General features: G+C 31.5%; 25 protein-coding genes and 3 long non-coding RNA genes across 71 annotated transcripts in view; 12 read left to right on the top strand and 16 right to left on the bottom strand.

Moving 5' to 3' along the window:
* LOC107068719 (uncharacterized) overlaps positions 1-338 on the top strand; it is a 4,532-nt gene extending 4,194 nt beyond the window's left edge. The window contains exon 3 of the mRNA XM_015325461.2: positions 1-338. This exon is cut by the window's left edge and continues 740 nt beyond it. The gene's annotated coding sequence lies outside the window, so the exon portion shown is untranslated.
* Positions 339-8,612: 8,274 nt separating this feature from the next.
* On the bottom strand, positions 8,613-19,341 carry simj (transcriptional repressor p66-beta simjang). 12 transcript variants are annotated; one of them, XM_015321368.2, is made up of 9 exons: positions 18,393-19,341; positions 15,488-15,556; positions 15,019-15,314; positions 14,700-14,925; positions 14,338-14,617; positions 14,030-14,095; positions 13,294-13,727; positions 11,903-12,207; positions 8,613-11,808 (listed from the first exon to the last, which is right to left on the bottom strand). In XM_015321368.2, the coding sequence occupies exons 2-9, from the start codon at positions 15,535-15,537 to the stop codon at positions 11,552-11,554; spliced, it is 1,914 nt and encodes a 637-aa protein (XP_015176854.1). In that variant the 5' UTR covers positions 15,538-15,556; positions 18,393-19,341; the 3' UTR covers positions 8,613-11,551. The 12 variants fall into 12 exon arrangements, with proteins under 12 accessions (XP_015176854.1, XP_015176519.1, XP_015176433.1 ...); XM_015321033.2 differs by having other exon boundaries at positions 15,019-15,317; XM_015320947.2 differs by lacking the exon at positions 18,393-19,341 and adding an exon at positions 16,526-18,129.
* Positions 19,342-20,721: 1,380 nt separating this feature from the next.
* On the bottom strand, positions 20,722-36,463 carry LOC107066886 (F-box only protein 33). Its single transcript, XM_015321955.2, has 7 exons — positions 35,903-36,463; positions 35,496-35,590; positions 35,230-35,421; positions 34,752-35,153; positions 34,413-34,661; positions 34,139-34,334; positions 20,722-34,055 (listed from the first exon to the last, which is right to left on the bottom strand). The coding sequence occupies exons 1-7, from the start codon at positions 36,185-36,187 to the stop codon at positions 33,924-33,926; spliced, it is 1,551 nt and encodes a 516-aa protein (XP_015177441.1). The 5' UTR covers positions 36,188-36,463; the 3' UTR covers positions 20,722-33,923.
* Positions 36,464-36,673: 210 nt separating this feature from the next.
* On the top strand, positions 36,674-41,494 carry Mau2 (Mau2 sister chromatid cohesion factor). 4 transcript variants are annotated; one of them, XR_016177143.1, is made up of 9 exons: positions 36,674-37,101; positions 37,320-37,499; positions 37,572-37,850; positions 37,946-38,192; positions 38,294-38,541; positions 38,753-38,958; positions 39,034-39,236; positions 39,317-39,664; positions 40,152-41,494. XR_016177143.1 is itself a non-coding variant. In XM_089174225.1 (8 exons), exons 1-8 carry the CDS (start codon positions 36,877-36,879, stop codon positions 39,514-39,516), a joined length of 1,788 nt encoding a protein of 595 aa, XP_089030351.1. In that variant the 5' UTR covers positions 36,674-36,876; the 3' UTR covers positions 39,517-41,494. The 4 variants fall into 4 exon arrangements, 1 of the variants encoding a protein (XP_089030351.1); XR_016177144.1 differs by having other exon boundaries at positions 40,613-41,494; XR_016177145.1 differs by having other exon boundaries at positions 40,772-41,494.
* Positions 41,495-41,643: 149 nt separating this feature from the next.
* On the bottom strand, positions 41,644-43,227 carry LOC107066119 (uncharacterized). Its single transcript, XM_015320480.2, has 3 exons — positions 43,059-43,227; positions 42,019-42,564; positions 41,644-41,924 (listed from the first exon to the last, which is right to left on the bottom strand). The coding sequence occupies exons 1-3, from the start codon at positions 43,129-43,131 to the stop codon at positions 41,827-41,829; spliced, it is 717 nt and encodes a 238-aa protein (XP_015175966.1). The 5' UTR covers positions 43,132-43,227; the 3' UTR covers positions 41,644-41,826.
* An 867-nt stretch (positions 43,228-44,094) lies between these two features.
* wwk (anoctamin 8 white walker) lies at positions 44,095-61,811 on the bottom strand. 5 transcript variants are annotated; one of them, XM_015320178.2, is made up of 17 exons: positions 61,429-61,811; positions 60,100-60,185; positions 58,957-59,117; positions 58,280-58,556; positions 58,012-58,200; positions 57,352-57,537; positions 57,104-57,256; positions 55,865-56,000; positions 55,205-55,260; positions 54,322-54,396; positions 52,749-53,018; positions 50,827-51,024; positions 50,467-50,758; positions 47,950-48,267; positions 47,594-47,861; positions 45,996-47,333; positions 44,095-45,872 (listed from the first exon to the last, which is right to left on the bottom strand). In XM_015320178.2, the coding sequence occupies exons 1-16, from the start codon at positions 61,664-61,666 to the stop codon at positions 46,835-46,837; spliced, it is 3,402 nt and encodes a 1,133-aa protein (XP_015175664.1). In that variant the 5' UTR covers positions 61,667-61,811; the 3' UTR covers positions 44,095-45,872; positions 45,996-46,834. The 5 variants fall into 5 exon arrangements, with proteins under 5 accessions (XP_015175664.1, XP_015175579.1, XP_015175493.1 ...); XM_015320093.2 differs by having other exon boundaries at positions 47,950-48,243; positions 52,704-53,018; XM_015320007.2 differs by having other exon boundaries at positions 47,950-48,246; positions 52,704-53,018.
* A 728-nt stretch (positions 61,812-62,539) lies between these two features.
* LOC107065771 (uncharacterized) lies at positions 62,540-78,131 on the bottom strand. The gene is made up of 8 exons (XM_089174219.1): positions 77,293-78,131; positions 75,139-77,210; positions 74,786-75,059; positions 73,385-74,158; positions 70,340-70,858; positions 65,782-66,276; positions 64,804-65,427; positions 62,540-64,723 (listed from the first exon to the last, which is right to left on the bottom strand). The coding sequence occupies exons 1-8, from the start codon at positions 77,716-77,718 to the stop codon at positions 63,221-63,223; spliced, it is 6,687 nt and encodes a 2,228-aa protein (XP_089030345.1). The 5' UTR covers positions 77,719-78,131; the 3' UTR covers positions 62,540-63,220.
* Positions 78,132-97,112: 18,981 nt separating this feature from the next.
* On the bottom strand, positions 97,113-105,730 carry LOC107065426 (cilia- and flagella-associated protein 157). Its single transcript, XM_015319116.2, is given in 7 exon segments — positions 97,113-103,570; positions 103,716-103,853; positions 103,933-104,482; positions 104,557-104,710; positions 104,933-105,204; positions 105,284-105,356; positions 105,359-105,730. Coding segments are annotated over 7 exon segments (1,455 nt in total). The 5' UTR covers positions 105,402-105,730; the 3' UTR covers positions 97,113-103,345.
* A 144-nt stretch (positions 105,731-105,874) lies between these two features.
* Hrd3 (HMG-coA reductase degradation 3) lies at positions 105,875-111,030 on the bottom strand. Its single transcript, XM_015318093.2, has 6 exons — positions 109,974-111,030; positions 109,584-109,828; positions 109,030-109,509; positions 108,731-108,959; positions 108,205-108,611; positions 105,875-107,061 (listed from the first exon to the last, which is right to left on the bottom strand). Exons 1-6 carry the CDS (start codon positions 110,470-110,472, stop codon positions 106,621-106,623), a joined length of 2,301 nt encoding a protein of 766 aa, XP_015173579.1. The 5' UTR covers positions 110,473-111,030; the 3' UTR covers positions 105,875-106,620.
* Positions 111,031-111,360: 330 nt separating this feature from the next.
* On the top strand, positions 111,361-114,162 carry Max (MYC associated factor X). 3 transcript variants are annotated; one of them, XM_089174264.1, is made up of 4 exons: positions 111,361-111,753; positions 111,814-111,873; positions 112,564-112,798; positions 113,302-114,162. In XM_089174264.1, exons 1-4 carry the CDS (start codon positions 111,715-111,717, stop codon positions 113,436-113,438), a joined length of 471 nt encoding a protein of 156 aa, XP_089030390.1. In that variant the 5' UTR covers positions 111,361-111,714; the 3' UTR covers positions 113,439-114,162. The 3 variants fall into 3 exon arrangements, with proteins under 3 accessions (XP_089030390.1, XP_015174541.1, XP_015174534.1); XM_015319048.2 differs by having other exon boundaries at positions 111,432-111,753; positions 113,257-114,162; XM_015319055.2 differs by lacking the exon at positions 111,814-111,873 and having other exon boundaries at positions 111,400-111,753; positions 113,257-114,162.
* Positions 114,041-115,489, bottom strand: LOC107074578 (uncharacterized). Its single transcript, XM_015336168.2, has 2 exons — positions 114,836-115,489; positions 114,041-114,313 (listed from the first exon to the last, which is right to left on the bottom strand). Exons 1-2 carry the CDS (start codon positions 115,454-115,456, stop codon positions 114,242-114,244), a joined length of 693 nt encoding a protein of 230 aa, XP_015191654.1. The 5' UTR covers positions 115,457-115,489; the 3' UTR covers positions 114,041-114,241.
* Adss (adenylosuccinate synthetase) lies at positions 115,190-122,453 on the top strand. Of its 2 annotated transcripts, none has more exons than XM_015336236.2 (7): positions 115,190-115,205; positions 118,013-118,406; positions 119,888-119,990; positions 120,505-120,868; positions 120,950-121,342; positions 121,425-121,681; positions 121,757-122,453. In XM_015336236.2, exons 2-7 carry the CDS (start codon positions 118,197-118,199, stop codon positions 121,804-121,806), a joined length of 1,377 nt encoding a protein of 458 aa, XP_015191722.1. In that variant the 5' UTR covers positions 115,190-115,205; positions 118,013-118,196; the 3' UTR covers positions 121,807-122,453. The 2 variants fall into 2 exon arrangements, with proteins under 2 accessions (XP_015191722.1, XP_015191711.1); XM_015336225.2 differs by lacking the exon at positions 115,190-115,205 and adding an exon at positions 115,573-115,587.
* Positions 122,454-123,892: 1,439 nt separating this feature from the next.
* On the bottom strand, positions 123,893-126,336 carry LOC107074579 (aldo-keto reductase family 1 member A1). 2 transcript variants are annotated; one of them, XM_015336137.2, is made up of 5 exons: positions 126,043-126,336; positions 125,836-125,950; positions 125,432-125,599; positions 124,554-124,907; positions 123,893-124,471 (listed from the first exon to the last, which is right to left on the bottom strand). In XM_015336137.2, exons 2-5 carry the CDS (start codon positions 125,905-125,907, stop codon positions 124,097-124,099), a joined length of 969 nt encoding a protein of 322 aa, XP_015191623.1. In that variant the 5' UTR covers positions 125,908-125,950; positions 126,043-126,336; the 3' UTR covers positions 123,893-124,096. The 2 variants fall into 2 exon arrangements, with proteins under 2 accessions (XP_015191623.1, XP_015191616.1); XM_015336130.2 differs by having other exon boundaries at positions 125,836-126,336.
* Arv1 (ACAT-related protein required for viability 1) lies at positions 124,379-128,473 on the top strand. 2 transcript variants are annotated; one of them, XM_015336158.2, is made up of 4 exons: positions 124,379-124,425; positions 127,371-127,464; positions 127,539-128,052; positions 128,245-128,473. In XM_015336158.2, the coding sequence occupies exons 2-4, from the start codon at positions 127,381-127,383 to the stop codon at positions 128,358-128,360; spliced, it is 714 nt and encodes a 237-aa protein (XP_015191644.1). In that variant the 5' UTR covers positions 124,379-124,425; positions 127,371-127,380; the 3' UTR covers positions 128,361-128,473. The 2 variants fall into 2 exon arrangements, with proteins under 2 accessions (XP_015191644.1, XP_015191635.1); XM_015336149.2 differs by lacking the exon at positions 124,379-124,425 and having other exon boundaries at positions 126,583-127,464.
* Positions 128,060-130,745, bottom strand: Wdr37 (WD repeat domain 37). 2 transcript variants are annotated; one of them, XM_089174226.1, is made up of 6 exons: positions 130,469-130,598; positions 130,301-130,385; positions 129,901-130,026; positions 129,035-129,797; positions 128,717-128,963; positions 128,060-128,522 (listed from the first exon to the last, which is right to left on the bottom strand). In XM_089174226.1, the coding sequence occupies exons 2-6, from the start codon at positions 130,356-130,358 to the stop codon at positions 128,397-128,399; spliced, it is 1,320 nt and encodes a 439-aa protein (XP_089030352.1). In that variant the 5' UTR covers positions 130,359-130,385; positions 130,469-130,598; the 3' UTR covers positions 128,060-128,396. The 2 variants fall into 2 exon arrangements, with proteins under 2 accessions (XP_089030352.1, XP_015191582.1); XM_015336096.2 differs by lacking the exon at positions 130,301-130,385 and having other exon boundaries at positions 130,469-130,745.
* Positions 130,539-135,766, top strand: Smn (survival motor neuron). 10 transcript variants are annotated; one of them, XR_001476908.2, is made up of 7 exons: positions 132,474-132,693; positions 132,884-133,060; positions 133,132-133,246; positions 133,355-133,655; positions 133,816-133,886; positions 133,964-134,059; positions 135,524-135,766. XR_001476908.2 is itself a non-coding variant. In XM_015336172.2 (7 exons), the coding sequence occupies exons 1-6, from the start codon at positions 132,655-132,657 to the stop codon at positions 134,033-134,035; spliced, it is 759 nt and encodes a 252-aa protein (XP_015191658.1). In that variant the 5' UTR covers positions 132,474-132,654; the 3' UTR covers positions 134,036-134,059; positions 135,524-135,766. The 10 variants fall into 10 exon arrangements, 9 of the variants coding, with proteins under 9 accessions (XP_089030388.1, XP_015191691.1, XP_015191680.1 ...); XM_015336172.2 differs by having other exon boundaries at positions 133,980-134,059; XM_089174260.1 differs by lacking the exon at positions 135,524-135,766 and having other exon boundaries at positions 133,355-133,477; positions 133,586-133,655; positions 133,980-134,161.
* On the bottom strand, positions 133,910-139,785 carry LOC107074568 (katanin p60 ATPase-containing subunit A-like 2). Of its 2 annotated transcripts, none has more exons than XM_089174227.1 (9): positions 138,430-139,785; positions 137,310-137,380; positions 136,998-137,186; positions 136,607-136,904; positions 135,995-136,133; positions 135,762-135,874; positions 135,475-135,683; positions 134,229-134,636; positions 133,910-134,017 (listed from the first exon to the last, which is right to left on the bottom strand). In XM_089174227.1, the coding sequence occupies exons 1-8, from the start codon at positions 138,496-138,498 to the stop codon at positions 134,243-134,245; spliced, it is 1,482 nt and encodes a 493-aa protein (XP_089030353.1). In that variant the 5' UTR covers positions 138,499-139,785; the 3' UTR covers positions 133,910-134,017; positions 134,229-134,242. The 2 variants fall into 2 exon arrangements, with proteins under 2 accessions (XP_089030353.1, XP_015191592.1); XM_015336106.2 differs by having other exon boundaries at positions 135,965-136,133; positions 138,430-139,782.
* Positions 139,786-145,116: 5,331 nt separating this feature from the next.
* Positions 145,117-150,181, bottom strand: LOC149031963 (uncharacterized). The gene is made up of 2 exons (XM_089174265.1): positions 146,240-150,181; positions 145,117-146,168 (listed from the first exon to the last, which is right to left on the bottom strand). The coding sequence occupies exon 1, from the start codon at positions 147,247-147,249 to the stop codon at positions 146,809-146,811; it is 441 nt and encodes a 146-aa protein (XP_089030391.1). The 5' UTR covers positions 147,250-150,181; the 3' UTR covers positions 145,117-146,168; positions 146,240-146,808.
* Positions 150,182-151,089: 908 nt separating this feature from the next.
* LOC107074703 (uncharacterized) lies at positions 151,090-173,292 on the top strand. Of its 3 annotated transcripts, XM_089174266.1 has the most exons (5): positions 151,090-151,507; positions 153,196-153,698; positions 156,595-156,862; positions 160,277-160,425; positions 168,077-173,292. In XM_089174266.1, exons 3-5 carry the CDS (start codon positions 156,775-156,777, stop codon positions 168,254-168,256), a joined length of 417 nt encoding a protein of 138 aa, XP_089030392.1. In that variant the 5' UTR covers positions 151,090-151,507; positions 153,196-153,698; positions 156,595-156,774; the 3' UTR covers positions 168,257-173,292. The 3 variants fall into 3 exon arrangements, with proteins under 3 accessions (XP_089030392.1, XP_015191858.1, XP_015171009.1); XM_015336372.2 differs by lacking the exon at positions 153,196-153,698; XM_015315523.2 differs by lacking the exons at positions 151,090-151,507; positions 153,196-153,698 and having other exon boundaries at positions 156,281-156,862.
* Positions 173,293-178,901: 5,609 nt separating this feature from the next.
* On the top strand, positions 178,902-181,982 carry LOC107074376 (uncharacterized). The gene has a single exon (XM_015335792.2). It carries the CDS (start codon positions 178,902-178,904, stop codon positions 181,980-181,982), a length of 3,081 nt encoding a protein of 1,026 aa, XP_015191278.2.
* A 97-nt stretch (positions 181,983-182,079) lies between these two features.
* On the top strand, positions 182,080-183,381 carry LOC107074303 (uncharacterized). The gene has a single exon (XM_015335665.2). The coding sequence runs from the start codon at positions 182,080-182,082 to the stop codon at positions 183,379-183,381; it is 1,302 nt and encodes a 433-aa protein (XP_015191151.2).
* Positions 183,382-185,096: 1,715 nt separating this feature from the next.
* On the bottom strand, positions 185,097-187,644 carry LOC107064773 (omega-amidase NIT2). Of its 3 annotated transcripts, XM_089174256.1 has the most exons (6): positions 187,507-187,644; positions 187,238-187,372; positions 186,494-186,679; positions 186,092-186,260; positions 185,511-185,744; positions 185,097-185,340 (listed from the first exon to the last, which is right to left on the bottom strand). In XM_089174256.1, the coding sequence occupies exons 2-6, from the start codon at positions 187,244-187,246 to the stop codon at positions 185,252-185,254; spliced, it is 687 nt and encodes a 228-aa protein (XP_089030382.1). In that variant the 5' UTR covers positions 187,247-187,372; positions 187,507-187,644; the 3' UTR covers positions 185,097-185,251. The 3 variants fall into 3 exon arrangements, with proteins under 3 accessions (XP_089030382.1, XP_015173290.2, XP_089030381.1); XM_015317804.2 differs by lacking the exon at positions 187,507-187,644 and having other exon boundaries at positions 187,238-187,378; XM_089174255.1 differs by lacking the exons at positions 186,494-186,679; positions 187,238-187,372; positions 187,507-187,644.
* LOC107064779 (uncharacterized) lies at positions 186,695-192,418 on the top strand. Of its 5 annotated transcripts, none has more exons than XR_001475522.2 (6): positions 186,695-187,112; positions 187,766-188,036; positions 190,683-191,010; positions 191,215-191,339; positions 191,417-191,697; positions 192,246-192,418. It is a non-coding gene; the product is annotated as an uncharacterized LOC107064779 (long non-coding RNA). The 5 variants fall into 5 exon arrangements; XR_016177148.1 differs by having other exon boundaries at positions 187,810-188,036; XR_001475524.2 differs by lacking the exon at positions 186,695-187,112 and having other exon boundaries at positions 187,902-188,036; positions 191,117-191,339.
* On the bottom strand, positions 188,101-190,237 carry LOC107064759 (uncharacterized). The gene is made up of 4 exons (XM_089174230.1): positions 189,848-190,237; positions 189,670-189,773; positions 189,269-189,579; positions 188,101-189,032 (listed from the first exon to the last, which is right to left on the bottom strand). Exons 1-4 carry the CDS (start codon positions 190,184-190,186, stop codon positions 188,530-188,532), a joined length of 1,257 nt encoding a protein of 418 aa, XP_089030356.1. The 5' UTR covers positions 190,187-190,237; the 3' UTR covers positions 188,101-188,529.
* Positions 192,419-193,293: 875 nt separating the features above from the next.
* Rbbp5 (retinoblastoma binding protein 5) lies at positions 193,294-195,700 on the top strand. 2 transcript variants are annotated; one of them, XM_089174209.1, is made up of 7 exons: positions 193,294-193,770; positions 193,848-193,873; positions 193,953-194,125; positions 194,208-194,436; positions 194,513-194,968; positions 195,059-195,452; positions 195,559-195,700. In XM_089174209.1, the coding sequence occupies exons 1-7, from the start codon at positions 193,752-193,754 to the stop codon at positions 195,642-195,644; spliced, it is 1,383 nt and encodes a 460-aa protein (XP_089030335.1). In that variant the 5' UTR covers positions 193,294-193,751; the 3' UTR covers positions 195,645-195,700. The 2 variants fall into 2 exon arrangements, with proteins under 2 accessions (XP_089030335.1, XP_015189811.1); XM_015334325.2 differs by having other exon boundaries at positions 193,307-193,770; positions 195,059-195,467.
* A 144-nt stretch (positions 195,701-195,844) lies between these two features.
* Seipin (lipid droplet biogenesis associated protein seipin) lies at positions 195,845-198,611 on the top strand. The gene is made up of 5 exons (XM_015334324.2): positions 195,845-196,613; positions 196,771-196,916; positions 196,990-197,192; positions 197,278-197,566; positions 197,656-198,611. The coding sequence occupies exons 1-5, from the start codon at positions 196,390-196,392 to the stop codon at positions 197,826-197,828; spliced, it is 1,035 nt and encodes a 344-aa protein (XP_015189810.1). The 5' UTR covers positions 195,845-196,389; the 3' UTR covers positions 197,829-198,611.
* A 21,837-nt stretch (positions 198,612-220,448) lies between these two features.
* Positions 220,449-271,310, bottom strand: LOC149031964 (uncharacterized). Its single transcript, XR_016177128.1, has 3 exons — positions 270,345-271,310; positions 248,045-248,180; positions 220,449-220,581 (listed from the first exon to the last, which is right to left on the bottom strand). It is a non-coding gene; the product is annotated as an uncharacterized LOC149031964 (long non-coding RNA).
* Positions 271,311-280,212: 8,902 nt separating this feature from the next.
* Positions 280,213-281,548, bottom strand: LOC149031965 (uncharacterized). The gene is made up of 3 exons (XR_016177134.1): positions 281,252-281,548; positions 280,471-280,520; positions 280,213-280,398 (listed from the first exon to the last, which is right to left on the bottom strand). It is a non-coding gene; the product is annotated as an uncharacterized LOC149031965 (long non-coding RNA).
* Positions 281,549-288,358: the final 6,810 nt, after the last annotated feature.

Consider the following 288,358-nt stretch of genomic DNA (forward strand, 5'->3'; position numbering starts at 1 on the left):
TCAGAACGTACCGATACTATTATTATTGTTACACGTAAATACGGACTGGTTAACCTGGCTCGTGAATGTAAAAATAAATTAAATTAAATAAAAAGCTTAGAAGAAGTTGTGTTAATGGTGGTTGATACAAAAACAGAGAAGATTGACACAATGTTTGAAATATTAGATGATGTTTCTAAAAGGAATATCTCGATTTTTGTTGGCTGTGATGAGCATAAGAAAGAATTAACAAAAAAAATTATTAACAATTTTTTAATAATGCGGGGGCATTTTCTTGTCAAATGTTTTAATAAAAGTGCTACGGAAAGAAAAATTAAATCTAAAAAATCTCGAAAAAATGCGAAATTATTTTAATTCATATTTACCATCAATAAAAAAAATTAATCACTCTAATTTAAAAAATAATTTAAAATTCTCCATTACGAAAGCAATATTCCGGATACTCTTAAAACTATAATAATTTGATTTTTAAATATTAAATATGTTTTATTTGTACTATTAATAAATAATATGTTTGACAATAACTTATTTATTATTTTTTTTTCATCAAGTATATTTATCGTGATACTAGGCATTTGACAATTTTAAAAAATATTTTTACTAGTAAATTTTCATAGAGACAATTTTTAATAGTTTTACATGGAAAGATTAAAAATGAACTATAAACTCAATTTTAAAAAATTTTTTTTTGTATAAATCTATTTTTTTTTAAACAAAATGGTTTGGTGCCTACTTATTTTTGTATTATGATTTATTAATATCAGATGTTTTTAACTTTGCAGATTATCTCTTAAACTTCTTGATATTGCTGAGTTAAAAACGTTTGAGGTTTCTAAAAATTTCCTTAAACTTTTATTTAACTTCACGTTTCTCAAAATATTTTTTTTCATTGCTGTCAATAGCAACAAGACTTCTCGCGTAAGTATTTAAACGAGTACTCTGTAAAGAGTAGCGCGCCCTACCGGCAAAATATCTTGTCTCCTAAATTGATACCGTTCTTTCAACATTACGTTCGAACTCCTGGTATCTATCCTCCGTGAAAGGAAGTATAATACTTTCGTTAATATGGATAAACAGGTTCTGCCTAATTTTTTTCTCAAGAAAATTTACATTAGGAAAGAAATCGATTTATGTTAATAGAAGGTGTAGGAGCCAACGGAAAGTCCCTAGCGCTTAGTTACGAGTAGGGATCCTGTAGGAGGGATGCGCCATTCATATTCAGCCCATGTGCCATTAGCTGAAAATTTTGGGGGACCGCTTGAATTTATAATAATTTTTTCGTGTAACCTATTCTATTTTAATATAAATTTTTAATTATCATTAAATATAGTTCATTTTTTTTCTGTATTTGATACAATTCATTATTTCATAATTATTTCAATGTTTGAATCATTCGCGCGCAAAATCGAGTTCCGGTCCCCCAGCAATGTACATGGCGCATCCCTCCTATAGGATCCCTAGTTACGAGGAACGTACTGCGCCGCAGCGACAACTCGCAGCAGAGTCTCAAAGTAGTATCGATACGTCACAAGGATCGATGTTCTTGAGGGGAATAACCCGAGGCATATTATATTATGGGACAAGTTAGCTAAATGATATAGTCGTCCTACAATATCGAGTGTGTAAATGTCGTCATCCTGACTTTCTCCACGACGCAACTTAGGAAAACATGTTTGAACTGTACATCAACGTTACCTTTATTAACAGAACTTACTAGATCTTAGTACTGAAATTATGTTCTTAATACTAAATTATTTCACAAAGGCGTTCAAATAAAGCTGTTTTTAAAATGACTAAATATAGAGATATATGTATATTTCGAAAATAACATTTATCAACTAATTTTATCATTCTTGTTCATTAAGAATTAAATTTCTTTAAAGAGTAAATGAAATAAATAATATGATAATAATTGAAAAAAAATCCTATGAATTTCTTTAACATGTCAGTATACATCATAAATTCTTATCGATAAAAGTTTTCAACAAGTAAAGTTTGAATATTTACAGTATTGATATATATATAATCGGTCGACTTTTGAGACACATAGGGGTGCGCACTTTCAAAATGGAACGTCACAGTTAACTGGTTAATAATAGAATAGCAAAAGATTGATTTCAAGAGGTTACGCCACCCTAACATTTTCAAAAAATTGATTTTTTTTCATTTAATAAATTGTTTAAACTTTCAAGAAGTTTTAAGCCTTCAATCATAAAAACATTTAAAGTATTACCGAAGTTATAGCAATTTTAAGTTTACCTTGCCAAGAGTAAGAGTTTCGGGCGGGAGTGCTTAGCAAGAAAAGACGGTCGGGAAACTAATATGGTTTTCCAATTACAGAGCATAATACGTGTAGTGCGAGCAGTGGCGCACAATGCCGAATTGTGCTAATGCTTAGTTGAAACGTGAATTAGTTTTCAAGCGCACCAGCAGAGTGCGCTAAGTTCAGTGTTGAAAAAAAAATATTCATAGACTTATTTTTTTTTTTTTTTAGTCATCAAATTTTGCAAACGGGTACGATTTTCCTATAGTGAATCGAAATTTCGAGAACCACCGCCACGATCTGTGTACGATATGTGTACGATTTATGTACGATCTCTATACGAACAAGTCTTTTTCCCTGCCGTACGCCGTTTTCACCGTTTTTACGATAGGGTTTTGAACTTGAAGACAACAGAAAAAAAAGGTCATCAACTTTGAAAAAGTTGGAACTTGCACTTTTTTTCCACATTTTGAAAATCTCATTCGAGAAATTATTAGAATTCAAAATTTTCCCGGGGCGTACGATAATTTTCCGGTGTGTACGATAATTTTGCGCCCCTGTGTCGATCAGACGAACTAAAGTCTCTGGGATTACTGCGCGAAAGCAGTACTTTTGAGAGTGCTCGATTGTGCGAAGCGTTGCTCTAATTGAAACATTCAACGTTGAGCATTATGCCGCATAAAACGCTTTAATACTGTAATTGGTAAGAATCCTATAGGAGGGATGCGCCATGTACATTGCTGGGGGACCGGAACTCGATTTTGCGCGCAAATGATTCAAACATTGAAATAATTATGAAATAATGAATTGTATCAAATACAGAAAAAAAATGAACTATATTTAATGATAATTAAAAATTTATATTAAAATAGAATAGGTTACACGAAAAAATTATTATAAATTCAAGCGGTCCCCCAAAATTTTCAGCCAATGGCACATGAGCTGAATATGAATGGTGCATCCCTCCTACAGGATCCCTAGTAATTGGAAAACCACATAAATGTACCACCTTTGTCGCTTTTGATGATCTTATATTAGTATGAGTGTGTGTTTGAAAATTTCTTGTGCAAAACGTGCAGAAAGGACGCAATTACGTAAAATAAAAAAAGATAATGCTGGTATAGGTGGTAGAGGAAAGTTCACAACCGATATTATTGATGAATTAACAATTTACTATGGTCTTGCAATTAGAAGAAGTATAAATACATCAGTTGAAATCATGAAAGATACGATATAAGCAACTTATTACCATAAAATATCTACTGATCCACAACATGACAAGTGCCCATCCGGCGATGATACCTGGTTTTCGTATCAAAAAGCAAAAGCCTCTGGAACTTTGGATTCGTATAAACATACAAATTCTATTTCTGTAATTGTCCAAGAAGTAATTAAACCGGTGTACGATATATTAACTGATAACGATTTATTGGAATGTTGTTTGAAAGGATATACCCAAAATAACAATGAAAATCTGAACGTTATAATTTGGTCTATGGCTCCAAAAATACATTACAGTAGGGCAAAAATTATTGAAATTCTATCTTATATTGTAGCTAATATATTTAATGATGGATATATATATATAATATCCATAACCAATGTATGTACTCAGATTTCTCAAGCATGGAGTTCTCAGATGATTATATTAAGTTTATTAGCTCGTCAAGGAAAAAGCCTTGCGGCATAAAAAACCCTATTTGTTGTTTATAATAGTCAAAGCGACCAATCAAAGATTACTTCGGTTGTGTATCAATACATGCGGTATTCTCCTCTTTGGGAGTCGTCATGTATTATATTTCGCCTCACGTACATCGTGGTCTCGCAAGAAAGACCGCTGAGGAAGTATATAGATTACTGGTACACTTCCCTTCTTCATCCTCTTTATCTGTTCTTCGTTGGTCTCTCGTCGATAAAGATGTATCATCGTAGGCGTCCAGCAGAAAAATAGGACGGTTCTTTCTAAAGGGGCTAGCAAGGCGTCGTACCCTGATATGTAGTGGAAGATGCGAGTGGTGGGAGTATAACGTCAATGCTTCGATACTTCCGATAAGATTCAATAAAATTAAGGTGCTAGCTTCGAATAGTTTCGTAGTCTTACGATCGCTTCTGATTGTACAGCAAACGTAAGAACGCAACGGGAGATTAAAGAGGCTAGAAAATTAAAAAGAGCAGCACAAAAGGAATCAAAGGACATCACAGCAATTTCCTCATATACCTCATGAAGACCTCATGTACACTTCAGGAATCGTAAATTAAAAGTAATTTAACACGTTAAGCGCCACGCCGAATTTTAATGCCTTTCCGTTCAAGCCACAGTCAGCCGTCAGGTGAGCCCTGCAGGGCCGCTGCCGTTAGGCGAGTCAGAGTATAGATAGATATCAGGTAACGTAACTCGGATTCAGGACCTTGACTTGTCCTCGTATGTTTAAATCTCCACTTGCAGATAATAATCAGAATGTACAAATATTAGGATGAAAGACAGCTAGAAATGTAACGTAAAAAGTAACAACCTTTTGTAACCAATGTACACAGAAACCTCACCTTTGCTTCTCTTGTTTTAATAAATAACATTAATGTTTTTAAGTATTATATTCTTTTCCTTGAAGCATTGACCAAAAATAACCGATATCACATAATTTAAATGTTCAGTCTCACAAGTACGCAAGGACCGACACACGCACTGCGATAGAAGAACGATAAGCAGTGATCCCAGAGACTTTTGTTCGTCTGATCGACACAGGGGCGTAAAATTATCGTACACACCGGAAAATTGCCAAGTTGATGACCTTTTTTTCTAGTCTTCAAGTTCAAAAAACCTATAGTAAATATCGTAAATACGGCGTACAGCAGGGAGAAAGAGACAAAAAAAAAGGTCATCAAGTTTTCGAAATTCAAAATTGGACAGTGATAATTACCATAAAATCGAAAATTATCGTACAGGCAGAATTTTGGATCGTACAAGGCTTCAAATTATCGTACGAATGGGATCACTGACGATAAGTCTGCCGTCAGTCCTCTAGGGACCAACGTGGCCTAAATGGAAAGTCTACCGTCGATCTGTAAGGACTGATGTGGCACTTAAAGTGTTAAACAAAAATTTGATTTAAAAAAGCTTACGTCGTACTTTTTTTTCTTTTGCGTTTTTCTCTAAACTACTTTTTTCAAAACAGTGAACACGATATCTCAATATTTCAACCGATTTGTTTGAAAATTATAGTAATTACACTTCATAAGATTGTCTAAGACCTTATCGAACTGTTTTTTTTTGTTGGGTGTCATGTTCAAAAGTAATTCATTTTTTAAACTCAAAATTTCAAAAAATATTTGAAGTATTTTTTCAAACAGCTGCTATTTCTACAAAAAATTTTAAAAATTTTTTCCCTCAATGAGGTCTTAGCCATTACTTTCCTTATTATTAAAAAATTATTATTTTTTTTTTTTCAGAACATCTGTTACACCATCAGTAAAGGTTTTCAAATCAAGGCTCTACATATCAGCTTATATCTCAGCCATTTTTTTTGTAATTTTTAATATTGTAAATTGTTTATAAAAGTACTATATAAATATATAAAAAATAGTTTAAATTTATGGCTATTTTTCCGAGAGCCAGGGTAGCGTAACCCCTTAAACAAAGCATACAACAAAGAAATTTACAAACCATATTTCGGATCTACAACTAAATTGAAAGCTAGGAGCACCCTATAAGTGGAGGAAGTTGAAAGTATCATCTCAAGCATTAAACAAATTATGGAATTATTATCGATTACCACACTAGAAAATAAAGCAATAGAGGTTTTGTCTATATCTTTTGTAAATCTTGCCAAATGTAATAGACTACAAGTAACATTATTCTTTAAATCCTTTATATTTTATTGTGTTTCTAATTCTAATTATTTTGTAAATACTTTTAACTACTTTTTAAAGATATTTGGAGATGACAAAAACCTTTACATCATGCTCGATAGCCTAAAACAATACAGACATCTAAGAACTTTGTACAGCTTATACACTTACGGAGAAAAAGGCAATCGTATAACTCAATATTTTCTTATATGTCATAACATCTTTTACAGATGACCTTCAGAACATTTTCACTTTAGTTTATATGATTACACCTGATGGTGATTTATTATTCGTAATAAGAGCTGTTTAGATGTAATTGCAAATAAACAATCTTCAGAAACATCTGTCTATCACCATAACCAAAGAAAATATGCATACTGTAATCAAAATTGAATATTCTCATCTGAAAGGAATCTTTCCAGTCATTACCTTTTTAGAAAAGGAAGCCATTGCACTAATAAGAGCACAACTTGTACCTAACATCACCACAGAAAAACGGTTGTTACTTATACCTGACTTAAACTCACCAAAACCACAAGACATAGCCAATATCTCTATTCCTTATAACCATTATAAATAGACTCTTCAAGATGATCCAAAGCTTCAACTGTATTATACATTATAAATAAGGCAAAGAACATCCTGCATTACATTTATTTAATTACAGTCGATTACTCGGATAGACTTTGTTATACAGTAGTCTGTCATCGCCTCCCTATAACTGGGAGTCATTCTCACTGGTTGGACAATGAGACTCTTCTTATCTGGATAATTTAATACTGACAACAGGCATGTGTAAGCTTTTATAGATGAAAGAAGATTATTACTGCCAGTCAATTAAATTCACTATAAACTCGAACAAATCATTTATAGTTCAACCTAATCATGATACAAAAATAAGATATGAGTGACCATTGCACTGACAAAGACTTTGAAGAGTTACCAAAACAGATATCTATCCCAACATATAGTAGAGTTTTATTACAGTCCTATTAAAAATGCTATACTAGAATGCTGGATTATCCAGTATCCTAAAAAATACATAACAGTTACATACAAAAACACAATCGGTGAGACACCGAATTACACATTATATTTACTAAGTGACTATTTGCTACAAACATTACAAACAGAAACATGCTTGGGGCCATACACAGGAATTATTAAGTATCTGGAGGGATCCTTGCCAAGGACATTGAATGACTTGATAATAACATTTAAACAGAGAATAAGAAATTGGACCTTAGGTGTTCCACATGAATCTGCAGCTTTAGCCAAGATTACATATGAACAGATTAGGGACCATACCAATGTACAGATATGGAGAACAAAAATTCTTTGTTAATGCTTTAAGGGCCGCTCACAAGTTTTCTCGTGTTTCGCCTCCGATCTTTTACAGATGGATCACGAAATAGCTTTTTTTTTTTTTTAAATGAAACCCCATATATATCTTAACTTCATAATCTTTTCGAGACAACTAATACCATATTTATGACGGTTGCTAGTATAATTAACATAAAATAACAAAACAAATGTTGTGCAAACTGTTTTCAGTTGAAGCAAGCGAAATATTGTTTTTGATTGATATTTTTTTTTCTTTTTATTGATGTTTACCGAATAAAAAATTATGTCTTCATAGAGAAAAATATTTCACGGAATATCATACTTTAAAAACTACTAGAAACTATAGTGAAATTTATTTTTAAATAAAATTTTTTAATAATACCTAAACTGTATCCTATTTTACAATTTCTAAAAATTGTATAAAAATTAATTTTTTAAGTAAAAAAGTTATTATAATTATTAAAAAACAAATTTTTTTCAATAATATCTAAAATAAATATTATTATACAATGTCTGAAAGTTTCATAAAAATTACTTCATAAATAACAAATTTATAATTTTAGAACGCAAAAATTTTCCCAAAAACGTACGGTCCCAGGCGTAAGTCTGACAGATTTCTTTTCGGTCCTTAAAGTGTTAAGATAGCTAAAGACCAAGTTATTTTATCAATTATCAAACAGAAATCGTGACAAACTACATTTGTGAAAGGGACAGAAAATTATCATTTTCATGGGCGAGGAAAAAGAATTTACTGAAAATACTGTCGCGAAGTTATCGAGTATCAGATATTCATCATTGAAAATCAATAAAGTGTTCTGGAAATGGTTAAGATATGTATAGGCTCTTTATCAGAGAGACGAGAAATCATAGTTTTGTTTATAAGACTCCTAAAATAGTTTTTGTTTAGTTTGATTTAACAAGAATTTGTTCGATTGAATTTGGTTTGGTGTTTTATGTCTTCACTCAATTTTTCTCTTTCTTTTTTTTTTTTTTTGATAATCACAAACACAAAAATATTAACATTGTAAGTACATTAAAATTCACTTTTATCCGAAATTTTTGTATAGATACTAATCAACGAGTATATGTATTTATTTGTGCGTGTGTTATGTAAATATATGCATACATACAGTATAAATGAATATTAATTACTCTTAGGTACAATCATTGACAAGCTTTATTCGTGTTATTTTCAGACTATTCAGTAATCCGTAATAACTAATTATATAAGTTTATGGGGGCAGAGTCCTTCATCTGCATTTTATACGCCTACATTTCCATTAAGGCCGAAATACAAATTTGGACTGGACAATTGTTTTAATTTTCCTACGACGTGTCGATTTTTTTCAAAAGATTTCGTACGTTCATCATATCGTAACGCAATCTCGATATTGGGCCGAGTAATAGTAATAGTAATTGTAGTAGTAATAGAATAGTAATAGTAGTAATAGTAGTAGTAGTAGTAGTAGTAGTAGTAGTAGTAGTAGTAGTAGTAGTAGTAGTAGTAGTAGTAGTAGTAGTAGTAGTAATAGTAGTAGTAGTTTAGCTTCCGAGAGCTTTTACACAACCTGATTTCTTTTAAATTTTTTGTTCAATTTTATTTATAAGTCTGCATCCCCCTCCTCTTACTCTTCCCCTTTCTCCCATGAAGCTTTCGATTGTATAGCGCTTTTTTGAAGAATACCTTAACATTCTAATCCTGCGATACCGTTCGTTTGTTTTGGCCGCCATCGAATGCTGCACAACCCAATGCAATTGGCATGTGTTAACGTTGCACACTATCTCGTTATCGTATTTTTAGTTTTTTGTTCTTATATTTTGTATTTGTTGTTATGATTATCATATTTATCAAAAGCAAATATCTCTCTTGGCTTTCTAGTGTATTACTTCCTAATAACACTACATAGAACCGAAAATTCAGACTAGACAAAAAAGGAAAAAGAAACAGTCAAAAAAAAGTATAGTGAAATGATCAATATCGAATAAGACCCTCAATTATGATTGAACAATTGTAGAACGTTACGTACTTAATATCATTAAATTCTTTTCAATCACATTAAAATTACTCTATTTTTTAAGGATCACACATTTCAATAAAAACATATTTATCATTAAATAACAACGCTCTCACAAGGAAGAGGAGAACGCGAAAACGAAACGGTTAGTTAATTGACCATTGTTGAATAAGACTTTAGAACCTCTTTTAATAAACTAATGAAAAAAATAACGAAATAATTAATTTACAAAATAATTAATAGTAATCTACAATAAATGCATTAAATTACAAGTACATTTTTGACTGCATGTATATGTAAATTAAAAATCGTGTTCTCCTATTCTCCTCTCTTTGCATGACACTGATTTGAAATAATCATGTTTGATGATAGAAAGGTGGCAGCAGTAGTATCACTGGCGACAGTGCAGGTGACGACATATTCTTTCAATTCTCTTACACAAAAAACACAGATGTTGATCTATTATGCGATCGTAGACTTATTATGGTGTACATGTATATCAGTACGAGCTCAAAACCTATCACGTAATACAAAGAGAGATGATTATGCTATTTTAGTTTATTAACTTGTATGTATCATAATACCGAGAAATATCAAGACTACAGTATAGTACTATTTATTTATTGATTCAGAAATGTATGACCAAGATTTGTTAGCCAGAGTCATAGAAATTAGGCTATTAGCGAAGGTGATAATAATTAATAGTATTGCTCGGGATGAGTGCCAGAGGGTTTAACTGTTATATGTGCAAACTTGTTTTTTTTTCTTTTTTTCCTTTTTTTTTATAGAGGACTAAAAATCCAGACCCTTTTTTTCTTTTATCTCGCACCTTAACACTTCGAAAAATTGCGATTATGCACACGTCTTGTTGATGACTTTAATATTTTTATATGAATTGTGGCACATCAAAACAATCATAATGTGAAAATTTGACTCTTTGTCGGTATGCTCCTTTCTTCCAAATTCATTAATCATAGTTTATGAATAAAAAAATTTTACCGAGTCACAATGTATCGTCTTGATGTACCTTCTTGATGAAGAAAAACTTTTTAGCCGATTTGCCATACATGGAAATTCTTATTAGATTTGTGCGTGAATGACATTTCTGTCATTCTATTAAAAACATATCGATGCACATACTCTGCCACATATTGGCAAAAAAAAATTTTTCTTATCGCTCACATATTCGCTTATTATTCTTTCACACACATTTCCTTGAAAAGATTATTATTTATAACTATAATTCATACACTCTCTCTTTCTTTCTATATCTGTTTCTCACACATGCAATGTATTCGCCTTAAAAATACTCACGATTAAAGAAAATAAAGAGATATACACATAGTACAGGTACCCCCTGCCACTGGTTAATAATTTATTCAATCCAGTGGCAAAGATAGGCTTAATTATAAGAGCCTAAAATGATTCTTAGCTTCAATTTCAATTTACTGCAACGCAATCATTTTTCACTTTTGTAACTCAGATTATTCATTTTCAATAATCGATGCATCGATATTATTATATACCACTTATTACCGTCTCTTAGTGCCTTAACAAGTGTTCATTTGTTTTCTTATTTTCACTTTATTCAGATATTACATACGTGTGATTAACATTACGTATTAATTACGTCTTTATCCGTTTTTTTGGTAAAATATCCAATATCGATGCAGAGTAATATCAAAAGGAGACACTTCTTGTAATATTAAAATTAAAACATAATGCTGCTTTTCAATTAATCTTTAAGATATCATTGTCGATACTTATTAATTTTGAAACAAATCGAACAATATTAGAATTGTTCGTTAATAAAAAACAAAACGTTAATTCGTTACTTGAAGAATCACGTAATCATTTACATATTTCTTGGATTATATCTTATACTTCCTTATCATTTAATGAGCGATATACCAAAAACATATTGATATATCACAATATTCCCAATCACAACAACGTGATATTAGTGACATATCGTATCTCTCTCAATAACCATGAACCTTTTCCTCGTTCTTTAATTACTTCGTTACTCCGTTTATTATAATTATTTACTTGGATTTATTGTTCTTTCCTTAAATGCGTTCGGTTACGTTTTCCAATTATGTGGATGAGCTCTTGGTGGAGCTTGGTTGCCCTGTGCTTGTGATGCTTGCGATGGAATCATATCAAGCAGGTACTGACGTTGAAGATCTGCTGCTTGCCGTTGCAACTCTGCAAGACCTTTACCTCCAGTTGCCTGTGCCATTGCTAACTGATATGGATATAAAATAGAAGTAAACGGGGGCATCATGTGGGCAGGAAGAGGCTGATGTGGTATGCTTGTCACTGGAGTCTTTGCAAGTTCTAAGAAATAGAGCAATTTGTAAGAAAAATTAATTATAAAGAGATAAATATTTAAATGATATTTTTATAGATGTTTGCAGTTAAATTTATTTACCTCTTAATAATTGTTGTTGTAAAGCAGCTGCAGTAGCCGCATGATGAGGACTAAATTTTCCACTTTCAGCCAGTTTAACTAACGGATGTTCTTGCAGCTTAGGTGCAGGTGGTGTTGGTGTAAGCGTAGGTGCTGGTGGCACCTGAGGAGGAGGAGCAGGAGGTGTCGCTATTCTCCTGGTAGGAGTTGCCGCTTTTGGAACTGATTTAGGAGCTGGTGGATCTGGACTTGGACATGCTGCTTGAGCAAGCCTTTGTTCAATTTCTTGCTCTTGTTGTAGAGCTTTCACAAAAGCGGTCTTTAATCTGTAAAGAACATTATAGAACATATAGATTGACCATATATAAGTCCATGTAGTTTTTTTTTAATACATAAATGGCAAATGTATGGATCATTAGCCACGACTACGCATACTGCAGCGAGCTGTAATGGTATGTAAACAGCAATTTGTTTATTAATTTCATTTATTTTTTATACAAAATATTAAATTAAAAGTATATAACAATTATTTTTTGAAGATTATTTAAAAAATATAGATAAAATAGTTTGAAAATTATGAATATTAAAAATGACTTAAGATAAATAAACCAAACGTAAAATAGAGCAATAATAATGAATTTTAATATTTTTTTACCGTGTGGTATCGTTTAAAGCATGCCAATTTATGTAATTCTACATTATACAATATTCGCAAATATAAAAAAAAAGCGTTGCTAAGGTTAACATGAGAGATATCCCTGGTCGGTCGGCTAAATATTTTATATACATGGATTTTTAACCAATTAACTGTGGCGCTCCGTTTTGAAAGTGTGCACCGCTGTGTGTTGTGAACACCGACCGATGACAAGTCGAGATTAAAATTGCTCATTTTGAAGATAAAATGAACTAAAAATAAAAAAAAAATACTAATTTATAAATCTTAAATTTTTTCTGACTCATCTTGAAATTTGAAAATATGTTTAGTTTTTCACAAAAATTACAATTTAAATAGCAAATGATCACTACTTTTTACGCATGACTAGTATACTCGTCATGAGATGAATTTATAGCAGTACCTCATATATATATATAGTACTATTATATATCTCAAAAGTCTTTGTTTTCTCATGATATATATATATATATATATATATATATATATATATGTTTATTTATATATATGTACAAAATATATTTATAGTAATTATTCAGATTTTATAAGTTTCATAGTAATAAATGTAATGCTGTTAACATTCATGTGTTTAAGACATATCTAAATGTTTCACTAAACTGCTTACATGAATCGAGGTGCGAGCTACTGTTTTCACCGACTTCATGTGTTAAATCGTAGTAAAAGGAGTTAATTTTAAAAAAATGTTACAAGTATTGATAAGCATAAGAAATATACTCACCGATTTGTATGTTCTGCTTTGAGAGCTTTCTTAACATTGGATGTCACGCAATGTTCACAGATAACTCTAGGATCTCGACCTGCTGGAGGTCGTTGGAACGTGGCATGTTGTCCACGTGGACCTTCTTTCTTCCCACTACCTACTGGTTTTTCCCACTTCCAAACAGGCGTAAAATCTGTTTTACACTGTGTACATTCAAATGGCTCAGGAGGGGGTGGTATAGCAGGTTCTTTCGTAATAAAATCGACCACATGCTCCAAGCCAACAAGATAAATAAACTCTGTATTCGATGGATTTGGTACAAAATGCATTTCCGGTGGTGGAGGTTTTGGCGGTGGTATTTGCAAAAGAGTTTTCTCTAGTTGTTTTCTTAAAGCCAACTTAGCAGCAGCCTGCCGCTGCGCCGGTGTTTGATTATCTTCTCTCGATCTATCCTATATATTCATAACACATTATTAGTTCTAAACATAATGAAAAAAATCCAATAGCAATCATATTTTATTGTAATAATATATTAATGATGCAATATCATAGAATTATACGTAGCTATAGATTTCAGGCTGATATATAAAAGCTTTTGTTAAAAACATTATAGAATGAAAATGAAGATCAATAAAGCAGAGAAAGAGAACACACATACAGAATAAGAGCAGAAAGGAGGACAGGTAGAAATTGTATAAGAATTGCAAAAAGTCAATCTGATCATACAGCGAGTATAGTCAGACAATGGATATACCTGTTCCGAAATTACGGGCGTATTTAAAGATGCTGTGGTTTTATTTTCTTGAGATCCAACAAGTAGCTTTGAATTTACAATAATTTTATTGTTATTTATAAGATATGAAAGTATCATTTATATTTATCTAATTAAAGATGCATATTACAAACTATTGGCAACTTTCTAATTGTTCAATTTTTTTATGTTTTAAAAAACTTGGTAAAATATTCACATTATATAAAATATAAGAATTGCCATTAGTTTTAAATTACAATGTCAATAGAAAAAATCTTCTTGTAATTAATTATCATAATCATTGTACTTACTTGATGTGCTGGAGTAGGGGTAGGATCTTTTGTAGAACGTTCAGTCCTATCAGCTGGAGCATGATAAGTTGGGACACTTGGCGTTGCACTAGGTGGTCTACCTCGAGGATGTGGTGGTTGAGGTATTACCATGTTAGGAGGCATTCCAGTACTTGAAGTAGAACTTCGTCCAGTTGTAGGTGGTAACAGCATTCCAGGTGGTGGTGCATGGAGACTACTACTTCTACTTGGTGCTGGTTGTCCTCTAAGCAACGGTGGTGGTGCTTTCCCTGTTCTATGTCTGTAATCCATTGTTATCCCAATTTAACATGGCAATATATAAAACTATATTCTTGGAAGAAAACATTGCAGTAGAGTTTTACCCATGAGGCGTTGGTTGTACTGTCACTGGTGGTGGCAACTTGCTGGGAACTTTGGGAACTGCTGCTATATTTTCTTTTAATTGTTGAGACTGTCTCAACTTTTTTAGCAGAACCAATTTCATCTCTTCTGATCGTAATTCTTCCTTCAACTTTCTTAATGTCCTTTCACGTTCAGCCAATTCGTCTGAAGACAGTTCTTTGATTGGAAGTAATGGTGGCATTTCAACTGTGTTTAAAGAAATATTATTTGTAATTTTATTTATTAAAAGAATATTCAATAACATTGTAAACCTATTTGATATATAAAATAACATATAACCTTCATCGCTATCTGATGAACCATTTCCATTTAAAAATCCATTTATTCTAGGTTCATCAGGACTCTCCGCATAACTTCTTTCAATTCTTGGTCTAAGATTACGTCGAGTCCTCCTATCATCTCCTGTTTTTGGACCCAATATACCTCTTGCTGCATTTTGAATATTACGTGCTTCTAGCACATTGCTTTCCAAAGGATTAGAATTAGGATTTGCAGCAAAATGAATTCCAAGGTCCAAAGGTACACCTACATCACCTGAATTTGCATTTACTGATGGGGAATTTCTCCTGCCACTGCTACTAAAATAAAAATAATAGTTTATCAAAAATCTAACATGTTTATCTATACAGCTGTATTCTATTCTAATTATGCTTCTACAACAAAAATATCAACAAAGGAATCTTATCATCAATGACTAATATTCCTTAGTTAACAATAAATATATAAGTTTTAATGGAAGTTTGTTTACCTTACACTAAGATCTACTACAGCATCACCATCTAACTCCATGGTTTCCATTCCTTTAAGCACAGTGAATCTACAAAAAGCATATTTATTAATAATAGTGGCGCATGCGCAAATTAACAATATTATAGCTTAAACTAACATTTTCATAGAATGATAAGAAACAATTGGTGAGTAATTACGTAAATTAAGTGATATACGTAATGTTCCAATATACTATTGATGTTCATGGTTATCCGAACAATTATAAGAAAAATGAGTATAATTACCCAGCAACACTGCAATAATCTCATATGTGTACGGTAAGAGAACGAATTTTTAATAGTTTTTCGTTATTTAGAAACAGCAATCTCTAAATATACAAACATCGTACGTGAAGAGATAACACAGAAGGTTCATATGATTTTATAGTAGACAAAAATATTTTGATAAAAACGAAGAAGAAGAGTAATATGACTAAATTGAAATGTAGAAAGCAAAGTAAACCGCTAAGCTAGCACATAAGAGAAGGAAAGAGAGATGTGTATTCACAAATGTAGAATTCTAACCTAACTTTCGTAGTTTTCTCGTTATCGAAGAACTAAGCGACAATTTACATGATGTCACACGACGCGATTCCTTCAAAGAAGATATCGATACACGACGACGTGTCGTCCAGGGTTTTGTTCGACAAAGTAGACAAACGCGCGCGCGCACATCATGCAGCTTTCTCTCTTTTTCTTGTACAGTTTAGATTTGTTCTTTCCTCGCGTGTATATACCTTACGAATGGCGATCGAGAAGAATCGAATTCGATGCTTCGAAAGCGTCGTCTCTGCACAATGGCAGCTCTAAGCGTAGCTGTATAAGATCATGGAAGGGGAGGGGGTTGCCTCCACCACCACCACCACCACCTCCACCTCCACCTCCACCTCTTCCTTCTCCTTCTCATCATAGTACCCAGAAGGGAGAGAGGTACGCTCGCACATTAATTATTTCTCCTCCCACCCCGTCTAAACACACACTGTCTACCCCGTCGCCACAAACGAGACTCGGCTACTCACCTACACACGCGCGTGCCCGCCGCCGACATCCTACAGTGGTGGTGGCACCGGAATCGCACTGGAAAGCAATATATTTGTCTCTGTCTGTTTGTCTCTCTTCGCCAACCCCTCTGTTTTCAATCCCTTCCACTCTCTACCCCTCGCCACAACACCTTCCACTCTCAACCCTTCTCCTCTGCCACCTCATATTCATCGTAATGCACTACTACTTCTCCAACTCTGACTCCCACTCTCTTCTCTGCAGATTTTCCCGAATTTCGTCTCAGTACCTTTCCCTTGCCTGCTCGCCCTTGCCTACCCCTTCCCTACCAATTCTCGGATGCCCTTCTGCCCTACGGGAAATCGATTTTTCGCCTGGGCCTTCCCACTGCTAGCTTGCAAGAGCAGCAACGAGATGTGGACGAGCGCGTAGAGAAGAGAAGTGCAACGGTTTTCCAACGAATTTGCTATCCGTTCACGCATCTCTCTCTCTTCCCCCCTACCACCATCATCTCTCTCCCTCCCCTCTACCTTACTACTCTCACGATTTACCTCGCTTTTCGTCACGACCTCTGTTCGCGACATCTATTTCTCCGCTTCCTCCTTTCTTTGGAGCACGAGGTGCGCACATAGAAACGAATGTCATACTTGCGAGTTGAGGAATGGCCCAACGATTAAACTATTGTCATTAGCATTCGGCGTTCTTGTCATCTTTACTATTGTCACTGTCATCATAATTTGCATTGTTTACACAGCTTTTATGTCAACGACACGAAAAAAGCTAGTTTCTCTTCTATTCTAGATTTCCCGCTTCTTAGGCTTAGGCATCACGTGACTTTTGTCCAAAACTGTAATATGCTTCTCAATTCGCTGAGAAAGACTCATATCTCTATCTATCTATCTATTTCTATCTCTCTCTCTCTTCTCCTTTCCGTCTTTTAACCATACTTAATGGAATAGACACTATTAAAACTTAATAACAACTTAAGAAAATGACAACTATTTTTTCCTCAATTTCTGAAACTAAGCTCACCACTTTGAATGATAATTTAATGTTTTCGAAGAAATTTAATTTGGAATGAGTCAAAATTTTAAGTAACGAGTAAATGTCTCCTTAACTGGTCTTCAATAATTTCTCACCTTATTTAGAGAAAAAAAATTGATATTTCAATTGGTATTGATTTTGAAAGCGAAAGTTTGGAAATTATGAAAATTTGGGTAAAGAAGGAGATATATTGAAGATCATAAGAAAATATGCACAGAAGAAAATTGGAGAGCTTGTTCAGTGATATCGATGCGGAGTATCGGACATTTTACGATCGTACGTCGACCGCTGTTGCGTGAGAGAATAGCGAGGGAAGGGGAAAGAAACTCCAAAGAGTCCGACCATTCAAGGACGATCCTAAACAGCATTAAAGAAGTTTGATCGCATTTTTCGATCTTCCTCTACGAGAAAGAAAAGAAAAATCTTATATACATAAGAGAGGGGAGAAAGAGGAATAAGAGGGAGAAAGAAAGAGAGAAAGAGAGGAGCATTGTAACGCGTGGCTCTTGACCACGAGATCGGCCTTGCGCGTTTGGTAACTTAAAACAATCGTTGAATCTACTCCATTTTCAAGAGTAACGCTGCTCGCCATCTCGATTGTTTCGTATGTCATGCATATATATATATATAACGAGAGTTTGGCAGGACCACTTTATTTTAATGTTGGTAATAGTAGTAGTGTTAAACAATAATAATATAGTAAGAATAATACCAAAAATATATATATATATATATATATAAAATTTGTTCGATCGATCCCATTGACTCCGAAATGTAATGCCAAATGGTATTTAATTCTAATAGAGAAGAATAATAATTAATAATAATAGCAATATGACGTACCTGAAAATCCGTTAGGCTAAGTGCTCAGTAATCCTTAGAATACGTATACATACACAGAGAAATAAACCAAGCGAGTATGTATGTAAATCGATTACAGAAGATGCAAGGGAACAGGTAAACGTATGTAAAAAAAAAGAGCCGGCTAATCGGTTGAATGTTTTTAGTCTAACTTCTTCTAATTCTTTTCCATCTTCTTCTTGCATTAAACGATGCTACACCATCAATATCACATTATGATCGGGGTACACGCTCGTTTTTATGACACAATGTCGATAGAATAATTCACAATCATGTTCATATACAATAGCTTACACGTTGCACGGGCATACATAACATGCTCGTCGTATACGTTCTCTCTCTCTCTCTCTCTTTCCCTCTCCTGTACAAGTCGGTCCACAAAGTAGAAGAAACACAGATGCACAAGCGTCCATGAATAGATCAGTCAACTTCGTTTTTTAGTTACACAAGAAAAAAAAATGTAATACACAAGACACAGTTCATTATCCAGTAATTGTCGTCGGGATCGTAGAATTTCCGCGCGTGAATTTCTTATGTGCATGCTCGCGCATCGCCAGGTCGTTCATCGCGTCGCGCCGCGCGACGCGCCTAACTGCTAAAACCGAGAGAGAGGATCGACATACCGACAGGCTGATGGACGAATTGTTCGACGAATGAACAGATGGACAAACAGACGGAAGAATGGACTACGATGCCAGAGCAGCGCCACGCTGCCGTGGCCGGTTTATGTGTTCTCTTACGCGCGCTTCTTCCGACGAATGAAAAAGGATAGATAAATAGGTGGAAAGAGGACAAGAGAAAGGGAATAGTAAAAGAGCAAGCGAGGAAACACGAAAATATGAATGTCTTTTTTCTATCACAACACGAAATTGTAAGCACGAAGGGAATCCACACCAAACGATTTTTTGTCCTTTGTCGAAATTACGCAAAACTATTTCCTTTGTCCACTTTTCTCTTTTTCTCTTACTTTCATATTTTCTTTTTTTTTCCTCGCTCGTTTGCTCACTCGCTTATGCTTCCCCTGCGGAAAAATTAACCAGAGTGATTCAATATGGCGTCCTTGTCCGCCGTGATGTCTTCCCCCTCCAATTTCTTCTCCGCCCTTGTTTCGATGCTGCCCGGCATCGTCGCTGTCGTTGTTTCCTCCGGTCCGTGATATCCCCTCTCCTTTTTTTCCCCTTTCTTTCTCTCTCTCTCTCTCTCTATTTCTCTTGACATAAAGAGAAACACAGATCGAGGTGTAACGACGCGCGTAAAGGGTGGGGATGGACCGTGGACCTTATCGCCTCTGAAGCCGCCACTGTGTTCGCCCCTACCATGCGACCGATAGCGTCGCGAAGGAGCCGAGAAAGTGCCGCTGGCTACGGGGCTTACCGGAAGCACCCCACGGACTTTGTAAAATACACGAACCTATATAGACAAGGAGAGCTGCGCTTTAAGCGCCGTTCACAATCTCTAAACATCCCTCCCTTCATCTTGTTTTATTTTTTCACTTTTTTTATCATTATTATTACTTTCATCATCGAAATTATCAATATTTTCTAAATCTGACTCGATCGAATTAGTTTTTTTTTATTTCAAAGCTAATTATAAGGTAGCATATAAATTCTTTTTTTTTTTATTAATAGTAAACAATTAAGCCTTTTATTTTGAAAGTGGCCTAAATCCATTTTCAAGAAAATCTAGTTAGCTGCCAAAATAGTTACATTTTTACATGATCTTTCCATTCTGTAAGAAGATACTTGTTACTAATATATTTAAATTCATAAAGATTTGGTAACACGAAAATTTGCTGATTAATGAAGTGATGAAAAAGTTTATTTTGAAAGTAGCCTAAGTCCAATCATAGCTATCAAAAACATGTTATTTCCTAAATAATGTTAATAATATCAAGTTTGCATTACTATACAAAAAAACTAGACCATTTACAAACCTAAAATACAAGAACTTAATGGATTTATTACATTATGCATATCATAGTTATTTTAAATTCCTCCTGCAAAATTTTATTTTCCTTCTGAACTTTTTATTCTTTCTGAAAGAAAGAAATTTAAAAGGAAGCATTTAGCACACAAAAAACACGTTCAAGCACATATTTGTATATATTGTAGCACATACGTTTATATAACATCCGTTTATTTTCTTTTAATATTTTTATAGAAGATGTTATTTATTGATATTTTCTGTAGTAAAAATAACAATCAAGATAACATAAAATAAATCGCAACCCCATTTTTTCAAAAATTGGCTAGCTTTGCTAGTAATTAAGAAAACAATATTAATTTTTATGTAAAAACTATTTAACAAAGAATAAAAGTTAAATATATTTTATTTTGTAACATAAAAGTGTATACATTTATTTTTATTTCAAGGAAAACTTATTTTTCCTATGGACTTATGCTTAAGAATTGAACACGTCATTTCATTGATTTTGAAAGTGGCCTAAGTCCAATCATAGCCATCAAAAACATTATTTCTTAAATAATGTTAATTATGCTAATTGGGTGATAAATTTGACAAATTTAGAAACCGAAAAACATTCTACTATGTCATTTGTTATTTATATTTTTAAATTTAATCCAACGCAAACCCTTCAATATCTCGATTCTAACATAAGTGGACTTATGCAAATTTCAAAATAAACGGTTCAACTATTTAACCCTTAATATAATGTCACTTTAAAAATGTACGATTTAATTTATTAATAAAAATATTATCAAAAATATTTCTAAGGATTGTTTAAAAGGATCAATATCATAATTTTAATAATTGTAAGGATGATAAAAAGTTCATAACCGCATATTTTAAAAGTGTAAGGATAAAGATGGGATTGTTGATAATATAAGTGGTACGTATTTTTTGCCATGCACGATTTATTTATCGATTAATACACTTTTAAAAATCGATTCATACATTTGAGAAAACATTTGATTTTTCTATTATTCGAAGAGATTGCGTTAGATATTTAAATTATAAACCGACCATCGTACATAGTAAATATTGTTCGTAATGGAAACTAATACCAATTACACGCATTAAGCGAGATAATAATTCTCTTAAAAAAAAAATAAAAAAAATAATAGTAATGATAATAAATAAATAAAAAATAAAATAAAAAGAAAGATATGTCTCAGTTATCGACGATTGTATTAAAAAGAGACAAACATAATTATGGTAGCTTAGTAAATTTTTAATAATTGCTCAAACCGATAAACGATTATACCTTCGTGCGATAATAAGTTGGACTTTATCGCAATAAAGAAAATATTGTTCAAAATTTGCTCGGCTCATAGGAAAAGAAAGAGAAATTCGAAAAACTATAAATAAAATAATCCGTACAGTAATCGATAATTAATTAATCACACAGAGATTGTTGAGCGGTAAGAGAGAACTGCGATTGTGCGATAAAAATGTAATTCATTACATTAATAGACGATCAAAAACACATTTGGTTTCTTTTTTTTTATCACCGAACAAGGAAACAAAGAGCTACGAATTGATAGTCGAAGTATTGTATATACGATGTACATATATACATATTATATTTACGAATTCATGGAATAGTTATTCTAATTAACTTACTTTTTTCCCTCGGTTCTTCGATATCGATTCAAATATCGATTGACTTAGCAAGAGTTCAAAAATATTAGAAAGTGATAAAATTTTCCCGACGAAGATAAATATTGATTTTATACTTTCTCCTTAATAATTTAATCATATAAATAACAATTGTGTGTTTTTCGAAGCAAATTCATTGTACGTAGTATTCTCCGTGATTGAGAATTACTAAGAATGTAGTAATAAAATATTTAATGAAATTTATCGTTTTAAAATAACATTCACAAACGTTACGGGCTTTTTATACCCAAAAAATGTTGCTTCTTTTTTCTCGCCTTCTATATCTTGCTCTTTTTCTTTTTTATTACACGCTTACCAAAACATTACATGAGCTTAGAACGATATAATCTCACGTGTCTTGCAGCATCTATCGATTGTTCCTGCGAATATTACAGAAACTACGTTTTATTGTAAAAGCATATTTTGCTTTTATGTTTCGATGAGATATTTATACGCTTTTTACAAATTGTTTTTGTCAGGTCGTCCTGAGCATGGTCCAGATATATTTATATCCAGTAGCTAAAGAGAGATATCGCGAAACTCGCTTTCGAAGGTACGTCGAAGTTTTAAGTATTTAGAGATCTTGCGCGTTTCTTTTTTTATACAAATATGCTAAAGATTTAGTAACAATTTACGCTGTCAGAACTCTTTGCTGAGAATTATGTCGCATAAGTAGTAATCTACCATTCGTACGGAAAAATCATGATTTACGATGAATCTGATGTAATAAAGTCGAATAATAATTTTTGTACAGATATAAGAATCGTGTATTTGATGCGGTCTGATATAATATAACTGACGTGTTAAATGCAAGAAAATAAAATGTTAAAGAGGAAAAAAAAGAGAAATAGAAGAATAGAAAAGAAAGAGAGAGAGAGAGAGAGAAAGAGAGAGAAAGAGAGAGAAAGAAAGAGAGAGAGAAAAAGAGAGAAAGAGAGAAAAAGAGAGAGAAAGAGAGAGAAAGAGAGAGAAAGAGAAAGAAAGAGAAAGAAAAGAAGAGGAAAAGATTATTGACGTAGAAATCGAAGGCAGTGGTGTGAATCACGAGTTGTTTCGTTACTTTTGTGTAATAATATCCCGAGTGTGTAGGGCGGCACCAAATTCATCATTATCATCGATATTGTCGCTGTATATAATGTATTTACATATATATACGCGATATACCACACACACACACACACACACACACACACACACACACACACACACACACACACACACACACACACACACACACACACACACACACACACACACACACACACACACACACACACACACACACACACACACACACACACACACACACACACACACACAAAATCATCGGGAAAGCACTCAACTTTGGTGATCATATAGGTCTCACCCGTGCGATATCTTTCTCTAACATCTAGATCCAAATATAAAGGCTATTATTATCGATTTATCTCAATAAATCGCTCTCTTCGATTACCTACCATCTTTCATATAATATACATATATATATATATATTATACGTACGCTTGCATTTTGATCTTCTATCATTTTAATTTTATTCTTATTATTTCTCTCCTTTAAATATACATCGTAATATATATATATATATATATATCCATTTATTTGAGCCATTTACGATAAAACAATTTAGTGTAGTTCAACCGAGTCCCTTAAGCCTATCTTAAATCGATGTAAAATTAGCACGTCTCATATGTGTTTAATATTTTTGTATATATATGTATGGTGTATGTATTTTATATATGTATGTATGTATATAGATACATTAAGATTTACAAAGAGAAAAGAAACGAGTTTACTATCTTCGTTCCTTTCCGAATTAAAAACGATTCTCTTGAAGTTATGTCGAGTGGTCGCGCGCGCGCTGTGATATTATATATTACCCGTACAACAGGAGACTCGGCAAAAATTCTCATCGCTTAAAATATCCTTACAGGTTAGTTTTACGATACAGCAAGTTTTTATTCTAAGAAAAACAATTAAAAAAAAAAAAGAGAGAAAAGAAGGAATCGACGTTTCGAGTCGATCTCGAAAAGACGCCTTTCGTTTTATCTAATTCTTTTTTTCCTTTTTTATCCTCTATTATTCTCTCTCTCTATCTCTCTTTGCAACGATCGAATGTTAAAGGTATCTTTTTAAGTGCGTTTAAACAAACATATACGTTTTTTTGTATAATATTATATATATATATATATATTACGTTAAATTTATCGAATTGTCATCGACGACGAAAAAAATTCAAGAACGATGCGAGATATTATTACATATTGGTAAATAAAGAAAAGCAAAAAAAAAACATTGTCTTCGTTAAATACAACGATTCTTCTTCATTCCTTTTTCGTGTATCGACAGTGCAAAATTAACGAGCTTGTGAGAAGATAAGTTTGAACTTGCTAACGATGAAAAAATGAATATAGTATAATATTAATAATAAAAATAATTAACAGTAACAATAACAATAATAATAATAAAAATAATAATAATAAGAAGAAGAATAAGCCGATTTTCAAAATATATATATACGTGTAAAATACTTTGATAGAAGATAATCAATTTAATAGAATAATTTACAAAAGCAAACATTATAATTAATATACCATACTAAGTTCTTTTCGTGCTTTTTTTCTCATTTTGTTATCTTATTTTCGTTACAAGCATGTCGAATAATTGAACTATGTCGATGGATATATGTATATATAGTGATCACGCAATTAAAATATAAAAAAGAAAGAAGAAACGACTTATGTCGTATAATCGATTCGTGAGTTAACCAAGCTCTGCCAATCACGAATCATCATTGTCGTCGTCGTCGTCATCGTCATCATAATCGACAAGTATATGGAACACAATGCAACAAGGATTGTAAACAAATTTGTGATCCATTTGCACACACGCACGCAAACTCTGAAGAAGAACGATGATTTGCTCGTACACAGAAGAATGTAAAATTCATTCCTAATCATAAGTTACTTTTCTTTTATTTGATTTTTCTGATCATTCTTCTTCATCTACTTTTGTTTTATTTTATTTTTTATAAGCATATTTTGCGATCGCATATAATTTCATTTTGGTGCATATTTATAATTTCACCGTTCGTTAACATCAAAACAAATAATTATCAATGGCAATTCTTGTAATATTTACGATCATAATATATGTATTATACGTATATAAACAAATAAATTGAATGGTTAAAATTCAAGATCAGTCGAAGATCGAATTTTCTGAGAACGAGTAAGAGAACTTTAATATTTTCGTTGGATCGTCTTATTAAGTTATTATTCTCTTGCGATAGAAAGAATGCGTGACGACGAACGACATATTTCTTTGCATATTATTTTCATCATTCATTTTTTTCGCGATAGTACAGTATGCGCGAAAGTTCGGACGACAGTAAATCTTTTCTTTCGTCTTCTCTCTATCTCTCTGTTTTTGCTTTAATTTTTTATTTAGATCTTTGCACTTTTCTATTATAATTTAATCTCGTTTCTCTCAAAATTCGAAAAAGATCAGTATGTATCGTTGTAATATGTACTTTTTTTATTTTTGGTTCCTTTTTCTGTTTGCGCAATGACGAAAACATGTAGTTATGTGTGTATTACATGTGTATTACATTCTCTCTTACTGTAAGCTTCTATTCTTGTATTTCTTACGTATGGTACACTTATTAGCTTCCTTTCTACGTGTATTATTACCGATCAAAAAGAGCGTTAGATTTTCGATAATATCGTGTATAGTTTATTTGTGCATATGTATATTGTGTTTCTTTTTCTTTTACTTTCTGTTGCATGTAATTAACAAGGGATATGCATACAATGTTGAACAAAATTATTGGCACGGACTAAATTTTCCTATATGATTCTATATAAATCTCTAAAAAATACGATTATTTATTTACTTTATTTCAGAAATATACCTCTCGATTTTAAAGTTTTATTTTAAGCCATAAGGATTAAATAGGCATACAAAAAAAAATTAAAATGGGCAAAAAAATCTATTTTACTGAAAAAAAAATTTATTCTCCACGATTTATATTTATTAACATAATAACAAAAAAATTTATCTTCAAGGGTTACAATATACTTAAACTTTAATTCGAGAGATATATTTTATAAACAAAATTGAATATGTAATCGTATTTTTTACAAATGTACAAGAGAATTTTTTTAAAACAATTTTTTCTGTGCTGATACTTTGTTTCGACATGTTATATATATAACATATTCGTATATAATAATTCACGCAATGAAGAGATATCCTATTTCTCTTTATCTTTCTTTCTCTTTTTCTTTCTAACGAGAACTCTTTCATTTTCGCACACTCGATCTACGCGATCTTCCGAACGCAATTATCGTCGGTTGCCCTTTATTTTTTTATTTTTTATATTGGAATGGATCATACTTGGTGCATGTAAATTCTGATAACGCTATTGGTAATGTATATACGTGTTATGCATGTATGTTGTGTCATGTTTCGTATATATACACGTTAAGTGCTTTGGATACGAAAGTAAATAGTCGGTCGATGAAAAAAAAATTATATCTTGTCGAACATAAAGTTCTTTTATTTCGCGCAATTTCGACAAAGCTACGATATATTTTAAATATCTACGTATAGTAAGTTGTTCTAAAACAAAGTGCGAAGTTCTTTCTTTTTTTTTTCTTCTTCTTTTGTTAGGAACTTATAATACTGCTCGTGGTATTTACCCTGGACCAGTTTTATGGTATGTATTTCGTGATCTTATTTTTAATCTCTTTTCTTTTGAATTTTCAAACAAATAATTCTTGTCTATATTTTGAATTTTCCTTTCTCTATCGTTTTCTTTTTTTACTCGTCGTCTTAATAAATTCAAATTAAATTCAAAAGTCGAGAAAAAAGAAGATTTATGTATGTATAGACATACAATAATGTTTTTACAAATACGAAAATCAATTGAATTGTTAGGTCCAGCGTATTCTAGTCATTCATCTTACATTTTTCATGTTAAAAGTTTACTAGAGTTCACAACTGTAATACTTAAATACTCGAATTCAAATTCGAATTCTAGTTGAATCGGTGCTTCATATAATTATATACTTACTTATACGTGTTCATTGATAGAGAAGAAAAAAGAAGAAAAGAAAAAGAAACATTCGATTTCAAGCAAAGATGTTCGCCCTTTTATACATTTTCTTTTTTTTCCGAATGGAATGTCAGAGTGCACTTTCCACAAAATTGAATTTATTAACGTGTGTTTTGTGTTTTTACTTGTTGAATATATGTGTGTGTTATGGCCTTTAGTCGCACGATCTTGCGATTGTTTTCATCTACATAACTTATGCATCTCTCTCTCTTTCTTTTTCGCTCTTTTTTCTACGCGCATACTCTCGTCTAAACGCGTTTAGGAGATAAAATTATATAATACGCGAATAGACGACTGGACGTTCGTTGAATTTTCGCGAGGATTATGTTAGATCGGCATTTTTCTTTTGAGGAGTATGGGTCGACATGTTCAATATCTTTTCATTTCAATATTTTATCATAATTCTTGTATTTCCTCTTCGTATCGTTTTAAATATCTCCCATTTTCTATCTTACAAAGTAAATCGATCATACGCATAGATAGATAGTAATCTTGTTCTCTCATTCTCTTATTCGTTCGTTCGTTCGTTCTTACTTTTTCCCTCTCTCTCATCGGAATCATACTCGATCGAAAACACCTCTTCTTGTAGGAATCATATACTTCGTGCATTCGTCAGTTTCATTTTCTTTAAACCTATTTTAAAGATTCTTCATATCTTTTAGTTCTTTCTTTCCTTTCTTTTCTTTCTTTCTTTCTTCTTTTACTCTTCCTTATCAGCGAGCACCTATTTAGGATTTTAATATTGGTTTCTTTTATTTTTAGTTTTATCACAGATGTTTTGTTCTTCATCACATATCGCTCCATTTTATTCGATTCTCCGATTTTTCATCATCTTTTTTACTTTTTTCTTCTTTTAGCCCACTCACATCAGTATGACATACATTATATATGTATGCATGTATAATAATATCTAGCAACGGGATCCAAAATTGACATTGCCCATCCCTCTTGCTTGCTTGCATGGTTTAAACGTGGATTTATTACGTTTTCTCTTTTTTATTTTTAAGCCGACATGATTTAATCACAGCTCTCCTCCATTTTGGCGTTCTTGTGCGCGCGCTCAAGAGGAATTTGTTATTATTATTATTATTATTTAGTATTTATTATTAGTATTTATTAATATTATTATTTTTTTCCATTTTTTCGTAAGTTTTTTGTTTTACTTCTTCTTCTTCTTCTTCTTCTTCTTCTTCTTCTTCTTCTTCTTCTTCTTCTTCTTCTTCTTCTTCTTCTTCTTCTTCTTCGTCTTCGTCTTCTTCTTCTTCTTCTTCTTCTTCTTCTTCTTTAATCTTGTTTTTCTCGTAACGATCACGCACACTAAGGCCTGCCTTAGTACAAAAATATACATTCGCGTCTTAAAAAATAGATCTTATAGCATTCTGTACTGGCTAGCGTTCGTTTGATATTTTACATATTTTATGTATTTTGATTCTTGGCAGGCTGCTTAAGTTTAATTATCGGCTATGAGAGAACCATTATTAATTGAACCCTCAAAACGAGGAATACAATGTGTTTGTGTGTACGTGTACATGTTTTTTTTAACATGCATATTACGTGTGTATGCGGATTTCTTGGTTTTTTTTTTCGTTTTTACTTGTTCCGTATCATTAAAAATTAGTTATACTTTGCGTAATATGCACTACACACAAATTTCCTTTATTTCATTGCTTTTTAATATCCCCTCTTGCTTAATCTTTCACATTGATCCATTTGACGTTGATAAACACATGCCTTAAATAGCTATATATATATATATAGCATTACTTTGTAAAATCTGTTAATTCGTGAAATGACTAGCTAAACTCTTAAATAATTATAGTGACCTGTTTATAAATATGAAAGACGGCAGAATTATATATATTATAGAATTATATTTTTTTTCAACTAATTTTAAGTAATATATAAATTTACAAGAGGCGAATAATTAAATAATTAGATTAAAATTTAGTTCCAAATATAGAAAAAACATTCTTCGTTTCAATACTTGTCTATATGGTATATATTGCACTGTTATAGATCCAGAGATAGGAAATGCGTGTTTCTTCATTTTAAGGTCTTCTAAACGAAGGTTATCTAATCTCGAAATAGAATTTCTCTATTAATTTAAGAGATTTAATTAGGTTTCTTTTAAAAACTATGAAAATAAAAATAAAATAAACGCGAACAATGAGTGCTTGTAGATCCGTTCTTATCTCTAAGAAGAAACACATTTTTTATCTCCAGATTTACAACATGTAGTATATCTAGGTATTGAAACGAAATCGAAGAACATTTTTCTTATACTTTGAATCAAATTTCAATGTCATATTTTAACTACTTGCCTCAAGTGAATTCATATATAATTTCCTTATTTCCTAAAATTACTAGTTTTAGTATATAATAAAATTTCTTTTATATGTTTTCCCAAAAATGCCTAGTTATTTTGGGTAAGACATTTCAATGATTTAATCGAGATATACAATTTAATGCTGATATATACATATAGATTAAATAAGAGAGGATATTAAGATGCAATTAAAAAGGGGAAATCTATGTGTAATGCATGTCAAGAAAAAGACAGTTAACGTTTAGCAATACGGAAAAAAGTAAAAACAAAAATAATACAAAAAATTACCATGCACACATATATTACATATACTATATTAAGTTTTTCCACCATCAAGCGAACCGGAAATGAAAAAAAGAAAAGGAAAAGAATAATAATAAGAACGCTGACAATGTTCTTAGGAGAATAAATAACCAGGGATTAATGAGAAAAATCTTGCTCTCATCTATCTCTCTTTTTCCATTGCTCTCTCTCTCTCTTTCTCTTTTTTCATTTTTTCCGCCTATTTGCATTATAGATACGTATAGGTCGTACGTGTTCTTTTATAAATATGATATCTCGATTGTTACACAACGTGCAGCTCGCTTAAAATTTCATGTATAATATGCGCATGTGTATGCATATTTTTGTTTAAATACACCTTTTTCAGGTAAGATCAGTCTTATGTTTGTTGTAAAATCGTCGCGCTCTATAATCAATAATACATACGCACGCTGTGTATCTTTTCGCGTTGTGCCCGTATTAAGCGGCTGCACGCGTGCGTTATTTAAATAATCTGTTTTTTCTTTTTCTTCTTTGTTTGTTTGTTTTTTTAACGCGCAGAGATGGTACTATACATTATTATCTAGTTTTATTCTTTTTTTCCTGCTATAGTTTCATCTTTACTTTTCTAGTTAATGTTTCTCTCTCTCTCTCTCTCTCTCTCTCTCTCGTCCTCACACACGCACACAATAGATAAATTTTTCGCAATGCAAACACAACACGCATGATCTTTTAAACATACATACGCAATTTCGACCTTTCTCTCTCTCTCTCTCTCTCTCTCTCTCTCTCTCTCTCTTTTACTCTCATTCATGGTCTCGCATGCATCGCACGCACGCGAGCATGACTTAGTTTTTTAAATAATATTTATAAACATGCGATTTCGAAGTTTTAAAAGAAAAATTAAACAAAAATTATCAAAAGATTAATCGTTAAATAAAGAAAGAAAGAAAGAAAGAAAGAAAGAAAAAGTATACACAAAAGAAGTTATAAGAAAAGAGAGAGGGGAAAAGAAAGAATGGCAGACTTTCGCGCGTTAAAATGGCGACTACGGGCGCGCGTTATTCGATTATTACTATACGAGTCTTATACATTTCTCACTACTTGTTAGCTTCTTTCTTTTTCCCTTTCACTCTCTCTCCCTTTCTCTATCTCTTTTTCGCGTTCAACGTTTTTACACATCGTACAATAGAAGGAAAATACAATTAATTAATTGTTCGTGCATGTAGTACGAAATGAAAGGGCTGTCACAAACGCATTTCTTCATTTATTTTAACCTCTAGTCATTTTTTTAATAAACAATTGGCTTCATTATTACCAAATGGTTCGCAAAAATTGTCTACTAAAGATTCTTTTATTAGATTTTTAGCGTGTACGTGTATGTTTCTTCTCTTTCTTTCTTTTTTTTTATCGCGAACGTCGCGCGTCAAACGTTTCGTCAAAATTATTCTTACACCGCGACTCAGGTACATATTAAGGCCCGTTCATCTTGTATTATAGCGGCATCTTACATTTGTCTCTTACTTTCGTTTCTATATGTTCGCTTTAGAGGAATATCGTTCCTTCGCATACAATTTTATGCCTTACAATTGATCGAATTTTTCGCATGCGTGATGTATATAAACATATATACATACATACATATGTAAATACATATGCATGTATATAGATATTACACGTATTACAATTGCTATTCGCATTTCTTATTCTTGATTTTACTTACATACACATAGTGTTTTAAGGGGGCACATTATCGCGGCTTTTCTTTTGCATATAAGTGTGGAAATACTTCTGCTTTGATTTGATTTTCTGTTTTCTTTTCTTTTGGTTTCTTTTTTTACTTTTTTTCTTCTTTTCGTTTAAAGATTTCGACGCATGAGGTGTATGTACAGGATCACATGTAAAAAAGAATGAAATATAATACGTGACTACAATGTACATACGACAACGTTAATAAATATACAAGGATTTGAAAAAAAGTAAATCGCATCTCAGAATAGTATAACTATATATACGTTGGTTTCTTTTCTTTTTTTTTTCATTACTTGTTTTCTTCTTTTTTTACTTATCATTTTGTGTTATTCCACCCTTTTTCACGTGTTATATTATATATGGCTTCTTTGTAAATAACATTCAAAATCATCACCATTATATTTTAATCGCACGATAGAAATGCGAGTGCTTTTTATCGCACCCAAATATTAAACGTTAAACTTCGATAGATTAGTAGTACAGATATACTTACATATATACATACATACATATATATATATATATATATATATATATATATATATATATATATGTATATATATACGATTAGTAGAGCTATTATCTTCGATCATCGTTAGATAACTATATACTTCTGTATTGGCGTTCGCTAAGAGCATGATGGAGAAAAATGGTACATACGTACAGAACAAACGATTGTTGATCATAGTTTATATGATATACACACATATTACCGTACGATATTCTGTATGATTTATCTTCCTTGGCTATATCTCTTGTATGCATGTGTATATATATAGATATATATTACTTCACCGACTTCAGCGTGCGCGCATTCATGTTAAAGCATTTTCTCTAACTTTTTTGTCTTCTTCATATCTTTTCTTTTTTTCTCTTTTTTACAATTGCGTCCGATTGGTTTTGGTATTAAAAAATAACCTCGGAACGCTGTTCGACTTCTCTTTATTGAGTTTGACTCTGTACCTCCTGTGCCTTTAATACAAACTACGCAATACTCTTTTAAAAGTATGTATATTCTATCGAGTTGTTTTTAAATATTTCTCTTAGTATAGAGTCGCACAGTATGCTCTTAACGAACGCTTGGCACCTCCCTGTTTTTCTTTTTTTATTCTTATCTACATTCATTTTCTTTCAATGGATTGGAAAAATATCCGTTAAGAACGACACTTCTCTCTTCTACTTATACACATAAACGTTTCTGGAATTTTTGTATTAATTAGTTTTCCTGTGGAAGATCACGAGATCGTACCTCTCTACCTTTTTCTCTAAATAGTTTTATAAGGAATTTCTCTCACGTCTATCTCATAGATGATCGTCTTTCTTCTTCAAATTATTTACTTTGGCTAATAAATATTATCTGTAATGATACGCTACAACATTAGGTATACGTCAAAAATGCTATTCTTGTAGCCTGACCTTGACGTTTTCTTCTTCAATTTTTGGTTAGATTTAACCTAATTCTCATATACACCACCAAGGTACTGAGTTATATCTACACGAAATTTACTTATTATTTTTCTTCACAGGGGTATCGATGATATTTACTTGGGTGAGAGGAACGATCAGTATAAAATAAAGATCGCGGTGAGGATATATACCTGATAGTTTAAGATTATCATTGTCAATATAATGACGCGATTCCCTGCATAGTTTCCCCAACGAAGAAAAATCACAGCATAAATTAAGTCATTCCTACCATCCGTCGTAAGGATTATAGAAAATCGTTTTCTTTCTCTTTCTCTCTCTCTCTCTCTCTTTCTAATTTTATCTCTATCTCTCTTTCTCTCTCATAATCATTGTAATTAATATTACATTGTAATTTGCGTTCAATTTGGACGTTTCGTCGTTAGAAAGACACGAGAGGTAGGTTTATTGATAGAGAATTGGGGATTGATCGTGTACTATACATCGGTAATCGAGCTTAAGAACATCGATGATCCACGACGATCCATAACACCATTAACTATGTATTTCTTCCTTGGTTGTGCCACAAATTTAGTTTTGTGCATATAAGGAATAAGTCTTCCTTTAAGGAATGGTTTCAGATAAAACATGATCGTTAAAAGAGGAACATTGATGCACGTTAAACTCGCAAACGTATAGCGAAATTGTAAATGCGAGCTCCGTATACATATCACATCCATAGAAGAATTGGTAATATCACGGCGCGATAGTATGGTACGACTATTTTCATCCTCTTCGCTACTTAATAAGTTACATTTAACAACTAGCTGACGGATGGCAGTATGCGTTAATTAGATTTTGGACTATTAACTCATTATACGTATTCACCGCGTTGTGTACAAAAAAAAATCTTATAGAAAAATAAAGAATATAACTTTACAGTTGGTACTTCTGAAAATGTTCTCCTTCCATAAGTGGTCGTGGTAGTTAGTGGTTAGTCCTTGGATGACATTTTCTTGGCATTTTTTTTGGAAGTTACTTCTCATCGCAGAGGATAAACGGCATAATAACCTCCCTGCTGTCACCAGCAAACGGATTTAACACTACTGTTGGTAATTCTTTCCTACTTAAAGGTGACCAGTGTCTACCCATTATCTCTTGTATTTCCTATAATACAAAGATAAATTATTATTATTAATTACGCCATTAAATGAAAAATAACTCATTAATAATTAATAACAATTACTCACATGATTAATGGCATCAGTTTTGTGCCACGATTCGCTGTCAGACGCAATATCACTTTCTGCAAATATAAGATGTTCGAGTTTACTTCCTCTGAGACGTGCGATGGCTAATAGATTCTCTTGGTAATATTTGTGTCCTATCAACACTATTTCCACGAGATTAGTACACTTCCAAGCCACGAATACTAGAGGATCTGGGCTGTAATAGATTTAAAATTAATTTTACCTTTTATTTTCATTGTTTATTTGCATTGAAAATACAATGCAAATTAATTACCTATCTGGCTCGTTAGGGTCGTATGTAGCAGGAGTATTTACCGTTGTATCTATAGAATCTATCCATATGAGAGATTTGAATGTATCAAAATACCAACTTGATAATCGATGTAGTACCTCTATATTAAATTTTTCACAGAATAATATTTTTAATTGTGTAAGAGGCATAGCAGGTTGAAGAATTTCCGAATGTAATACTTGTACACCAAGGTAAGAATGTATGAGATTTAGTCGTAACTCACATTTGGGACTAAAAATAATTTTGATTAATATTAATCGAGTTAATGAGAAACTAGTTTTTGGTAAAATAGTAATATTTTATAGAATTGCATAATCTTACTTCTTTTGAACAAACAGTTCCCAGCCTGCATTTGATGTTCCTAAGTAATCAGTATGCCAACCATGTACATGTATTACTAGCTTTCTCATGGTGCCACTGTCTAAAGCTCTGAGTAAGGCATCATTAACAACGTCATAATCTACTGTTAAAACTGTCAATCTAATAAATGATTTAAAATTATATTCTTCCAATTCTATAAAGTCATAATGCTCTGGATCATCTTTGACAGATGCTAAACTAAGATGCGTTAAATGTTTAGCATGATGTAAAATTAATGGTTCTAAAATTAAATCAGCATTTGTTGCTAACTCTTCTATGTATCCTAGACTCAGAGCTTCCAAATGGTTAGATCTTTCAATAATTTTCGCAATGGATTTCATTAAAGACACACTGTTTGTTGGACTAGAAAATTTTTTAAAAAGGTCAGATTTACATGTATCTTTTAAATATTTGTAAAACAATATTTTCATGATTCTACCTGTCAGTCTCGCTTTCCATGTACCAATTAGTACGTTCACATATGTTACTACTATATTCCAAGAATAATTTTCGCAATTGCCTATTACAGCTTAATTTTTTCAGGATATAAGAAGTTTCTACAATATGACTTGGTATGTCACATTTTATGGTTGCTTCGTGGACACTAAGTCCAAAACTATCTGCCAGACTCCTATAAAATTGTACAATTCAAATGTATATAAGATTGACATTATAAATTTATCATTAACAACTTGTATTACCGACCTAGACCATAAAATACTATCACTGTCTTTCAAAACAAAAGTGATTTTTCTCCAGAAACTCGGATGGAATAATGTAGTTCTCCAATTTCTACACACCTAAATAAATTATTACAAGTGCATTAGATTTGCATAAGTTATACAAAATTTTACAATGGACATATAGATATATATTAATATTTTAATAAGTATGTCGTGCGTGTGTGTAACGACATTATATTCATATTGACTCTTAAAATATTAGTAATTAGAAAGAAATTTTGCGTGACAAGCATTTAACCGTTGTAGTTTATATACAATGAATAGAAAGGTCGAGTTTCGTAAACATCAAACGGCTATGTGAAATATAATCGTTTGATTACCTACTGTGTCAGTTGATAGGAGAAAAAAAAACAAAAAGTAAAAGTATACCTGAGAGGCTATTATTCTGTTCTCATGAGACAAATATGAAAATATTTCTTGCAAAATGACACAAGGCAGATTGCTCCAACAGGAATTGTTATCCTCTTGTTCCATTTCCATAGTACGATTAGGAGCTATGCAAGGCGAACAGCTGTTTGCCTTCATCGAGGATAGCTGGCTCTCGCACTTTTTTGCCTCTTCTACTGTGTCACTTTCTTCGTGGTGTTTTAACTTTTCCAGCCAAATTCCAGCTTCATTTCCGGCGTGTAGCATTTTAAGCCACTCGCTGGTCATTGTTATCTTTATTTATCTGGCTAAATCCTATTCTATAGTTCCTATCCGTTGTATTAGAAACTAATATCCAAACCAAAATACGAACAAGATATTGCGTTCAACTTGTAACTCCCAGCCGCACCACCGTTCCTATAATTGTGTTGGATTGTGTGTATTCTTTCCAACGATTCTCTACAAAACTCTCGTATTTGATTGGTCGACGTTCTACGCACACGTTAACTGAAATATGTCATTTTAAGCAAATCGTTTAGATTTTTGTTTTATTGTTTTTTCTTATTTCGTAATATCAATGAAATGACACATTTTTTAACATTATAAAATTATTTCCACGTATTATTGTGGAAATTTCTTAAGGCAAATTGTACGCATTTATATATATTTTGTATGGTATAAATCCAAAGAGTAGATTACTTTATGCGCAATATTTCGCGCGTAGCACTCACACGCGTTCTGTCATGTCATTTGTATTAAAAGCTATCTTTGAACTTGACCAACATTCATACGACGTAGAACTTTTAAAACGATGATCGAGCTAGATCCCAATCTTTAAAAAGTTATAATCAATATAGTTCTGTTGCAGATGTGCAAATTTCCTGATTGGTGTATTTAAATGATCCAATTGTTGGATATATTGTGGCCTTTTAACAGGCTGAAAGGGTCGAAAAAATACTCGTACGAGAAATGTCAAAATGGCGTCTTCTCAGGACGCTTGGTATCTATCGTTGCTAGGTTTAGCTGAAAATTTTCGAACGTCGAACCCACCGAATATTAAATCATGTATTCAGTGTCTTCAAGCTGTATTTAATTTCAAACCACCACCTCGGGTCGAAGCTCGTACTCATTTACAACTTGGGAATATTCTGCTTACCCATACAAAAAATATCGATTTAGCGCGATCGCATCTAGAACAAGCGGTAAGTTTTTGGTCAAAACTTAATTTACTTTTATATTCACTACTTATTCTATTAAAGAATTTTTAAATAGTCCTCCTTCTTACATAACCTATTATTTATTTTGAGAACTACATAACAATGATTCCTTTTCTAACCTCTTTGTATGTTTTGATAACAATATTATATATGTTATTATCAACAAGCGTTTACAAATATTTTCAAATGAATATTATTTTCAGTGGCGTTTAAGTCAAAATATAAATACCTTTGACGATGTTAAATTTGAAGCAGTAAGTGTAGTAGCTGAATTGTACGAGCAACAGCAACAGCCAGCTTTAAGTAAACCGATATTAAGAAAGGCCATAGAACTATCTCAGCATAATGTTTATTGGCACTGTAGACTTATATTTCAATTGGCGGTAAGTTTAATAATAAATTGTGTATTGTTCATAATATATCATATTAATTTTTTATGTTATTTGTACTTTTAGCAAATACACACATCTGAGAAAGATTTTGTAGCAGCTAATGGTTTACTGAGCGTTGGCGTTGATTATTCACATCTTAGTAATGCAAGCTATACGCGTGTATTATTTTTATTAAGTCGATGTATGGTCTTATTAATAGACAAACAGTTTACCGAAGTTAATGCACTTTTAAATTCGGCTGGTCATCATGTTGAAAATTGGCAAGGAAGTTCGTACCAAAAAGAATACTTGAAAGTATATTATTTGGTACTTCAAGTTTGTCATTTTCTTATGGCTGGACAGGTAATGACTCTAAGTTATTATTATTATTATTATTTTTATTATTTATTCATTATATTTATTAACTTACCTTATATTAAATTTTTATTATAAAACAGGTAAATAGTGTGAAGCCTTGTTTAAAACAACTACAACAAAGTATACAAACAATCATGTCTCCTAACTGGCCAACGGATGATGTAGTTACAGGTTCTAATATAGGAGATATGTTCATATGGATGCCAAAGGATCATTTATATGTTTTGGTTTATCTTGTAACTGTTATGCATTCGATGCAAGCTGGTTATATGGATGAAGCACAAAAATACACAAATAAGGCTCTTACTCAAATTGAAAAATTAAAAAGTATTCATATAAATACATTACAAATTTTTGTGAAATTCATTTGTACGATGTTTGCAATTTTATATAATTAATTTACTTAATTATCATGTTTTGATTCACAGTCGTTGACAATAAGCCGATACTCTCTGTCTTTCAACTCATGTTATTAGAACATATAGTTATGTGTCGTCTTGTTATGGGAAATAAAAGTGTAGCACTTGCGGAAATAGCTCAGGCATGTCAACTTTGTAGGCGACAACCAAGATTATTAGAAGCCCATCGACCGCAACTGCATGCTCTTTTAGGATTATATGCGATGTCTATGAACTGTATGGAAGCTGCTGAGGGTCAATTTATGGCTGCTCTTAGGGTCAGAAAATAAAATAATCAAACAAGTTATAAAGTTATAAAAATATCAAAATTATAGAATGTCCATTCAATAGATTATAATAAATAATTTGAATATATAAAGCTATGATTATGATTATGAATTATGAAGAGCTAGTGTTGATATATATATATATTATGTACCTTAAAATTTGCATGTGTGTGTTAGAATAATATGGAATTATATGTTATAGACATCTTCAGAACGAGATCTGTGGACATTTGCAAATTTAAATTTGGCTATAGTATATCTCAGAACAAAAAGAGACACAGAATTGGGTTCTTTAATGGAAAGAATAAATCCAGAAGCCTTGCAATCACAGTCACATTCCTTAAGAGCAGCAGCATACTATGTTCAAGGTCTTCAAGCTTTTTTTGGAGCTAGACATAATGAAGCCAAGTACGTAATTTGTAATCAAATGTAATTAAAGTATCTAAAAATGTACATTCTATATCGATTAAAAATTTTGTTTAGGAGATACCTAAGAGAAACATTAATAATGGCAAGCGCAGAGGATTTAAATAGACTAACTTCTTGTAGTCTTGTTTTGTTAGGACATATATTTCTTTCATTAGGAAATAGCAGAGAATCTATGAATATGGTAACACCGGCTATGCAACTTGCTTCCAAAATACCGGATGTGCATGTACAATTGTGGGCTAGTGCTATTTTGAAAGGTATAATTGAATATAATTATTTTACAATACATATAAATAAATATGATTTTATATATTTTAATTTATCTTAAACATTTTAGATTTGTATAGAATTTGTGGGGATACTAATCGTGAACATGATGCATATCAAATGCATTGTTCATTTTCTCAAACTCTTTTGAAAGATCACTTTCAAAGTACACAAATGAGTGAACATGCTCTTATTCAATGGACAGAGGGTCCCATACCTGTTTTGCCAAATGACCCACCACCTTCCACATCTCAAACAATTCTTCAATAAAATTAAAAAATACCAATTTTGCTTATTTACTTAAAGTATATGGTTGTTAAAATGTGAAAGTATGTCAGATTTGCGTGATAGTGTTGCTGAATGGTCATTATGCAAAAAAGGGAAAAAAACTAATAGTGCAAAACTTAATACATAAAAAGTAAGTTTGTTATATATTTAGAATTCATTTCATAGAGTGATATGTGTTGATTCTATATTTAATATGGAAAAGTTATTTAGACTATCAGAAGGGCGTTTGAATTATTATTATTTTTAGAAAAATGTAATATCCTTTAGTATAGTTTTCTTCTATAACATCTATTTCAAATTTAGACTATATAAACAGAGAAAAACTCACATCCTGATAAAACAGATGTAAAAAAATTAAAAAAAATTGGTTAATTTTAAATTATAGATATTATTTCAAGTGAATTTAATGGAATATTACATATAAGATATTTTATATATGTTAGATATATTAAACTTAGAGTAGTTTTACTTTTTATTAATACAGTAAAAAACAATAATATTTTTATCATTAATTTTATATGTAGCTTGCTATTATGCTAAAAGAATTAATGTTATTATATTTTAATTTTTATTAGAAAGAGATTTAGTTTTAGATCAAATATGATTAATTATTGCAGGGTTAACATGATAACATCATACCAAAGTAAAGTAAGTCAAAATAACATTGATAATGACAATGATAGAAATGATAATGATCAAGATAATCAATAATTGGTAAACATTGCGATTACCAGAATGACTGATGAATGTTCTCTGTATTAGTTTTATTCAAAATGAAATATAATTTATTTTATATAATGGTAAAAATGTACAGTGAATTTTAACAATTTAAGATAAATATTTTAATAAATTTCTTATAGAACTTTGTAAATTCTATCTTTTCTCTGATAGGAAAAAGAGTTTTATAAAATAAGAAAATAATATATTAATTAAACTCATTTTGAGCATTAATTTCATTTCTTAATACGAATTTAATCGAAGAACATCTTATTTATTTTTTCAAACGCTTTTCTGAAATTATCTGTATTGCAGCTTTTTCCACTATTAAATATGTGATTTTATTTTTATTTTTTTGCAGTCTTTATCTTTTTTCTTTTTTTTTACTACACCATGTATCTGATACATATCAAGATTCAAAAATTGTATGTGGTGTAGTTAGTAGTTGGCAGAATGACAATAATGTATTTTGTTTTAATCTCTTCTGGTATGTTTATTAAAATAGCCATTAAAACTATAGGCTGTGGTGAAAATGGATGGTTAAGATATAGTCACGGATGCATTTTTGTAAATTGGAACATAGTTATACCTTGTATAACAGTACCTGCAAAATATTTTGTAAAAAAGTGTTATAGTACTTATAGCATATATTAAATGCGTACAAGAGCGCATGTATCTTGTGTGGTAATTCTTGTTTAATACGAGTTCATATATGTATGTAGGGTAACTATTACTGCACATAATATAATATAATATAAAATATATATATATATATATATATCGATGTGCAAATATTAATTCTTAGATTATATATATAGTCACTCTTTACTAAAAAATTAAATTAAAATGTTCAATCGATAGGAATTGCTTTATATTCCACTAAAATATGCTACAGTATAGAAGTATGCAAATAAATATTATAATAGCAAAAAAGATTAAGGGATAGGTTATTAGAAGCAAGATTATAAATTACAAAAGAACTTGATCAGTGCTAATACAAGCAATACATAAACATAGTGTACGGGGCCTTAGTAGACTATAAGAAGTGATAAATATTGCCTAAAACTACTTACTCCAATAAATTAAATGTTCGTCATGTATATATTCTCAAAATTATAAAATTGTATTGAGTATGCTATATATAAATGAAAATATAATTGAAACCATAAACTAGAAACATTATGTAAAAATATTTCTTGGTTTAATGTAATTAAAATGTAACCAAATAAGTTGTTTATTAGAATCGACGTTTACTTTCTAGTTCCTACATTATTAAGTTTTAGTTTTTAATGTGGTTACAAAAAAATACATATAGAAAAAGCAATGTATCTAAAGGATAAATTTATTACAAAATCATTTATCATAAATGAAATTAAGATATAATGCATAAAATCTTTGTATTTTCTTTTTTATTAGATATATAAAGATATTTTTGTTACATTTAAGATAAAGAAGCTAAAATACAGTTACAGTAAAATTTAGAAATATACTGCAAGTTTTAACTTATTAATTGTATAGCCTATAATTTTTAATAACTTATATATTTATTACTACAGTTGCATTATTTTGTATACATTACTTTCTATACCAATTTTGTGTAATCTTCATTCTCTTAATCTTCTTCTGTAGTTGCAAGATTCCATATAACAATGCTTCAGCAGTGGGAGGACAACCTAAGAGAAATTTATAAATTAATAAATATATATATATATTTATATAGAATAGTATATTCATGACTTTATCCATGGCTACTTAAAGAATTTTTACCAGGTACATATATGTCAACAGGAATAATTCTATCACATCCTCTAACAACAGAATAACTGTAATGATAATATCCACCTCCATTCGCACAACTACCCATTGAAATAACCCATCTTGGTTCTGGCATTTGATCATATATTTTTCTTAGTGCAGGAGCCATTTTATTGGTCAACGTACCAGCAACTATTACAACATCTGATTGCCTAGGTGATGCTCTGAAAACAACACCATACCTATCCATATCATAACGAGGTGCAGCAATGTGCATCATTTCTACGGCACAACATGCTAAACCAAATGTCATTGGCCAGATTGAATTTTTGCGACCCCAATTTAAGAGATCATCTACTCGGGCTAAAGCATATTCAATTCCATTATTGGTGTTTTGGAAAGGACTGTATGGTTCTTTCTTTGGTTTTTGTGGTAATGATGGATCAGATTTTTGAACTGCAGTACTCAATTGTTTAGCCAAATTTCCTGTAACAACAGGAAATGGCAGCATAGCTCCATTATTACGAGCAAGGGACAGCAGTCCTTGCTGTAAATTTTCTAAAAAAAAGAAATGATGTCAATAAATATATATGATAAAAGAGTGTATTTATCAATAAATGAATTTTTTATATAAATATAAATAGATTTAAAAAAAAAACATGAAAAAATCATGTGTAAGTAATATTAGTTATTTTTTCATGTTAATATAAATTTGTAACATCTGGTGCAAAAATCGATAAGTTTATTTGTAAAATGGGTGAATAATGTTGCAAAAGGTTTCTCAACTTGTGTATGAGATTTGTATAGATATGTGACAATACTTTCTACTTTTCTATATGCACATATCATGTAACACAGTTACAATGTTAACACACTTGCATTTAAAAAGTTGGACTAAAATAAAATATAATGAATTAAAGTTTACATTGTGAATAATATTAGATATGTCTTTAAATATGTGTTAAATAAAAATATATCGTGTAAGAATAACACCAAATATAGGTTATGTACGATGTTAAAAAGTTTTTTATGTGTAATTGTGCAAAACTCACGATTGAAAGCTATAGAACGGATCATCGTCATAACCTTCATTGCTTCACAAAGCTGTCTGCTACATTTGATCATTGATGGTTCACTCAATATATAGAATCGTTGTGCCAACTACCGGTAGTCTTTAGTACTGTGATCGCTGCATCGCTTGTAAGCAAGTTCAAGCCATACAAGATAGTTAATTTGTAGGTTGTTTCAGTTCTTTCTGAAAAATTTTACCGTTATGTTCTATAAGTAAAAGTAAAAACAATGTGTTTTATAACCATGGGCTTTTAAATGATTTATTAACAATTTATAACAAAAATAAGAAATAAAAGAGGGCTGCTTTCTTGTTTGATACTATATATGAATAAATTGTCAGTTTAAATTATAATTCCATTTAAAAATTTTACCCGTTATTATGAATGCAGGACTGGTATCTACAAAGAATATATAATAATTTATTTCATTATTAATTTTTTTTCATTTTATTTAATTGGAACCAATACGTCATGATTCCTTAACGTTAAACATGCGCAATAATTCTCTCAATCAAAAATAGTAGGGATGTTAATTTACATGTTAAGATACGTTATTGAGGATGAAGCATTGAAAAATTAATTAATTTTTTTTATTCTTATCAATTTAAGACAAGTTTTATATCCTATTATTAAAATATACTAGAGGCTTTTTTATGAAAATGAGTAATTTATGTTATATATTATATTCTAATATTACGCGTGACTATTTATATATTTGTTTTATAATTTAATTTTATACATGTAATCGCCTACACATAATACCTTGCGTACAACTCTTTGCGCACAACACTTTGCGCGGAATGTTTTTCTGTCTCACTTCATTGACTAACTTAATAGAGCCTGGCGATATAGTACTACTATATACATATATGGGTTATGTTGAAAAGAGAGTTTTAATTATTTCTAATCGTATTAATGCTGAATGTAAGTATTTTTTTATTTCAACAGAGATACTATAATTAAACAATGAACATGTGAGTGCATCATACAGGATATGAAAAAAAAACAAGATTTCGAGTAAGTTCTTTATAGAATATTTTTTATTTGCTCGGTTCCTGTTTTATACAAAACATCTAACAAGCACAGATGCTTGTCACTGAAGTGCTTTTAAAGTCTGTCTTTTACGGAAGCAACTAATCTATCGACTGCATTTATCGAACGAATCATTTGTCACTTTTCTCGTTGGATATGCTAAAAAGATAACTCGCGCTTGTGATCATATTTGTGTGTATAAATATGTGTTTTAGCATATGAACGCGAGTGTGTTGTATGCATGTATGTTTGTAAAGGAGTGTGAATATGTTTGTATGTTAGTATGTGTGTTGTCTGTGATGTAAGTGTGAATGTGCTTGTATATATGTATTTAAATGACGCATTTCATCATTCGTAATCGTCGATCTTAAAAGTTCGTAATAAAACGTGGAATTAGATACTTTAACACTATGCAAAATAAAAAATATTTTTAATCAGAGGACAAGAGGGCTGCCAGGGGAGGAATGGCGAGAGGGGAGAAGGTGCGTGCTAGGCCATATATAATTAATTTCATAAGTTCGTGGTTTCATATTTTTTCGTCGCGCAATTCGATTATATACAAATAGAATCGACCCTGAAATTCGTCGCGTTAAAACTCGATGTATTCAAAATAATATTATAAACTTTATTAAAGAAGAAATTGTTAACATCAACGTTAATGAAAATAGAAGCATTTCTCGATTTTTCCGCGCGATTCGTGCGGAACATTATGCGAACCATAGAGAAACGCGCGAAATTGTTTTTTGGAAAATTCGAGGAAAACCGAAATAGACGCTCGCGTACTAAGTACGGTGCGACCTGTAGCACGTTTACCTTCTTTTTGTTTTCCCTTAACCTCTCATGCGTGTGTGTATTATACGATATAGCTTTCTGTTAAAAATTTACTTAGCGAACGCTCGTTGAACGGTTTTCCGGTCAACGTCTAGTTAACAGTAAGTAACAACTTATATTTCGGCAACAATAACAATTTCACCTTCGGTGATCTTCCAATTGGAATTTCGCTACCAACGTGTCAGCTATCTGGCATGTACTTTACAAATATCTAAATGTATTGTATATATATATACATATATATATATATATATATATATATATATATATATATATATATATATATATGTATTTATATTTTAGCTTATCTTAAACATTCCACAATTTTGTGGGGGTAACGGCTTCTTTGTAACGCATTACGCTTGATTGGCGTTACTTTAACTCTTTTAGGCATTATATATTTGTTTTTCTTATTTTTCTTTCTTAGCAGGTCAATTTTAAATAAAAGGAAAAATTTTGTATCTTGGAAAGAAATAGAGGATAAACGCGTTAACGTAGATAAATCGACGTTACAAAGAAGTCAATAGTTTATTAATCGCTCGTGAACTTACAGCAAAATGACGGCACTAGCAGGACGTTTACAGCTCAACAAGATATTTCTCTATATTAACTTTGCAAAGATACTATGATCTATGTTAAAACGTGACTCTCTAGGAATGGTATGTGGTGTAGGATTTGTTTTCTATGGACGTCTCTATACTGAAACGATGTTCCTTATTCTCACGCAGACTCGTTATTTTGTGCGACGTTCCTTTGTTCCATTCTCGTATTCTCTTTCTCTTTCTCTCTTTTTTTCTCTTTCATTCAACCTCTCATTTTATTACCAATTACTATCATCACCGTTGAAACAATTTTTTCTTGAGAATCCATCGGTATTTTTAATACGAGATCCGGCTGCAAGATTAGTGTACCGATCGAATTTTTGCTAAAAACCTAATTTTTACGTATATTTATGATTAAGAGAATATTTATCTATCAGATTTTCTATCAAAATGTGGCCGCTAGTATTTTTAATTAAATTATTGTTAATTAATTTTTGAGAAAAAATTCACTCACTTGGTTTTTGAATAAAATATAATCCACTTTACGGCAATATATTTAAAGACTTTGAAAAATCACGATTGCCGCTGCGCACTTGACCGCACCTCTTGCAGTCAGGTGTAAACAGGTATGATTTTGATATATTTATACATTCATAATGAACATTTATTATTTATATATCAAATTAAAGCTAATTTTTTTCTGTTTATTACGATATACAATTGCTTAATTAAATTTGGCCGCAAATAAGGCTTGCCGGGTGTTAAAGATGGTAAAAATTAAAGGTAGAGTGAGAGAGAGTTATCGCGCAACATCACTTGTCAGACAAGGATAGCGATTGCCAGCCGCAGGACACTTTAAAGCCACTGCGCATGCGTCGAGCGCTAGTGTTCTCAACTGAATAGCTGCGACATTACTATTCTAACCACGCTGTCTTGAAGCTACTGTTTGCACCGGTGATTGAGAACAGTGGATGATATTTTATTTAAAAACCAAGTGAGTGAATTTTTTCTCAAAAATTAATTAACAATAATTTAATTAAAAATACTAGCGGCCACATTTTGATAGAAAATCTGGTAGATATATATTCTCTTAATCATAAATATACGTAAAAATTAGGTTTTTAGCAAAAATTCGATCGGTACACTAATCTTGCAGCCGGATCTCGGACTATTTGTACAACAACACAGAAACGTGCTTAATCTCTCTCTCTCTGTCTCTCCCTCCCTCTGCCTCTCTCTCTTTCTTTGTTATTTTTCCTTTTTTATTTTTTCTCTTATGTATCGCGATCGCGTACACGAATAATTCTACTTATTAGCGGTAAAACAAAATTCGAAGTTTTCGAAGCGTGTTCTTTAATGATTCATTCTGCGTATCTCCATGGCCGCGATGTCGTCCACAGATATAAGCTTCTCTATAGGAATGCAAGACAGTTCACCACCGACGCATGACTGAGGTTGTTGCCATCTAGCTTCCCTTTCTGCTTCTTTAGCTTTAAGTTCAGCCTCTCTTGCTCTTCGTTCCTTTAATTTCAAAGAGAAAATTGCGACCGAGCGTGCCCTCTTCATGAGACTCTGTTTTACTCTCGTTTTCTTTGCTTCTCGATCCTCCCTATTTGGTTTTTCTTCCTCTTGGCTGGAAATGGTCTTGCTCGAATCTGACAAACCGCCAACACCCAAATCCTTTTCTTTTTCGGGAACGTACGCTTGTCGATCACGATGTTCGTGCGCTGCTTCTCTTTGCTGATGATGCTGATAATATTGCTGTTTCTCAATCTTTTCTCGTTCTTTCTCTTTCTCTGGCGAGAAACGGAACTTTGGATTTCTGTGAGTTATCACCCACGGTGGTGCAGACCTTAACGATCATAAAAAAATAAAAATTTATCAGTTATAAATGCAAATTAAATTTTCCCTAAAGTCTCTTGTTTTTTCTTGTGTTAGTAAATTTTATATGTACGATATTTTTTTTTGTCCTATTACGTTTTTTTATAGAACAGAATGGATCGTATATAACTAATTGTTAGTAAAATAACATGAAATAAAAGATATAGTGCATATAAATCTTATTAATAAGAAAAAAAAAGAATCTCGATATATCTAATCTCTAATTCGTACTTTAATAGATCACTATCTGAGGAAGAAGCTAAATCCTTTGAAACGATACAATCGGTTGATCTATGGAGTGTCAATTCGTCAGCAGTTCCGGCCACAGAGCCAACCCCACTTATTTCAGAATCGCTCGATTTTCGTCCACCTGGTTCCAAGCCTAGTTTGCGTACCCAATCGACACCTCCGTGAGGACCGATTGTTAAATGATGACTGTAGTGATCTCCTGTGTTCGATGATTCTGGTTCGTTGTTTAACCACTCCCTTGATCTTCGACCTGTAATAACGAGTAACATGAAATAATATGATTCTTTGATTTATTTAAAGGATTTTAAAAACACTGATATTATAGGAAATACTCAAACCTCTCTCTCCTCCAGGTATTGAGCATCTAGGTGTATTGTGAATATCTCGAGTACTGCCAATATTATTTTCCGAAAGGAAAGAATTGCTGATCTCGCTGCTACTTCCAATACTACCGGGTGTTTCGGCTGTAAGCGATGGTGTCTCTGCAATCCTCGGTATGGATGCGGCACTTGGAGTAGATGGTCTGCTTGGTGTTTGGGTCGTTGATGCTAAAGTAGGTGTATCTGGTTGGCTGGGCACAGAGGTCTCTCCGGTAGGTTCGTCCAACAGGTTTTGCTCTTCGCTTTCTCCGTCTGCTGGACTCACCACGAATCTCCCTGAGTTTGAGCAAGATTAATAGCTAATAGGAGAAGGTCCAGGACTAATAAGACGAAATTGGGTAAATCCCACCGTCGCATAGTATGACTAAATCCCGAAAATGTGGAAAAACTATAGGAATATGCTTAGTGGATAGTTTATTTCAATTATTTTTGTTATAGATAAATACTTATGTACACCTGTAGTAAGTTATCAGTTGAAACGTAAGCTTCGAACGTATCGCATTTGTGACTCGCTATGCCCTGAAAATTACGGACTCTTTTAAAGCAAATATAATGCACTTAATATTTGTCAATATATAAATTTGAAACCTTCACCTGGCAATAAGTATAAATGTATTATGTTTCTCAAAATTTACATAAATAACAAGTGTGTAGTTGCTAATCAAGAGTATATGATTTCGTGTTATTCGTCGATTGGAATGAGAAAAATTTTATCAAACGAATTTAAAGTTACATATTGGATTGCATTGAGCGATTTGGTTAGGTTTAAATTATTTATTAAACCTTTACCTGATAAATAAAAAAAGAAAAACCTACCTTTATTTGCCTTAATAGCTTTCATCCACGATTTTGTAGACTAATGCACAACTGTACTTGTCAAAATCTTACAGTTTATCTACTATTTTATGTAATTACAAAAAAATATAATTACGAATGAATATAATACAAATTAATAAATAAATAATTCTAAAAAAGAACAATTCTTAACATTAAAAATTGTAATAAAAAATTTTGTTGTCTTTTTTAGTTACAATTACCTTGTATTTTGAGTACGCTATTATGTTTTTTAAAACAATAATATCAGATTTATAATCAGTGACTCCAACAATTACTATTAGGTGTTGAAATTAATTCGTAGCGTTTTTTTAATGGAAAAAAATATTTATTATCAATGGAAAATAAAAAAATACACTAATGAAAGTATTGCCCTTCGTAAGAAGTGAACCTCTGCTCAGACAGATTATGAGTCATCGAACGAAACAAATGGTAATCTGAAGGAGTGATATCTGGAGAATACGGCGGGTGCGGTAGGACTTCCCATTTAAGTGTTTTTAGGTACGTTTGTACCGGTTTTGCGACGTGCGGTCGAGCATAGTCGTGCAGCAAAATAACTTTATCGTGCCTTTCGCTCTCGTCCGGCCGATTTTCTTTTAATGCACGACTCAGGCGCATCAGTTGTCATTGGTAACGATCCCTAGTGATAGTTTTATTTGGTTTTGATAGTTTATAATAAACCAAACCCAGTTAATCCCACCAAATACAAAGGAGGAGCTTGGCCCTCAAATATTACGTTTTACCACTTTTAAAATGTGCAAACCACTTCCGACAAGTTTGTTTAGTTAAAGCATAGTCACCATAAAAATCCGATGAATTTCTGCAGCCTTTTTATCCATATTAAAATAATGGAATAAAAATCCCCGCAAAAAAATTTTATTTGACACAAAATTCGATATATTGAAATAATTACAACTTGTTGTCATTAACAGTTAAAAATGAGATGTTTCGTAAAAAACACATCTAATAAGTGCTGAATTACGATAAAATTTATTTTTGAAGGTAAAAACAGAATAGTGTAATATTTACGTAATTTGTTGTAAAACGCTACGAATTAATTCCGACACCTAATAAATGTAGACTTTTGAAAGGATTTAATCACTTTTATATAATCCGGTACCCCCAAAACTTTTAATTGTACATTTAAAAAAAATTAATCTACAACTTCATATTTTTTTCACTCTTTCGAGATTTCGGAACACTGTGCGTCGTTTAGCTTAGACCTTCTCATGTATAAATATATATGTTACGGACAATGTATTACTGTTGGCATTGTATAGAATGTCCGGCCATTCTATAGAAAACTCAGAGAGGGTTTAATTTTAAATTTTTAAAATTTTTTTAAATTTAAAGCACACTTGGTTGAAGCGATTTCAAGTTATTGTAAGTGAAACAAACCATAGAAATTAAAAAATTGCCCTCTCACCGTTGTCTAAACATATCCCATTAAGGCACATTTTATAGATTGATTGAAACTTTCTGAGCATTCTATAGAATGACCGGGCAATCTGTCAAATACATGCTCATTATACACATTACCTGATTTATGTGGGTATTGTATACAATGTCCGTAATATATACATTACTCGTAATACGTATATAAGAGAGACATATATCTCTTCAACGTAAACATATATTTACCTATAATAGTAGATGGTTGTTGTTCAGGTGATGGTGTGGATGACAATCTTCTCACTGCCTCTCTTCTTAAGAATTCAACTTTAGCCATTTCCGTAGCAACCCAATGTGGTATATCCGGTATCGCACAGGTGATGATAAATCTGATTGCCAACATAATGTGTTCCAAAGCAACTATTAGCAAAATTGTTTGGGTCGCTGACATCTCTGGAAACATACGTTGTACTTGTCCACTTCTACCGATTAACGCGCAATTAACTAAAATTGCGACAAATCCCATAGCTTCCATAGCGTTCTGTAGAAAAGTATACATATATATAACGTGTTATGAAATCAATTAGAAAAAAAGGAGGATCGATTTACCTGCCAAGTGCCGATATTAGATACCCTACGCCCGAAAGGTCGTTGAAGCACGTAACACAACTTAAATGCGTCTCCACGTAATTCGATCAGGTTACCAAGTAATGCGGCTACGGCAGCTAAAGGAAACGCTGACGAGAAGAGACATACGTATCCTAATTGTGAGAGCATTTCCAAATGTTCAGAGAATGCTCGATCGTACTGTAAATAAAATGTCATTTTTTTACACAGGCATGTTTATCAGTAATAAAGCAACGTTTTGTATTTTCGCTATTGTAATATATTTTATATTGTGCGATTTTCTATTTATCTATCACATGCTCTTTTTGCGTGTAATTGGCGTTCTATTAACGAGCATGCATGGTACAATTTAATTCGCAGTAATGATATATTTAAGATAACCAATTATTTGTAACTACCTATGAAATATGTTTTTTCATACGTGATCATGTACTTAAGTCTTTCTATTATATTAGATTGAATAAAAAGTCCGTTAGCATTGACGGCGACTTGTTAATGTATAATATTTAGTTTGATACTTTTGCTTATTTTGACTACAACAGATATACGTATTTTATTAAGGACAGTTTAAAGATGTTTTGCGTTTAGTGTTAGTTATTTTCTTTGGTAGAAAGATATATATTGAAAATATATAAATACTCATGTATTAACCCATATAAATATTATATTATTTTTACTTACAAAATAATTTTGTTAGGAATTAGTTAGAGATAAATCGTGAATATATTACAATGGTGAAGATGTTAACTAATGTATAATTCAGAAGTGAATTAAAAGCTTCAATAGTGGAAATTTCAATGTGGAAGACAAAAAACTAAGTGAGGGAGATTAATGATGATGGAATTGTAAATTGTATCGAATAAAAACCAAGGAACACTAAAGAGATTTCAAACATTTAAGAAATTACACGACAATAAGTTTTGTTCCATTTGAAAGAGCTCGGAATGACGAATAAGTATGATATTTGGGTTTTGCATGAGTTAACGAGAAGAAATTACTTGAACGTATTTTAATTTGCAATTCATTATTAAACACAAAGTACAATTCTAAGTAAATACAAAAAAACATATTGTTGACATGAAGATCTCTCTTTTTCTTTTAAATTTGTTATTAGAGATGAAAAATGGATTGCTATTTATAATGTAAAACAAATGAAACATTAAATTACATCAAGAAAATAACCATTGACATCTAATTTTTATTTATTTTAAACATAGTAAAGATAGAAACTAAAAAATAATCAATAATTTTTTAAAAAGATAGAAAAAGCAAAAACATATGTATCTAAATTTTTTTACTGAATAAACATAACAACTTTATGAAAAAATTGGTGTTACTAAACAAATGGGCTAAGGCCATAAAACAAAATGATATACATATGTATTATTATATATGTGATATTAAAATAATAATAATACTTTATATTCTAGTGAAGAAACGTGAACGGATTTTTTATTTAACCTGATATTATAGTTCATGAAATGATTTCTTTTAAGCATTTTATGATGTATGCGATTTCCTAAAAAAATATCGTCAAGTTTCTGCTATTTATTAACAAATAAAAAGGAGAGAGAGGAAGTGATTGGTAGGAGAGTAACCGTTTTGACGGGTTTTCAAATTACAAGGAACTAACGTCCTAACGACCTTCGATACATTGTTACGATATATCAAAGATTTCAATATTTTCAAAGATCATGCATGTTTTGCGTTTGAATAGAATCGAATGACTATAGTTACTGCAGTATTCCTTTTCTTGCACGAGTTATCCGTTAGTGCGTTCTTAGGGGAACTCTGATTAGGTACATCGAAAATATAAAAAGGAATGAAGAAAGAAAAAAATGGCTAAATCTAAATCAAACCTTCAAAGTAACGTCACTAAGAAGAGAATTAGTGGTGTGTCCTACTCTGTAGAGAGAACTCTCCAACTCAGCTTGGCTAACGTTCCTCGGTTGTTTCGTCTTTCCACTTTCTGCTCGTTCATCTTTCTCATCGGAATTCTTTATTTTTTCGTCCTCCTCGTCCTTACCAGGTGGTAATCTTGCTTCGCTTGGACTCAGAGCCCCGAATAGCTCGAAACTCAATTGCGCTAGCCGTAGTTGCTCTATCAGATATGGTATTGCGGATTCTTTAAGATTTCCAATCACTTGCCGAGCTATTAGTAAAGCGGCCAGTTGCTAAAAAATAAAATATCAAACTTTTTCGCTAGTTATTTAGCTTTTTTTTCGTTTATTTTTCTTAATATCTTATGAATGTGATTAATCATTAACTCCTTATCCTACGATTTTAGTTTCCAATACTGCCATTTCATGATTCGGCTAAGTAAGCGTTCAAAGTTATGATAATCGCACACGTTTTATAAAATTGGAAGTCATAGTAACGAATCGCGTATAAACAACTGGAATGTGCTATGTGACTCGATTGTTATATCACGGCTTTTAACTGTGATTCTCATATCTGGTCAAGCTTTTTTACCACGAGTCTCACCCGTGATATTTATCTTTGGCTCATTTTTAGTTATCGCGAATCTCGCACGATGTTGTAGAGCAAGGGGTTAAATAAAAGATAATTTAACCATATGAGTAAAGAGGAGTGCGATTGCTTGTGAATTTCATTTCTGCGTATTGTAAAAAAAGATTTCGTGAAGTAGGTTTGATAATACCACTCTTGTAATGAAAAATATACATATTTTACTTTTTTTTATTATTCTTCCTATTACTAAAAATACCAATTTTTACTTTTCATTTTTATATACTTTTGGCAATAAATTCGAGGAACGCATCAACACGTGAACGATTAAAGTTGTATTACACTTGTTTATATGATGCTCAAAGTAATTGTGAGTTTAAGAAACTGCTATATAGTAAGTGATTATGTCATCTTGCATAGTTCACTATGGTTATTATTAATTAAATAAATAAGTATAAGGGTAAGTCAATAATTATCTGTAATGAAATGTTATTGTTGTTATGTCAATGTACTATCAAATGTCTTCGTATTAGAAATTGTGATTTTCCTCATATTATAATTGTAACTTACATTAGTAAAATTAATTAATTAGAGCTAGATCGGTCAAATTTTGTTTATCGTCACATAAACAATGGCTGTTTCGTTTTACAAAAGAAAAAACAGCAATCAGTAAGCAGTTTCTTATGGTCTGAAAATGTATCGGGGTCAAAAGTCATCGAAGATTTTCAGAACAGTATTAGGGTAATGATTAAAGGTTAATGATGAATTTTTTTTTATTGTTAATGTTACGAGAAATCTATAGTAATGTGATTAACCATTTGACCTATTATGACGTAGATCCTACGATAACGGTAATATAGGATAACGGTATAAATATAGGTTTGTGCACGAGTATTGTGTTATGTTATCTTATATAATAGTAAATGTTTATTTACAAGGATTAAGAGAGAGTGAGTTCGAAGTTATCTACTAGTAATGAGAATAAAGTGAGAAAGAGAGAGGGTTTCTTACCTCCTTGAGTCTTTCTTGGTCTTGAAGATAGAAGGCGATGTAAAATAACGATAGGAAGGAGTTTACGAACTGAAACTGAAATGAATAGTTTTGTCTGTACACTCGCCATACTTAAGAATACATTATTATTTTTTTATATTTGGTTCTTTTCTGGTCAACCCTCTTATTTTTTTTTTTTTAAATTTCACATACATATGTACACGCACGGACATACATATATTTATTGTTTGCATATGCATACGTATATACGTACGGAAATCACATATATATAACACGCAAAAATAGATATTTCTATGCATATTATTTTATAAGATTATAAAGTGAAACATTTAGTACTGATAAATGCTATTAGAAAAAAAGCGCAAGCAGAGAGCGAATTTTGAAGTAGGATTTTCATGCAGCGATAGTGGCAGCCACGACATAAGACATTTATTTAATTATCATAAGGAAAATAAAATGAAGGATCTAATCTTACTTTTTAAAAGGTCCACCTCTAAAATCACTACATAATTGTTTTTATTTATATTTTTGTTTTTCTTTTTTTCTGTAATCATCAAATCATATTCATCTGATTACACGTGCATTTTGATTATCATTAATACAATTATTATACTGTTGAAGACAATAATTATACATATCATATGATTTACTTATTGTTATTACTGGAGTATTATAGTTAATTTGCAATGATTTTAAAATTATTTTTCTTTTTCTTTTATTACCATGAAATCGTAAAAGGCTTAAGACATTCGAAGTTTAGAAACGATAAGACGTGTTTGAGAGAATCTCGTGAAATAATCTCCGATTTAGAGGAGGACAAAATTGACGATACTAATACAACATTCATAATTTGCGTTTGACTTGTCAAAAAATATCTCATTACCAGTGCCACCTTGTAGATCAGATGATTCTCGTACTCGGTGTCTAGTCGATAGTTTTCTGCGTCCAACACACAAAAATCAAAGATACTATCTACCATAGACTATTTAAGGCGTTCTCCAAAAGATATATATATATAAAAATAAAGTAATAAGATAATATAATAAACCCAACCCCTGAATAATTTTTAGAATTATTCTTAAAGATAATAGAGAAGAAGAATAGATACATATGTCGGAAGTGTATACACAATCGGAAAAAGAGACTAGCTTTTTAGTATCGTCTAGGGATATATCGTACTTTCTTGATCGTTCTTTCTAGATAGAAGCTAAGCTGTGAGAAGAGATTTAGAAGTAAATATGCTAGGCCTCTTAGCTAGACGTGCAGAAGTGTGTATATATATAATATATAATATATAATATATATAAAATATAAAATATATAATATATAATATATAATATATATAAAAAAATTTATATATATATGGTATATATAAGTACCCGTGGATATAATAAGAAAGATTATTGTGAGACAATCGATAAGACCTTGATCGATCGTTTAATATTCTTATAGATCGGCCGCATTCGTAACGGGACGATTACGATTAAAAGATACGTAGTTTAATACGTTTTTCTCTTTTTTAATTTTATCTTCATATACATACCCAAATCATTCAACCAGACTGCAACTTTGAAGTATGCTTCATCCATTAAGGCTATTACAACGGCCAGTAATACTTTTGGCACGTAACTCAGCCAAAATCCGTAACCTCCGGCTTCAAGACGTGCATCCCACCAATCCTATAATTGTAGAAAAACCATGACGATTTTGATTAATTGGTGAAACAACGATGGTAATTAGATTACTTCCGTTGTTTACGAATTTATACAGAATCTTTCGAATAAATGTACACATTCTTCATTAATCGCTATAGCATAATAAAGTAACATCCTAAATAGTGGCAAAATGATGATGAGAAAGTATTGATTGAGGAATGTAAGATCATTTTAATATTTCAAATATGAGAACATTCATAACTGTTTGAGTGACAGTATATCAGATTGGAAAGTAAAATTGCAGTATCGGTGCATTAGCAAAATCAGCAAAATCGGTGTATGTTCTTATAGTATAACAGAGCGCTATCGTGCTGCTCAGCATTTTCCAATACGAAATGAGAAAGCGCTATCACACCGTATGGTATTTTTTGATCAGATTTTCACAAAGACTGTGACACTCAAATGGTTAACATTCAACGACAATGTAAGTGTCACGGTCGCGTCAGGGTTTCCAGCACTACCTCCTTTATTTATTTAACATGTGCAGACTTTTATTTATGGAGGATCCTAAAGGATTTTGTATATTATAGAAAACTGACTATTTTGGGGGTCTTAAGCCTTTTGCACGAGGAATATTAACACTGGTAACGCGAAAATTTATTCTAGCAATTTGAAATTTCGGAACAGCTGGTATGAATATTTTTTAACATTTTTTCAACGAATTAATATATAAATGATAAATTTTAATGTTTTATATTTTCAATTGTAAAGTTATTTTAAAATTTTCACAGTAAATTATATTTTTAATTATCGTGTTTGATGTAGAAAATATGAAAATAATTCTCAAATGCAAAGATTTAGAGAAAAAATTAAAAATATATAAATGTAACAATCTCACTGGATACTTTAGTTAACGTTACCCAAGCAGTAGTTTGACGTATACATGAAAATCTGGAAGCTAATGGCCACTACTTTGTGAACATTTCGTAATTGTAGAGGTCAAAAGTTATTTTTAATAAATTTAATATTAAGATATTCATATCATCTCTTTTTTCCTACAGTGTGCATAAACTTTTTTGGTGGATTTTTTATAGGAATTTACTGACAATAATAATATTGTATTTTACCTGTATTTGGAAGCTCAGGATCATAACGACGAAGACGAAAAATAGACAAACGGCGATGATAGGTACGCTGACAAAATATCGGAAAACATTTCTTCGCCATCTGGGATAAGTTGGTTCCAGTCTTCCCGTGACAGGTGATATTTCTAAAGTCCCCTATCAAATGATATGTCATTCGATAAACGACATATTTATTATTTGCTTTCATTGATATGTATAGCCAACTCATTATTATTGATCAAAATTTTTACCGTAAAGAGAGGTCTAGGTTCGACTAATAAGTCATCTCTTTGATCTAATGTACCCCATCTGTAGGCCAATTCAGCTCCTCTTCGTTTCCAAGTTTCCAGGTAAACTGTCGCCCAAATTACATTGAAGACTGAGAAAAGCACGTATGCCACGTCCTCCACCGCTTGGTTCCTACCGATGATGCCGACCTTAATAAAGGTTAAATAATTAATGAAATCAATACTTGTGTTTTTTCTTCGTCAATATAACGGCACTTGTTACCTTTTATTTTACTTATAATTAATAATTTTTGTGATAATGATCTAATGATCATCTACATTCGGTATAAAGTTGAAAAATATATATAATATAGTGGGATATGAAGTTAGTGTGTATGATGAGCTGAGATAAGTTAACAATAAGTATATTCGAAAACAATAAACGAAAGAAAAGAGCGTTGTATGTGTATGTATTCTTAAATGAGTGGTTGTACGCAGTTCATCGATAAGATTATTATATGCATGTGCTAGCCTGAGTGTACGTGTCAAAAAAAAAGGAAGGAAAGAATGTATTAGTGAGTGAATTGGGATGATCGAAAAGTAGTGTGAGACAAATGAGCGACGAGAGAGTATATTTAGAGATTTTATTTTATATTTCAATAAATCAAATACTACAATATTTACCCAGTATATGACACCCACAGCAGCGGGAACGATCAAAGCGGTGGTATAGTGTCCGAGCCATGCGAAGTACATGCTGATTTTCACTCCAAAATATTTACAGATTTCGTCCAATGGTTGGGGACTAAAAAATGCACGAACCCACGTCTTTCGTAATTGTTCTAGTGCCGGTAGTTCATGTAATGGGAAGACCTGTGCATTGGAGTTTTTAATCAAATATAACGCATCAATATAAATGAAAATAAAAATGGGAATACGTTTTTATATTGACCTGTGAGATAATGCTTGCCGAGATACATTTTGGAATTATGGCTTGTCCTTCCACTAATTTTAATCCTGATAAACTGTGAAGATCCTGAGGACCTGCTCTTAACGTATGAAGTAAGTGTAATACCAGAGACTGTCTTTCTTGAGTAGTAAAAAAATGAGCTTCGTCGTCGCTTCCTTCGAAGCAGCTCGCTTCCGAACCTACGAATTCCTTCAATCCTCCGCCATATTCTTGGCGTAGAGCCTTTGGCAAGTGTACTTCCTCTGCTGCTTTCAACAAACTACAAGATTTGTTTTCTTAATACCGATGCATTTTTCGTGCAAGGGAAGAATACTCGATCAGATAAGAGATATTCAAAAGGAATAGTTTTGAGAAATCATATATGTTCAGTAATTATGACTATGGAATAATATAAGTTAAAAAATAGAAAAAATGAATTATTTATACTATAAAGTAAATTATAGTTATAATTTATTTACTTTTATACTTTTATTTTTTCGATTCAGTCTGCTGTCATATATCAGAATGTATAAAGTGTTACTCAAGTGACACAGAAGATAGGAAACAAATTTTACTGCATAAAATCCAAGGTTAAAGTGTCAGGACAAGTATAACGTTTCCTGAAGATTCTAACGAGTCCGATGTTGAACGGACAATAAGACAGCTTACTACGTACTTACACGCTAAAAGGTGCCGTTAAGTAAAATCCGTAACTATCTGAGGAGGCATGATGCCTGACGTGAACCACTAGGCCAGGGGTTCCAGCCCGAAGTCGACCTAAAAGCCACATTAAAGTTTCGTCGCTTGCACCGTTTGGAAACATCATCACGACGTCACATTTCTAAAACATAGAGGAACATCAAAAAGGTATTAGTTCTTGATCACTTTCTTAGTCCAATTTTGTAATTCATTCCGTCATTTATTATTACGATACTTTTGAATGATAACACACACGTTTTCTTTATAGTGTAGCCACGATAACTGTGAATGATTCTAACTTTGATATGGTACATCGCTTTGAACCGCGGATGTTGTCAAAGGGTTACGACTTTTTCGTGGTCTGGCTGTCATCCAAATTCATAGAACAGTAGCAGGTTGCTTGATATTGGCATATATCTATTAACTAATACATACAATAATACTTTTTACATAACGTTGATGAATACCGTACCGATTGCATGTATAAGCATGCTCAAATACTCATCTATTCGTTGAAACTTTTTACCTTTTCTTTTCTTTTTTTTTCTTCCTTTCCTCTTATCATCCGTTATTTTATCAATGTCTGCACGTAAAAGTCACTCACATGAGTAAATAGAAAGTCTTGTTGAAGTTACTCAAAATCAATACGAAAGCGTTTTCTTAATAATGAAAACAACTGGACTAGGCATTTTGCGCGAAGCAACAACAACGATGAATAAGGTTGGTTGGCTTAGTGTGATAAAGCAGCCCTTCGTATTCATTAGGAAGTTAACAAACACGTAACACGTTTGCGATTATCAGTTAACTAGGCAACCATTAATGCCTCGAACAATAACTTTTCATAATTTATAGGGTATGAATAACGAACGGGCACAATTCATGATCCCTTCCTTACAATATGCTATTATATTATATTATATTATATCTTTTTTTTCTTTTGTAGCTATTCAGTATTAAGCATATTTAGCGTATTTTGTCATATCACGAGTTTGCACGACTTATCATTAATATGTATGACTATCAAATAATATGTTCTTCGAATTTTTAAGAAATATTTAAGAATACGATGATGATAACAAGTAGAATATTTTCTTATTTTGTTTACGTATATTTTTTATACGAACCTGAGTTGGTACTTTTTGTATCCAAAGGCGGCGGGGGGTCATCAAGTGGCCAGTACATGGTATCTTACGTCTCAATAAACGTGATGCTAAGAAAAGAGACAAACATGAATCAATATTGCAGTAATGGAAGGACTCTAGTGTGAATTTATTTTTAAATACCAAATGGAAGATACTAAAATAAAATTAGATTTATTACGCTGTTACTGAACACTTATAAATATAAGTACCACACACGTATACACATACATATTTACCCGTGCATGTTGGAAACCTTAAAAGACGGTCTTATATTTCTATTAAAGTCAATGTACTTGTTACATTCCTTGTTGCTCGGCAAACGACCTCAAAAGATATTCTATACAAAGCGTTATTCGTTGATTTCGCGTGAATAAAACGTGTCTTGCTTGGGAACCACGCAAGCTTCTTAGCTGTTATCAATTAACAAGTAGCGTGATAAAAGAAGAGAAAGGGATAAAAGAAAGTAACTTCTTTATTTTCAAAAGCCCTATTCTTGTTGCATAAATGCTCTAGGTCTAAAGATCAAAATTGCTTGAAAAGAATATAAAGGCGAGAGAATTTTAGTGTTTGGTGTAAAACGGAATGTCAATGTGCATTCACCCTTTTGCTTAAGTTGATAGTTATATATTACCTTATAATTATGCAATGTGAAATATTATGCACGTTTTTTTTTCGGTTACAGCACAATAATACATTTCACCAAATGTTATTCACGATATCTACTTACCAATGCACCATAAAACACGTTCACAATAGTCAAAAATCTACTTCAAATTCGTAGATATAAATGCGTGTAATGTAAAACGCGTAATACAAATATGCAAAAAGGAATAAAATAAAAGAAAAAAGAAAGATATGAAAAGAATAAAAAAGAGATGGAGAAAAACTAGATAAAAAGAGGAAGAGGAAGAGGAAAGAGAGAGAGAGAGAGAGAGAGAAGCAAGGCAAGTTGTTTAGGTGGGGGGAGCGACGATCGAAACACGATGGGGGGTTGGTGGGTGGTAAGAAGGGATAGAGGGGGTGTATGCAGGGTGTGCGTGTTTCACGTAGAGAATCAAAGTAACGATTCTCAACCAAGCGGAAATGATTGTAGAGAGAGTCGGAGATTCACCTTTTCTAGGACATATAGAAAATCCTAGATGCAGAGAAATTAGGGTAACGTTCTGGAAGATAGAAAATAATGAAAGTACGAATGTGGTGGTACTTCATTACAATTAGATTTTATCAATGAACATAACGCACAATTAAATTTAGAAAGACAAGATGAAAAAAGGGTTAAGAGAGAAAATAAAAATGTTTCAATAAACTCACCCTTGTCTAATGTTTCTTTAGCCGCGTGTATGACCTTCCTCCGTCTAAGTCCCTCACCGGCCGGGACAGTCGTCATCGTTGATGAACTCGCGTCCTTTTCGGTAATAGTCGCGTTTCCACTAGTGATTTCAGCCTCGTCATCGCTCTTCGGACACTGAGCCGACGTTGTACCGCTAGGGGTTGTCGACGTTCCGTGGTGGTCGAGGAGTTTTATCGGGGACCCCTCGCCGCCTGGCATAATGTCCCGATTGGGCAGGACTGTCGTCCTTAACCGAGAACTCCTGCGCCTGAACTGGACTGATACCCCACCGACTTTACCTTTACCCTACCCAACATAGTTTCTCTCTCTTTCTCACTCTCACTCTCTCTCTTTCTCTTTCCCTTCCTTGTTTTCCAGTCGCTACCGTCGATGTCGACGTCGACAACGACTACGTCCTCTTTTGCGTAGTCGCGCCATCTGCACGGATGTCGTCGCACTCTCTCCCTCCTCACCTCTCCCACCTCCACCATCCCTCTCACCTGCACTCTCCTATCTCACTCTCTTTTTCCCTCTTATCTTCTCTCTTTCTATTTATCCTCTTCCCGATCGATGAATCTCATCTTTTCCCGAAAGGGGTGGTCTCTATAGGACAAGGACGTATACCACCTCTTGCAAGTTGTTCGTCCCATTCACGGCCAATCCTCGGTACGATGGACTCATATCAGATTTTCACCCTTTCTCTCCATGGACAGATCTACGTATTCTTGTGCTCTCTTGGTACTTTATCTTTTTTCCTTTTTTGGAATATAATTGAAAGTGACGAGTACACGAATATAAGGTGGCGAGTCGACGCGTTCAAACGATCGATTTCTTTTCTCACTTTCTTTTATCTCTCCTCTCTTTCTATCTCTTTTTCTCTTTTCTTTTCCGTCTCTTCAAATGAATATTACGTCATCGGTTTGTATATTTATATACTTACGGTGTTAGATTATAAGAAAGGTGAAATATATGTACATTAATTGTGGTAGTCTATTGCGCGTCGTTATTTTAGTTTTATTTTTGTTTCTAAATAGGAAATGGTGGGAAGATGGATGTGGAAGATAGGTGAAAAGTGTAATTATCACATCTACGCGTGTTTTTTCGTATTTTATTAAAATATTTATGACGCTTAATTTACACGCGTAACTATAGGAGACAGTAAATAATTAAATTAAATACATTTTCCAACACACAACGGTGCGTAGGAATGATCGTGTTCAAGGTTGCTACAACTTCTTTTCTTTTTTTATTTTTTTTTTCGTATACTCTTATCCCGTTTAACAATACTTACATGTATAATGGAAACACTTAATATAGGGAATTTCGCAGGATTCCGACGAATGCAATTAACTAAATCCTTTATACATTTTTACATCATATTTTTTATATCGTTTTGGTGTTATTGCTCACAATTAACTATTTTACGAGCAGACCATTCGTCGTATGATGCAATGAAATTCTTCATCTATATTAGTAGTAAGATATTTGATCGCATTTATAAGATTTTTATACATTCTATGGATTTATGTGTAGTTATTTATGTTTTCATCATATTCCTTTTCTATGATTATCACTTCGGCAACCGAGAAAAGTGGTGTCGACGAAAGCAAGCTTCTTTCCTAGGTTTTCAAATAAATATGAAACATTAATTGTGCGATGTTCATCGAATGCATCCCTCAATTGTAAAAGAAGACGTTTCTGCATTTGTTGAACTTCGCAGTAAGAAACCTACATTGAAGTTAATTAAATTTCTCAATGATCCTTTGACTTATTTCATCTCAAACGTATTTCTCGGTCTGGTTTGGTCATTACACATCTTCCTCTGTAGCAAATCTCGGTCATGTGCGAGACCTTTGTTGTCGTCGACGTTCTCAGCACTTTACCAAGTATCGTTTCTGTTGTGTTGTGTTGACTGATCTCCGATGTCGTTGGTATTGTCGGTTTTGTTGTCGTCGTTGTCGTTGTAGTTGTCGTGATCAGACTCGTTGGTGTCACGGTCACCATAGATTCATCTTTGGATAGGATATCATGCATTGTGGTATCAAATATAACTGTTGGATTAGAATGATAACCTGACGTAACTGAATTATCATCAATATTTTGAACAACGATCGTAGTTGGAGTTTCTTCTTTCTCCAATTTCGTCGTGGAACGATCTTCGACTTGACTTATCTCTTTTTTAACACTAATAGTACTATCTTCCAGTGGGGAATTCGTTTTAACGTTATTGTCTTCGCTTGAATTCTCCGAGGTACCGACCTTATTATTTTTCTCCTTGTTCAATGATTTCTCATCGAACCTCTCCTTATTATTTTCTTTGGTTCCCTTCAGATCGTCGAATACAGTTGGTACGTAATCCGAGAGAATTTTAATTTCGGTATCTTTTTCTTCTTTATTCGCTGTATCCTTTGTTGATATTTTACTCCAATCAGCTGTTTTCTTATTTTTATCGTAATTCCAAGTTGAAAAGAGCGAATGGTTTAAGGCTATTGAAGGATCTGATGGATATCTCACCTCGCTCCATTTAGCACGGTGATTCTTTAGATAAGAGATATCGTCGTTGTCCCTTGACTCCTCGGTCTTTGTATTATCAACAATAGAAGAATCCTCTATTGTAGTATCGATTGGTTTTATTGTTGTTGTTTCTAACTTGTCCGTGATCGGTGTAGTTTCTAAAGCGGTATGGATAGAGTTTAAATCATTTAAAGTTGTTTGGGAATTATTGAAATCATTGGAAGTTGTTTCTGTTTCTTGACTTGTTGGTAATTGAATATTTTCTGTGGAATCCTTCGTGATCGAATCTTTGGGATAGATGCGTGTACCGTAATACTGAGTAGTAGCTCTTAAACTTTCTTCAGGGTCACGTGTTCCTTCCAATTCTTCCGATGTAGTAGGTATATTGGTAGTAATACGTGAAAATTTGTAGTTTGTTGTTTTTTCTTCTTCTTCTTCTTCGATCGAAGATGTTATTGGTGTTGATGTTTGCCAAACATTTAAAGGTAATACCGTACTAGTTGATGTTGCCAATACTGGAACTTCATCAGTTTTCAACATTTCTTCAAGAAAATCTTGTAACACGGATCGTCTCGAACCGTCATTGGTTGATCTCGTAATACTAAATTCACCTAGATTAGGCCTTGTCTGCCGAATCGGATTGTATTTGTATTGATCGTGCGTTAGACTGTTAACAGCAGCGTTGATATGTTGAGATTCAGCCGTTACGAAATCATCGACGATTGGCCTAACTCGTACTCGTACTCTTTTCCTTCTATTAGTCTGCACAAAAAGTTATGATAAGATAATGAATAATAATTTAATAGCATTAATTAAACATTTGAATAAAGAATATTGTTTACCTTTCTGACTGCAACAGGATTCGTAGTTTTCTTTGGTATTTTCTCACCGTCTTCGTTATCCGTAGGTTCCCTTGACAAATTATCTTCCTTCGATCTCCACTTATCATCATCATCATCAACATTTTCGTTCAAACTTACTTTTTGCTGACGTTTCATTGGATTTTCTGTATGATCGCGTGCTATCATTTTTTGTCCAAATACCGTCGTGGCCTTTATCATGGACTCTTCTTCGCTCATTATCGATTTTGTTTCATCGCTATTCTCTAATTCCGAGGAAACCACGTACGTTACTGAATTTTCAGGACGAACCGTAATAATATCAGTTACTTCTTTAACATTTCCATCTTTCGTATGAGCCTCCTTGAATCCATCGGTAGCATAATTAGCTGCAAAGCTTGGTTGAAAAGAGGTTCGAGATAATTTGGTAGACCATTGACTTTCGGCTCCGTAAATGTCAGCAGGCATTACTTGTGAATCGCTCAATATCGTTGATTTTGAATGTGTTGAATGATCATACTTTTGAGGAGTGTTACTTGCCAGTTGAGTTTGATCGTATTCCTCTTGTTGTAATTGTGTTTGGGGAGATACCACTCCAAAGTTCAATACAAAGTCCTGTGGTGGATACTGAAATATGAATTTTATCTTTATTTTATTTATTTAATACTGGATTACATTTAATTCTATACAGTATATATGAGTCCCTACAGAGCGAGTTCCTATAACGAGCTAAAAATATTGCGACTATTTCTTTCATAATTTATTTTAAATAATATTTATTTATATTATAAAATAAATTATAGAATCAATTTATTCGCTTTTTTAACTTACAATTAATTCATTATCATAATTACATTGTTACATTACATTGTTGTTTTCATGAAATAATCATAAATTATCTTCAGAAACATTCCAATTTTCTATGATGTGAGTTTATATGTCATACAAATCGTATAATACGGGAACGTTTACTTTACTTACATTTTCCGTGGCTGGTTTATAATTTTGATCCGGTTGATAAGTTTCGCCAAATTGAGATAGACTTCCAAAATTTTCATCGTAAAGAGTTTGCTGTTCTCTGATTGCTGCTGGATGTGATGGAAGTACACGTGGATAATTTCCCTCCAATGGTACTTCGTTATTTGCATCAAAACCGGATTCCGTTGTGCTAGTTGTTGTTACGCGTTTCCTTCCTCCAGGTCGACGAGTTCTGCTGCGACTTCTATTCTGTTTGATATCTTCTGGTTTATATTTTGGTCTTACCGTGTATACCGAATTATCGGGATTTAATGTTGCCGGTGGTATATTTTCCGTTGTGGTCGTTGTAATTGGCGTTGTAATAGGCAGTATTGTTGATTTAATTAATGGTCGTCGATTTGTCGTGTGATATTTCGGACGATTTTTTAAAGAATGACTTGGAGGTGGATCGTATTCTATTTCAATCTCTTGAGCACTGCCAGAAGGCTGCTGCTGTATCTGTAATATGAAGTTTTTATTAATTGTTATTAGAATATTGCAAAATGCAACCGATCGTCTATGATCATATCTCATTAATAATTTTCTTTACAGATAGTTTTCTTAATACTGACATTGAGTCTAATATTTAATAGTAAATATAAATTATTATATGTTGATTATCGTTATATTTTTATTATTTATTAATAGTCTATTTTACTGCAAATACATTAGATAATAAGTTTAAATTGAATACTTTTTAATGTTTTTATTATTATTATTATTTTTTTTTTTATTTTATTAATTCTCTTCGATAGGAAGGGCACTTGCCAGGTCTGACAGCTTTAATTTCCTGAATTTAGGAAGGCTCTGGTTATGTTACATGTTTTTAATATAACCGCCTTTTGTATTTCTTGGTGTATATTTGGGTCTAGTTGTAGTTGTGTGAGATGTGGTTTAAAATTATTCGGTGTAATGCCTGTTGCTCATATGATGAAAGGGATGATGTATCCTTTTTTTTTGTTTCCATATTCTGTGTATTTCTTGTGCAAGTGGTGTGTATTTTTCTATTTTTTCTCTGTATTTCTGTGTGATGTTGATGTCGTTTGGTACTGAGATATCTATTAGGTATGTTGTCTTGTCTTCTTTGTTTGTAAATGTGATGTCAGGTCTGTTGTATTTTACTGTTTTGTCTGTGTGTAATGTTGTGTCCCAGTATAGTTTGTACTTTTCGTTATCTATTATTGTTGTTGGTGTGTATTTGTAGTATGGTGTTGTAGTGTTCTCCAGTTTGTATTTGTTCACTATTGCTTTATGTATGATTTTTGCTGCCGTGTTGTGTCTTTCCGTGTATTCGGTGTTTGCTAGTATTTTATAACCCCCTGTAATGTGTTCTATTGTTTCGGCTACTAATTTACATTTCCGGCATTTATCATCTTGTATGTTTGTATCTTTTATTATGTATTTGAGGTAGTTTTTTGTTGAGATTACCTGATCTTGGATTGCGATTAGGAATCCTTCGGTTTCTGGGAAGAGGTTTCCTTTTTTAGCCATTCGTATGTGTCGTTTTTGTTTAATTTTCGTCTGTAGTGGTGTAATAGTGTTTTCCGTGTAATTGTTTTGTGGCCCATGCGTTTATTTTGCTTTGTGTATGGTCTATGTTGTTATAGTTATCTATAGCTGTGTTGCTTGTCGATAGGTTTAGTGGTGTGTAATTTTTGTCGGCTTTCGTTACTGCTTCATTCATGTAGTTGTGTTTCTTTTGTGTGGAAGTATTTGCGGAGTTTTTTTATTTGTCTATTGTGTAACGCTTTTATGTCCGTTATTCCCCTTCCACCTTATTCTCTACTTATTGTTAATCTCTCTACACATGATTTCGGGTGTAGTTTCGTGACTTTGTCATGTGTGTTCTTGTTATTCTATTAGTGTCATCTAAGTCTGTGTTTGACCAATTGATGATTCCGAAGGAATATGTAAGGACTGATATTGCGTATGTGTTTATTGCTTTGACGAGATTTTTTGAATTTAGTTTGGTTTTAAGTATTTTTATGAATCTTTGTTTGTATTGTTTTTCTAAGTATTTTTTAATTTCTGTATGGTTTATCTTAGTATTTTGTTCGAAGCCGAGGTATTTGTATGTTTCGTGTTTTTCTAAGTTTTGTAGTGTTTCGTTCTATAATGTTCTTTGTGTATCGTCTGTGATCCATTGTCCTCTTTCGAAATGTGTTGTCTTATATTTGTCTATTCCGAATTGCATTTTTATGTCAGATGTGAAATTTTCTGTGATTCTTAAAAGCGTATTTAATTGTGTTCCTGTTGCTGCATATAGTATGTCATCTACATACATTAAGTGGTTTATTGTGTACTGCGTTTGTCTATTATTTCTGATTTGATATCCATATTTAGTTTTGTTCAATATTGTAGATAATGAGTTTAGGGACTTGTTGAACCATAAGGAACTTAATGTATCTCCTTGAAAGATGCCCTTTTTGATTTTTATTTCTTCCGTTTTTATGGTATCCGTTGGTGTTTTTAATATAATTCTGGTTCTCCATGTTGACATGGTGTGTTTCAGGAATTGTCGTGTGCGTTTATTTACTTTGTATATTTTCAAAATTTCTAATAGCCATGTATGTGGTACTGAATCAAAGGCTTTCTTGCAATCAATATAACATGTGTGTAGGTTTCGTTGCTGCTTTCTTGCTTGGTTCATTATTATACTATCTATGATGAGTTGTTCTTTACATCTTTGGCTATTTCTTCTGCATCCTTTTTGTTCTTCTGAAATTATATTGTTTTTTGTGAGGTGTGTATCGATTTGCCGACATATTGTACTTGTTATTATTTTGTATAATGTTGGTAGACACGTAATTGGTCTATTTTTCGGTGTTTTGATTTCTGGGTTTTGTGAAAGTGATTCCTTCGGTTAGGAAACTCGGGAGTTCTCGGGGATCTTCTATTATTTTATTTATCTGCTGTGTTAGGTATGGGTGTGTAGTTGTAAATTTCTTGTACCAGTAGTTTTGTATGTGATCTGGTCCTGGGTGTTTCCAGTTATGTTTGCTGCGTATTGTTTTTCTTAACTCGTCTTCTGTTATTTTGTATTCGGCTTGTTCTGGCATGTCTTCATATTTCTGTTTCTCGTCTGTTATCCATGTTGCATGTGTGTTGTGTTCTGTTGTATTTGACCATATTTGTGTGAAAGAAAGTGGTTATTTCTTTTTCAGTTGGTTATATGGGTCCTATTTCTTGTTCTATGTTTAGTTATCTGTAGAATGTTCTTTCACTGTTTAGGAATGTTCTGTTTTCGATTTTCCTCTTATATGATTCGTTATATCTTTTGAGTCTTGCTGCATATATGGCAAGTTTTTGTTTGAGTGTGTCCAGCAGCTGGTTAACTGTGTAATTGTTGTTATTTATGTCCATGAGTGTGTTGATGTATTTTGTTATGTTTTTTGACGTATTACCTTTCATTGCCTGTGTTAGTCTACCTATGTCTTTCCTTATGGTGTGTATTTTTTGTTCTAGTCGGATTTACCATTTTGGTTTTTTATGTTTATTTATGGTTTTTTGTTGGTTGTTTGGTGTCTCTTCTGGTATTTTTTGTTTATTCTGTTGTGGTATTATTATTATTATTATTATTAATATTATTAATTGGCATTAGGAACTCGAAAGTTCATTGCCGCAAATACCAAATCCCGCCATTGTTCCCGTCCCTAAACGCGATCCTTCCATTCGCGGTCTTCGTATCTTATTTCTTTCAGGTCCCTTCTAACATTATCCTTTCATCTACGTCTCGGTCTATCTAGTGGTCTTTTCCCATTTGGTATACCGACCAATATTTTGTGCGCTGTTCGACCAGCGATCGTGCGCCTCCCCCATGCGCGCCACGTGACCAGCCCATCTTAATCAGCGTGATTTTACGACGTGATAATGTCTGGTTTGTTGTACAATCGATGTACTTCAACCTTATGAAGTTTTCTCCATTCGCCCATTTCCTCATCGCGTTTTGCACCGAAGATTTTATGAAGAACTTTGTTTTCGGTTTTTCTTTTTCTTACTAATAAAAAGTATAATATAATAAAACATAAATCTTTTTCATAATCTCATTTTTTGTTATTATAACTATTTACAAATAGCACTTATAATAAAGGTACGATTTACACTATATATGTTATAAAATAATTTAGAAGAAATGAATTTGTTCATGTGAAAATATTTTTAAACATGCAATAATAAATATCTCTGTTAAGTTATATAATATTAATTTACGTGAACATATATATCAAATGAATAGTTTAATTAGTACGATTTTGGCAACTTTCCCAAAGAATATCAACAGAATATTACTTGAAATTTCATACAATCGACATTACTTGAAGAAAAACGCGTTAAATTTCGTAATAATGCAATATCTTTTAGAAAATGATACTCTGAAAAAGTAGGCACAAGGATTGTGTGTTTATATCTATATTTGAAGTGAGGAAAATTTCTAATAATAGTATACCTTTTTTTTTTTAAACGGATAACGCATTGGATAAGTATTATAACTGATAAGAGAAGATATTGTAAAAAAGAAACTTACGGGTAAATTGTTTACTTGTGGAAGTATTGGCTTGAAAGTAACAGGTGGTGCGTGGAATCGATTGTCTACCGGATTCACTGGTCGGAAGCTAGGAGGTCTTATAAAGCCATAATCAATATCTTCTTCTAATGGTTGTTCGGTAGTCGTGGTTGTCGTAGTCCTCGGCGTGGTCGTCGTAGTTGTCGTTGTCATTATCGCGATTGTTGTTGATGGCGTAGTTTGCTGTACAAAAGGCCGTTGTCTTTGCGTACCAGCCTGAATCTTCACATACTCGTAACCGCTTGTTTTGACTTGACTTTGTGGTCGAGATCTCGATTTTGTTCTGTGGCGATGTACATTAGACGACCTTGGAGAATCTTGATGATTGACAGCACTGAAACGCACGTACTCATCTTGCGACTCTTTTGGACGAGTTTGGATGACTGAATCAGAATGCGTACGGGTACCAACACGACCGCGAACACGTTGTCGTATTACAACTGGAGTTGATTCCGTTGTTGTACTGGTTTGCGTTACCATCTTTACAGATATAAAATATCTTTGTTATTAATGTTTTTCATAGAGAAAGGAAATAAATCATGTAATTTATTGGGAATCAAGGTAATTGGATTAAAGAGAAGGGAGACATTTTCTCGGCATTTGCGTCACTACCTCTATTTATACTTACTTCATCTTTTTTCACGATATTAAAAATTTATATTAGATATGTAGAGTGTATCAGAAAAGGTAATACAACTCGGCTAGGGATGATTTTACATTTAAGGGATAACACCACTATAGAGCCTGAAAAAGCCCACTAGAAGCCTTTTTTTTGTGAAAACTAAATGAGGAATAGAATTTCTTTTCTGAGGGTTGGTTAATCATATATTGAACTATGCAAACAAATATTTTGATTGATTTTAGATAAAAAATGGCGTCGGTATTCGTGGCTGAACTAAACCCTGTTTTTTTTTTTGGTAAAACGGGCGGACTCATACTTGAACAACTATAAGCCCTAGAATAAAAAATAAAAGAAATTCTTAATCTATGTACTATTATCTTGAAAAGTACATACGGATTTTTCTCTAAGTCAAATTTTGTGAAAATGGCGCAACTTTGAATAAAAAAATCGACTTTTCGACAAAAAAAATGTAGAAATTGTTTATAAAAAAAAAGTTTTTATTTAGTTAAAAATCGGATATGTACTTCTGTAGAAAATATAACTATCAAACTATCTTCAAAATTTCAAGTCAATCGGTTTAATGATGGTCGAGTTCTATGTCCGCCCAGTTTTAAAAATGTAGTTTCGAGAAAAACGTGTTTAAAGTTTTGTTATCACGATTCGAAGCACTTTAAGGCACTTCGTAAAAATAAAATTTTGCCATGTTAAACATTTTTTTTTGCTTCGGGACCAAGTGCATAATGTTTTTAGATGTCTAAAATGCACTTTAAGCTAAAAAACAAAAAATCGATTTTTTGAAAATTCTATAGTGGTGTTACCTCTTAAAGATAAATCGTAAAGAGAGAGTAACATTTTTTCATTTGAAGTTTCGCTTCTTAGATAATCGAGTTTGAAAATTCTGTAAAACACGCGTATATTGAACTATTTTCAGGTTTGGGTGTAGGGTAATAAATAAAAAATGTATATACATATATATAAATATATATATAAAATATATATATATATATATATATATTAGGGTGGGTCAAAAAAATGAATTATTTTTTTGTTTACAAGTGCCACGGAAAAATGGGTTGCTAGAAACCTTAAAAAAATTTTTACCAAATATGAGCTCTTAATTTCAATAGGAAAATCCTCCGCATCGCAGTTTTTTATTTTTTTTCAGTCTAATAGATTAAAATTCATACCTCATTATTTATTGATTGTACAGAAAAATGTTCTAGACGAATTTTGTAGGAAATTTAATGCTCTACAAAAAAGGTATCTTATATTTTTTCCGTAAACCTCACCATTTGAATGATATTGAAGACTTAAGTTTGATTATTTTAGGACAAATTTCATTTTTGTTTATGAATTTTATAACTCGACAATAAATGACTATATATCATTCAAATGGTGAGGTTTACGGTAAAAATATAAGATACCTTTTTTGTAGAGCATTAAATTTCCTACAAAATTCGTCTAGAACATTTTTCCGTGCAATCAATTAATGATGAGCTATGAATTTTATTCTATTGGACTGAAAAAAAAAATAAAAAACTGCGATGCGGAGGATTTTCCTATTGAAATTAAGAGCTCATATTTGGTAAAAATTTTTTTAAGGTTTCTAGCAACCCATTTTTCCGTGGCACTTGTAAACAAAAAAATAATTCATTTTTTTGACCCACTCTAATATATATATATCTTATCTCTATAAAATTCCCCTGTCACAGTGTTTGTTATTCTTATTCTCCGAAACGACTTGACCGATTTATATGAAATTTTTTGTGTATATTCGGTAGGTATGAGAATAGTTTTTCTTATATTTCTTATACCCCTAAGTGATAAGGGTGACTCACCATAATTATTTTTCCTTTAAAAGGTTATTAAGAAAAAAAGAGAAAAAAAGACAAATGTTATGTGCCTATATTCAGACAATGTAAAATTATATGATGTGAAGTAAGTGGTGATCTTATGTTACCGCTCATGCGCAGTTGGTTCGATGTTAAGAAAAAAGAGAAAAAGAAGACAAATGTTATGTGCGTAGATTCAGATCTATCTATATATATATTAGCCACAGCAACGCGTGGCCGGGGCACCCCTAATATATATATATATACGTATTTAAAAAGTATTTTCTGATAGTAGCGTATTTGAGTGAAGTTATGAAGTAGGTATTGTTTATACGTATATGTGGGATCGAATATATCTTCAGGTTAAATGTAATAGGTATTCGTGGGGAATTTGACAGAGGACTCTAGATAGTTTAATGGATAGAGAAGAGGCCCGGAAAGCGAAAGATCCTGGGTTCGAAACCCCCGTTCCAGGGATTTAATTTTTCCCCGAATCCTATATATACATATATACTACCAACACATATACTCTATGTACTATATAATACTTACAGCATTTAATGGTTCTTCCGTTGATGGTGTTAACAAATCATAAACTTGCTGTTTCTCTGGTGGAAGAGGGATGAATATCGGTTCTTCATTTGGATCCGCTACAACGCTACTTTCATCTACCTTTCTATCTTCGACTTGTCCAAAGTTACCATTATCACCGGTCAGAGGATAATTTGAATGGGATTGAACTGGTGCTACATCGTAAATTGGAGAATATTGTTGAGTTGTTTTATCAATTTTATTTCCCGGATTTTCCGAAGTACCGCTTATACCAAAGTCTGTATTGTCGAGTTTTTCGGCGTAATAAGCGGTGTAGTCTTTAGATTTCTGAACAGTAGGTTGATTACGAGTCTCGCTGTTTTGTGCTTGGTAATTAAATCCATTGACCGGAGCTTTCTCAAGAACACTTTGATCCAAGTCATTTAGTTGACTTCCATAAGCGATAGGATAGTTTGCTTCTTGCGGATAATTTTGTGGATAATTTTGACTCTTTGAATAATCTTCCGATGCAACCGGCGTATTATAATTCGTTGTAGTTTCACGAGGTGGTGGATAATTCTCGGTAGAACTGATACTTGTTGATGAATAATTCTCTTGAGAGAAAGCATTTAGGTTTGACAAAGGTATACTTGACTCTTGTTGATTAGAATTATGCGAGGTTGAGCCCGGTTGCGAATATGGATCGGTCGATGAGGAAGTGATTGATTCGTCGGGAGCAGTATGCTCGTAAGTCGCAGCTTGGTGAGCTTGAACGTTGTAATTTTGATCATAGGCCTGTATCAAAAAAAGATAAATTTATGCACATATAAATTTTTGAAAAAATAAAATACAGATAACCTTTGAAAAACGTGGTATTTGAAGAACACTAGTTTTGAAAAACACGGATATCTTCCCCCGAATTACACGGTTTCAAACTACACGATTTTCGAGCAATTCTTTTGAAAAAGAATAAAATACATGTATTATATTTGATATAAAATTATTTTCAAATATGCCATTTCTTTGAAAAAATAGATAGTTATGATCAAAGGAAAACTATTCAGATTAAATAATAAATATTTTATTTAGTATCTCAGATAGATACGACATTTTTATTTTGATAATAAAAAGTAAGATAAAACGTTTTTTCAAAACTAATTAAAAAATTAATTTGAATTATGTAATACAAGATTTCTTAGAAGTGTTTACCAATATGAATTCAAACAATAAAAATTTTTAGTTTTATATTTAACAACAACAAAATTTTAAACGTAACGTTTTTTTTACTTTTACATTTGAAACGGAATCCTGTTTTTTGTAGTCTCGAACAACACGGTTTCAAAGAACACGGAACCAATTAATCGTGTTTTCGGAGGGATTACCTGTATGAGATAATTTTTCATTAAATTAAATAATCCGTACCTCTGATTGATAAGCCGTCTTATCGTTATGCCTGTGTTTTTGTCCTCTTTGTCTTTTATGGTGATCTGCGTAGTTATATTTCTCCGTAGTTCCAGAATTCTTAGATTTGGTAGGTTCGTAAGCAGTCGAATCGTTATATGATTCAGTAGTCGTTGTGTATCTCGACCCACTTCTCGTTCTGCTGTAAGGTCTTCTAGATCTGTCTGCAGTCGTTCTAGTAATAGATGTTGTAGGTGTTGTGGTGGTAGTTGGTCGTGTGGGTACTATCCTACTCCTGTTTAAAATATATCGTCGTGTTTATTTTCATATTATATTTGTGTATATTTTTACATCTTTGTAATAATTACACTTACCTATGACGTGAACGTGGTCTATAAGTAGTTGATGGTGGTCTGGCTGTAGTAGTTGTGGTCGTAGCCTTTGTATACGCTGGTGTTGTTACAACATGTGTCGTTGTAGTGGTTGGAATCGTTGTCTGCTTCTCTAGCAAAGAATTTACCAAGCCAGGTAGATGGGGTGAGATTGGTAATTCAGCAGGTAAATTATATTGCGTTGGGCCTACAGATTCTCTTACTTCGTTAACATCATTCGGAGAAAGTAGAGGTTGAAAAGAATTGATCAGATGAGGTTCTGATTGCGTATATGTGTTTTGGTGTTCTACAAAGGAATTTTTGTTGTTGTTGTTGGCATCTCTTTGTTTAGCAAGTTCGTGGTTAATCAAAGCTAATTGTCCAGCTAAATCTTGTTCTTTCGTCAAAGGATCATCTAGTGTTCTCAATGAGTGTTCTGGATAATTCGGTGTACTCGAATAAATTGCTTCCTCTTGATAAGCAGTCGCAGTGGTACCTCCTAATCTAGTTTCGTGTGCTAAATTAGGAGCTACAGGTCTGGAATCTTCATTGTAATATGCCTTTTGTTTGGACTTTCCAGTTGGAATTGATGATTCATCTCGGTAAATAGTGTCGATTACAGAAGGAGGATTATTATCTCCGTACGATTGCCTAAATCGGAATCTAGAACCACCAGGATTTGATATCGTAGAATACGAAGTATCATACTTTGGTGTACTCGACAATTCTTGAGTGTAACCAGCTGTAGTTGAATGTTCGTAGCTTAGTGTGGTAGGATCTATCCGACCTAAATTACTTCCAGTACCATCGATATAAGAATTGGGCTCTATAAGAGGCGTCGGGCTAGGATTATGAATAATTTCTGGTGTATCAGGTTCGGGAGATGAAGCATCGATCGTATTCACGACAACGGATCCAATATGAGGAGCTGGGAATGGGATCTTAGAATATCCCGGTGGTGGATCGAAGCTTAACGGCGCTACGAAAAATGGTAATTTATCTACCTTCCTTTCAACTCGATTATGATCGATTGACGATAAGTACGGGAGATCAAACTTCGTATAACCAGCCGGTGGATCTAAATTCGTTGGTCCTACAAAAACTTTAGGTATGTTAGGTACAACCGTATCTAAAACTGCTATAGTTTTAGCATCCTTAAGAATCCTTAAAACATCCGCAATTTTTACTCTGTCCGGTGCCATGCTATCACCACCCATGTAAACGGAAAGAGGAGGTTGATTGGGGGACGGTGGTGGAGTCGTAGTAGGTGGCTGCTGATTGATTCTTGGACGTTGTTGTCTAACACGATTTCTGTGTTTTATTCTATGGGTCGTTTCCTCGAGATGCTGTCGATGTAATTGTTTGTTACGTGCCAAAGAAAGCGTTTGAGTGTCCGGCTGATTTTGATCGACGTTTGGAGCAATGCTAGCTTCCTCTTGCCTCTGTTGTTCTAATTTTCTTTCTTCCTCCAAAGCACGTTGAATCTCCAATTGTTTTTGTCTCTCCAATGCAGCAAGTCTTTCTTTTTCTGTTTGTCTTGCCTCTTCCTCTTGTCGACGTTTTTCTTCTTCTTGCCGACGCTTTTCTTCCTCTTGCCGTCGTCTTTCCTCTTTCTCACGAGCTTCTGCAATTCTTCGTCTCTCAAGTTCTTCCAATCTCTGCTTTTCCCTTACCTCTCGAAGTCTTTCAAGTTCTCGTTGCTTCGTTATTTCTTCGATTTTCTCAAGTTCTTTTCTCCTTCTTTCCTCTTCTTTCTGTTTTGCTAATTCTTGTTCTTTTTGTAAAATTTCTTGCTCAAGTTGAGCCTTCCTTTCCAATGCTTTTTCCACATCTTCTATTCGAGCGACTTCCTTCGATCGTTCTTCCTTTGCGAACTTCAATTGGTCCAAAAAATCTCGACCGAAAGTATCTGGCTCTCTTGTCGTTTGCTCATTTTCATCGTTTATTCGATATTGCTGCTGCTTCTGCTGTTGCTGCTGTTGCTGACGGAAAGGATATTGCTTTTGTCCTCGAAATCTTTTTGGTTGAACTCTTTGTTGAGCTAACGTTTCTACAGGAACGTAGACTAGTTGAACCTGAAAAGAATGAGATGAAGTTATTACAACACGTAAAAAAATAAAATAAATCTGAAGGAAAGAATCGTTGAACTGTATTCACCTCCTCGTTTTCGTTCTCTGCATTTTCAGATATACCTGAAATACCTTGTACTGTTTGACCTTTCACTTGTTTTCCACTTGGCCGATATTTTTCTTGCTTCCCGGCGAAATCTTTAACGTTATCACGAATATCCTCTACTTGAGTCAATTGATCAAGACTTTGTCCTTCTCTCAAACCATCTTCATGACCTTCGCTGTAGTCAACTTGACCTTTGCTATTATGGGAGTTTCCAAATTCTTCAGATTTAACGTTTAAATTTTGATTACCCCTTATTCGTTGATGAAACCGCTGTGGTCCTTGGGATAGGAAGTTTTGAGCTGAATAAATGGGTGGAAGAGCATCAGATGAAGGTAGTGGTGGTACCAGCACGTCCGAACTTAAACCCGATACACCCGATAAATTTGGTATCGTATTTTGTTGAAGCATGCGCTTGTCATTTTCCGGGCTACTGAAGCCACTCGGTAGAAATGTTTGAGACTAAAATTAATTTATTAAAATGAAGAATAATTAATAATGATTTCTTATATATATATAATGACTTCTTTATATTAATAATTAACATCTTTAATCATCTATAATTCGTAAACTACTATAAGCTATATTAGACATATGTTTTATGATATTTGTAATTTTTTAGTGCATAAATATACATCTTGAAAGTATTGACATACATTTCTGAAACATTGTGTATATTTAATACCTGCAATAATTGTTGTTGTGTTCTAAGTTGTTCCTGCAAAATCAGCAACTTTTGAATATTTTCTTGAGTCTTTTGCAATTGCAAAAGTTGTTGCTGATATTGTTCTTGAAGTGCCGGTGGTAAAGAGAGTGATGAAAGATGCGGTAAAGAAGGACTTCCCGAAGAAATAGGTCCATTTCCACTATTACTCGGCCTGATTTGACTCGATGAACTTCTTGGATTGGCCAAAGGAATCCAATCGCTGTTTGATACTTGTCTGGACCATCGTTCTCCGTTGATACCACCAATTCTTATGTATAGAATCAAACCGGTAGATAGTAGTATCAACGACCAGCACCTCCGCACGATCTGAATAGACGAAATCGAGGATTTCAAACTATTTTCTTATTACTTTCACAAACTTATTTCGATAAAAGTGATTCGGGATTATGTCATTAGTTTTCTTTTCTCCGTCTAATAACAACTTCGACTAGGGAATAAATCAAAGGAATTCGTAGAAAGTCAAAGATGATAATATCATACGGCATATCGTTGCCGTAATGATAATGTCAAAAACGAAATAAAACCGCAAACTCGTGGTAGTCGATCACGAAATATATAAGAAATTCTTTAGATTTATTGCGAATACCGATAAATTAACTTCTTTCAATGATATTTTCTGATGAATCCTTGCGGTTTATTAGCGGTAACGAGAACGAAGTTAAACGTAGTACCTCTTAAAAACTTCTCAATCTTTTCAAATTATCTTCCTTCGTGATATCTCGTACGTATTTCTCGATTTGGCAATAGATACTATTATTTTGTTAATTACGGTTAGAAATGAGAATAAATCATTCTTTCTATGAGGAAACAATAAAGAATAAGTGCCATCGATTTTTCATTTTCAAAGACTTTCAATTTAAATGTATGTATGTATATACTTATATATGTGAGTGTGTATCTGTCTGTCTCTCTCTCTCTCTCTTTCTCTCTCTATGTATAAGTGCGAAAATACATTATCGATTCTCGATACAATTTTCCGTTTCATTTCCGCTTCCTGAAATTCCTAATCGCCTTTCAAGGAAGATTTTCTTATGTTTCTAGCGACACGATGAATCGTAAAATTCGTAATTACATCGAATGAAATCATTTCGAGAGGAAAAGAGGTAAAGAAAAGTTCTCTTTCGTTTATTCGAAATTATCGTACTATATTAATACCTTCTTTGAACGTTCTAGATTCATTTTCGCGTGTTAACCACATTTTATGTCCGTTCCAATGCGCTATAGTGAATGTAGTTGACCTTCTCCTTTATGATACTGTGTTCAACAGAAATTCTATTAATGTAATAGATATATGGGTATACACCCCACTAGTATTCTAAATATTTCACACTAACGCGAAAGTATCTATTTATTTATTTTTGTAGTTTCATTTTAAATTTTATGAAACATTTATATTTATATTTTTCTTATTAAGTAGACAATAAATCTTTTTAAAATTATATGTATTTAACTTTTGAATTTAATTTTTTGTATTTATAAACATATATCTTTTTATCACAATACTATACAATATTTTGTTGAAAAGAATTAAATTTGTAGTTTAAGTTTATTTTATTTTATTTTTATTATAATGTTATGAACTAAAGATTTTTTCCATTAAATAATGGCTCCATTTAATATTTAAAATTCGGTTATAAAAGATATACAATTATAGAAATTATTTTTAAATGTTCTTAAAATTATATATCTATAGTAGACTCTTGTAAAATACGAGTTCCTATAATGCAAATTTCAATACCGTGCCAAAGATATTGCGACTACTATGTCATGTGAGACAATTTTTCGTATAAAACGCACTATATAATAAAATACAGAAATTTGTTGTGTTTAAAAATTAAATTTACAGTAATTGAGGATTACATTGTTGTCCTTGTCTTTATTAATTTTTTCTCTTTTTTAATTACATTTTTTTTTAATTTTTGACCACTTTTATTATTTTTGACCACTAATATCAAGTTTGTGAAAAAGAATTTACATCCAATATATATTTTTTCATGAATTAATTGTAAATTATTTCAAAGATAAATAAATTATTTCATAGGAGAAAAATTTACTGTATTTGAAAATCAGTCATTTCGACAATATTCATTCGATTGAATATAAATACCAAATGAGGGACGGAATATCATCGCTTGTCATTTGCCAATTTCCTTTGGAATGTCAAATAAAATGACTAAAATAACGGTTTAAATTAAAATGATTATCAGATAACGTATTTACCAACAAATAGATGCCAACATGGAAAATAAAGCACTTCTACGTTCTCGAAACCGTAAATAAACATTATTATTATTATAATTATAATTGTTAATCGTAGCTGTCATTATCACCTTTAATATCACCATTAAGTTAGAGTTAAGATCGAGTTGTACGCGAGATCTGGAGTGCAACCAAACTAACGAACTGTGAAACATCTAAAAGCATAACAGCATACCAGTGATTTCTAATAAATACATGAGCCGAGTTAACTTTTGCCAGATCTTTTTTACCGTGAACGTTTCGCATTTATATTAATTAATCGTAAATTAATGTAAATTGAAAGTCGTGTGAAGGAGAAGGCGATTTTTAAATACGAAAAAAAAAATGAAAAGAAACAAGAAAAAAAAGTTTAACAAGTTAGAGCTTTTTCTCGCGAATAAAGAAGAGAAAGTTTTTTTCGAGCTTGAAACAATCATGTATGTAAAATAAATATGTACTACTGACATCATTTAGATTATGTGCCACGATACACGGTTACGAACAATTTTCATTGCGGAAGATCGCGTGTCCGACACGCCGTACGATTTTTCTGCTTTCTTCGCCAAATGCATTCTACGAGTAAGGTATATAGCTAACCTATGTGCATATATCTATATAATACGTGGGTGGTACTTTTAGAAAAAATAAGTTTCTCGAGTGTGAAATAATCGAGCAATATCTTACGAACTATTTAAAGCATAAAAAGGCATTCCTATAACAAGTTATGTTGCATAATATTTTTTATATTCTACTTGAACGGGAAAAATCATGTTGCTTTTTCGAAATCGAACGATGTTGTCAAGAAGAAACAAAGAATAAAATAAAGTCGATTTTTTCGATAAATTAAAACTTCCGATTTGTACGTTTTAAATATACATATATGAAATTTAATTTTCTTTCTTTTGTTTGATCATTTTTAGTTTAGTAGAAAAAAAGTATAAAAAAACAGTTCGTTTGATCGAGATTTTCGATCCAATTTGTAAAGATTCATAATTCCGTAGAAATTACTTTCTCTCATTCGAAAGAAACTTATGAATGTTTAGAGTGATTTTTCTCATTGCCTGTAAACATTTGCAACACGACACGTAACGTAACGCTACGAAGAACAATTTCAACGTTAAACTTGTACAATTATCGATCCCTTCTCTGTGTACAGAACGCGTGTAGTTAAGAAGGCGTTGAAAAGGAGGTCGGCACCTTTCTCTCCTTGCCCGGAATTGACACGGCATCATCTCATACTTTTTTTTTTCTTGAAACATAGGTGAGACATCGCCGTGCCAAATTATGATATGACATTTGAATTTCTATTCGAATGTTATATTTATTTTATAATTTAAATATATTATATATATATATATATATTTAACTATTTCTCAAAGTGGATATATGTATAATAATCAATTTTTTATTATAATTTTGAGATTTGTTTTTGTTGCTGCAAACAAACAATACATACACACACACACACACATAATTTAAATTTTAAGTAAAATAATATTTAACTCATATTAAAATAAAAATAACAATATTTTTTTTCTTTAATTTAAAAACGTTAAAATTAAATAAAAAACAAAATTTTGTATTTTTTAAAAGTTAAATTTGTCATTCGAATCAGAGATTATATATTATATTTTAATATAATTTAATAAAATTCAACTACAATTCAATTATATTATATACATTTTATAATATAGTTTAATATCATTTGTATATATGTTATTGATATGAAAACTTGTATTTTATAAAAAAAATTGTTTTCTATACAAATTTCTTTATGGCAATTTAATCATCAAAAATTGTAGTCCATTAACAAACAATGTTGGAACTTCATCAATATATTTGTTAATTTCTACAAGATAGAATATTGTAGAGAAGACCAACTACAATAACTTAAAGTCTAATCGTAATACTACATAACCGATAATTTCATAAAGAATCATTAACCTATAACATTTAAAACGATGTTTAAACTAATATCCATCGTGTTCTGTACTGGTTATCTTAGTGTTAGGTGTTTGAAGTACTATAAATAACTTTAACGTGTTCTATTCGTTAATCGAGGGAAAATTTAAACAGCATAGAATAGCTTAAACGAAATTTTATCTATTACATACGTAACATGATCAAGGAAACACCAAAGAAAATGTCATATTTGCAACCTTCGGAATTTCACGCTCCACTTATTCGTATGCACTGCCTTCAGTTTCTTGAACTTTCGTTTCTCCTTCATGTATCGATAAAACTGACCATTCGATTGAAGCTTATAGAATCCAACGATTAAAATATTCTCTTTTTAATAATAATTGTAACTACGTACATATTTTAATATCAACATAACTTGAACGTCTATTCTATGTTATCGCAAGAATTCGAACTTTTGACAGATCGATAAGAATGATGAGAATTATGTATATAGGTATATACATAGTTATGTTGAGACATCTTCCGTATACATATATACAAATATAGGACGTTATTACTGCTTGGATACCACATGTCGGCTGTATGAAATTGCATACTTGGAATAATTACGGATTGGGAACTTACTATTGCAACGAAGTAGATTTTAAAGGAGGATAGAGGCTTTTGAGATCCGTATGAGAAAAGAAGAGAGAAAAAAAATGAAGAAAGAATATTCAATGTGAAAATGAAAAAAATCGAGATGAATAATAATTAAAAAAAGAGAAGAAAGAAAAAAATGTAAAAGTATCTTTTTTTTTTTAATCAAATCTTTTTTCTCACCTACTTTTTTTTAATTAAGTAAATAAAATATTATTTTGCATATACTTCGTTGGCATTGAAAATAAAGGAATTATAGATACAAGACCGCGTCTAGTATACTGAAAAATGTAAGTATGTACGTGACGGTAGAACGAACAAGAGAATTGCTCCTTTTCTTCTCTCTAAAATCTGCATTTAATAACGTTGCATCTCATTATCTCTTTCTTTCTCTTTTGATAAGGAAAAATTCGAAAATTCTTCAAGTTGAATCGTAAAAGAAGATAGATTTTTCCTCCTTTTTTTCCACTCTAGTTAATCCGAGCATGGAATTGCTTCCATCGAAGGACCGGTTTATTTTTCTTAACATAGCTGTTGTTTGCTGTTGCTAATGCTGGTGCTGGTGCTGATACTGGTACTGATACTGGTGCTGGTGCTACTGGTATCACAGAGAGTAGACAGCAGTACCTGGATACGAATGGACACAGGTTTCATCGGTGTGCCACTTTACGTATATATCTCTCGTCAATAGAACTTTCTTCGTTGGCCCCACCTTTTTACTTTCGCCTTCGAACTTTTTGAGAGTTGTACCTTCCCACCATCATCACAGTGTCTGTTCTTTACACTTGTCTCTTTTCTTTTCTCGTATCCGTTCGAATCATACGAGTGAGTATCTTTTTTTTCTTTTTCTCTTGAGAGGACGAGAGAGAGAGAGAAAAAAAAAGAGAGAGCGAGCGAGTGATGAAAGATGAGAAAGAGAGAAAGAGGTACACGCCCGTACACAGGAGTTTCGAGTTTTCAAAGTGAAACTAATAACCGGCTATCCACTCGGAAAGTAATGTAGAAACATGAGAAAAATTTCTTGATAGAAAGGAGTGAGAAGTTCCTTCTTTACAAACTGAAAATGCTTATCATCAGAGGAATGTAATTTTATGATATTTGTTAGTGAATTCTTTTATGGGTTTGTCCATGCACGTTTATTTTATAAGATTAATAGATATATAATAATCTTTATTTCTTTTTTTTTTGACCGAAACACGCGTTTATAAGATTAGAAAAAAATAAGAACGATTGTGCAGATTATTATGACAATGAACCAAGGAAAAAAAATTGATTCCATGATTAAGAAATAAATCATAAATATAAAAATATAATAAAATAAATAGTTTAATTAATTTCTTATATTTTTTTTCGATTTTTTGACTTATAGATCAATCGTCGTCATTAGCGGGACGATTCGAAAGGAACGAGAAATTTTAATAATTTTTTTTATTCGTACACAAATTTTTGTCGAGTAACGAAAGATATAATATGAATAAGTAACAAAAATGAAGGAGAAAAAAACTGCAGCTATAGATCCGGGAATGATTTGCGGCAGGTCGAGCATGAAAATGAAAACCTTTCAATTGCGTAATCTTGTTCAGCAATGATATTGAGATTCGATCGAGAAAGGAATTACCCACACAGAGAATCACGTACCAATAAGAACAGATATATCTATGCTTCGTGCTACATTTATCTCTTCCTCTCTCTCTTTTTTCTCTCCTATTTTCTATGAAACGGAAAAAAAGAGAGAGAGACAGACAGAAGAAGAAACGAAAATGTGGAAAACTGTACAGATATTGTCGACATGACATACGACATCTAGGAAGATAGATGTTCACCGAACTCTTGAATTGCGACTTAAGGAACGAAGCTGTTCGTTCACACACTGACCCCCATTTCGATCCCTGAGGCGTATTCGACGCTCCGCTGTGACTACTTTGTTCATTATATTTCATTTTTCCTCAACAGGAAGAAGAATGCGAAAGTGCCAATGAGATCGACGATAAAAATCATTAAATCGATTTATACAGTCGCATTCCTGCAACTCATTGAACATGCACCAAGTTCTTTTCATTATTTGAACAATAATAAATTTATTACTTTCATTATTTTAACACTACAATCTTTATGACCAAAAATATACGCCTTATCGTTAAAATCAAAAGATGCAATTATCACAATAATTATAATAGTGGTATAAGTAAAAAAAGTAGAAAAAATTCAATTTATGATCTATATTGTAATGTTAATTAATTGTAATAGAAAATAAATCCTAAAATCAGTTTTTTTTACAATTTTGCGTTTCAGTTCTTTTTTTAATTATTAGTCCGATTAAATAATTACCTATCAAATTGATGATTATTTAATAATAACTACATTTACTTTTATTCATATATTTTTTGTTTAATTCAAATTTACAACAAGATAGAGTAGGTATTCTATATTTAGGTATGCAAACGTAATTACATATACAAAACTGGAAACTTTATGAGATATAGGAAAGTTAGATAAATATTAAGGAAATATAAGTTTTTCGTGATTTTCTTTGAAACCAAAAACCAATAAAAAGAAAAGACAAAACAAAACAAAACTCGCTTTGAACGAGTTTCTTTTCTTTTCTTTTCATTCTTTCTTTTTTTTTCTCTCAAACAAAAGTTTGGAAGTTTGTTCAAAGCTTAGGTACGATATTCTCTTAAAGAAATGACGAACGAACGATTTGTAAGAGATCACTCCGGTGAACTCACCATTGTGCAGGGTGACTGTAGAAATTGTCGCGACACCGTTTTCACCCCTCCTTCCTCCTATCTCTTATTCTTCTATCTTTCGTGACAATAGAAGAAAGGATATCTAGAGTTTCTAATAAATAATAGATATTTATTACTAAGAACAATGTAGATGACACTATATAACACTGCACCACGAATATTCTTTCATATCCCCTATACTCATTTGTTTATTTATATATCTTTATTTTATTGTCTTTTCTCTTAGAACTAAGAATGAAGAAAATTGTAAAAAACGCAGGTGGGGTAACACACAACAAGATATCCAACAACTTTAATATACGCGTACGGTCTTAGAAGTGCGAACAGTTTGAAGGGGCTCCATCGTAATGGAGAGTCTATATAGACTCCCCTCCAAAGAGAGACAAGCTTTGCTATAAAGCGTGTGTACTCGATGCGATCTAAACGAAACGTGATCCAGGAGAAAGCCTCTCCTTCGATTGGTCACACAGAACGGGATCCTGGAAATACACTTCGATGCACACTTTTCGAAGATCGGAAGGGATCAGAGATCTGTCGTACTTATGTATCTTGAATCGATCACTATGACCTTATTATCTTCGATCTTACAATCCAACTCATATATCTGGATCATCTTACTTGATACTCGATACTACGACGAAATCTATGAAGATGGATGCTCTTCTTTACCTTTCTAATCGTAAACGCCTCGAAGAAATTTTTATATTCTAATCTTTTTTTTTGTTTATTAATGAACCATAATGTGGATCCTCGTGAAAACGTAAATTGTTTATTGATAGACTCCTTTCTATTCGAGTAATGGCATAACTAATTAATGATGGCATAGTTAACGTACCGCGAGCACTCTGCCGAGATTAAATTTTTTCTCCCTTTTTTTTTAAATCTTTTTTCTTTTTCATTTAAAAACTACACGCAAATATGGAAAGTTAAAGTGAAGTTGTTAAAAAGTTACAAAATATTTTTCTCCCTTTTTGTTATTTTTTTTCTCTAACCATTCAATGTCATTTTGTAAAATTTCTAGAAAAGATACTTAACCGATAGAAGTACACTAAAAAGGTCATCGATCTTTCCTCGTTTCAGGACGAACAACCTTAATCTGCATCCTTAACCGTGTACATTAAAGGGAATAGCTTTTTAGCGTTTATAAGCAATGACTTGTGGTCTTGCATGCTAAGTTGACTTTTCGAGAAAAATGGTCACTAAATCAGTAGTCATTAAATGGTCCCATCAAAAATAATGTGAAAATCGAACGGTAAAGATAGACGAAAAACTGAATGTATAAATAAAGGGTATAAAGGAGAGTTCTTAAGTATCTGGGTCTTGAAGACTGGAAATATACTTCCCTTTCACTGGCTCAAGTCAGAAAAATCGGTACGAATTTCTATGTATGTGTGTACGATCCATCAGGCCGGAACGTACACATAACGAAGGAAAGCACGTATGGATACACTTACACACGTTTCAGTAGAATCATTTCAATCAATCATATATATATATGGACTAGGAGTTATCATGCATGCATGAATAAGAGAGAAAAAGCAGTAAAAAGAAGTCGATTTTAACCCATAACTTCTCGTATGTAATATCTCGTTCGATGAAAGAATTTATCTTGAATCGAAGTAAAAGATTTTCTTCCATCGCTTAGAACATTCGAGCGTAGAATAGAAAGGAATGGATTTCAAGGTCAACGTACGATGAAAAGGACTCGTCGAATTCTCTGCTATCACCCATGATACGTATGGTATCATGATCACTGATTATATAATAGTTAAATCAGCTACTTTTAAATTCATGCACTATATATATATATATATATATATATATATATATATATATATATATATATATCATTACCGTGTAAATGATATAATAATAATTATTATAGACTGTATGAAATCTTAGTTTTTGTATACTATTTAAGTCTTTGTTTATGCATAATGCATCAATTTAAGATTACTGGACAAAATTAATTATAGGTTTTTTAAGATTAGTTTTAATGCATTCGTAAAAAAGTCGAAAATACGATAAAATATAATTATTATGAACATAGTATCACTTATTATCATACATACGGAAGAAATGAATAAGTAATAAATCTGAAAGTATTTTTAAATGATCTATATAACGGTAAATATCCGTCTACAGATAATTAAAATGAAATATTATACACTTCCATTCAAAATTATTTAGACATCTATTTATAACAATAATTTTGGAAAAATTTCTGTCATTATTATTATTACGTATTTTTTATTTGTACATATTACCTTGTTATCTTTATCTATAATTAAATTTTTATTAAATTCTTATATAGTTGACAATGTTTTTGTCAAACATTCAATAAATAGTAAACCACAACTTAGCTTTAGTTGTATATTGAAGAAATAATTTTAAAAATTTCCAAAATTAAGCAAAATTGCCATAACTAATAATAAATGTAAATATATAAATAAATAGAAAATTTAAAATTATTATACAGGTTAATATCTTATCTTTTTACTCTCCCTTTAACGGATTTGCGAATTACTTTTTTACTAATACCTTCTCACATTTATTTAATACTACGAAAGAGATAGCGTCTTTTTATCGTCTCTTTGAAGTCACAGCACACAATTTTTGTCTTTTATTTCTTCTGACGAATCACCCATCCATTTTATTAGTCATGCGCATATTTTACTTAACTTTAGTGATCTGACAGAAACTATTGATGTAACATATATAGAATAGAATCTGGTTTATTTTAGACGCATACAAAAATATCAAAATTGTGTAATTAAAATAAATAAAATAATTTCTCGTTGATAAAAAATAATGTTATTCCTAATCATCAAATATGACATATTTAGAGTGACCTAATACTAGAACATTAGTATATATATATAATATATACATACGTAGGTACTTAAATAAATAATGTAATTTTCTCATTCGCAAAGATTCGCATGGTAATTATCTAAAGTATGAGGGACAATTTACCCATTGTGAGATACAATGGAGATAACGTCAAAAGATTACTTCTTTCTCAAGTGGTACTGGGTGGATCCACTTCTTTTCACGGATGGCTTGAGACTCATTCTTGTTTTAGCAGAGGGTAATTAACAACGAAAGGGAAAGAAAAAAGTATAGAGAGTAGGAAAGTTTTGGTTTTATTTTCCGAACGGCTACGATTTCTCTGTTTTTTAATTTATTACTTTTTTGATACATGCTCGCGCGCGCGCTCTCATGTACACACATATATATATATATATATATATATATATATATATATAAAGAGGATAGTTTTATTTACAGAGGCTTCTAGTTATATCAAAGACACGAAATGAATACGCAAGATGCGATCATCAGTGCGCCGTATATCCGGTCATTGAATTTGAACTCTTCTTCTTCTTTTTCGTCGTCTTACCATTGTATATACAGGATCCCTGTGTTCCCTCCCTTTTCTGCATTTTTCATAAGATATACATCACGTTCTGGGTAGAGCTAATAGCGAGAAGGAAATCTCTCTATTATCACGCATATACATATACACGCAAAAATGCGTGTGTGCTCATACAATTACCTTATCGTCTCAGAGATTTAACAGAATATTTTTCAAATGCAATTTCCTGAGAGAGATAACTCTCGTTTAAATTGAGAAAGTGAAAGACAAATGTTACATGTGCCGTTTTTTTTTTAATAAAATTTTTTAGGCGACGGTAACAATATAATTTTATAAAAAGATACGAAAAAAGAGAGAGAAGGTGAAACCAACAATCTATTGACAGTTAAACGAAATTACGGAAAATCTTAGTGTTAAAGTGATGTGGATATATATGCGTATGTATGTATAAGATACATCGATCGATAGTTAATACGAGATGTGTTTGTTTATGGAAGGATGAGTAGGGGTGTGACATACCTTGAGAGTATTCGACATACCTTAAATGATTGTTAATTAATCGCAAAATATGTATATTGTAATTTAGAAGCATGGAGTATAAGTTCAATGTACCGTCTTCTTTGAAATTCAACAGTAAACAGATTCATTGTTCTCTATAAAAATCAGTTAAAATACTTTTATTGATTCTTGTTTGTAAGACTTTCTAAAGATTAAATATTTTTTCGTTATACATATGTAGCCTTCCGAAAGTCATATAAACAAGAATAAATAAAAGAATTTTTACTGATTTTCATTGAGGACAATGAACCAGTCTAACTGTAAATTTCGAAAAGGATAGTATGTCTAATTTATGTTACACACCATGCTTCTAGACTAAAATATACATTTCTTTCGATTAATTATCAATCATTTAAGGTATATCACACACTCGAATGCATTTTACTTAATACCTTGGATTTTTTAAATTAATAATACATTTCTTTTAACGTTCCTGACCAATTATGTCTTGGAGTTGAAAATTTTCATTTAATAAAATAACAGATTAAAATTGTTTAATATTCCAAATATATTAATAGATATGTATTTTTAAAACAAATGTACTTTGTATTATTCTTACTTTAATGGATACTAAACTGATTCTGATATTAACAATATAAGGAACATTTAAATAAAAGTAAAAACAAAAGATGACCAATTGTTAAACATGAAAAAACCAGGTATCTCCCTTATTTTAATAGTTATACCAACATGCATGATTTTAAACAAGCGTTTTTTGTGCAATTTTTGTTTATTCACTTATTACTAATAGAACTTTTAAGTTAAACTCATTAAACATTTATCGCGCATGAAGGCCACACATATTCTTTTTTCAAAGTGGTATAAATCCAATTTTGAAAAAAGAAAATGAGTTAAAACTAATTTCGATTTGGCATTGACGACTTCTTTTCATATTGTTTAATGACGAAAACCAATACAATATTCTGATTATTTCATCGATAACAAGTTTCGCTATTAAATATTAATGTATATATGTTTCTTTCCAAAGTAATATAATTTCATTTGTAGTTCAAAAAAACTTTAACTTATTAATATCCTAAAAAATATTATTCGAATTTATTACAAATCTTGTCCTTGAAAAGGATTCGTCCAGTTAGTTCTTAGGTATTCCTTAAAGAAGAGAGTTGAGAATTTTCGTAAGAGTTAGTGACTAAGTGACCCATACTACGATTCCTATCAGAAGTTGCATAAGAGTAGCACACGTTCCGGCTGCCTCTCACTTTTCTTGATCGTGTCGTTCGCTAATATGAAGATATATAGAACCACATTGGCGTGCTCGAACAAACTCGATCGAAGTACATTCCCCATTCAAATCATACGACTTGGTGATGCCGAGACAAGAATGATGATTTTCAAAATTTTTGAACTAATCGAAATAGCATTATTATTTATTGTTTATTATTTGAAAAGAATTAAATAATTAATTGAGTTATTAGTGCCCATAATTATGAAGTGGTCTAAATCATATTTTTCTTATTTCGAGATATTTAAAGAATTACATTTGAACACTAAATGAATTCTTTATAATATTGAAATAACAATCACTATCTGACGATTCATTTTTAAGAATATCTTGAAAATTACATTGAATTTATTTAGTTTAAAATATTTGTAGAAGTTTTTACAGTTTTACTGTTAAAACATTTCAATGATAAATGTTTAGTTTTTTGTATAATATATTAAAAATAAGCTTCATTAACTATTTGTGGAGAGAATAAAAGAATGGTCTGCTTGTGCTACTATTAATATAATTTTAAATTGTTAAATATTATGTATAAATGTTATGTTCATAAAGTGTACTTGTATATAAATTATTAGTTCCTTAGCATACGATGACTTACAATGGAACTACTTTTTTTTCATTTAATACTGATAAATATTGTTCATTAATAATATATATTGTATAAATCTCATTAAATGATATTGAACAATATGAATATTTCATTCAACCTTTTATGATTATTTAGTAAAGCAAACTAAATAATATTTTTTAAGCGACTTCCCTTCTATTTATATGTCCAACAAACCAACTATCTTTCTTCCCAACTTATATTTGTATCAAACCAACAATGAATAAATTTAATGAATTCGTATTAAATAAGATTTTTTTCGAAATATTTATCTTTTACACAAAAGTATGGGAAAAATTCATATAAAATATGTAAATAAATCTTATCCTGAAGTGTAGAAATAATAATTGATAGGTTTTTCAAATAAATTTTATGCTTTTAGTAAATAATATAATATAAATTGAGATTTATTAAGTTTAAAGTTTGCGATAAATACAAATAGTGCATAATTGTTATTAATAACTTGGATTTAATAATGAAAATATGTATTCTATATTTAATGTTATCAGTCGGTTATTCTAATCAAAAATTGGTAAAATGTTCATTTATATATATATATATATTAAATTTTTCTTTATATATATTTTTTCTTAACACTTACCTCGGAAAGATCTAGTCAAGTATAGCGTCCAATTAATTCCAAAAGCATTGAAAATTTGCCGTCCTGCTGGACGGCCCATTCGAGAGACTTTCACCCTTTCTTCGACGGTTCAATGTACATTATATACATACGTAGTATATTCAGTAAACCGTCATAGTATCGTAGAAAAGGAAGTTTGACTACTTGAATGTTGCTAGTCGCGTGTGTCCTTGCGAAATAGAATCGCACAGGAATATCTTTCTCTTCCTCTTGCGTATATATGTACAATATATACATCGATCGAGCTACTTTTCACCGATTGCACTCTTTGCTTTTTCCAACAGTCTTGTAACTTCTTTCTCTTTCTCATTCTCCACTGTATTTTTTCTCTTTCTTATTCTTTTTCTCTTTCCTTACATTTTTCTCTGTTTGTATTTCTTTTTCGTTTCTCTTACATTTGTTTGCGTTGAAACATACCTCTCGGGCTCGTTACCTTTCTCTTTTGAGCGTTTCCTTTATATTCTGTTCTCGACATGGCCTTTCTCTTTCAAGCGATTCCTTCATTTTCGTTCTTTGAATGAGAGAAGCCGCAGCGTAGCCCTAGAAAAAGATAGACGAAATTATTATTCGTCTTGCCAGTGTTTAGGGCTAATTGATCGGTAGCTAGACAATAGATTTTTATTCGAAAACCAATAATGTTGAGATTACTGCAGGAGAAAGCTATACCGCCTGTAAAATACAATGCATTATATCTTCTTTTCCTGCTTTTTCTTTTTTTTTCCTTTTTATATTTTATTTTTCTTCTTATTCTTCTCCTTATTTTTTTTTCCTTTTTGTAATTACATTAATAATAATCAACCACTGGTAGATATATATTTTTATCTCCCTCTATTTCTCTCTTTTTTTTTATCTCTTTTAAATTTCATCATAAAAGTATCCTTTCCCTTTTCCAATTGCACTCTCGTAATTCCCAGAACTATAGGATCGATCGGTGTCTTTCCTATTTCTCTTTGGGGTTGATTAATCGTTTTGTTCATTAATTCCATTAATTACTTAGCGAAAACACGGCGAATAAAGTTCACGATAATATAATATCTGTATACCTTCTTGATGAACTTTTAATGGAAATCTTAATTGAAATTTAAATTTTCCTGTAAAACACGGAAATGAATAACCAACTTTGACTCTGTAAAAGTTCCAAGAAAATTAGCTTAAATCACATTTATGTCGATTCCGATTTTGAAAATAATAAATTTTAATTACTAATAGTTAGATCATAACAATATACGGAAAAAATAAATACACGATTAGAAGATAACTCATTGAGCTACATATCATTAAAATATTTTAATGTGAAATTTATTTTTGTATTTCTTTTTAGTAGATTATGAAATCTTTGTTTACAATACTTATATTCCTTATCTCATGAATTATAAATGTATGAGGAACATTGTTTAAAAAGAAAAGCTATTAATCAATTACGCGACAATCATTGATTTGAAAGATATTTTATTATACTAAAATGTTCCTTTAATATTTTAGGATAACGCCTGTTCGCTTGTTATAATCCTATAGTATGAAGCAAGTAATTCCTGTACTTTTATATATTTGTCAATTTTATTTTAAGAACAGGCGTATTCTTACGTAATGAAATCAATTTATTTATTAGACTGAGAGAAAGAGATTTAGCTTGGTATTGATTTTTTTAAATTTCGTTTAATGAAATTTATGGTATTTAATATATTATATTAATTACAATAATAAATTTATTATATTGATACCAAATCTAATTATTTAACCTTTTAAAGAATTATTCTTATATATTAGGTGTAGCAATTAATTCGCTAATCGTTTCCACCAATTTTTACACTAACCAAACGCATTTTTATATTATTAAAGGTTTCAATAAATTTTATTCGTTTAAAAATATGCCGTTTTAATCTACGAGCTCTTGTCATTTTTTAGTAAACTCTCTATTACTTTACTATAGGATTCCTGGAATATTTTCTGGAAAAACTGCAATATATGATTTTCACAGGCCTTTTTTGAAATCAACTTTACATTATTAAAAGAGTTCTATAGAGACCGAAACAAATAATAATCTGATTGTGCAAATTCGAGACTATATGACGGATGCATTAAAACTTATAAACCAAACTCTTTCAATTTTTACCAGATTATTAAAGATACATGTAGTCTGATGTTGTTATGATGAAAAACAACGCTATTTCTGTGAATCAATTCTGAGCATTTTTTTTTTAATTGAGGTGCATCTTTGACATTGAAATTTCCAGATCGATAACGTGCAAACCATTCACGAGCCAGTCTTTCTGATACTACACCTTTATCGTACACATTATAAATTTTTTTTGACCACCTGCGCTTGCGTTATTTTATGAAACTGTGGTCTTAATTTTAAGTCACTAATATTTTCTTTTGTATTATCTGACAATTAATTAATAACAGTTAATAATCATAAGAAAAAAACAAGTGTATTCCTAAAGTATTTTCTTTACAAAAACAAATTTCTTAATCAGTTAAGCCATAAATGTTAATTTTGGGTTACTACTTTGGTTTATTTTTCAAAAATTTAGAAAATATCACGTTATCAAGTCAAGGTGTACAGGGTGTTTTACAAATGCATGTTAATACTTATAGGAATTATATTTATATTCTAAAATTAGTATATATAAAAAATATTTTATTATATCCTGTATAAGTTAGTTTTCAAGTAATAGATGATTAAACATTGTAAAGTGGCCGTCTCTTGCTTTAACGCAAATTGCTGCACGTTTTATTTAGTTCTTCTTGACCTTATTTAATGTTTGTAACTACAATACAGCGTCGATTATACGAACATCAATTATTCGAAACATCGATTATCTAAATATCAGTAATCCGAATGGCCGTTTATTCGAATATGAAATAAGTCACGTACAAGTACATTCTTCACCTATGTGTTTAACAATATTTATATTATGGGATACTTATCATAGTTGCTTCAAATAATTGAGTTTAGTAAGTTCCATAGAACCGGACACCTGGAACTATGTCAGTTAACCGGACAATATAGGGTGTCCATGAATCACGTGTTAGTCTGAAATCTGAAATACTAAATACTACGATGATAAAATTATTGATGTAGTCATACCTTTTAAAAACCGGAAGAAAGCCATAGAAAAAATTAGAAAAAAATATACATATAGAGAATAATACTCTAGTTGAAAATATCCGACGATACGGCTACGAAGTATGGGTGATTCCTTTTACAATAGACGTGACCAGGTCATGGGAAACGAATTTGTCTCCTTATTTATTAGAATAACCAACGCTTTACTATAACGTCTATCGTTATAAAGTATATAAAATTTAGTGCAGTCAATGTCTTATTCTGACGAATATTATTAACTGCAGTCAATAGTGTTCTAAAATCGACGAAATGATTCTGTATACTTAAGCTGAAATGAACTATAGTGTACATGCATTTCATGTATAACGTGCTTCTGAAATGGACTAGAAAAATGTAGATTATATTATCTAAGAAAACTTTCCGCGAAATATATGATTTCAGATAATAGAATATTTCCTTTCATTCATAGGAATAGTTACAGCAAAAAGTGGACATACCGAACATTTTCTTTAATCATCCGTCATTCGAAATAATAATATATTAGATATATGTTTATATAATATTTTCTACTTATTTTAATGTGGAGATATGCCTCTTGAAGTATTAATATTCATTTATGAAACATCTTGTATAGTTATGAGAAGGAAAGAAAGAATAAGGAAAATATACATACTAACAATAAGAAGATGAACGATCTCTACGAACGTAAAAGTATGCGTCATGTTATGTGAGGAAGGCACGTCGAGGTCATCATGGCGGATGAGCAATGAACTTGACTGGATGTAGGTCAAGGTAGATCTTCCTCCACAGTGAAAAGTATTATATCTTCCTCTCCTCTTAAGCTTAAGTTTTCTCCTGCATTTTCAACACCGAGTGACAAATAAACGTTCATAGTGAATGTATAGATATTGTTATAACAAAGAAGGATCCTTTGTAATTTCAAAAAAAATGTAGAAAAATATCAACACAAAAGACATTAATATAACTCACAGATAATAATATTAGGTTGGTGCATATGAAATGTCGGATTTACACCTTGCCAATTTCAGAAAAATGTCGCAATATCGTTGTATGGTTAACTTCCATCCTAGTAGCAAGTTCCCTCGTGGATATAGTTGGATTCGCTTCCACCAATGCCTTCAGATTATCATTTTTCACGGTCGTTTTGGGTCTTCCTCGCGGTTCGTTTTGTAGGGAAAAATCACCAGACCGAAATTTTTCAAACCAACGCTGCACTTTTCGATCGTTATTAGTATTCTCTCACAACGCCTGGTTTATGTTGCGTGCAGTTTTTGCAGCATTATTACTAAGTTTATACTCATACAAGAAAATGACACGAATTTCGGTGGAATTCATATCGGTACAAAATTCAAAACAAATAACAAAAGGGATCACTTTTTAGAAAATCTCCTTTGTTAAAATGTGACTCTGGAGATGGACAGTACGACTATAAACGAGGTTATGCCAAAAACCAAAGCATAACGAAAACAGGAAGGGAAACGTTTGCACGTAAAAAGAATCCGACATTTCATATGCACCAACCTAATACTTATCATACAATAAATATGTACTTATGTATTGTTCATCGTGTTCTATTTCTACGAATGAATAATCGAATTATTAAGGATAATTCTATATAAAATTTCACCTATAACGATAATTATCATTCCAAGCTTAAAACGAAATCGAGTGAGACTCTAGTTTAATTTCCTTCTTTCTCTCACTATATGTATATACATATACAATAAATACATGTATCAAAGAAGTTTAGACTCGTAACATAAATTATATAATCTACTTAAATAATAAGAGGTAAATACCATTACGAGATCGTATATATATATATATATATATATATATATATATATATATATATATATATATATGTGTGCGTGTGAGTTTATATATGCTTATGCATTGATGTTTGTATGCAACACTGTTATTATAAATATTGTAAAATACGATTTGCGAACGTAAACGTAAATTCGACGTTGCCCATTAAATTCGCACGAACTATGATGTGTTATTGGTATATACGTATATCGTATACGTGAGAAAATAGATAAGGAAGATAATATATAATAGACGAAAAGGTTAATCGGAACAATGGCTTGACTCACCCAGTTTAACTATGTAAAACATAGTAAGAACGATCACTTCTGCAAATGTTATCGAAAGTATTAATGATCTATTGGAAATAGTCAATCACGTTCGGTCAAGATCTTTCCCACGGATAGTTGGGTGTTGTTAAAGATATAGTATTAATGGTTTACATATACATGCATATTTTTGATGACAGTCAATTGTAATAATACATTTGAATGAGAAATTCAGTATGCGAATAAAAACTAAATATTATAAAAAAGAATTTTTTATTACAATAATTACAGCGATTTGAATAATATTATAAATAATGTCAAAAAGATTAGAAATTACAAGTATATCTTTTCTACGTTTATAAAAGGAACAAACAATTTATATCTAAGATAGTTCACACTTTAGACCGGCGATACATGTAAACGCCTAAATTTTGACCGTTTTTCAGAGGCTTATTTAAAATGGAAGGAATAAATGAATCGTTTTGAAACTCAGCATGTTTATTCATTACATATTAAAATATAAGAATCTGATTTTTTTTTCAAAATGGCCGCCGTAGTAACTAATCTCCTGAGGCCCTCGCGGCGAAACGCATCAATCATGGAGATTTTTAGCTTTAGTTACAGCAATCTAAAATTTTAAAAAAGGATCAGAGCGTGTTCATAAAACATGTATCTTCTAGTTGAACAAAAGAAAAACTAAAAAGTCAAAAAATCGTAAATTGGCACGACTCAGACAAAAAAGTCTGATTTTTGACCCTTTTTTTAACGGTTTTTGGGTCAAAAATGGCAATTTTTGAAAATGTTTGTGGCATTTTTGAAGTTCAACTAGAAGCTAATATTATAAAGAAAATGTGTGCTAAATCTCATAAGAATCGGTTGAAACCTTTTTCAGTTATCTTTAACCACAGTTTTAAAAAAGTCGTTTCGAGAAAAACGCGTTCAAAGTTTAGCGCCGAATTGAAGCGGAGCACTTAAATGAATTTTTAATCGATAAATAATGCGAATTTCATTCTAAAAATTTACAGGCATATTTTTAATATGGTAAACTATTTATGAAAAAAAAAATCCGATTTTTTTTTTATTTTACATGTATCGCCGGCCTTATGAAAAGATAATGAGATATTCGCAATTCGTATGTATAAATAAAACGAAAATAAAATCAAAAGTATTGTATTAATCTTTTTCAGGTAATTCTAAACTAGAAATAACAGACCATTTCACTTTCATTGTTATTGTTATTTTATTACTGAAACTTGATTAACTAAAGACGAAAACTAAAATATAATTTTTGAAAAATTTATTTTAAAATACTATACATAATAATATTTATAGATTAATAATTATATAAATAAATAAAATTGTAACGAAACATTTATTATTATCAGGAATAATAAATTTTAATTTATAAGAATAATAACCCTAAATTTTAAAATTTCTTTAATACTTTTATCTTCTATTTTCAGTAATCTATTAATAAGATTTAGTAATTCTGTTGATTGAATATGTAATTATGCAAATTGCATTACTGATCGTGTTGATTTCAATAAGTGTAGATGATCAGTTCTGATTATGAGAGTAATTAACTCTTAAATAACTATTAGACTGTAACCTTTTGTTATTTGTTGATATTTTACTGACAACTTTCGTTTGTTTTATTTTTTTTTTTTTTGTTATATTGGATTAATGTCCGTTTTTTCTAAAAATAAAAAAAAATTAATTAATTAATAAAATACTCAAAAATTTCCTTAGTAAAGAAATAATTATTTTCTATTCGATTATACAAATAAAATAGACTGATTGAAAATTATGTGAATCGTACAACGTAAATAGTTTTTCTCTTGTTTATCCTAATCGAGCAAAGTAGATTAAAAGCGTCATAATTAAACCGGTTAGAAGCACACGAGATCATTTGGAGAAAGTGGTGGCTCTCTCTATAGAGAGTTATCAATAAACTTCCTGGAATTCTTAAAATATGTGATACAAGACGATGACAGAAAATGATGAATTGACTGATGATATTTAAGCAGGGATAATCGGATATTAAAATATACGTATAATGTATTGAACCTAGCAAAGAAATATATACACACTTTAGGAAAAATTTTTTTTTTATTTTTGAATATTTTTTAATATTTATAAATTTTTTGTTTTTATTCTGTTAATATTAAATTGATTCAGACATTATCAGATTAATAAACCTTCTTTAATTATAAGAGATACTAAAAATGATGACCTTTATCTTCCAAACATTTATGTGTACGGCGAACAACTACTTGGGCATTTTTGGTCAAAATATTTCGTGGAATCTCTGCACATGCATTTTTAATTTTTTCTCTAAAGATCGCCAATGTAGTCGTTTTTCTACAATTCACATCTTTTAGGATCCTTAAAGATAAAAGTCTACAGGTGTTAAATGAAGATAACGTGCGAGAAATTCAACTGCACTACTTCGATCAATGTTTCCCAAGCAGTAGTTCGTCGTACATATAAACGTTTGGAGGATAATGGCCACCATTTTGAGCATCTTTTGTAATTGTAAAAGTCAAAGGTAACTTTTATTAACCTTTTGAATACATGGTTTCATTTTTTTTCACTATGTTTTCGTTGTATGAATAGTTAAACCACAAATATACGTTATCACTTTACAAAATAATTATGATCTGAAAGTCACTTTATCGGTGAAAGAAAATTATAATTCAATTTTATCGTGTTATGTAAAATATTAATTGAAAGTAATTATAATTGTAATTATATTAATTACGAGTATAGTCGTAATAAGTACACAGCGAGGGTGTACCGTTGGATGACTATAATGCTTTTAGTACTGAAAGTTAATATTGATTAATCGAGTTAATTTTGATCAAATGTTTAAAGAAGGAAATGAAAATACATGTACAGCAATCCCACTACATACTTTGGCCAAAGTTGCCCAAGTAGTAATACATAAATTAATACATAATAGTACATAAATTTCTGGAAATTAATGACTACCATTTTGAGCATCTTTTGTAATTGTAGAGACCAAAGATAATTTTTATTAATTTCGTGATGTTTTCTTGAGGTATATAAATTTTGTTTGCAGAGTCTATATATGTATATATTTTTCTTAAGGGTATAATTCATTTAATTTCTAAAAAAAACCTAAATCTAAATAAAAACTAAACGTTTTAAGGAAACCATGTAAAAAAATCTTATTATAGACTTTAATTAGTTGTTTTCTGAAAAAACTAGGTAATGTATGAATTAATGAGAGGGAGCGAGTAGTTAAATCATGAAATTGAAAATTGATCTGTCTTGCTTTTCTTTCTATAACAATGCTCATAGTTATCCGATCTTATCTTTTCCTGTATTTTAAAAACCAAGACTTACTGTTAGTCATGCTATCGGATTATAATCTACATATCAAATTTCAATTTTATACTTTAACTACTTATCTCTCGTGAATTCATATATTACCTTGTTACATTTATTGTTAGTAATTCTGATAAATTTTATTTTTTAACTAGTCAGTATAATTATTTCATCGTTTAGCTAGATATACTAGACGGGGAGGTGAGTGGCAAAAAATGCAACAGTTTTCGAAAACCTGATATTTCGATATTATATATATACCATGAATCAACGGATTTCACGTTTTAACGGTAACATATATAATACAAACTTTCATCAAGGCGTGTACGAGATGGTAAAAGAATGCGATCGATCTTACTAAGTAGTTCTTTTAAAGAAAGGAGGCTCTTTCTATAGAAGTTTCTATACTTATTCTACTTTTGAGGCTAACGTAGTTCACAGAAACGACCAGAGTCTAGTAGTTCACTACTTTAATATCAACTCGATCCGGATGTATCATATAGAGACAAGAAAACTGGACTTGCCGGCTAAAACTGCCATACCTTCCTAATTGAAAATTTCCATGCTGAAATATATGCGAAAATTTCTGTTATAACCTTTTAAAATTTTAAATACGTACTCGTGATATATATATATTTACAAGTAGATAATATTGTCGATATTATTTTTTCATCCAATTCGTAAAAAGATTTATTTTTATACAATATACATGAGACACTCTATCGATTTCAGTTACTAATATTTGATGAAAGGATATAAATTTTTCAATTAGTAGTGAAAATATCACAGATAAATAAAAGAAAATAAAAGAAACAAAACGGAACGAAACGAAAGATCATAGGATGATCATAAAAATTTATGTATTTTTGAGAAAGTACGAAGATGAGAGACTAATCTCGACCTCGCGACTTTCACCTTCTTGCAAGGTCTAGGCCGTATACAAGTCTGATCCTCCTCAAGGCACAAAAACACGAGTTCTATAATGTACATACCTATTTACTAATATATACTTATGTATGGGGCATTCCATGCCAAATCGGACGGTTTTAAAAATTTTTATTTTTGATTTTCGCCATTTTTTGATATCTTTTAATACCCATCGAAAAACCGTTCCTCTTAAATTTTGGCATTTTTTTGATCATTCGTTCCAAAGATATCGAATTTAAAAAAAAAACAGCTCTTTCTGTGGTTTTTAGCCCGTAACTTTTTTAAAACTCATCCAAATGAAAATTACCATTCTACATAAAAGTTTTTTTTTCAATGTCAATTCGGAACAAAACAATAAATTGTTAAACAAATATTTAAATAACATAAATTGAAATTTACAAAAAAAAAATAGTGATTGGCTTTATTTTAATAATCAATCATTTTAACTAATTTTCATAGTTTTAGTGTTAAAAGTATAAAATACCGTTGCTAAATTATGTCTAATTTATATGATAATATTATCATATTTTTCCTTTAAATGGAGAACAGTAGTTATGCAAATATTCTAACAGATTCCTGATTTTATAGAAATTAATGGAGAAACACGTTTACTATTGATATTTATATTTATTTTATATTATATTTGATTCGTTTATTTCTAATTTTATTATTTTCTCTTCTCTCTTTCTCTTGTATTATAAATATTATAATAATGATCTTACAACACATTTTCATAAATGCATTATAATAACGAGAAGATGAAGGAGAAATATCGATTATGGGAGTTTGTAAAAAGATCGAATGACATTCTTGAAAAAACTGAAAATATTTCGGAAAAAACACCGTTCTTTTTGCATTATTTTGTTGCTTAATCGAAAAATTCTCTCGAGAACTGGAAAACTATATTTTATTCTGTTACTTATTATTTATGTATTAATTTTGTTTTTAATTATTCGGTTTCTTGATCTGATCGAATCACAACCGTAAACTCATTTTTTTTTCATGGATATTTCTCAATTTCATAACTAATTTTGTGTATGTTTCTGACAATCTAATCATTTTTTTCTGTTTATTTCACTTATAAGCGACTTTTCTCTCATTGCTCTACTACATAAACCTACATTTCTCACGGTTTGGGGACAAACAATTTTATATGAAATTGTAATAACATAAATGGCTACAGTCTGATTGTTTTTTAATGTTTTTTCATACACTTCCTTTATAATTTGTCGTCTATCTCTACGAAATAGTATTTTCGAACGATCTGATCTTCGTTTGTTCAATACCAATTTCTTTATATTTTTTAATAACTTACTGCACAATTGGAAATCTTAGATTTTATTTTTCACTAATTTAAAGATATATTTGACTTTCACTACGAAATAAAACAAATTTTTCTTGCATGAATATAAATATTTCTGATTTCTCCAAAGACATGATTACTTTATGAATTGTAATCTTATACTGATCCAAAAATGTATAGTAAAACTCTTCTGAACATGGTTTATTTATGTTCATGTTTTTTACATTCAGCGGAGAACTAACCAACGTTGATTTTTATACACTATTCACGGAAACATTAATATACCAATACTTATTTGATTACGAAATTTCTACGTTTTATAATTTTACTTTCTTGTTTCTAATATTATAAAATTTTTATTAATATAGTTTATAACAGGCTACTAAAAAATATATCTTTTGTTAATTCTCTCCTTCTCTGAAAAAAATTATTTTAGAAAAACGGGGTGTACACAAATACTATATGTATACCCACTGTATCTCATATACAAGATAATAATCTTATCAAAATTTGTATCAGTATCGTAACATTTATATAGCATTTTGCCATTTTCCGATCACGTGAAATATACCGTCGCTTTTATTTATTCATTTTTTTGAATCAATTAATTGATTAATTATATCAGAACTATCGTCTTGTAATAAACAAGATGATATTTTCTCCTCTGTAGATAAAGATATCTTTCCTTTATCTTTTTTGATTTTTACAGATTTGTCCTCTCCGGGTTTATCCTTTTCTACTTTAACTTTATCTATAGCATTTTTCAATAAACCCAAACTACCTTTTTCGTAGTAACATGCTATATCTTCTTCCTAAATATATTTTTGTGCAATTAGTAATTATAGTTAATATCATATAAAATATGATAATTAAAATACATGAAGCACATTAGGAATGTATTTTAAAATAAAATTATATTATCACTTCATTTATACAGGATGTCTAAAGTTTTCATACCTGATGACTTATATGGTGTGATGATATACTAGGAATGGATTGCTTTTGTAATATATTAAGAAGAGAAGAAAGTACTTTTTCTTTAAGATCAATATGACAAGAACTGCACACATCCTCTCTAGACAATTTTCCTTGCAACTGTGTTATAGAATATTTAAAATTTATGTAGAATTAGTTGAAAACACCTTCATTATTTTTCATTTATTTATTTATTTACCTGTAATGCCTCCATTATACATTTTTTAGCCTCTTGTAATATTTGATTTAAATTGTCAAACTCTAATTGTTTGGAACAAACTTCTGCTAATATTTGAGTTTTATTTTCCATAATTTGTTGTAAATGTTGTTCAAGAATATGAACTTTATTCTCAGCTATAATAGATCTCTTTTTATATTCTTCTAATACTGCTATATGATTAATAAGATTATCATTAAACTGTTTTAATCTCAAATATTTATTATTCATGTCATTAGAATCTTCTGCAAGATTAGTAATTAAATTCTGTTGTTTAATTGTTTTATTTAAAGTGATATTTTTTTCTTCTTCAAACAAATCGGCTTGTAATTTTAACATTTTAACTGCTTCTTTATAATCCATAGTATTGGAATATAATTCACGACTAATTTCCAACATCATATCCAATTCTTGATTTAATGCGATGTTTTCTCTTACTGCTCTATGAGTAGTATCTGCTATACGAATGTTAGTCGCTTCTCTAAATTTTTCAGCTAATTCATTTAATCGTTCTTCCATTTCTCTTTGCATTCTTTTAGAATGGAAAAAAATAAGTTACTTAAATTTTATTTGATCTATAGATATGGATATATATAAATTACATACTTAGCTTTTCCAACGATTAATGCTTTTTCAGCAGCATGGAGCGCATTTTTATGTCTTTCTTCTTGTTCTTTTAATTGTTGCTCCTGCACTTCAAATTTATGCATTAAATCAAGTCGTGCTATTCTCCAATCCTCTAATGCATTTAATTTTCCAGCTAATAACAGACAGTTGAAGTATCAAAACATAGTCTATAGTTTCCTCCAATTATTGGTACATCTATGTACAATAATTCAGAATATAATTTTGACCAAAATAAAATAATTCTATGTATGTAAATATTTTGTTCAAAATATTTTAAATTAAAATAAAATAAAACATAATAAATCAAATAACAAAGTAATCAAAATTTTACTTTACTATTTATTAATGTATGTACCTGTTAATTTGACCTCCGCACTCAAGTTACTTTCCATAGTGCGATATTCAAGTTCCATCTCTGCTTCCTTTTTTTTAAATGAAGCTAACTCATTTTTTCTTAATTCTTCTAAAGCAGATATTCGTTCATTTAATTCACGTGCTTCTTCGATGTTCTCTTCTAAATTACGCTTCAAATATGCTACAATATCTGAACGATCTTCTTCAAGTTTTGCGAATTGTTGCTTTATAGTTTTAACTTCATGTTCAAGTTCTTCATTAGTACTACGCAGTCTGTAATATTCACGTATATATTAAAGTAAGTAATTATATATATGCATTTTAATAAAGTTAAATTAATATTCTATCATACCGTGCTAATTGTCTATTATTATCCAAAATTTGTTGTTCATAAGATAACGTTTCTCTTTCGTTTAACCAAGGATTTTTTTACCCTTTTTTTCTCTAACACCACGTTTCTTTTTTGGCATTTTGATTTACTTTATTTATAAGGTCAATTTATCAATCATTAATAAATGTCAATGAAAGTTAACAAGTATTGCACATTTTCAATACTTTTATTATAACATCTGTATAAATTTGAAGTAAAAATAATCATCATAACTTAACAAATTTTTACAAAATGTCATACTTTAAATCAAATTTTAAATGTTTATATATATATATAAAATGAAATAGGTAATTCTACCACACAATAATAGACTGAATTGTAATACATTGATCAATCGTTACCATAGTGAAAAAGATTTGGAAGTATTATTGATTATAATAGATACTAATACGAGAATAAATATTTGATGATAAATAATAAAGGTGAAACATTTTTTATTGTATAAATAACTAACAATATTCTCATATTTAATTATATTACAGACACACAATGGCTTTTCTTGAAATACTATATATATGCGATTTTAAATTTTAAATAATAACAAACATGATATCATTTGAAATATTACTCTTTAATTTATTTATTTGTACAAAATCACTGTATAATTATCCACTTGGAAAGGCATCCCGATTCTTTAAGATATAACCATTGAAATAATATATATGTGCATTGTCAAATTTAATTTTGAAAATGGTAAATAATATTTCAGGTATTTTACTTGATTAGCAAAGGAAAGGAACGAAAATATTGGTATATATTAACATCCGGATGATTTTTCTTTTTGCAATAAAACTAAACGTTCTAGAAGCTAAGCTCAGAAACTGCAAATAATACTAATGAGTTTAATTACATCTGTAAAGATATAATACAATTTTTATTTATTACTAATTCATCTTTAAAAAAATGTTTATGCATTCACAAATTTACCATTGGCAATTCATTAAATGATATAAGGTTTTTATATATACTTATATATACTTTATATATATATTTGTTGTTTTACTTGCACATGAAATATTTTGTAAAAAATTTTATATACGCTTCACAAGTGGTTAAACTGTACAAGAAAGAAAATTATTTAAAAAATCACTATATGTATATGATTTATATAGCTTATGATCTAGAAAGAGAGAAAAAAAAGAGAAAAAAACACAAACTTTTAATTTCATTATCAACAGTGTCGCAGTCAATTTAACGAAGTTTTTCTTTTTCCTTTCTTTTTCTTTTTATATAAAGTAGATTCCGAGCTTAGCTTAAAATAGCACATGTACACAAAATGCAAGAGATAATATAAAAATTTAGTTTACAGGAGGTACAGGTCTTGGTGGTGGAGGAGGTGGCTGTGGCCTGCGGAAGTATATGATAAGACTGAGCATTCCTGTTAGAAATCCGATTAAATACAGATCCCAATTCTGACCAAGCAATTGGTCCCATTTATCTAATTGATCGATCAGATTAAATTCTTGTAAATAGTCCAGTCCAAATAAGAAAGAAAGTTTGATCAAGGCTAAAGCAACAGGTACTCGCGCATCAGGACTTGCTTCCGCTGCTAAATCGTAACATCGTTTAGCTAAATGACGATCTTTAGCTAATCCTAGGCCACGTTCGTGCATATAACCCAAATTAAACATAGCTTGAGCATTGTGCTGTTGTTCAGAAGCTGAACGATAATGACTTGCTGCTGCCTCATAATCTACTTTCGTTCCTCTTCCATAATAATGAGCATCGCCAAGTTTAACCTATTAAAAAATTATATTCTTTTTAATATACACATATTTGGAATGTATATGGAGCATTCCACGTCAAATCGGCCACTTTTGACCCCGACCCCTTTCGATTTGGCTGAAAGTTTTTTATCCTATTTTACCCTATGAAAAACAATTTTCAGAATTTTTTCAAATTTTTTTACCAAACCCGAAAAAAAATTATTAATTTTTGAAAAAAAATGGCTCTTTTTTTTTAAATGGCTATAACTTCTTCAAAATTCAACCTATTGGGACGTTTTTGTTTTAATTTTTGTTTTTAAATGTACTTTTCAGAAAAAATACAAAAAAATTAAAAAATTATAAAGTCCATGAAATTTTCGCATTTTTTGAGAAAAACCGTTATTTTCTAGAAGTTCGCTATTTTTTATTTTTTTTTATTCTCTAAAAAAATACTTTGACAATTCTGCGATTATCCCCGCTAGTCCCTGAGTGGGCCGAGTTAGTTTTTTATTTTTTTTATTTGATCGAAAAAAAAATTTTTCAATTTTCAAAATTTAAAATGATTTTTTTTTTTAAACTTTGTATTTTAAGACTATTAATTAAGTATATAATATTGTAAAATTGTTTAATTGCATTAATTTAATTAAAAAAAAAAAATAAATTAAAAATTTTGAAAATTTAAAAATTTTTTTTCAATTAAATAAAAAAAATAGGAAACTAACTCAGCCCACTCTGGGACTGGCGGGAATAATCGCAGATTTAGTCAAAGTTTTTTTTTAGAAAATAAAAAAACATGAAAAATGGCGAACTTCGAGAAAATAACGGCTTTTCTCAAAAAATGCGAAAATTTCATGGACTTTATAATTTTTTAATTTTTTTGTATTTTTTCTGAAAAATACATTTAAAAACAAAAATTAAAAAAAAAACGTCCCAATAAGTTGAATTTTGAAGAAGTTATAGCCATTTTTAAAAAAAGAGCTATTTTTTTCAAAAATTAATAATTTTTTTTCGGGTTTGGTAAAAAAATTTGAAAAAATTCTGAAAATTGTTTTTCATAGGGTAAAATAGGATAAAAAACTTTCAGCCAAATCGAAAGGGGTCGTGGTCAAAAGTGGCCGATTTGACGTGGAATGCCCCATATATTATTTCTATTTTAACCATAGACAAAATCTAAACCTGCGCCGCAGAATATCCTTGAGCAGCAGCTCTTGCCCAAAGTTGTAAAGCTCGAACTAATCCTTGCTCTTCCGTAAAAATGGTACTTTCACCTTTGTCCAAAATAAATGCTGCATTACTTTGAGCAACTTCATAACCCATTTCAGCAAGAAGATAATAGTTGATAAATGCTTCATATATTTTCCCTTCTCTGTAGTTGTTATGTGCTATTATTAATTGCTCACTCCATTTTCCTCTCTCAGCAACAGTTTTTAATAATTCTACAGCTGTTGGACAACTTCGCATCATGCCAGTTCCGGTCGCATGCATTTGAGCAAGATTATAAAATGCTAAAACGTGGCCTGATTGACTGGCCAAATTAAAATACTTGTTTGCTAATTTATAATCTTTTCTTACTCCGATTCCACCTTTAGAAAAATATTTGTATAAACATATATACATATATAAAGAGAAAATAAGTATTTAATAAGCATTATACTAGCTCTTTAAAATTGAACTTAATGTAGTAATCACTACATATACATACTAAAATACATATTGCCCAGTTGAAGTTGACCATCTACCCATCCTTGCTCTGCAGCTTGACTGAAGTATTGCAAAGCTTTGGCTGTATCTCTTTCAACACCTTTTCCATACAAATACATCATTCCTAAGCCACTTTGACCAACAGGATTTCCCAGATCAGCAGCTTTTTTGAAATACATGTATGCCGTTTCATTATCTTGTTTTACTATATCGCTTCCCTCAAGATAAATCTGCATACAAGGATATGCGATAAGAAAAATTAATTATATAGATAAAAATGGCTATTTGTATTCCTCGTACCTTTCCTAAAAATGCCATGGCAATAGGATTGCCTGCATCAGCGGCATGTAGGAAATATTGTAATGCTCTTTGATGATCTAAAGGTACTCCTCTACCTCCTTGATAATGAAGTTGACCGAGACCTACTTGAGCCTGTACGTCTCCTTGTTCTGCTAATAGTTGATAATATTCTATTAAATCCCTATCAAAAATTCCAGAACTGTATCCAGGATTTTCATATTCATCTAAAAGTCTGACACGTTGCACAACTGGTCCGCCACTAAGAGATACCTCCTCTGCAACTTTATTAGCTACTTTTCTATAATAATCTAATGCTCGTTCGCATGAGACAGGAGTTGTTACTCCTGCCCAATTTCTGTATCCTAAAACCATTTGTGCACGAGGATCACCTCCCAAAGCTGCCATCGTATAATGTAACAAAGCTTTTGCTTGGGAAGCATTGACTCCACTTAATCCAGTTGCATATAAAAATCCCATACCCTGTAAAAATAATATTTATTACTCTTTCAACATTATAATATTAATTTAATATTTCTATTAAATCATATGCAAACCATATGCGCAGATGGTAAGCCTGTTTTAGACAATTCATTAAATATTTGGTATGCAGCAGAAATGTATTGAGAACGAGTTTGAGGAGCGACACTCATGGGATCTCCAAGTAATTGGGCCCATGCCAACATAGACCTAGCTTCCTTATGTCCCAGCATTGCTGCTGCATTGATAAACTTGAATGCTTCCACTTTGTTTGCTCGTGTCGCATTTAATAAATTTTGAGCATTTTTGAACAACAGTTCGGCTAAAATGTGTATAATCATAATAAGATATTTATATAATAAAAGTAATAGTATTTAATAAAACAGTTATATACCAATATTCTAATTGATTTTATTGAAATAAGAAAACAATAGAATATACATTAGATATACATCTTTTTAATTTACCTTTCTGTTGTTCCGGTGTTAAAGATTCTTTAACTTCTTCTTCAGTACTTTCAAAAGGTTCTTCATCTGCCCAAGAAACTAAAATCTCTTCTTCGGATGATTGTAATTTAGTATCCACGGTATCAGTATCTGTATCTTTATTTTGATCCAATATGTTTTTCATCCATAATACTTGATTCCTTAACGCAATAGTTTCTACGGATTCTTTATTATTAGTTGTATCAGATTCACTATCAGATTCCTCTTTTAATGGTTTAGGAAGATTTTCATTAAGTATATCCGGTACAATTTTTAACATAGTGTCATGTAAAGCATAAAATTCTTGTAGCTGTTCGAACGCCTCTTTGGAATCCTCGACAGGTTTATTATCTTTATTATCATCTTTAGAATTAGATTTATCCGTTATATCAGCAGATTTTTTTCCATCATTTTCGTTATCCGCTATGGAAAACATAACCAAAGCGAGCAAGAAAAGTAATACACTTTGATTAGGCTTCATATTTTTTTTCCACTATTTATATAATTATAGTCTCATGAGAGATGATCAGGTAATTTTAATATCTTCATTGCAAATAGAATCTTCACAAATAATCTATTTAATTTTCTCTCAATGCGTATGTACGTGTAAAACACAACACATTATCTTCTACAGGGGGATGGATATATGTATACGTACGTATATATTTTCTTTTTGAGATAAAAATTACGTCATTAGGACACGTCAACGTACATATTTCATATTAAATAATATATGACATTGAAGATCGATTATACCACTGATTTTCATAACACTTAACAGATTTAGATTTCATGAATTTAATAGAACTATGTTGATCACAGAGTTTCACCGATAGATTCTACACGTCACTTACATTCCTATTACATTTAACGGCAACCACGCGTCAAAAGTACATTTGTCGAATCAGCTGTTCGAATGGTCTTTTTCAAAATATATATCATATATGCGTCTTATGCTTAGCAGCGTGTCTCTCCTTCCCTTTTTTTTATTTATCTCACTCCCTCTCTTTCTCTTCCTAGTTATATTTAAATTTAAAAATCCTTAATTTAAACATCATGTGTATATCTACATATTATATATATATTACATATTATATATTATGTAGATATTTATATATATTTAGATATTATATATAGATATTTATATATATTTAGATATTATATATATTTAGATATTATATATAGATATTTATATATATTTAGATATTATATATATATATATATATATATATATATTTATAATAAAATGGAAAACTTTGACGATTCTAATTTGTAGATATTAGAAAGAATATGCTTCACCGAAACGTACTTTCGTAATCAGAATGACATAAAGGAGCATTTTCATCGTACGATAATTCCCCACATCAAGCGACATTCATTCATTTTCAAATTGAAATGAAAACCAATCAGAATTTATGTGATAATCAGTAACATAATTGATAAATGTACATTAGATGAAAATCTTTCATTAAACCTCCTATTAATCAGAATTCCAACAAACTAAAAATAAGTAGATATGTTTAATATAACCGATTGACTGTATCCATGTCTGTTTCATAATAACATTTTCATAAGTTGGTAACAAGTATTTTGTAATCTTGCCAAGCACATAGTGTACGGCGTTGATTTAATCGTTTAGGTGAATAAGTTGGTGTCAGAAGTAACTTATAGATAGTTTTTCTGTTTACGTTATCGAATAACAACTGGGAGTTAAGGAATAAACATGAGTGATGATGATCGAGATATTGATATAGAAAGTGATGTAAGTATTAAATGCGTGTATTGGTAGTTGATATAAATAATATATCCATTTTATAAACAGGAAGGAGATGACTCTGACTCTAGGCAGAGACATTCCAATAATACACAGTATTATTCCCAAGTAAGTTAATTTACATGGATTTCTAATAACGTATAGAATTTATTTTTAACGTTATAAGATATATCCGTACGTATGTACGTGTGTATAATAAGTATATATACAGGGAGAGAGTCACGAGAAGCAGAACACGTGAATATCTTCTTTGTTTACAATTGTGTGAAATAAACCTTAATAACCTTAAATCAAAAGTTGCATTATCGCACGGGGAAATATAATGATTGAAAGATTTTTTCTTAAGATCATTTTTTTTATCCAATTTCAAGGTTATCGATGGTTTTTCAAATGAAACTATACATTTTGTTTACAATATTTTTGCAGAGCATAAGAAAACGAATTTAATAACCTTAATGACTATGTTATTTCGATTTTTTTATTCTCAATTTATTCAGATTATCTTGAGCACTTGTAATCTATTTAATTAGTTAAAATTTCTTAATAATAGTAGTGTTTACATTTGAGTGTGTAACCTAATATATTTTATTTTTTTTTAAATGTATATAATATCTTGAGAATAAATTATCCCTGTGTATTAATGTATATTATTATTGTTTATTATTATTATTATTATTATTATTATTATTATTATTATTATTATTATTATTATTGTTAGTGGATATTAAAATATTATGGTTTGTTATTATACTTTTATTAATTATATATTAAGGTTATGTATTATACTTTCATGCATAGGCTGAAAAACGTGCACACCATAATGCATTAGAGCGTAAGAGAAGAGATCATATCAAGGATAGTTTTTCAAGCCTTAGGGATTCTGTTCCTGCTTTACAAGGTGAAAAAGTTGCAAGCAGAGCGCAAATACTTAAAAAAGCAGCCGAATACATACAATTCATGCGACGTAAAAATTCTTCGCATCAACAGGACATCGATGATTTGAAAAGGCAAAACAGTCTATTGGAAACTCAAAGTAAGATTTCTGTCATGTCAAATAATGAATGTCCGAGAGAGAGTATATTATTATATATTATATATAGTATTATAGTATTCAGGTAACTTTTCTACAACACAGTATCCTATGACATGGTTTTGCTATAATATGATTCATAAATTACGAAAACCTTTGTACAATACTTTGTACTTTTATAGTATTAGATAACTTGATTTTGTTTAATATATTTAAAAATAAAATTACTTTAAAATAATGATGTGAAGTAATAATGAACTCTGAGTATTATATGACACGGTTTCACACAGCGTGCCATTTTCTAGGAACTTATCTATCGTGTTATAAGAGGGTTACCTGTATTAACATTTGATTTAAAAAAAAAGAAAAGAAAGTATAAGTTAATCTAATAATTAGGAATTGCTCTAAAGCAAATCATTTACAATGTAATTATGTTTATTTTCTTTTTTATGTATAATCAGTAAGAACGCTAGAGAAAGCCAAAATAACTGGAAACTTTGCTGCAGAAACATGTGAGGTATCTAAATCTGATTCGATAGGAATGAATAATTACAATGATTCTGAATCTGAATCTTCGGACAGTGAAACAGGACGAGCCATCCGTCAACCGAAGAAATTAAAAGTTTCCGGTATTCATCATTGACGAAAGCGGAAGAAAGTGTATAAGAATTGATTATTCTAGAACTTCTTTTTTGATATAATGCAATCATCTTATTACAAGAAAAAATATTTTATGTAAAATTATAAACTTCAAATACCTATTAACACTTTACCGACCAATAGTCTATTAATCAGCTTTTTGTCACCAACACTTATCGACCTATAATTGTGTGGAATAATCTGCATGGCATGCAGAATCTGTGGCTGGTTGGTTAGCGCTGTTGAACCACTAGCGGTCGGTAAAGTGTTAAAAAAAGTGAACAGATTTAATTTATACAATAGTATTTTATTTCCATGTAACATAGTCAATAAATATTTATCCTTAATAAATTGTAATAAAATGTAATAAAATATATTAAGGAGAAAGGATGTTATAAAGATAGCGTGTTACTTTGCACGGACCAATATATTTAAAAAAATATATGTATGTATCTATAGAAATAATACACAAATTAGATAGAAATATAATAAGGAAAAAAATTTTAAATATATGTATCTCATTATATTTCTTGTTTTATATTAAAGTGATGTTATAATAAATAATTTTTTAAAATATTTCATCTGGTATTAAAGTATACAAAAATATAAGATTACAAGTTAATTTAATAAAATTAATCAACACACATTTTAAATAATATTTCTACTTTCTAAGGCGTTATGAACTTTATGTACAACAGACAAATATATGGAATTTATGTAAACAATTATATTATTAGTTTACTTATTTTCCCCCATTATTCTTCGTCGCATCATTGTTATTGCATATCATCACTCTAAAATCTTTTATTACGTAATTGCCATAACATTATTTGATTCTCGCCTATCCCGTGCACGGCGATTTTGAAACCAGATCTTTACCTGTAAATTTATAATAAAATGAAATCATTTGAAAAAACAATTAACTTTTTATTTTATACGTAGATTAACTGAAACCTTAAAAAAATGTATAAATCATATAAATCTATATTTACAAAGCAAACGAAAATAGTAAACTAATATGGAAATTTATTGTTTGTTCTAAAGAAACATACGTACACTACAACGAGAAAAGATTTTTGGCGTAATACCAAAACATTTGGTAATTCACGAGAACGTGTATAAGTACATATTTTTAACTTGCAATAATCCAATTGTAATGATTCGTTTCTTTTATATCTCGAGATTCTGTTGCACGTAACAAAAATAAGATAAATAGTATTAAATTAAAGAAAATATAAAAAACCAAAATCTGATGACTTTCCGGTCTTCTTTTTTAATTCGTAATCACAAATAACGATTCGTTTTTTTAATATCATTAAATTTTGTTGCGTGAAAGATATCCATGAATTAAATATGAAACTAATAAATGAATAAAAAAAATAAGCAGATTGAATAACTTACTCTACTTTCAGGAAGTCTCAATTCAGTTGATATATCATACGCGTCTTCCCTTGACAAATAAGCATTTTCTTTATACTTTTCTTCAAGAACTCGAAGCTGAAACGAAGAGAACGGTATGCGTGGATGAATTCCGGGTCGTCTTTTAGTATTTTTACCAATGAAGCTTCTTCTAGGTAATTTAGGTGGTTTATATCTCGTGTATTGTAGCCAAGTTAATTCGTTTCTTTGATTTTTCTCATAAGATGCTGTGACTTCGTTTCTTCTAACGTCATCTTCGTATTTTGTGTTGATCGAACGCGACTGCGCAATAGATCCCTGTATTACGTTAGATCCATCATTATCGTCATCTTCTTCTTCGTTAATCTTCCTGGTGAGTTGATCGATCGATCTTAAATCAAAATCACGACTATTAACAAGATTGGTCACTTTTTTAATATCATCGTCATTTTCTCGTCGAAATTTCATGCTTTGATCATGTAATTGATTAACAACAGTATCAACACAATTATTTAAATCTTTAGATGTTACTATATCCTTAGATACGCCATGGTCGTTAGCCAAAATTCGTGCTATACTAAAGTCACTCCTTTCGGAACGTGATTTTGGCAACGATGAGTTCATCGCGAATGATGAGAGAGAAATAGAGTATTGGATGGTGCAAAGGAAATAAATCGTAGGGCTTGGCCCTTCGTTCCTTTATATATACTACATCTGAGTAGTATTTAGATACCCCACCTTTTATTTTCGCTAAGGTATATCCATTTTGTAGTAAATCCAAATTAGACAAGCATAGTTGCACAACAACCATTGATGGCTATCGCTTTCCTCGTATAGGAAACTCTTGTGCATGGGTTTTGTCGATGATGACGATGATGATGATGATGATGATGATGATGATAGTAGTAATAGTGGTAGTGGTGGTTGTAGTTGCATGGTAGTGGTTTAACGCAGTACCTGCCCTTCTTTTGTGTGCATGCTCTTATAACAGTGCATTATCTTGCGACCACATCTTTCGAACAGCCAACGGTAATAACAATGTAATTGATACTCCCGGTATACATCACTCAATAACAAAAAAAATTGTGGATGGGATAGAAGGGGGGTAGAAGAAATCTTTCGGCAAGCGTGTAATGCTTGCTTTTCTATAGGGTAGCAGATGTTTCGATCTATTCGAGCTTAAATAATTAAAAAGCCACGGGGGTCAACTAATCCGGTAATAGATCCATCTCTTCGATGTAAATATTGAACCTCTTCTTTGAACTTCTCTGCTTCTCAATCTTCGTCAACTAAACTATATACATAAATGTCATGCATTAAATCAAATGAAATCGATTTGTTTCCATTTTCTATATTCTTCTGAACACCTTATTTTTCCTTCTTCTTTACATACGTAGCGTCGATGATATATGAAACAGGAAAAAAAGAAATTCGATTTCATGTATTTAAATTTTTCCCAATAAGATTATAACAAGTGTAAAGATAAAAAACTTACGCATTGCAAATATAATAATTAATAAGTTTAAACGTTTTTTTTTATATAAACGTTTCATTGAAAATGAAAATAAAAAATAAGAAAAGCATGGATAATAAGAAGATGTTTCGTTTAAAACCTGCACAATAGAATTAACTTTGAGTTAGTCGAGTTAATCGATTTTGATTATGCGGATCAAATAATCAATCAAATCGATAGATTATATTTTAAATAGTTGAACTTTGAAATACATTCAAATTTCCTTTTTTTCGTACACTGTTGCAATGTCGTAAAAATGTAGTCAAAGAATAATACCGCTTAATACTACGAACCCTTTTCGCTTATATTATCGTAAGCTAATCATCTTTAGCTTACGCAATATGAGAACGCATGCATGAATACATTTACATTTTTAATATCCACACATAAGTATACATTGTATATAATTTACGTCGGATCATTAAGATGTTTCGAAGTCAGAAAGAAAAGGAGAGAATAAGAGAGATATATGAAAAATCCTTGAGTCATAATTTTATGCGACTCATGCAAAGATAGTGTTTAAGAATACGCGCGTTGATTTGAAATTTAAAGAGGTGATAAGAGAGGCCGAAAGGGTAGACGATTGAAATAGATATTTGTCTATAAATCTAATTGATATATGAGGTCAATGATAAGTAATCTTAAATAAAAGAAAAGAAAAGAGAAAAATATAACATATACGAAAGAAAAGTATTATCTAATATACATAAGTGGGTTAAAAAGTTATGAGTCTAACATAAAAATAATTTTTGTCGGATCAAAATTACTTATATTTTTAAGCATAATTTTGAAATTTTCCAACCAACTCTCGTATAACGAATTTTAAATAAATCGATTTCTTACTTACTTACTCTCTTATAATCTCTCTTATAATCGATTATCTTGATCGATAATAAATAAATTAAAGTAGACCACTACTTAACCAAAAGAAGTCAATTACGTCGAAGATTATGTTAACGCAATTTAATTGTTAGATTACTTCGTTAAAAGATTATCATATGTAATTTGGAATTTTAGTGCGTACTATATATGTATATATGTACTAGGTTGTTTCTTGTTTTTTTTTTTTTACTAACAAAGTTTTATACACACAATTTATTTGTTTATTTTATATTATTTTACTAAATATATACCATCTATTCTGTTCTATCATCTTTCTCTATAAAAGCTATAAAATTGATAGTTTTTAAATGTAATTACATACTATATTACATTATTAAAAAAATTTACTTTTACAACAGAGTAAAAAGATATTCTTATTTACTAATATACATGATTATTTTTAAAAGATAGTACCATACAAACAAAACTTCTAATCTGTAAATATGACTTTTGGGATTTCCCTTACAAAAAGAAAGATATGTAATATACTATCTATATTTACATACATACTTATATAAAATGATATCACATGAAATTAATTTATTCGACAATTAAAAGAATTCATTAATCATTTGTATAAATATGTACACATCATGCATTTATCCATCCATAGATAAGGTATGAAAGAATAAAAATAAAAGTGATTAAAATATCGTAATTTACAGTCACGGGGTGACTTATCTCATTGTTACATTATTGTTTGTCGTCATCGAATTACGCATGCGCACGCGCCCGCGGTGGCGGGACAGGAAAATTATTATTTCATCCATATCGTGTGTCGTCAGCTGGTTTAGTTCGTAACGGATCGGACTTCCGGGCGAGAAAGCGAACGATTAAACGAGTGAGAGAAAGAAGAAGGGAGAAAGAGAGAGAGGGAGAAGTTAGCGTCGTGTGTCTGCTTCGATCCCACAAAATCATTTCGTTTGAGTTCTTCGACAAATCTTCGAGGAATCTTTAGACTGGACGAATATGTCTTCTTGTACGAGGATGCAACAACATTCCGTCCAACAGACTAACGGTGATGGTAATCTGGGCTCACCAAGAAAGAAACAGAGAACATCCACGAGTGGGCTCGTTTCCAAGGTCACGGTAGTCCTTGGCGCGCAATGGGGCGATGAAGGCAAGGGAAAAGTTGTGGACATGTTAGCCACTGATGCTGATATCGTCTGTAGATGTCAAGTAAGTATTTTACTATATTATACTTCTTTTTTTTTGTTATTCATTCTTATTATTTTCTTGTTTACCTCTCTCTTTTCTTGTCTCTCTTTCCCCTTCTCTCCTTTTTTATATTTTTCTATATTTTTCTTTCTTTATTTCTCTCTATTTCAATTCCTCTTCTTGTTATTATTTCCTTTTCGATTAATCGATATAAACATCGTAAATAAGTTTGGCGCCTTTTTTTCTTAATTCAAACTAAATAAATACGTTAATCGTGATAAGTTTCCAACAAAAACATTTATAAAAGATTTATTTTCTCGAAAGTTCTTAAGAAAGATTTTATTTAAACTATCATTATGTCCTTGCCAATTATTTCGTTTCGTTTTGTTTCGTTTCTTTCTATTGTTGGAAACATATTTCGTATATACATTGAAATAGTTCAATACAGATATTTTTTTTATTTATTTTTTACTTCTCTTTTGTATTGGTTATGTGGTGTTTAATTTATTACATATGAAATACATGCACATATTTACTTTAATCTTTTAATGTTATATTTTTAGACAAAACGTCATTTGTTCGATGGATCTTACATTAGAAGTTTCAACCTCGAATATATGTATAACCTCTTTTATATTCGACACCTGGCATTACATAATTCTTGATTATTAGATAAATTGAACTTTGGAAGATCGTTGACGACATTCACGTGTTGTCCTTTTAATTTGTTTCCTGTTTATTTTTTTTTTTTTTATTAATCTTATGTGATTTTTCTTTTAAAGTGTTACTTTTTAGATATACTATATTATTATTATTATTATTATTATTATTATTAAATTTATAAATAATATTCTATAAGTAGCCATAAAAAGGAGTAAGCATTTTTTATTTCTAAATTATTTTTATTTTTTTAATGTTTTTATAAAATATAATATTGAAGATGAAACATACAATACTATGAGAAACTTTTAAACGTTTATCTTAAGATACTGCATTTAAATATCTCGCTATTTAACACATAAATTGTTTATTTATGAATCACAGTATAAAAAAGTATCTGAAATTGTATAATATTAGCTTTATGAACTATTTAAAAAAAAACTAGATGTTTTGTAATCTATTAGTATAGAAAAGGATCTAATATATATATATATTATTTTTTTAAGATAAAAGAGTCAAACATTTCGTTATCAAAGTGTTATATAGTAAATTAGTTAAATATGTGAGGTAATTGATGCTTATCGTTAGAAAAAATAAAAAAATTCATTTAAAAAATTTTTTAGGTAGAACGTAATCGATATAAAGTAAGAAAATTGAAACAATGAAACTAGGTCTCTCGTCTAGCTTTTATTCGTATATTTTTTCTATATCATATATTAAAAACAGGCATATTTGGAAACCAAAAAAAGTTTTTATATATCAATATATATGAGATAAATTATATTGATTCTTTTATGGCTGGTGAAAGCCCTGGCTCTTCAAATATTACTGTGATTTCACAGGGAGGAAATAATGCAGGGCATACTGTAGTTGCAGAAGGTGCCGAATTCGACTTTCACCTTCTGCCTAGTGGAATAATCAATCCCAGATGCAAATCCGTTATAGGTAATATTTTCAAATCAACAAATAAAGTTTAATAGTCTGGTTCTTCTTCGTGTTTCGAAATCAAAAAAGAAAAATAAATTTAAAAAATACAAAATAAAACCAATCATCTAATACACTGACATTCTATGCTAAATCGACTGTAAATCAAAAACCTGCAAGACGCAGAAATGCTTAATATATAATGTTATAGGTATATTCATATACAATTAACAAAAATTAAACCATTCTAAATAATAATTAATGGTAATTCGATAAAAAAAAAAGATCTTTTTACGAAAGCAGGAAACTAGAGCACTGTTCTATTTTTTTATTATATGTATATACATGTCTGTAAAAATTCTTTTTTTTTTCCTTTTTTCCTTTGTCTTATTATAAATCTCACTGATTGATAAAATCAATATAATGTATTACTTATGTTCTAGCCACTTATATGCACATGTAAATATACTTACATATATATTTTTTAAATAGAAAATTATATTTCATTAAAAAAAAAATTGCATTTTGTTTGCAGGAAATGGGGTAGTTATTCATCTCCCAGGTCTTTTCGAAGAATTAGCAAAAAATGAAGCCAAAGGACTTAAAGATTGGAAAGATCGACTCATCATATCGGATCGAGCACATCTGGTATTTGATTTGCATCAACAGGTGGATGGATTACAAGAATTAGAGAAGGGAAATCAGTCTTTGGGAACTACAAAAAAAGGTATTGGACCGACCTATTCCAGCAAAGCTACAAGAAATGGACTCAGAATCGGAGATCTTTTGGGGGATTTTGAAGTATTTACCAAAAAATTCAATGCATTGGTGCTCTCGTATCAAAAAATGTTTCCCGCATTACAAGTGGATATTAACGCAGAACTGGAACGTTATAAAGAGTAAATATAATGTTATAAATATATTTGTAAAAATAAAAATGAATGCTCATTCATATTATTTTGAAACATTTTTTTCTACAGATACGCAGAACGTGTAAGGCCGCTTGTAAAAGGAACCGTTCAATACTTACATCATGCTTTAAAAGAAAATAAGAAGGTGTTAGTTGAAGGTGCTAATGCTGCTATGTTGGATATTGATTTTGGAACATATCCATACGTGACAAGTTCAAATTGCAGCATAGGTGGGGTTTGTACAGGTCTTGGTTTACCACCTAATACGATTGGAGAAATTATTGGCGTTGTAAAAGCATACACTACAAGAGTTGGAGATGGTCCCTTCCCGACAGAGCTTCTTGATGCAACAGGAGAATTACTTCAAACTAGAGGTCACGAGTATGGGGTAACTACTAAAAGGAAGAGAAGATGTGGATGGCTCGATTTAACATTACTTAAATATACATCAATGGTTAATGGGTAAGCTGTTATATTTTTAATCTAAGTATAGTAATAATATTTTTTAATTTTGACTCTAGTAATTAATTAATTTTTACCACAGATATACCTCTATTTGTTTAACAAAATTGGATATCCTTGATACATTACCAGAATTGAAAGTGTGCATTGGGTATCGTATAAATGGAAAAGAAATAGATTATTTCCCAAGTACAACAACAGAATTGGGAAAAGTTGAAGCTATATACGAGCGTTTAGAGGGATGGTTATCCATAACTGAAGGTGTGCGTTCCATAGATAAGCTACCACACAATGCACGAACGTATATTCAGTTCATAGAACAATATTTGGATATACCTGGTAAATATAAAATTTATAATTTGCATTAGGATAGCAAATTAATGTAAATTTTATCATAACAAATTATTTTTTTAGTTAAATGGATTGGCGTTGGTGCTGGTCGAGAAAGCGTAATTGCTCTTTGACAATGTAGGATTCGTATTGTGTTACTTAAACGCACCATATCTAGTGTATTATTAATTTTAATTATATGTGTAATATTTCCGGTTCAGAGCTGATGCACGCACACTACAATAAGTTGAAACACCAAAAAAAAGAAAAGAATAGTTTCGATAAAGTAGTTTTATTCTTGAATTTAAGTAATTAGATACTTATATTGTGATTATAATGCAATGATAACATTTAGTCATTTGTATAGTCAGTGTCTATTATCTGAGTCCTCGATAATCATTGTCAGTAAACTTTTTGTTGTTTTCATCTACTATTCAAAGAAAATAACTTATTATACAAAATATTTAATAATATCTACTGTCTATACAATCAGAAAAAAGCCTGTGTGTCATTGAACCTATTTTTTAAACAAATAGTAAAAAAAATTCGAATTAGGTAATTTAATGTATAATAATGCACTCGATTAGTATAAATTGCTATCATTAATAACTTAAATACTTGCTTGCAATAAATGAAAATTACAGTTGGATAAATTCAAATTAATCGGTGCCATATGTTTATATTATCCAATGAAATAAAACACATGTGGTATTGTTTAACATTTATTTTTGTTGTTGTATCTCTTAATATTTAAGTCATAAAATGGACCTAGTAAATGAAATGGGAGATTTATTTTTTAATCCAAGCTTGAATGTGTCATTATATGTACTGTATTATATATCCTAAACAATGCGCTGTGATAAATTAGTTTAAAATCGAAAAATAATTTTTGTGTAAATTACTATTTTTGTACGATATCTGGTGAAAGTCTCATGAAATTGCAGAAAACCAGTACATTTATTAAGAAATTAGATTAGAAAGGAATAGGGAAAAATAATCTTTTTTAAAAGTGGGTCTAGGCCAAGAGTGTCAAATTGGGTGGTCCGTCGTCCGTGGTCCGTATGTAAATACTGATATGGTTTTCTGTGGTCCGTGATCACGATACTATGCAGTAAAATGAAAAACAGAACAATGTATTACAAATAAAATAGCAAGTAACATGGTGTCTTTGCTATGACATCATATGATACATGTTATAATGCATTGGTTAACTGCGGGAGATTAGTCCGTGGTTATACACCTCACTAGTAACTTCAAGTCAATTTCACGAAAATTCCAGAATGATTCGGCTTAAAAAAAAACAAATATCGAAAAATAGGAACTCCCAAAATATATTCCTATTTACGTAAAAAATATCTAGAAATTACAAAATTTACTGCACAAATCTTATGCTTTTTTGAAAATTTATAATTATGTGAGCATTTTTTTTCATGCACAAAATTAAGTAAAACTACTTATTAGCTGATAAACATCTATCTGTTATAATAAAGATTGTTCTCAGTCTTTGAATTCAGATATTGGAAAACTAGTAGGAGGAAGGAAGTGCTGACAAGTTTCCGGTAAAAACAAATTTTAGTTTTATTAATATATACATTAAATAAAATAAATGTTTAAATAAAAGCAAAATACTATATTAAATATATATTGAATTAAATTAATTGAATTGTATAATATGTTTTAATTGTTCTATTTATTCCTGCATTTTCACTTTAAAATATAATTTTAAAAAATGTATAAATGTAATATGGACCGTGTGAATCTTACTAGTTGCATTAAATGAATTTGTATAAATGAGTTTGACACACATGGGATAAACTATTAAAGCAGTGTACATTTTGTGATAAAGTGTTTAATCATTAAAAAGCAAACTTATTCGAAAATTCTAGAAACGTTTTAAATATTTTTAATAGAACATAACCACAAATAAACGTTTTAAATGTTGTTTATAGAACATAACCACAAATAAACGTTTTCATTTAGTATTCTTTTGAATGCCCATTAGTGACATTAGTAACATCTTTTTAAATCGAATAATAATATTGTAATGATAGTACATACGTTTTTAATGAATTATGAGTAATATCTATAGATTATTTATTTTAATAATTGATTAGATTTTTCTGTCATTTCACTAATTTAAATCTGCTTTCCTATAAATTATGAAATTAGACAAATGGAAAATATAGTATTGAAGGGAAATGATATAAAAAACAAAAATAATAGATATTTTAATAATTTGTATTTTTACTTTTTTTATAAATTCATTTTTAACCTATCACGGTTAACCTATTTAAATATCATTAATTCAGTTTACCCATAAAATGAAATATTAATATTTAATTAATATTAAATATTAAATATATAAAATATTATGTTTCAATATAATTATATTCAAATAATAATTTGGTTATTACTTAAAAAATTTTAAAACGGATATTCAGGATGATTCTTAATACCTTTCATGAAAGAAAAATCACATATGCGTGCAGATTTTCCTTTGTTTAGAGCTTCTAGCTCCAATATATCTTCGTCTTCCAATTCCCAATCGAATAACTGTATGTTTTCTTTAATTCGTTGTGGGTTAGTACTTTTTGGAATAGTTGAGATACCCTTACAAAGAATATGTTTTAGCAAAATTTGAGCAGCAGTTTTATTGTATTTTTGGGCGATCTTCAAAACAACAGCATTGGTTAGTAAATCTGGGAGGACATCAGTCTTTCCTAGCAATTTTACCAGTCCACGGTTACCCAAAGGTGAATATGCAGTCATACTAATATTATTACTTTTACAAAATTCAACCTGTAGTGCATGGTTTATTTTTGTCATTATTTTTTTTTTCATTCTATAATAAATAATATCATTTTTATATTATGATACTTACCAGTTCAACTTGCTGGAAATATACATGTAATTCTACTTGTAAATTAGAAATTGGTATAGATGCAATAGATAAGATTTTATTTATTTGAGTTTCGTTAAAATTCGAAAGGCCTATACTTTTAGTTCGTCCTAGTTCAACTTGCTTTTCCATCTCCTTCCAAATTTTTACATGATCCGTAGAAGTATCGATCATAATTTCTCCTTTTTCATTCTTAGGATGTAAATTCTCTCCAATTTCTTGGAACGTAAATGGCACGTGTACCAAGTAAAGATCTAAATAATCTAATTGTAAATTTGCTATAGATTTTTTAATCCATTTTTCAACACCTTCTGGACGAACACCGACTGGTGGCAACTAAAATTTATCATAATATTTTGTTCCTTATTATTATCGCATATAATATTTTTATTCGCATCTTGAATTATTCATAAAATATTAAATAATTATTAAATATTAAAATAAAAATATTAAATATTAAATATAATATAAATATAAAAATTAAAATATTAAATTAAATATTATATACTAAATAACTAAAAAAAATTAAAGCATTTTATTATCGATTATTACAAATGATCAAATATATATGTATCTTTGTTAATCTTATATTTTTTCTTATTTCTCCAAACATTAAGAAAATTATTTGACTTATTCTCCAATTTAACAGATACTTAACTATTGGTTAAAATGTTTTACACATTACCATAAACATTATTTTTAATTTTACATTCAAATATAAATAAAATATTATCATATATATAATATATATTGATAAAATATATATTGATATTTTATAATCATAATAAAATATAATGTTAATTAATTACAAAATCAATATAAAATAATAAAATTTCAAAATATACAATTGTTAAACTAACCTTCGTTACAATAAAAAGTTCAGACCGTTTAATTTTGCCAGAGTCTAACCATTTTTTTATAACTTTACCAATGGCATTTTCATTTTCATATACTGTAGCAGTATCAATGTGTCTGTATCCCGCTTCAAAAGCTAGATCTAATGCTGTTTCTATTTCTTCTTCACTTGCCTTTTATTTGACATTATATTAATTAATAAAATACAATTATTAAAAATAATTATTTATGTATATATAAATTTGTGATTATAAAACTGGTCTTATATGTCTCTGTAGTTTCGTTCGGTTTTAAAATATTTTAACATTTGGGTAAACAGAAAAAGTAAGTACATTAATTTTTTTATTATTTAACTTATAAATGTAAAGAGACCACTTTCATAATCATTTATATGTGTATATAATATTACCTGCCAAGTACCAAATCCCAATATTGGCATCTGTTGTCCATTTGGTAAAGATATGCATTTTTTTGTTTTCATGTTTAGATTCCTTAGTTATAATTATATTATAAAACACAATATCCTTATTGAATAAAAGAAATAAATAGTATCTTATGGCTGTTCTCAAAGGAAGAAGAAGTTATACTGTTAAGAAGTATTTAGTACTTTTGATACCTTACTATGTCCCCCACCATAAGTAAATGAGTTGTTCTGCCTTTTACTTCTACCAGAGAATACTGTCCTTGTATTTCAAGTAAAAAATAAATATTACATTAACTTCTAATCTAGAATAGTTGTATAAATTATTCACTAATAATATAATATATATTTATCTTTATACTGTGGACTCTTATGTTGTTGAAAAATATTCAGATATGTGACAAATATGAAAGAAATATACAAACAATATGCTAACATTAAATTTAGAATTTTCAAGTAAAGTATTTATGAATGATTTATCAGTTGTTTTATTTTTCATAATTCGCGTTACAATGTAGAAAAATTGTTTCATCGAGATTTTTAATTGTAAAATGATGTTTATTTGAAAAAATTAATTTATAAGCAAAAAATAATTTGTCCACATCTTGTGTGATTTACTCCAATATAGTACTAGAATATTTTCTGGTTTAAATAATCTAATTTATATATTATTTGAAATTTTTATTTTTATTTACGATTATTATTACATTAACAAAACAACTTTATACACCTCTATATTTCAATTATTTATTTTTTAAATTTATTGCGTTAAACGTTTTTTCTTTTAATCATTTATTGCGTTCTTATCGTAGAAAAACTTACTGAGAGATATGTTAACGTTATTATCTTTTAAAAAATTCTAAGATAATGGAGATATGAATCAGAGAATATAGAATAACTGCGACATTGCAAATTATTTCATTGCTACATTTACAACTAAAAAAAAACCAAGCATGTATTCTATGCAATAATTTTATGTATATAAACATGGAGGAACTTTCTCTGACCCTGATGGAAGTATGTGTGTCAGAAAAGAATATTTTCTGTATCATTGGTTTTACAAGAAACTTACTTATTTATATAATTATGCATAGACTAAAGACATTATTATTCGATGATGAAAATATGTATTTTAATTAGATTTATATAAATAACTAAACCTGCATATATATATACAATCTTGCTTTATTTTGCCAGGGCATTAAACTCAAATTAGGTCATACACCTGGTGTTTCACGTTTTATTCTGAAATATGCATTATCCTATTTATATTCAATTTTCGTTGTATAAATATAAATGTAAAGATTTTTTACATACGCATTTATTATTATTTTTTCTTTAATAATAGAATAGCGTGAGAAATATAGTATATTAAATATAACAAAAAAGTAGAACAATCACGTAAAGTTGACGAGCTAATTATCTCATTTTTGATTTATATAAAATGAAATGAATGTAATTAACATGAATGTAATAAATATTTATTTATGTATAATTATTGAAATAATTAAATTTATTTCCAGATTTGATCTCATGTATATCTGTATAAATTGTGGAACTGAAACAGAAGAACTTTATAGACGATACTGTCCAAGCGTTCTTAAAGTTTTGAAATGCGTCAGTTTGTATATTCTTATTTGTATGTTTACACAATATATTTTTTTATCTTTTAATTCTATATTTTATTGCAGGTAAAGTGTGGATTATTAGCTGACAAATATATCGAATATGATCCTGTTATTGTATTCGTTGACCTTATTTTATTGGAGAAACAAGCCTATCAACACCTTTTATATAACAGTAATTTTAAATCATATTGGAAGCTGATGGTAATGTTATGGTTGGCTGAAGCTTTCAGAGTATGGTCTTTTTGTGAATCTATTAATAGTCAAAAAAGCAATCAAGTTCTAGAAAACAGAGATATGTTTCAAGGAGACTGTAATTTTTATATCCTTTTATTGCGAACTGCCGTTACATTGACAGCATTTATTGCCACTGTAATTATAGTTACTGAAATACGTTGGCTAATTAATGGGAAAAGGCCACACAAGTATAATGCCAAAGATTTAACTAGAGCACTTATTGTGGGAGGATGTTCTAAATTGTTAGGATTATTAGCTATTATATGGAAACCAATAGAATTAGATCTACATTACATATTTGTTCAGGGCTATACAGTTTTATGCCTTATGACAGCGTATTCAGGTAAATGTGTATATGTTTATCAAAAATGATAGATAATATGTTAAATTGCACTGTAATGACCAGAAAGTTCTCATATTTAATTTATATATATATTATCAATAAATTCATGATTTATTGATTAATTTTAAATTATATTTGATATTATACATTATGTACCAGTATTTTTCAGCCTAATTGAATTATTCGTTACAGTTGTCTGTAAGACTGGAAAAAGTGGATCTTTGATTGGATTGATTGCTGGATTTTTGGTTTGCGATTACATTTCTAATTTTGTTTCTACATTGCCTCTCTGTCCAATGTTATTCTAATGTAAGGATCGATCTAATACTAACAGATTTTGATGCTCAGGCATCTTTGACAGGAAGAATACTCCATCCTACCACTAATCTATCAAATCCGCAAGAAAAAAAGTTACAAATACTACTGCTATCTTCTGCCCATGCTACTGAACAGACCATTCTGCGATGACCCTAGAATAATAATTTTAATAATATATTATTATTATTATTATTATTACTACTATATTTTACGAGAGTTACGTTTTATACAAACTTTATAATTTTGTATTAGTTTGCGATATAAATAAGTATAAATGATATATGTAACTATTGAATAGTATTATTGTAGTTAGATCACATTTTTTCTAAATAATTTTAATATTTACCTGTCTACTAGTCCTTGGTAATCTTGCTAAACGTTGTCCAGTTAAATCAAATAAACGTATTTGTCTATTGTCATGTGGTATAGCTACAACTCCTATACTTGAAACAGCCAATCTATTAGCAGCACTATCACCGCGAATTGTCGCTAAAGGACTTCTTATATTACGTAGTTCCCATACTTTAACACTTCTATCGTCAGACCCTGATACAATTTTATCCTCTCGTGTAAAAACTGCCGAAGTTACTGTTCTATATCAAGAATATACATTGGTAGATACTAAATATGAATGAATAACATTATGAAAAATTATTGCACTTACTCTGTGTGACCTTGAAAAACAGATACAGAATGTATAGGTTCTCTAAAATCCCACAAACGAAATGTACTATCCCGACTTGATGTGACACATAATCTTTGCATATAATGAGTAGACACATGTGACAGTTCTTGATCATGTCCACAAAGAGTATGAATTATTTCTCCAGTTTCTGTATCATATAAATTAGCAGTTCTATCCCAGGATGCTGTAACTATTTGTTCAGCACCAGGTAGCCAATCGGCTGCCATGACTACACCCATATGACCTACAAGTTCTCTTATTGGAGTTCGTAAAGTAGGGGGTTCCTCTAGTTCCTCATTGTTGCTAATAATGCTGCTCGCAGCTGTTCTTTCTGCACCCATCGTTGAAAGTTCTTCCATGGATGGTACTCTTTTAGGTAAATCCCAATCAACCGCTGCTTGCCATACATGAGCAGAGCCATCTCCACTTGCCGTTAAAGCAAGATCTCTAGTTGGATGAAATCTCACAGAATTTACAGAACCATTGTGACCTATATATTGTAGCAAACATCGTCCAGAATCTGATGCCCAAACTCGTGCCGTATGATCTGCAGATGCAGTTGCTATAATTGGTTGACCCAATCTACCTACTGAAACTTCCCATACGCCATCTCTATGACCAACATATTCTTTTTGCAGAGTACAGGACATCGTTGGATTTTTAAAGCTTGATACAATTTTACTGGTTTGAGCTTTAAGTTTGTGTGAAGTCTTTATTTTCTGGGCAGACGAGCTAACCATAGCTGTAATGATTTAATTTAATATTAATTAAGAATATTATACTATTAAATAGTAGTTATACTGCTATAGTTTGATATTGATAAATACGATAAATGAATTGATTACATTTTTGTTTGGAAAGTGTTTTTGTATCTGGGTAGTCTGCAATATCTCCTGGAGGTAGGCTGCGTTCTCCAGAGCCATAGCATTCTCTTTCCAATCGATCATTCAATATATCTATTTTTTCCTGTACTGTTTTAAAAATGTTTAATATATAAATATTTTTTATAAATTAGATAATACTTTCTATTGGATTGCACTGAGTATATATATATATATATACTTAGTTCATTAAAACTTAACAATTATATGTTTACTTCTACTGAACAATACTATTTACAATACAAATTGTGCAAAGATAACTACGACCTACTCTCTAACTGGTTTATAATAACTTTTCTTTCTAATATTTCTCTAATACAAATTGATATATATATATATATATATATATGTTTTACATCCATGCCTTCAATAGTAAGATTCCCCATAATGCGAACACCAAAAGTGTGCAGTGCGATACACATTACAATATTGATATACTCCTGATATTTCTGCGAAATATATTAATGATAATTTAATAATTCCAGCGCAACCCAACAGATAAGATTAAATCTAAGATGCCGTAGAACCTTACATCCAAGATTTTCTGTGCAGAGCATCTCAAATTCTTTCTCAATTTGTTGAAATAGATCAAATAATCGACAACGCAGTGCGGGTGGTATAGGACTTTCCTCGATATCTGATCGAAAGCTTACATAGTGCAGTGCTAGAGGCTGTAATGGTGTAGAGCCACTTTGACTTTGTTGTGACTGCAATTCTGTATCTGTGCTGCTTTGAACACGAGGTATTGAGATTCTTTTGGTTTTCCCGCTTGCTTTGTTAGCGCTTGTTACAGATGGTTCTCCGGGCATGGTTCACAGATTAATGTTAATGCAAAATAGATTGTGCAAATAGTTTTATTCTAAAAAGATAAGTTATCCTGTTCTTTCTCTTTTTCTAGAAAGCTTTTTTTATAAATTCTGTACATGTATAGTCCGTAAAATAAGTCACACTAGTTATTTGTCAGTTATTATTAAATGTGCATATAATAAATAACAGAAAAAAGATAAAAGAAATGATTTGGAAGAAAAAGAAGATTGGACATGTACAACGTTTAATAAATTAAAGAAAATCTTTTGACATAGATAGCAACCTCAAATAAAAATTTCAATTGGAAATGAGCTCAATTTTCATACACATTAACAACATATCTCAAGTTTAAGAGATTATCATACAGCTACACACAATACATGTAATTGAATTCATGCTATGAGAATGAGGTGTGTGTACGTTTGCGTGTTATGATGTGTTGTGTATGTTTTTGACAGCGGCATTTTAATTTTGATTCTCACTTACGCCACGGTATAATACAATCAAATATATGTATATATTTAATCAAAGCTCAAACTTATTGAGTGAGCTTCTCTTTGAATGAAACAATCTTTTACAAGTATATCCTTGAAAAATCATTGATTCAACCTAGAAGTAGATAGAATGCACGAAATAAATTGCAATAAGTTTAGCATTTTAAAAACACGATTTAACCGGTTGCCATATTTTTTTCTTTAGATATATTACTAATTTAGAAACACTTATATTCATATAAATTTATATACAATATGATCGAGAGTTATAAGACAGCAATACTTCTGCGAAAGGGAATTCCATTTTTAATGACTAGAAATTAAAAATGGCAGCATTGCTTTTACCAGTGCATGTATCGGTAGTTCTAAACTCCATACAGATGAGCACGAATTGGGAATGGATTGACTGATACGAGCTTTAATATTATTACGCATACGCAAGCTAACAAATTTGGTTAGAAACGTTTTTTTATTCGATGACTTAAAATTGTTGTTTCATTTAAAGAAAATAACGTTTTGATTGAAAATATAATAAACAGGAGGACGAACGCAATGCTTTAGAAATGTACAAAAATGACGGGACAGATTTTTGCCACTAGAGCGCGTTAGTGTGACTAGGATCAGATTTTTAAAACCTAGTTCATTGTCGCGGGAATGAAATTATTCACGCGTTAAAGCAATAAGAAAATTTTTTTTATTATTTTACAATTATTTCCAAGATATTATCGTCAACTTGTTATGTAAATCTATTCAATTTCATCTTACCTAGTCGCAGTTGAGTAAAGGATGGAAAACTAAATTAAATAAGTCCAATTAAAAGTAAATTGTAATTTATTATCGTAAATTGCACTTTTTACAAGACTAGAAATTTCTCTAGCATAAGTAGAGTTAAAAAACAATAAATAATAGATTTAATAAGAATAATAAGTTCATTAATAATTTATGACAGTTTAGAGTATTTACGAAGTTTTTTGTTTTCAACTTCCGATTGTTTAAAGTACGATCCTTGACTCTTCCACTTATACACTCATGAACTATACATTTCTTTACCATTTTGAAATAAATATTACTTTTTATAAATTAAAAAAACATTAATACAATTGCTAATGATGCAGTATTGTCAACAATTGTCAATGAAAAATAAGACGTCATAAACCTGACTTCAGCGAACATAACGAAACCTAGCGGCGTATTTCCGAAAATAATCTTTTTTTTCTTTACATTCATATTTGCTAGTTATTTTCCTATGTCGTTCGCCCTCCTGTTATCTGACTCCGTGATATAGTACATGAAGTAAATATTCTTACATTGTTTATATGACATTCATTCTATAAACATATAAAAAAAAACAAAAAAGGAAGGTCTTTTAAGTGTCTTCAAGAAGAATTTATTTTTGAATAAACCTATTTGTTATAAAATGGTTGATGACAATAATGTATTATTTGTTAGAGGAAATGTAAATATATATATATTTTATATCATTTTCTTAAACTTAATCATAATTAGATATTTATAATTAGAATTGTGGTAAATGTAACTTTGTTTGTAGATAATTTTTGTTTTTTATTCATATTTAATAAAATTAATTCTTTGCAATAACTTCAACACAATGGTATCATTAATATTGAAATTTTTGAATTTTCTAGGAAAATGACAATGAATTTATTTGGGATGATGCAGCATTAATAAAAGCATACGACAGAGCTATAAATCTAGCTAAGGAAGAAGTTGCTATGCGAATTGGTATCGATTATCCATGTACAACTTCCAAATCAAAAGTTCCACAACAGAAACAATCTCGTACTACATATAAACAGAAAAAGGTTGTAGATTAAAATGATAATTATTATATCATGACTTAGTATAAAATACTAAATGATTATTTTTTTAATAGAAATGGTGTGTTGGGTCTCCGTGTCGTGCTGTCTATTCAGAAGATGGTGAAATTTACGAAGCTATTATAACTAAAATTTATGACAATTACGGAACATGTATTGTCAAATTTATAGGTAATTAATATAGGTTTTATAATATTAGAATTTTATTTTCATTGAAATATTTTCTATGATAGACAATAGATTCTACTTTATGTTATTATTAAATTCATTTGGTTTCAGGTTATGGTAATAGCGAAAAGGTAGAATTAAGTAGTCTTTTAGAATCAGAAGGATTACAAAGTCAAATTGCTCAGCAGAAGAATGCATTAGCAGAAAAATGTAATGAAGAAAGTATGGATCAGAGTGAGTCAGGTTGTTCTGATTGTAAGGCTAAAAGTGTTAATAGCACCGTTGATGAAAAGATGGAATTTGATTCTGAACAGAGAGAACCTAAAATTTATATCGATTCAGGTCCATCGGTTAATCCTTTCTTAAATATGATGCCTCCTGCACCTCCTTTACCACCTCAATTAATGGCTAAGTAAATAGCTTTTAATGATCTATGCTTATAAAGCATTTTTTCTTATTTTCGTGCATGGAATACGCTGATATTGTTTGACTGAGAAAATCTCAGACATCCTGTATATACATAAGATTAAAAATTGATATGTATGTATTTAATGATTTATTATCGTTTCTAGGCTACCAGAAAATGATGCAGATGCTCTTTCCAGTATGTTGATGTCATGGTATATCAGTGGATTTCATACAGGTATTAAATATTACATTTAAATATACATTTATGTGATTTATTTGTAAATTAAAAAAATCTTATAAAATTAAGTATAGAAAATTTCTTTGATAGGATACTACCACGGTTTGAAACACGCTAAGGACAATAATCTGAAAAGAAAGAATTGACTTTATAAGAGAAAGAACACACAAGTAATATTATCACTTATAAAATATAATAATTTTATCACTTTTAATATTCAATATGCATTGTATTACTATCAATGATAACAAAAAAAAATTAGTTTCTCATAACTGAAACATAATTATTTAATATTCGATGATAGTTGTTGTAAATATGTATATATGTATATTGATTTACCTAAATTGTAAATGTCAAATTTCGCAAGTAGAAAAGCCGAAATTTGTATTCCATTGTATATATCGCGGTTTCATGTTTTTTACAATGGGTTTTACGAATACCATTGCATCTACGAGATGCGTTACGTTGATTATTAGACCGTTGCTTTGTACATCTTCCGGTATAATTTTCTTCTCTTCAAGAGATTGAAGAATGGGTCGCAATTGATTCATCCATGCTTCTTTGCAAAGTAATTTTAGGTCGGCGCATGAATAACCCTCTGTATATTTTAAAAGTGATATGAACTCCTCCGTTACATGTAGTTTGCTTTCTACGTACGATTGTAAAATTTCTAAGCGACTCTCGTAGTCCGGCAGATCGACAAAAATACGTTTCTCTAATCGTCTTAACAAAGCAGCATCTAAATTCCTACATTTACATTATTATAAATATGAGAATGATATAGTATAATTATATATAAGCTAGTGATTAGGTAAGTGGTCTGACAATAAGTCATTTGAGATATTAAAAGGCAGTTTATCTTACACGTTATTTTTCAAATTTTGTATTATAAACAAAGAAATTAATTTTTACAAGAACAAATATAATTATTTTTTTTCTATTTATTTACTATGGAAAATTAATTTTTATATAATACAAATTTTGACACAACCCTTAAAATGACAAAAAGTTAGTTAAACATAGTATGAATTCCATAATTTTGTAATACCTATTTTATAAAAAAATTATTAACTCATAGAATATAGTTAACTGTCTAGCCACGTTAAATTACTAGTTCCCGTTAGATCACTACAGTTAAGCAACGTGGGCACGGTTAGTAACATGAATGAATGACCCATTCGGAGAAATAAAAACCGTGTGCTGTTTACTTTAAAAAGGCGGAAAAAAGATGTGTCCTCTTTGGTAATATTGGATAAGTATGAGAAGGTGTTCGTAAAGAAATGACTCGAACTCTTAAAAGAAAGATTGAGAAGAGACCAACTCATAGAATAACTCTTATATTATATCATTATAATAATTATTTGGTCATAGTTTTATTTTTATATTTATTATGCCACTTATTATTAACTAACACAAGCCGTTAAAAAATAGTATAAAAGCTACTCCAAAAAAATCAAAATTTTAGAATTAAATTTGTTTAATTTCATATTATCGAGGATTGATAATTTTTTGTATAACTTGGTGCAATTAGACCACTTTCATAATCACTACTTCATTTATATATTATTCTTCTTCAATACATTACCACGGTACATTCGTAGCAGCTAAAAGAGTAACATTCACATTCTCCGTAGATAATAATCCATCTAATCTTGCAAGAAGTTCTGCCCTAAATCGTCTAGCAGGTTCAGAGTTCATCGAAGAATAATCACCGGTATTGTTCGTGGTCGTCCAATCAATTTCATCGATAAATATTATTGTTGGAGCATAAAATCTTGCGAGATCGGTAAGGACCTATAAATTCATATATATACACACATACATATGCATATAAAAAATATAATATGTTTCTAATAATTAACGTATACATACTCTAACGTATTTTTCTGAATCACCTCTCCATTTACTAATTAAAGAGCTCGACGTAATATTAAAGAAGGTAGCACGACATTCAGTTGCCACTGCTTTAGCAAGCATAGTTTTACCTGTTAATGATCGATTTTTTTTATTATTTATTTATATTTATCGTCCGATTTTTTTTCTTTTTCCCATTTTTTATTATCGTTATCATATACCTGTGCCTGGTGGACCATACAATAACACACCTTTCCAGGAACCAAGTTTTTCACCAAATAAAGCAGGATATTTGATTGGGTAGACAGTTGCTTCTTTTAATAACATTTTGCATTTATTTAAACCTTTGATATCCTCCCAATGAACGTTTAAATTTCTCAATACTATTTCCTATTTATTTTAAATTGATTTTTATTTTTTTATTAAGATATAAATCAAAATACTAAGAGTTTATAAATGATGGATAAAATTAAGATTGTCAATGAATGAATGGGTGTCTAGAAGAACGATATATGTTATATTTAATACAAATTTTAGGTAAATATAAAAACAACTCATTGAACGCTACAGTAATGAAAGAAGTAATATTTCATTCTAAACAAATATAAAATATAATTCAATTATTATTAAAGGTAATATACGCACTTCTTTCAATCACCGATTCAATCATCTATTCAAATAATAATTTGATATATATATATATATATATATATATATATATATATATATATATATATATATATATATATATATATATAAACATTCTTAATATTACCCATCATTTATAAATATTCTATAAATACAAATATATGCATAATAAAATAGAATTAAGTATAATTAGAAGAATGTTCATGTTTACTTACTTTAGAAATAACTTCAGCGATTTCTCTCCATTCCGAACCAGACGGATATAGATCTCCGATAGGCTTTAATGTTCTTTCATTATCGGAAATAAAGTCAGGGGCAATCGATTTTGAATGGACGTTTTCCGAACGTGGAAAAATAGGCATTACAGTGATGCCGAAATTTGATTCCTCAATGGTTAATCCATTTGTTGTTGTTGACTTCGACGATGGAACTTTATTCTTCCATGCTCCACTTTCATCTTCGGATTTGGAATAAACCTTTCCACTACCATCTCCTCTGTCTCTTTTATTAACCCTGAAAGAAAAAAACAAACAAAAAAAGTTAGATTAATTTTTTAACGTTTCTTAAAATGTTTTTTCTATGTACAAATCATAAATGTTGTTTTACGTGTTGTGAAGATAATTGGTGTTACCAGTTGACTCAATTTTTTTACATAATTTTGGATACTTATTGAATCTCGCATAATGGTAATTTGAATATTCCATTAAAATGATTTCCAGATCGACATTATCGCAAATTTGAATATCACGGGACAATTGGGCTTCTTTCGAAAGAACATCAACGGAATTGGTGTATCTGAAAGATATTAAATGTTGTTTTATTTATTTATTTCTGAAATTTTTACGTAAATAAAATAAAAAATATGTTTTATTTATTATATGTTTATGCAGTGCATTAAATTTAAATAAATACGTTTACCCTTGTTCTCCTAAAAATGCGGCTACGAGGTATAGAAGATTTCTACGTCGCTCTTGGGCACGTTTCTCCTCCTGATTATAAATTAATAAATTCATTAAATTAAAAATCTTAAGCCTCCCCATTTTTTTTCGTTCACGCATTCAAACACAGGTGTGGTAAACATTACAGTTTTTATACCGATTGCATAACAATGCACGTAGGTAGTAACATTTTTTTATTGAAATAATCAAGATATAATATATTACTACATATTTATAAATTAATTTGACCATAAATCAAATTAAATTATGTTATTATTTTTTTTTAATAAATATTCTTAGCTTTTATTTTTTATTGCATTAAATTAAAAAATAAAAGACACTTATTAAGATTGAAATTGAAAAGATAAATGTGGGATTCGTTGACAGAAAATAAATTCAGTTAAATATTTCCAACCATTTTAGTTATCCCTAAATTATCGAGTGAGATATATATTTTCTATTTTAAGAATATAAATGGAATCTTGAATGAGTAAACGTCAGGTCTCTCATCGATCTAATTCGAATCGAGTTAAATGGAAACACGTGGCATGTTCATTCATTGGTCGAGGTTCATTGTACAGTTTTTAACCGATTTAAAAGCGATTGTGCGCCTAATACACGTCGTAATTCAGAAAATCTATAAGAATAGTATAGTATAAAACTGGGTTTTTCTAACTGTTCCCTTTAACGACTTTATTTGCTTCAGCAAATATTTTCGTGACCCTGGGCATAAACTCAATACTATTTTTTCTTTCACTATCATAAACATCAAAAATACTGTATGTGTAGTGTTGACAAGTTAGTTTTGAATTAATTTTCTGTCTGCGCGTTTAGGAATTTCGTAGTTTTGCTCAAGTTTCTCTAATCTTTAAATTTATTTAAGTGACCCCCCCATGGGGGGTCATCTCATATGGGGTCGCGAACCACACTTTGAAAAGTACTGATATAGAATATGTTATAGAATATTAGATAAATAACCAAATGCTACATAAATAAATTAATTCATAATTAATTCCAACAAATATGAATCCATATAAATGCTAATCAAAAACAAAAGAAAATAATAATTTTCAAATGTAGCCTAAGATCAGAAATGTTACCTTTTCCCTTGTCAGCTGTGTCATGCGATTAGCGGTTGCGTTCAATGACAACAATTCACTGCTCATCATCGGACACTTTGTTTACTTAATAGAAAAGTACCGAATAAATATACTAATTAAAGCACGAAAAAGAAAGAAAGAAAAAATGAATAAGAGAGACAAAGAGAAAAATTAAAAGATTTTGTTGAAGTTTCGTGCTTGGTTGGTTGTTTGGAAAAGGACAGGTTCGATTCGTTGCTATGACAATTTTGATGCGGTGTCAAAAGAACAATAAGAGGTCTATAGAATGAGGTAAAGTGTTATATACATATAAAGTGTGCATACATACACATAAGTAGATAAAAAGGGAGGTGGAAACATAAAGATATTACAGATAGAGGAACAAACTATAGGCGGTTGTGTAAGTGGAAATGTCTCTGCATGAATATAGCAGCAAAAAACGAAAGGTTGATGTTGTCTCTCTCTACTCATGCGGTACAATATATATATATATATATATATATATATATATATATATATATATCACATATAATATAACGCAAGAAAGAACAACAGCTCTCAAGTTAGAAAGAGACGACATCAACCTCCTATCTTCTATCTCTTTTTATTTCGCCGACAGGTTTTATGCTGGCTTGTTTGCTCTATGTGTAGTATATCTATGGATGGAAAGGAATCGAAGGAGAAATAGACGGTGCATATCATATTTATTATGATATGGAACTGGATCAGTTACACATAGATATGCATATGTGTGTATGTGTGTGTGTATGCCTGTATGCATTCGTCGCACTGTTTATTAAGCAAGCACATAAAAAAAGGGAATGTGCTATTTGAGAATTAAATTTATTCATACAATTTGAAACAATAATTTTACATATATCTCATAGGAAACAGGAAATTGCTGTAGTTATTTTTAGTTCAGAATGGTGAATTTAATTTTAATTACTTTTAACGAGATTAGATTATATACGTTTCTCACGATATTTATCGGTTATGAAACTTGTATTAGTATGTTTTATGATATATATGCAGGTATAATAAAACAAAGTGTACTTCGTAGGTTACTTCTCGAACGTTTCTATACAATAATTTATTTTAATATTTCTATATAATATCTTATTATATTAATATTTGAATATTTGTTTTATATAAATAAAACCTATAAATTAACATAATTATCTATATAAGTAAACAATTTAACATAAGGTCCAATACTCCTACAATTTCATTCACGCCCTTCATGTATATGGGGCATTCCACGCCAAATCGGACGGTTTTTAACATTTTTATTTTTGATTTCCGCGATTTTTTTGATATCTTTTAGTACCCATCGAAAAACCCTTCTTCCTAAATTTTGGCATTTTTTTGATCATCCGTTCCAAAGATATCGAATTTTCAAAAAAAAAACAGCTCTTTCTGTGGTTTTTAGCCCGTAACTTTTTTAAAACTCATCCAAATGAAAATTACCATTCTACATAAAAGTTTTGTTTTTCAATGTACTTTTCGAAAAAAAAATTCAAAAAAATTATGTAAAGTGTCTTAATACGTAATTTTCGATTTTTAAACTTTAAACAAAAATAAGAAAAGTCTTGATTTATTTTCGTTATTTTTTGAGAAATTTTGGCAGTCTATTATCCAATACAATTTTCTGTAATGAAATAGCTTTTTTATGTGGATAAAAGCATTAAAAAAATTCATTTCAAATTTAAAAAATCATTTCATGATTTTTTCACGTAGTGGCGCTACTGACTATTTCCTTTTACTGTTACCCTTTTTTCTCATTAATAGTCATATTGATTTTATATCTGTATCAAAACCTCTTTTGTTATTGTTTACTACTAAATGTCCACCAGTATATTTTGTGTATTTTAATTTGTTGCTTATTTTTGTTAATTATTAATCTAAATCAGTAGTTATGACTTTACTATTGTTATTATAATTAAAAAATATGTAAAGTGTCTCAAAATACATTAAAAGAGAGAAATAAATGACAAAATTTAATAAAATAAAAAAAAATTTTTTTTTAATTTTCAAAAATCGAAAAAAAATAGTAGTTATCGAAGGTCCACGACCAGACCGGCCTAAAAAGTTGTGGAGTTAGTAGTATTTAGCTGTAACAAATTTTGAAGAAAATCAAAATATGCACTCAATTTAAAAAATGCAATTTAAAGTTTAAAAATCGAAAATTACGTATTAAGACACTTTACATAATTTTTTTGAATTTTTTTTCGAAAAGTACATTGAAAAACAAAACTTTTATGTAGAATGGTAATTTTCATTTGGATGAGTTTTAAAAAAGTTACGGGCTAAAAACCACAGAAAGAGCTGTTTTTTTTTTGAAAATTCGATATCTTTGGAACGAATGATAAAAAAAAAATGCCAAAATTTAGGAGGAACGATTTTTCGATGGGTACTAAAAGATATCAAAAAAATGGCGGAAATCAAAAATAAAAATTTTTAAAACCGTCCGATTTTGCGTGGAATGCCCCATATACTTCTTTATTAACATCTTCCATAATTTTCTCAAAATACCATGCACACACACACAACACACACAAATAAATTGATAAAGTCAGTAGAACCTTTAACATTATTCCTTCAATCGTGATGGACTTATTTCATACCTATATACACAACTAATTATTATCCGACTCTTTTATACTACTTATTTAACTGTCGATCGAGTAAACTTACATATTTACGCACACATGTTCATTTTGACCAATGCTAGGATCTTCCATTTCACACTAATACACGAATTAACACACCATAAATGCATACTGTCCTGTAATCTTCTATAACAAAGAGAATAACGAATGGTCGATCATCGAGGTATACATACAGCATAATAAAAGCGAAATAACACTTATTTTTTATGACACGAATATATTTGGACACAATTTATTTTTTGTAGCTTTTTCGTTCTAATAAGAAATTAATTAAACCACCTAGAAGTTTCTTTTTGTTTACAATTATAACTGTGTTGATGAAACACTCAATGAAGGATCGTGAATTAGATTAGATTGAAAATTAATAGATATCATAGGTATTATTAGGGATAATGGGACGTATATGGCAAAAATACTTATTTTGATGTATGCTAACTGGTCTTTTCTATAAAAAAAGGGTAAATCATACCGGAAAATTGCTAAATTATTAAATAATAACAAGAATACAGTAGCAAAATAGAATAAAAAGTATTACATAGAAAGTATTTGAAAACTCCTTACTGTCCAAGATAAACATAAGATTGTCAGGAAAACAAACCAAGATCTTGGATTGAGTACATTGAAATGGATCATGCAGTTTTAGAACAAAAAAGCTACAAAAGATAAGTGTGTTCGTATATTGCTATATAGATAATTGTGTTAATTAAATAAATAAGATCTATGTTTCTGAAAACTGTAATGAGTGTACTAATTGATAAAAAAAAATCCAAAAAGTCTTCGACTCAACTGTAAGTATACAAGACAATCATTTTTAAACAGCCATAATGTTCAAATATTTAAGCGATTTATTGTATGCATTATACATAAGAATATTGACAATGAAAAATAAATAGAGGGTTTATTCAACATCAATCATTTTGCTACTGAAAGTGCGCTGAAGAATATTGAAAAATGAAGTTTTCTTGTAAAGTAAAATGAAGAGGATAATGTAGGAAAGATAAAGGTTTATATACATAGATGTATATCTTTATAATACATTTATGTATAAAGAACAGAGGAGAAAAATTTTCTGAAAAATTTCTTGTAATTAAATTTTAATATTTTTCAAAGTATTTTTGATTTATTTTAATTAGTTATTTTTAAAGGTAGTAGCTGTTGAATTTTAATCAAATTACGAATCGAATAAAAAGAAAGAATAAATATTTTATTTAGAAAATTTCGCAATATACCAAATGTATCATATAATAATATTAACACTAGAAATATTTATTATTATTAATTTTGATTTTAATTTGTACAAAAGTTAGATGATATACCCTGTCTTTGATCTATAATATTTTTTTTATCATAATTTTTTTTGTCTTTTCTTTTCTTCTTCTTCTTTTTTTCCTCTTTTATTTTAACGAAGACAGGTATATACGTAATAACGATAATCAATTATAGTTCCTTAATCCATTAAAAAATTAGTTCGAGGAGATATTGAATATTTAAATAAGTTGTGTTGCATCACTTCGATGGACTCTAACTTGGTTTTCTACGTCAATTATTTGAGAAGTACTTTCCATCGATACGTAATATAATCATGGAAGATCACCGTTGCATAATGGAACACGATTTATGTATATATGTATGTGCAACGTATATATGCATATAGTATATATAGATGTATTCATTCAACTTGCTATACACGATTTATGGGCGCCATATGATGCTGATTTAACTTTTACGTCTAATTGTAAAACACAATATGTGCGTTAGAAATTGCTGGACATTCGAAATCCAATATTGCTCGACAACACTTCAAATAAAATGTGAACGTTTAAAAAAAAAAAAAAATAATAATAATAAATTTTTTTTTTTATTGGATGTCAGAGGTTGGGCCAACCCCAGAGTGACCCATCTGAGCCTGCAGAGGCAACCACCCGGGCACTTTTCACTTAAGTATGCTTCCAGGTGGTCCCTTTATTTCTTCGCCCTTTTTCAGGCGCCGACCTTGCATTTAGCGTCTCCCTACATCTCCCCGTTGGGAAGTTCAGGAAGTTCGTTACTCGCGCTTTGTTTAGGGTTAGCGTAAGGTAGCGTAGGTTAGCGTCTATCTTGACATTCTCTATATGCCTATGTAGGCATCGCACCCTACGTCCCCCACTTCGGAGGTTCAGGTGTGAAAGGCCCACGCATTTTTTCTTGGCCGAGGTTGGGTCGCCCTTCCTTTTCTCTCTTCTTCTTTTTTTTAAGCACTGCCTCCACAAAGGTGGCAACATTCGTCCACTTTTCCTCGCTCTCCAACATGTGCATCACAGTGTTGTCAGGCGTAATGGATCCTATCTGCTCTTCCAGCCTTCTTCTTTCTTCTGTCCATATCGTGCATTCGAAAAATGAGTGCAGGGCATCGTCGTTTTCCGCACCACAAAGGCATTTTGGCTCCGTGCGTTTCCTCATCTTGTGGAGGTAAGCGCCGAACAGACCGTGGCCCGTCAGAAACTGGGTCAGGTAGTAGTTGACGTCACCGAGTTTTCTATTTACCCAGGAAGAGATCCGAGGTATCAGTCTCTTCGTCCATTTTACAGTATCTCCGCTCGACCATCTGGCCTGCCAGGCTGCCAGTGTGTTTTCCCTTGCTTGTGCTCGGGCCTCCGCCTCACCGAATGCTGTTCTGTTGAGGTATATAGATCTTCTCTCCTTGACCTGTAGATGAAAGGGTATGGTCCCTGCCACCACGAGGACTACGGTCTTTGGTACCGTTCGGTATGCACTCGCTACCTTGAGCGCGCCTCTTCTTTGTACGGCGTTAATGCGTTTCCGGTAGCACTCAAATCGCATTGCATCCGCCCAAATCTCCGCTCCATAGAGGATGATACTTTCCGCCGTTCGCATCAGTAGCCACCTTACTGATGGACGAGGTCCTCTTACATTTGCCATGATTCAGCTGAGATGCGTCGTAACTGTTGCCGCCTTTTCTGCTTTTATCCTGAGGTACTCTCCGTAGTTCAGCTTGGTGTCCAGGTGAATATCAAGGTACTTCACTACTGGTTTGGTCGTTAGCTGCGTGCCCCCGTCAGTCAACGGCACTTCTTTGGGGAGATGTTTCTTTGTTAATATTCCCACTTCTGTCTTCGTTGCTGCTATTTCAAGGCCGCGTTGGTTCATCCACCTTTCTACTCGCGTTAGCACTCGATTCAGCTTAGCTTCCGCGAGTTGCATCGTTCTTGCGGTGACGATGGCGTTTATGTCATCCGCGTATCCATTCAAAAAGGTACCTTCTGGCATTACCACTTGATGGAAAATCCTGTTGTACGAGAGATTCCAGAGTTCCGGGCCAAGCACTGAGCCCTGGGCAACGCCTGCTGTGAGTTCTCGTCGAACTTGTCCCTCTTCATTCTTGTATAGCAGGTAGCGGTCGTGGAGATAGTTCCCCAGGATTGCCAAAAGGTACTTCGGAGCTCGGAAGTCATGCTCTAGTGCATGCATGATGTTCTGCCATTTCACCGAATTAAACGCATGGTTCTAAATTCTTAAGGGCGCGTTGGAAAAGTTTCTTTTCGATCTTGTTGACATTCCACTTAGGTCTCTTCTTGGCTTTTGATTCGGTGTTGTTCGTTACTGGCCTGGCACCCAGGTCAAACCTAATGTACTGGTGATCGCTGCCGTTTTCGTTCTCCAGGACTTGCCAGTTTTCCATCTTCGAGAGCAGGCTTTCCGAGGAAAACGATACGTCGACGATGGTCTGTCTGTATCCTGTTCTCCTGTACGTTGTTGCTGTTCCTGTGTTCAGTACGGCGAGATTCTGCTTAGCTACCATATCCATAATGATGTCTCCTCTTCAGTCTGGTTCCGTTTCCCCCCACTCCACGGCTTGGGCATTAAAATCACCTGCCCCTATCATGCCTCCCCTTGTGTTGGCAATCACCTCCTCTAATTCATCGAGGGTGGTGCGGTGATCGTCTGCCGGGATGTTTGATGAAAGTCACTTCTGCAGAGGCTGCTGATGCAGCAGAGGGTACCTCTTATTGCCCTAGAATCGATGATTCAATGTAAATATGAATGCAAGAGTTATCTTAACTTTATCTGTTTATTTCTCCTATTCGCGTTTTTAAATAGGTTTCCCTCGCTGCGTCCAGACGATTCATCCGATCTTTACCAAAATTTGTACAGTAATACTAGATACACGTATCTAGGGAATGAACGAAAGGATTTTTTGATAAAATGCAAATTTTTTTTTTTTAATCGGCGATTTTGTTGCAAAAAATTCAAATTTTCGTAAAAAGTCCACTATTTTGAAAAAAATCAAAAAATGAAAATTTCCTTCCGTTCATTCTCTGCGCAAACATCTCAATTAAAAGAAAACACTCGGTTTTTTTGTTTGAGATGAACCAATTTTTGCCAGTGAGGGCAACCGCAAATCACCTTTTTTTTTGGACTCTTGGAAGAGTGGCCACAGACAACACAATTTACCATATTTTTACATACAAAAATTTATAAATATAGTTCAGATATATAACTTTCATATATCAAAACTTTGTATTGATATTATTAAAACCGGCTGTATAAAAAATTCACAAAAAAACACTTTTTTTTACTCTCTAAGGTGACGTGTCCCTTGAAGTACGTGGTGCCTCCACTGCTAACCCACACGTATCCCTTACCCTTTCCATGCGCAGATACCTGGAACCTGTTAGGGTCGGGGATCCAGATTGCCGCAGTATCTGCTTCGTCCTCGAAGTATTTGCCGGTTAGTTCTCTTCCGAGCCTATATTGCTCGCTGATGAGCATAATGTCAGGATCGTGGTCATTTTTTATCACTGCTAGCAATGAGTGAGCTACCCGGCTTCTGTGCATGTTTCCTTGCAGTATGCGTATCACCTTTTCTTCTTTTGAGCTCGCAGCTGCTCCATAAACACTCCGCAGGTCCCCGACTCTGCGATGTGCTTAAGATCCTTCGGTTTCTTCTTGGCTTTCTCACACAGGAAACACTTCGGCTCGTCAGTGCAATCCTTAGCCTTGCGGTTTAAGGATCCACACTTAAAGCAGGATTTGCTCCTGTCAATTCCCCTGCATATGTAGCTGTCGTGTCTGAAACTGAGGCACTTGAAGCATCTTCTTACAGCTGTGTAGAGTCTGATTCGGCAGTAAACCCATCCTACCTTAATTTTGCCGACCTTCAACAGCTCCTGCGCCTCCTGTTCCTCGATGTTCGTTACTGTGAGCACCTGGCCTTTTTTATTGGGTTGCGTAACCCTTGCCTCCAGAAAGCCGCGGTATGTGGGACGTCATGCTTAATCGCCTCTATTTAGACATTTAACGGTTCCTGTGTCGCCCAAGGCCGTTTTAAAGGCTTCCTCCAGCTCTGCTTTCCTTTCTGCATCTAGTCCTGCTATTTCGACTAGGGCGTCGCTACCTCTCGTTTTCCTGATGCTTTTGATTGTGGCGCCATATTCTTCCGGCTTAACGTTTTCTCTTGCCGCCTGTAGCACCTCGACAAAGGATTTTCCCTCTGTAGGCTTAAGGGTAATGGCCTCGTTTCTGGCCTTCTGTATGCCCTTGCTCTTTTTTCCCTTCTTTTTCTTCTTCTTTGGTGGCACCGTATGCCACTGCCCGGCTTCCGTAGCTGTTCTGAGAGGGCCGGGAGCCCCCTAGGCATCGATGGAGGCCCCACTAACTTCCGTCGCCTGCCTCCCTTGTGCCTCCGTCGTCTTTCGTTTCGGCTTCCTCTCTACCACAAGGTAAAATCGGTTCCCTCCGGCGGTCTCTTGGCCGGCGTGAGTTCCGAGCTTATACTCGTAGTTTCCCGTTTACGTTTCGTCTGTGTAGGGGTCTCACATTCCACGCCTTTGTTTCCGCCTGCCATCCCGAGCACATGCATTCTGTCGCATTCATGCCATGCCTCATCCGTGGCTTCTCTGATTTTGGCAATGTTGGTAGTGATCACGTTGCTGATGTTCTTCTGCACGCGCATTTTTTCCTCCATTTTCGCCAGGCATTCTCGTATCAGTTGTAACTGCTCCCTAATCCTAGTTTCGGCCGTCTCCGCTCCGGCCTGGGTCAATACAGACTTCTGTCTTGCACGTATATCCATGGTTTCTTTTCGTGCTATGGTTGGGGTCCCCGTGTTTTGTGATGCGTTTATACTGTTTCCTGTGTTTTGTATTTTCATTTTGTAATACGTTATCTCTCCTACCTCTTTTGTGTGTGTGTGTGTGTGTGTGTGTATGGTATTGGGATGGGGTACTAGAACCTCCCCGTTGCCTTGCCTCCGCCACAAACCGTTGCGCCGCGGATACCAGTGGCCTCACCAAGGCACCCCCGCTACTGCTGCATGGCCCCATCAGGGCGCCACCCTGCACTACAACAGTATGGGGATTTTTCGCTGGCTGATAGGGCAGCTAGGTCCACCTGACTCGGGGACCCGGGCCCCTGTACTATCCAGCGGCCCAGGAGCATCCAGCCTGGTTTTCTCGGGGTACCCTCTAGTGACCCGCCACGCAGCCGTCCGCCACGGAGGACGACGGGAGTATTCTAGTGTTATCACCCGGTGTTAACCCTTTCGCTACGGACGAATTCTACGGCGCGCTACTCCCGCGGGACGGGCCGCTGCGCCACAAGTGTGCACTTGCGGAAGAAGTGAAGTCGCCTGCCGAAACGATTCTTTTATACTGATGTTCATATTGCCAGTTAAAAATCTTAGAGTGTAAAACAAATGCTTAAAAATTGCGATAGGTTACCATGGAAATACATATAAGAATTATTCGTGCAAACGCACGAGTAACTATACTGACCGCCTGTATGTAGTGAGCATCAGACTTTGGGTGACTATAGTCACCGCCCGTACGTAGCGAACGTCAGGCGTTTGGTGATTATAGTCACCGCCCGTAGCGAAAGGGTTAAGTGATGTTTGTGTAATTGTTTGTGTATAGTGTATGTGTGTGCTTGTGTAGTCTGGTTTTGGTCCACCCCGAACGTATCGGTACCATCCATATCTGGAAGGCGTCCCCCTATCCGCCACCTGGGGAGGCGCCCGATACGGGTCCAGTAACCCAATACGGGAATAATAATAATAATAATAATAATAATAATAATAATAATAATAAAATAATGGATTTGTTGTCATTAAGGATATGATTATCGTTATAAAAATATTTTTATTAAATTTATTTCAAGTATTTGAATCATCGAAATTCTGATCAATTGAACATTAGATTCTATAGAAGAGATAATGTAATTTCAAATGCAGACATTTTTGCATTCAGATAAAAATAAATAAAAGAAGCAAGAAATATAGAAAGAAAAAAAGGATTCTACATCAGTCAGTTAAATCTGGTAAGCTAAGAAAGAGGACAAGAAAGATCTCGTATGAGTGTTCATAGAGACATACTACATTGATCCTATAAAAAGTGTCATTCTATATCGATGCCATAAAAGATGCATGAATGTTTATCTTTCTTCGATATGTCTCTCACTCGGGATAAGGATTCCGTTGGTATTGTCTTGACTATCTTTTCGCGAAATATTTTCATTACTTTTCTTTTATTTTTTTAAAATTCATTTTCGAATAACGTTTTTTTGCGAAGTTAGAAGATCCTTTAGAAGTTTAATAAAGAAACAAGAAAAAAATGAAAGAGGATAAGCTTGTAAAGCAAGTAAATACTTATCACGTTATTCATTTAATAGTTGTTTTAATTCTCCGTCTTTTTTATTTTTCATAAAGTACCCTCTCAACAACTCGCGTTTTCAAGTTCTTTATTTCAGGACACTTTTCTTTCCTTCATTGTATGTAGCGAACTTTCGATTCTTTTTCTACTTTTCTCTCACCGCACTCACTAACATCCTTTCCTTTTTTTTTCTTCTTTTACTTCTGCTTCCAAAACGTAACAATAATTTTTGGTATTGTTACTTTTTCTTCGTATGTGGTAGTAATGTAACTATAGCCTTGAGACATTTTTCTCAACTTTTTTCTTTTATATTTTTCTTTCTTTCTTTTCCATGACAATGTCATCAGACTTTAATCTACCCTTGAAGTGTCCAGTTTTGTTCTTAAGACAATTTTGTCGTACGTAAGAACAGATGATACGCGTACAATACGAAAGAAGATGGTATTTTTTAACGTTCAATTAGTTTCTTTTGTTCTATTTTTTATTTTGTCAATTAGTTTCGTTTAATTTGTTTTATTATTTAATAGGTAAGATTATGTGGAAAGTTCTAAAGAAATAATTTTCTGTTAGAACATATTTTTTTATTCTAAAATTATTATCATAGTGGAAAATTATTTGAGATTATTATTATTATTATGAGTTGCGAAGATTTATTGAACAATTTTTAACCCTTTAAGTGATACGGACGCATATATGCGTTTGGTACAAATTCCCAGCGTTAATTATTGATGCATCTACATGTTTGTCAATATAAATGCAAATAATGTAATGTTGTTTGCGTATTGATTATTATTTTAAATCTTGTTACATCAAAATTATGTATATAAGAAAAAAACTTTAATTTATTATTAGATGTAGTTAAAATCAATCAACAAAGCAAACAAACTAGCAATAAAGTATTCCGTTCCTATTAAACACTTCACTTAAAAGTATTCAGCACTCAAAGGGTTAATAAAGAGTTTGTAAGTCAGTACGATATTTATTGTAGTAAGTTAAAAACGATAAAAATAATTTTATAGCAAATCAATACGATTCGTATGACCGGTTACGTATACATTTCAAACGATGATGTCATTTTTGTCACGAAGATGGCTGAAATTCTCAAAAAGACATTTTTTCTAACCAGAAGCCAACCGCAGGAATTTTGAATACGTGAGAATATTCCTTTAGTACAAATTGGCATGGTTCCATATAGTTTCGAATGAAATCCCCAAAACTTCACTAAACATTTCAGTAGAGACATTAAAAATTGTCGAAAGATAGGTTGGACGTTTGGAGCTTTGAAAATCATCAAACAGTTTAGCGAATTTAAATTCACTTAAAATAGGAAAACAATTTCTATGCTTAAAGTTTAATGTAAATGGATTACAAAAACGATTTAACAATTAATATATGGAAATTGAATGTTTTCTAGATGTCTGTAAGAAATTGTCAGTTAAAAAGAAAACAAAAAATACAATACAAAGTAGTATAGTTTAATATAAATAATATAAATATAAATATAAATATAATTTTAATATAATTACAAAAATATAATTTAAAAATATAATTAATTTAATATAAATAAAATTATTTTCTAATAAAAATATTGCTTCAACGTTTATTTCTTAAATACGACCTGATTTAATTTCATTTTAATATTTCAATTTAATAATTTCGAATTTGATTGCTATTCACTGCAACCCTTAATATGCTTAAATAGAAAAAATAAAAATAGCAAATTCTCAGTACTTTTTTAACTTTGCCCTAAAGTCTCTTTCTTTCCTTTCATTTGTTACCTACTTTTTGATTTTAGCAGAAAGTAACATATACACCTATCTACTTAGTTTAGAAAAAAAGAAAAAAAAGAGTGTTCTCATCTTTCGTAAATGTTTGACGAAAACAAAAATAAAGAAAAAGAGTAAGTAAAAAGTACAAGAAAAAGTAAAAAGAAAAAACATCGATCAAAATGTTGGTGACCTTGAAAAATAATAATAATAATAAAAAAACAAAGAGAAACATAAAATAGTAAAAAGAAAAACAAGAAGAAAAAACAAAATGAAAGACGATGATGATAATAGTAAGTAGTTTTCTGGTTTGCAGGATATGTGGACCTTTTCTTTCTCTCTCTAGCTTTCTCTTCCTCTCTCATTTTCATTTTATCCGTCCGTGTCCCTCCTTGCCAATGGTAGTAATACCGGTGGTGGTAGTGGTGGGTGCGTTGCGCTTCAGCCAGGGGGTGGCTTTGACGTTGGCTCCGAGGAGGGGTGCAGAAGGTGTTCGATCGACCCACGTACCCGCGGTGGTCCCCGCGCTCTCACTGCGACAGAGTTCAGTCAGTCGGTCGGACTCTTCCACCGTGGATACGCGCGCGCATCCATGCACAATTTATCAACCCTTGGCAAAAAAAAACATATACGTATATATACTTATACATATATCTATATGCATATATAACACACGCCAATAGGAACTATTACTCTTAATATATAGAATTATTATACGAGAGGAAACAATTTTGTATTCTTTGTCGTTTTTTTTTCGTGTAAAAGAAAAGAGGTAGTAAAAAAAAATGTTTGTTTAGATTTACAAATTTTGATTAAAACAAAAAGAAAAGAAAAAAAAAGGAAAGTTTAAGACTTTTTGTCATATTATCGTATATCTTTGAGTTAGCTGTTTTTACATATAAAAAGAAAAGGATTTTTGAGAATCAAGAGAATCGGGCACATGGGTACTGACTGACGCACGAGGGATGCGGAAGGCATGGGTGACGTTTCAAACTGGGTCAGTCTTTGTTGACATTATTCAAATTATAAAATATATGCGCATTGAACTCTTTTTCTTCTTCTTCTTCTTCTTCTTCTACTCTTCTTATTTTCTTTCGTTTTATATCGTTTCATATAATGTTAATATTTATCAACACCTATGAAACCTCCTATAGAATTTGACACGCTGAAGACTTAATCCACTGCCTTCAAACACAATCAACTAATCTCTCATAATCTCCTTTTAGTATATAACTACACATACATTAAATCCACTTATAGGATTGTATCATTTATCTAGAATTTCCTAATCTTTTTTAATGTATTTTATGGTCTAAAGTTTAATGAAAAATTTTAAAGTATAAAAATATGTATATAGAATTTTATTTCATTAATTATTTTCATTTATAACAAGTTTTTATTATTACTTGAAACTTAAATAAGTGTGTCTTCTAAGTTCATTTTATATAATAAAAATATATTGTACATTATATAAACACTGTATGTGCATGTAAAATTTGATTTTACATATAAGATTAATTTTAAGATACTGTATAAATTTGAAAAATATTCTAGTAACTGATATTTTTTCGTTGTATTTGTATCAATTAAAATTCTATTAATTGTTAACGAATTAACTGTTAAAATTGATTTGTAAGTATCGCGAATCCTCAGATCGTTTCTATGCTGATTTAGTCGTAAATCATGCATTTTTTATAAGCTTTTTTAAACTTGTTATCTATCAAAATAATCTACATTCTACATTGTGTTATTAAAGTTTGCGTGTAGTAGTCTGTGTTTCTCGCCTATCACCCTTATTTTTCTTATCGGTACACGCTATACTTTCATTCTCATTTTTTTTTCTAACACAGTAAATAATCGTCTTTCTTTATAAGTGCTGACCACTTTGAAAGAAATCTTTGTTACCAATTTAAGTCGTTCTGTGTTTCTAATCGTTTTGATTCATTTACTAAGTAGAAATTGAATGATTATCGCACGATTTTCAATAAATATTTGTATACATCGCATTAGAATCTATGATTTTTTCTGATATCATGAAAATAATGAATAGTATTGTCATAATATTTTGTTTTACAAATGAAAAATATTATAGGATCTATATAAAATAGTTTTTACATTTATTCAGGTCTATCTTAAAATTGTAAAAACTAATATAATTATTATAATATTAGTATTAAAAAAAACATGAAGAAAGATCTTAAATTTTATTATAATATTAATATATTATTTTTGTTGAGTCAGCAAAGTACATTGAAATTGTAAAAATTAGAACATTTATGTAATTATAAAAAAGAAAAATTACTTGTATATATACATTAAGCAAAGAATTATACATAACTATAGAGATAAATATTTAAAAAAAAAGGTCACATAACAATATGTTCGTATCAAAAGAGTAAAGAAAAAATATTATTCAGCTAGAAAAACGTGTATAAATATTAATAGAGATCGGTTCATGTTCGTTTTTCAAAAATCATCAAAAATAATTACATTAAAGTATTCAAATTGATTGACTACTCTATATGGTATATAACGAGAAGACGCGTTGGAATAACTTTGTCGCATTGAAGTTAGCAGGAAACGAGAATTTCGTTAGCTCAAACATATTGATCTTGATTTCGAGCGTCGTCATTTGTTGTTGTCACTATACGATCTCTCGTTGATTGCGTATTCTCTTTTCCATAGGATACGGATAAATTGAAAAAGTGTATGAGACAGAAAGAGAGAAAGAGAAGAAAAGAGAGAGAAAGAGAAGAAAAGAGAGAGAAAAAAAATACAAAAAAAAAATTTTAAAAAGCAGTAAATAAATTGAGATCACGAAGCAGGTAGATGAAGGGTTCTTTGATTGCTTAAAAGGTGGTAGAGTGAAAAGAAGAGGTAAAGAAAAGAAAAGTGGTCATAACACGTTTCACATACACACATGTACACTTAAATACACACTCATATACATATACTGATAGACAAACAGGCAAACGGAAAATTACACGCTTATGAACTCATACACCCACGTATAGTTGGGGTTGATCTTACGAAGACTTCGAAACAACAGCTCAGGAAAATCAGGAAAGAAAACAATATACACGCCGGCTGAAGAGCAAACACATTTTCTATACCGTTTTATCGCGTTCAAATAATCGTGACGTGCATAGACGCGATCATGCATCTATTCAATGTACACAAACATAAGCGTAAGTACACGTTTCCTATTCTGTAGCCTGAATTTCACGAGAAATCGAGTTTAATCGTTCCCGTAAACTTCGTCCTTTTTCGTTTTCTTATTCTTCGGGTTTTTTTTTTTTAAAGCGATCAATATTCAAATTTACTTTCGTTAGAAATTTATAATTTGTTTTAGAAAGAAATCAGTGAATAAATTAATGAAGTTAATGATAATTATACGTTTTTTTTTTTTTTAATACAATTTCCTGAAAAGATATCTTTTTTCTTCATTAATTCAATTTTATGTAATGAATATTAAAAACACTTGTTCCGATGAATTTTAATTACTGTTAATGAAAATAAATAAATGATTAAGTAAGTTCTAGTAAATGTTCGTATCGTTTTATGCAACAAAATATCGTACATTTAGTGGAATAAATTGAACGTATATGTGTTTTTAAATTTATTTGATAAAAAGAAAAAAAAAGTTTCTTTAATTTTCTTGATGAGAAAAGTGAGATGGAACATTTTTGCGTTTAAATAAATGAATATAAAAATTATTGTTCGAATTTAATACACGTCTTTCTAGAGCTTTGAAACACTTGGAATTCTTCGTGTAAAGGGTATGTAACACACACACATACATACACATACACATATGTATATCTATAGATGCTTGTCTACAATGTGTTATCTACAAACGATGGATCGCATCTTTGGAGTAGGCATATCGAGATTCCTTTAGAAAATTGATCGTTTAGAATGGCATTCACTGTACATTCCTTATATGTATGTATGGAAGTACGTTCATACTCGCTAACTTCATAAAAATTGACAGTCTTGCGTTGGTGATCAATAGAAGAAAAACTAGAGACTTCGTGACCTTTGTAATCAGTGATTCCAGAAACTTTTGCTTGTCTGATCGACACAGTGCCGTAAAATTATCGGGTTCTCATAAAAATTATCGTACACACAGAAAAATCAGATCCGATTTTCTGAAAATTCCAGATTTTCCAGATTTTAGGATTTTAGGATTTAGTGCGCTCCAGTGCGCTGCAACCGAATCGCGTAACAAAAACAAAATCAAGACATATCGAAAATTATATTTAAATATCGAATAATCGTAAATTATCGTACAAGTTGGATTTTGGATCGTACAAGGCTTCAAATTATGTGACGTATACGATAATTATCGCACGAATGGGATCACTGTTTGTAATCGTTATTTTGACGATATATATATATATATATATATATATATATATATATATATATATATATATATATACTTTTTTTACTATAATCTTTCTTGTAATATTCCGTTTCGTTTCGTTTCGTTTCGAGAAATAAAATATTACTGCAGTGGGTAGGGAAACAAAAAAAAGTCACGAGAGACATTTCTTTGAAATCAGATATTTATTATTGTGTACAACTTTTAATATATATTTTTTTGTTTTATTTTTATAATCAGTTTGGAACAAAAAAATGTTTTTTTTTCAAATATGTATATATTTATATCTCGTTAAAAAGTAAGATCCTTTTTAATTTCATTTTTTTTCTTTCCTTGAATTTTCTTTTTTTCTATATTGAAAACTGGATTATTTTCAAGATTTGTATTGCATGTATATAATACAACCGTTTACGTTTATCCATTTTATATTCCACGCTAAGGAAACATCATTATAGTCGTGTTTTTTTTATTACGCTAGGCTAACCTTTTCCAAACTTTTATCTAGAGTTCGATCTTTTTATTTAGCGAAATGTTTAAAAGTTTTTTCCGATTATAGGTAAAACGAGAAATAAATAAGAAAAAGAATAAAAATAAATACAAAAGCAAATAAGTAAGTAAATAAATAAGATCAACGTTTTTTTTCTTGAAACAATTTTTCTAGTGCGTGACGTAAGTTACAGAGACTAAAAAAAGAAATACAAATAAAAAGATAAAAAATAAAGAAAAGAACATAACGAGAAAGGAATAAAAAGAAAGAATTCTTCGTAATATTATTTTTACGCTTGGAAGCTTGTTATTTCATTCGTGAGATAGTGCAAGCTAAAAGGAGTCGGTCATTTAAGAAAGTAGAATAATTTATTTCCTTTCATTGCTTTTATAATGTACTTTTCTGATAAAATTCAAATTCCATTTATAATTAATAAACTAACTCGGAAGTAATAAGAGTGAAAAAGAGTGCTTTTTACACTTAGTTTTTTAATAATATCTACTAATTGTAAGTAAAGATTGGCTCCGTGTTGAACAGTCAGCGAACTGTAAAATGAACTAATGAAGAAAAGAGCATACGAACACTCAACACGCGATTAAATTTATCTATCCATTGTATAAATGTTAATTCGAATTCGTTGCCTCGGAAGATAAACAGTCAAATTTGATTAATTTAAACGTTCGACTGAATTCCGAATATTATTGATTTTATTGTTTTATTAAATCAGTTATAAGAAAATCAATGTTTTGTTTTAATTATTATTCAAAATAAAATAAATGTATTTTAGTATTACAGGAATAAACTTAGTTAGGTTGCTTTGGTATTCGATCATTTTTATATGAAAATAAATGAGTTTTTTAATACACTCAGGTTTACTCGTTTAATTGGAACACCTAAAGGAAATGAAAGAGTATTTTTCGAAGAATGGACGTTGAATTATTCCGTGACCTTTATTCGTTTGAAACGTATAAAGGTCTATGGTCATTATCTTATCTCGCGAATTTCTACTCGTTTGTTACGTGTTGCCTCATGAAGGAATTCCGAGCAATCAGCAAGCGTTAAAGCTCGAATGACGTTGAATACTCAGAACGACTCGATTGCAAGAAACGAATCTCTGGATATCCGTGTATTCATGTCTATTAAATTAAAAACCCACGCTAAAATCTATCGAGTACTAACGATGACGAATGTATCCTGATTCTTTGTCTAGGCAATATGTTTCTTCCTCCAGTAGTGCTCACAGAGCTTGCTGAAATAGAAGAGATCCACGGTTTTACTAATTATTAAATTACAATATACTTTGGTTATCTAAAATTTGGATATCTTCACGAGTCAAGAAAAAGAAAAAGAAGAAGAAGACGAAGACGAAGAAAAGAATTTAACTGTGAAGATGAGGATAGCTACGAAGTTACGAGTCAACATTCTTCTTGGCTGGATCTTTTATTTTTTTACGTTTCTTCTACTTCCTGCACGAATAAGTAAGTATTTTTGATAATATTAACAAATATTATAGGAAATATGCTTCAATACGAGAGTCAGTTGAAAAATTTAGAGCCTAAACCAAACAAAAAATTGTATTATTTTTTAAATAGAACTCGTTTCTGTTCTTTTGGCTTAAAAATTTTTCAATTTACCCACGTATAATCATTAGGACATACAGGGTAGGGCAATATCTCTGTTTCGTTAGAATATTGTCGTTGTTTATAACAATATGAAAAATTTTATATACGCAACTTACACGGCATGATGAAGGGCATTTTTTGGCTTGAACGTTTTTTGCATGGGTGGAGGCATAAAGTAGATTTCAAGGTTACCTGCATTTTTTAAATGAATATTATATTTTTTTTTAATGGGATGTAATGGCAAATGTTGAGACGAATTGAACGAGCTATTATTCAACGTCATGCGAGGTCAAATGTGGTAGAAAATAAAGTTTCTTACATTACAGAAGATGTTCGAAGTCGTGTCTATTAACGCCAATGCAAATTTGTAATCTTCGTATTGCTGCATCGCTTACATGTCTTTTCATTTCTAATCTTATGCTATTACATGTTGCAACTATTCTTTCTTTCATGTTTTCTGGTGAAGTTGGTGCTTCTTGGTAAACCGCATTTTTCAATGCTCCCCATAGAAAAAAATCTAATGGGGTTAAATCGGGAGAGCGAACCGGCCAAGAAACTACTCCTCCACGTCCTATCCATTTATTTGGGTAAAGTCCATTCAATGCATCTCTTACACTCCGCGCATAATGTGCTGGACATCCATCCTGCTGTAACCACATCATTTAACGAACGTTTAGTGGTACATTTTCAAATAAAGTCCCCAATTGATAGTTGCAACATGTAATAGCATAAGATTAGAAATGATAAGACATGTAAGCGATGCAGCAATACGAAGATTACAAATTTGCATTGGCGTTAACAGACACGACTTCGAACATCTTCTGTAATGTAAGAAACTTTATTTTCTACCACATTTGACCTCGCATGACCTTGAATAATAGCTCGTTCAATTCGTCTCAACATTTGCCATCACATCCCATAAAAAAAATATAATATTCATTTAAAAAAATGCAGGTAACCTTGAAATTTACTTTATGCCTCCACCCATGCAAAAAACGTTCAAGCCAAAAAATGCCCTTCATCATGCCGTGTAAGTTGCGTATATAAAATTTTTCATATTGTTATAAACAACGACAATATTCTAACTGAACAGAGATATTGTCCCACCCTGTATATATTTGTTGATATTAATGAAATATTTTTTGGTTCGATGTTTTTTAAAATAAATGAATATTTTGTTTGGTATAAATAATTATTTGTTATTAGGATCTTGAATAAGTTCTCACTGTTTCATCAAAGATGGCAATAGCAGTACTCCGTGTTTGAAATTTCGAATGGTAACGCACTTGCAAGGAAGTACTGTATCTAACCTGACATTTCAGTGTATGATAGTTCACTTTAGTGTAAACAAAGTAATTTTTTATTAGTTTTGAAAATGTCTACTTTTAATTTTTTATTAGTTTTCAAAATGTCTACTTTTGTGCCAACTAAAGTGTATTTGCGGGGAATTTTATTGCACTATTTTATTCAAAAGAAATCGGCAGCTGAAGCACATAGAATTCTTGTTGAGACTAATGGTGACAATGCTCTGTCGAATACGATATACAGAGACTGGTTTCGACGCTTCAAAAATAATGATTTTGAACTTGAGGATAAAGAACGTTCTGGCGCATCAAAAAAATTTCAACACAGAGAATTGGAGGAATTACTCGATGAAGACCGATCTCAGACGCTAGCAGAACTTGGAAAAACATTACAAGTTGATGAATCAACTGTTTCAAAACATTTAAAAATGTTAGGATTGATCCAGAAGCAAGGACATTGGGTGCCATATGAATTGAAGTCAAGAGACATCGTACGGCGTTTTGTCACGTGTGAACTACTGCTTCAACGGCAGAAAAGAAAAGGTTTTTTGCACCGTATCGTGACTGGCGATAAAAAATGGATACACTATGATAATCCAAAGCGTAGAAAATCATGGGGTAAGCCTGGCCATGCATCAACATCGTCCGCAAAACCAAATATCCATGGTTCGAAGCTTCTTCTCTGTATTTGGTGGGATTAGCAGGGTGTAATTTATTATGAGCTGCTCAAACCGAATGAGACTATCACGGGGGATCGCTATCGACTTCAATTGATGTGTTTGAGTCGAGCCCTAAAAGAAAAACGGCCGCTATACGAGAAGAAACACGACAAAGTGATTTTGTTACATGACAACGCCCGGTCTCATGTTGCAAAACCAGTGAAAACCTACCTGGAAACGTTTCGATGGGAAGTTCTACTTCACCCGCCGTATTCATCTGACATAGCCCCTTCCGATTTTCATCTATTCCGTTCGATGGCTTAGCTGACCAGAGTTTTCATTCTTACGAAGAAGCTAAAAAGTGGGTCGATTCTTGGATAGCCTCAAAAGACATGCCGTTTTTCCAACGCGGAATTCATATACTGCCAGAAAGATGGGAGAAAGTGGTCTCTAGTGATGGGCAATACTTTCAATAAAACGTTTTTGTTCCTTATATTTTAAATAAAGTTTTTATTTTATAAAAAAAACAGCGAGAACTTATTCAAGGTCCAAATAATATTTATAATGAATGTACAGTCACATTATGTAGCTGTAATACATATAATTCATCTATTAAAAATACGAAGCGAAAATGTTTCCAAATATTGACTAAATAAATACCAGTCGTATATCGTATTTCATTCGTGCAAAAATAATTGCAGCTTTGAAGTATCGAATTTAAAAAATTTATATATGATTGAAATATCGAATAACTGTCGAACGATCAACATCGAGTTATTTTGTAATTTCTTTACTTGTTTAATTAGATTCGTTTTGATGTAATGGACATTAAATAATTATTCTGAATCGTTTAGAACGTTCACGTATTTTTCTCATTTTTAACATTTTGTTTCCATTGCGTTTTTTGTTTGTTTAAAATCATAGTCCAATTGTACATTCGGTAATTGTTCAAAGGCTAAAAATATGGTTTATATATTTCAGACAGTTTATATATTTCTACTGTTTTAGGTATCAATTTAAATAAAATATAAAACAATAAAAACACACATACGAATTTTCTTTTCTTCATTTCTTGAAAAAAAAAACGAAAAAATGAAAAAAAAATATTAAAAATCAATAGTTTCAATTTCACCGCAATCACCAACATAATTGCAATAAATTTGCAATAACAAAAATGTCAATTACTTTTGCATCAAGCTAATAATTAATTATACATTCATTACTTTATAATATTATTTTAACGTGAAGTTAAATTAGAATGAAGTTGATCCTTCTTTGTTATCAAGATGAGAAATATTGAATTACAGGTGCTCTCGAGGAGAACTGTACCGATTTTCAAGGTGGAACAGTCAGGCACGGACTTCTCTATGTGCCAGGTCCTGCGGTTTGTAGCTTGTGCGTTTGTTATCACTCGGAACCGATGTGGTGCCAAGCTATATACTGTACACCCCCATATGTGAGTAATTGAAGTTTTAATGAAGTTTTCTCTTTATCTTGATGTCAATTAATTATGACACTTTATCCCTATACGTATATTATTGTTAACTATTCGTTGAATTTTGTTGTTATAGTAGGTGTTACTTTATACACAAACTCGAATAATTTATCAGTACAATTTATCTGTCTTTGCGTATCGCGATTTATCATTCGTAGGATTTTGTTGTCGAAGTGTACAGTTCTATAAATATCTTTAAAAGTGTAGATCCAAAAATAATAGACAAATATTTATTCCTTTAAAACATGCAAATATATTGAACTAGTTGAACGTTTGAAAGAAACGATCGATGATGAGTGATGATGGTAATAAAGTTTAATAAACTTTGAGATTTTCCAATGAAAATAAAAGAGAGAGAGCGAGAGAGAGAGACAGAGAAAGAGAGGAATAAAAATAAAGAATAAAAAACGCGACGAAATGATAGAAATAGAATCTAAATGATTTTCGAAAACGGGTAAAACGCACGAACGAGAAAATGATTTCGGTGAACCTTATGGTTCTAACGTAAAGCTTTTAAATAAATCATTTTATGTCTATGCGAGACCGATGTAGTAAAAAGTTACTTGTTTGCATAATAGATCAATTATCGTATTCGTTCAACTATGTATTTATACAGGCACACACACAGCATTCATACATACATATATAGTGAATTTTTATAATATATAATATATTAGTAAATACACTAAAAAAAATATATAAGTTGCTCACAAAAGGCTTTTGAAAATAAAATATTTTATTTGTTCGAAAAATCGTTTCAAATAGTATTTCAAAGTGTCTTTTTTTTTTAAATATAATTGTTATAATATCCAATTCTTAATACAACAAATCTTTTTGCTCATTATGATAAATTTAAGGCATAATTATATTTTCTAAAACTATCTAAAAATTAAGAAAACATTAATTACACGTTTTAAATCATTCTAGTGTAAAATGTAATATGAACATAATTTCTAATGTAATAAAATGCGAATATTAAATGAAATTAAAATTCCAATCTACATCTCTCAACAGTAAATCTCTCTTGGAATTTATAATAACTTTAACAGATTTTAAACGTTCTATCATTTTTTGTATCTCTTTCCGAAAAAAATTACGAAATGACATTGAATTGGAACAATATGGTGTAGTATATTCATGCATCTATGGATGTGAGCGTGTATATATGCTTGTACGTACAAGCTTATGAATATTAATAATAAAATAGTAGATTAAAACCGTCTGGCAAACTCGATGTGACGTCTATTCGACCACGCTCGATAGATTTCATTTAGAACAATAGTATGGTCAAGTAATAACAAAAAGTTTCATTTTTATCATAAACGCGCTTAGGGTCTTTGCTCACTTTTTCCTCTTCGATCGCTAGCTAACTGGAATTCTTTCCTACGATAAAAAAAAATACTTTGACCGAGATCAGTATCGAGTTGGTGCTATATAAAATCGTTAAACGTGCTACACTTAGTAAGCACATACTTAATATTATATAGTAAGTTTGCTCAAGTCTCATACCCCCTTAGAATAAAAGCATATAAAATGTGTGATGTTATAAATAAACAACAAATTTGTATATTTTTCGTAACTTTATATAATACTGATTTCATTTATACATATGTCAATAAAGTTCGAAATATCTACACGCTTTTACATAAAATAAACAAAACGTAAAAAATAAATAATGCACAACTAAGAAATCAAAATCCTAAATCATACTTACTTAGATATTCATTTAGATATTTATCGAGTACGATCAATTTTAATAATCGTCAAAAATATTTCTTTTTTTTTCGAAAATTTTACGCTTGAACCGTGCACCTATATTTTACATTGTAAGCATTGACGCAATGTAATTATATGAAAGTAATTACAATTTATACTTTGAATATATTACAAACTTCGAGTATGAGATAACAATCTCACGAAAATTATCGTGCGAATGCTTTTATTGCTACATTTACATAAATATATCCAGTACTATTATTATATGCGTATGATGATCTGAGTATACCTCGTGTTCAAACAGCTTAAGGGTGTAAGTTTATAAATTAAAAGTGTAAAACTTATTAACGCGTCACCTTCGAGCGGAAAATTTCTACATACCGCGAAATGCCACATCGTTTGTTTGAAATTAAATTCAAGGACGGACATTCTCTATATATTTTTTTACTCTCTTTTCTCTCTTTTTTTTCTCTCTCTCTACTTTAGTCGTACTCGTTAACTCCTTTTTTGCGTTTTTAATCGCTCGCAAGCATGTATATAAATATATACATATCTAGAATGTCGCAATTTCAAGTCGAGAAAATCTAAAACTACGACTATAAAATTCTATTACAACGTTCTTTTCAATGTTTACACATATTTATGCTTCTATTTATTGTATTCAGTATTTATATAAGAAAATGTTAGAATGAAATTTGAGAGATCGATATTGTAAAAGTTAATATTAAAAGTGTCAATATTTTTCATTGCTAATTTAAATTTATTATAAAATATTAGTTATGATGGTTAGATTTGTTTATATACAACTTGTTTGCTTAGTAAATAGACTTTGTTTTACTAAATAAAATAAAGTTAACATTTATATTAACTATTAAACTCTTATATAGTGCTTCCATATTTGGTCTTAAATTTGAATAAATTACTATAATTATATATTCCTCTTTCTTTCTCTCTCTCTTTCTCATGTATAATGACAAAACTATTATTTATTAGATCGTTCGGAAAGTAATTCCACCTTTTCAATAATAAATAAAAGATGTTTTTTTTTAAGCTAGAATCCAAGGTGTTTTAAGTGATCGTGAATAGTCAAATTTGATAAAATCGAATTATCAACTATTTCTTGCGTCGCTACGGGACGATTAGTATCCACTAGTGTTTATATAATAATTTACTTTCATCTCATTTATCTGAATGATCTAAACGTAATGCATGAACAAACAGATCGACATTTCGAAAACTAATTTTGACATTGGTATTTATTTAACATATCCTCTTCGTAAACAGTACATTAGTTTTTTCTTCCTTGCACCACATTATTACTCTTATGATAATAAAAAGGAAAAAGGAAAATATGACGAAAATATTGATTGATTTTCAATTTCTGATATGATGCCAACAAAAAAACTACTTAACTGATCGAAACGCAAGAAGGTTCTAAATCACGTTTGAAATGTCTATTATTATTAGAGTGTAAAATTATTTATAAATTTAAGATTGAGTGTCGGTAAATACTAACTAAATCTCTGTACAAAAAAAAACGAAATTATTTACAATATATTGAACATTTATTTAAGAAAATATTGATGAAATAAATATAAGTGTATATATACATTAAATATACAATATGCAATATAGAAAACTTGTTAAATATAATTAATCAAAATTCCCTAGTAGCACAAAATATACACATGTATTTAATATTTTTCAATATTTTGTGCTACTAGGGTTATGACAAATTTTAAATTTCAATCTGTACAATAGATATAATAACGAATATGTTTTACGCATAGAAATATTGATTTTACAAACATATATCGAAATAAAAAATATATCCAATGATTTAAAGGAAAAAGATGAAAATAAAATAATATTGTTTTATTTACGTTTTACGCGCGTCTTCTTTCCTGTAATATCAGCCTCAGAATGTCAGAGCTCATACATAAATTGCTTGTTACCTCGTTAACGAATAAAATTTTATTAGAGTTGCATCCTCACGAAGGCTTTTCATTATCTTCCCTACATGCAAGGATAAATTCAGTACGACACTGAATTTCCTAGAACTCATTTCTTTTTCTCTCTTTAGTTTTAGATAGTCGATGAGACAATGATTTTAATAATTATATGATGCCGTTAGCTAATATTTAATTTATTGTTTATATTGCACGCGTTACGTCTCATTTTATTAAAATAAAAAAAATTTAATAAAATAATCATGCATACATTCTTGTTGATATAAATTTAAATTAATTGCTATTTCAGGATGAAATATTTTTTAGGTATTATACGTATAGGGTGGGTTAAAAAGTTTTTAAAATTTATTTTAAAAAATAAAAGTTTTGGTCATATTCAAAATTGTTTAACCCACGCGAGTACTATTTGTAAAATAAAAATAAGGATTTGAAGATAAAGGTTCAATTTTTAAACGTTTTTCCTAACTATTATATTATAAGAAAAAAATATATTTCTTTTAAAAATGGATCGCGTAGCGTATGTTTATCTTGTTTGTAAGAAATAAACCACATGTTACGATATGGCTACGTAATCTGAAAAATAATATTCTTACATTAGGATTATTTGACACGGACAGAAAGTGTACATATAATATGATCAATCTAATCAGATTAGTGAAGCTTGTTTAAATTTTATCAAGAACTACTACTCGAAACTTTTTTTTTCGTCTATGTAATTAAAATGTAACTTCGATGTAACATATTATTTCTTTGTAACTTTTTTTATCAATTTTAATATGTACCCCCGTTTAAATTGTGTAGGATTTATCATTTTTAGTAATCGTTTTAGTTAGTTCATTTGATGTGATAATTGTTGTAATAGCAGTTCTTTCGTTTCTTTAAATAGAAAATAAGATTATTAACGATTTGTGCTAATGTTGTTGTCAAGGATAAGGTTAAGCAGATTGGTAATCGCTTTATTGAATTTTCTCTTAATGTGCCATCTTCCAGTCGTCTCTAATAAGATGTTTTCATACAATGTAAAAATGGAAATCCGTTTACTCGTCAATAAGAAAGAGGAAGAAGAAAAAGAAGAAGAAAAAAAACAAGAATATTTCTTTTCCACGATTTCAAAGACGTCCTAATCTTGTTTATCACTTCCCGCCTTTTTTACGTATTGTTGTTTATTTGGGGATGTCTTTTTTCTAACACGGAACGGAATTTTATAAATGTGATATTATATCGTAAATAACGATGATTTAAAAAGTTTTTGTTTGAAATTGGTATTAAAAAGAAATTCTGAGAAAGAAAGGGAAAGAAAACGTTTTTCTTTTAATTATTTCATTTTGTTCAATTTTTAGATAGCAAACTTTTTTTCATTGATAGTTTTTTGTGTAATCTTCTATGAATCTTTATAAAATTCTCATTTCAGTATTTGTTTTATTATAAAATTATGTTACATTTAAATAATTTTATATTTTTAAATAAAGTACTATAAAAGAAAAGTTTGATTGTGTGTATGTGTGATTTATTTGAGAATTAAAGTAACTCCTTAAAATTTGTTAACTTATACTAAAACAATAATAATAATAATAATAATAATAATAATAATTTTTTTCGCAAAATTGTGAAAGCTTACTAATTATTTTATTTCGCTAAATTACTAACGTACACATTTCGGTCGCTTTTGTTTCTCATATCTGAATGGCACCGAGAAACACTCAACAGATGAAAGAAATTATTCGACATAATGGAGGGGACTTCTTGTTAAAATAAAAATCTAACGAAAGTAGTATACACTTTTATATCATTTCCAATTAGCTCGTGTAATTTTCTAATGTGTCGTTAAAAAGAAAAAAGAAAAAAGAAAAAAAAGATAAAGATAAAGAAAAATACTGACAATGTTCAAGAAAAATGAAACGAACGAGGATAAATTTCACTAGTCGAAACAAAACGACGAAGTTAATTACTTACTATTATCCGAGAACCCACTACAGAAAACTATAAGAGTTCATTTTGTCGATAAAAAAAGATTAGGATGAGTAAACGAAGATTGTATTACATTTCGTCTTTGGAAATCAAGCGAAACTAAAACCGAGGTCACTGCGGATGAGTCGCAGAACCGCAGCTTTAGAAAAGACCTGATTGTTGGCAACCATTACTTTTTTCAGGATACAACCCTTAGACAATGTTATACAAGGTATCAATTTCACTGGTTTTTACCTACTAGTTGAACTGTATAGAAAATGGAATTATTTAAGAATTTTTTAATGGGGAATTATATATAGGGATGTTGTTGAATTAACAAAAATTAAATTGCTACCCAAAATCTGTATAGTTTATTTACATTATCTTTTTGTGTAAAATATCAAAAATTTATGCAGTTCATATAAAGCAATTTAACAGGATGACATTCATCAGTTGAGAAAGAGAATTGTATATAAGATGATATTATTTAGGAATTGTTTGATTAAAAATTTATGACGTCGATGACCCTAAACAATATTTTGTATTATCTTATATTACTTTTTTAGTAGGAAAAAATGGAATTATTTAAAAGTTATATGATTAAAACCGATTGATGATGATGGTGGTTGCAATATTTTTCTTATCTTATTGTCAGATATTTTTTTATATTTTCACAAAGGCAATCAACCAAATTTTTTCTATTAATTACTTAACAATGTGAACATGAGCAGTCTAGTTATTTGATTCATCCTTTGTGGAAATACATCTGTAGCTTGCTTGGAAAAAGTTAATGTTAAGATAAGGGTCTGACAATCTGACGTTAAAACGTCAGTACATACATGGTACTAAAAATGAAGTATAGGCTCACGGCCAAGTATTATGTGGATATTCGTTATGTATGTGTTATACAGAGTGTCTCATTTAAATCGATCCATTGAAATATCTTTGAAATTATTGATGATAGAAAAAAATGTGTTATAGACAAAAGTTAAATGGTTTAAGGTTGGTACATTATCTGATATTATTAGTTTTTTGTAGGTGGACGCATAAAGGTCATATAAAGGTCAACTTTGATTTTTTAAATGAAATTATAAATTTTTTTAATGCACCAGTTAATGCAAATTTGTTATCCTTACATAAAAATAATAAACTACTTATAGCGAAAAATCATTAGTTTATAAGATATTTTAATTTGAACGTTAGAAAATATTATACCATTTTGGTGGAGTTAATATGTTGCAAATTTTGTATGTCATGGTCGTATGAATGCTCGCAGACAAACATTAATACGTAGGATATTTTCAACTGTGTCTTGTTTCTTATCTCATGACCCAGTATGAACGTGATCATTGATAAATTAACTTCTAAGATAATTAAAATAACAGATTACACATCAAACGAAATTATTGACATAATATTGATACTAGGTCACTCATGTGACCTTTACGCATCCACCTGCAAAAAAAAACTAATAATATCATATAATGTGCTCTCTTAAATCATTCAACTTTTGTTTAATACATTTCTTTCTATTATCAACAGTTTTGAAGATATTTAAATGAATCGATTTAAATGGGACACCCAGTATACATATATTTCTTATATGTATATATCTACAGATATTTTCTCATATCATGTTATTACATAACATAGATATGAGAAAAAACGCAACGCATTTTGTAGACGCAAGAATTTTCGGGGTATATTAAAATATTTCTAATGAGATATATATATATATCTATACAACCATTTCATAGTTATGTAATTACAAATATAGATCTGGATCTGGATTTGTTAATTTTTTTATAATCACCTGTTAAGAAATAAGAAGAAAAAATAATTTTGATATACAAACTACTAACACAATATTAATATAACATTATATCAAAAATATAATATTCATAATATTCTTATAATTAAAATAATAATTATTTGTAGAATATTAACTATGGTTCCCAAAATTATTTTTCATTTCTCAGAGATGCAAGAAATTCCGTGTTGGTGAACGTTGTTGCGAGTTCGAGTGTTTGGACGGCATGGATGGTGCACTGGACTGGACCGGACCGGATTTAATAATTGTCGATGGATCATCGAGAATACAGGATCAAGGAGTTTTCTGGTTGACGGCATCTCTTGTTGCTCTTCTCTCCCTGTCCTAGTTCCGGAGACTAATAATTTGCTGCTGTTGCTATTGTTGCTGAGTACCAAATGCAATGATGAAATATCATTCATTTCTATAATTTCCATCGAAAAGAATAGTGATTAAATGAAACGTTTGGCCAATAAGATAAAATCGTCCAAGTTACGAGGAACCGTCACCATTTTTCACGAATTCAATCCAATTTAATCTTCTTCTTCTTCTTCTTCTTCTTCTTCGAAAAAAAAATAATTATCGACCATCCGTACGACGATTTTTCGATCAACGAATTAAAAAGAACGAATAATAAAAAAAAAAAGGAAAAGGAAGTTCGATTGTAGAAATATGACGATTTGAAGATTTAAAAAATATATCAAAAAATTAGTTTTTTAAATATTTGTTTTACCTTTGACAAGAAGAAAGATTATACGGGATATGAAATAAACGAACGATCGTGTGATAAATTCATTAATGACTGTAATTAGCCGGGTATTTAGGTGAGATTTGTGTGTGTTGTTAGTCAAAAGGACATTGTAGGTTATAAATAAAAAAAATATGAGACAGGTGAATGAAAGGAAGAAAAGGAAAAGTAAAAAGAAGAAAAGAATGATTATATCTAAAGCCGTCTGATCGTTTGTATACGATGAGTTAATTAGAATCGATCTGTGATTAGATGCAAAGCGATGCCCCCGGATATATACATGCATATATTTAAATACACTAACACATATAATATATTAATATACATAAATACATACAAGTATAACTTAAAATTTTCTTATACGTAGATACCTCTTTATACCTTTCGCCTCTTTTTTCGATATATTATATAATAATCATAATAATAATAATTATTATTATATTAATAATTCTAAATAGATAATTAGAATAAATTAAATTCACAGTCGTTACATATCGTCACGATTATCAAAACGGGGATTTAGAAATAAAAAAAAAATAAATGAAGAAAAATATGTAGAGAAAGAGAAAGGAGCATAGTTCACGAATCGCCTGTTATAAATCGATTTAGAAGAATGTAATTGTTTTTCTTGCATTTTTTAGAACATTTGTCTCTATTGGGTTTCTTAAAAAGCTTGTAGTTATTTTTGTTAAGAGAATAAAAAATAAATTACACAAAAAATAAAAAATAAACCTGGATCTTTGAGAAAGAGAGAAACACATTAAAATATTTCTAACAAAATTGCTACGAGCTTTCGTTCGACAAACCCTAAAGATATTGTTGTATGTCCTTTTAAATACATAACATGATGAACACTCACACATTTGCATACTTCACATAAAAAAAAACATATCATCAGGAAAAAAAAAGAAACAAGAATTTAAATAAATAAAAATGTTAAAAGTAATTTAGAAAAAAAAAGAAAGAACATGAGAGAGACGTATTTAGTTTCTTATGATACTTCTGCCGCCATTTTAATGACCATATTGACTTCGAAACTTGAAGTTTAATAGATAGAAAGAAATATATAGTTATGTAGTAACTGTAGATACAGATATATTTTCAGCAAGCCATGAGAAGAAATATGAAGTCACGAAGAGGGTTCTCATAGAAAGTTAAAAAACTTTCATAGTGACCTGAATACAGATAAAGAAAAAGATATAGTATTTTCTTATCCTAAAGTGGAAAAGAAGTTTCAAAGAAAATACGTATTTACATCAGTTCATATCAAAAGTTTGATATATACGTAGAAATGGCAGGTGAACGTCGTATATATATGGTTTCTTAGGTATTTTAAACAATCTAACTTTAACTGATATGTTTTATGAGTATGAATAACGCAATGTTGTATAAATGTACATCAGCAAACGTTTTATGAAATATGTTAAATTATAAAAGTAATATCGAACATAAGGATAACAACGAGTATTTCCTAAAATTTTTAACATATCTTGATACAAAATGTTTGAAATGTCCATCAGCTTTCTTATTATTTTCCTATATAACTCTTTTTATGACGCTTGTTGGACGTACATTTATACATTTGTTTTTCTTATTTCTACTTGTAAAATATACACAAAAAAATTGTATCGCGTTTAAAATTTAAGTCGCAATTGTAAAAAAGTAATAATATTTAGCTTTCAGTTATAATCGTATTTTTTGAAATCTTTTTTTCTCGTTTTCTTTTTTTTCGGGGAAGAAACATTTATTTGTACAAATTATACGTATATTAACGTTGTCCTTGGGAATTAAATCAAAATAAAAGAGAGGAAAAGTAACAAATGTATGATTAGCGTAAAAAGAAGAAGAAGAAGATAAATTGATAAGAAAGTTAACACAAGTGTACATGATGAATCGTTCAAAGTGTCAAGAAAAATCTCTTCTATCGTTTAATTACATTCGAGATTCAAGCTCTTAAAAGGATTTTTCTCTTCATTTCGATCATACGATAGAAGATCCTTTGACATTCAATTAAATTCATCTTGTACAATTGTCCAGAGACTTTATAAAGTAATAAATTGAGAGGACTCGTTATTGCGCAGAACAGATTTGAGCAAATCAAAGAAAAGAAGAGTAAATTCGAATATAATTTAACGTTGAAAAGATTTAACGGGATATCGATAAGGATTTATATGCGAACTAGAGCTTTAATTAAATGAAAAAGGAATTATATAAGGGATATACATTATATTTTAATACTAATCTACGGGTTATGGTGTAAGAAAGAATTTCGTAACTTAATATTCTTTCTTTTATTTTATTACTTTTTATCCAACTTGGCCAAACACACATTTTTCTTTTATTTTTTCTATAATAAAAATAATAAAATATTTGAAACATGGAATATGTAAAACTATGTGTAATATTCATTCTACGATTTAGCTTGTCAGTTTGAAGTTAAATCATATTTAAAAGAGTATTTACTTGTGTGAGTGTGTTTTTGTGCGTGTTGTATGAAGTATACGAAAGACGCTGATTTTTTCACGAATTTACAATAGTTGTTTCTCGACAAAAAGAAAAGGAATAAAATTTTAAGAATGGAAATGTTTTAACCCGAGCAAATCCACATAAGCTCGTAATGTGAATTAACAATGAGGTCGTGTTCAAACATATTACTCCGTATAAGTTGAATAGCGGTCAGGACCAAGTAAATTTGTAAGATATTACAAAAGCTCATTTATCCTCTCAACTATTTATCTCTATTACTTGATATTAGTAATAGTTATTTTCTTTTTTTCACACCATTTGAACGTCGATTAATTAATTAAATTAATTAATATATTATATTATATCGTCTTAATATATACCGAAATAAGCCACACACACACACACACACATATATATATATACATACATAAATGTATATTTATAAATCTTGACTTTCGACCTATGCTCTTGTTAGAATTAATATAAGTACATGAAAGTTTTTTAACAAAAAAATTCTTTTTATATGTCCAACTTAAACATCGACAAAAATTTAATCTTTTGAATATTGCTTGCTTGTACTTTTGCAGATTTGAGAATCATCGAGAGTGAACGTGTGATGTAATTATGTGCAAGCTATATAAAAATATGTAATATTTTCTAATCAAATATAATAATTATTATCACGTGGTCTCTAATTAAAATTAAACTTATCACTAAAGAGACAATAAACAAAAAATTAAATATTCAATCATTTTCTAAATAATTGTGAATCTGATCGTAATATTCTTGCTGACAAATTTTTACAAGTAAACTGATGCTAATGCCATTTTTGTATACCTTGTACGTACGTTTCATCACACGCTACTGAACACGTTCAAAAACACTTCAACGATTCAACTTACGCTTTTAAAAAATTTCGACCAGTTTTACTCGTATATGAATGGTTGTCTAAAAGTGGTATTTCATTTTAATCGATTTTCGTGCGATCAAAATTTCTTTGAGTATACATTCAAATTTGTGTAAAATTAAAAATATACAAACTATGTTGTAAGTTGTTGAACAAATCAAAGCAAAGGATGTGTATGAAATGAAAGGGGAAGAGAAACTTTATTTAAGTTAAAAAAAGTTTCCACTGAATTCTTCGAAATGAAAAATTGTAGAATTCGTCTATTTACTTGTTACTCAAACAGCAATCCGAGCGCGTATGAAGGAATTTCGATGATTAATTCCAACAAAGAGAGAGGAATTGAGCAAGTTTGTGTGAAAAAGAGAGAGAGAGAGAGAGAGAGAGTTAAAGAAATATACGAACGATAAAATGTCATTGAAATTCGACGACGAGAAGAGCGATCAAATTTGAAGCTGTTCGAAAAGATATAGTTGAGATTTAAACGTCGACACGCGATTCTATTTGATTCTATTCGATTTGAAATATTTCAGAGATTTCGGAGATTCGTTATTATTCAGATAATTTATCAAGAAAAATCACAATTTTTAATATTATCTGACTTTGCAGCAATAATTTCCATTAATTTAAATCAAAGTAAAGAAAAGAATATAATTAAAAATGCAATTAATTGACTCGTAAAATTACTTTTAAATTTAATTATCATTTTTATTCAATATTATTATTTAGAAAAAAATAATTACAAAAATTTTATCTATAAATTCTTAATCCAATTTAAATCTAATTGAATAATAAAATTTCGATAAACGAAAGAAAATATTTTTGTGATAATTGAAGTGTTAATACTGCGAAGTATTAAAAAAGAGAATTAATCAAAAACAAAAAATATTACACAAGATGTATAATAATACGTATGATTATTATTTTAACGACTATATTTAATGGCCTAATTATCTTTCTGAAGTGTTGGCAGCAACATTTCCTTGTGGTCTTCGAAATGACGTAATATGGAGTGGCGAATATATAAATTGCAGTATATCGATGGAATTGCTTTTTTTTCTCATTGTGGTGCTCCGTTTATCGCTACAGGGTATTTATATAATATCGCTCGTTATATCGACACAATCGAAATTATTCTCTTCGAGCTTAAGATTTTTCAAAAATCACATGCGCGTGTATGGACAATATCAATTTAAAATTATCTTTATATATATACATACATATATACATATATATATATGAAATAATAATATTGATTTTTTCTCTCCTTGTTCTAATTCTTCTTCTTTAACTTTTTTACCTAACTTATCCACTTTAATTCTTCTCACGCAATCAATTGTAAAGTCGTTACGACACTTTTTTCCGCGTAATTCGGACATAAATATCAAATACGTCGTCTCACGTGACCAATGTTTTTTAGACAAAAAAAAATTAAAATAAGTTATAAAATATGAAAAAAAGAATGAAGAACAAGATATTTGGTGTTATCAATGAAAATATTTATTCGATACGATGCGACCTCGTTATCTTCGAATTATACATACATACTCATATGTATTTATGTATTTACGTACTGTGTTGCGACAATAGCGAAAAAAAATTCGTCCGATTTGTAAAAGAAAAATATTATTCGTTATCATCCTGTTCCAAACTTTTTTTTCATATTTCTGCTTTAATCCTTCGAGTGTTGAATATTCTTGGCCAAAGCATTTCGTAGGTACGGAATGTTTTATTGCTAGTATGAGTCCATTAAATAATTATTCTAGGCGCAATTAAGAATAAATTATAATTATTATTACCCGAAATTATTGTAAATAACAGAAGAAAGTTTTTTCCGAGCATAATTTTAGTGCGGCAAGACTAAAAAAAATCAATACATTACATTTTTTGTATCCGTATCGACGAACACAATATTGATCGAATACGCATATTTATATTTATACATTAATTTAATAATCTTAAAATAAATTGTTGTGTGTTACAGTAAAGCGTGATTAATTAAAAATTAATGTTAATTATAAGTAAATATATCCGTGCATCAACAGGTTACATTGAGGGTAATGAAATCTCTCGTAAATGAACTGTTTAAATATTTGCAATATTCATTATTTAAATTAATTTATTATTAAAAAAAAAAATCATCAAAATCGGTTAACCCAGTCGAAAGTTCTGAAGTAACAAACATAGAAAAAAAATCAGTCAAATTAAGAACCTCCTCCTTTTTTGAAGTCGGTTAAAAAATGAACATAATCACGCGATAAATAAATATATATATACATATACATACACACATACTATATGCTATTTCGACATTACTCTACGTTTTATAAAATAATAATAGGTTAATTATTGAAAAAGATTCATTACGCGATTATTGTTATATTATTTTGTAGAATATTCTTAAGAGATATAGGAGAATGAATGTATGAATTTATTAGTGGAGAAGAATTCAATTTATAATGAATGCCGAACATATTTGTATTTCATGAGAAGGCGTGCTTTTTGCGAAGAAAAAGAAAAGTTCTTGTATTTTCTCTCTTCGAAAAGAAAAAAAAATAACGAAAAGCCATTGTATTCAATATTAATCGACCAATTTCTCTAAGCTTACAATTTTAAAGTCTAACGTTTACGGTTATGGAAAAAAAGAACAGAAAAAGTAATAATTAACTATTTTAATGTAAATACATATCTAGGAAATTTCTTTAAACAAATAATAATAATAATTATTATTTTATAATAATAATAATAAATATTTATAATAATAATAATAAATATTTATAATAATAATAATAATAATAATAATAATTTTTTTTTTATTGGATGTCAGAGGTTGGGCCAACCCCAGAGTGACCCATCTGAGCCTGCAGAGGCAACCACCCGGGCACTTTTCACTTAAGTATGCTTCCAGGTAGTCCCTTTATTTCTTCGCCCTTTTTCGGGCGCCGACCTTGCATTTAGCGTCTCCCTACATCTCCCCGTTGGGAAGTTCAGGAAGTTCGTTACTCGCGCTTTGTTTAGGGTTAGCGTAAGGTAGCGTAGGTTAGCGTCTATCTTGACATTCTCTATATGCCTATGTGGACATCGCACCCTACGTCCCCCACTTCGGAGGTTCAGGTGTGAAAGGCCCACGCATTTTTTCTTGGCCGAGGTTCGGTCGCCCTTCCTTTTCTCTCTTCTTCTTTTTTTTAAGCACTGCCTCCACAAAGGTGGCAACATTCGTCCACTTTTCCTCGCTCTCCAACATGTGCATCACAGTGTTGTCAGGCGTAATGGATCCTATCTGCTCTTCCAGCCTTCTTCTTTCTTCTGTCCATATCGTGCATTCGAAAAATGAGTGCAGGGCATCGTCGTTTTCCGCACCACAAAGGCATTTTGGCTCCGTGCGTTTCCTCATCTTGTGGAGGTAAGCGCCGAACAGACCGTGGCCCGTCAGAAACTGGGTCAGGTAGTAGTTGACGTCACCGAGTTTTCTATTTACCCAGGAAGAGATCCGAGGTATCAGTCTCTTCGTCCATTTTACAGTATCTCCGCTCGACCATCTGGCCTGCCAGGCTGCCAGTGTGTTTTCCCTTGCTTGTGCTCGGGCCTCCGCCTCACCGAATGCTGTTCTGTTGAGGTATATAGATCTTCTCTCCTTGACCTGTAGATGAAAGGGTATGGTCCCTGCCACCACGAGGACTACGGTCTTTGGTACCGTTCGGTATGCACTCGCTACCTTGAGCGCGCCTCTTCTTTGTACGGCGTTAATGCGTTTCCGGTAGCACTCAAATCGCATTGCATCCGCCCAAATCTCCGCTCCATAGAGGATGATACTTTCCGCCATTCGCATCAGTAGCCACCTTACTGATGGACGAGGTCCTCTTACATTTGCCATGATTCAGCTGAGATGCGTCGTAACTGTTGCCGCCTTTTCTGCTTTTATCCTGAGGTACTCTCCGTAGTTCAGCTTGGTGTCCAGGTGAATATCAAGGTACTTCACTACTGGTTTGGTCGTTAGCTGCGTGCCCCCGTCAGTCAACGGCACTTCTTTGGGGAGATGTTTCTTTGTTAATATTCCCACTTCTGTCTTCGTTGCTGCTATTTCAAGGCCGCGTTGGTTCATCCACCTTTCTACTCGCGTTAGCACTCGATTCAGCTTAGCTTCCGCGAGTTGCATCGTTCTTGCGGTGACGATGGCGTCTATGTCATCCGCGTATCCATTCAAAAAGGTACCTTCTGGCATTACCACTTGATGGAAAATCCCGTTGTACGAGAGATTCCAGAGTTCCGGGCCAAGCACTGAGCCCTGGGCAACGCCTGCTGTGAGTTCTCGTCGAACTTGTCCCTCTTCATTCTTGTATAGCAGGTAGCGGTTGTGGAGATAGTTCCCCAGGATTGCCAAAAGGTACTTCGGAGCTCGGAAGTCATGCTCTAGTGCATGCATGATGTTCTGCCATTTCACCGAATTAAACGCGTTCTTAACGTCAATAGTGGCCATCAGGCATATAGGGCGTGAGAAGTGGTTTCCCTATTCATTGCTCTTCGCCACATCGATGACCTCTCAGACCGCGTCGATGGTTGATCGTCCTCTCCTAAAGCCATACTGTCTTCGTGCTAAGCCACCAGCCGCTTCTACAGCAGCCTACAGTCGGGATCTCAGCAGTGTCTCCAAAAGCTTTCCAGCAGTATCGAGCATACAGAGAGGTCTGTATGCCGACGGCGAATCCAGCTGGCTCTTCCCTTTGCTGATCAGCACAAGCCTTGCCTCCTTCCAACGGGGGTCGAAGTAGCTAGCTTTGAGGCATGCGTTATACATGTCCAGCAGTACTCGTCCATGTTTCTCCCCAACTATCTGCAGCACCTCCGAAGGAACTCCGTCCGGTCCCGGGGTCTTTTGCTTCTTTAGGCATGGGAGTGCCGTATCTAGCTCTACGGGAATCTAGGTCTACGGGAATGACGCCAGCTATCACGAACACCGCTGCCGCGGAGACAGTGCGGTAAGCGCACGCAATGCGAAGTGCCCCCCGCCGCTGTACCGCCACCATCGCCTGTCGGTATTTCTTGACCCAAACCGAGTCACATCGGTTATGTTATTTATAAGTTAACTTTGGTATGTAATAGTGACGTCATCTCTAGCATGTAAAGCTAACGTAACAATGTTATATAAATATAACATCACTCTAAGGTTACTAATGTGATGTCACTCGCTAAGTAACATGTATGTCATTTTAATATCATATTTACGTTACAAATTTGATATCCCATTTACATAACAATTTGTATCGCAAGAATGTAAACTTTACATTACATTTGTTATGTTACATGTTCTCTAGGTGTGATATTGTTTAAAGTTTGTTCTAGAATTAAAATATAAAAAAAAGATTTAAAGAGACGCGGATTGAGTAGTCGGAGAACAGTCAGCTGTTAATCAATGAGATTTAAATCAATAAGTTTTCGGTTGCTAAGATGTTAGTTGCTAATCAATAAAACGTTAGTTGTTTATGAATGAATTGAGATATTAAGGAGAAAAAGATCGAAATCAGTTGTTTAGTTGTATCAGATGAAAAACCATTGTTTTCGATATCGGTTGTGAAAAAGTTTTACTCTCCATTAAATAAGAAAAATTGTGTTACTTTTTTTTGTGTTTTACTTGTTACCTTTTAAATTACATTTCGTTGATATTTATTCGCTTTATTTTAAAGAACGTTATCGTACAAATTTAAGAAGTTTCTAAGACGAAGATTTTAAAAGTCCGCCAGCTTCATGCAGCGCTGTCAATTTGTCATCTTCCAAGACGCGTCCTGTGAGATCTGCTTCTTCGGACATCATCTTAGCTGTGATTCTTGCATCTGAGGACATCATCTTAGCTGTGATTCTTGCATCTGAGGACATCATCTTAGCTGTGATTCTTGCATCTGAGGACATCATCTTAGCTGTGATTCTTGCATCTGAGGACATCATCTTAGCTGTGATTCTTGCATCTGAGGACATCATTTTAGCTGTGATTCTTGCACCTGAGGAAGTCATCTTGACTGCGATTCTTGCTTCTGAGGAAATCATCTTGAATATAATATCTGAGTCTGAGAAAATCATCTTTGTTGTGTCATGTGAGTCTGATCCATAGAATTTAAACTACTGGTGACTTCTAGACCAGAAAATCATCGTATTCAGGGGTAGTAAACCCGCCAGCTTGTAGGTTGCCTTACGAGTAACCTTGTGGTACACTCCTTAGAAAATCATCGTACCCAAGGTTTGGTAACTCCCGCACCTTGTAAGGTCACACCTGCAAGTTCCCTTGAATACATTCTAGAAGTCTTCTTTTCTGAGTATGTTACACAAAATCATCGTGTTCAAGGTTCGGTCTGAGTTCGCACCTTGCTAGGCTGACTACAAGTTCCCTTGCGGTACACTCCTTAGAAAATCATCATACCCAAGGGTAGTAAACCCGCCAGCTTGTAGATCATGCCTGCAAGTTCCCTTGAATACATTCTACAAGTTTTCTTTGTTACATCACCTATAAGTGGCTTCTAGACTAGAAAATCATTGTATTCAAGGGTAGTCAACCCGCCAGCTTGTAGGATATGCCTGCAAGCTCCCTTGAATACATTCTAGAAGTCTTTTTCCTCCTAAGTTTCAACAAATAACTACATTTCTGTTTTTAGCCTAACGTTTATCCACTGAGTGAGCAGAAATTTTACCTGATCCCAAACGTACTACATTGGAAATATCTTGTCGATAAGATTAAAATGCTCATAATTAAAATTCTTAAGACTGTATTAATAAGCGCAGTAGCGTCATTCAATTTACTCATTAAAATCTTTATTGGAAATTCATTCTTCATACTTGACTAATTAACATTTTTTGGTAGCAGAGCGTGGTTATTGAAACAATATCAAGATGAGAGTCAGTCATGTGAAGAACCATGTTGAAGAGCAGATGGAGCTCATCAAAATTATCAACGATGCCATCACCAACTTAACTCGTGTCGGAGAAGAAAATATTTCTCTTCAACGAGTGGAAGCTCGAAAAACGGCATTGCAAGACACTTGGAGCAAATTTTCTGTTACTCATGATGCTATAAAAATTGCAATAAGGCGATTAAGTGAAGATAAAAAGGAAGAAGTATTAAAACTTTCATATTTCAAGGAAGACCTTTACCGTGCCACCTACGATACTTATTTAGAAGCGTTGGAAAGGATGAATATTTTGTATGATCAACGAAAGCAAGCCGAGAGTAGTTCATCAGTAACCAGTCATCTAGAATTTCCTGTTCATCATTATGGGCCTCGTCTTCCAAGTCTGGATTTACCGAAATTTAATGGCGTTCCATCGGAATGGCTGCAATTCAAAGACATGTTTAATTCTATGGTCATCAATAATAGTTCCCTGTCTGTTATATGGAAACTTCATTATCTCAAGCAAAGCCTTACTAGTCCAGCAGCTAATTTCTTAAAAAATACGGTGTTAACAACTGACAATTTTCAAAAGTCATGGGATGCGCTAGTTTCATTCTACGAGAATAAGCGGTTATTAGTAAACTCCGCATTGCAATCATTATTTACGATAAAAAAAATGACAAAAGAATCTGCTGCGGAGATGGAAAGTTTGTATTCAACAATTACACAGATCTATCGAACTTTGAAGACACTCGGACGACCAGTGGAAACTTGGGATGATTTCTTGGTCTTCATTGCAGTTCAACGTTTGGATCAAGAATCGGTGAAAGCTTGGGAACTGCATTTGGGCTCAACTAAAGACCCTCCGTCATGGAAACACTTTATGGAATTTCTTATGAGTCGTTTGTTAACTCTCCAAGCAGTTGAAAAATCGAGAAATCCTGGTTCTCAACATAATCCACGAGTAACTATGGTTCATTATGCATCTGGAGATCAGAATAATTTCAAGAAATGTTCAAATTGCACCGGAGATCACCATATACTTAATTGCCCAGCGTTTGTCAATCAACCAATTGAGAAAAAATTGGCAATCATCAAACGAAAGAAATTATGCTACAATTGCTTAGGAAACCATATGGTTAATAAATGTGTGTCAACGAAAAAGTGCTTGAAGTGCGGGAGAAAGCATCATACAGCAATCCACAGACCTGGTCCGACGGAAGCATCTTCAACACTAAGTGCTCAAACCAATCTTGCATCACATTCGACTTTAACAGCTAATCAGACCCTGTTAGCCACCGCTCAAGTCAAAGTTATTTCCGAGCAAGGTTTTCAAGTCCAAGCAAGAGCATTAATAGATCCAGGATCACAAGTATCCTTTATATCTAAGAAACTAGTTCAGCAGCTTCATCTGAAAAAGAATCCAACAACATTTGAATTACATGGGATCGGCGCAGTGAAGGCTAGAAGAACTCAGGGTCTCGTCACAGTTATTCTACGACCACACTTTGATTTTTCTCAACAGGTCATTTTACAAGCTCACATTTTTCCCAAACTAACAGCGTGGATTCAACCCATTTCAAAATCTAACTGGAGTCATATTCAAAGGCTACAACTAGCAGATCCTAACTATAATCAACCGGGAAAAATTGACATCATCGGAGCAGATTATTATGGTCAAATATGCCTAGAAGGGCTACGAAAAGGCCCAAGTATAACTCCTACAGCTCAATCAACTATTTTCGGATGGATTCTTTTCGGGCCCACTGGTAATCTTCCAACCTCTTCAAAACAGTGTTTTCACACGTCTGTTAATGAAGAACTCTACCAGCTCATAAAGAGATTCTGGCAACTGGATGAAATTCCAGTTAATAATACCTCTTCTTTGACACCAAATGACCAAGAGTGTGAAGATCATTTTAAAGCAACACATTCTCGAGATAATACTGGCCGTTACATCGTTAGATTGCCATTAAGAAAACCAGTTCAATCCCTTGGAGAATCAAAAAGCGCAGCTTATCGAATGTTATTGACCATATCTAAGCGACTTTCAAAAGATTCGTCATTGCGAGCTGCTTACTATGAATTTATGGAAGAATATCAAAATTTACAACATATGAGTATAGTAACTGATTCCTCTACTGAACCTAAGCACTGCTATTACTTACCTCACCATGGGGTAATACGAGATCAAAGTTTAACTACCAAACTACGAGTTGTTTTCAATGCATCCTGCAAAACTTCAAGCGGATTATCATTGAACGACATTCTTCACACTGGACCTAAATTGCAGACTGAAATAATAGATGTACTCTTACGGTTCCGTTATTTTGAATATGTTTTCATATCGGATATTGAGAAAATGTACCGTCAGATCAAGGTACATCCTGATGACTGGGATTTCCAAAGAATTCTTTGGAAGAATGAGAACGGTGAATTTATCACATATCAACTAACAACTGTTACCTATGGAATGGCTTGCGCTCCTTTTCTGGCACTACGAGCAGTGCAACAACTAATTGAAGACGAAGGATCAAAGTATCCTCTAGCTATATCTGCTCTAACTGAAGGACGATACGTTGATGATATTTTTGGTGGTGCAGACTCCATCCAAGAAGCACAGGAAACAGTAAAACAAGTTAATCAACTCTGCATGGCGGGCGGTTTTCCTCTTAAAAAATGGATAAGCAATCATCCCTCAATTCTTCAATCAATATCTTCTTCTGATCAACTTCTTGCTTCGTCAGTAACCATCGACAAAAATACTGTTGTACATGCACTGGGCATGAATTGGAGTCCAATCACTGATGAATTCCAGTTTACATGGAATGTTCCCATCTATTCGAAAATTACTAAACGTACTATTCTTTCAACTATTGCTAAATTCTTTGACCCACTTGGACTACTATCACCAGTGATAATCAATGCAAAAATCTTCATTCAACAACTTTGGACTAATCAGCTTGACTGGGATGACCCATTGCCTACAGAACTTTCAATTCAGTGGAAAAATTTGATTCAAAGTTTTCAAGAGATGAGCTTGATGTCAATTCCTCGCTGGCTAAAAAACGTCCCACAGTAATCCCTGTGAAATTCATGGGTTCTGTGATGCGTCTCAGCAAGCTCTTGCCACTGTAATCTATGTAACCTCAAAAGACTCAAATGACAGAATTCATACTATGTTATTGTGCTCAAAGACTAAAGTTGCTCCCATCAAACGATTAACGATTCCTCGATTAGAATTATCAGCCGCTGTAATGCTTACAAAATTAGTTCATCATGTCCTTCAAAAGTTCGAAGTAAATAAACTTTCAGTTCATCTTTGGACAGACTCAGCAATCACACATATTTGGATAAATGCTCATCCATCTCGGTGGAAAGAATTTATTCATAATAGAGTTTGTTTAATTCAAGAAACGCTCCCTACAGCTAAATGGCATTATGTACCAGGAAAAGATAATCCTGCAGATTGTGGTACACGAGGACTTACCCCAACCCAACTAGCTAAACATCATATCTGGTGGGTTGGTCCAGAATGGCTCCAACAACCTTCTTCTACATGGCCCACTACTTCAACAAACCTAGAAGTGAACGACGAACTAGAAGAACATCCAATTAAAGTGAACACTACAACTATAAACATGTCTGAATCATTCGGAAATTTGATTCTAAAGTATCACGATTTTATGCGACTTCTTCGCATTACTTCACTTTGCAAAAGATTTCTCCTAAGACTGCAAAACAAAAAGGGAAATATTACAAATGAACCAATTACTGTCCAAGAGTTGAACGATGCTAAATTTCACTGGGTCCATCTAACTCAACAAGCAGCCTTCAGTCAAGAAATTAGACAATTATCAAGAGGGGAACATCTATCAAATTCCAATCCTTTAGTTCGTTTAACACCATTTCTTGACTCTCAAGGTCTCCTCCGTGTAGGAGGTAGACTTGAATCATCTAGTTTGTCTTTTAATTCCAAGCACCCGGTCATTCTTCCTAGAGATTCACCATTGACTAAGATGGTTATAAGATATGCTCATCAAAAAACTCTTCATGGAGGAATTCAAAAAACTTTATCTTACATCATGAATGAATTTTGGATCATCGGAGGCAGAGCTTCAATCAAATCTTTAATTTGGAAATGTGTAAAATGTGCAAGATTTCGACAAATCAAGAGCCAACAGCTTATGGGTCAATTACCGGTTCATCGAGTCACGCCGTCTCGACCTTTTTTGCATTCTGGAGTAGATTATGCAGGACCAATTCACCTCAAAACATGGCGAGGACGCACAGCTCGTGAATATAAAGCATATATTGTTCTCTTCGTTTGTGAATCGACTTCAGCCATTCATTTAGAAGTTGTAACTGATTATACAACTGACGCCTTCATAGCAGCATATAAGCGATTCACATCCAGACGCGGAATTTGTGCAACCCTTAGAAGTGACTGTGGAACCAATTTCAAAGGAGCTGACGCATAACTTCAAGCCCTTTTTTCTACGACCTCAAAACAACTTGGTAAATTAGCTACACTTTTAGCTAACGATGGTACTCAATGGATATTTAACCCCCCGTCTGCTCCTCATTTTGGGGGAAAATGGGAATCTGGAGTAAAATCTGTTAAACACCATCTTCGACGAGTAATCGGTGATCATCGTCTCACGTATGAAGAAATGAGTACCTTTCTCACCCAAGTTGAAGCTACGTTAAACTCGAGGCCACTATGCCCCCTAACTAAATAAATATTGTACCTGAACCTTCCTTGGAAGATATTAAAACACCTCGGCTTTCTCGATGGCAATTTCTACAAAAAATGACCTCCGAATTCTGGTCAAAATGGACAAAAAAGTACCTACAATATTATCAACGTACTTATAAATGGAACCAGACGCTTCCTGAACTCCAACAAGGAGCCTTAGTTCTAATTATTGATGAAAGGTATCCTCCTACTAAATGGCCGTTAGGACGTGTTCTTAAGTTCATCCAGGGAAAGATGGCCATGTTCGTGTCGCCACTGTTAAAACCTCTACAAGTACTTTTGACCGGCCGATTCCCGCAAGGGAACTTGTAGTCAGCCTAGCAAGGTGCGAACTCAGACCGAACCTTGAACACGATGATTTTGTGTAACATACTCAGAAAAGAAGACTTCTAGAATGTATTCAAGGGAACTTGCAGGTGTGACCTTACAAGGTGCGGGAGTTACCAAACCTTGGGTACGATGATTTTCTAAGGAGTGTACCACAAGGTTACTCGTAAGGCAACCTACAAGCTGGCGTGTTTACTACCCCTGAATACGATGATTTTCTGGTCTAGAAGTCACCAGTAGTTTAAATTCTATGGATCAGACTCACATGACACAACAAAGATGATTTTCTCAGACTCAGATATTATATTCAAGATGATTTCCTCAGAAGCAAGAATCGCAGTCAAGATGACTTCCTCAGGTGCAAGAATCACAGCTAAAATGATGTCCTCAGATGCAAGAATCACAGCTAAGATGATGTCCTCAGATGCAAGAATCACAGCTAAGATGATGTCCTCAGATGCAAGAATCACAGCTAAGATGATGTCCTCAGATGCAAGAATCACAGCTAAGATGATGTCCGAAGAAGCAGATCTCACAGGACGCGTCTTGGAAGATGACAAATTGACAGCGCTGCATGAAGCTGGCGGACTTTTAAAATCTTCGTCTTAGAAACTTCTTAAATTTGTACGATAACGTTCTTTAAAATAAAGCGAATAAATATCAACGAAATGTAATTTAAAAGGTAACAAGTAAAACACAAAAAAAAGTAACACAATTTTTCTTATTTAATGGAGAGTAAAACTTTTTCACAACCGATATCGAAAACAATGGTTTTTCATCTGATACAACTAAACAACTGATTTCGATCTTTTTCTCCTTAATATCTCAATTCATTCATAAACAACTAACGTTTTATTGATTAGCAACTAACATCTTAGCAACCGAAAACTTATTGATTTAAATCTCATTGATTAACAGCTGACTGTTCTCCGACTACTCAATCCGCGTCTCTTTAAATCTTTTTTTTATATTTTAATTCTAGAACAAACTTTAAACAGATATCACTGTTACGTTGGTGTGTTCACTGGGGTATATACGAAAGATCAACGTAATCCCAATTTTATTTACTAGTTTAATATAATATAAGAGAAATTAAAATTAATACGAGTATTTTAATTTCATGAAAAAATTGCTGTTTATATTTGCCCAAAACCTCCATACAAAATATATATTATTTATGGATGTCAACCATATCTTATTTACAACAGTTTATATTGATAACTTGAATATTAAAAAAGACGATTTTATTTATTGAAAAAATATAATTACTTGTTCCAAATTGTGTTATACAAATCCGTACGTCGTTGGGAGAAAATTGGAATTTGAGCTCTTACCTCATCAACCACTTTGAGATCTGTAAAATAATAAATTTCTTATTATTGCAATATTGTTATTAGTTTAGTGAGTTTAATACAATTAGGAATAATTAAGATTCTATTTAACTACATATGTAAATGAGAGGTGAGGAATTCGTAATGGCATTCAAGTGGAAGTTACTTTAATGATAAGTAGCTTCTCTATTACCTATATCAGAGACGATCATGTCTTCCGTAGAATCTAATTCATGAAGTATTTCACCCCAAGGATTAGTTAGCTGTGTGTGTCCCCATGCTATATAACCAGGAAGAGAACCACGAGCTGGTGATACGCAGGCGACGTATAATTGATTGTCATTTGCTCTAGAACGCTGCAGAAGCGACCAATGCAGTGGACCAGTTGTTAAATTGAATGCACCTGGATATATTAACATTTGGCAACCTATTGATGAAGAACAACAAACAAAAAATTACTAATAAAAATACAAAAAGAATAATATAAAAAAAAGATAGCAAAAATGTTGATTCTATAAAAAAGATATTTCCCGGCCTATACCCATGGTATATTTTAATGAAATTTTGCTTAATATATTTACATTTTACAACCTATTGATGAGAAGAAATTACCATAATGATTAAAAACAAAGTTTTTTTAATTTAAAATAAAAAAGAAAAATGAATTATAAAATTATGATCCTGTAAAAACAAGATTAATTGATTACCTAACAAAGTGGATTTACAATCGGTAAATTTATGAATTGAAAGAAATTAGATTTGATTTAAATATACCTTGATTTCTATAAAGTCTAGCCAATTCTTCAAAACGAATATCGTAGCAAATGCCAATCCCAATTTTACACCCCATTATTTCGAAAGTGGTCAGAGAATTTCCAGAAGTTAATGAGTCGCTTTCGCGAAACGTAATTTTCCCTTTGATATCGATATCGAAGAGATGCATCTGTCGATAAAGAAATTTATGTTGAGAAGTTGGGAGAGGACAATTTTTAAAAGTAAAATTTCAACGACTCGTATTTTTTAAAATGAAAACTTTTATCTCTGTCATGAATATTTTTGTGGATGTATTTTTATAAATATTAGAAAATAAAAAATATCTTTTATATAAGGTTTAAAGTATATTTTTTGTTTTGTTTTATATAAACCATCGATTTAGAAATAATAAATGATTACCACCTTTCTGTATTTAGTTATCATTTTTCCATCAGGTCCCCAAATCGTACAAGTATTATACAATTTATCGCCATCTCTTTCTGGAATTGTACCGCCAATTACGTAAATATTATTTTTTTTTCGCCGCATCAGACAACACAATGCTCGTCTGGCCTTTTGGAATTTCTTCTGCGTATTTTGGGAAATGAGCTAAATTTGCATGTAAACAAATTTATATTAGGAAATATATTTACATATTTATATTTAAAATATATGACATTTACGGGTTACAAGTATGTCAAATAAAAATGATCTTTTTAAATAAATCAAATATGCACGCAAATTAAATCATTTTTAAAAAACGGCAATTAATTGTAGGATTTGAATTTTGGAAGCTAATGAACTTTCACTTATATGGAATACGGTTCTAGTCTTTTGTTTTCAAATTAATATTTACTGTATATTTAGTTAATGTTTAAAGTGAAGATTACTGCTACACATTACACACTGTTTACTATATATTGTAAGTAGAATATAATAGTATATTAGTCACCTAGGGAGGTAAAGTAAGAAATGTCTCAGAGTACATGTAATCAATCATCAACAAACATGTGCTCTGAGGCTTTCTTATTTACTGCCCATGGTGAGTATACATTTTTTCTGCTCGACGTAGGCGGAAAGCGGTAACTTCGTTTTGAACAGCGAGAGAAAAGTTGACGCTTTTCGCCCGGAGGGAAGAAAAAAATATAATTAATATTATTTACACACATGTTCCATAAGGAGAATTAAAACACTCTGGTAATACGACGATGTTCGCACGATCTTTTTTAGCTTGTTCAATATAATCAACAGCTCGTGTTAAATTTTTCGTTTTGTCATCGCCCACAGCAAGTTGCACTAATGCTAAACGGAGTGCTATGATTATAAAATCAAATATTAAATTTTTATTTATTAATTAGTTAAATATATTAAGGGCAGTAAAGTATTATCTCTTATAATATTGATTATATTTTATTATATTTGGTTGTTTTACGTACTTGACATGGTCCTAATACTTTGCTTGAGTATCTTCGTATGTAGCATGATAATTAGGTTATGGCATAAATGTACCATCTACATATTCAAGTGCAGATACACTTAAAGAAAAAATAAGTACAGAATAACGTAAAATTAATCTAATCAAAAAATGTAAACCATGTATATGTTCAAGATATCATCATACAAGTTTTATATATAATGAATAAGATAATTAATATTTATATAGATTTTTTCCTTATTACTCTGTGCATTTTACAGGTAAGAGGTTCCTTAACCTTTAATACTTCGACATTTAATTGTAGTTATCTACTGGCAACTCCAACGTATTCTTATAATCATCACCGGTGATGCCTGGGAGGCACACTTGGAGTAGAACGCTGATCATTGATGGTTCCTGGGAGGCACACTTGGAGCGTTATGGGTTAAAAACAGTGCGTTATACAGTTAGTACTCGAATAGGTAATTGCCCTAAGTGTGCCCATAGTTGTTTAACTTTTGTGATTATATGGAAATGAGTTTTTTCAACTAGGTAAGGCCATTGAAAAAATGATTTTTATAAATTTTAGATATTATAATTTAAAAATGGATTTAAAAATGTATGCAAAAATAAATTTTATTAAGAGACAAAATGATACTGTGGAACCTCGGTTTGCCAGCATAATCATTCTAGAAATTTCATAATCAAAAGCATTCGTATATCAAAGCAAATACTATCATAATAAATACATAATGGGAAATTAGATAATTAGCTCCATAGTTTTTTATTCATATAAAAATTATATAAAATACAAAATACTAAGAAAATATTAAACAAGTTAATCCACACTTTATTTACCACGAATATGCTTTATTCGTATTGCTTGTATTTTGAGACATTGTTCGTTAATGAAATGAAAAATTTGTAATTGGCTTTTGTTTTACTTGTAAGCCAAGTTACTTGCAATCCCAAATTCCACTGTACATAAACAAAATAGTACAAAATTTGGCAGTTAAATAAAAGTGAATTTAACAAATGTATATCATCATCTTCTAGTTGATCTTGATCTGGATTTTCTCTTAGGTGATCTAGATCGTGTCCTCTTTTGTTTATGTTTCTTTTTATCTAAAGTTTCGCTATTGTTTCTATCTTTGTCTTTAGTTGTTTCACGTTCCTTATCCTTCTTCTTTCGCTTTTTATTCGATTGTTCCGGTGAATTATCATGCTTTTTAGTTTTTTTAGTTATCTTATATTTTTTTGTTCTATGCCTGCTACTACCACTGCTACTGCTAGAACTTCTTCTCTTTCGGCTTTTTCTTTCGACACTACTATCACTGACCGACGAGTGTCTTTTGTGTTTTTTTGATTTTGCTTTATAATCATAATTTTTCTTTCTTTTTTTACCACTGTGTCTTTCAGTATCACTTCTTTCTTCCTTTTTAGATTGCTCCTTTTCGTTATCTTGATTACCTTTATTAGGTTCCAAAGACGAACGTTTTTCTAATTGGGGACTTTCTTTGCTTTTATATTCTTTATACTTCGCTGCATCTGAAATCAGTGTCATAAAATACTAAAAACTAAACTTTCAACACCTATCAAAGTAATGCAATAACAACAGAGATCTTTAAAAAGCATTTTAATATTAACTTTTTGTAAAAAAACATTGTCAATTATTTTTAACATATATATTTATCTAATCTACGTTATATGTAAATTATATTTTGTGGAGTATTAGATTGACTTTTTAAAGATCCCTTAATAAAGAATGTAACTTGTATACTAACTTAAAACCTTAGCTTTCTCAGTATATTCATCTTTCGTCACAGGTTGAACTATAAATTCATTTACAGAAATTGTGTCTCCTCCCAAAGCCATTTTGATAATTACTCTTCCAGCATCGTCGTCTAACCCTTCTATTTGACCATAAGCATTAACATATTTACCACTTGTGATCTTCACATAGGTACCTTTCTCAATTTGTATTTCTTTTTCTTTTTTGTCTTTAGATTTAGTTACTTTTTTTTGTATTGTTATTTTGTCCGCTCCAAGACCCATTCCTTTTGGACGTAATTCAGGTATAACAGTCGTTACTAATCTGTAAAATATAAAATAAAAAAAAATTAAACGGATGTATAATAAAATTTATTTTTACCTATAGTATTTGTACATTAGAACAGATTCTTACTTTTCATTTTTACCAATTCCTTGTCCCGGTTTCCATCCCATTCCACGTAGTACAGCTAAACCAAACGCCTCTATTGGAATTCGTTCATAATCTTCTAAGGTAGACTATTAATAATATGAATATAATTTAGAGAGAATTTTATAAATAGTAAAATTTTAATCGATATGATTTAACTTACTTCTTCTTGTCCCCTCAAAGCTTTTTCTTCCTCCATTACAGGCAAAGTTAAAACTTTAGATGCTTGTTTAGTTCCTGTAGATTTTAAATCTTCTATAATTTCTTTAGCTGCTTGTTCTTCCAAATTACTGGTAGTAGTTTCTATAGACGTCGTATTCACTGGCTCAGTTTTAATAACCACATTAGGAATGTCGGTATGAATTGGTGCAGCATTTCCATTAGCTATTTCACTACTCGTCTCTTTTTTAATATCAATTAGTACTTTTACTTCTTCGTTTGGCACTACTTTGGGTTCAAATATGTCTGCATCTATTTTATTGATAATTCTATCGTGCCACATTTTTGAACCCAACAATGGAATGACCAGGGGTTCATCTTTTTTTCTTCTTCTCTATAAAATAAAAAATCACATTTTAAACAATTACTTTTTATACATACAACAACTTCATAAAATTACTTCTCATAACTTTTCTAATAATGAGGTTAGAAAAAATAACTTTTGTTTAAATTTTATTACAAAAAAAAATATTATCACTTACCCAATAATTTTAATACTTTTATTATCTACACATTCGATATAATCAATTTTCTTTTGTTCCTGAGGAAGTTTATTTTTTAATACAGGCTTCTTAACAGTTTTGGCAAAACCAAAAGAAATTTTTTTTCCTTCTTCTGTCATCTTTCAATTTTATTGTAATGCGTGCAAATATTAATTTTAAACTACGAAATATAATTTTATATATATTCTATTAATATATAGATAAATTTACATTCAATTTTTAATGATTTCGAATATTTTTAAAAATTATTTCTGTCACTATGTTTGTACCATGGAGCCAGATAACAGGAGAGCGATCGACATAGGAAAATAACTAGCAAATACGAATGGAAAGAAAAGGAAAGATTATTTTCGGAATTACGCCGCTAGGTTTCGTTATGTTCGCTGAAGTCAGGTTTATGACGTCATATTTTTCATTGACAATTGTTGACAATACTGCATTATTAGCAATTGCATTAATGTTTTTTTAATTTATAAAAAGTAATATTTATTTCAAAATGGTAAAGAAATGTATTGTTCATGGGTGTATAAGTGGACAAGTCAAGGATCGTAATAAGAATGCTAAATTAAATCGGAGAAACACGTTTTTATTCACTGTACCACAGGTAATATAACCTTAATTGATAGTTATTAATTACTAATATAAAAAAATGCAATGATGCAAATAAGTTAATCAAACTAAAAGTAAAAAATTTAATTTTTTTTTTGCAGAATTCTATCTTTAAAAAATCCTACATTTCTTTTATCTTTCTACGTTTATCTATCTTCAATCTATTGCAATTCACGTAATAATTTTCTTTTTTCAAAAGCACCCTGATCTGGTAAAATTATGAAGTAGTGGATTAAACCAGCAATTAATACCAAAAAAACAATACACAAAGAATGCAACTACGAATATTTAATGACGTCTCACCTTAATCAAGATCAACTGGAAGTATGTATTATCGTTCTTATCTTGTATAATTTATTGTTCTTTTACTATTTTAAAATTTTTACGTTTATCGTTTTCAGAAATTTTTTGGTATCATGAGAAGTGTTTGTCGCTGTAATAATCATCCAGACACCATTCTATTTGGACAGGTTTTCTGATTACTCTGTTCATATTCGCTAGTCACCCCTTCAAAAGGGTCTAATGTCACGGCTGGTGAGCTTCTTCAGTCATTAATGCAAACAAAGGAATCTCTGATTGCATCGAATTCGTTAAAAAAAATTGGCTTAATGACATTGATGCAATTATTGAAAATGGTATTGTGAATCACGAAAACTCATCCAGTGAAAATATTAATGAATTCGTAGGTATTAAGACAATTAAAATAAATAAAATGAACCAGATTTTGGAAAAAATTTCAAAGGCAAAATTTTTACCAATGTTAGGCTGTGATAAACATGTCAAAGAACTTATGGCTACAATTTTAAATAATTTTATCGTCATGCGTGGAAATTTCTTAGTAAATTTAATTAATCGTACTTTAAACGATCGGAAATTAAAAACAAAAAAACTTCGTAAATACTCTAAACTATCATAAATTATTAATGAACTTATTATTCTTATTAAATCTATTATTTATTGTTTTTTAACTCTACTTATGCTAGAGAAATTTCTAGTCTTGTAAAAAGTGCAATTTACGATAATAAATTACAATTTACTTATATATTTTATTGTGATATTTATATTTAATTGTTTTGTTGATAACAAAGTGCATATATAAAGTGAAAATAGAAACTGTAAAATTATCGAGAACACTTAATAGTTTTCTATAAGTGTAAGTTTAATTTACTCATTTAATAATTACAAGTATAAATGTACAAACCTAACCTATAACTTATCGTTTGTTTACAGACTTATTGTTTGTGATGAATAATCATGGTTTGACAGTGTATTCTTAATTACTGCAAAAGTTCAACAAAAACTACGCAAGACCGTCAAGACCAAAATTTTAAGCAAACAAATCTCAGTTCGAGTAAAACTATGACCATGTACCACATTGAGAAATAAAAATATGTTAAAATAAATCTATTTTCTAATTGTTTTATATATTTGTCTTATTATTATTATTATTAATATAATATATATAGTAGATAATTATATTTATCAAAATTGTATAAATTCCTACAAATTGTTTTGAAATTTCAAAATACTGTAATGCCTTTTATCAAATCAAACTTAATTAAATCTTTCTTATTGAATTTATAATAATTTTTTCGTGTAACCTATTCTATTTTAATATAAATTTTTAATTATCATTAAATATAGTTCTTTTTTTCTGTATTTGATGCAATTCATTATTTTATAATTATTTCAATGTTTGAATCATTCGCACGCAAAATCGAGTTCCGGTCCCCCAGCAATGTACATACCGGAACTCGATTTTGCGTGCGAATGATTCAAACATTGAAATAATTATAAAATAATGAATTGCATCAAATACAGAAAAAAAGAACTATATTTAATGATAATTAAAAATTTATATTAAAATAGAAAAGGTTACACAAAAAAATTATTATAAATTCAAGCGGTCCCCCAAAATTTTCAGCCAATGGCACATGAGCTGAATATGAATGGCGCATCCCTCCTACAGGATCCCTATTCTCTACCAGTTTTCATACCATCTGTAGTTCGATACTGAACTAGATTGAAAAAGCGCGTTTTTCAAATGCTCGATATCCTATAGTGATATTTATTTTATTTCATTTCATTTCATTTCATATTACATGGTAAATGAATTACAATGAATGCAGACTCAAATTTTCAGGTTTATAATTGTAATTATATATATTTGAACCGTCATTTGAACACTGTACAACATTAGGTTAACAATGCATTATGTTTTGTTTTTACAAATATAAGCAATACAATTGAACAAAATTTATCCATATAACTTATAGATATTAATTCGTGAAACTCTTGATTGTGCTTTCCTGTGACGTATTTACATTAGTATTTACCATTGAAATACTATTCAGTAAGAACAAAGCCCTTGGAAATTCTCTCTCTCTCATTATGTTATATAATGTGTAATATTATATAATTTAAAAAATTTTTTATTTTAATTTCATTAAAAAAAAATATCTACTTTAGAAGTTTTATTTGCGTATTTTAATTCGAGAAAACCTCAGAATAATCGTAACTTTAATCGTCAAAATAATTATAACTTTAAATTTGGTTATCGTATGTACTGACGTCGATAATAACATCAGCATTGTTACCAACAGGTAAATCTTAATGAAATGTTGGTACTGCGGTTTTGTATTATTCTCTTCACTAAAGATTTAACAACAGATCAACTTTATAAACAACAATAATAATTAAGAGGAAAGGAAAATATAAATATATATAGAAATAAAAATGAATTTAGAATTATTGGGTGAGATTATTTAAAATATATAAATTTAAATGAGGTTTTACTTAAATATATATCTTATATTTAATATATTGTTTTAGAATCATTTGGACAAAATTATCCAGAAGTGAGTATTTAATTCCAATGATATTATCACATTAATTTTATAAATCAAGAATAAAATTTGTAAGTAATTATTATCTTAGGAATTTGACGGTACATTGGATTGTATATCACTTGCTGTAACATGTACATTTAACAAACGAGGAACTCTACTTGCTGTTGGTTGTAATGATGGTAGAATAGTTATATGGGATTTTTTAACACGTGGGATTGCAAAGATCATTAGCGCACATGTACATCCTGTTTGCTCATTGAGGTATACTTATTTGATTTTAAACAGATAAGTTTTCTGTAATCAAAAATATATAGCATTTTTATGAATGTTTCCATTTATTTAGTTGGTCTAGAAATGGACACAAATTGCTGAGCGCTTCTACAGATAATAATGTTTGTATATGGGATGTTTTGTCTGGAGAGTGCGATCAAAAATATAGGTTTCCTTCTCCAATCTTGAAAGTTCAATTTCATCCGAGAAACTTAAATAAATTTTTAGTATGTCCGATGAGACATGCTGCTGTAATGGTTGACATCGAAGGCACTCATAGAGTCATACCTCTTGATGAAGATGTATTTAATATTTATATATCATTATTTCTATATCTAGTAAATATAAATTACTTAATCTATTGCATTTTGTTTCTAGAGCGATTTAAATATAGTAGCATCATTTGATAGAAGAGGCGATTATGTATATACCGGAAATGCTCGTGGCAGAATTTTAGTCTTAGATGCAGAATCTTTAACCGTTAAAGCATCTTACAAGATTTCACAAGGTACTGCCAGTAACACAGCAGTAAAGAGTATTGAATTCGCAAGGCGTGGTTCGTGTTTTCTTGTTAATACTTCCGATAGAGTTATTCGCGTGTATGATAGTATAGAGATATTGGCATGTGGAAAAGATGGCGAACCAGAGCCAATTCAAAAACTACAAGATCTTGTAAATAAAACTATGTGGAAAAAATGCTGTTTTTCTGGAGATGGTGAATATGTGTGTGCCGGATCTGCTAGACAACATGCGTTATATGTTTGGGAAAAAAGTATTGGAAATTTAGTAAAAATCTTACATGGAACTAAAGGAGAATTATTATTAGATGTTGTGGTAGGTGTTAAGAATTTATTACATATATATATACATACACAAAATTTAATATAAATATAATAATAAAATATAAATTTATCTATTATACAGTGGCATCCTGTAAGGCCTATCATAGCTTCCATTTCATCTGGTGTAGTTTCTATTTGGGCACAAAATCAAGTTGAAAATTGGTCTGCTTTTGCGCCAGATTTTAAAGAATTAGACGAAAATGTAGAATACGAAGAGAGAGAAAGTGAATTTGATTTAAGCGACGAGGATAAGTCTGTAGTACAAGGAGAAGAAGCTCAAGATGAAGAAATCGAAGTAGATGTAGCATCTATCGTTAGAGTTGCTGCCTTTTGCAGTTCAGACGAAGAAACGGAAGACATAGGTTCTCTTCAATTTTTACCGATATCTCCAGATGTTGAAGATTCAGAGGATACCCAAGCTTCTCCCCATGAACCGCCAATAAAAAAACATCGTTCACATAATATTGATTTACAAGGTGCACCTATTGGAGGTAGAACTTATACTAGATAATATATAATATAACAGATCTTAATTTAAACCTTTAATTTAAAATAGCATTGATAAAATGGGTTTGCTTACAGAGACACATCCCCTATTGAATAAAGGAAAAGATAAACCTACAACAAAGAAAGGCAGACCTAGATTAGAACATAGAAAAGGAAAATAAAATTTTTAATAATCCATCATATTCACAGAAATCAATAAAACGTGTCTTATAACATATGTAAATAGTCTAAAAATATCATCTAATTGTAAGTCATTTGTACCAAAGAGTACTAATTTATCCTGCTAAGAGACAATGAGTATTTACAATATTTGCTTTTACATAAATATTTGTTATAAAGAAAAACAAAAGATTGTTAATAATCTTAATATATTGTATAAAAATAATATTTTAAGATTTTTAAGTTTTATTTAAATGTATATGGAAAATTTTAATATTTTATTTATTATATACTTTTAATTACTGAATAATTTACTACCTAATAACGAAGTTTTTAACAGAGATGATAAATATTTATTAAAAAAAGAAAAAAAATTAGTTTACATTTAAATTTGCTATTGTATTGTCAATAATATAAAATTGTATAGGATGTCTTTCCATTTGTATGCTGCTGATTTATATTACACAAATGTTGTATCTCATTGTTGGTCTACAGTTGAGCCATCTATCTATTTTTTTTAACAATCTAAATTGTGTACAAAGTTCAATCTTCCTCCGTCGTTCAAGCCCGTGGTTCAAGCATTGGTGTACATAACCTATATTTTTATATGATGTGATGAATTTAATACGAATAGACGACAGATTTTATCTTATCTTTTTTAACGACCTTTAACGACGAAGTTAATTTTATATATTTAATAGTTATTTATTAATTTTAAATTTTAACAAAACAATATACTTGCTCAGAATGTTGATTTCGAGATCATTGCGACAAATAACACAAAAATGGTTTAATATGCAAAAGAAAACAACACGGAAAGTACGATCAGTGAAGGATGCGGTTTTTCGTGGAGGCATTATTATTATCAGTGCTATTCTCATTGTTTGGTTATCTGTATTTCTCTATACAGCGTTTTACTATGCTTACATGCCTAGTATGACATATATGCGGCCTATACATCTACAATTCCAGTGAGTTCCAATACAAGAGATTTATATATTAAATTAGAATAAATATAAATTTATTGAAAGATAATCAATCTTTATATATGTGTGTAAGTAAATATTATATATATATATATTTTTTTATATATGCGTGTAAATTAAAGTATTATTTTAAAAATAATAGATCATGCGGTAACAAAAGAGGTATGTGCAATTTTCCATCAGCCATGGTAGAATTGACAAAAAAGCAAAGTCTATTGATGGTTGGTCAGCCTTATAAAATTAACTTACATCTAGAAATGCCTGAGTCTCCTGTGAATAAAGAACTTGGTATGTTTATTACTCAATACTAATTAAATAAACTATTTTCTATCTATCTTTCTACATATTTATTTATATATAGGAATGTTTATGGTATGTGCACGATTACATAGTAGGAATGGCTTTGTTGTGGAGCGTGTCTGCAGGTCAGCAATGTTGCACTATCGCAGTACATTACTACACACACTTAGTACTCTTACATTTTCACCTATGATGATCTTTGGAACTACAGAAGAGAAACAAACTCTAGTTCTTGAATTATTTGGAAATTTTGAAGAAGATCAAGTATGTGTTGCATATATATTTACACAATAAGTATTTATAAAAATTATTTTAACAAAATATTAACTAATTTTTATTTCAATTTCAGACTCATCCGGTTACGTTAATTTATGTTGAAATTGAATCAAGATTTATTGAATTTTATTCTGCCTCGTTAGTAATCAATGCGCATTTGTCAGGCCTACGCTATCTGATGTACCATTGGCCTATTTTATCAGCCATCATTGGTATTGGAACTAACTTGTTTTTCTTAGCTCTTATATCTATTCTATCATATTTACATTTGTCTATGGAAGAAGAAGATGAAGAAGAGGAGAATTTTATTTATGAGAAAGGCGAATCAGAAGAAGAGAAAGATATTAAGACACTTGGTGATTGTAAGATTATGTATTTTTTTATATTTTTATTATTTCATTTTTTGTTTTAAATATCAAGCTCTTCTATTTTTATTCATTTGTTTTCATAGCGTCATCGGATACTTTATCTTTGGAAGATGTTCCGATGTTAGAAGATATTCCAAAACCTCATGAGGAAGGTCATTCGAGTCATCCATCTGATCCTATATTAGGCGAGCCTAGTTACATTCAAGAAATTTCTACCCTCATAGCAGAATCATCTGCCGTTGAATTTACGAAATAGTTTGATTTCTTTAAACGTATATGTTACTCGTTGTAAACAACGAAATATACCCGAATTATATGTACAAAAAATAAGACATCAAAATGGATATAACTACACTTAGATATTATATAAGGAATCCGTAGTAATATTTATTCGATAATTTATATTTATAGCAATGGTATTGCCCTAAGTATACTGTCGCAACAAAAAACTTATGTAACAAATACATATGACTGTCTGTAAATTAATTTAATAAGCAAGTGATATTTTGCTGTGAAAATCGATGTATTTTTGTATGTTAGAAATTATTTAAATATTTATTCTTAACACTTTGAAACTTCAATATAAATCAATACAAGCGTAAATGTAATGTTACGAAAAGAAGAGATTGTATAGGATAAAATATACATTAGAATACGTTTTATATTAAATAAGTCTGCATTTATATACATATCGTGTATATTTTTTCTAGAAAAATGTAAAATGGTTATGTCAATTAATTGTTAAATCATTTACTACATGTATAGTAATTAACGCTAAACGTACCATGACTGATCAAATATGTAAAATTTTGGCATAATTTTTTACAAGTTATAGTACTATTTGGTGAATCAAGAATTCTTATTGCATAAGCGGTATATTTTTTGCTAAACATACATTGTAAAATATATGATTTTTTAAAGACAGGTCATCGGTACGTTTAGTATTAATATAGATATACCAAATGATATTTCATTTCATGGTATTATACGTATATATGTACATATGATATTAATAAATGTGTGAATGTAATAAAAAATATACGACTGATTTATAATGTAAATGAACAAACAAATAATTATTAAAAAGATCTCGAACTGATTTATTTAATGTAAAAGTAGAAATACATTTCTTCATTCTTCAATATTTTTGTTCATTTATAAGATTTCCTTGCATATATTTACATTTAATTTCCAAGTAAAAGAATACTTTTTCCTTCTTTCTCGGAGAGTTAGTAGTTGTATTTAATTTGTTTCTGTTTTAATTAACTCTCATGTAGGTAATGGTCACCGATTGCTTAACTTTATAACTTGCATCAGTTGCTTATTGTTTTTCTAATTTTGTATGTATATATATAAGTATATATGTAAAGGTATGTTTTATGTTGCTCGACCATTATAAAAAAAAACATAAAGGTGAGAGAAGTGTATGGCTGAAATATAAATATCTATTTTCTAATCAAGATTTATCTTATTATTTCGATTAGAATTAGATAATTTTTAATTGAATAATATTATTTTTGACTATCGAAAAAATAAGAAGAGAAGATGGAGAAAAACGGAAAAGAAAAAATAACTGATTAAGTTTATTTTTTCTGCAGATAATCAAAGGATCTAGAAAACTTACGATCTCAATTCGATCGTGCCAGGTGGCTTCAAGGCCACGAAGCCGTGCATCATCCCTTGCACTCTCAACGTCTTACATTACATATTTTTACGATACCACCAGAATACAAAGTTAATTCGTTCCCGATCTAATAACTCGTACGAGTACGTGCGAGAAAGATTGAAGTAATAAGGAAATAAAACTCCATTTAATCGTAATAAATGTTCTCTCCGACTAATTGTCTTCTACCAAAAATCTAAGATAAATCAAAATTCTATTCGAATAGATACTCAAATAATGAGTTTGTAATACGATTATTCGAATAATAAGAAGAAAGATATTGAAACATTTAAGTTTAGTTTAATAAAAATTTTAAAAAGAACTATATATACTAGGGTGGGTCAAAACAATCAATTATTTTTTTTTACAAGTGCCACGGAAAAATGGGTTGCTAGACACCTTAAAAAAATTCACACCAAATATGAGCTCTTAATTTTAATAGGAAGATCCTCCGCATCGCAGTTTTTTATTTTTTTCTCAGTCCAATAGAATAAATTTCATACCTCATCATTAATTGATTTTACAGAAAAATGTTCTGGAAGAATTGTGTAGGAAATTAACTGCTCTATAAAAATGGTGTCTTATGTTTTGGCGATTAAATTAAGCGTTCAAAAGATATTCAGAGACAGAAATCAGTACACATGAAAGTTTGATGATGAATATCTTTTGAACGCTTAGTTTAATCGCCAAAACATTAGACACCATTTTTATGGAGCAGTTAATTTCCTACAAGAATTTGTATTGCGCATTTTATAATAGTCATTTATTGTCGAGTTATAAAATTTATAAACAAAAATGAAATTTGTCCTAAAATAATCAAACTTAAATCTTCAATATCATTTAAATGGTGAGGTTTACGGAAAAAATATAAGATACTTTTTTTGTAGAGCATTAAATTTCCTATAAAATTCTTCCAGAACATTTTTCTGTACAATCAATTAATGATGAGGTATGAATTTTATTCTATTGGACTGAGAAAAAAATAAAAAATTGCGATGCGGAGGATCTTCCTATTAAAATTAAGAGCTCATATTTGGTGAGAATTCTTTTAAGGTGTCTAGCAACCCATTTTTCCGTGGCACTTGTAAAAAAAAATAATTCATTTTTTTGACCCACCCTAATATATACATATATAAAAACGTATCAATAAAACACTTAAATTACAATTTTGCTATCTGCGTAAAATCAGAATTTCTGTTTTTAATTCGCTATTAAAAATAATAGGAAAAACATTAGATTATTTCAATGAGGTTTCTTCTATAAAATTGGCAGTATATTTAAAAAAAAAGAAAAAAAAGGAGTAGAAAGATTTTTTCTTCCTACGAAGTCGAAGATCGGGATAATTGAATATAGGACGACCTAGTCTTCAACTGAAATGATCTCTGCAATCGACTTTCATTCTTTCTTTTTCTCTCTCATTTGAACAATATGGAAAATAATTACTTAGCTTTCCTCGTTTTGGTAGTTTTCGTTCCAAAGAAATGTATCATTAATGATCAGGCATGTTATAAAAAGAAAGAGAAAGAGATAAAAAAAGATAAATGGAAAGAGGTAGAATAAAAAGACATTACAGTTGACTTTTACGAAATAGGACGTCTAGAAAAGATTGGATGATTTTTTTTCGGAGTGGTCAGGATAGAAACATTTAAAGATGGGAGCATCGAGTCGCGATAACAAAGTCGACGATGTTTTCTTACATTAGTGTTCTCGCTAGGTATAGAAATAAAAGATTTCTCGAGAATCGGATTATTCTCTATCAGAGAAATTTTATTCGAGATACATTGGAATAATTACCTATTTCGAGCCGTTTCCCTTTGCTCATGTATAAAAGGGCGAAAGAGATAAAGAAAGAGAGAAAGGGAGAAAAAACACAAGCCCGAAAAACTTTCTCGTTCGTTCGTTTGCATGTTTAACGAGGTCGACGAAAAGAAGACTTCACCATGGCTTTTTTGTTTTCTCTTTCTTTTCTTTCCACCACAATCATCACAAACACCAACAGAAACAGAAACAGCATTAGCATCGAAAGCAAAAGAAACGGAGAAAAAGTGAAAAGAAATTTCCAGAAATTTTCATTGAAAAATCAAATTTTTTCTCATTTCTTTTCGGATCATTCGTTTATCCTTTTAATTTTTGTAATTGAATTGGTAGATATTGATATCTAATTCATACAGAATATGATTAATGATTGAATGAGACTGAGTAGCTTCTGTTATTCAGTGTTATTTGACGTGATTTGAGAGAACATTTATATTGTATAAATGAATAGATAATTCATACTCTACAGACAAGTATTATTGATGTATATATTCTCAAAATTCAATTATCGGATATTACCATTAGGAATTTGATCTATCTGGTATATTATTTTAGGTTCGATTTGATTAAATTTCTATAAATAATATATATTATAGCTTGAGTAATTTTACAATAAAAAGAAATAATTATATAAATAATATAATTGTACTCATAGAGTAAGAAAGAAATAGGAAAAGAAAAAAAGAAACAAAATGAAGGAGAGAAAGAGATAGAAATAAATAATTTAATCGTTATTAATTCAGTCTAAAAAAGAAGTCTTAATAAGGTTGTGCGTGAGTTCGCAAAAGAGAAGGTTTTTGTTGTTGGGTGAGAAGAAGTGAGATTGTTTGTTTGAAAGAAGTAAAGGAAAGTAAAGGAAATGAATGAAAAGATGTCGAAAAAGAAATAAGGAAGAGAAGGGTAAAAACAAAGAGAAAACAAAGAATGAAAGAAAAGATAGTAAAAGACAGAAAGAGAGAGAGAGAGAGAGAAAACAAATCGTATGAGGAAAAGACATTTCTCTTAAGCAAAGTACTCTTACCTAGACGAGTATGAAGGGAAGAGGGAGTGAAGGCACAAGGTAGTTCGTTTAGAAGTACCTTATGCGTTTCTCTACGTTTACGGTGGGGCCCAGTGCATAAATACTACTAGGAACCGGTTTTCTGGGCTATACGTCCTGACTCGGTGCTCCACAACGAAATAAAAAGTGAGAGAAAGGACAGAGAGTAGGATGGCGTGTTGGTAGATAGGGGATGAGAAGAGGAAGGAAGGAGGGAGGTAAAAAGAGAAAGAGAAAGAGAGAGAGAGAGAGAGAGAGAGAGAAAAAAGTAACTCAAAGGAGCAGCAGCACAAATTCGTAGGGTCGCCTTGTGTTTCTCTTGGCTCGTTACTCGAGATTCAGACAGGTGTGCGAGAAACCCTCCTTTCCCTCCTCTGTTCTGCTTCTACGTTGCTTGTTCAGGTTCTTGATTTACCTTAAAGCAGCATGCACACGAAATATATATATTAAGACCTTGAATAAGTTCTCGCTGTTTTTTTTATAAAATAAAAACTTTATTTAAAATATAAGGAACAAAAACGTTTTATTGAAAGTATTGCCCATCACTAGAGACCACTTTCTCCCATCTTTCTGGCAGTATATGAATTCCGCGTTGGAAAAACGGCATGTCTTTTGAGGCTATCCAAGAATCGACCCACTTTTTAGCTTCTTCGTAAGAATGAAAACTCTGGTCAGCTAAGCCATCGAACGGAATAGATGAAAATCGGAAGGGGCTATGTCAGATGAATACGGCGGGTGAAGTAGAACTTCCCATCGAAACGTTTCCAGGTAGGTTTTCACTGGTTTTGCAACATGAGACCGGGCGTTGTCATGTAACAAAATCACTTTGTCGTGTTTCTTCTCGTATAGCGGCCGTTTTTCTTTTAGGGCTCGACTCAAACACATCAATTGAAGTCGATAGCGATCCCCCGTGATAGTCTCATTCGGTTTGAGCAGCTCATAATAAATTACACCCTGCTAATCCCACCAAATACAGAGAAGAAGCTTCGAACCATGGATATTTGGTTTTGCGGACGATGTTGATGCATGGCCAGGCTTACCCCATGATTTTCTACGCTTTGGATTATCATAGTGTATCCATTTTTTATCGCCAGTCACGATACGGTGCAAAAAACCTTTTCTTTTCTGCCGTTGAAGCAGTAGTTCACACGTGACAAAACGCCGTACGATGTCTCTTGGCTTCAATTCATATGGCACCCAATGTCCTTGCTTCTGGATTATTCCTAACATTTTTAAATGTTTTGAAACAGTTGATTCATCAACTTGTAATGTTTTTCCAAGTTCTGCTAGCGTCTGAGATCGGTCTTCATCGAGTAATTCCTCCAATTCTCTGTGTTGAAATTTTTTTGATGCGCCAGAACGTTCTTTATCCTCAAGTTCAAAATCATTATTTTTGAAGCGTCGAAACCAGTCTCTGTATATCGTATTCGACAGAGCATTGTCACTATTAGTCTCAACAAGAATTCTATGTGCTTCAGCTGCCGATTTCTTTTGAATAAAATAGTGCAATAAAATTCCCCGCAAATACACTTTAGTTGGCACAAAAGTAGACATTTTCAAAACTAATAAAAAATTACTTTGTTTACACTAAAGTGAACTATCATACACTGAAATGTCAGGTTAGATACAGTACTTCCTTGCAAGTGCGTTACCATTCGAAATTTCAAACACGGAGTACTGCTATTGCCATCTTTGATGAAACAGTGAGAACTTATTCAAGATCCTAATAACAAATAATTATTTATACCAAACAAAATATTCATTTATTTTAAAAAACATCGAACCAAAAAATATTTCATTAATATCAACAAATATATACAGGGTGGGACAATATCTCTGTTCAGTTAGAATATTGTCGTTGTTTATAACAATATGAAAAATTTTATATACGCAACTTACACGGCATGATGAAGGGCATTTTTTGGCTTGAACGTTTTTTGCATGGGTGGAGGCATAAAGTAAATTTCAAGGTTACCTGCATTTTTTTAAATGAATATTATATTTTTTTTTATGGGATGTGATGGCAAATGTTGAGACGAATTGAACGAGCTATTATTCAAGGTCATGCGAGGTCAAATGTGGTAGAAAATAAAGTTTCTTACATTACAGAAGATGTTCGAAGTCGTGTCTGTTAACGCCAATGCAAATTTGTAATCTTCGTATTGCTGCATCGCTTACATGTCTTATCATTTCTAATCTTATGCTATTACATGTTGCAACTATCAATTGGGGACTTTATTTGAAAGATTTTATTTATTACATTAATTTGTAAAATTATATTGGGGAAGACAAAGAAAAAAATTGAATAACATTTATAGATGAGTCAAAAAGAGACAAAGAAAAAAGGAGAAGAAAAAAATAATAACTAAAATAAAAGGTAGGAGACAAATTGATCGAAAGAATAGGCATTGTTAACTAGAACCAATTCGGCTAGGCCCGGACAAATCCACTTGACGTTCGAAATGCGCGTTGTGGATGCGGTCGAGGTCGCGAGATGCATATCCCGTTTTACCTTTTAACGACGTCAAAACGACGGCCGTGGCGTTTACACAGCGTAAGCCGCGTAATCGTCGGCTGACGGCAGACCGCGAAAAATCCTGTCTATCCTCTATCTATTAGCTCGGGGTTAATCCAACCACGGCAACGTTCTTTATTACTTTCCATTACGAAAATCGATCAGAATATGAAGTTAATTGCTTGGTAATAAGTATGGCGATAATAACGAAGAATAACGGATATCTGAAAGAAATTGGTTTAGTTTCTTTTTCTCTATTCATTTTCTTGTTTTTATATATAAGAATAATTTATCTGGTAAGCATTCAGATAATATTTCGAAATAAACGAAATAATCTATTATAGTTATACGTACGTATATCTATATTATTAAAAATTGTATTATCACAGTAATTATGTGCGTAGTTTAATTAAATTAGATCAATTAACGTTAATAGAAAATTGAAAGGAAAATTCTTGGAAATGAATTCGAGCATATCGATCGAATATCATATACACAAGATATGTATACATTCTAATTATATGTAGTTATATATAGCGAAACATAATGTAATTAGATACATGCATGTATATATATACACATTACACTATACATATTGTATATTATATCAATATAATACATAGTTCTCACATTTTATCTCGAATGTATCGAAAACTAACACATCAGAGGATTATCCAAGTCGACTTTTCGCATGCGACTAACTAGTACTATATATATAGGAACGTTCGTATATTTCATCGTGCTCGTACGTCTCGCAAAATTTTGCGGCTAGTGTCCGGCGAACGCTCAATTACTGGTTTTCACGTTAATCATAAATTATTGCACGTCTCCTATCTCTGTTTCTCTTTCTCTTTTTCTCTCTCATGCACGTATATATATGTATGTAGTTACTGTTTCTCTGCAATCCCTATACGCATAATACCTATCGTGGACACGAACCGATTCAGCCGTAATAAAATAATCCCAGAGCGAGGCGTCTGTTGACTTTTCGCGAGGATACTGGTGTATATCCGAACTGGAGATTATAGGAGACGGTGAGCCATTTTATTCTAGTGACAACATTTCGATTTAATGGAAGTATGAAATATGTTGCAAAATTATGGACAAAACAAGCTCCTGCCATTTAACGATTACTGAATATAAAAATATCATGAAAATTCTTTTCAGACTATCTTGTTTAATGTTATCCAATTTTTTGTTGTACATATATATTATATTAGAGTGGTCCAAAAAAGACATTTTTTTTTTCAAGTGCTATTGTCTCAATAGCTTCTCTAAGGTATAAAAAAAATTCCCTCCAAAGCGCAGCTTGATATTTCAATTCTTCATGAAGCTCAATGAATTTCTATTTTCCCATTTAAATAACACGTAAAAAAATTTTTTTTAAGTTTTCATCTGGTAAAACTACGAAAAAAATGTTTTTCTGAATTTTCCATCAATTATTCTTGTAAGAAATTCAATTCTCTACAAAAAAGTACTGAAGTAGTTTCTTCGTTATCCTAACGGGTAAAAAGTTATTGAGCTTTAAATACTCGCAATAAAAGAAAATTTAATTGGATATGATTTTAAAATCCATGTTGTATCACATTTCCTGTTACAAAGTATTTGATTATGTAATTTATATTTTTTTCTTAAATAAAAAAATTAAATTCAGTATACATCCGTAAGTACTAACTTGCTCTTGATTCAAATTTCGAATAAGTTCAAATTCAATTTTAAAAATTATTGTCATCTACTTTCCGTCGATAATATCATTTGCTATACCTTATCTTGCCATCTAGTAGTAACTTTATGCATAACACGTAAAGAATATTATTGATCATAACATTTGTAATCATAATACTGACAAAATGTCAAGCGGATCTAAAAATCAATATGTGTATTTAGTAGGCTTTCAAAGCAGCGCATTGAACAAACGAAAATTACCATCTCAGCGACAAGTATTAAGTTTTTTTTTTTTAATAATTTGAATTTTCTCAAACAAACTGTTCGTGAAAGCGCACGAAATGTATTGGATGAGGTTAATGACATTTGGAGTCTTACTGGTATACCAGTAATTAAACCATGTAATGCAATTTCAAAAATTGTAAGACTCCATAACAGGTGGATTTTATTAAAAAAAAATAAGTCTCGTAGTGCACAACGATTAAGCCCTGTTATCATTGAAACAAATTCACAAACAGATAGTGATGAAGGTATCACTATGTGCCCTAGATATGAGTGAATTTATTACCAAAAAATCAAAAGTTTTATTTGATTCATTTAATTTGCCATGCGATTTCCTTGACATGGATCCTATGTTGTGGGATACAAATAAAAACTATATTGATTGCCTAAAATTCTTCAAAGAACTCAAAGTAGTCAACGATGTGGCAGTGCGCGCGGTTGCTTTAATTGAAAAATATAACCACTTTTGGGACCAAAGATGAAGAACAGAAACAATATCTGTTACAAGTAGATGCTGCTCATAGGAAAAAATATCCAAATTGTAATAAGAAAAATTATTCATAATTCACAGTTAATACTTCACCAAAAGACATGTGTGAATTATATTATAAACAGTCTAGAGTTTAATAAATTTTGAAATAAATACATGAAGTCCCAAAAAAGTTTTCAAAAAGTTGAAAATTATTTCAAATCCATAAAAATTAAATAAATAATCTAGTACAATTGTCAATTCCTTCAAAAAGCTGCTTTGAAACTATCTTCCTTCAAATTTTCTTTTATTGCGAGTATTTAAAGCTCAACTTTTTACCCGTTAGGATTACGAAAAAACTACCTCAGTACTTTTTGGTAGAGAATTAAATTTCTTACAAGAATAAGTGATGAAAAATTCAGAAAAAAAATTTTTTTCGTAGTTTTACCGGATAAAAACGTATAAATAATTTTTTTTACGTATTATTTAAACGGGAAAATAGAAATTTATTAATATATATATATATTAGAGTGGTCCAAAAAAAAAGTCTATATATGGGGCATTCCAATATCCCAAATCACCGAGGTTTCGGCCCGACCCCCTTCGATTTCGCTGAAAATTTTTTATCATTTTCTACCCTATCAAAGACATTTTTCTGAATTTTTTTAGATTTTTTTACCCAACCCAAAAAAAATTACCAATTTTTGAAAAAAAACGCTCTTTTTTTCAAATTGTTATAACTTTGACACAAATTAAACCTTTTGGCACTTTTTTTTTTAAATTTTATTTTTAATTGTAGTTTTCAGAAAAAAATAAAAAAAATTTTAAAAAGTCAGGAGATATGAAATATTTTCGTTTTTTCAATAAAACCGTCATTTTTTCGAAGTTCGGAATCTTCGATTTTCAATTTTTTTGTCTCAAAAAAAAACTTCAACTAAGATAGTATTTAACCCCCCTATTTAGATTTTGTGCCGACTTTTCTTTCTATTTTTTTTTTCGATTGAAAAAAAAAAATATTCTAAAATTAGCTTATTTTACATAACTTCGCGTTAAAATTTTTGTGGATTTTTTTTTAAATCTTAGAAATTGAATAAAATTGTACAAAAACAATTGTTAAGTGTATTTACAGCCAGGATTGAGTTATTTTATTAAAGTATCGTTGTTACAATGTTAAAAATTTAAATATTATAATTATTTTCCTCGATTTAACGATGGTTTTCTTGGTTTCTTACACTATACGTTAATAAAATATTTTAAGCTGTTAAAATAATTAAGTAACCGCGGCAACACGCGCGTGCGCTCAGCCAATTGTTTGAGCGGAGAAGCTTTGATAGAGGCCAGGACACAACGAAAAAAGGCTAGAGTGGAAGAAAATGAGTATTTTGAAGAAGCAGAAGGCATACTGTATGGTGCAGGCATCGCAGAATAAGGTAAAGTCAGACTTTTTAAAATTTTGTTAAAAGAAACTTTAAACGCGTTTTTCTCGAAACAACGTTTTTTCGGTTGGCGGGCATGATATCTCCGAAATTACTCAACCGATCCTTCTGAAATTTAAACCACATACACTGCACATGAATGGCTATCTCGCATGCTACAACCAAGTCAAAATATTAATTTTTACTACTTTTTTTTACAAAAAACTGCGAAAAAAATCAACGATTTTTTTTTTCGAAAAATGGCCGTCATTTTGTTTTGTTTTCATAAAAATTGATAGTTTCAGCATACCCGATAGCCATTGTCATACTGAATTTAAAACCGTTTAATTTTTTTGTTTTAGATCACCCATTCTCAAATTTCGATGCCAGCCAACAGATACCTACTTTTGACGGGTTCACGTTTGTCAGCCATTTTGGATGTCAAAAAACGTTAAAAACAATAAAAAAAATTTTTTTCTTGTACTTCTAGAGTGTATTTATCATACCCAACAACTTTTATATGTATATGTATCCTACAAAGCCTAAAAAAAAATCGTGAAAATAGCCTTTTTTTCGGAGTATAAACCAGAATGAACCCTTAAACGAATCTATTTTATTGTTTCATAAAAAAATTGTGTATCGCAGTTTATATGTTGTTTATATGTTTTTATTTTTTTTATGTTTTTTTATGTTTGAGTTTATTTATATTTTTCTGTTTGTAATATTTTTCAAGTTTCTAATATGTTTTCGCATAAAATGCTAAGGTAATATCTATTTTCTCTTCTGTAGTCCTTCTGTCGGTTACAGTAGACAAAGCACATCTTACTTTTACCACCTTATTTTCAACGTAACATATTTTTTAATGAAACTCCTGGTGCAACAACAACTTTTGATGCAACTAAATATTAAATATTAAGTTTCTGATTAATGAAACTTTTGATGCAAAATTTAATAATGATTATTGTTAAACGAATTAAATAATTTTACATTCCTTTTTTATAATTTATTATTTTTTTCTTTTCTTTAGAATTACTAGACAAAAAAATTATTACGATACTTTCTCTCCTTCTACCTCTGAAATTTTCTGGTCATGAGATCATAATATGGTATATAACGTGTAAAAGAGAAAGGTAGACAAGATTTTCTTAGAGCTGAAAGGTCGGTAGTCGAATAACGACGGGCTATAAATTTAGATTACTTTTTTCCACGATGCATAATGACGATGGGACGAAGTTAAATTTCTTAAGAAAAGGGGATTAAAAGAAAAATCTCGTCCTTTATATTATATTATACTTGCCAAGTTACGTTGCTAGAATTACAAAGAAAAGATATTTTTTTTTATTCACTTTTGTATAATATAAAAACACTTTGAAAAAGTTTTTCAATAATTTTCATGATTCATCCTTATTATTATTGGTTCGTTAAAATGAAGCATTTTTTTCTTTTTCTTTCTCTATTTTTTTCCAACCTATTTTATCATATCTTTTCTCGATAGCAGAATTAGCGTTTAACAAGGTTATTAAATCGAATATTTAAATACTCGAGAAACGTGCGCCTGAAGTAACGAAAAGGGAGTGAAATAACGAACAGCTATTAATCTTTGCCATCCACCCTTACTTTCTTTTACTTAATTGAAGCACGCAGTACGCTGTGGCTAGTTATACGCCTTCCTGAGGGTTAAAAGTGATCGAAATAAGTCGAAAAAATTACAATTACGTTACGTTTTAGTATTAAATCAGACTGACGTTGTGTCAATGATTGATAATTACTGCTTCAATAAAAAATAATATATTTATTTATTTCAAATTATATTCAATTTCATAGCCACGAATACAACTTAACAGTAAATTCAAGCTCTGGTTTATTCATTTCTTTTTTCCATAAGATCAGAATAATTTATATTACAATATATTAAATAAAAGGCAAAAACAAAAAAAATATTTTTGCTTACTTTATACATAATTAGGATGATTAAAGAAAAAAAAGGAAAAAAAATTACATTCTATTTCTCAAATAGTCCAAAACATCGATGAATATATTTTAAATTCTATGTATGTTCACTTATAATAAAAATCGCGTAAAAGTTGAATTGATGAAAGGATCGTTTTACTTGTTGCACCCCCAGAAGAATTTTCAAGTTATTACTGTTAAGGGGTCTACTCCAATTAGACACACTAAAAAAAGACAGTTTTTTAGAATTTTTTAAACAGTTTTATATTATAAATATTGATATATAATTTATTGCACTGTAATAATACACTATCGAACTACATTAAACTATTTTTTTTTGTATATTTTAGTAACTTTTTATACATGAAAATGATACTTCAAAAAACGTCCTAAAATAAAGGTGTGTCTTTGCTGTTGATAATATCTCTGGAATGGTGGGTCTGAAACAAAAAAATCTAACATTGTTTGATTCAGTATATTGATAGCTATAGCGCATATCGAATGATTTTTTATTTTTTTGGCGGACATTTTTCGAAAAAACACGTTTTTTTTACTGTTTTCGGCCAAAAAAAAATAGTTAAAATCAAAATCTAAAAAAACCCTCGATATGCGCTATAGCTATAATAGTAAAGAATATGCGGTAAAAATTTCAGTGGGATAGGACTAGTAGTTTCGGAGATTTTATCAACAAGGCTTTGGAAAGCGTCGTTTTGAGAAAAACGCGTTTAAAGTTTTTTTCAAGGAAAAATCGTGAAAAAATTTTACCTGTTATTAATCAGCGATACCTGCACTATACATTATACCTTCCTCTTCTTCATAACGTTCATTTTAATCCAAAATAGCGTTTCTGCGTTGCGTCCTGGCTTCTTTAGAGGCATCAGTGCTGCGGCGGTTTGCTACACGTATGCGTTCTCTGTTACGTTCAGATTCAAAGTGCATGGCGCTCGGGCCAATTTTGACTCCCATTACTGACATAATTTTCAAAACTGTTTGAAAACCTTCATTGAAAATACAAGCAGCTGTTTGACAAGCGATTTGAACAATAATTTTTCCGCTAAAAACGTGATTAGGAGCCATTGCCCAAACGCAGTTGTTGAACGACTTATTGTTGTTCTGCGTGTTTCCACCAAAGCATCTTCTTAGTAATTCTTGCTTTGTCAAATCTTCGTAGATTGGTTTTAGAATTTCTTGAACATCTTTTGCAAGAGCAGGAAGATGTTTGAAACTTTTAACTGTCTTGTCTCTCACAGCTTTCTTCTACTTGCACCAAGAGTCGGAACAGTACGAATGCTGAGGGTTGCTATCAGTTGTGATTTTATGATAATATTTATGAAATATCACATCATCATAATTTAATAAACTATATTATATCATCTTCAGTTAGTTATACATATTTCTTTCTCTGTCTAAATCCACCCCCACAATAGGGACGTTAAATAGCAGCTTCTTCGGTGAACAAGAGAGCGCGCGGTATTTGACCGAGCGGAGTAAGGTAAAGGTCGCAAAAAAGTACAGTTACACTGCTCCGATCTTTATAAAATTTTAGTATGATACTTCTAGATATGTATACTTTCGAAAAATGTAAAAAAAAAAAAATCGATTTTGTGAAAATTCTAATTAGGGTAGACCCCTTAACGGATGCGTCGAGCACGCTCGCATGATCCAACGTAAAAGAGAGCAGTGTCGCTAGCATATCCGATTCAATTCGACTTCGAATATTGTATGTATATAATATGTATGTATGCATGTATGTATGTATGCATGTATGCATGTATGCATGTATGCTTGTAAGTACATCACACATGTATACGGAAAAGTAGAGAGAAAGAGAGGGAGGGGGGAGGGAGGGAAAGATATATATATATATATATATATATATATAGAGAGAGAGAGAGAGAGAAAGGGAAAACGAGGGTTTGTTGGAAAATGCTCACGAATAAGGAGACCTGTTGCTCTCGAAAAAGACGTCGAATTATTATTAGACGCAGCGAGTCGTATCCAACGGCATTCCTCCTTGCATTTGTGTTTCTTTATGATTACGAGTTCAAAAAAATGAAAAAAAATAGAAAAAAAAGAACAGAAAGAAGAAGAGAAGGAAGAAGAAAAGAATTAACCAAAAAAAATGAAAGAAAAGAAAAAAAAATCTTCACGCCTTTGGTCCATCTATCTCTGCACCCTTGTTTCGAGAAATTTCATTTCTTTTAATCGTGGGGTAAAAGTAAAAAATCCAACGAGAGCAGAATCGAATAAAGTCCTTTTTGGTTTTGTGAGAAAGGTGGAGAGTATATAACTTTCCTGTTGGAAAACACCGCGAAATGCAATAATGCCTTGCGAAAAGTGCCACTTTTCTTAGTGAGTTTACCGTTCTTTGTTGGAAAGACCCAGAATGTCCGTTTGAGAAAATTCACTTTAGGAGGATCCTTGTCATACCGTTTTTTGTTTTTTATTATTATTTTTTTTTCTATTTAACTTCGAGTTAAGTAGTCAATTCGTTTTGATACGTAATTATTTTAAGAACTTAAGTAAAAGAGATTAACTTATTTTTCCGATAAACATTTATTTTGGAATCAAGTTATGTAAATATCTATCGATTTTCAAAATGATAAATTATTGTAAAATTTATTATATATGTTTTTTCAATTTTAACTATTTAATATTGTTTAATAATGTTTATTAAAAGATTTAATAAGGTATATATATACAATAGAGATACATATATATATATATATATATATATATATATTAGGGTGGGTCAAAAAAATGAATTATTTTTTTTTTTACAAGTGCCACGGAAAAATGGGTTGCTAGACACCTTAAAAAAATTCACACCAAATATGAGCTCTTAATTTTAATAGGAAGATCCTCCGCATCGCAGTTTTTTATTTTTTTCTCAGTCCAATAGAATAAATTTCATACCTCATCATTAATTGATTTTACAGAAAAATGTTCTGGAAGAATTTTGTAGGAAATTAACTGCTCTATAAAAATGGTGTCTTATGTTTTGGCGATTAAATTAAGCGTTCAAAAGATATTCAGAGACAGTTTGATGACGAAATAATTAATATAAAATATTGTAATATATATGTTTTATAAAGATTAAAAAAACAACACAATATATAATTAGTATACTAATGAAAAATGTGAATTATTAAAGCTTATCAGTATGATAGAAGATAGCTAAGATGTTTGCTCATTTAAATGCCAAAAATACTGACTAGATCCTTTTTAAAATCTGGCAAGTTCTTTTATATTTGTATATTTGATACATTTGACGATAAGAAAGAATACACTCAGAACTTTTCAGGCATCCTATAGTTAGGAAAACTACTCATCTTATATATGAAATACTTTTATGTGTTTCATGTATGTAATTGTTATTTCGTATGTTGCCTAGTCAGGCTGATATAATTCTATTGCATCTCTCCACATGCTAGACTCGGAACTTTTCAACCCCTTATATGTATTGGACACACTATGTTTTTATTATATATATATATATAGTATAGTATATATAAGTATTACTTTCATTTGTTCCGTGTAAGTATTTATAAATTTTTGATGCAATCTTAAGGTGCGATTTCATGCTGACGCTTGACGCTAGCTTTGAGCGTCAAATTTGACCACATTATATAATATCGATTGAAGTGCCATCTACATAAGAAGCAGCGTCAAATCTGAGCGTCAAACTGTAGGGTCAAGTGACATTGATGAATTAAAATAGCGTTTTAAAATCATTACAATAATTAATGTTATTTGAGTTTGTACTTTAAGATAGAAAACAAACACTATCAAATAAATGTAAATACCTGGTACACTTTTTAAATATTTCGATATAATATTAAAGAAAAAAAAGAGAAGGAATAAGGCCGTATACAAATGTATACACCCGAAAAATTCTAAAAACAGACATCATTAAAGTTACGTCGTTCGCTAATCGCAGCAAGTATAGCTTATCGCATGGTCGCCGAATATCAGGTGAATTTAACTATATGGTTTTAACATAAAGAGCTTACTAGCTACGCATAGGAACGAACGAACGAAAGAACGCATGCTTGAAACCGCTTTAAAACGATCGAGACTGGACAAGCTACTGTTATCGTGGAGTACAGCCAATATGCAGAGAAAATTACACTTACATATATGTACTCATACTCACACATACACACATGAATAAAGATAATCCAGAGAGAAAGGAGGAGGGATCGCAACAAAAACCATCGAGTATATAAGAAACCTTGTATAAATACGAGAGTGCGAAATACCGTTATACGTGCCTGTGCCAACATGCTAGTTAAGTACATATCCTTGATTTTACTATGTTTTTATGAAAACTTTTATCTTTCTGTAGATAAAAAAATAAAATCTACGCTTAACTTTTTTAAGATTTCTTATATATATATATATATATTACACTAGGATGATGTGCTCCGGCCGCACATTGCTGTGGCTTTGTTATAAAACGTTTATTTAATATAAATCTAAACTATTTAGTAAATTATAACACACAAAATAATACCACAATTAGAATGAAATAAATAAAATAATAATACTCGAAAAAATATAAAAAGCAAGGATAGTTGTCATATGTAAATATGAAAACTACATGTGACATGATTAAATTGAAATAATTGAATTGTAATACAGCGTCATCTATTGAAAACATATAGAACCTCGAAACTTAGATAATCTCTAAATAATAAATCCTTAAATTAGCGATAAAAAATAAAAAATAATCGCGATAAAAATTATCCTACATTTTAAGTTGGAAGATGTCACCCAAAATAAAAAAAATTTCATTAAGATCGGTTCAGTAGTTTCGGAGTCTATAAGAAACCAACAATGTGACACTGAATTTTTATATATGTATAAGGATGTATATATATATATATATATATATATATATATATATATATATATACATAGATGTCTTCTAAACATATATGGTATTTTCAAAAATATAAGGTTAATCGTTTAATATTCAGATTTATTCAATTTTTACTTGCATCATTTCAGTAAAAAATTTGTACAAATGTTATTACACGTATGTATAATTAGAAGATTTATTATTCGTAAAAGAAATTAATCCACTAGTTACATAATGATCTTCAATAAGTCTTGTTTAATACCTACTATATTTTCTAATTAAGCATCTTAAGACTAGTCACGTTATACAATTCATCTTTCTTTATAGTCATTTCTATCTCTTTCTCTTTTTCTCCACTTCCAGTCGAATATTAAGTTAATTAGGGTTACCCTAGACAAATTATAAGAACGAGTCGACGAGCCATTCTCTCAAGGTTTAATCTAAGAGTCACCAAGGTGTGACTCTTGTAGCATCTTGTATTAAATTGCTTCATGAGAGGATGATCAGGAACAATATTCGTTGTTCCTTTTTTCAAAAAGGGGGGATCACTTTACCTAACCTAACAGAAGAACTGTTCATCCTTTCTATTCCTCCCATGTCTAAAGGGATACACCCTCCTCGAATCCTTTAAGAGGTTCCTTCGAAGCATCAATAAATATAAGACGGTCATTATTTCGGTTGCGTACGCCGCTGGCACCTGTCGTGTGGCTACGCTCTTAGAAGGTAGCAGGCTTGGCGAGCGGCGCTTAACTCGAAAGGACGAAGGGAAGTTTAAATGGGTAGGGAGGGGAGGAAGCATAGCGACTCCTTCTCTGGAGAAACTCGAGAGACCGGTCCTGGAATCCGGGGCCACGCTTACTCGCCAGTGTCTATCAACCTTCGAGAACAAATTTTTGCTAGTTAAAAAGAAATACTTTAAAAAAAATAAAACAGAGAGACGAAAAAGAAAGAAAAATAGATAATTGGATGGATGGATGGATGGATGGATGGATGGATGGATGGATGGATGGATGGATGGATGGATGGATGGATGGATGGATGGATGGATGGATGGATGGATGGATGGATGGATGGATGGATGGATGGATGGATGGATGGATGGATGGATGGATGGATGGATGGATGGATGGATGGATGGATGGATGGATGGATGGATGGATGGATGGATGGATGGATGGATGGATGGATGGATGGATGGATGGATGGATGGATGGATGGATGGATGGATGGATGGATGGATGGATGGATGGATGGATGGATGGATGGATGGATGGATGGATGGATGGATGGATGGATGGATGGATGGATGGATGGATGGATGGATGGATGGATGGATGGATGGATGGATGGATGGATGGATGGATGGATGGATGGATGGATGGATGGATGGATGGATGGATGGATGGATGGATGGATGGATGGATGGATGGATGGATGGATGGATGGATGGATGGATGGATGGATGGATGGATGGATGGATGGATGGATGGATGGATGGATGGATGGATGGATGGATGGATGGATGGATGGATGGATGGATGGATGGATGGATGGATGGATGGATGGATGGATGGATGGATGGATGGATGGATGGATGGATGGATGGATGGATGGATGGATGGATGGATGGATGGATGGATGGATGGATGGATGGATGGATGGATGGATGGATGGATGGATGGATGGATGGATGGATGGATGGATGGATGGATGGATGGATGGATGGATGGATGGATGGATGGATGGATGGATGGATGGATGGATGGATGGATGGATGGATGGATGGATGGATGGATGGATGGATGGATGGATGGATGGATGGATGGATGGATGGATGGATGGATGGATGGATGGATGGATGGATGGATGGATGGATGGATGGATGGATGGATGGATGGATGGATGGATGGATGGATGGATGGATGGATGGATGGATGGATGGATGGATGGATGGATGGATGGATGGATGGATGGATGGATGGATGGATGGATGGATGGATGGATGGATGGATGGATGGATGGATGGATGGATGGATGGATGGATGGATGGATGGATGGATGGATGGATGGATGGATGGATGGATGGATGGATGGATGGATGGATGGATGGATGGATGGATGGATGGATGGATGGATGGATGGATGGATGGAGCGAGAGAAAGAGAGAGAGAGAGAGAGAGAGAGAGAGGGAACGATAGAAACTCGATTTAAGCGTATGGTTGTTTGTGTAACTGTCTATGTGTGTATGTTTTGAAGGATGACTAGCACTTTTCATCTACTTACTTTTTCTTTAGTTCTAAGTCCCTCCAACGCCATATTGTATAAAAAGAAGCATGAATTTGAGAACAAATAATCCTTCGTCCAAGAAAACATGCTCATGTTTTATTTGAAAAGATAAAAGGAAAGAAAGAAAGAAAGAGAGTGAGATATAGATAGAGAAACATATATCTATAAATGTTTATTTACTTTGATATGATTTTATTGGACGTAGATCATTGAGAACCGAAGCCTTTTAATGAGAACGTCCGTTCCAGGTGTCCGATGGAATGCACTTTCGACGTATAACTCCGCTTGTCTTAACAAGAAGGCGAACTACTCGAGGAAACTTTTCAACGAAGCCCACCAGTGAATTCTTCGATTTCTTCTTTTCCCTTGTTGTTACGTCTTCGACTTCTCTCTCTCTCTTTCTCTCTTTCTCTCTTTCTCTCTTTCTCTGTCTCTCTACCTATCTCTGTTTTTGCTTTTTTTTTTCCTCGGAGCATGCTACTTTCTCAGAGTTCTCGTATATTTTTGCCCTTAGCAGTAAACGTTACGATCTTCTTTTCAATCTATCTCGGTGATTTCTATTTTTCTTTCAAAGAATAGTCAAAAGTTAAACAATAAGTACATTTGTTTAGCATGTCACAATTTAAAAGTTTAAAGTTTACATTTTAGTTTATCAATTTTGAATGGAAAATATTTAAGGAGATAAATAAATTGATCAAAATGAAGATATAATGTTCGCTTTAATTAGATCGTATTTTTCCGTATTTATTAATCTAACTAAAATTATTACAATGTTACAATTAATATATGTTTCATTCGAGATAGACATAATAATTAATTATAGCTTATCATGTTCGCTACGAAGAAACGTGTTCTTTATCGATAGAATTTTAGTAGAACTGAAGAAGGTAAGATCTCTCTTTTACGTAAACTCTCTAGCTTGGTAAACGAAGAGAACGCTGTCTACTGCAAAACCAGTTATAATATATCGCACGGAAGTCGCCTTTTTGCATCTTATTCTCGTACTGTCGGCCATTCTGAGAGGATGCGGAAAACTCGACATACATACAATCGCAAACAGCGAATCGTTTCTCTATACTGAATCTTTCTTTCTGAACTGTATACATTAATCCTTCAAAATTTGTTTCATACATAATTATTTATAGTTTAGTTTCGTAAATATATTCATTTTTGAAATGTTTACGCTAAAAATGAAAATTAAATTAAATATTTCATTATTATGTTAAATCTTTTTTTCCGTTTAATGTATATTTTTTTCTTGGAAATATAAAAAAAAATGTTCGAACTGTAATATTATTGATCGAAAAATCACGATGATAGAAAAGAGAATAGAAAAACAATCTTATCATCGTAACCAATGGATTCTATTAAGGTGCCGCTTTAACACAACATCTTTTTTGTTTGAAGTACCAAAGAAATTATGTCACAAATACAAGCAATTCGAATTGGATCGTTGATCATAGTACGAATTCCTTATGGTCAAAGTGGATGATCGAGAAAAGTCAATTTCTTTTGCAGTAGGTGTACTCTCGTCGGTACGTTTATGGTTGGTTAGTACGAGTACATTCCCCCCTTGATACTCTGCAGAGACGTAATAGTCCGCGAGACGAGATCGAGAAGATTGGCTGATTATAGTCGACGAACTACTATAATGGACGTGTATGTTTCGATACCTCTCAACCTTTTATCTCGCCGCAGAAAAGGGACAATGAAATTTCATTGGATTATCCTTCACTAAGGATTAGAGATTTATATTATTTTCCTATCATAAGTTTTTTTAACATCAATCGTACAAATTAGAGAAGAAAAAAAGAAACGATGTTCGATCGTTGGCAAAACATATTTGATAAACCAAATTATGAAAATTTAAGTAGAATTTTATCGTAATGGATAATCTACTCGTTGGATACATCAATTAACTTGAAATATTATTTAATTTTATTACCATTTTTGAAACATAATAAAAAGAAAAAAAAGATTAGTTCAATAATGAAAAACTTCCAATCATCGTACAAATAGGAATAATTCTAAATCTCAGGACGATCTATCAAGGTGTCTATTTTTTCTTCCCTACCAGAAGTAACACGGGTTAATCGTAAAGGTAGACCCATTTTTTGATGAACACCGTAGACCGTTTTCACGGATCGTCCCTTTCGAATCGTTGCGTCACGCTAAATTGTAATCGCAGGTCAGATGAGTCTAGAAAAAAATAATAAAATCATCCTCTGTATATGTGTGTTCTGCGTGACGATATCAATTAATATGTACAAAGTGGATTTATCTTGAACACGAAAGCAAAGTTCACGTTGTGTTGATCGTATTAATAAGGTTTCCCGATATCATTGCTGGTAATGTTTGAAGAGTCCATAACGTTCGTGCATTCGTATTAGTATAACTTGGAATTTTATACGATGGTAACAGTTTACGGCGATGTTAATTCTCGGTCGAGCATACTTTCCAGTTTGCCTTGTAAACATCGGGAAGAAAGATCGATAGAGAATGCCTGGTAATTTCAGAATTATCGTATACCCGATCGTGTTCTTTCATTTTAACATCTTCCTATAAAAGATAACATAACACAAAATCGATTTATATATTATATTATGGTTAAGATTAAGAGTTTTAACTTAAACGCGAAAACTTATGATTAATTCGTGATTACTGTAAAACATTGAAGTTAAACGAGAATACGAACTAATAAATCAGAATTCTTACATTCTGATTAATCTTTTGCTGTTTTCATTAATACCTTTGTATAGATAACTATCATTCGATATAATTCTTCGAATTTATACCATTATTTGCTATTGTGTGAAAATTATAATATAATAGATATGAATAGGGGTTACCTAGAAAATTAGCAGCTTCTCGCAATACTATTGATTAGGTTGAATCATTAAGAACATCGCGAAGAGAACGTTGACGTTGAATTGAAGAAACATCAAGTAAAAGAAAATACGGCAACTTACACGCTATTTTCTCATTATCGCAGTTTATTTCCCTGTTTTCTATTGCAAACGAAGAGAGAAAGGTAAGATCTTTTTACCTGTTAAGAAGAAAGGACACATTAGAATAGTCGATAAAGGCAAATTTAGTTTTCTCGTTTCCAAAAGACTTCATTATTAGCTGACGATTTTAACGAGCTCTTTAACGGCCAGCATCACTGGTCCAGTCGTCTTAAAATCGATTTAGTCTCTCTCCCTCTCTCCCTCTCTCTCTCTCCCTCTCTCTCCCTCTCTCTCTCTCCCTCTCTCTCCCTCTCTCTCCCTCTCTTTATATATTTATCTATCTCTCCCTTTTTCTCTTATTTCGTATCTTTCAAGATTACCAATCTCCATAAACGAGAAATTTCTCAAGAACGTTTATTTATAGTATTATTCAAGACTTCTAAAATGGATTCTTCTTGTGAAACTTGCTAATTATCGTCAAATATAGTTTAACATTAAATACTTTATCATCCTAAATGTGTATATTAAAATATTTTTTAATGTATAAACGAAAAACTTAAAACAAAAATTGCGAATAACATAATTTTGTTTTCAATTAAATAATAAAGTAACAAGAGGAATATCTATAATAGCAACAAGGTAAGAGGACTATTCTTGGTGAAACGTACAATTTAATTGCATTTGAGTCGTCGTAGGAGTAAGAGGATGAGGAAGAAGAAGTGGAAAGGGGGAAGGAGGGGTTGGCTGCCCGCTTAAAGGTTAATTCGTAGCTAAGACATTTTAATGAATGCGAGTGCTTTGGGCAACAGCAGCACCGTCATGGTTCTCCACTCTACTGCAGAATGTAAACTTTCCTTTGACGTTCTCTGTGTAAATTAGGAAACAAGTAATCTTACCTAGTATCTTCATGATTTACACAGGAACGGTCAAAGGAAACTTACAGCGACTTCAACGATCTCCTCTCCCTCTCTCTCTTTCTTTATATATATATAGATATATATAGATATATATAGATATATCACTATCCCTGTAGTTTCATCGAAAAGGCTACCGCAGTTTCGAAAAGTGATAATTGGATATCGTTATACAGAAGCATATCAATCTTCAATGATCTGGAATTAAGTAAATTTGATTCGAAAATTATAATTTAAAGACAAACAATATCTTTATTTCTACTAAGTACATTTTATTTCTTATAATTAAAAGCGCTTAATCATATTTTTAATGATTTATTTAATATAACAGATAATATAAAATAAAGGAATAAAAAAACGGGTTGGAGCGTTTTCATAAAACATGTATCTTTTAGTTGAATGAAGAAAAAACAAAAAAGTCAAAAAATCGTAAATTGGCACAACTAAGACAAAAAGGTCCGATTTTTGACCCTTTCTTCCGACGGTTTTTGGGTCAAAAATGGCAATTTTTGAAAATTTTTGTGGCATTCTTAAAATTCAACTAGAAGCTAATACTATAAAGAAAATGTGTGCTAAATTTCATAAGAATCGGTTAAGAACTTTTTGAGTTATCTTGCACGCCAGTTTGAAAAAAGTCGTTTTGAGAAAAACGCGTTAAAAGTTTAACGTTCGCGTCTAGCGCCGAGTTGAGGCGGAGCACTTAAATGAATTTTTAATCCATAAGTAATGCGAATTTCATTCTAAAAATTTACGGGCATGTTTTTGAGATATTAAACTAACTATTTATGAAAAAAAAAATTCGATTTTTTTTTTTATTTTACTTGTATCGCCGGCCTTAAGGGAGGGGTAAGGGTTTCAGCGTAAAAAAAAAACACTTTTTTTGCGATTTTTTTTCTCAGATATGGATTGAGCAATTTTATTCAAACCTTCTATACATTATTGAGCATAGTTTTGACAATGTTCTGTAAATTTTTCATGCAGAAATATTGAAGCATTAGCCCGTAACAGAGCTTCCCGCAGAACGTCTTGAAAAAAAAAACAATTTGCGGTGTTCACTGTAACTCGGCTGGAAATTATCTGAAAATGAAAAACCATGAAAATTTAGTCAAATTATAATCAAATCTTCCCCCCTACGTTCTCTGATTATTTATTTTTAATTTAAAAATTTTTGGCGGCCATCTAAAGTGTGAAGAATTTTCCACGAAAATTTCCGCTATTTTGTAGGCGGGAAACACCCTTAATGTAAAAAAGAAAATTTTACTAAACGTAGGGGGGAGGTATTTTATATGTAAAAAATGTGTACAAAGTTTGAAATGAATCGGTCGAGTAGTTTTTAAATGGCAGTGAACACGGTCTTTGAAAAAGTAGTTTTGAGAAAAACGCCTTTAAAGTTTATGAAGCCAAAAAGTGAAGAAAAAATTTTTTTTTCCAACTTACACAGAATCATCGATTCCAGCTCCATACAGCACACTTCCTGCAGCATTGTCGATGTCTTCAGTCTCTTTTCAACGTCTTCTGGTACACTTGCACTACCAAGTGTACCAGAATTGATGAATTGATGAAGCACTTTTTGTGGTAACCTCATCTTTAATTATTTTATTCGGATTAAACCTTTTTTTTGATCTACACAAATAAATCCTTCCACTTTGTCGGTCTTCTCTCGAAACTTTGCTTACTTTCGGCATTTTTGAACAGAAAATTTTTTGAGAAAATTCTAAAATGACAAGCGCACGGTCGAACGTACAACGACAAACTGACGCTCGTTTCTTGCTTTAAAATATTGTAGTGTATAGTATACATACAAATATAAAATATATCTTTATGGCTTTAGTTACCTGCCTTTACTAAATAAAATATTTCTAAAACTAGATAATGGGTTAGGACAATAGCAATGAATAAAGTGTTCGACAGCTGCACTGCTATTCCGAACGCCCGTAGCTGTTAGAGTTAGAGCGTGAAAGGCCCCGAGACTAATTTGACAATAACTTCAAGAATATTGCTTAGATCGGATTAAAGTTTTAAGGACATATTCTTGAAATGTTAAACAATAAGATAAGACCAAAAAAAAAAGTCGATTTTTCGAAAGTGAAAACCCTTACCCCGCCCTTAACAAAACATGACGATAAGGTTTCAGAAAATCTTCCAAAAACCTTCTGTGGGACGAGCGCCTCCATGCCAAACTTACCTGGGCATTCGTGAGAAGGATTGATCGGTGAGCCCTGGCTGGGGAAGCTCAATTGTTTTTTTTGAAAAAATTTCAAAAATGTTTTCTAGAAACCTTTCGCAAAATATAGTGAAAGAGTTTTAAAAAATCTTTCAAAAACCTTTTTAAAAATCCTTTGCAAGTTTCTAAACGCGGACATTTTCACCTTGTAGAAAGATTTTTTAGAAACCTTTTTGAAAGGATTAAAGCTTTTTAAGAAATGTTTTAGAAAATTTTTAGAAAGTTTTTATGTTATGTGGGGTGTTTTGTATAAAAAATTACGACAATATCTTTGTTAAATATTAAGACGTTTAAAGTAACTTATAACACGAGTATTAATTATTAATCTACACGATTATAGATACTTACAATTTTATTCTATTTCTTTTTTTTATATATACATATATAATATTAGATAAAAATTATTATAAAGAATCTTAAAATAATTATTATAACAATATTACATAACAATAATTCATATATAATAATTACATGTTTATAATTCTTTAAATATAGAACATAATTTTGATTTGATATCTTATTACAGATTAATCAAAAGCTTGAAGTTGTCGAGCGACGTTATGAGGATCAAATGTTCGATATTTTTCCGATTATCAAAATATATTGAAACAGTATTATTTTATCTTCCGTCAATTGACCATTAAAGCTTTCTCTTTCGTATAGTAAACATTGCATATTTATTAATATACCTTCAATATAAAAACATTTCGAACTTGAAGTTATAATTAGATTAGAATGTTAAAATAAATGTACTTTTGTTTAAACAATTACATAAACATTAAGAGAACGTTAAAATAAGAAAATTATAATCTTAAATTTTATTTATTGCGAATATTAGTTCGTATCTGATGTTTTATTAGCTGAAAATTTCAAACTCAAAGTCATCAATGGCCAGAAATGTTAAAACAAATGTATTTTAGTTTCAATAATTCAAAATATTGTAAGAGTTATTTTTATTATTTATTATTTATTATTATTTTTTTAATATTAATATAAGCTATTCTTAAGAATTAAAGAAAAGAGAAAAGAAATTATATACAATTATAATATATAATATAATTATTATATATAATTTGATAAAGTAAAATAGAATGGAATCGTAAGTGTCTATAATTTTCCGAATCACTAACTTTTTAACATAACATCACACAAAGCATACTTTTTCTAATCTCTCAAACAATAATCATCTATTTTTTTTAGGAAAAATTGGTATTTAGTCATTTCATCTTCAGTTATATATATGTAAGAGTGCGAGTGTATGGTGTACATGGAAGTGGTTGATGAAAGATTTGTAGCGATATGGATACGAGTGCATATGGCAAGAAAGAAAAGCGTACGATATCGGCTGATGTCATCGTTTGTAAACACCCCGAAATCTCTCGAATGTTCCCAAGCCGGAAATCGGGAAGAAGTCTTTTTGTTTGACCGATTGGGAATAGTCTGGAGATTTCTAGAATGATTAACGGAAGTGATCGGGACCATTGGTGGGGTGAATGCATATATAAGCGCGGTGAAGAGGGCGGTCCTCGGGCCCTTCTTGATTCGGTGTGACGAGTGAGTGTTATACGAGTGTGGTTACGGTTTCTAACTCTGGTTACTTACTTTTTCTTTCAGTCTTTATCTTAAACCTTAATACTTAAGTCTTTGTTATATTATAATAAACATTTCTTTTATTTCGATTCAATAAAATCTTATATATATATTTGTCTGTCTGTCTGAAACCACGCTAACCACCACACCACCACCCCCACAGTTCAGAAGTGGGATAAAAGAAATAGTGGGATCTGTGTCGAAGTGAATACGCGATTTTTTTGAAAGTGATATAATTCTGTTCTTCTGTTCGCTGTGCGGAAATCTCTGTTCGTCGTATACGAAGTCTTCTGTCCGTTGCGCGGAAATCTCTGTTCGTTAGATACGAAATCTTTTCTGTCCGTTGCGCGGAATATCTCTGTTCGTTTACGCGAAGTCTGTTCTGTCCGCTGTATATGCGAAATTCTGTCCGCTGTGTGTAGAAAATAATATCATATCGGGTTTGAGGAATTATCATCAAAAACAGAAACTATCATAATGTCTGCTAAGGAACCAAGCTCTTACACCGTTTGCCAATTGAAGGAGGCATTACGCGTGACAAATTTGCCTACTGTCGGAAACAAGAATGAATTAATTAGTAGGTTGACCGAAGCGGAGCCAGAAATATGGCAGTATCTGGAGATGGAGTTAAATTATAATGTTCAAGAAGACGGTTCGACGGGACGTGACGAGCCGACGGTTGCTGTTGGAGCTCTACGTGTTGAAGACGGTCATGTTTGCCGAGAACTTGAACTGATAAGAAAAGAAAGAGATCTGCTTATAAAAGAATTGGAATTGGTCAAAAGAGAACAAGCCATACAATCGGCAACTACTTCTAGCATTGGAAGTTTAAACCGAATAAGTAATACACCATGTAATATCAACTTGAGAAGTATTAGTGAGTTGCTGTGCGAATTCGATGGGTCCGACCATTCATTTTGGAAATGGGAACAACAATTGAATTTAGTACGTAGTACTTATAGTCTGGACGATAACAGCACAAAGATTGTTATCAGTTCAAAGTTAAAAGGATCAGCTCTGAATTGGTTTCATTCAAAACCAGAACACATCAGTTTAAGTGTGGAAGATCTTCTTCAACGGATGAAAACAATGTATAATAATCGTCAAAGTAAACTGACCTTGAGAAGAGAATTTGAAGCACGAATATGGCATCCAAACGAATCCTTCAGTAGCTATTTAGGAAAAATTGGTATTTAGTCATTTCACACCACCACCCCCACAAAATATACAATTAATTTTTGCAAAGTAATTTTAAGTAATTAAAGTAAATTAAAGTAAATTTAAGTAATTTTTGATGATGTGATATATTGACATGAATTGTACATACAAAAGATGTTACAATGTTAAGTATAAAACATACGTCACTCTATTAGCATAACAAAGTTATTAATTAGCTAAATTTTATTTCTAAATAATTAAAGTAGAACCTTTGAAGTCTACGTATTAAATTATAGTTTTCAAGTAAATTATTTGCTAGAGAGTTCGGATGGTTTGCTAAGCGAATTTTTGTAGCGTTCACTCAAGTTGGCAATTTCTTCTTTTATTATAGAAATTCCTAAATCTTTATGGATTCTTTTATTAGTGACGTATTAGAGGAGTATTGCAAATGTTCTGCAGTGTTTTCGATTAGAATCTCTGTAAAATTTCAATGTTGAGTTACCAACGGTTCCCTATAGTTGAATTCCATAAGTCCATATATGTTTTAGGATAACTTTGTAGATAGCAAGTTTGCTATACACTTAACTTACATTAGATGCTTTGCCAATGAGCCAATATAGCTTTCTCACTCTTTCCTTTAAGTGGGTAAACAATGATCATCCCCTTGTCTTTTCGTTACATGTATAATACGTTATTCCCCTCTATCGTTTATCATCATTTCTTTTCTACAATTTTCTCCTTAACTTTACTTTTCTTTGGAAAATTCCCACTTTGCGTCATTGCGGATAATAATTGATCCTATGATCACTCAGTTTTCAATTACATACACCATAAAAACACACGCATATATATACACACATTCTCATGCACTCTTATCACAATATCTCACAATATGATAAAAGAAAGAACAACATTTTTTGTTTTTACTTTTTTTACTTTTCTTATTTTTAAGAAATTCGTCTTCAGTTATTCTGGAAACATTTACAGTGGTGGACATACTGTGGAGGCCATATATTTACGTACACATAGCAAGATCATATTGAAATCGTTTTATATTTGTTCATTCAAGAGATATACAAAAACCAATTTAATTTTTTATAAGTCCCTAGCATACATTATTAAATGAAAAAAAAGGATTCTTAATTTTTTATATTTAGAGAATTTTGAATATTTTTCTATTCCTAAGTAAAATTTCTTGCGGAAACATACTTACGTACATACGGAAATATTTATATTTTTATAGATATTTTCAACTTAAATTAAGTTAAATTAACTCAAATTGAATTAATACGATTAATATTTAGTAACTAAGCCTTTATTCCTTAAAATCTCGGCACTTACGTTACATAGATTCGATAAGTCGAATGCATCGACTAACTGGTATTAAAGACCAAGTTTCTTGAATTATAGCATACAATTCGTTAATATTTTATCGCTTTTGTTTTTTTACATGTTTGTCCACATCAATTCATAACATTTTAATGGGGTTTAAGTCCGGAGATTGCGCTGACCACTTCATTAAATTAATATTTTTTTCACTTAAAAATGTTTTTACCACACGTGCGGTGTGTTTCGGATCATTATCTGCTTGATAAATCTAATCATTAGGCATATACTCCTCAGCAAATGGTATTAACTGATCCTTTACAATATTTAGATAAAAAAATTTGTCCATAATACATTCGACGAGGTGAATAGGGCTCGTACCATTTATAGTCATTGCACCCCATACCAGTACCGATTCACCGCCACCTTTTACAGTAGGTCTTAAACAACATTTTTTATATTCTTCACCTCTCCGATGTCTAACATACACTTTCCTGTCAAAACCTAATCTAATAAATTTAGATTCGTCCGTAAATATATAATTTATATGTAATAAGTTATATGGTAAATATAATTGGACCATTGTTCGAGTGTCCAATTAATATGTTCATTTGCGAAAGAAATCCGGGCCCTGCGATTCTTTTCTGATATGAATGTTTTTTTTCTGGTAACACGCCCATTTAATTGAAATTCATTCAGTCGTCGTTGAACAGTCCTTACACTTATTTTAGTATGTAAATTTGCAGTTATCTCTCTGTGTATATCGATTGCAATTTTAAATCTATCACCTTCAGATAGACGATGAATTTTTCGGTCCGTTCTTCTATCAGTTTTTCGAGGTCTTGACGTACGAGGAATGTTATCCGATGTACCATTACGTTCAATATATTTGACTGCTTAGTGACATGTCATAACTGACAGTTCTAGTTCTGCAGATATTTGTCGATATGATTTTTCACTTTTGCGGAGACGTTGCACTAATCGTCGTTGTTCTGGCGCAATATTTTTTAGCTTACTCATTACGAAAGATTTTATATCACGTCTAATTTATTCAAATTGTCGATAGAAACTGAAGAATATTGTTTACATTCTCAAAATTGCGCATTAAATACGACAAATCTTAGTGTACGTAAGTAGTCGTCCACTGCGAAATCTGTACCTCGGAATACAATGTTTACAAACAGCTTTATTTTTTGGAATTTATAAAAATGCTTTTGTTGGTAGATGCTTAATGATCGAAACTTCTTAGAAATAAAACATTGAATCAGATAGATAAGTATGAAAAAAACATGAGAAAGTTTAAAAGTTAAAATGTGAAGTGTACGTAAGTATATGGCCGTCACTGTAAGTATTGTTTCACTAGTTTAATATGTCACATAAGTTATTAGATATTTAACATTTACTATCTAAAATGATAGTTCTCAATACATACAATGGGGGATAAAATTCCCCCAGTAAGTATGTATTGAAAAATTCGTACAGTAAGTATGTGAAAAAAAAGATTTATATTTTCTTCGTTATTAATTGTAATACAATGCATATATGTTAGCATGTAACGTACTAACATTAGTAGTAAGTAATATAAATAAACAAAAGTTAATTATATTGTTTTATAACTCACAGGACTTGAGTATTCGTCGAATAGTGAAATTTCAACGGGATATGAATATTCGTACATTGTTAGTAATCAATATAAATATACTTGTTAGTATTTCGTAGGATTCCCTTTTTGGCGAATAACTGCACCCAATCTGTTTGGTAATCAATCATATATATTGTATTATAATTAATAATTTAGAAAATACACGTCTATTTCTTCTTACATATTTACAGTAAAAATACTTTTGTACCCCACTGTACATGAACACTTTTAATAGTAATCGTTCTATGTTATTTACGTATTAAGTCTTTTTTGTTCTTATATATTTATATACATACTCACATGAGATAGAAAACACTGCTTCCTGTTACTCATGGATTTTTCCTATCACAATATTAATAAAGTATATTAAAGTGTTCGATATACCTTGAATGTTTGATAATTAATAAAAGGAATTGTCTACTGTAGTTTAGAAGTACGTAGTATAAGTTCGACATACCATCATCTTCGAAATTCCCTATTAGACTGATTCGTTGTTCTCTGTGAAATTTAATTAATCCTTAACGAACGAGCGTAATTAGATATACAGTTAAGTTGTCGCAAGTATGGCGGCACTTGTTCTTTAAGGGTTAATATACTTTTATTGAGTGTTGTTTATATGATATGATATTTATATAACGAAAATAATATGCGTAGTAAATAGAATTTATTTTTCTTTTCCTTAAACTTTCTTAGGGGACAACGTGCCAGTTTGAAGGTAAATTTCGAAGAGGACAGTACTCCGATCATATACTTGGTGTTTTTAAACAACAATACACATTTCTTTCGATTAATGAACAATTAAATAAGGTATATCGAACACAATATTATTGTCTACTAATACTTATAATCGTTTAAACATATTTACATTGGTTTAAACATTACATACCTATTAATGAGATTAGCATGGCACGAGGCTTACGTTAGAATTCGCAAATGATAACCGGCTTGAAAATTAGGTTGCTCATTCAAGAGCAACATAACCCTATCATATTATTAACGTCGTATTAGCATCACATATTTTTTTATCCAAAAATGTCTAAATTTGAGCCAAATAAGCGTCATTTGCGGGAACTTTTAATTTACTTCTTTAATTTAAAAAAATCTGCAGCTGAGGCGCATCGATTGCTCGTAGAAGCATATAATGAGGCTGCCTTGAGTGAGAGAACATGTCGTCAGTGGTTTCAAAAGTTTAAAAAGCAGTGATTTCGACGTAAAAGACAAAGATTGCAGTGGAAGGCCAAAAATTTACGAGGATGCAGAATTGGAGGAATTATTGGAGGAAGATTCGTCTCAAACACAAAAGGAACTTGCACTTACTTTAGAAGTCACTCATCAAGCAGTCTCACATCGTTTAAAATCGTTAGGAATGATTCATAAACAAGGTAATTGAGTTCCATACGAATTAACCCCTTGAGTACTGAATTTTATCTGAAAATTTTTATATTAATTTCTTACTTTATGGATTAATATAAGTAAAAGTAATACATTTTATTTGAAATATATTTATATTGGTGACATATAAATATATATTTTTTGCAACAACATTTCAATTAAAAGATATAAATTAAATATATAAATAAAAACAAAATAGAAATATTTATATATTTATATAGATGACGAGTCTCACTCGTCAAATGTACCCAAAGGGTTAAAGCCGAGAGATGTTGAACGCCAATTATGCATGAGTGAAATGCTGCTAGCTAGGCACACAAAAAAAGTTTTTTACATCGAATCGTCATTGGTGATGAAAAGTGGATACATTATGATAATCCAAAAAGAATAGAATCATGGAGATTACCTGGCCACGCGTCAACATCCACAGCAAAACCGAATATTCATGGAAAAAAACTCATGCTGTGTATTTGGTGGGATCAGCTGGGTGTGGTGTATTACGAGTTGCTTAATCCAAGCGAAACAATCACTGGAACTCTCTACCGAACACAATTGATGAGATTGAGCCGAGCTCTGAAGAAAAAACGCCCTCAATACTACTCCAGACACGACAAAATTATTCTTCTACATGATAGTGTTCGTCCGCATGTAGCGGTTCCAGTGAAAAACTATTTGAAAACACTTGATTAGGAAGTACTACCCCACCCGCCGTATTCACTAGACATTGCGCCGCCTGACTATCATCTGTTCCTGTCAATGGCACATGCTTTGTCGGAGCAGCGGCTCACATCATATGAAGATACCAGTAATTGGGTTAATTCGTGGATAACCTCAAAAGATAAGGAGTTCTTCAGACATGGAATCCGAACGCTGCCTGAAAGATGGGAAAAAGTAGTTGCTAGTGATGGACAATACTTCGATTAAATTTAAACTACCGTTCTTTCACAATAAATATTATTTTTTTGACAAAAAACGGCGGAAACTTATTTGTACTCCTAATAATAATTGTTTATAATTTAAATAACAAATTCTACTTCCACAATTTCAAGAACTCATAATTACCTACTTTCATCTTTTCATTTTTTCCATTACAAAATAATAAGTACAAATTCATAGTTACAAAGCATTCCGTTTTTTCTTCTAGGTTTTAAAATATTCAACAAATGTTATTAACTGTACGTTTCTTCAATATATTCGATTTACTTTTTAGAAACTTTAATCATAAATATTCTTCCAATCGTTTTTGACGTCCAATGCGGTTAGTAATCACGTCGCGGTCGCGGTCGCAATAAAAAAACTTGCTTATAGTTTTTTATTTACGTAATTGTTTGCTCATCGTCGTCCTAAGGGTAGGAGATCCATCGTACATTCATCACTGAAGATAAAAGGTAACTCCATTTTTATATCAATTATTTGTACAATAAAACCCATTAATTTGTCATTACAACAATATTAACATATTAATAAATGTTGTTGTTTTTATTTATGTTTCAGAACCTCATTGGAATCATGAAAGTAAATCAATGCAGTAATCGTGTTGTATCATTGAAATAAAAGAAAATAAAGTCAGTATTGTTCATCGTACATAAAAAGTTTGTTTTTTTGAGTAAACAAATTCGTTTATAGTTTCTTATTTTGGTTTTAAACGTATATTCATCGTTAACCTAAAAGGAAGGAGGCTCATCGTGCATTCATTACTAAAGATAAAAGGTAACTTAAGTCTTATATTAAATATTTATTCAGTAATTCAGTATGATTTCTTATTTTCGTATTCATAATGTAAAGGATTGTTGTATCGTTTAAAATAATATTAAAATCGCGAATCAGAAGTATGTTAATACGTTAATTTCAATTATATCGCGTTTCGAAAAAGCTATTTCTGAAATTTATATATTAAATTTACTTACGTTAACACGTTCACGCCGGCGCCGATTTTCAGTGTCTGCGCTGTGGGGCTATAGACTACAGGCCCGACCTAAAAAATCGATGGGTCATCTGATCCCCCAGGAAACCTATATGGGACGATATAGGGGCATAAAATAATAATTTTTAGCACTATGCCGTTACTTGTAAGCTGTCCAACTGAGTGCAGGTGAGAAATAAAAAGCACAAAATAACCGGGTGCTTTTTTATCAAATGATTTTGTACGGCATTCTTACCACCTATAGATCCATCGAAAATAATGAGAAAACACGTAGTGCCGTTAAAAAATAGTAAGCCACAAAGTCGGAAAAAATTTTTGATTTTCTGACAAAACCCCAGGTCTATTAAATCATTTGATTTTGAACGGCGTTGATTTCATACAATTTCGATACCTATTCTAATTAATTATTCCGCAACGCCGTACTAAAAACAATGCAACAAGGGAGAAAAATCGAGAGTTAAAATCCACCTTTTTCCACGAGTCTGGGGGGTGATCTGAAAAAGAACGGCATCGGTTTCAATTTATTTTATAGCATTTAGAAGTACTAATTAAAATAATGCCGTTTAAAAATTGTTGTTTATTTGAATGTTTATCAATAATTAACTTAATTTAATCGTATATTTGACTTTTACAGCTGTAAAATCATTTGACCCTGTACGGCAACTTGTTTTTTAACATGATATTGCTAAGTACAATTGTTCTATATTATTGCCGTTAAAAAAAACTGTTCTAAAAAAAAATATAGAGAAAGCAAAAAATGAAATTTTTTCAATTTTTGCTAAAGTTTAAATTGTCGTACATTAATAACATAAAGCAATTTTTTAAATGTTATTGTTGTTTTAAATAGTATAAGGGTCAATGAATTAAGAAAAAATCATGCTGTACATTTTAATGCAAACCATATTGTTTGGCAGATAAAAATAACACTACCGTTTTAGGGGGTACTTTATGGTCATCTAATACTGTACGACATTAACATAATTTTGAAGAGAACAGTTAATAATATGTAAAAATTATTTTTCCGTCTATTTAAAGTGAAACAGTGTGAATATTATATCTATAAATTAAAAACTATCAAACTCAGTATTAACATTTTTCAATAATTTTTAATGAAATATACTTCAAATACTGTTATTTTTTTGTATAGGAAATATTAATAAAAAATAAAAAGTACTACAATTTTATTAAATAATTTCACATATGTTTTATGAGTAAACAATAAAATTGCTGATAGCTGATTTAAACTACACAATATTTATGTGGAAATATATATATTTTTAATTTTATGACTTGCTTATTTATTATTGAAAGTACAATTGAAAATAACTAGTATTGTTAAACTAAAAAGTTGTTATAAAGAATTTTTTTTTGTTACGGAATTCCCAGCAAGAAAAAATAAAAGTAAAGTCTATTGCTGTGTATTTGGTTGTACAAACATAGCTTGTCGTGATGAAAAAATTAGGTTTTTTACCTTCACGTAAGTATTTTCAACAATTATTTTTTCTGGTTATTATAAATTGGTCAATCAATAAATTTACTCATGCCTATATTGTTTTTGCGTATTGTTATAGCTATTGATTCAACTCGAACTTATTTAAAAAAAACAAGTATTCCTAGTCAAAATCTTCCTTTAGGATCATCCAAAGAATGTGCTTGTCCTGTAGATCAAATAGGTTCTCAAGAAGAAAGAATACGTAGAAGATCAATTAAATTAGTGACAGTTACTGATATTGCAATACTGCAACAACATATTTACAAATACCACTTAAACCAGCCTTGTATGAACAACTCATTCCAATTATTCGACCATTTTTTAATATTCCACCAGTTATTTCATGTGGATTTCCTTTAATATGTGAAGTTTGTAAACAAAAAGCTAAAATACTTATAATATTACAATCACGACTTGGTACTTGACCACACTTAATAACATGTCCAGCATTTAATACACTTTCATCACCAACAAAATTTTTATTGCTTGGTTTTGTAATATGTTTATCTAATATACACATACACATACATATACAATATGCGTATATATTATATTGTATGTATACTTCGCGTTCGTGCTACCCTCCTGAACACTATACTTACGTATTAAAATGTAAATTAAGAAATAGACAAGTATTTTAATAAATAAAACATTCATTTAATAATTAATATTTATTATTTGAATAATATTAATTTTAAAGGAGAGTTCATTTTACGAAGCAAACAACATAAAATGAAAATTATATGTATTTATTATTTTTATTACTTTTTTATGAATATGAACTATCATATTTGTACAGCATTGATTTTATATAGACGACTGCATTAAATAAAAATAAACTATCTAAATGCCGTACAAAAAAATGTCGTACTAAATATTACCCAAAAGTTCATTTTTTTATATGGATTTTTCGGAAGTTTTTTTCCCCTTACAGACCCTTTGACCAAACAAAATGTACGGCATGTGGAAAAATGTTATCTATGCATAAAATACTTTCAAAAAAATTAATTTTATAAAGTTACAAATCACCCCCCAGACCCGTGGAAAAAGGTGGATTTTAACCCTCGATTTTTCTCCCTTGTTGCATTGTTTTTAGTACGGCGTTGCGGAATAATCAATTAGAATAGGTATTGAAATTGTATGAAACAAACGCCGTTCATAATCAAATGATGTAATAGACCCGGGGTTTTGTCAGAAAATCAAAAATTTTTTCCGACTTTGTGGCTTACTATTTTTTAACGGCACTACGTGTTTTCTCATTATTTTCGATAGATCTATAGGTGGTAAGAATGCCGTACAAAATCATTTGATAAAATGGCACCCGGTTATTTTGTGCTTTTTAATTCTCACCTGCACTCAGTTGGACAGCTTACAAGTAACGGCATAGTGCTAAAAATTATTATTTTATGCCCCTATATCGTCCCACATAGGTTTCCTGGGGGATCAGATGACCCATCGATTTTTTAGGTCGGGCCTGTAGTCTATAGCCCCACAGCGCAGACACTGAAAATCGGCGCCGGCGTGAACGTGTTAACGTAAGTAAATTTAATATATAAATTTCAGAAATAGCTTTTTCGAAACGCGATATAATTGAAATTAACGTATTAACATACTTCTGATTCGCGATTTTAATATTATTTTAAACGATACAACAATCCTTTACATTATGAATACGAAAATAAGAAATCATACTGAATTACTGAATAAATATTTAATATAAGACTTAAGTTACCTTTTATCTTTAGTAATGAATGCACGATGAGCCTCCTTCCTTTTAGGTTAACGATGAATATACGTTTAAAACCAAAATAAGAAACTATAAACGAATTTGGTGCGCTATGGTGCGCTATGAATCCTGTAGGAGGGTCGAGCCAAAGAATTTTAGTGGACCGGAACTCATGTAGTCACGTGATTGCGCGCGAATAAATCATACATTTTAAGTAGTATAAAAGTTCTATAGTAATAGTAAATAGTCTAGGGGGTAGAGTGGTAAATTGGTTTGAAAAAATTATGAACTAATGAATTGCATCAAATACAGAAAATAAATGAACAATATTTAATGATAATAAAAAATTTATATTAACATAGAATAGGTTACACAAAAAAATTATTATAAGTTCAAAAAGAAAGATTCAATTAAGTTTGATTTGATAAAAGGCATTACAGTATTTTGAAATTTCAAAACAACTTGTAGGAATTTATACAATTTTGATAATAATAATAAAATAATAATAATAATAATAATAATAATAATAATAATAATAATAATAATAATAATAATAATAATAATAATAATAATAATAATAATAATAATAATAATAATAATAATAATAATAATAATAATAATAATAATAATAATAATAATAATAATAATAATAATAATAATAATAATAATAATAATAATAATAATAATAATAATAATAATAATAATAATAATAATAATAATAATAATAATAAAATAATAATAATAATAATAATAATAATAATAATAATAATAATAATAATAATAATAATAATAATAATAATAATAATAATAATAATAATAATAATAATAATAATAATAATAATAATAATAATAATAATAATAATAATAATAATAATAATAATAATAATAATAATAATAATAATAATAATAATAATAATAATAATAATAATAATAATAATAATAATAATAATAATAATAATAATAATAATAATAATAATAATAATAATAATAATAATAATAATAATAATAATAATAATAATAATAATAATAATAATAATAATAATAATAATAATAATAATAATAATAATAATAATAATAATAATAATAATAATAATAATAATAATAATAATAATAATAATAATAATAATAATAATAATAATAATAATAATAATAATAATAATAATAATAATAATAATAATAATAATAATAATAATAATAATAATAATAATAATAATAATAATAATAATAATAATAATAATAATAATAATAATAATAATAATAATAATAATAATAATAATAATAATAATAATAATAATAATAATAATAATAATAATAATAATAATAATAATAATAATAATAATAAGAGACACTAAACAACCGACAAAAAACCATAAATAAACATAAAAAACCAAAATGGCAAATCTGACTAGAACAAAAAATACACACCATAAGGAAAGACATAGGTAGACTAACACAAGCAATAATAGGTAATACGTCAAAAAACATAACAAAATACATCAACACACTCATGGACATAAATAATAACAATTACACAGTCAACCAGCTGCTGGACACGCACAAACAAAAACTTGCTGTATATGCAGCTAGACTCGAAAGATATAACGAATCATATAAGAGGAAAATCGAAAACAGAACATTCTTAAACAGTGAAAGAACATTCTACAGAAAACTAAACATAGAACAAGAAATAGGACACATACAACCAACTAAAAAAGAAATAACCACTTTCTGGACACAAATATGGTCAAACACAGCAGAACACAACACACACGCAACATGGATAACAGACGAGAAACAGAAATATGAAGACATGCCAGAACAAGCCGAATACAAAATAACGGAAGACGAGCTAAAAAATACAATACGCAGCACACATAATTGGAAACACCCAGGACCAGATCACATACAAAACTACTGGTACAAGAAATTTACAACCACACATCCATACCTAACACAGCAGATAAATAAGATAATAGAGGACCCCCAAGAACTCCTGAGTTTCCTAACCGAAGGGATCACTTTCACTAAACCCAAAAATCAAAACACTGAAAACCTAGCAAACTATAGACCCATTACGTGCTTACCAACATTATATAAAATAATAACAAGTACAATATGCCGGCAAATCGATACACACCTCACAAAAAACAATATAATCTCAGAAGAACTAAAAGGATGCAGAAGAAATAGCCAAGGATGTAAAGAACAACTTATCATAGACAGCATAATAATGAACCAAGCAAGAAAGCAGTAACGAAACCTACACACATGCTATATAGACTACAAAAAAGCCTTTGACTCAGTACCACACACATGACTTTTAAAAATTCTAAAAATAAACAAAATAAATAAACAAACACAACAATTCCTAAAACACACCATGTCAACATGGAGAACAGAATCATATTAAAAACACTAACGGATACCATAAGAACGGAAGAAATAAAAATTAAAAAGGGTATCTTCCTAAGAGATACACTAAGTGCCCTATGGTTCAATATGTGCCTAAACCCATTATCCACAATATTAAACAAAAGTAAATATGGATTCCAAATCAGAAATAACAGACAAACGCAGTACACAATAAGCCACTTAATGTATGTAGACGACATAAAACTATATGCAGCAACAGGAACACAAATACGCTTTTAAGAATCACAGAAAACTTCACATCTGACATAAAAATGCAATTCGGAATAGACAAATGCAAAACAACACATATCGAAAGAGGACAATGCATCACAGACGATACACAAAGAACATTACAGAACGAAACACTACAAAACTTAGAAAAACACGAAACATACAAATACCTCGGCTTCGAACAAAATACTAAGATAAACCATACAGAAATTAAAAAATACTTACAAAAACAATACAAACAAAGACTCACAAAAATACTTAAAACCAAACTAAATTCAAAAAATCTCGTCAAAGCAATAAACACATACGCAATATCAGTCCTTACATATTCCTTCGGAATCATCAATTGGTCAAACACAGACTTAGATGACACCAATAGAATAACGAGAACGCACCTGACAAAGTCACTAAACTACACCCGAAATCATGTGTAGAGAGATTAACAATAAGTAGAGAATAAGGTGGAAGGGGAATAACGGACATAAAAGCGTTACACAATAGACAAATAAAAAAACTCCGCAAATACTTCCACACAAAAGAAACACAACTACATGAATGAAGCAGTAACGAAAGCCGACAAAAATTACACACCACTAAACCTATCGACAAGCAACACAGCTATAGATAACTATAACAACATAGACCATACACAAAGCAAAATAAACGCATGGACCACAAAACAATTACACGGAAAACACTATTACACCACTACATACGAAAATATAAACAAAAACGACACATACGAATGGCTAAAAAAAGGAAACCTCTTCCCAGAAACCGAAGGATTCCTAATCGCAATACAAGATCAGGTAATCTCAACAAAAAACTACCTCAAGTACATAATAAAAGATATAAACATACAAGATGACAAATGCCGGAAATGCAAATTAGTACCCGAAACAATAGAACACATAACAGGGGGTTGTAAAATACTAGCAAATACCGAATATACGGAAAGACACAACTCCGCAGCAAAAATCATACATAAAGCAATAGTGAACAAATACAAACTGGAGAAAACTACAACACCATACTACAAATACACACCAACAACAATAATAGATAACGAAAAGTACAAACTATACTGGGACACAACATTACACACAGACAAAACAGTAAAATACAACAGACCGGACATCACATTTACAAACAAAGAAGACAAGACAACATACCTAATAGACATCTCAGTACCAAACGACATCAACATCACACAGAAATACAGAGAAAAAATAGAAAAATACACACCACTTGCACAAGAAATACACAGAATATGGAAACAAAAAAAGGTACACATCATCCCTCTCATCATATCAGCAACAGGCATTACACCGAATAATTTTAAACCATATCTCACACAACTACAACTAGACCCAAATATACACCAAGAAATACAAAAGGCGGTTATATTAAAAACATGCAACATAATCAGAGCCTTCCTAAACTCTGAAGATTAAAGCTGTCAGACCTGGCAAAAGGCCTGTCTGACACGCTAATATGCCCGAGAAATCGGAGAGAAATAATTAAATAACAAAATAATAATAATAATAATAATAATAATAATAATAATAATAATAATAATAATAATAATAATAATAATAATAATAATAATAATGATAATAATAATTTATTCAATTTTGATACATGCACTTTGTTATCAACAAAACAATTAAATATAAATATCACAATAAAAATTATAAGTATTCCAAACTTAAACTGACCACAGCCGTTATTTATACATACTAAAGATAAACATGGCTGCGCATTGCATCGGAAGCGGTCCAACAAAATTTTCAGTCAATAGCAACACCAGCAACACGTATGGCGCGTCCCTCCTATAGGGTCCCTATGGTGCGCTTCATCTGGCGGTGCGCGATTTTTGCTTGTTCAAACCTGTATACGCGTTGTATGTTTGCTCATTTGTACATTGAGTGCTTATTATGCAAGTTGTAACTCGTGCAGTTTTTTCATTCTGTTCAGTATTGAACCCTCCGTAGGCAATAAACATTATATTTTGTTATTTTTTTTAATATTCAATTTTTGTTAAACAAATCCTGCGATAAGCCTATGAATAAAATAATATAAAATACGATAGGAAGTAGGTATAAGGTATCGTTTACTTAAAGATTAAGAAATTCTGAAATTCCATAAAATCCGAAACCATCTCAATGATCATAAAAAATATTGGTTATAAATGTTTTCAATGAATATACGTTAAATTTTCATTAATTTAATTTTCAGCGTCTAATAGCACCGTCTAATAGTACAATTGAATGCGTAGTACTGGTAGTACGTACTGCCCAATGAGAAAATCTAGCGCGGACTACCGGTGGTACGCGACGCCTAATGAAAAAATCTAGTGCTGGCCACCGATGGTACGGGTCGGCGTGAACGTGTTAAAGTTTGTTTGTATAAAGTTAAATTTTTATTTTAAAACAGTCGTCCAGATTGTTCACAAATTAGAGTCAGCGAATCAATGAAGATTTAAAATTTACTGTGTTTTAAGATTAAAATAAAATGTGAAATTTTTGTACTAGCATTGACTGCGTGCAAAAGTAGTTTTTTAATTAGTTATAGAGTCAGTGGTACTCGTTCGAGTAACAAGTTAAAATCAAACGCGAATTAGTGTCCGAGTTGTTCACCGTATAAGAAAATTTCGTTCGCGATAAGAAACTCATCTATAGTTTCTTATTTTTGTTTATACCGCGTTATTAGATTCACGCAAATGCATCATCAAGGAATATCATCGAGGAATTTTCAGATGAATCTTGAGGATTGATGTGGCTAAACTGTTTTCTTATGAAGTAGGAGTGTTTTGGAGCCATCACAGAACTTCTAATGCTATCTGTTCATGTTTCATATATGCGCCATTTTAATTTAAAAATATTACATTATATGCTATATAACAGTTGGTAACGAATGAGTGAAAAATTTAAAGTTCATCCGGTGCTCAATCATGCCGAAGATGAAAGGTCCTAATCGACACGAGCTACTAGCGGTTATAATTATTGAAATAAATTATTGATGAGAACACGAGAGTAATTCCTATTTTTTAGAATTGCTCATGAAAATGGTATAATCTATTTTATATTTTATTAGCTTAGGATAGATTTTCTTGTCTATATTGGATAAAGTCATTAATTTTTATCTAAAAAGAGAGAGAAAGTAGTTTTAATAAAAGGAAAAAAAATATATATAGGTCTCCCTCCAACAACACGGTAGATAGGTTCCTAGAAAATGACGTGTTATTTGAAACCGTGTTGTTTGAGACCCAGAGCCAATGCAAAAAGGGGATTACGTTCCGAAAACTTTTTAAAAACAAATATATATTTTTTTTTAAATAAACAACCTAATTTTTATTAAAAATATAAATGTATGAACAATACAAAACAAAAAATATTATCTTAATTTAACGCAATTTTAATTTAATTTATTTCTTCGTCGTCACTGCTCAATTAATTCAACCGAGAACGTTTTTTCGGTGGAATGATATCGCTTTGACTTTCAGAACGTTTTTCTTTTTTTTTAAGTTCTTGCATCTTCTTCCCTCTTTAAAAAATCTGTAATTTTACTTTGCTTGTTGTTTCTTACCAGGTCATTATAAATTTCTTGGTATGGAGCTAGACAGTTTTGATGCTTCCTTTTGAATTTTCGGCTCCTTTCTTTGGAAGGATCTGCATTCAAGAAAAATGACTCGAGATTTTCAGCTAAGTTAGGCCTTCTTGTAATATTTTTAATGTTAACTTATTAACAGCACAATCTTCATCAGTGCTAGTGTCCTCAGGATCAATTTGATTTACAGTTTCGGATACCATTTCCATCAAATCCGCTTCGTCAACTTCTTCTTCCACTAATAAACCTTGAACGTCTACAATAGCCATTTCCATAAAACCTTCGCTTCCGATTGATTTAGCAAGTTTTGATATGCAACCAATTTCATTTTGTGACGATTCCCGCACGTTTTCTATTTCAACTGAAGGGGGCCATATCTTCTTCCAACCCGCATTTAACGATGATATTTTCAGTTCACACAACATGAGACACTTTTGTTTTCAGGCCATGGAGATAAAAAGAAATACTTTCCGCAACACTGTATCTTTAAGACGGCAAGTCTCACCGCGGCTGTAGAAGTACAGTGTTGTAAAAAGGTTTTTTGAAAGCAAATCGTTTAATAGGATGCCGTGTTGTAGGAGGGTTCCCGCAATTATGAATCATGTTATAGCGAAATCGTGTTAGGAGAAACCGTGTTTTTGGAAGGATACTTGTACAGGATGATTCACTAATTCTTGCCATCTAAATAGCTTCTAAATTATGATAGAAGCTAAAAAGTTTATCAAAGAAAAGTTGCATGAAAAATTCAGGACTATAATATGATGTTAGTTTCTTGTTGTTACTAGGTTGAGTCTCTTTTGAGATTTATAGGTTAATTTTGTTTTTATAAATACAATGCTATATTTTAATATTCATTTTTTGATAGCAGCTGTCAAGACGAATCCAATAATAATTAAAAATCGTATTACATAGAGAAACACTTTTTCATGACGAACAAAGGGCGTCTCTTATATCTACTGAAAGACTAAAAAAGTCATTTTCCTTTTCTCTCTCTCTCTCTCTCTCTCTCACTCTTAGAAAGGATAGGAAGAAAAAAATCACACGATGCGCAGACAGATTAGATGTGATCTGCGATCGCTCTTTTTCTCCGGTAAACATTCTCTCCTTTGGATCAATTATGACAAGCTGGCAGAGATTGGTTCATCTAATGAAAAAGAGAATAACTGGGTGAGAAAAAAAGAGAGAAAGAGAGAGAAAGAAAGAAAGAAAGAAAAGAGAGAGAGAGAGAGAGAGAGAGAGAGAGAGAAGGAAAATTCTGCAGGCTACTTTCGAAAGGTGAAGATGATATCTTCTAAATAAACGTTTACTTTTCGGCGTGTATTCTTTGAATGACGAAGCCATGAAGTCGACGCTTAAGAGGTCTTCTTGTTTAACCCCCTCGCAAATTTCCAATGTAACTCGATACTCACCCTACCATATCTCTTACGTCTTTACTTGTTCACTCTGTTTAGTTGTACGCGATGCTTTTTGGCAGAAAATCTAAAGTGATCAATCATTTTCTTATATTCTTTTCGCTTGTATTTTTTACTTTTTTTTCCATCTGTCAGAGAAAATTTTGAGAAAAAATAAAAAAAGAGATAAAGAGCGAGAAAAATAAAAAGAAAAGACATAACACACGCATACACACACGCACACTCACTCACTCACTCACTCACTCACTCACTCACTCACTCACTCACTCACTCACTCACTCACCCACTCACTCACTCACTCACTCACTCACTCATTCTCCACACACACACACACACACACACACACACACACACACACACACACACACACACACACTCTCTCTCTCTCTCGTTTTCTTTGTGTGCCCTCGTTTCAACTCGAACCTTGATCAACTGGAGAGTATCCTGAACCAGACAATCCAACCAGAGACACTAATAGGAGTAATGCTGTCATCGAAAACTGCCTGGAACGCCACCAGCACCTTTGCTACTGAAGTCCTTACGGAATTGCGTTCCATTGAAAGAAGAAGAGCGAAAGACAGTAACTAGAAGGAAGGAAGAAGTCACTTTAGCCACCAGAAGGAAGAGCAGTAGCTAGATCCTCATTCCACGAAGTAATGCCTAACGGCGGTTTCTGTGGGGATCAGAGGCAGGAGGAAAGGGGAGATTTTAGTCGGTATTAACATCTTGAGTCCGACATATCCGGGCGAAACACCGAAGCCTGGAATACGTAAATGTATTTCCTCCTCTATAAAACACACACACACACAATTTTATCTGTTTTCAATGTTTTTAATCTTTCAATTTTACCAATCACGTGTAGTTTATATAAATTCAAGGGAAAAGAATAATTTCCTAATTGCCAATTAGTACGATAAATAACGCGAATGAAATGAACCGCGAAATACATTTAAAATAAAGTGATGCATTTTCCGTTTTTTTTTGTTTTTTTATTTTTTAGATTCCTTTCTGTGAAACGATTATTATTAAAACTTTTAGATCATTGAACGTAAAGCAAACATATTGAGGTATTTTTCTCAGTATTCATTAATATTTTCGAACAAATAGAAATGTTAAAGAGAACGTAACAATAACGTGTCAAATAATGTGTCTAGTATTTTTTGATCGATTAAAATGTAAAATTCTAAATTGTCAATACCATAATTACTTGTGGATTGATTGAAAGTTAAATGCAAAATTTTAATTACTAACTTAGGAAAAAAGAGAGAGGAAAATTTACGAGTTTGCAATTGTATGACAAAATAGTATTAAAAATGTATTGTAAAAATTAGTAAAAATTGTAAAAATGTATCAATAGAGAAATAATAATCCCATTGAGATTAGTCAAGCGATCGAATCGAAAATGACGACAAAATTTTATATTAAAAGTCGATCTGGTGCTTGTCCGTTAGTGTACGTATAAAATCAGATCAGAAAAATTTGGTAACAAGTGTGCGCAAGAGTAGAAAAGTTTCATACGTACATAGATTGATAGATTCATATATATATATATATGTATATACATAGATATTCTGGGGAAAATCCCGTAATCTGTAACTGTTCGCGCATTAATCACCCAAACGCGTTTGCGATTGGTGACTGATCGCGCATCAATTATCTGTCCCACTTGTTACATTGTAACGTTTCTTGTTTATCATCGATTCGAAAATCGATTATCGATTTCGTTCCCGTAATTTCCATTTGAACGACACTACGACGGGACACACTGCGAATTAAGCGAAGATTTATTATCGGTCTTTACGAGAGACTACAATCCTCTATATCTCTCACTTTCATTCTCACTCTCATTCTCTCTCTCTCTCTCTCTCTCTCTCTCTCTCTCTCGTTGTAGCAGGCATCCGAAAAGTCTCGCATATAAACTAGAACGCAAAATAAAGGACGTGGAACATATTGGTTTTCGTTGCGGTTAGGTTTACTCGAGTACACGGTACTCTTATGCTCGGCGTTAAATTAGGAAACGCTAGAAACTAATTCACTTGACGTTGCTGGACCCTTCTCGTCGCAATTTTGCATACGAACGCAAATCCGAGAGAGTATGAGTGAAAGAGAAAGAGAATGACCGAATATGCGAGTGAGAAGGACGAGAGAGGTAGAAAGAGAGAGAGAGAAAGAGAGAGAGAGAGAAAGAGAGTGTGTGTGTAAGACAAAGAGAGAACTTGCGCACGCGCATACTTCGATAAAATCATTTATTCACTGGGCCAACTCCAGTTATGCGCCCGTGCTGGCCTCAACGTTCGAGGGGGTTAATATCCTTGGAAAATTGGAATGTATTATTTAGCAAATGGCCAACCGACAGTAATTGAATCGCATGGAAAGCCGCGTACGCTTCTCAAAGTTTATCGATTTATACCATAATGAGAGAGATCTTTGTTGAAATAGTATATATATATATATATATATATATATATATATATATATATATATATCTTATTTTTAGATACTCTTTTTTATTTGTATTAGAATCCAATGTTTTTTAACGAAACTTTTCTGTTTTATGATTTAACGAACTTCTCTTTGATATCAGATCTTTTCTTTCTTTTTTTCTCTCTCTTTCGCTCGTTTTTTAAACTTTTTTTTCATGGAATCCGATCGGAACTTGATTTGTTTACTTCGAGTAATTTAGTGGTTTTAGAACTCGGTATTACTCTTTTTGAGTACTCCTCCTATAATGTAATGATCTTTCTATTACCGTTAGAAATCTCTAACTGTTGCACGATCTACTTTGAAACTTGTTAACTGTTAATTTCATGATAAGTAGTGTAGTGAGAAAATTTTCTTTAAATGTTTACGATTAAAAAGAAAAAAAAAGGAATATGCGTATAATGTTTTGATAAAAGAATACAATTATTTGCAAGAGTTATTTTTAAAAAATGCTCTTACAAATTGTTGGCACACACACATACACACACCTACACACGCAATTGGAGAAAAATTTCATTATCCATCTACGCGTTTCAATTTCTTTTTTTTCTTTCTATTTTATCGCAAGTATAATTAATTCGATTCTTTCGTAAAGTGATCGTAAAATTGACGAAAATTTTGTACAATTGATCGGTGATAGCTCTTGCAGAATACGTTGACTGACTAGTTCGTTGCGGTTTGGCGTTTCGATTATTTCGATTCATCGAGTAACGGGCGTTTCTACGTTTATATGTAGAAATTCTCGCAAATGCGTTAGAATGATCGATTTTTACACTATATGGTAAGAGAATAGTTTAAAATTAGAGAAGCAGAAGAAAGAAAAAGAGAGAAAGAGGGAGAATTTCGTTTAATACGAAACGTTCTCATGCGATCGAGTGTAACAAAAAATTAAGTGAAATTTTTTACTTTCTGTTCTTTTTTCCTTCTACTTATACTTGTACTATTCCATTGTATCTCTTTCTCTCTCTCTCTTTCTTTCTCGGTCTCTCTATTTCAATCTGTTTTTCTTTTTTTCTTTCTCTCTTCTAAAATTTTTTTCTTTTTCGAGCAGCCAAATCACAGGTAACAAGAGTAACTCGTACCTAAATCGATTTACCCTTCCTTCCGGGCTTCAATTCTCAGCGGATCCAAAGCGTGTTTCTATGGCGATCGATCAACGATTTCGTTTACATTTCATTTGCTCGACAATACGAGCCTTCGAAGTTACCTATCCTTACCGATAGTTCATGATAAATAAAAATAAAATTTCTACGATCAAAAGCTTTGAACGGAAGATTCTATTTTTATGAAGCAAAAACTTGAAAGAAAGAAAGAGAGAAAAAAAGGAGAGAAGATAAATTGTATATAGCTGGTTAAAAAAGTGAAAATTTGCAATCGCATTAAAAAAATACTAATTATTATGAAAGAAAAATAATAATTATTATGAGGTGCGAGTTTATGTTCATGTTCCGTGTGAGACCATGTATAGTAGAGCAGAGAGACGAGAAGTAAATCGATGTTGACATAATCATAGTTCTCTAGCGTACACTGATTTAAATAATTCAGTATATATCGCTATTTGTTGAATAATGAAACATCTGTACGTATGCAGGAAGCTAAAATAAGCGTACACGCGTGCATCGTTTATGCTTTCCAACATTGACGATCAAGGTCATAAATATTATCCGTTAAGATCCTGCTTATACCATTATATTATTATATAACAACATATAGAATACAATATTATGAACGTGTAAAATTTTATGAATATTTATATGTTAACATTTTTAAATATATCTTGTTTCGTATAATTATTTTAATAATAATGATAACATGAATAATAATAATAATAATAATAATAATAATAATAATAAAAAAAGAAGTAATTGTTGTGTGTAATCGTATTATTAATTTAATAACAAAAACACAATTTGTTCTCAAATTTAACTAACAAGAGAGACATTGTTAGATAATACGAGTAATATTTCATGTAAGGATTACAAATTTCGTCGGTTTCACGCAAGAAAGACCAAATAGATTTGTTCTTACCAAAAAGTATACCCTGGCACGAAACTATAGATCAAGTGGTCGCACCCCGAGATTCCGTTTTCCACTGAAGATCGAGTCGTTTGTCCGCTAGCGGATCCATCAACAGTATCATAAATCACAGCGACGCGGCGTGCGCCTAGAAAGAGAAAGAGGAACTGAGTTAGAAAGAGAGTGAGAGAGAGAGAGGGAAAGAGAGAGAGAGAGGGAGGGAGAAAAAGAAGGAAAAAGAGGCCACTCGAGCGTGGTCTCGCGCGCGTGAAACCTTTATCAAAACAAATCTGTATGCTCAACTACCATGGGAATGGACCGGAAAATTTGTTTAATGGCAGCTGCAACGTAGACCGATGCGGATTCGTCTTTGCCGTATGTCCTTTTCTTTCTTTCTCTCTCTCTCTCTCTCTCTCTCTCTCTATCTTCTTTTTCTTGTCTTTCTTTATATAAGAGGTATCAAGAGACATTGTATCTCATGACAAAATGAGAAAAATGAAGGAAAAGAATAAGAAGAAGAAGCGAAGGTGGGTAGTGTCGATGTAAGAGAAGTCGAGAGAAAATGTGTAAAAGATATAAGAGTAAAAAAGAGAGAAAGAAAAAGCTTGCAACAGTCGAGAAAGAAAGAAAGAAAGAAAGGAAGAAAGAAAAAAAGAAGCAAAAGAGCAAAAGAGAAGTATAATGTCTCGGACGTAAAATGGGCGAAGAAACAGCAAGCCCCTGCACGGCTTCGACTCAATTAAATGATCGTCTTCTCCTCAAGGGTCCCAGCGGAGGCACCAACCATTAATTTCGTAACACAAGGAACAAAGGGTCTACCTGGATATTCTTTCGCCTTTTGTTTTTCCCTTTATTATTTTTCTTCTCTACTCTAACCTACTATCTCACTCTTGCTTCTTTCCTACCTCGTACCTTCTACCATCTCAACCTGTTACTAACAGAAGAAGAGAGGGCTTTAGCCGCAGGATAGCAAGAGCAAGGAGGAAGAAGAGAAGAGAAGAGGAGAAGAAGAAGGTTGAGGAGGTTGAGGACAACCTGTTCAGCCCATGGCTACATTTCTCTTCTTCTGCGGTAGCGAGTAAGCCTCCTCTAACTAAGCCACCACGCTCCTTTCTCCCCTCTACGTGGTACACCACCACCACGCGTATCATCCTGATCGACTCGTTCATCTAAAGCTACTTTCACACCGATCGACACATTAAATATTTTTGTTTAAGTATTGGAAAGGGAACCTCTAAACTAGGCGTGGCTCTAATTCTAACTATCGGCCCAATCACGTAATCCTTATATCTTCCTTTTTTTTTTAATCTTTCTCTATACTTATTTCTATTTCAATTTTCATCTGTTTCTTCTTCTTCTTTACCTTATTTTACTTTTTTCTTGCTAGATAAAAATATTTAAATGACAGTGAGAAACATACATGATGTTAGTTCCAGGATATCGACAACTAGAACGTATCAAACGTCTTGTTTGATTGCAGTGAATGAATATTTAAGATTGTTCTTTTTGATTTCCTGTTAAGGTGCCATGAGAATTTTCTAGCTGCACGATTTCCTTTTGTATCGATTAATAATTATACATTTTCCATTTCAATTTTTAAAAAACGATTAAACTGATATTTAACTATATGGTAAATGGTTATAAGGAACATTTTGATCATTACTTAAAGAATTTGGAGATAAAAAGGAAAAGGTGAGAATTAGTTGCGTGGGATCGACGATGAGAATCCGACAGTGTGAAAATCGGTTCATTCGTTCGTTCGTTCCTTCGTTTAGCCGAAAGAGTGATTTGTTTGCACGAAACAGATTGTTCTACCTTTCTTTTTATGTAACAGTACTTTTATCAGGGTATGGAAGAATCAAAAGAATTTGCTTCTCCTTCTTTTTCTTCTTCTTCTTTTATCCTATTCTATGACTACGTTTCGGACATAATTAGAATGTTGATTACATATTTGATCAGAGGAATTGTTTGCTAAACGAATGGAAGACAATCGATCGATCGATCGATCGATTTTTGTTAACGTTTGATCTTCGTTCTATCGATAAATAATACTCTTTTCGATAAGTCATTGAATATCAATGAAATTGTTTACGCGTGTATACTTGTTAGAGAGGAAGAGGTGGGATCTATTTGTTCATTGATCTACGATATCCAGTGTAATTTCTAAAGAAGAGAAAAAGGGAGAAAGAACACGGGGCAAACTATGAACTAGAGAACAAACGATACGAAACGAGATACGTGCTTTACAATTAACTTTCACCTCCATCGTTTTCCATTAACGATATCCTCGTTCCCTATAGTTTTGAGTTAATTAAATTTTTCTTTCCATCAAATTACCAGCTATTCTCCTTCTTTTTTATTATTCTACCTCTTTTTATTATATCGGCGTTCAGTCAGTTTGATAAAAGAATCAAAAGAGTTCTGACCGTCCAATTAAGATAAAATCCACGAATGAAATTCGACCACTTTGTGTGGTAACGTCGTAGGTCAACAATTTTTCTTCCTTATACTTCAGTAAACTGGATCATCTCATGGGACACACAAAAGCATCTAAAACGTTCTTAAATGTGTGTGTGTGTGTATGACTTCAGACAGGGGAGGGGAATTGTAAAATGATAGATGACGCGTAAACGTGCTCTGATAGACATCCGACAAGGTACAACGAAGAGCCGGAAGGAAAACGTAAAATTCAGCTGAAGCGTGAAGATAAATGTCGTAAATCCATTTATATTAGCTTTGGTTCGGTCAACCATAACATAGGACGCCACTTATGTCGTAGTATCTCGAAAAGAGATATTTCGAGATCATTTTCTTCCGAACTTTTTCAAATTTTCTGGTCTTCTTTTGTATTATATATTATATATACTTTCAAAGTAAACGAAGCAAAAAGAAAAAGCAGTAGTAGAAGAATAAGAAAAAAGAATCGATATGTTTCTGGATCGGTTTATCGTAACAAACGTTCAATAAACACGACGTTTAGCTCAGAAGTCGGATTTACAGAATGATTAAAGCGCTTGATCTTCCAAGAAGGAAAGAATGAAACGAACAAAGAGAGAGAGAGAGAGAGAGAGAGAAAGAGTAAGGGAGAAAAGATGGACAAATGTAGATAAGGATAGAGATAGAACTAAAGAGAGAGAAAAAGAGAGAGAGAGAAACAAAGTGAAAGAGATACACGAAGAGACAGGAAACGAATGTGATTCGTTTGGACGAGCAATTTACAGCTCGAAGAATATGGCTCCGGCGTGTAAACCGCATTGAAATTCACGGCAAGCACGGAACTCCACCGGCGTTGAACTATGGGCAAGCTGTTGCAACCTACTGTTTTCTCTCTGTCTCTATCTCTCTCTCTTACTGAACCTTTATCGTAACCGTTTCTCCCTTCTCTTATTCTCTCTCTCTCTCACTCTCTCTTTGAGTTCCGTGCAACCCCTGATATTCCGTGGTGCGCGCGCGCGCGCATACACTGTCTCCGTCTAGTTGGCATTTAATTCTTGCCGTACCCCTTCCTTCGAAATCCATTTAAAATCCCCAGGAGGTAGAAACTCTAAGAGAAAGAGAGTTAGAGAGAGAAAGAGAGAGAGAGAGAGATAGAATAAGAGAGAATTGTGTTGTGATATACGTTCATATGTTCATATGTTCATACGTGTACGTATGTACATACTACGGAACTTATGTTTCTATGGAACGGAAGAACAATGACGGAAGTCGCCCGTGGAATGTACCGGATATACGACGACTACAAGCGTAAGGTTGTAGATATATCGAATTGAAGAGAAATTCTCTCGTGATGCTTTAAACAACTAAAAGAAAGACGTTGCTTATGTTACACTGTGATATACTTTTCAAAAGCTTTCTCTTGTTATTATTTTATTTTCGCTTTTTTTTTTATTGTGAGATTATCTTTTTTACTTGTATAATAGGTTATGTTGCAAATTAATTTATGTTAAATCTTTTGCACCGTAAATTGTATCAAATTTTGATTTCATTTTATTCCGGGTTGGATATTTAACCTTTTCACTACAAAAGGCGAAAATATAAATCTTGAAAAGTCTATCGATATACACGAAAGGCGTAAATATACTTCCTCTGTATTTTTTTACTATAAAATCTTTATTACTGTTTTACCGATTGATTCTTGAAAGTTACTTAAGATAAGTAAACAAAAGTGATATATTTAATTTATTTGTCATAATTATTTTTTTAAACCCTAAAAATGGTATTAAATTTCTTGGTTTGGTTACTGTAGACAACCAGTCGAAGCGACTGACATGCGACAAGCGTGCCGTCTATATTGATGGATTCGTCGCAGTAAAAGGGTTAAATGTAGTAATTATTTCATCAGTACATTTTATATTTTTAATTTAAGTGTTGTTTTTTTAACGAAATTGTTTCTGATTTATTTGCTTCGTTCAGTCATAGGAATGAAATACAAATTGAAGAGTCATACTGTAAATGTAATATTAAGATATAATTGTGTATATTTCTGAAATATTTATTTTGATGATGAAAATTTTTTTTCCGTAAGATAAAATTCTTGGTATGTATTTTAATTTTGTTTTCTGTTGCACGCATTTCTAATATCTAGTTTCTTCACGCACGAAATCGAGATCAAATGGTTGTACGGTCTAGCGAGCAAACGTTGAACGCGAAAGATGATGGAAAGCTGCCGACCACCTGGAAAGTGGGAAGAAGAACGAACGCAAGAGAAGAAGAGTATATATATATATATACGAGTATACTATTATATCTCGCGTAATATTCTTCGATGCCTCCTCTCACCGATCTATTATCCACGCCCTCACTCTTTCACTCGCTCATCCCTCTCGTAGCTTCACCAACGAAGCAGCAATTCTCCTTTACCTTTACCTCCACGAAACGTTCCTTTCGAGAAACATCATAAAGAAACTTAAGGAGGTGCTACGGTATAAAAACAAAAAACAAAAAAAAGACAAAAAAAACGTGATGCCAGTAAAAAAGAGTTCTTAAGAAAACCGCCGACAATTTCAAGAGTTTTCGTAATATTTCTTAATATCACGACGATGACCATTCCAACCGACTCATTCCTCTTTTTCTCTCTCTCTTATTTTCAAATCTATCCGTCATTATGACGACAGAGAAAAAGATGGAATAGGTTTGACAAAAAAAAAAATAATATTTATCTCTCTCGTAATTGAATTTCAATTTGATTTTAATTTACCAATCATCATTGGAATTTACATAAAAATACGCTTTGATACGTTGAAACAGGTTTGAAAATAAATATAATATTAAAATATAATAATTATTTTCTACGTCAAGATTAATTGGCAACGTTAGTCAAAGTAATTTTCCTTCCTCTCTCTTTCTCTCTCTCTTTCTCTTCTATTTTTTTTTATTTTCTTTCTTTACGTAGAACAATAACAAAAGTGATAAATATTGCTTATAATCAAGATATCTTTATCACGACGTTAATGACATAACGTATCTCTCAGGATGTGTTTCCTGCTTCGAGTGCATACAGATTACGGTGTAGTAATGCAGGTCATAAGTCAGTGTATCCTACAGGATATATGAACCAATTATGGGTTAATCTTTGCCACATAGACACTATGAGAGCACAATAAGGGAGCGACTTTACCGCTAGCCGTGCGATAAGAGACGTAATAAATAAACGTATCCGCGTAGCACACATACCGTGTTCGAACTACGCGACTATGAAAATCGCCAAGGGCTATTTGCTTCGTTGCTACCTCCCCCTCCCTCTTCTCTTCATCCTTCAATTCTTCTAAATACTGTTCATGTTTTCTCCAAAGATTATTGGAATCTCGTCAAACCTGTCACACGTCCTTGATATTTCTTTTTTTATTCAGAAAAAAAAGAAATCTCTCAAATAAAAAGAATTTTGAAAATATTAAATATCAATTATTTTACACAAAAATTTATTCGATCTATCGATAAATAAAAATAAGTAAGCGATTTATCAAATTAATTCAATCAACGATTAAGTAAAAAGCAATTAATTTAAAATGCGATTCGAATCAAATCCGATTTCTTTTTTTTAATGAAGGCAATTTAAAAAAAAAATGTTTATTCGCTATATGAGTTTAAATAAAAAAGTTTATATATATATATATGATGATGGTAGGAGCTCACTTGTACGCCACCGACCGGTATACATGCGTGCAAAGGAAATTTAAGTATACTGGCTCGGTGAGTTAAGTATAATACGAGCTCTCTCTCTCTTTCTCTTTTTTTCTTTGAAATACACACACACACACACACACATATGCAGAAATATAGCACACAAACATAGTATAAAGTTGCAGCTTGCTCTGATGGCGGCAGCATAGCTCGCAGCGTTCTACGTCTTACAATAATCTTTCTGCGTTATCCAGTATATCCCAGCATCCGTTCTTCTTCATCTTCTTCTTATTCTTCTTCTTCTTCCCTTGTGTTATTATTGTTGTGCAGGAGGAGGCTACGGTGGGTATCTTGTCAAATCGAGCAGGTGTTTCACCCAGGCGGCCTTTCTCTCCCCTCACCCTATCACCGCTTACTATATATTTTGACGATTAGTTCTGGACCGAGCTTCTTCGAAGTGCGGAGGCTGCCTACTATTCTCTTCCAACCTTTCTCTTCTTCTCAGGGACGCATCTGATATTTGTACTTTCGATTTTTTCCTATATCAGATATTTGTGCATATACGAAAAATAAAAATTTATTTAACAACCCTTCTCATAAATATGTACACACATATAAATAATAAAATGAAAGATTTTTGTTATTGTTGTTGTTGAATGATATTAATATTAAAAATAAGCGAGCAGGTGAAGTACACACAAGATGACAAATTTTATTATACCTAGAAATAAATAAACGGGAAGAGAGAATATAGTGTTTTAAATACTATTTGGTAGTTGGAAGTGCGGTAACGTATTATAAAAGATGTACAAGCAATGTCAGATGAGTCTTGCATAAACGTCTTTGCAAGTAATGTTTTATGAAGCAAGATCGTAAAGAATTTTATAGCAAACTCGTATTCGTTGGTCGAGCATACCCTCTTATACCGCGTTACCTTTCTCCTATCTTTTCTTAGGTTAGTCTTCCTTCTTCTTTCATCGCCAAACTCTTTTCAGACGAACGAACGAAGTACTCCGTTAGCAGCGATACTAATTCTAGCATTAATGTTCGTCGCCTTTGCAGGGGTTGGGGGTTGGAGGTTGGAAAGAGGTTTGGTAGGGAAACGTTTAACTTCCATGCTACTTCTTATTAACTTTTTAAATTCGAACGGGAACTTTACAATCGAGGAGAGAGAGAGACGAAAGAAACGAGTTAGGAGAAAATTATCTTGAGACTTCGGCATTATGCTTGGTCCCGACAATCGAGTTCAGAATGTGTTTCTGAATGAGAGAGAGAGAGAGAGAGAGAGAAAGAGAAAGAGAGAGTAACGTTTGTATAATACATAATTTTGAGTGACGTACGAAGGACACCGTTTATTTTCGAAAACGTATCTATAGTTTCAACGATGACCACCTATAATCATATAAAGAATCATATATGGAAATCATATAAAGAAACAACGGAAGAAAGTTTGTCTTTTCGTGAGAATCTTAAATACATGTTATATATCTATATGGTATATTTGTATACGTGTATCAAGAATTATGGAAATATCTTCTTCGTGCGTGAAATGGTTTTATGAAATATTAATTTTTTTTAATGGAAATTTGTAGAGACATTTATGTGGTACACATATTAAATAAGAAAAAATAAAAAAGGGAGAAAATTAACACGATGGAATGTTTTTCAATCAGAAACGTAGTTGCGTCCCTGATATCGTCTACAAGAAAGAAAGAGAGTGAGAGAGAGGAAGAGAGAAAAACCGCGACTACGCGTTACAGTTGCAGTACAATGCACATGCACTTGCCATCGAGGAAAGGTAGACGGCCAGCGACCTTGATGCGCGTGGTTCTCGCGTGCCCGAACCTTTACGAAGATACACGAACATTTCCGAGTAGAAGTAGAGGGAGTGAAAAGAGTGAGTGGTCCACGAGAGTAAGATGGGGCTCTCCACTTTCTGTTCCCATCCCATCACATCTCATTGGATCTTCTTGTCCTTTTTTCCCCCTTCGTCTCACCATCTCCTATCGTTCCTTTAGTCGCTCGTCTGACCTGCCGCCACGATTCTTCCTTTTCCTTTTCTTTATCTTTTTCTTGTTCTCTCCTCTGCCTCTAACAACTTCTCTGTACAAGTTCTCGTGCCTGGAGCCTCACGGAAGCTGAAACAACCTATCCTATCTTGGATAGTCAACCTCATGCTAGAGTTGCTAGGATGGGACCGGTATTTCAAGTTAACCGGCCCGTTCAAATCCAGTGTCCCTCAACTAGTTACATTTCTAAACTCTTTAATATAATATTTTCTATCATTTAAATTCATCATTATATTCGATTATTTTCTACAATTATTTTTACAGTTTTTTACAATTTATAGGAATATTATATTAAGAACAAAACTTTTCTTTAACTTTTATATATATATATATATATATATATATATATATATATATAATATCCTATATATATATAGGATGCTCCGGCCACGCGTTGCTGTGGCTTTGTTATAAAATGTTGATTGAATATAATTCTAAACTATTTAGTAAATTGTAACAATACATAAAATAATAATACTCGGGAAAACATAAAAAGCAAGGTTAGTTATGCTATATGTAAATCTGAAAACAACGTATGACGTGAATATATCGAGATAATTGAATTGTGATATAGCGCCATCTATTGAAAACTTAGAGTATCTAGAGACCTAGATAACCTTTAAATAACAAATCCTTAAATTAGCAATAAAAATAAAATTGAATTAGGTTGAAATAAATTACACAAAATAAAAAAAAACTCATTAAGATCAGTTCAGTAATTTCGAAGTTCATTGCAAACCAACAATGTGACACTGAATTTTTATATATAAAGATATATTTTGTATTCTACCGATCGATTGTAATTTTTTCATTTTTTATTATTATTTAATAATCCATATTTGATAGATATTTATTTAAAAAAAAAAGAAAAGAAGATAACTTTCATCATGTTTTTATCCTTAACAACAATTTGTATCTATTAGATCTATCGTTATTTCTTCACTTTCTGTTTTTTATTTATTTTTTTGTACTCGACATTTATTATAGATTTGTTTTAATTTAATTATTCGCGTTAAATTTTTGAATGCAATCATCTTTTCCAATAACATAATAATTCTTCGTACATTTTTCAACGAGTCTATTAATATCTGTCGATCCTGAAATTTCAGGTGTTTAATGATCGATATTAACGCCAACGTTAGATCGATATCAAAATATCAATGATTTTTCTTACATAGCTTTATCACGCATTTAAAGTTATATATATATATATATCTCGTGGATATTAATAATCGATCAAGATATTAGGTAAGTTCGTTCTGGCGCCGGCATTCCCCGTCGGTTTAATAAATCTTCGTCGAAAATTGATAAATGTTCTTCCTGGTTGAAAGGTTGTTGTTTAGAGGAGCTAACTATAAAATGCCAGATGTTGACTTTGTTTCTTTTTCTTTCTTCTTTTTTCTTTTTTTTCGTTGTTGAAAGTTGCATGGTATCAAGAAACAAAAAAACACAAGTCTCACCAGCTGTCATTGACTCGTGAAAAAAAAAAGAGAACGGATAAAAGTTTTTATCCAATCTTTTGATCTTCTAGAAAAGATCGAAGTACGTGGGCCCCGGAAAAGAATTTTTCTTTCTTATTTTAATGCAAATGTCATATAAGTTTTTCTTTTTCATATTTTAAACGAAGTCTTTTTCTTCAAATGATATAAAACTGTTTCGTGGTCGATGTTTATTCCTTCATCGATATCATGATTGCTAATGTGATTGTTTTATTTTGAATTTTTTCCACCACTCCATCGACCTTTTCCAGTAATCAGTCGATGATAAAACGAGGTACGTATTTGAAGTTTCAATTTCTAAATTGAAATTGCTCGAATCAAATTTATTCCACACCGAATGATATTTACTACGTCATTTTCATAATATGTAATCGTAAATATTTTTATTTACCTGAATCGCACTTATCTATTTTTTTTTTTAAATTTGTCAAATATATCGAGAATTTCTACTTTATTTTTGTTTATTTTCAAGACATTATAATATTTGTTCGAATAAATATGAATAATAAAATTATTTTTTTAATTATTCTACGACGTGTCATCTTTCGAATGAATTTATTAAGTATCGACAAATCCTATCGATGTAATCAAAGTTATACGATTTTAAAAGGATTTATAGGAGAAAAAATACGAAGAAATTTTTTCATCGATCGAATAATATACTACCACCATACGTGTATGAATTTGAATATTTTATCGACAGAAATAACGATACAAAAAATCATATATGTCGTTGAAACGTTTCCTCCGGAGATTTGCTTGACGACTTCGTAGTGAATACTCGGAAATGCGTCCGTTACGAAACTCTCTCTTTCTCTTTTTCTTTCTTTGGAATTTTCTGAACCACGATAGAAAAATGATTTTTCCGTTTTACATCGAATTGAGAAAATTCCCGAGCCTTATCGAGTATATCGAAAGGCTTTTTCGATAATCGTCTTTTCTTCCAAAAGCTGGGAACTGCACGTGGAAAATATTCTATGTTCCTTCACGAGTTATTTTTCCTAAGTGTCTTCTTAGATTCCTTAAACGTTTGGCTCATGCTTCAAAAGAGAAAGAAAGAAAGAAAGAAAGAGAGACAGAGAGAAAAAGAATAAGAAACTAAGAGAACGAGAAAAGGAATCGATCATTCTACTAAAACAAATCTATGAAATTTTTCTTTAGGTATAAGATAAGTGCCGATGGTAGATCTAATATCTCATGCTTACCCCTCGTTCGATTGTGTTCGTAATAAGAGAAAGGAAATATTTTCTTTCTCTTTCTTTCTTTCTCACGGAGCAATTTCTTTTTAGAAATTTCCACTTTTCCAACTAGAAGTATGCAAGATGGATTCGGAAGCCGGAAACTTTCGTCAAATCGCGACTTTTCCGCGAATTTGTCGACGCTGGAAATTCGAAGGAAAGAGAGAAAGAGAGAGGGAGAGAAAGAGAAAATAAAAGAGAAAGATAGAAAAGAAAGTTAAGAGATCGAGCCACGTTACTGCGGTAACATTCAGCAAATAGTCGAGATCCTCGACATCTGATATCGACAGGGGTGAGATAACTTATCGCGAGCAGGTCATACGTTACGTTTTTCTCACGAATGTTGGATATCGAAGAAACCCTCCACTATTTCCACCTCCACTTCCTTTCCTTCTCCTACTTACCGTTCTTCCTCTGATTCTCTTCCTCCTTCATTTCTCGCGAGTCGAGTTTCTTTTTCTTGGTTTTCTCCCCTAACTCACATTCGAACTCTGATGCGTCGTCGGATAAGCAAGGCGAGAAATTACGTCTCGTTCTACGATTCTTTCACAGTAGCAGAGGAGAAGAATGAGTTAAAGAAATAGAAAGAAAGATAGAGAGAAAAGAAAAGAGAAACGCTCGTAAGACTAAAATTTCTTAGCAAATTCGTTTTCTTTATCCAACTCGCACGTTCAATGCAATTACCTAATGACGTAATGACGTTTCTAACGATAATTAGAGTATTATCTTTTATTACGGACAAGACTCCTAACCCTCCGCTTCTTCTTCTTCTTCTTCTTCTTCTTCTTCTTCTTCTTCTTCTTCTTCTTCTTCTTCTTCTTCCTCATCTTCCTCTTCTTCTTCTTCTTCTAGAATTCCTTACATACGTCCAACGATGGAAATTGTTAAACAAATTTCACGCCGTCCAACTTGACTAGTTCCCAACGAAGCTACTCTCTGTTTGTTTCGTTACAAATCTAGACGCAAATCCGTTAGTATTTCTCGAATCAAGAGAAAGAGAGAGAAGAAGGTTTGTTTGAATGGCAAGTTCGCACCTTTGTAGTAAATCAAAATGTATAATTAATAATTCGCATTTTGTAACATTGAATAATAGCATAAATTACATTAACGCGAGAAATGTATTACAATTTTATCATCATCATTATCGTATAGAATTTTTATTCAAAAAATGAAGATTAGAATGAAAAAAAACATCAAAGAAAGGAAAACCAATCGGAAAAAAAAAGAAAAATATTCGAGGAATGAATGAAGCAATTTATTTTTATCAAAACTATATAACAATAATGAAAAACAAAAAATTAAAAAAGAAAGAGAAAAAACAAAATTGACAAATAGAACACGCTATCTTTTACTATCGGCACTTATTATTCTAATCGCGTAATGCTAACCAGATAAAAAAAAAAACACACACACACACTACCTCTTTTTTCTTTGATATTTTTTCAATTCCGAGAAAAATGTTCCGATAACGTGGTCACATTTTACGTATGCATGCAATGACAGTACGTTTGTAAATTCGTGGTGTACTGCTGCCAGCTTGACACGGATCGCGAACGCGTAAAATTTCTATGGATATAACGTATACGACGATATTCCTATCGGCCGATCCATGGATGATGGATATAGAAATGGATATGAGATGTACATGCATACGATATTTGAATATCGTTTCCCCGTGCATTCTCAAATGTCTCATGTCCCGCTAGCGCGCGATTTATCGAATTAAAATCCTCTTCTGTATAGATATCACTATTTGTTAGTCTATTTATTCAAATAATAACTCTTTGTACTCGAGAGGTTACTCCAGATCATCACTTACCTCTATTTATTATCTCTAATGAACAACAAAAAATAATTTAATATTAAAGTAATAATTTGCCTTATTTTCAATAAAAAGAAAAATTTATTTTTGTCAACGTTATTTTGAAAGAATGCAGGAACAAATTGAAAACTTGACGATTATAAAGGCTAATTATTATCATATTATTCCGATTACCGCGTAACATCAATCAGAAAAAAATACTTTTTTTTATATAAGGAGAATAAAAAAAAACCAAATTTATGAAACGATTCAAAGAAAATATATTAAATGTGATTATTAATTTTATTTTTTTGTTTTTTCAACTCTCGATCAAATCAAAATTAACCCTTTCACTACTACGGGTGACTATAGTCACCCGCCACAAAACGACACCCGCACACGACGGGTGACTATAGTCACCCGTCACACGATGCCACCTATACGCGACGGGTGACTATAGTCATAGACTATAGTCACATAATTATGAACACAAATCATTTTGTTTCTAAAAGTAATGTCACAAAGTCGTTTTTGAGACAAAAGGCTCCGAATGCTAAAGACTGCGCGCGCTTAATGTTCCCACTTTCGGTACGGCGCTCCGTTCTAGACGAGGTACTTCGCGGCGAGGCCCACCGTAGCGAAAGGGTTAAAATACACATTTAATAATGCCAAAAGAAAAGAAATCAGATAAAATACTTATTTTATTTATTCGAATAAAATGTAGGATATTGAGAAAGTATTATAAATTTTTATAGTATACTCTCGATCATATGGTACGTTTTGTCAAAACAGTTAATTGCAATAGATGACAACGCGTTGACCTTGAAGGGGAGATTCCATAAAGGGCAAACTTCGAAGAAATAACTGAAAAGAAGAAGAAAAATAAAAAAGGCTGATCGTAGGATTGGGGGAAGGAGAAAAGTAGCTAACCGAGTCGGATGGTACTCGTTTTTAAAGGTGCAAAAATGAGTCAGCAGTAAAATGAGACGATAGGCGAAAGACATATATATATATTCCTGGTCGTCCTTCGTAAGAGTTAGCTTGGAAAGGAGCGACAATGATTCTCTAATGGAGTCGATGCACGCGATCGTTGCAAGCGAGTGCATTCTCGGACTCGTGTAAGACATGCGCGAGGTCTGTTGGTTGTATCCAATATGTGCATCTATTACATCCTTTACCACAGCTGCATCTACCGTTCCCATATCCAATCAATGGACTGCCCTATACAGGATAACATTTATTTGTAATAGTTTGTTCGACAAAGAATTATTATCATTATGATTATTACACGCTCGTTCGTATGTACACCTAATTACCTACCTACTTATGAGCTTTATTTTTCTTCTCTCTCTCTCTCTCTCTCTCTCTCTCTCTCTATTTCTCTCTTTTTCTCAAATGTGAAAAATAAATTTCATTCAATATTTTTGTTTAGAATATTATAATATCTATATGATTGTAAAATATTAATAAACTGAATAATAATATATACCGAACAATATTAAATATGATATTCGTATTAAAATATGTAACAGTAGTAATATTGATATAAAATAATTTTAACGATAATATAATCGTATATATATATATATATATATTAATGTATTATTATCGTACATATGGGATAATTTTAATTAATTCCTTTAAGTGTCATTATCCTTAAAACCAATAAATTGCAAATGATAATAATTAATTCCGTGATTAATTAAAATCCATCGTTATCGAAAAAAATGAAATCAATATTTCTAATTATCGTGACACAAAAGTATGTATATACGTACGTGTACGTATGAATGTATCTATGTAGATACGTTAACTATTAGAAAAAAAGTGGAAGCAAGAAAGAGCAAGTATATAACAAGACGAATGAAGTCGGTCATTACTCCGTATCGATTATTCATTGTGTATAAAATTGAAAAGGCAGACGGGTTGTTTCGTTAGAGCTGTCTCTCGGCATTGTCGTTATTAGCATCGTCATGAATGAGGACGGACTCACGCTCCGAAGAAAATATGATGATACGAGTTTAATTTAGCGATCAACGTCATCTTCCCCCACCTCCACCTCGTCCTAACGACTTAAAACCCGTCAACCTTACGAATTTATTTCTCCCCTTTTATTTTACATCCTAACACGTTATTTCTTATATATTCTTGGTCAACACAAGATAAATAATCGGCAAACTTCATTTGCATGTTTAATATGAAACGATATTAAACGAAATAGCACGAACATTAGCACAAGTAAAGAGGTTCGAGTCTAACTCTACAAGTTGCTCTTTATCGAGATAGTATAAAGCAATAAGAAATAAGTAAGTATCAGGTAGTATAAGGACATAGCTTGTAGAATTGCAATGGATTCCAAGAAGTTCCATTCGAAAGAATGTCGATCGTCGACTTTTCTATATCCTTTTTCTCTTTAGATCTTTCTTTATCCTTGGATATATTTTAAGAGACAGGAATGTTTGCTCTTATCATTCTATTCTTTAATATAATGGTTATTATATTATTACTTTTCAAGATCGTTGTCCTTGACCGATTAAGTATTTTCATTATATCATTGGAAAAAGTGGTACAGATTATGTTAAACTTTTTATTATGACAATAAGTAATTCTAGAAAAGTGTAAATTTTGTTCGTTCTAGAAATGTGTTTTTTTTCTGTTCTTTCTTTTTTCCTTTTTTTTCTTCTATTTAAACCGATTAAAATCGAGGTTATGAAAGTGGAGTGATCGAGAAAATAAAGTGGAACGTCTCTCATGTGTTTTTCGTGCGAAAGGAAACGGGCATTGGGAGGAAAAGCTGTGAAAGGAACTAGAAGGAATGAGTTTACCTACGTATGAACTATCGATTCTTCATTTTCCACCTATAATTGCAATTTGCCATTGCTGCTCGCAATTACCATTGGCATCTTCACGTTCGCGTTCGCGTTTACTGCCACTCGATCCTGAATTCGCTAATGAGAATAGCTGTTCGCTTCGGTTTCTCTGTTCGCCACTCGTCTCTACCTAAACCTTTACGGCGTAACTTTGCACGAGTCTGACCTTGTTATCGTACTCGTCAAATAATAATCGCTTGAAGTCGACTATTTGGCGATCGATAAAACTATTCTTACTCTCTCTCTCTCTCTTTCTTTCTCTCTCTCTCTCTCTCTCTCTCTCTCTCTCTAAAAGTTTGCCATTAAAATAAAAAAATAAAAAATATTCAATATAAGAATAATAAGCAGAATTTTATTTTATCATTAAATCGATTAGAAAATAAGTCAAACAATTTATTATAATATAACAGAATGGAAACGCTATTGAAAGTTAAGTTTGTCGGTTGCACATGTAATAGTTTATATAGAAAAATATTTGTAATGAACTAAAAACTATTTTCTATTATTATATCGTTGATTGATTAGAATGAATTTCAAGATTCTAACTATATACATAATCGAATTTTCGATTAAAGAGTAAGTACTAGGAAATAGTGAAGTTTCGTCTTGATTAACCAATGAAAATTGTTAGAAACTCAAATTCTCATTCTCTCTCTCAATCTCTTCACTTTTTTAGAGTTAGTATTTAGCTATTAGTATAGACATTTTAGCTTTGTTTAACGATTGAGAACTAAAACCAGTTTACGAGATTGGATGTTTGTGATTTGAAAACGTATTTCCTTTATATAAAGAGAACTCAATTGGGTTTATGCGATCGTTTGCCGATTTAATCTCAAATTTGAAGCCTTTAGTAGACGTCTAAGAGACGAGATTTATTAAAAAGTATATTCATCCTTGACAGAGAAACATGTATCGAAAGTCTTTATTTTCAGTCTTTTTCCTTTTAACAAGTGAACGTTGTGCGCTGTTCACTTTATGATAGTAGAAAGTAAAGAATAGATCGAGAATACTCTATTTGGGATAGGAGATGTGCATCGATTTAAAACTCCATTATAATCCTTCCCTTCAGGAAGATTTCTTGACTGAAGGAAAAAGCGGTCTTTGTTAAGATTATGTTCTCCCAGACTCGATGACACGACTGAAATGCTTTGCTACAGGTTCATAATACCGTATACTATTTAAACACATACACATACACACAAATTCATGTTTTTTCACGTATACAAACTAAATGAACTTTGAACTTATCTTTCTTTATAAGCGTATCAAATAGTAAAAAAAATTAAATATCAAAGAATACACTTTATACAATATTATTAGAAAAAATATGTTAGAATATATTATATTAAAAAATGGATCGATAATATTTTACGTTATCGAGACTTATTTAATCGGAAACCTAGTAAGAAGTTATACGGTTAAATGATATTTTTCCAACAAGTTTTCCCAAAGAAGAGGTTTTATAACTTCGTTAGTTGATTCTGTCTCTACCTCCATTTTTATCCTTCCCGTTACTCACCTAACATCCAACCCCTTGCTATCGAGTTCTGCTCGATTAGGAGAACGACCTAGCATTTTTCTCATAAGCACGTGTTACTATGTACTTTACCTTTATCATCATTTTATAAATAGATCCTCCCTAAATATTTGGTTTTAAGGGGATGCAAAAAAAAGAGAAAAAGGAAAAGAACAAAAAAGGAAAGGAAACTGAAAGAAAAAAAGATTACATGGTTAACTTTTTTTTCTGTTCCAGTGCTTTTTCTATTCACTTTTCTGCTCTTTCTTTTTCTTCTTCTTCTTCTTCTTCTTCTTCTTCTTCTTCTTCTTCTTCTTCTTCTTCTTCTTCTTATGCATTTATTTTTTTATCTTTCATAGAATAAACATTTCGTTGGATTCAGCCAAGGATAAAACTTTACAGCTTCGCGGTACCAACGTAAATCATCTCTCTTCTCCTATAGGAATGCAAGTTTTCCACGGAGACCATCTGTATCTTTCTCTCTTTCTATCTCACACCTTTGGAACTATGCTGAAACGCTCGTTATTTTGATAGAGAGAAAGAGAGAAAACCTGTGTGAGAGAGTGTGAGAGAGAGAGAGAGAGAGAGAGAAACTGCAATGTACCCCTTGCCGTCTTTCCTTTCTCGTTGTTACTCGTGTAATACCATTTCGAAGAACGGTCCCGCTCGTGAATATGAAAGTTTAACTCGGCAAAGATAGGGTCAACTTAGAAGTTTAATGACGTTGCAAGTCGCGGTTATACTCCTGTCGTCTTAGACATATATACACATATATTATATATATATATATATAATATACATTTATATACATAAAGATCCGTATCTCTTCCTTGCTTTACAACGACCTGAACAAAGAACTTCGTGGATATTCTCAGACTTTTCCAACTTTTCTTAAGAGTTTATTATTAAGGGAAGTAGAATGAGTATCGAGGTGGAAGGGAGAACGGAAATGGTCTAAAGGTTAATAATCGTAAATTCGAAACTGATGTGAGTTTTCCATTTTCTGTAAAAAACAAAAATTATCTTGCATTTCTAAAAAGTATCATTCAACCATGTCGCATATATATTTATATATTACATTAAATGTATTGAACGATAAAATTATTTATCCTATCGAGAATGAAGAAATGAATACGATGTTAATTATTGTTAAAAAAAAAAGAAAATTCTTATATTATATTTCGATTAAAAATGATCAATTATTTTGTAATGATATGTTTAACGGTAAAAGTCATTTGTCTTATTTATGATTTATATGACATTTGTAGTTATTGGGAATCATTTTAATCTGGACCAATCGAGAGAGTTCATCGAGAATGTTCGAACGTAAACAAGGAAGATTGGAGTAACAAGGTGCCGGGAGGCTTGTTGCATGTGCTTTTGCACATTAACGCTTCTCAACCGTCTGATAGTATGAATTTTCCAAGGAAATACGTTGCGATGGCAGGGATGACGTAAGATTGCAAGTGAGGTAGTAAAGAGAAATAGAGAGAGAGAGAGAGAGAAAATCAAGAATCGCAGAGATCAGTAGACAAGGTGAGACAGCCAAAGCATTTGTGAAGATACCGAGAAACGACTGGGTGATAGAAGGAGAAAGAAGAAGAGGAAGAGGAGGAGGAGAAGGTAGGAACGGAGATAAACTAAACGTCAGCGAATTTTCAAAGTTCCCTACTACCTCTTCCTCTTCGTTCTCTATTCGTTGTCTCATTCTCTCCAAGATTTTCTTAGTCCAGGTCTAGCCATCATCCTTCGGCACAACGATTCAAACGCGTTCCTTCTCATATAATTAACTCCAACTTGTTCGTTAATGAACCGATCGTCTACGTCACGCTTTTACTAAAGAATCTAATTGGTTGTTTGCTAAATTTTCTCTTATCTATCATCGATGTACCTTGAAAATGTATATTGTAAATTATAATTTATCGATTTATTTCATATTTTTAGTTTTCTCTCTCTCTCTCTCTCTCCCTCGCTGTCTTTCCTTTTGAGCATTTTTTTTCAAAACGAAGAAATAACTACGCGTTTTACACCTCAATTAGAACTACTACATTCAAAAAGACTCATAAAATTAATCGTAACGGGCAACTATTTACGTGCTAGAGCTTTAAATTTGATTACATTTATGAAGCAGAAGATTAGTAATCTTGTTAAGACGATACACGTTGCCATGTATGCGTCATGTATAATATATAATATACAATATTCCACCGTAACGAATAAATATCTTGTGCGTTGTGTTATAGGCTGTTGCCTTTTCTTTTTTTTTCTATATCTATCTAGCTTGGCTAATTGACTAATCAAAGGGCAGAGAAGAAATTTACTGACGATTTCTTTGAAGTACATTTTACCTGATTGACAGAACTGCTTGATAATGATTTACCTTGCATGCTACCATGATGATTTTTCGAATGTTATCTTTTCTTATTTCTTCTTTCAATACTTTGCTCTATTCATTATTTACAAATGGTTATTAGAAGTTTTTAGTTTTACACTTAACACTTTATCTATCGATTTTAAGATAATTTGAAGAAAGTTTTGAAAAATTCATAATCTGAATGATAAAAAAAACGGTGTTTTTCTATTTTTATTTTATAATCCTTAAATAATATATTTTATGTGCAAATTATATAAAGTAAATTTGTATTACTAAAAAAATAAAAATAAAAAAAAAGCCCATATGCATTAAAAATTGAAAAGCCGATTAAATTGCTACCGATCGATAATCTAAGGCAATTGAAAAGCCTTTCAATAGGTTTCCGGTAGATAAAGCGATCATTGTCATAATACGATCAATTTTAACTCTTTGCATTTTGAGTATAACTACGTGAACTCACATTAACCCTTTATAATCCAATTTTTTTGAAATATTATTTATACTTATATAATTATGTTATAATTATTGCTACTTATATTTTTTAATATCAAGTGATAATTAATTTTAATGTAATAAAATTTAATATAACTTAACAAATATACAAATTATTTTATTAAAAAATTAAAATTATTTACGAAAAAATTAGAATTAATTAAGATGATAGCAATGATATTGAAAATGATTAATTATATCTTATATAAAAAGAGAAAATATAAGCGAAAAACATTTTCCTTCCTCTCTCTCTCTATCTATCTTTCTCTTATGTTCTCTCTCGTTAATAATGCAAATCTGTCGACTGTCTCACAAACAGAGAAGAAAAAGCTGCGGATTCGTTCGAATTCGCGTCAAAATCATAAAATCGATACAAATAATAGTCCTTCTAAAGCCACGTATATGCATATACTATATGCACATATATAGAGATACAAATGCACAATATATATAACTATATACTATTCAAATTCAATTAAAACTAATCATAGGACGTGTTATCGAATAATTTGTTAAAATTTGATGCTCATCGTTAAATAGCGCAAACATTTTTTTCAACGATACGTCTCATTTCAATATTATCTCATAAAATTTTAATTAAGCAAATAATTACCGATCTTTAACGAATTCTAATAATTTAACTTATTAAATGCTTATCAATGTCAATAAGATTTGATATAATTAAAATAAAGAGGAAAATTAATTATTTTCCGACAAACAAACGCAATCTCATCTTCGTTTTTTTTTAACACGTTAAATCTTGGAGCTAATTTAAGAAAATATCCTATAAGATAAAGAATTTTGTGTAAAAGAAAAAAGATAGAAACAAAAAGAAAATCTATCATTTAAAATCAATTTGTCTTACTTTACTACCAGTATCTATATAATATCTTTCTTAAACGTATTCGAACGATAAAACGATGATGGCTTTGAAACACGTGATATCATATATACAAACACACATACACGTATATATACAGAGAAATATGTATTGCTCTTAAAATGGATGGAGGAAGGTTCGGTAGATGCACTTTTAACGGTGCAACGTTTGCTTGACTTTGATGTAGCAACGGTGTTACATCCATCGTTCGATCGATCATCGACAGTCGAGCATGAATTAGCAGATATCCGAATAATACATTTGCATGGAATACGTGATGTACTTTCTTCTTCTATTACACTACTACTATTTGTGATGCTTCTCTCTTAAATATTTTTTTTCGATTAAAAAATAAAAAAAAATAAAAAAAAAATAGGAAACAAAACATTTGTACGTGTTAATGAGAAAAATTTTTTGGTTATTACATGATTTTTTTATCCTCATTCTAATATAGATCTAAATGTTGGAAAAATAATCCCCTAACCTTAGAAAAGTCGTCACAATCGCGTTCATTCGATTCGTTGAAAATCTAAGAGTTAGTAAAAAGAAGCATGGAAAATATAGGGGGGGATAACTTCATAAGTCATTTCAAACGAACGAATTCATGGTTGATTTAATTAAAAGTAGATAATTAGTCTCTTACCAATGATAAAACGTAATTTAAAGCTTGACATTAAAGCACTGGATGATTCCACAAAAATTCTTCATTTCAAGCTTTTAAGTCTCAGTTAGGTTAAGCGTTATGTAATTGGTGAGTACCTACAAACGATTTGTGGCAAATGTGTATAAAAAAAAGGAAATTAAATAAAAGAAAAAGATGGAAGAAAGTTAAAAGAAAAAGAGTGATTATCAAAAGTTTACAAGTTAAAAACGAACTACAGGAAAATATTGTTTTCTTTCGATTTTCCGAGTAATTAAAATCGGCTTTGAATGTTAAGTTTCTGTAGAAAGAATAATAAAGAAAGAAAGAAAAAAAGAGAGAAAAATAAAAATAAATAACAAGTAGATAAAAAGAAAAAAGAATAGAAAAGAATAAGAAGGAAGTGATTATTGAGATAAATAATTCTTGGAAAGGAAAACTTTTCTACGATTTTCCAATAAAAAACAAAAAAAATCCGTTATCGAACTCTCTTAGAATTTTCCAAGTAACGATTTACGAATTAGGAATTGGCAACAATTGTGTGGATTAAAAACTTTCGTGTTTCATGATCGAGAAGACAAGAAGAAAATATATTTCTGGTTGAATCGACTAAAAAAGTTTGCTTGTAAGAAAGAAAAACAAAAACCATAGATAGAGAAGAAAGCTTTCGAGATCTGGACCGAGAGAAAACGATCGAAATAATGTCCCGTGTTTAGAGGATAAAGTTAAGTTAAATGTAAGGGCCTCAAGGTGTGTGGCGTAGCAACGGTAAAAAAATGGCTAACACTACGAGATAAAGGTTTAATACGTTACCTAGAAAATCCAATTTCGTGGACCGTGCTTTCCTCTCGCGTGCTTTTTCTTTAGAATATCGTCCAAGTTCTTTAACGATTTTTTAACGTTAAGCGGGCTTTTATTCGAGTCGACTTGAAAAGTAAGTACGCACGATTTTTCTAGGTATTCGAATACCTTCGAATCGATTTTCTTACCGTTTCCTCTTTTTCGTTTTCTTCTATTTCATTTTAATTGTTGTTTACACTACACATCTCAACCTTCATATAATTTATCATATTTCTTGCTTTTTACAAGGACGTTAATCGAGCTAGCATAAATTGATTCACTTCAGTCCCTTTTCTAATATAACTGTATGTATATATATATGAGTCGACCATCAAAGCTGGAAAGACAATTAACGTAATCGTTTCTCGTGTATAAGGTGAAACTATTATAACAAGTGGGTCAAACGACCTCCACCGATCGATCCTTAATACGAAAAGTTGAGCTATCGTTTCTCCAGCTGGATGGCTTTAAAGGTGTGTATCTTCGATACAATTTTGGTACCAGCATGAAACATAGAACGAAGTTAGAACATGCGATCAGATCTAACAAAGTAGCTAACTTTGACAACAACTATAAGCTAAAGGCTAACATACTTCGAATATGGTTCCTTTAAAAATTTTACTTTAATGATTGCTCATATAAAAGATTAGAAAATCCAAGAAAGCAAATATAATTTAAAAAAAGAATAACAAGCATAATTAGAGTTCAATTAACATAAAGCAATGTATTAATTTGTTCTAAAGAACAAGTGGAAAACGAGAAAAATGTAAATCATCAATGTCGCTCTTTTCCCTGATATTTCCATCGCTTACTTACGTTACTTTGTTAAGAAATTAATTTCGTTTCTTTAATCTCTGCTCTTAACAAACCTCCTTGATCTTCTTCTCTAAATTTATTTTACATATGATCTTATTTCATTCTATCGCGGTTTCATCTCATTTAAAAGGACATCCTTAGTCTCATCTCTGTTTCTTTCTTTTTCCAACCCTCTCTCTCTTCGATGTATTATTACATTAAACCGAGCTGACAATGAGACAATTGCCAGGTTGTAGTTAGAGAACGGAATGTGTTCACATTCATACATTCGCGTCCGCGTCCATCCGTTTTCAGTCGTGCAAGCGAAAGCTTGTGCAATCTGGAAACGTTGCAATAAGTAAGCTTTAGGTATCCAAGAGAAACTATCGTGTTCAGCTCATCTCCAGCTCGTAGTCAATTCCTGCGTGCAATAGGGTAAACAAGGAAAGAGAGAGAGAGAGAGAGAGAGAGAGAGAGAAAAAGACAGCTAGAGATAGTGGGGAGAAGGAAGGTGGGTAGAAAAGGGGGAAGTAACGACGACATTCCGCGTCCTTCGCAAGGCGACTCTCGGTCCTTTGTGAACGACGAGCAGCAGCAACACCGTCGTCGTCGTTGTCTCATTGCCTTTCCCTCTACATATCTTTTTCATATACGTAGATACACACAACACACAACACACATACACACACACATACATACATACATACGTGCTTACACTCATCACACACACTTCTAAGCAATATATACAACACCACTAGCTCCGTTTCTCTTTTTCCTCGCTTTCCTCCTCCTACCCCTCTCACTATAGTTCGACCTTCCTTCTCTTTCTTTTTCTTTCTCCCTCATTCTTCAGAGGAGATTTTTGAAGCGCCATTACGTGTAATGGTGCAATTTGTGTAATGGTTCTACTCGGGCGTTTCCGCCGATCCTCGGTTAATCCCGGCCACGCGAACAACACGCGATCGTCGAGCGAACCCGACCGACCGGCCGACGAAGCGTGGAAGCTGTGAGTGGTAAAGGAAGATCGACTGGTTGCCTTCTTTCTCTCAGTCTCTCTCTCTCTCTCTCTCTCTCTCTCTCTCATATTCTCTCTCCATCTTTTTCTTTCTCATGATGATGATGCTGGCTGGTGCTGCTGGTGCTGCTGTTGGGTTGCGTCTCTTGTGCGTGCTGGACCGACTCGCGGCTACTTTTTCTACTGCGGGCCTTGGAAGGAGACTGTGTAGAGGACGAAAAGAGAGTGTGAGAGAGAGCGAGACAAAGATGGAAATAAAGAGATGGAAAGAGACAGAGAAAATGCTGGGAGGCTTGACCCCGCTAAGAATCTCACATCTGCTCTTCCCCTTCTTCTCTTTTTTCATCTCATTCTTTCTCTCTCTCCCTCTTTCTCTTTTTTTTGTCTTTTTCTCTCGTTCTTTTTCATTGCCCAGGGACTAATTTACCGACTACGCTTCTCGCTTCTACCTGCCACAGCACAGCAAAATATCCAGAGAGAACCACCACCGAGAGAGAGGAGAAGTCTTTCCCCTTTTTTTCATTCTTCTTCGCCCTCCTCATCGTTCCTTCTTCTCCTTCTCCTTGTATCGTAGCTCCGTGGCCTTTTCTTCAAGGATCGCGCGAACGAGCTCGAGATTTATCTTCGTGTTGGGAGCCCAAGAAATCGTGGCTTTCATTATATCGTCGTTTTACTTTCAAAATTACGATATACCTCTGTAAGAGATAAGGAGGGGTCTTTCACTTCTGATCATCGATTTTCTCGGTCGTTCATTGGGAATTTTTGAAAATATTATTATAATCGTTACTTCATATCTTTCACAACAACTCACGCAGTATTTTATTTTCTTTTCCTTTTCCTTTTTTCCTTTTCCTTTTTTTCTTCTTCTTTTTCTTTATCTAAAGAAACTGAATTATCTCTTTTTTTTTGTTAAGGTATAATACATTTGATAGCTTATGAAGTATTTGTTTTTTTTTTTGAGCAAAGCGACGAATTAATTAATATGATAAATCGTCATGGACATGTTATTTCGAGTATGTTACTTAAAGTCAAAAGTAATTTTTCTAAAATGTAAGGTAGGGAATATTTGGGAGGGGGGGGGGAGAAGCGAACTACCATAGTCATGAATCCGCGCGTACTCCAAATCGAATTCTCGTTTATTCTCTTACCCTGTAGAAAAAGCTAGATTTCTCTTACGATTGGTTCGTAAAAATAGTTAGATGGATTTATTGTATATGTTAGTATCGTATAAAAAATATGGATCGATAGGGAGAAAAGAAGATAGAAATAAAGAGCGCGCGAGTGTGCGTGTTGTGTCTGTGTGTGTGGTTAGAGAGAAAGAGAGAGATAGATAGATAGAGAGAGAGAGAGAGAGAGACAGAGAAAGAAAGAGAGAAAGACATACAAACGAGAAAGAAAATAAAGTTTAGAAGTGTGATTCGTCATCGTGTAAAGAAATTTTACTCGCTCTCAAAGTCTCCTTTTCGCGTGTTCGTAGTTGTCACGGTCATTCGACACGGTGACGCTCTTATTTGCTACGCCTAAACCCGCTTTGTGTCTCGCTTCCTTCGTCTCCTCTTTCTCTTTCTATGTTCGTTTTTTATCATTGAACAATAATTTGTTTGACGCGGAACTGTTATTAATCCTCCTTGAAAAAAAAGAAGAAAAAAAAGAAAATAAAGGAAAGAAATAGATGACAAATTAAAAAAAAAAAGAAAAAATCGACCGATACTTTGATCGTAATACAACGTATACATAGTACTGAATCAAGGATAATAATCATAAGAGGGATTGGTATTACGTTAATTCAAGGAAAATTGTGAAGAATAAAGTTTTACGCGGATTGCACCCAATTTGAAAAGAAGAACCATTTCCCTTTTTTCTTTTTCTTCTGCTTTCTCTTTGACCTTTTGTTGCCTTTTCCCTCTTCGCTTTTTTGGCAAGAGAGCAAATACGTAGGTAGGAGAGAAGAAAAGTAGAAGCGAGAAAAAAAGAGAATAGATATGTGTAAATGTATATAAAGAGAGAGAGAGAGAGAAAGAGAGAGAGAGAGAGAAGTGTAGTCGAAAAAGATGGTGCAGAGTAAGAGTAAGAGTAAAGAAAAAAGGAAAAAGAGGGGGAGAGAGAGAGAGAGTCACCATTCAGGTGAGGTACCTGCCTGTGAGCACTGAACTGAATAAGCGTGGCGACGGCGGTATCGTCTCTTTAATTCATTAAAAGTTTACGCATGACGTTTTAGATATTTATCTCGGCTGCCTCTTTTATCCATCATAACTCCATGCACTTTGAGCTCGGCTTCAGAAGCACGATTCAACTTTTCTTTCTACGCCTCGGTTGTTGTTCCTCTCGCTTTCTTGTTTGCATTTTCCACTCTCTCTCTCTCTCTCTCTCTCTCTCTCTCTCTCTCTCTGTTATGCTTTCCTTTTTTCTTTCTTTCTCTCTCTCTCTCTGTCTCTTTCTTTCTTCATTACTTTCTTCTTCTCTGTTAAATTTACGTTTTTCCTGTCCACTCCCTATTTTTATTTGCCTCCTCTTTGTTGGCTTCTTTTCTTTCCTCTTGCTTTTCTCTCCATTCCTGTTTTTTTCTCTGTCTTTCTCTCTTTCTGTTTCTTTTTTTTATTTGTTTGTTTGTTTGTTTTCTATTTTTTTTTTATTGAAAACATTCCGAGTAAAGCTACATTTACGTTCATGGTTTCCATCCTGACTTTGTGTGCTACTTCTCGTTTTCCCATCATGTTTCAGTGTATACACTATTGGTCTTGATCAGCACGTGGCAGAAAGAGAGAGAAAGAGAGAAAGAGATGAAGAGAGAGAGAGAGAGAGAGAGAGAGAGAGAGAGAGAAAATAAGAGAGGGGACTTTGCGGTTAAGTAAGGAATTAGAAAAATTGGAGCGAAGCTTATAAGTTGCACACGCACAAATACGACTGACTGACTTTCATTTCTTACGTGGGTACCCTACTACTCTTTTTAATTATCGGCAAAACTCATGCTACGAAGTGAAACCTTTTCACCTTCTTTTCCAACCTTTTCCCTTTTTCCCTTTTTTTCTTTCTTTCTTTCTATTTCTTTTTTTCCTCATTTTTTTTCTATGACTTCTTTGGAATCTCCAGGACGAGGTGGATCAGCTGCAGGTACACATGTTTACTCGAGAAACAGAACAAGTAAAAGAAATGACGAAAGAAAAATGGAGAAAGAAAAAGAGAAAGAGAGAGAGAGAGAAGAAACAAAAATAAAAAGAGAGAGAAAGAAAGAGAAATATGTTATTCCGATGATATTCGATTCGCACTGAAAGCAAGTCTTGGAACGAAGGACGAACGAGTTCTCTCGACCGCAACCTGCCGTTCTGCTCCCGCTGAGGGAAGCTCAGCCGGTTTTACAGGTTCAAATTGGCTAGCCGTCCATATTATGCCTGCCATTATTATGCCTCTTCCTTCTTCTACCATGAGCACTCGGTTGTGGCTTCGAAATTCCATCCGCGATATAATAAAATAAAAGAACAATAACAATCGACGAAAAACGGTGCCGATTCGCAAATAATTAGAGACGCGTTTGCGCCTCTCCTTTCTCTTCGCCCCTCCCCCCATCCACTCCTCGCTCTCTTTTTTTTTATCGGAGAAGAAACTACAATTCGCCGACTTACTTGGTTGGCCATTCTTGGTAGAGGTGCCCAATCTCGTCAGCGAGACACAAAGGTCGAAGGAGTGAAAGGCGGCCCTTTTTTTAAGATAAACCATTCGCTCTAATTATTGTTATTATTATTATTATTATTATTATTATTATTATTATTATTATTATTATTATTATTATTATTATTTGTTATTATTATTATTATTATTATTATTTGTTATTATTATTTGTTATTATTAAAGGGACCGCGAATCGTTTCACATCGAATTGCTCTTTCGAATCTATACGGCCTGATAATTATTTTTCGCAAGAGAGAGAGAGAGAGAGAAAGAAAGAATGAGAAAAGGGGTCGGGGGAGGAAAAAGAAAGAGACCACTTTCCTCTCAATGGTTTACGAGATATTTTAATAATTTTGCGCTAACGAGTACGCTAATTGGGTTATCAGAGAAGTAATTACAGGTCACTGTAGAAAAATACCTAATTTGCAGCTCGCACCAATTATTATGCTAGCGTCTTATCGTTCTAAACCCTCGTTACCTACGAGCCAAAGGTGGTTAATCTTTTTTTTTCACTTATTTTTATTTTCTCGCTACTTTATTTCTATTTTTTCGCTTTTTTTAAAATTATTTATTCTCTCTTCTCTCCTTATTCTTTTATATTTGTTTTCTCTTCCCGATTAGTTAGAAAATCGGTTAATAATTTTCGACTTACATTAATATGTATATTAATTATAATGATAACACAAGGATTATACGGTATTCGCTATAATGGTAATTAAACATCGATCATTTTGAATTGGTGCACGTTGAGAGATATACTTGGCACAATTCACGAATACGCCTAATTATGGTCCTTACAAACCAGTAAATACACGCTATCGGTTATTGTCAACCATTGTATTAACATAAACGTATTTAATTGGTTCGACACTTGCTGTTATCCATTAAGTCTATAAATTTTCTGCTTATACTACCTACACTAATCAGCTTATTCCGAGAGATGTAATATCGCAAACTATGTGGATGATTCTTTTTATATTGCGAAATAAATCCAATTTCTCTAAATCCTTACCCAAACCACCATCATCCTTCCCTTTAACTCCATTTTATACTCTATAAGGTTTTGCATTCTTTTTTCATTCTTGATTATTCCATACGTGTAATGTTTGCTATTAAAATACCGATCTTTACATTCCTAGTGTACCCTTTACCTTAAAATTTCTAAAAATCAGCCTAATCCATGAGCATAAGCATTCTATGATATCGTTTATGCATGAAACATAATATATCTGTACTTTTAACTTAAAATATATATAAATATATTTTAGAATCAGATATTGGATAAAAGTTGGAACGTGTAGACGATAAAATTAATATGTAGTTCTTTCTTTATTTTATTTCCTGTTTAAATACGCTATCGTAGACGATAAAATTAATATTTAGTTCTTCATATATTTCATTTCCTGTTTGAATACGCTATCGATCTTGGTGAAAGGAAACTCCACTTGAAAATTGGGGGGAAACGATATTCCGTTGTTTAAAAAAACAACGAAGTTCCTTTATGCATGATTTCACTACGATCTTTATCAAAAACAAAAGCTGTATCCATTGGTTGACTAAGGGGGGAGGATCCTTCTGCTATTGGTCGATAGTATTCAAAATCTCCTTTCCTCTCCAAAGGGGTGACACTTATTTATGATATAAATATGTGAAAGAAACTAAGAAATCGAGTCTTTAGTCTTCAAGTCTTAGTCTATCAGTTCTTAATCTGTATCAGTCTGTATATCTGTTTGTCTGTCAGTGATCCCATTCGTACGATAATTATCGTACCCGTCATATAATTTGAAGCATCTGCAATACTTCATAAGTTTGTCGTTCTTATTCTAGGTTTCACAACCGAATAAACACTTGGCAAATTAATTTTAGGTTTCTGTATACTTAAATAACATAATATTAAAATTACATGCATACCAAGAAATTTGTAATTTTTTATTAAAAAAAAAAATCGCATATGGCAGATATTTAGTAATGAGAAAAGTGCATGGCAATAAAAGTTTATGTTTAATAAATCTATCTAAAGTCAAATAGAAAATTAGGCCTCTCAAAATTCTTTTAAAATCTAGGATTATTACCTGTACAGGTAGGATGCGCACTAGTAAAAAGCAAGACCTACCGCCAGCCAAGTAGTGCAGGTTCTAACCGAAAGATCAAGAAGAACGACATATCAAAAAATAAACTTACCCACAATTATTGTTTTCCCGACGTTGCTAGCTCCCGGACTATATATGCAAAGTTTAGAAAGAAAGTATTGGGAATTATAATTTTTTCAATTTAATTTAAATAAAAATATAGTATTATTACCACAACCCACAATTCTCTCTCGAAAACGTTGCTAGCTCCCGGACTAATACTATTTTTTATTACGAATGCGGGGACATATTTGGTACATAATTGGGGTCCAGGGGCAGAGCTCCGGCGGAGGGTTGGGGGGCGGAGCCCCCCACCACTCCACAAAACAATATTGAAAAAGTTAAAAAAATTTTAAGTAAATTTATTTTTTTAACAATCAAACACTAATACAGCACATTAATACAACACATCAATACAACACATTAATACAAATTGCGAACAATCAAGTACAAATTAAACAACATTTTCTAATTAGTTTTACTACCGTTTAAATTAATTGTTATGTTCGAACAATTTGAGAACGAGATATTTAAATTTTGGAAATTTGTTGATGATTGTCCACTAGAGCGAAGTTGAGCGCACGAGCGAAGCGAGCGATAGCGCATTCAAACAGGAAATGAAATAAATGAAAAACTAAATATTAATCTTATCGCGCCTACAATATTGACACTTTGATTGTGTTCTTTTTATCGTCAATTCTCGTGCGGTAAGTAAAATTTGGGTGCAACAAGTAAACTTTCCGCACTCAAATTGACATTTATTTTATTCAAAACGCGTGTTGTTATTGTAAAGTATGTAAACAACGTCTATCCGACCCCAATAGCGACCGAAAAGATAGTACTTTCCCCGCATGAGTAATAAAAAAGAATTTTATTTACCCGCTTTCCTTGTATTCTGTTGCGTTGTTGATTCAAAACTTGTGAAGCTTTAAGCTTCTTTTTTTTTTACAGAAAAACTACTAAAAAGTTTCTAGTCATATAAGACATTTCATTTTCAACTTATTTAAACTCTATTATGTATCTTTACATATAAATGCTATCTATATTAGATGCTATTGCTCTCCTCAGAACTAAATTTAAGCACTAGATGGCATCATGAGCATTTTTAATTGCAAGTATCTCAAAAATTATTGAGTAGTAGCCCCTATAACCATATATATATTCGTAAACAGGGAAGCAAAATCTATCATCCTGCAAAATTTGAACAAAATCTGAGAGGACAAGACCTTGCACTCTCCTTAAGTACGAATTCCGAACACTTGAAAGAATGTCACACTCAACTCTCGATTTTGACGCGTAGGCGCGCCGTGGACGCCAGCGCGTTGGTATACCTATATGTGGCGCCATGATGTATATAGATATACACACTAGCAGCATTTGAAAGTAATCTTAACACATTGCCAGCCGGCGACCTAAGAGACATTTAAAGCCTGAGCGCCATCGTGGGGCAGCTACTCAAGCGACAAACTCAGAAACCCGCGGTTTCGCGGGGCCGGCGCTCAAGTGACAGTCTCAGAAACCCGCGTTTTCGCGGGGCCGGCTGTCAATGTGTTAATTTAGCAATACATTGCAAAGGTGAAAAAAATTAACAAACGAGTAAACTTTGTGTAAAATTTTACGCTCTACACGCTGGTATAATTATTTTTTTATTTCGACTAGCGGTTTCCAGAATATTTGTAAAAAACACGCAATTTTCGTACTTCCCGAGCACCAAGCTTAAAACGGATTTCAGAAATCGATTCCTCGGGCCAAAAAATATAAAATATCAAAAGTGCATCCATCCAGACGCAGTTGGTGCATATTTTGATTTCAGAGCTATTTTGACTGGACTATAAAAAAACGTAGACAGTTAGCAGGAATGGTCTTGGAAGTTTGGAGTCTATGGTCTATAGTCTCCATACTTGGAAGAGACGCACAGTGCGGCCGGAGCCCCGATTATGCGGCCAAAATTCGAAAAGTTAAGGAAACGATCTGCAATTTTGTATTAGGGGGTTTTTAGGGCCGCTGATTACGAATTCTTTACCAGAATTAACAAATTCAAATTGGCGGATCCAATATGGCGTCATGTTATACGAAAAAACTTGTCAAGAATGAAAAAATTTAGCAACTGGTCTCAAACTTATTGTTTTATCGTTATTAGGGTCTGTGACTAAGAATTTATCAAAAATGAAAAAATTCAACATGGCGGAATGCAATATGACGATACAAACATTTTTATTAAAATTAAACATAGTGACATACAAATTAAGAGTTTATTAATATAAAATTATATTATACAAGAAAAAGTTTTCTCTGTCGATGTCGCGGTCGTAACAGTCGTAAGTCTCTACATCTGTACTTAACTCAGAGGCCGAGCTACTTTCAACCATTTCTTGTTCTTCTTGAATATTTACAGATGGAGGTGATAATAAATTAATGGTTTCTGTGGACAATAATTTGAGCGGTTTAATAGGCTACTTTCGGCAACTATAAATGTACGGATATTTTTTATGACATTAAACAATTGCAGTTTCGTGAATCCTTCTGTAGTTGAAGTATTGGAACCTAAAAAACAAATAGCATATTGCAATATTGCTTGTAAATAGCAATACAATATTGCTTTATTACAATATTGTTTTATTAGAAGAAATACACATATAACTTGTCACACCGAAACATGAAGGTCTACATCGCAATAATCAAGAAGGTCTATCGCTGCCCTTTTCACCGTGTTTATATATACATTCCCCCACCAATGGTCCTAAACACTTCCGTCGATCCTTCTTGAAGATTCTTGATTATTCTAAATACATTTTAAACCAAGGACCTCTCTCCGATTTCTGTTTCGAGAATATTCGAGAGATTTCGGTTAGCTTACCAAACAATAACAACAGTCAATATCATTATACATATACTTATTGGGAAGGTTATATATATTGACGACTTCATTCTAAATATAAGCTTAAATTTACTTAAAACGTAATATTTCAACAACTTCTTTCATTTATTATTATAACTCTTGAAACGAATATCCTACTTCATTTTTGAAAAAAATTCATAAAAATTCAAGTGGCAGTTAGGGGCAGCTGAATTTTGTTTTATTTAGTAGATAATACTTTTATGTATAACCTCCAACACAGCTTAAAGCAGCAATGTACAGCAATCTATTACTTTTTCCTCTTACAATTCAAATTTTATTAATAATAATACAAAAAAACCTTCACTTATATTTCTATTTCTAACAATTTTCTATTTAACAATTAATTCCCAGAAATTTTTTCACATATTGTACTAACCTTCAGTTGAAGATTCCATTTTTCCTGCTTGATTTTGTTTATTTCCAGAACTTTTACACGATCGTAAAGACGCGTCTACCGTTTGCTCTGTGACTACAATAGTGTAGCGCTCGGACGAAGGCCACATTTCGACTGAGATTGAGGAGAGGATTTAGGAAAAGGAACGTTACTGTGAACGGTTTTCGTTTCTTAGTGGATCCCTTTAGCCAACCCAATGATGAAAAAACCCCAACTAGAAACTTTTTTTTTGAATTTTGGACGCATAATCGGGGAATCGGCCGCACCACGGAGGATAGATACCAGGAGTCCGAATGTAATGTTGAAAGAATGGTATCAATTTAGGGGACAAGATATTTTGCCGGTAGGGCGCGCTGCTTTTCACAGAGTACTCGTTTAAATACTTACGCGGGAAGTCTTGTTGCTATTGACAGCTCTGAAAAAAAATATTTTAAGAAACGTGGAATTAATATTATTTAAAAACTACACAAATGTAATAATCAATTATTTGTTACCATAATATTTTTAATATTATTTTGAGGTTACTCACTTTTAGTGCTTTGAATAAAGCCACTTTTCCTAAATTCTTACTTGCCTTTCGGCCACTAAGGCAACCATAAACGGCACAACACTTTCCCATTTTTTAATAAAAATAATTCTAAAAAATTAATTAATATTTTATATTTAATTTAATTTATTTTTACATTCACGAGCCAGGTTGACAAGTCCGTATTTACGTGTAATAATAATAATAGTATCGGTACGTTCTGAATACTTGCGCAGCCAGAGGCAAAAAAGAGAACTATGATCTGGGTCAAGAAATGATTACCACAAAAAATGTGAAAAATCCTATACCGTTCGGACTCCTGGTATCTATCCTCCGTGGGTCGCACAGTGAGACGGCTTGAACAGATAGAACTGCTGTTTTTGCAAGAACTTTATTCGATTAGTTTACGTATAAATGTACGAGATTTTTTTTCTATGCATTGAATAAAATATATCGATATATCGTAAAATATCGACTACAGCCGATGTATCGGACTGATTCGATACATCGAATGGTAAATATCGATGTTTTCGATGCATCGATGTATATCGAGAAATCCTAGTTCAAATACTTTCAGTCTGTTATTATCGTCTGCGTATTTTATCGGTCAGTTTATCAGTTTATTAGTCAGTCAGTCGGTCTTATATTCATAACTCTTTTGTGTTCTGTATTTTTGTAACCACGCCACTTTTTTGTAAACTTATATAAATACCTCTCGACATCACATCATCATAATTTAATAAATTATATTATATCATCTACAGTTTTATTTTTCTCTGTCTGAATCTCACAAACGAAAAATATAAGTAAACCTAACTATTCTAGTAAAAAAATAAATAATTTTTATACAGGTAGTATTAATTTTGACAATTTACGATAATTTCCTTACAAATTTAATTACCTACAATTAAATTGTTAATTATTAAGTATAGTAATCATAATTTAAATTTAAAAATTAAAGAACATGGTGGTAGTTACATCTTCGTTTCTTTTTCAAATACTTACGTGCAAGTATACCATCATTCATCCCTTTAATCTTATACATTAAAAGCATGTACGAGATCCCATATTGTCCATAATTTAAGGAAGAAGTGGGATATGTTGGTAGGTAGTTCGTTTGTTCGTTCCTTCGTTCGTCGTTTCATCGATCGAATCGTTAACACGCATCGTGGCATAGTTAACAACACTACTACTACTACTATTACTACTACTCCTACCACAGCTCGATTCCATTATTTCTGTAAGCCGCTAACGTATCTCGACGCGTCGGCGTTTATTCGTACAACCTTCCGTGCCGTAAGGCAGTTTTCTCGTGAAACAACATACATTCGGACTAATCGGCCTAAAAGCATTTCGAGAGTGCGACTCGTCGTCGCGATGACTTCCGTGAACCGTTCCTGAAAATAGGAATGATATGAAAGGAAGAAAGAAAAAGATGAAAGAAGAAGAAGAAGAAAAAGAAAAGTAGGTTCTACAAAAAGTTTAATCTAACATTTTTTTTTTATTAATAGGAGAAAATACAATCAATTTTCAGCGAGAATTATATGTATAATTTTTGCTGACGTGAAACATTAACATGAGTAATAAGAAACATTACAAAGATAAATGTAAACATACATAATTCTATTAACATGACAAAATTATTAATTAGTCGAATCTTGTTTCTAGATCAGAAGGATAGAAACTTTTTATTTTACGTATTAAATCATTTTTTTCCAGCACATTTTTTACTAGAGGATTTGGATGTTAATCTAACGTAATCTAATCATTTTCAGCCGGCCGCTGGCGAGTAGGTATAAAAAAACGGTCAAGAGGAGCGGACGTTTAAATGCTCATAACTTTGTCAATCTTACTCCGATCGACTTAAAATTTGGACACAGTATTCGTGAGATGTTATACATTCATTTAAAAAAATAACAAACAAATGCAAAAAAAACATTTTAAATACCTTCCCCCCTTAAAACTCACTTTCGTTGAAAATTTTTGTTACCTATTTGGAATATTTATAACGAAACAAAAGAAAAAAAAATAATTAAAAATATTATACATATAATATATCGATCATTAATTTCATTCGACCTTATGATCATTTATTATAAAGTATTTTTTGGATGAAAAGCTAAAGGATGGATCGTACGTATAGTTGAGTGAGAAAAAATTGTTGAGGAATCGATTCGATTGATCGACGACGAGCCAGAGGAGGTACATATTTATAATCGATTGATTAATCGTCCAGTCTGGTACTAGCTCAGGGTAAAATTATTTCTATATATTTTAATTTTTTTCTTTATTTTTTTCCTTATTACTTTGGTTTACGCAACAAGTTAAAAAGTGTTCGGTTTGTAATATAAACAGGGAGTTAACTTCTTCACTTTATATTTCTATCATTTCTTTCTCTTTTTCTTTTTCTCAGTCTTCGTTCAGAGGAGAAAATATAAGCTAGTTTTGTATTTGACGGATACTTTGTGGTGATCTTACTTTTTTAAAATAAGAGAGAAAAAGAGAGATGAAAATTTTCAAAAAAAGATAATATAGAAGAGATAAATCCATTGGTAAATACATCCCACGGAGTCATTACACAGTCAGTCTACGCAAGCAAAAAGGATTCCGCTTGGCGGAAGTAGGTGCAAATTATGCGAACGGCATAATTAGTCTCCGTTGCTTGATCCCTGGAAAATTAATATCGACTAGGCGGAAACTGTGAAAGATACAAAAGTGTGGAAGAAACGTTTCCTAGGTAATCAGAAAAATATAACAAAGTAAAAGAAGAATATACATTTAAATAATTCAATAGATAGATCTATTAATAAATTGTTAATTTCAATGATTTAATAAGAAAAATCAAAATAAATAATATTAAAAAATAATATACAATCAAAGAATATTATAATAGAAAAATATAGCAAAAAATAATAATATCAAGCAAATTTTTAAATTAATTATCTTTATTGATCTTATAATTTCGTATTGGGTTATAATAAAAAAAAAACATAAAAAATAAAAGAACAAAGAGCTTAGCTACTTCTTTTAATCTTGTAATTTTATACTGGGAGTCACATTGATGTCAGAAAGAAAGTAATGTTTATTCTTTCGAAGTCAGACTGCTGGGAAAAGTAACTTCTACTTCCACGATACTTGCATATCGAATTCACATATTATGTCTTCGGAGTCAACAGGAGGAGGATGTCCTTGTATTTCGTGCTTGGTCATGGTTAGATCTTACCTCTCGAAATAGAGCACTCTTCTTCTTCTTTCCTTTTACTTCCCCTGTTTTTTCCTCTTTTCTCTCGAAGATCGTAATGGCTTAGATACGAGCGACACTAGCCGCAATTTTCAATATACATATCACATGAGATATTGCGGTTGCGTCTTAGAATAAATAAAAGAATATTTTATCATTTTTTAAAAAATATTTAATAAAATGATAAAAATAATGAAATAATAAAGCGATAAAATGAATTTGACGTTTTCTTCCCTTTAGTACCTCCCCCTCTTCCTCCCTCTCGTCCTCCTTGAAAATAACCTACGAAATACTAGTCATCTTAATTAATATTTATAGGGTCCTATATGTAAAACGAAACACGTAGACCAGAGAGACCACTCTTCCCTTGGTAAAAGCGTAATCCATTTAACAAGCAAACATGAATTTCCGTATCCTCATCGTAGGAAATTTTGCATTTTGCTAGGAGAAGGTCATCTCGTTGAACGAATTAATTCGTTCACGAATGTAAAAGGGGAGGAAGATTTCTCGGATATTCTATCACGGTCCTTCGGACAGTTCTTTTCTCGATGTAAACAAACTGAAGAAGAATAGTTGAATTCATAGTAGGGAGGGAACTCGTACGATCGTGTCGGTGCATTTCATTAGATGTAGAAGGACTGGCGGCGACAACATCGTTGCTGTCACCGTGCTGTGCCACAACCACAAACGTTGCTTTCTCTGAAAAAGGTCAAAAGTAAAAAAATAAGAAGAAGAAAAAGAAGAGGAAAAAAGGGAGAAAGAAAAAAGTAGGGGGAGTCCTTTCTCTCTTTCTCGTTGGTTGAATTCTCGCGAAAGAAGAGGCTAAGAAATGCAGGAAGGTGGACGAGAAGAAAAAGGTAAGGGGTAAGGTGGTTAAAGGAGGCTGGTTCAAGGGTTGCGTCAGGGTGGTAAAGAAATGACGCGTTCACGTCCGTCCAATTACCTCTCACCCTAGCGAAATTTTCAGAGGGCGCCTTCGTTAACAAAGCCAGCGCATCCGTCGAGAATAATAAATTTCAATGGCCGGTTCTGTTTTCTCCTAGCTACCATTTCCACACACCCAGCAAAGCCCACCACCTGAGCCGTATATAATTATATACGCAAATTTGTCCTCTTTTGGGTGTCGCATAAATTTACGTTACGTTCGTTTTTTTTTTGTTTTCTTATCCGTCGTTACTTTGATATACATATACAAGTTATTTGCAAAATGACCCGACAACGGCTGTTGCTGCTGATGCTGGAAGCTTCTTTATCTGGGTTAATTTGAATTCTTCGTCTAAGAATTCTCTAACGTTATATAACCTCTAGTATATAAAAGTATAAGTGTAAAATAAAAAAACAATTTTTTTAATTTTGTTTTTCCATAATCTTTCAACAATCTTTGTTTCCTTGTTTGCAATTAGATGAAGATGAAAATATGTAGTCAAATTTTTATTACCTTTGTGAAAGTTAAGACAAAGTCTATTTCACTCTTCATCCTTTTGTTTTCTATATTATTATATCTCACGTCTCGAAAGTAAATACTAAGGTTGAAACAAGCTATTGGATGTTTTATTTTCGTGTTGTCTCACAAATCACGACCGGTAGCAGATAATTAAGCAAAGCTAATGGTGTCCGTTGGGATTTTTTGAAGAGAAAAAAGAGAAAGAGAAGAAAGATATGTTTCGCGCACTTTACCGAGCAAAATCCAGTCGAGATGAAGCTATAGGAACAAACGACGAGTAGTTTTACTCTCATCGTTTTCATTCCCCCGTTCTTGAAAAAGTAAAATTGGTAGATCATCGCGTTTAAGTTGTTTTACGTTGAAAAGTGCCCGTAGGTCAGCAAACGAGGATACATTTCTTTCTTATTGATCCAAGTTTTACCGTTGCTTATTAACCGCTCGGACCGCACGATTTCAAAATCGATCGTTTGAATCATCGCTTAGTTTCACTCGTCATTACACGACGTTGATGAAGATTGAAACGAATCGGAGAATGGAGAATGGAAGATAAAACGAATAAATAGAGATCCCTCGTTTCAATTTAATTTTCAATAGAACGAAAAGAATGTAATTGAGAAAAAACTTTCGGTTTAGTGACAATAAAATATTGATAGGCATAAGTATTTTACTTTCAACAATATCATTAATTTATACAGTTAATAAAAAGACATTCTCTCGTTAAATCTTCTCGAATTTTATTGAATGCTAATTAAAACGTAATAATAAACTGTTATTAATTTTAATAAATATCAATGATCATTAGTTGAAGTGTAATAATAAACTGTCATTAATCTTCCTTTTAACATTTCCTTGAAGTTCCTTATTCGGAATCGATAATTCCGAGTGTTCAAGGAGGATTTTCTTCTCAAGAAAGAGTCTTGTAACATTTCCAAGTAATTCTCTTCCTTCACTTTAAAATTTTCTTATTCGAATATTCTCTTTGAAGAAATTTTCACGAAGACTCGCACGTTCAATCGGGACGTTAAAGTGCATTGAAATCGAGTATTCGGTGGTCGGTGTTTTAATTCGTTCAACTGATCGATCGATCGCTTCGTTCGAAAGTTCTCTCTTTCTCTTTCTCTTTCTCTTTCTCTTTCTCTTTCTCTTTCTCTTTCTCTTTCTCTTTCTCTTTATTGGGTTATCGACGTTATTTCAAGGAATTTTTTTTACACATTCTAGAAAGTGCAGAAATATTATTTCAATTAACTTTCGAGACTTGTCGTTCACTATCATTGTTGTACTATATTATTATACGAAATAACATCAGAAGAGTTATAAAATATTCGTATATTTCTCTATAACGTTCTCCCCATGACAATGAACGAGATCTTATCATAGGATCTTATACTCATTGAATCTAATTGCAATTGGAATTGCTGATTGATACTTTTTTTTTCGATAAAAGATACTGAATTTATCCAGATCGGATGAAAGAGAAGAAAAGTGAAACGGGTGGAGAGAGAAGTAAGACAAAATAAAAATAAAAATATAAAAACGTAAAAAGCAGAAGAAGAAGAGATGGTAGAAATGAAAGACGAGAAGAAAGTTTAAAGAAGAGCAACGGTGATTTCGGCTGCAACGTTACTCGCAGACACTGAGCTAATAAAAGTCTCGTGAAATATAAGGACGTATCTTCTATCTACATATTTCTATTTCACTCTCTTTCTCTCTCTTTTTTTCTTAACGACAGGACTTGTCTTAAGAAGCTTACTTTCAATACAGAAAACTCGTATTCGGTAGAAATACACCGAGAGTTTCTCTCACTTCCATTTAAATTATCTTTTATAATTCCCTTTTCCTTTTCTCTCGTTATTCTTTTTCTCACGCGAGTTATCCACG

Source organism: Polistes dominula, unplaced genomic scaffold, assembly GCF_049000335.1.
Source record: "Polistes dominula isolate Pdom_NZ unplaced genomic scaffold, Pdom_raw_medaka contig_168, whole genome shotgun sequence".
Lineage (NCBI taxonomy): Eukaryota > Metazoa > Arthropoda > Insecta > Hymenoptera > Vespidae > Polistes > Polistes dominula.

Excerpts from the sequence above, each read along its gene's own strand:
- LOC107066886 (XM_015321955.2), bottom strand. The coding sequence starts at position 36,187 with ATGACCAGCGAGTGGCTTAAAATGCTACACGCCGGAAATGAAGCTGGA. Across the intron at positions 35,154-35,229 it reads ATGGAAAGCGAGACTGACAG|TCCAACAAACAGTGTGTCTT; the intron begins GTAGAATCATGA and ends AAAATTTTCTAG. Across the intron at positions 34,335-34,412 it reads GACCCTAACGAGCCAGATAG|CCCAGATCCTCTAGTATTCG; the intron begins GTAATTAATTTG and ends AATCTATTACAG.
- LOC107074579 (XM_015336137.2), bottom strand. The coding sequence starts at position 125,907 with ATGAAAACAAAAAAATGCATATCTTTACCAAATGGACAACAGATGCCA. Across the intron at positions 125,600-125,835 it reads TGGGATTTGGTACTTGGCAG|GCAAGTGAAGAAGAAATAGA; the intron begins GTAATATTATAT and ends GTCAAATAAAAG. Across the intron at positions 124,908-125,431 it reads AACTTTTTATTGTAACGAAG|TTGCCACCAGTCGGTGTTCG; the intron begins GTTAGTTTAACA and ends GATAAATTTTAG.
- Hrd3 (XM_015318093.2), bottom strand. The coding sequence starts at position 110,472 with ATGAAGCCTAATCAAAGTGTATTACTTTTCTTGCTCGCTTTGGTTATG. Across the intron at positions 109,829-109,973 it reads AACACCGGAACAACAGAAAG|CCGAACTGTTGTTCAAAAAT; the intron begins GTAAATTAAAAA and ends TACACATTTTAG. Across the intron at positions 108,612-108,730 it reads ACTGGGCAATATGTATTTTA|GTGGAATCGGAGTAAGAAAA; the intron begins GTATGTATATGT and ends ATTTTTCTAAAG.
- LOC107074568 (XM_015336106.2), bottom strand. The coding sequence starts at position 138,498 with ATGATGAGCAGTGAATTGTTGTCATTGAACGCAACCGCTAATCGCATG. Across the intron at positions 136,905-136,997 it reads ACCAATTATCTTCACAACAC|GGTTAATAAAAGAGACAGAG; the intron begins GTAAAACAACAT and ends TTTTTCTTTCAG. Across the intron at positions 135,875-135,964 it reads GTATGGTCCACCAGGCACAG|GTAAAACTATGCTTGCTAAA; the intron begins GTATATGATAAC and ends GATCATTAACAG.
- LOC107065771 (XM_089174219.1), bottom strand. The coding sequence starts at position 77,718 with ATGCTTCAACAAAATACGATACCAAATTTATCGGGTGTATCGGGTTTA. Across the intron at positions 77,211-77,292 it reads CAGAGAACGAAAACGAGGAG|GTTCAACTAGTCTACGTTCC; the intron begins GTGAATACAGTT and ends CATTCTTTTCAG. Across the intron at positions 66,277-70,339 it reads CACAAGTAAACAATTTACCC|ATACAGCAGCAGCCTTCTGG; the intron begins GTAAGTTTCTTT and ends TTCATATTACAG.
- Wdr37 (XM_015336096.2), bottom strand. The coding sequence starts at position 130,745 with ATGCCCGGAGAACCATCTGTAACAAGCGCTAACAAAGCAAGCGGGAAA. Across the intron at positions 129,798-129,900 it reads AACACTTTCCAAACAAAAAT|CTATGGTTAGCTCGTCTGCC; the intron begins GTAATCAATTCA and ends AAATCATTACAG. Across the intron at positions 128,964-129,034 it reads GTTTTTCAAGGTCACACAGA|AACAGTAACTTCGGCAGTTT; the intron begins GTAAGTGCAATA and ends TTCTTGATATAG.
- LOC107074376 (XM_015335792.2), top strand. The coding sequence starts at position 178,902 with ATGAGAGTCAGTCATGTGAAGAACCATGTTGAAGAGCAGATGGAGCTC.
- LOC107064759 (XM_089174230.1), bottom strand. The coding sequence starts at position 190,186 with ATGTGGCACGATAGAATTATCAATAAAATAGATGCAGACATATTTGAA. Across the intron at positions 189,774-189,847 it reads CTTTGAGGGGACAAGAAGAA|TCTACCTTAGAAGATTATGA; the intron begins GTAAGTTAAATC and ends TATTATTAATAG. Across the intron at positions 189,033-189,268 it reads TGAGAAAGCTAAGGTTTTAA|ATGCAGCGAAGTATAAAGAA; the intron begins GTTAGTATACAA and ends CACTGATTTCAG.
- Adss (XM_015336236.2), top strand. The coding sequence starts at position 118,197 with ATGTCTTCTTGTACGAGGATGCAACAACATTCCGTCCAACAGACTAAC. Across the intron at positions 119,991-120,504 it reads CAGATGCAAATCCGTTATAG|GAAATGGGGTAGTTATTCAT; the intron begins GTAATATTTTCA and ends TTTTGTTTGCAG. Across the intron at positions 121,343-121,424 it reads TATACATCAATGGTTAATGG|ATATACCTCTATTTGTTTAA; the intron begins GTAAGCTGTTAT and ends TTTTTACCACAG.
- LOC107074303 (XM_015335665.2), top strand. The coding sequence starts at position 182,080 with ATGTTATTGTGCTCAAAGACTAAAGTTGCTCCCATCAAACGATTAACG.
- LOC107074578 (XM_015336168.2), bottom strand. The coding sequence starts at position 115,456 with ATGAACTCATCGTTGCCAAAATCACGTTCCGAAAGGAGTGACTTTAGT. Across the intron at positions 114,314-114,835 it reads TGAGACTTCCTGAAAGTAGA|GTAAAGATCTGGTTTCAAAA; the intron begins GTAAGTTATTCA and ends ATAAATTTACAG.
- simj (XM_089174223.1), bottom strand. The coding sequence starts at position 16,554 with ATGTCGGCGGCGGGCACGCGCGTGTGTAG. Across the intron at positions 15,557-16,525 it reads GCGGGCACGCGCGTGTGTAG|ATTCACTGTGCTTAAAGGAA; the intron begins GTGAGTAGCCGA and ends TGCTTTTTGTAG. Across the intron at positions 14,618-14,699 it reads GTACAACCAACGCCTCATGG|ACATAGAACAGGGAAAGCAC; the intron begins GTAAAACTCTAC and ends AATGGATTACAG.
- LOC149031963 (XM_089174265.1), bottom strand. The coding sequence starts at position 147,249 with ATGAAAATACAAAACACAGGAAACAGTATAAACGCATCACAAAACACG.
- Arv1 (XM_015336149.2), top strand. The coding sequence starts at position 127,297 with ATGAATGTAATTAACATGAATGTAATAAATATTTATTTATGTATAATT. Across the intron at positions 127,465-127,538 it reads TTCTTAAAGTTTTGAAATGC|GTAAAGTGTGGATTATTAGC; the intron begins GTCAGTTTGTAT and ends ATTTTATTGCAG. Across the intron at positions 128,053-128,244 it reads CCTTATGACAGCGTATTCAG|TTGTCTGTAAGACTGGAAAA; the intron begins GTAAATGTGTAT and ends TATTCGTTACAG.
- wwk (XM_015319923.2), bottom strand. The coding sequence starts at position 61,666 with ATGCCAGGCGGCGAGGGGTCCCCGATAAAACTCCTCGACCACCACGGA. Across the intron at positions 56,001-57,103 it reads TCCTGAGCTTCCAAATACAG|GATTGGTGGGATGCACGTCT; the intron begins GTAAAATACAAT and ends CTACAATTATAG. Across the intron at positions 50,759-50,826 it reads CTAATATCGGCACTTGGCAG|AACGCTATGGAAGCTATGGG; the intron begins GTAAATCGATCC and ends ACTTTTCTACAG.
- LOC107066119 (XM_015320480.2), bottom strand. The coding sequence starts at position 43,131 with ATGATCAAATGTAGCAGACAGCTTTGTGAAGCAATGAAGGTTATGACG. Across the intron at positions 42,565-43,058 it reads CCGTTCTATAGCTTTCAATC|AAAATTTACAGCAAGGACTG; the intron begins GTGAGTTTTGCA and ends TCTTTTTTTTAG. Across the intron at positions 41,925-42,018 it reads TGTTGACATATATGTACCTG|GTTGTCCTCCCACTGCTGAA; the intron begins GTAAAAATTCTT and ends AATTTCTCTTAG.
- Max (XM_015319048.2), top strand. The coding sequence starts at position 111,715 with ATGAGTGATGATGATCGAGATATTGATATAGAAAGTGAT. Across the intron at positions 111,874-112,563 it reads ATACACAGTATTATTCCCAA|GCTGAAAAACGTGCACACCA; the intron begins GTAAGTTAATTT and ends TTTCATGCATAG. Across the intron at positions 112,799-113,256 it reads CAGTCTATTGGAAACTCAAA|TAAGAACGCTAGAGAAAGCC; the intron begins GTAAGATTTCTG and ends ATGTATAATCAG.
- LOC107074703 (XM_089174266.1), top strand. The coding sequence starts at position 156,775 with ATGAGGATAGCTACGAAGTTACGAGTCAACATTCTTCTTGGCTGGATC. Across the intron at positions 156,863-160,276 it reads TCTACTTCCTGCACGAATAA|GTGCTCTCGAGGAGAACTGT; the intron begins GTAAGTATTTTT and ends ATTGAATTACAG. Across the intron at positions 160,426-168,076 it reads TATACTGTACACCCCCATAT|AGATGCAAGAAATTCCGTGT; the intron begins GTGAGTAATTGA and ends TTCATTTCTCAG.
- Mau2 (XM_089174225.1), top strand. The coding sequence starts at position 36,877 with ATGGCGTCTTCTCAGGACGCTTGGTATCTATCGTTGCTAGGTTTAGCT. Across the intron at positions 37,500-37,571 it reads GACTTATATTTCAATTGGCG|CAAATACACACATCTGAGAA; the intron begins GTAAGTTTAATA and ends TTGTACTTTTAG. Across the intron at positions 38,959-39,033 it reads GCTAGACATAATGAAGCCAA|GAGATACCTAAGAGAAACAT; the intron begins GTACGTAATTTG and ends AATTTTGTTTAG.
- Rbbp5 (XM_015334325.2), top strand. Across the intron at positions 193,874-193,952 it reads TTGGACAAAATTATCCAGAA|GAATTTGACGGTACATTGGA; the intron begins GTGAGTATTTAA and ends TTATTATCTTAG. Across the intron at positions 194,969-195,058 it reads AATTATTATTAGATGTTGTG|TGGCATCCTGTAAGGCCTAT; the intron begins GTAGGTGTTAAG and ends TCTATTATACAG.
- LOC107064773 (XM_089174256.1), bottom strand. Across the intron at positions 186,261-186,493 it reads TGATAACTAAATACAGAAAG|ATGCATCTCTTCGATATCGA; the intron begins GTGGTAATCATT and ends CTTTATCGACAG. Across the intron at positions 185,341-185,510 it reads CATGATCGTCTCTGATATAG|ATCTCAAAGTGGTTGATGAG; the intron begins GTAATAGAGAAG and ends ATTATTTTACAG.
- Seipin (XM_015334324.2), top strand. The coding sequence starts at position 196,390 with ATGTTGATTTCGAGATCATTGCGACAAATAACACAAAAATGGTTTAAT. Across the intron at positions 196,614-196,770 it reads CCTATACATCTACAATTCCA|ATCATGCGGTAACAAAAGAG; the intron begins GTGAGTTCCAAT and ends TAAAAATAATAG. Across the intron at positions 196,917-196,989 it reads TCCTGTGAATAAAGAACTTG|GAATGTTTATGGTATGTGCA; the intron begins GTATGTTTATTA and ends ATTTATATATAG.
- Smn (XM_015336172.2), top strand. The coding sequence starts at position 132,655 with ATGGTTGATGACAATAATGTATTATTTGTTAGAGGAAAT. Across the intron at positions 133,247-133,354 it reads ATGTATTGTCAAATTTATAG|GTTATGGTAATAGCGAAAAG; the intron begins GTAATTAATATA and ends ATTTGGTTTCAG. Across the intron at positions 133,656-133,815 it reads CCACCTCAATTAATGGCTAA|GCTACCAGAAAATGATGCAG; the intron begins GTAAATAGCTTT and ends TATCGTTTCTAG.